General features: G+C 40.7%; 24 protein-coding genes, 1 long non-coding RNA gene and 1 other non-coding gene across 36 annotated transcripts; 14 read left to right on the plus strand and 12 right to left on the minus strand.

The window, feature by feature from the left end:
* The first annotated feature begins 31,228 nt into the window (after nucleotides 1–31,228).
* On the plus strand, nucleotides 31,229–34,477 carry LOC4328768 (probable protein phosphatase 2C 12). Its single transcript, NM_001409869.1, has 2 exons — nucleotides 31,229–31,642; nucleotides 32,991–34,477. Exons 1-2 carry the CDS (start codon nucleotides 31,454–31,456, stop codon nucleotides 33,969–33,971), a joined length of 1,170 nt encoding a protein of 389 aa, NP_001396798.1. The 5' UTR covers nucleotides 31,229–31,453; the 3' UTR covers nucleotides 33,972–34,477.
* A 4,214-nt stretch (nucleotides 34,478–38,691) lies between these two features.
* Nucleotides 38,692–46,564, minus strand: LOC4328769 (serine/threonine protein phosphatase 2A 55 kDa regulatory subunit B). Of its 2 annotated transcripts, none has more exons than XM_015771881.3 (14): nucleotides 46,244–46,416; nucleotides 44,392–44,495; nucleotides 44,217–44,312; nucleotides 43,353–43,472; nucleotides 42,781–42,984; nucleotides 42,495–42,586; nucleotides 42,098–42,216; nucleotides 41,170–41,293; nucleotides 40,890–41,013; nucleotides 40,265–40,333; nucleotides 40,086–40,177; nucleotides 39,909–39,986; nucleotides 39,452–39,519; nucleotides 38,692–39,314 (listed from the first exon to the last, which is right to left on the minus strand). In XM_015771881.3, exons 1-14 carry the CDS (start codon nucleotides 46,389–46,391, stop codon nucleotides 39,178–39,180), a joined length of 1,575 nt encoding a protein of 524 aa, XP_015627367.1. In that variant the 5' UTR covers nucleotides 46,392–46,416; the 3' UTR covers nucleotides 38,692–39,177. The 2 variants fall into 2 exon arrangements, with proteins under 2 accessions (XP_015627367.1, NP_001396799.1); NM_001409870.1 differs by having other exon boundaries at nucleotides 38,694–39,314; nucleotides 42,778–42,984; nucleotides 46,244–46,564.
* A 7,573-nt stretch (nucleotides 46,565–54,137) lies between these two features.
* LOC4328770 (uncharacterized) lies at nucleotides 54,138–59,643 on the plus strand. Its single transcript, XM_015769742.3, has 7 exons — nucleotides 54,138–54,575; nucleotides 55,287–55,396; nucleotides 55,499–55,684; nucleotides 55,796–55,891; nucleotides 56,023–56,094; nucleotides 56,328–56,444; nucleotides 58,233–59,643. Exons 1-7 carry the CDS (start codon nucleotides 54,227–54,229, stop codon nucleotides 59,400–59,402), a joined length of 2,100 nt encoding a protein of 699 aa, XP_015625228.1. The 5' UTR covers nucleotides 54,138–54,226; the 3' UTR covers nucleotides 59,403–59,643.
* A 328-nt stretch (nucleotides 59,644–59,971) lies between these two features.
* On the plus strand, nucleotides 59,972–68,095 carry LOC4328771 (uncharacterized). The gene is made up of 16 exons (XM_015769743.3): nucleotides 59,972–60,173; nucleotides 60,278–60,327; nucleotides 60,466–60,526; nucleotides 61,104–61,199; nucleotides 61,284–61,433; nucleotides 61,738–61,869; nucleotides 62,171–62,298; nucleotides 62,815–62,857; nucleotides 63,465–63,548; nucleotides 64,579–64,620; nucleotides 64,794–64,864; nucleotides 65,151–65,204; nucleotides 65,319–65,424; nucleotides 65,568–65,636; nucleotides 66,354–66,497; nucleotides 67,568–68,095. The coding sequence occupies exons 1-16, from the start codon at nucleotides 60,012–60,014 to the stop codon at nucleotides 67,694–67,696; spliced, it is 1,521 nt and encodes a 506-aa protein (XP_015625229.1). The 5' UTR covers nucleotides 59,972–60,011; the 3' UTR covers nucleotides 67,697–68,095.
* A 6,336-nt stretch (nucleotides 68,096–74,431) lies between these two features.
* Nucleotides 74,432–75,753, minus strand: LOC136355087 (leucine-rich repeat extensin-like protein 3). The gene is made up of 2 exons (XM_066307222.1): nucleotides 74,985–75,753; nucleotides 74,432–74,436 (listed from the first exon to the last, which is right to left on the minus strand). The coding sequence occupies exons 1-2, from the start codon at nucleotides 75,751–75,753 to the stop codon at nucleotides 74,432–74,434; spliced, it is 774 nt and encodes a 257-aa protein (XP_066163319.1).
* A 4,863-nt stretch (nucleotides 75,754–80,616) lies between these two features.
* Nucleotides 80,617–85,140, plus strand: LOC4328772 (protein NDL1). The gene is made up of 11 exons (XM_015767365.3): nucleotides 80,617–80,948; nucleotides 83,063–83,162; nucleotides 83,243–83,340; nucleotides 83,463–83,551; nucleotides 83,641–83,701; nucleotides 83,783–83,869; nucleotides 83,939–84,016; nucleotides 84,113–84,169; nucleotides 84,261–84,316; nucleotides 84,407–84,542; nucleotides 84,633–85,140. The coding sequence occupies exons 1-11, from the start codon at nucleotides 80,886–80,888 to the stop codon at nucleotides 84,852–84,854; spliced, it is 1,047 nt and encodes a 348-aa protein (XP_015622851.1). The 5' UTR covers nucleotides 80,617–80,885; the 3' UTR covers nucleotides 84,855–85,140.
* Nucleotides 85,141–87,138: 1,998 nt separating this feature from the next.
* Nucleotides 87,139–92,934, minus strand: LOC4328773 (uncharacterized). Its single transcript, XR_010739697.1, has 3 exons — nucleotides 91,646–92,934; nucleotides 88,770–88,880; nucleotides 87,139–87,740 (listed from the first exon to the last, which is right to left on the minus strand). It is a non-coding gene; the product is annotated as an uncharacterized protein (transcript).
* On the plus strand, nucleotides 92,221–98,831 carry LOC4328774 (peroxisomal nicotinamide adenine dinucleotide carrier). Its single transcript, XM_015770249.3, has 12 exons — nucleotides 92,221–93,470; nucleotides 93,769–93,857; nucleotides 94,246–94,341; nucleotides 94,425–94,499; nucleotides 94,651–94,781; nucleotides 95,653–95,707; nucleotides 96,175–96,330; nucleotides 96,768–96,836; nucleotides 96,922–97,029; nucleotides 97,658–97,726; nucleotides 98,273–98,327; nucleotides 98,561–98,831. The coding sequence occupies exons 1-12, from the start codon at nucleotides 93,239–93,241 to the stop codon at nucleotides 98,755–98,757; spliced, it is 1,332 nt and encodes a 443-aa protein (XP_015625735.1). The 5' UTR covers nucleotides 92,221–93,238; the 3' UTR covers nucleotides 98,758–98,831.
* Nucleotides 98,832–99,419: 588 nt separating this feature from the next.
* On the plus strand, nucleotides 99,420–100,016 carry LOC107275430 (SKP1-like protein 1A). The gene has a single exon (XM_015768878.1). It carries the CDS (start codon nucleotides 99,420–99,422, stop codon nucleotides 100,014–100,016), a length of 597 nt encoding a protein of 198 aa, XP_015624364.1.
* Nucleotides 100,017–101,245: 1,229 nt separating this feature from the next.
* LOC4328775 (probable F-box protein At4g22030) lies at nucleotides 101,246–102,958 on the minus strand. Its single transcript, XM_015768612.3, has one exon. The coding sequence runs from the start codon at nucleotides 102,905–102,907 to the stop codon at nucleotides 101,567–101,569; it is 1,341 nt and encodes a 446-aa protein (XP_015624098.1). The 5' UTR covers nucleotides 102,908–102,958; the 3' UTR covers nucleotides 101,246–101,566.
* A 4,017-nt stretch (nucleotides 102,959–106,975) lies between these two features.
* LOC4328776 (uncharacterized) lies at nucleotides 106,976–109,474 on the minus strand. The gene is made up of 4 exons (XM_015767906.2): nucleotides 109,034–109,474; nucleotides 108,807–108,951; nucleotides 107,717–107,802; nucleotides 106,976–107,391 (listed from the first exon to the last, which is right to left on the minus strand). The coding sequence occupies exons 1-4, from the start codon at nucleotides 109,277–109,279 to the stop codon at nucleotides 107,269–107,271; spliced, it is 600 nt and encodes a 199-aa protein (XP_015623392.1). The 5' UTR covers nucleotides 109,280–109,474; the 3' UTR covers nucleotides 106,976–107,268.
* A 9,772-nt stretch (nucleotides 109,475–119,246) lies between these two features.
* On the minus strand, nucleotides 119,247–120,900 carry LOC4328777 (probable F-box protein At4g22030). Its single transcript, XM_015769519.3, has one exon. The coding sequence runs from the start codon at nucleotides 120,730–120,732 to the stop codon at nucleotides 119,425–119,427; it is 1,308 nt and encodes a 435-aa protein (XP_015625005.1). The 5' UTR covers nucleotides 120,733–120,900; the 3' UTR covers nucleotides 119,247–119,424.
* Nucleotides 120,901–137,469: 16,569 nt separating this feature from the next.
* Nucleotides 137,470–139,145, plus strand: LOC4328778 (probable F-box protein At4g22030). The gene has a single exon (XM_015769161.2). The coding sequence runs from the start codon at nucleotides 137,593–137,595 to the stop codon at nucleotides 138,898–138,900; it is 1,308 nt and encodes a 435-aa protein (XP_015624647.1). The 5' UTR covers nucleotides 137,470–137,592; the 3' UTR covers nucleotides 138,901–139,145.
* A 1,877-nt stretch (nucleotides 139,146–141,022) lies between these two features.
* LOC4328779 (peroxisomal membrane protein PMP22) lies at nucleotides 141,023–143,998 on the minus strand. Its single transcript, XM_015768146.3, has 7 exons — nucleotides 143,738–143,998; nucleotides 143,555–143,653; nucleotides 142,507–142,608; nucleotides 142,093–142,168; nucleotides 141,610–141,680; nucleotides 141,437–141,522; nucleotides 141,023–141,343 (listed from the first exon to the last, which is right to left on the minus strand). Exons 1-7 carry the CDS (start codon nucleotides 143,867–143,869, stop codon nucleotides 141,292–141,294), a joined length of 618 nt encoding a protein of 205 aa, XP_015623632.1. The 5' UTR covers nucleotides 143,870–143,998; the 3' UTR covers nucleotides 141,023–141,291.
* A 9,331-nt stretch (nucleotides 143,999–153,329) lies between these two features.
* Nucleotides 153,330–154,667, plus strand: LOC4328780 (inorganic pyrophosphatase 2). Its single transcript, XM_015768521.3, has 2 exons — nucleotides 153,330–153,539; nucleotides 153,629–154,667. Exons 1-2 carry the CDS (start codon nucleotides 153,384–153,386, stop codon nucleotides 154,361–154,363), a joined length of 891 nt encoding a protein of 296 aa, XP_015624007.1. The 5' UTR covers nucleotides 153,330–153,383; the 3' UTR covers nucleotides 154,364–154,667.
* A 3,182-nt stretch (nucleotides 154,668–157,849) lies between these two features.
* LOC4328781 (mitochondrial carrier protein CoAc2) lies at nucleotides 157,850–161,970 on the plus strand. The gene is made up of 7 exons (XM_015767636.3): nucleotides 157,850–158,152; nucleotides 159,769–159,854; nucleotides 159,933–160,140; nucleotides 160,393–160,519; nucleotides 160,600–160,784; nucleotides 160,861–160,983; nucleotides 161,509–161,970. The coding sequence occupies exons 1-7, from the start codon at nucleotides 157,991–157,993 to the stop codon at nucleotides 161,644–161,646; spliced, it is 1,029 nt and encodes a 342-aa protein (XP_015623122.1). The 5' UTR covers nucleotides 157,850–157,990; the 3' UTR covers nucleotides 161,647–161,970.
* A 9,608-nt stretch (nucleotides 161,971–171,578) lies between these two features.
* On the plus strand, nucleotides 171,579–175,169 carry LOC4328784 (homeobox protein ATH1). Its single transcript, XM_015769369.3, has 5 exons — nucleotides 171,579–171,985; nucleotides 172,387–173,438; nucleotides 173,556–173,965; nucleotides 174,076–174,136; nucleotides 174,601–175,169. The coding sequence occupies exons 2-5, from the start codon at nucleotides 172,440–172,442 to the stop codon at nucleotides 174,748–174,750; spliced, it is 1,620 nt and encodes a 539-aa protein (XP_015624855.1). The 5' UTR covers nucleotides 171,579–171,985; nucleotides 172,387–172,439; the 3' UTR covers nucleotides 174,751–175,169.
* A 10,358-nt stretch (nucleotides 175,170–185,527) lies between these two features.
* Nucleotides 185,528–186,465, minus strand: LOC9270643 (abscisic acid receptor PYL9-like). The gene has a single exon (XM_015769300.3). The coding sequence runs from the start codon at nucleotides 186,356–186,358 to the stop codon at nucleotides 185,735–185,737; it is 624 nt and encodes a 207-aa protein (XP_015624786.1). The 5' UTR covers nucleotides 186,359–186,465; the 3' UTR covers nucleotides 185,528–185,734.
* Nucleotides 186,466–190,447: 3,982 nt separating this feature from the next.
* On the plus strand, nucleotides 190,448–193,950 carry LOC4328786 (pentatricopeptide repeat-containing protein At1g51965, mitochondrial). Its single transcript, XM_026023327.2, has 2 exons — nucleotides 190,448–191,185; nucleotides 192,359–193,950. The coding sequence occupies exons 1-2, from the start codon at nucleotides 190,478–190,480 to the stop codon at nucleotides 193,562–193,564; spliced, it is 1,914 nt and encodes a 637-aa protein (XP_025879112.1). The 5' UTR covers nucleotides 190,448–190,477; the 3' UTR covers nucleotides 193,565–193,950.
* On the plus strand, nucleotides 193,810–201,008 carry LOC112936055 (nudix hydrolase 8-like). Its single transcript, XM_015767096.3, has 10 exons — nucleotides 193,810–193,953; nucleotides 198,149–198,508; nucleotides 198,857–199,089; nucleotides 199,158–199,223; nucleotides 199,530–199,667; nucleotides 199,786–199,863; nucleotides 200,058–200,108; nucleotides 200,198–200,232; nucleotides 200,336–200,444; nucleotides 200,552–201,008. The coding sequence occupies exons 2-10, from the start codon at nucleotides 198,409–198,411 to the stop codon at nucleotides 200,750–200,752; spliced, it is 1,011 nt and encodes a 336-aa protein (XP_015622582.1). The 5' UTR covers nucleotides 193,810–193,953; nucleotides 198,149–198,408; the 3' UTR covers nucleotides 200,753–201,008.
* A 377-nt stretch (nucleotides 201,009–201,385) lies between these two features.
* On the plus strand, nucleotides 201,386–206,702 carry LOC4328787 (endoribonuclease YBEY, chloroplastic). Its single transcript, XM_015771884.3, has 13 exons — nucleotides 201,386–201,793; nucleotides 201,955–202,206; nucleotides 202,295–202,390; nucleotides 202,542–202,716; nucleotides 202,812–202,892; nucleotides 202,980–203,077; nucleotides 203,357–203,449; nucleotides 204,136–204,207; nucleotides 204,527–204,646; nucleotides 204,739–204,789; nucleotides 205,555–205,740; nucleotides 205,884–206,172; nucleotides 206,298–206,702. The coding sequence occupies exons 1-12, from the start codon at nucleotides 201,443–201,445 to the stop codon at nucleotides 205,938–205,940; spliced, it is 1,632 nt and encodes a 543-aa protein (XP_015627370.1). The 5' UTR covers nucleotides 201,386–201,442; the 3' UTR covers nucleotides 205,941–206,172; nucleotides 206,298–206,702.
* LOC4328788 (protein OXIDATIVE STRESS 3) lies at nucleotides 206,651–208,199 on the minus strand. Its single transcript, XM_015771886.3, has 2 exons — nucleotides 207,653–208,199; nucleotides 206,651–207,110 (listed from the first exon to the last, which is right to left on the minus strand). Exons 1-2 carry the CDS (start codon nucleotides 208,138–208,140, stop codon nucleotides 206,789–206,791), a joined length of 810 nt encoding a protein of 269 aa, XP_015627372.2. The 5' UTR covers nucleotides 208,141–208,199; the 3' UTR covers nucleotides 206,651–206,788.
* Nucleotides 208,200–209,816: 1,617 nt separating this feature from the next.
* LOC4328789 (early nodulin-93) lies at nucleotides 209,817–212,591 on the minus strand. The gene is made up of 4 exons (XM_015767142.2): nucleotides 212,475–212,591; nucleotides 211,911–211,972; nucleotides 211,501–211,576; nucleotides 209,817–210,196 (listed from the first exon to the last, which is right to left on the minus strand). The coding sequence occupies exons 1-4, from the start codon at nucleotides 212,533–212,535 to the stop codon at nucleotides 210,105–210,107; spliced, it is 291 nt and encodes a 96-aa protein (XP_015622628.2). The 5' UTR covers nucleotides 212,536–212,591; the 3' UTR covers nucleotides 209,817–210,104.
* A 2,991-nt stretch (nucleotides 212,592–215,582) lies between these two features.
* On the minus strand, nucleotides 215,583–218,790 carry LOC107278503 (uncharacterized). The gene is made up of 6 exons (XR_001543045.3): nucleotides 218,496–218,790; nucleotides 217,670–217,730; nucleotides 216,657–217,554; nucleotides 216,429–216,558; nucleotides 216,158–216,284; nucleotides 215,583–216,021 (listed from the first exon to the last, which is right to left on the minus strand). It is a non-coding gene; the product is annotated as an uncharacterized lncRNA (long non-coding RNA).
* Nucleotides 218,791–219,173: 383 nt separating this feature from the next.
* On the plus strand, nucleotides 219,174–226,156 carry LOC4328790 (nuclear poly(A) polymerase 4). 10 transcript variants are annotated; one of them, XR_010739477.1, is made up of 13 exons: nucleotides 219,174–219,781; nucleotides 219,899–219,976; nucleotides 220,450–220,557; nucleotides 221,699–221,761; nucleotides 221,842–222,003; nucleotides 222,430–222,543; nucleotides 222,622–222,684; nucleotides 222,797–223,129; nucleotides 223,208–223,372; nucleotides 223,521–224,527; nucleotides 224,700–224,928; nucleotides 225,060–225,141; nucleotides 225,522–226,156. XR_010739477.1 is itself a non-coding variant. In XM_066307722.1 (10 exons), exons 1-10 carry the CDS (start codon nucleotides 219,641–219,643, stop codon nucleotides 224,124–224,126), a joined length of 1,833 nt encoding a protein of 610 aa, XP_066163819.1. In that variant the 5' UTR covers nucleotides 219,174–219,640; the 3' UTR covers nucleotides 224,127–225,154. The 10 variants fall into 10 exon arrangements, 1 of the variants encoding a protein (XP_066163819.1); XR_010739479.1 differs by lacking the exon at nucleotides 225,060–225,141 and having other exon boundaries at nucleotides 223,521–224,367; nucleotides 224,476–224,527; XR_010739483.1 differs by lacking the exon at nucleotides 225,522–226,156 and having other exon boundaries at nucleotides 219,899–220,343; nucleotides 223,521–224,367; nucleotides 224,476–224,527; nucleotides 225,060–225,154.
* A 2,836-nt stretch (nucleotides 226,157–228,992) lies between these two features.
* LOC107277122 (MDIS1-interacting receptor like kinase 1) lies at nucleotides 228,993–231,753 on the minus strand. Its single transcript, XM_015767862.3, has 3 exons — nucleotides 231,491–231,753; nucleotides 229,462–230,366; nucleotides 228,993–229,351 (listed from the first exon to the last, which is right to left on the minus strand). The coding sequence occupies exons 1-3, from the start codon at nucleotides 231,751–231,753 to the stop codon at nucleotides 228,993–228,995; spliced, it is 1,527 nt and encodes a 508-aa protein (XP_015623348.2).
* Nucleotides 231,754–234,828: the final 3,075 nt, after the last annotated feature.

Here is a 234,828-nt window from a genome sequence, read left to right on the forward strand (position 1 = left end):
TCCTCTCTCGTGCAGTGAGGCCCGCGATGAAGCCCACTTGGCGGACGGGAAATCCGGGCCGTGTGGCGTTCGAAGATGGGCCGGCCCAGAGATCTGCCTGTCAACGGTGGTTACCTCCCAAATCTTAAAAGGCCCAAAAAACAGTACGCCCAACTCCCAACCGCGAACGTCAAAAAAAAAAAAAAAAACCCAAAAAGAAAGATGCTCCCTCCTAAGTCCCTTAATATAAAAGATTTTCCCATTTAAATTTGTCTCAAATACTTTATTCTCCACCTATAAACTTTTATGCTAGTTTATTCCCATATTTACCAACTTTTATACTCCATCCGTTTTTTATTATAAGTCGTTTTGACTTTTTGGCTAATCAAACTATTTTAAGTCTGACAAAGTTTATAGAAAAATATGTCAATAATTTTAACACAAAATAAACATATTATCAAAATATATTCAGTATTACATTTAGTGAAGAGTAAAGTGTACGGACGGTTCTTAAACTTTTAGGGATGTGTCATTTAGGTCCCTAACTCTCAAAATGCATATCCAAGTCCCAGAACTTGTCATAGTATATCATCTAGGTCCCAAATCGCCACAACCTCTTTAGGATCCTACGTGGCGTTGATGTGGCATGATACACGGACATGACGTGGCATCATTTTGACTGACAAATGGGACCCATTTAAAATTTTTCTTTTTTCTTTTTTCTTTTTTCTTCTCTTTGTTTCCCTTTCTTCTCCTTTGACCCGAGCATAAGATCAGTAAAAAAAAGAATGAGAAGAAAACGAAAAAGAAAAAGAAAAGAAGGAAAAAAGTAAGGACACGTCATGTCCATGTGGCATGCCATATCAGCGCCATGTAGAATCCTAGAGGGGATGTGTCGATTTGGGATTTAGATGATACACTTTGATAAGTTCTGGGACCTGGATATGCATTTTGAGAGTTTAGGGACCTATATGACACAACCTTACAAGTTTAAGGACCGCCAATACACTTTACTAATTTAGTTAGGTAGATGTTGCTAGTTTTTCTATGAAACGATTTATATTATGATGGAGGGGAGTTGTGTTGCCTGTGTAGTGTGTCATTGTCACGCCCGGAAATTCACTAGTAATTTCCGGACTTATTTGTGCATAAAATCCTCGTCCAGGAATCAGCCGAGGTACACAAACTGACAATTTAATATACAAATTCATCAAATTAACTAAAACGATAAATACTTACTTATGAGGCACTTAGTCCTCATCATGAAGAAAACTGCTGCGGAAAATAAAATCTAGCGAAGCTCCGGCTCCACTCCCACAGGCAGCTCAACTGGGGTATAAGCCAAACGTCTTCTCCTTCGCAACTTGTCTTCAACTGAGGTTGATTGATTATTGCAAGGTGAGCATATGACATACTCAGCAAGCCACACAGCAAATATGCAAGTGCACAAGGATACCAAAGGATGGCATAATATAAGCTCATTTGCAAAAGCAGCATTTTAGCAAAACATTTAAGAGAAGTAAAACAGTGGAGTAATTAATCAAAAATTTTAATCAACACTGAACAGCATACCCATGCTGTACAGGCCCAACCATCCTGAACAACCATACCCGGCTGTACAGATCTAACTCCAAACCAGGAGCTAAGCAAATTATTACCAGTTATAACATCAATACTTATTGTGAGAGGTGTGGGACTAATCACGAAAAACATTGCTCAACCCGCCCATAACCGCGGGCACGGCTATTCGAATAGTTTTACTCTGGCCAGAGGTGTACCACTGTACCCACAAGACACAGCCCCACATCATGTCACCATGTGCCTCAGTACCACCACGGTACCTCGGAAAGGGGCTGTGACAGTACCCCTTGCATAACACAATCCATCGCAGCGCACCATTCCTGGATCATAATCACCCCCTCAAAAACCAGAGGCATGGACTCCCCAGCGACCCCCGTGGGCTTATCTCCGCCACTTCTCAGTCTGGTGCTCCGCAATGAACCATGCTATACAAAAGGTAAAGCCGTTGCCCACGCTGGCTTGTGGTTGGCACGATTAATGTTCCACAATAGTAGCTCGCGAACCGGTCCTTAATTGTCATGAGCACGACTCTCAAAACCATGTGCTCACAACCCACCATTATCAAGTTTTAGTTGGCAAGTAATTAATTAACCAATCACGATTGACCATCGTGAGCTACCATTAAATATAACCATAAGTGATAGTGAAACATTAGTTATCCCAATTGTGTGCTAATGTTTCTAAGCATGGCTAAGCAATCATATCTAATATCTAGCTGAACCAATATATATATATAGCTCAACTAGTCAAGTTATAATCACCCAAGGTATCAAGGAATAAAGTAATCAATGCAAACAGGCCATAACAAAGGAATAGGTTCACACCACCCAGTGACATTCGAAAATAAATGCACAGTTGAAATAAATAGAGAATTTAAATATAGGATCAACATGCTCAAAGGATTGTGTTTAGGATCTGTGTGACTTGCCTTGCAATAATCGGTCTTCAATAAATCTTCTTGAATACTTCCGGCGCACTCGCGAACCTTCGCAACGACGGAAACGACAAGCTATCACGCAAAACGAAGAAAAAGACTAATAAAAACCAAATAAACAGTACATAAAAAGTAAACAAACTTGTAGATTACAATTTTAGATGAATTATGAGACTTGAACGGCCTCATTCTGACTTCAAATGAATTTATTATGAATTTTACAAGATTAAATCTATTTAAAGCCCATTTAAAAAGAATTAAATAAATTTAATTCAATTTATGGACAATTTTAATATGTAGATCTTTATTTTACACAACTTTTGCAACTTGAACCACATTAAACTGAGTTCAAATAAATTAGTTATGAATTTTTAAAGATTAAATCGGATTAAAACACTTTTATGGATTTTAATTGAATTATGACGCAATAATGAATTATTTTTGAAAAGGAAAAGAAGGATTATTGCGTCAGCGGCTAGGGTTTCGGTGGACCGGGCGCACGGCAACGGTTCACAGGAACGGACGGCCGAGATCAACCCTATCCAAAACGGACGGCTGAGATCGATCGGTCCACGACCGGCTCACGGCGAACGGCTCCGATGACGTCAGCGATGACGTCACCTCCGGCAGCGGCGGCTCGGCGGCTCGGACGGCTCGGACGGCGCACGCTCGCCGGCGAACGGCGGCTCTACGGCACAAACGGAGGGCACCAAGACGTAGATCACGGCGCGGCGAACTCACCGATGACCAAAACGTCGGCGGAAGACCAACGGACGACGGCGGCGGCGAGGAAGAAGCGGCGGCGGAGATCGGGTCGACGGCGGCGACGGAGCTCCGGCGGTCTTCGGCGGCGGCGAAGGGGCGGACGAGGACGGCGACGACCTTGCGAACCCGATGGAGGCGACGGCGACCGACGACGGCGGCTGCAACGGCGGCGCGACGCGGCTGAACCGACGGCAACGACGGCGGCGACTAGGGCTACGCGGAGGCGGCGCTAGACGCGACGGCAGGCTAAGGCAAAGGAGGCGACGGGTAGAGGAGAGCTCGGGGGTCCTTTTAAAGGGGCTAGGAGGCGGCGGCGAAGGCCCACGGCGGCCGGCGACGAGAAGGAAAGCCTGCGGCTTGAAGGAAAGAGGCCGATCCGAATCGAACTCGATTCCACGAACTTCCAAAACGATTTAGCCGATGTTTCCAAAGGAGAAAAGGTAGAGGAGATCCCGGAGATTGTTTCCCCTCAATCAATTCGGCCGGAGAAGGAAAGGAACGGCCGGATTTGGAAGGAAACGGCGACGGCGGCGCGCTAGGGTTTCGGGCGGCGGCAGCCGGAGGAAGACGAAGGGTCCGACAGGCGGGCCCCACCTGTCAGCGACCGAACGCGCGCGCGCGGCGGCTGTGGACTGGGCCGGCTGGGCCGAGGAGAGAGAGAAGGGTTTTGGGCCGACTTTCGGCCCAAAGCCAAAAGAAGAGTTTTAAAACCTTTTTCAATTTAAATTATTTCTTAAATGCAATTCCATTTATTAAAAATACTTCCTTAGCTCAAATAAATCCCAGAAAAATCTAGGAATTATAGAATTAAGCAAAGTATTTAACAAAATTTTATCTAGCCCAATTTTATGTTGAGATTTAGCAAATTAAAATTAGATCTTCTCTTTTAAGCTTTTAAAATCATTTCTAATAATTCCTTTTAAACAACAATTTATAATTTAATGATTTTAAACAAGAAAAACACTTAACAAATATAATTAGATCATTAATGATCAAATAATTACTGAACTGTTCTTTGTATCATTTAGGAATTAAGCTCTGAAAAATCCGAGAAAATTTCAGAGAGTATAATTAACCATGGAGAATTTAACAAAAATTAAATCCATCCATGCTTTATATTTAGGAAATTTTATTTCCCACATTTAACTTCACTTGTAAAATAAAGAACACTTAATATAAATTCTATTAATAATTTATTAAATAATTTATAAATCCTGAAACGAAAATCAGGATGTGACAGTCATGAGAGGACCCATACATCGCACAAGCACGCAGGGAACATATGCATGCCGCACACGTGGCACTCCTAAGGGTTTCATGCCGTACTCGCACAATGGGGAGTCGCACTCCAGTCAGAAATGGTTAGAAGTGACCCAAAACTTTCAATTTATGTTTCAACACTCTCATATTAAGAATCACAAACCTCCAATTCCAAAACATATGAAACTTTCATCCTAAGTCATATAAAGCTTTTAATTGAAAATTTAAAACTTTCACCTTAAAATTATGAAAACTTTCAATTCAAATTAAAAAGACCATCTTAAAATCACAAAACTTTTAATTGCAGGTCTAGAATTTTATCTTAAAATCATAAAAAACTTTCACTTCAAATTTAAAATTTCCATCTCAAGAATCACAAAACTTGCAATTCAAAAACTTTCATCTAAATACGCAAAATCCCTTCCCCATCGCTGCCTCCACCACGTGCAGGTGTCCTACTGCTGCCTCAAAGCAACCACATCTCCGCCTTCCTGTCCTCGCTGCCGTCACAACCTCAGGTAGGATTGCGGAGCTAGATGGAGAAGGGAGGGGCCCAACGTGTATGGCTGAATGAGCTGAGGGCGGCAGGGATAGAGAGAAGCGAGGGATAAAAGGAGACTGCGGTACGTGCGGCAAGGGTTGGAGATGAAGTCTGGGCCATGAATGGGTGCCGGCAGCGCAGAGCGCATCGAGGAGGCGAACTCGAACGAGAGGAGAGACGAGAAAAGACAAGAGGGATTCGGTCTCCACCTCACATGTCTAACATGGACTATACCTATGGTCCGGATGTGCGCTCTCAACGTATACTCCTTCCGCCTCATAAAAAACAATCTAGTGCCGAATGTAACACATGCTAGTACCATGAATTTGGACGTAGGCATGTACAGATTTCGTAATAGAAATATATCACATCTTATCTTAAAATTGGTTTTCATGGGACGGAGGGAGTACGTACCAATTAGCATTTGTGGTGCCATGAATGATTCTGCATAATGTATGTACACACGAGCTTATGTAAGGCCATGTTTAGTTCACACCAAACTTCCCCAACTCTCAACTTTTCATCACATCACATCACATCCAAAACTTTTTTAGACTCATAAACTCCCAACTTTTTTTCTAAACTATCAACTTTTCTCAAACTTCTCCCTAATTTCAGAAACTAAACACAACACAGCCTGATACTACATGTATGTATACACGGTCAGGAGCCACAACTCCTAACCAAATACTGCAGGTCGATGCGTACGATAGTACGTAACCGTCGAGTCGAATATATGCAGAGATCACTAGATCAGTACGTACGAGTTAGCTAGCTAGCGGTATCTACTACAGATACCACACGATCGATTCGACACGTAGCGATTGCATACGACATAAATCGACTCCTTGTCCTGAAACTGGAACCAGATATTGTGGGCCTGTTTGGTACAGCTCCAATTAACTTCTAAATTTAACTTCAGGAGTTGAGTCTGGAGTGGAGTTGTGTAGCTACCTAAACCCAGCTCCACAACTCTAGTATATTTTGTAAGAGAGCTTCATCCAACTCCACTCCTAATTTTAGTGGAGTTGAAACTGTTTGGCTGGAGCTGTGCCAAACAGGCCTTGCATTTCTTTTCAACAATGTACTTACTTACAACTGTAGCTATGCAAAGGATCGGAGTACGTACTGATTAAATTAAGTTCATGAGGCCGATCGATCGATCTCAGCTTTGCCGCCCGGCTCATTTTTCTCCTCTAATTTTTGTCATCAAGAAAGATATTTAGATATTGTACGACGTCCTATATGTTAATTTCCTGTCCATCCTCATGAATATATGTTGTTTGCACCTGTTTTTGAGTCAAACTTGTAAAACCCTGATTCAACTGTTCTTGCATATAAACATTTCTAATTGAAAATCTACTGTCCGACAAAAATTTTCTATGATTTAGCTATGCAAAGGATTTCACAAATTTTCATATGTCTAATTAAAATCCAAAAATACCCTATTGAGAATTATTACATCTATCATGCCATGCCTGTAAACCTAATTATTGCGAATTTTTTTTATTGCCATTGCAGATCAAATGAACCAACCGATGGGAGCTGAGAAATATGTGCACCAAAGGAACACGTATTGACGAAAGGCCGCTAGAAAGAGCAATATAGTTATGAGACGAGACAAATAACTGTCGACACTTTTGTTGTCTTTTGGAGAGCAAAGTCAAATTAATTAAGAGCTGATCTAATAACAACATCGCATTGCTAATTGCTATACGGATCGAAAAGGACACGGCTAGCTCTGTGGCTTTGGCTTATAATTTGATAGTAGAGGAGTACATCGCAGCTGGAAATTCTTGTCAAGTTGACGATGATCACACGGAGATACGACTTTTATGTTTTTGATTACACGAAAAACGCACACGCGCACTGTACTGTATGCGGTGAATGCGGCTATGTATTGAATTGCTTCAAAAGCTACCTAAGCACATATTTTTACTTATTATTTTTGGGCATCTGTGTGAAGTCTTCTTTACTTTAATATTTATATTTGATTTTTTTATTATAGTATATTTATAGAAAGTAGGTAAATAATAAGGGAAACTATTTGATCCTTCAAGGGGATGTCCTCTTGTTGGCTTAAAAACCATCTAAAATGTTATAAAAAAATCCTGGAAAAAATTGGCTACACTCATATAACATATCTATACAACTTCACAAAATCTCAAGTCTAAAGTCAATTCACACGTCGAAATATAAAAAAGATAAATTCAGCGTATGAATTGTAACGCTCTGTTCACATCTGGATATCTTTTTTTTTTCTCGATGTGTGTAGGTTGAATTTGAATTTGGTTTTGGTGGATCAATAGAGATTGTCAATTTTTTTTCAGAATTTTTCACAACTATTTGTATCGAATTTAAAAGAAAAAGTTACCGTGGGGATGTCTCCTCGAGAGATTAGAATCCACTCCCAAATAATGTCTATAAAAAATGAAGTGTTTTATGTATTTAGTAGTGATTTAGGATTTTTAAAATTTAACTGCATGTTTTCTGAAACATATAGTGCCTATCTTTAGTAATTAAGTTTTTTTTTACATGTATGAGTTGATTGCGACAATTTATATATATATACGGATTTTCAAATCGTGAAACCTAAAAGGTCCTAGTACGATGAAGTCGTACACGCGTTGTGTAGTTGTATACCAAGTGGGGTTAATATATATCATCTAGCTAGATTTGACGTGTTAATTTCAACTGTCGACACTGATCAACGCTAGCTACAAAACTTTTACCTATGCAAAGAGCGAGTTAACAATTATTTGTTGAACGAAACAACGGGGGTGTCAGTGAAGATAAACACGGCTATAAAATCTCATACAACTGTGCACCTACAGTGACTATGAATTGATAAAATTTGGTAAACGTAAAACTGTGAAAATGGTGCGAGCTAGCACAACTCGTCAAATTTGAACAATTAATTCACTCTTTGGGAAGTTTTTTTTTTAATATACATCAGCATCCAAGCAAATGGATGCCTGCAGATGTATTTTTTTAATGTACCACATTGTTTAGTTCTAGACATTACATTTAACGAGTCATCTTATTCAAAATTTAGTGTAAATAATAAAATTATTAGTCATAGTTGATGAAATGATACAACACAATAACAAATGTTTATCCAAAAGTTAACATTGTTATATATTAAAATACGGAGAAAGTAATTCTATACATATCTATCTACTAATCTCAAGCTAGCAGTTATGTTGGCTTTTGATTGGGCCGCGTGGCGCTCATAGCTTCTCAAATAAATCCTAGAATCCATCTATGAAAAAATTATAGAAATCCAAGAGAAATAAAAACGGCAAAAAGCTTTTGTCTCATGCAAACACTTGTGTGATATCATTCTAGAACCAAGTACTCCAAATCAAAATAGTACCATAACAACACAACGTCTAAAGCATTCCGATCAGGCCGGTGTGATCAACAGGATGGTGGATGCATCCCATATATGCTGGTCCACTTATGCAAGTTTCAAGTGGGTAATCCAAATTTATAACACTTAGGTTTTGTTGCCAATTTATAACCCTCAGTCACATAAAAATTTAATTTAGGATTGGATGTGATATATTCTAGTACTATGAATCTGAACAGATGTATGTCCAGATTCGTAGTATTAGGATTTGTCACATCCGATACAAGGTTAGGTTTTTATGTCACGGAGGGAATATTATAATATATCCGGCCCCTAATAATTGCATTACTATCATTCAAATTTTATCATAAAAAACTTATAGTTTTGATAAGATGGGACACATCAAATGGAATGTGTATCACAACCTTCCTTTTAATCAAATTTACATAATGGAATATGTGCATCAACCTTTCTTTTAATCAACTAAACATATGGAATATGTGCATGCAGTATAGTTAATACTCTAATTCTCTAGAAATAGGGTTATTGAGGTAAATGTGTTTACTGTTAGTTGGCTTCTAATTCTCTAGAAATGCAATTATTTTGGGGCGAAGGTAGAACAAAATTATATACTTCTATATTATTTTTTTTTCAAATAAAAATATCGCAAATATTCCATTTCATATATCTTTTAGAATTAATCTTCCAAGTGAACAATTGACTCATCTTACACCAGTTACTCTAACTTGACATTGTGGAATATCTCTAACTAAATGACTTCAGGTAAGTAATATTAACATGTGTTTCGGGGGTGAATTTCATTCCAATAATTTCTTTTTTATCATCCTCTTTGCTTCTGTTTTCATAGAGGAAAGTCTTCAAATCTCTCAAGAAAATTGGTCAATTTATATATCTCAAACAGGACCAACAATACCACAAAAAAGTAAAAAACTATATTAACCAGCGCACCAACTGGTGTACCTATTTTCGTGTGTGTGTAATCCATCCTCACTAAATGTAGTTAATATTAATTTTATTTTTTTCTCATGAATACACATCAACTTAATTAATTGTTTTTAACCTTTCGATGATTCATCAAATATACAAATTGCATCTCTTCTCCTCAAAAGTCACACCATATAACCCAATTATTAACCTTTGGATTATTTGATCAAGGTAAAAATACATAAGCACTTGAAAGAAAATCATATACTCCTTTTGTCCCATAATATAACAATCTAGAACCGGATAAGACATTTCATAGTCCAATAAATCTAGACAGAGACCTATACAGATTCGTTGTACTGTGAAGCGTCTCATCTTGTTCTAGGTTGCTATATTATGAGACGGAGAAAGTACTAGGATAAAAAATTTTACCCATCGAGTGTTATTTTATTATATAATTCTCAAGTAGCAATGCGAGGCACCTATCTAGTTGATTAAGTTTTTCTCCCGTGGTCATGCATGCATGCTGACAAATAAAAAAAATAGTCCACACCTTAATCCAGTTTTATATGAAAGTTGTTCTAAAATATCAGATTAATCCATTTCTTAAGTTTATAACAATTAAAACTCAATTAATCACACGTTATTATCACCTTGTTTTACGTGAAACACTTACTCTTCATCTTCAGGAGATTCAAACACCACCTTAGTATGATTAATTGAGTTTTAATTGTTATAAACTTGAAAAATGGATTAATCTGATATTTTAGAACAACTTTCATATAAAAAATTTTCGCACGAAACACACCGTTTAGCAATTTGAAAAGCGTGCCACGAAAATCTAAAATTTAATCCACTGCTTGTAGCGGAAACGAACAGGACCTTAATTAGTGTTGATAAATTAAAACACTTTAGTGCGCGCATAGCAGGTGAAAAGGGGTATTAATTAATCCGTTAATCCAAGTCTACTTACGAAATTAAAGGCATAGTTAAAGTTATATTTGGAGCACAGGTACAGTAGAACCTGACGAACTTGGACACAAAACGAATGGTTAAACTAGCAGTTGTACGTATGTGGCGTTGCGTCATAGCTTACATGATCAGTGCGTCGTGACGCCGATATATCAGTCTTCTTCTATATTATTTTGCCCTTAATTTCTTCGCATAAATAATTAAGCATCGTTACAGCTGATTACGTTTGTGTTACCAGCTCTCTTATCCAAATGAAGTAGATTACTCTTACCAAATTGGGCTTCAAGGTAGTACAGATATAATCATATATAGTTATTTTTTTCGAAGTTCGGTCAAGTTTGACTAATTAACAAAACAAAATTGTCTTGGATGCATCCACATCGATCTAGGTCAAAAACATAATTAAACATTACTCGATGGGTCTCTGTCTCTCTATGAACTTCGCCAAATTAATTCTCGTCCTGTAACCGGAACAATAATGAAAAAAAAAAGAAGAAGAAATTACATTGTGACGACGCCTTAATGTTACAAGCTAAAAATACTCATTAATTAAACCTTCTCTGGTTCTAACATGACCTCATGCTTATTCCACAATGCGAATACGCATCGGTCTAGCTCCCTACTTTAATTTGAGGCTTCTATGCAAATCAGAGGTTGTTGAATAACGTCAAGTAACAATTAATTAATTAATCAAATAATTATTGGTGACAAAACATCAATTCTAGCTTTGTTAAAAGAAGTTAAATTATTATTCTTACCAGAGCTTTGTGTATTAATTTGACATACTTCCTGAAATATTAATAAGTTGTTTCAAATTCATTGTTATTTTTTACTAAAAAAAGTGGAAAATATGTACAAAAATCATTAGGTGCCCAATATTAATTGTAACTCCATCAGGCAGGTCTGGAAACTCACCTCATTTTGCTCAAGTTTGGTGATGAAACAGTGAACTTAGCTATAATTAATGAGGGAAATTAATTTATTACAAATTTCTTCATCCCTTTACACATGTTAGAGAATTTATCAGAGTTCTATCTAGGTATCCCAAGTACAGCAACATGTCATCCACATAAGTGATCTTCACATCTAGCTAGAGTTAATTAATTAAGAGTACGTACTCGATCAAATTTATATCTTGCAGGTACAAGATTGCATCATTCAGCAGAAACATGGATCATCTATTGCAAATAAACATTTTCTATCAGGTACATACATCAGGAACAAAATTTCAACTACCATTTCAAATAATTGAATTTAATCATCACGTACCGAGCTAGCTATAGGGTAATTAAGACATGAAAATTAAAAAAAAAATCTGGCCAATGGGTGGTTACCAAATCTCCTTCGGCTAGCTTGTCATGAGAATTGACAAATATGTCTTGATGCTCTTAATGGCAAAGGGTGATGGCTAATTAAACACTGTGGAATGACGCATGCCCTAGAGAGAAATGTCAAAGCTGATGTAAGAACATTAACAATATAGCTAGCTACTGAAAGAACACAATCATGGCACTTAATTAAATCGTGGTTGGTTAATTCTTTTCAGGGGGATGACCACCTCATTTAGCTTGTGCATCAAGAGATGACTGAGAATCAAGTCTAGCTAACTGCTAATTAATAAGCAGATAAATGAGTTGGATGATGTACATCATGTCACACACTTACAAACAACAACAAATGGAATTAAAATGAAATATCCAACACTTGAATTTACTACTTAATTATTCACCAACTGGCCGGGTTATCTGCTTTTGATATTGTCACCAAATTAACTGCCACCACTGGCCAGTATATCGATCAATTGCAACGAAATTTGAAATGGACATTTGTTGTTTTGACTCAGTTAATTTGGAGTAAAGTGAGTGACCTTTACCATTTGTACATATGCATGCATGGTGGTGGTGGTTTGGAATGTACGTACCTGATATGAATATTCATAAAAGTTAAAAAAAGGATAATGTTAATTAGGTTAAGGTTTAATATTGTTATCTTACCCTGATATGAATCCACTGAAATTTATAAAGAGTAAATTTCATCATGGGCTACCTTTTTTTACCAAGTGTTTCACATTGGGCTAGGGCTAAATCAAGATTTTCACTTAACACCATGCATGTTTGTTTGCCAAGAGTTGCACTTTGGGGCAGGTTATGTTCACGATCTGGACATGTGACCTCGCCGTTGATATTCTGCTGCTGTGGCTCTTCACTGTGCGATTGCTGTGTATTTCGTTGTGATGGTGATGCTCGACCTCCATGTGATCGGCGGCGTCCAATCGGGGAGGACGCACGAGCACGGCAGCGGGGCGAATGGCACTCAGTTCGAACAGCTAGCTAGCTTCTTGATGTGCGCATGCCACGGTTCAGGTAGAGATGGCCGAGCCCAATCGTGACATGACGGACGCCTTAATTCGATGAGCATCTTGAGGCGGCCCTTAGGAAGCATGAACTACTCCTATGAAAGTTAGCTTAGCTTAGCTTGATTGCTAGTCACCGTGGCCGGCGAGAGGGACTGCCATGATCAATCGGATCATATCGCCGCGTTGCGTGGGACGATAGTGTCCACAGTGCTGCGCTCTTCCATTTCTAGGTGTTGCTGCATGCATGCCACATTGCAATCATCTCTATTACAAGCTTGCCGGCGTCCACAATCCAATCATCTCCATCACAAGCTTGCCGGCGTCCTCTTTGCTCCCTCTTTTATCTCCTGATCTAATGACATAATGACATGTGAGAGCATCCAGTCCAAAGTGAGTTTTTAGTAAAAGAAACTAGCCCAAAGTGAAAACTTTGTCTTTAGGATGGTCCATATTGAAACTTTGGTAAAAATACCTAGACCAATGTGCAATTTACTCATTTATAAAAACCCTTTGCGGAATCGCAAACCATGCATGCATTGAGTCCCCATTCAAGAAAATATATAATGAGTTCCTCCATACTAGAGATATGCAAGAATTAAGAAGCATATATATATTATGGATTTGCCAATTGGTTAATTATTTAGTTATAATAAAAAAACATTCAGAAATTTCGAATATTAATTTATGCTGGCCTATTAATTTCTTCACATTTTCATTGCGGTAGGTGTTTGAAGGCTACTTTATAAAAACAAAATGGTATTGTTGAATGAAACTATCACGAATAAAATAATTAAAATGATATTTTCAAAAATAAATTTTGTAACACTTTGTACTAGAAGATCAAGCTTAATTATTCAGGGGTGCCAGAGATAAGGGTACACATCAATCACACGTAGATGTCAACTTTGGAAATAAATGGGTCACGTTGTGTTCCTCAAGAATATTGCTAGTATCATGCATGAAGAATGACATGTGACAAAATGAATACATGACCGGCCGTACAATTTTTTTTGCATCATTTTCAAAAAGGATGGCCTTGCTAGACAACAGTCAAATTTGTCCAATTCATTGGATCTCAGCTTTGTTACATTATTACACGGAACACTCGCGCGCGCGCACCATCACACACGTACACTGCATATTTTTAAACGTACATGTGGAAATATTTCTCGAGCATTCATAAATTGGTGAATAATTCGTTGGTTGTACAGCAATAATATTGTCCAGAAGCTGTGCAACCACAGCGTAGCACGGTAGCTATAGTCTAGAAGGTGAACTCTTGTCAGCAAGAAGCTTCGAACTTAATTATTTTCACAAAGACATTATTTCATAAAAAGCAACTGTTAATTAATGGTCCTATATATCGATGGGGACACACTAGTGGTGGTGGTGGCCGATGATCTTCCTGGCCATCGTGCATTCGTAGCTTAGACTTGGCGGTGAAAACTTTTTTTCCTTATTTATTGGTTTGACCAGAGCATTTATACGTTAGATATTAACTTTATATTTGTTCGGAAAATAATTCCTAGATCTTATTGAGTTTTCTTTATTTTTTTTCCTTTTCGTTTTGGTCTTGTAGAATTACATGTACGACTTTAATATGTGTGGAGATTTTGTCCGGATTTTTCCATGGTTAGTCTACGGACTATGGCTAATTACCTGAAAAAATGAATCATTTAACATTACTACAAAACAATGCTTTGGTATCGATTGGGAACTGGTATTTAGCAACCAACACTGATGAGGCGTCTTATAAGTGCTTGTTATATAACTGGCACCTATAGAAAGGTACCGGTTGTGACCAAGAACCTGCACCTATATAATATTATAATTCACATACGTGTCAATATAATTAATATGACAAAAAATGTTAAACAATAATATATTTATTAATCTAGTTCATAAATCATCTACCGTTTATTAAAAGTCGTGCAAAATAAATACAATGAGGATTCTATATTTACATTGAATAAAAAATTATAGATCTTCGACAATATATTATAACATTGGGACAACTCCGTACACAACTCTAAACCATACAGTTTAAATTAAGCACTAAATAGTTAAGTATTGTCAGTACTTGATTGCAAATTACAATTATGATGGGATGAGAAGGGATCTATGATGTTACTAAATGAACACAAAAGAGAAAAGAAAAATACACCTAAAACAAAATAAAATACTTTTTAGTACTATATAGCAGACGACTGATTTAATTTCCAAAATAACCTTGTAGCAACCAAAATTAAAGATCTCCAATAAAAAAAATAGAGCAAAACCTCTCCCCCTTTAGCTGGTCGACCCAGAATAAGACGTGTTGTTCTCTTTTTTGCCTGATCAGCATGAGAGGAAAGAAGTTTATATATGTACGGTGATATCAAAGGTGTCGATTCTAGCCACGTACTGATACTTTTGTCTGACGATATTCAAATGTGTCGGTTTTTAGTGGGACCCACCAGCGGCTGCTTATTTGTAACTGTTGATAGGCTCACAGAATGGTGCCAGTTAGGGTTAACAACCAATAACTGTGCTCCTGAATTATAGGTACCGGTTTGTATTAACAACCGACCTATGTATTAATATAGGTATATCTCGTGGGCATGCGCTCGGTTGGGAAAAGCCTTATAGGTATTGGCTCTATCTAGAGTTTGTGTACATATATGTTTCTATTTGCTGTTAATAAGATAATTTTATCATCTTTGAAAAGGTACCGAAAGGTACCACATTTTCTAGTGTACTACTACCTCCGTTTCAGGTTATAAGACTTTCTAGCATTGCCCACATTCATATATATGCTAATGAATTTAAACATATATGTGTGCCTATATTCATTAACATCTATATGAATGTGAGCAATGCTAGAAATAAGTCTTATAATCTGAAACGGAGGAAGTAGCTAATACTTAGTACCTCTAGATATTAAGTATCTTGAGGTACCAAAATTTTTAGTGTGAAATCTTGGTACCTCCAAATACTTTCTCAAGTACTATAAAAATTTTCTTGTTGTTATGTTGCAGTGTGAAAACAAATGTCGTCTTCGATCGCTCACATAATTAGGCCCAGTTTAGTTTCCAAAATTTTCCCAAAAAACATCACATATCAAATCTTTGGACACATGTATGAAGAATTAAATATAGATAAAAATAAAAACTAATTGCACACTTTGCATGGAAATCGCGAGATGAATCTTTTGAGCCTAATTAGCCCATGATTAACCATAAGTGCTATAGTAACCCACATGTGCTAATGACGGCTTAATTAGGCTTAAAAGATTCGTCTCGCGGTTTCCAGACGAGTTATGAAATTAGTTTTTTCATTCGTGTCTAAAAACCCTTTCCGACATCCGGTCAAGCGTCCGATGTGACGTCCAAAAATTTTCATTTTGCGAAGCCTTAATCGATGCATTGCAGTACGTGCGATGCAAACAGTGCCAGCATATGATATTGCTGTACACATATACATATGCGATCAACAGAGTCAAGCAGCAGCCTGCCCCATCATCTCGAGACCAAAATGAATCGAAGAGTCAAGCCAATCGATCGAAGAGACACATCAATTAATATGCCTTGACGATTTCTGATGGATATCCACCGTCCGTTCTGTCTCGATCATCGGTAGCCGTACGTCGATCGATCACAGTGCATGCATATGAAATCCCAGATTTTTCGAGTAGTCGCCGTCGTCGTGTCCATGCATGCACTCACTAGATCTTTCTCCAGCTAAAGCTTTATATAGCTTTGTTGAATTCTTCAGAGCTAGAGATTGACAAGTCATGGAGATGCAACTGTTGCTGAATTAATTGAAATAATTAATGGGTGTGGGCCGCATTTGAACATGCTGGAATGTGTAAAACTTTGAAATTGTTTGCAAAGTTCTTTGAAAAGATTTGTATGTGTCTGTTTTGTTTTTATGGCCACCTGCCATGCTGCCACCTATATCTCTTTCTTCCCTGGCTATAGCTACACCCCCAAGCTCTGTTGATCGATCACCATTGGTTAGAAAGTGACACATTTGGTGGCCATGTGGGAATATGGCGGTGGTGGTGGTGGAGGAAGTGGCGATTCCAATATGTAAGGTCAAGGCGATTGAAGTAGTGGGCGGTAGCAATGGCCGCTCAGCGACACAGCGAGACGATGGTGGCGTTAGATTTTAGGAGATAGTGAATAAGGTTAGCGTGATAGGAATAGGTCGAGACGCCGCTGACCATGGCTGACCATAGGCATGGGTTGACGATGGCGGTGGATGTCATGATAGGTGCGGCGTGCTAGGGAGGTCCATGGTAATTAAAGTGGTGTGTAGGCGGTAATTAGACATTCTAAATAATAGGATCTGTACGACAGATATGGGCTATGGCAGTATCACTATGTTTAGAAAAGCTGAAGATTATAAGAAATATATAGCTCGTGAGTACACAACTAGTAAGAGTCCCGAGAAATTGATAGCCTAACTTCTAGCTGCTAGTTTGTTTTTTTTTTGGACTTTATTTGAAATAATCTTAAATTCTTGATGAGAATTTGAACTATTTAAGGGAGTTGACGATTCTAGCTGGATAGCTAGACCAGCCAGAAGCTTCGCTAAATATAGCCTCAGCTATATAAAGTTCCATTTGGCACTGGTCACCGCACTTGTGCACTGTAGCATGAACGGTGGAAGATGGAAAATATGTATGTAGAGTACCATCACATATATATATCATGAGTGCTTCTTGATCTCAAAGGGCAATCCTGCATGACTCATGTTTTTGTTGACTTTATATATTGCCTTTATCCGAATTCTGCATGTTTTAAGTCTGGCCGAAATCATCGGCTCTCTGTTGGCCAACATGTTTGCTTCCAGTAGCTTCCTCATGTGTTAAATTATATGCTTTATAGTATTCTTGTTAGGTCTTACCAACCTTCGGCAAATTAATTTGAGGCTGATATTTTCCGACAATCGAACTATGCCTGAAAACCTAGACCCTTTTTAAAATTTCTTACGCTTTCTTGGTTTGGAGTACCATTTAGAGCATGGATAATAGTGAGCTATAAGTTTACTACTACCTTTGTCCTAAAATAAGTGCAGCCGTGAATATCCGTGTCCAACGTTTGACCGTCTGTCTTATTTGAAAAATTTGTGAAAAAATTAAAAATATTTAGTCACGCATAAAATACTATTCATGTTTTATTATCTAATAGCAATAAAATGCTAATCATAAAAAAAATTCAAATAAGACGAACGATCAAACGTTGAATGTGAATAGTGTAAAACTGCACTTATTTTGGGACGGAGGGAGTATAATCTTACGTGGAGGAGAGAGGTAACAGAAAAAATCAATGGTTTTGGCTTTTATGCAAGAGTTAGTTTAACACAATCTCTAAAACAAATACATTAAATATATAAGTAAGAGATAGAGAGAGGAGAAGAAAATTGTAGTCAACTTTATAGCTAACCTATTATATATGTTGACTTTAAGATGTGCTAATAGTATGAAGTGAGCTCTACTATTATCCTTGCTCTTAGTAGTACTAATTAAAACCTTAACGAGTGTTGACACTACCAAAGTATAGAATTTGTGCTAGCATATAAGCAAAAATTTGATAGCAAACTTTACATTAATATGATGTTATTGAAATTTGGCAAAATGTTGGCAGGGTAAAAATTAGCTTCAATTTAATTAAATAAGCCCGTTATACTTCTGTCCTGAGATGTCCTTGACATCTTTAGCTTAAAAATATCATGATTTATGTGGTTCCAAAACTAACAAGCTGTGTTAATCGTCCTAATATAAAAATGCATGCCTAATAAAAATCGTAGGCTGGGCACCAACCTACGAATTTCAGTACAATTTAGCTAGCATGCATCATATCGCTGTGATATTCACAATCAATTTCTTAATGACACTAGTGACATATTGCAGTCATTTCGCTGTAGTTAGCTTCCAATATCAATGGAGAATCTACCTTCAATTTGCCTCTCCAGCTGCAATTTCAATTGATCGTAATGTGCCTTACACATTACGCCCTACAATGTGTGATATATGTTTGTTTCAGTTTTAATGCTTGAAACAAACAATCAAACCCTGGACCAAAACAAATATCCTAATATTAATTTATTTGTTCTAAAGCGAACGTAATTTTTTTTCAGATTACACGGCAGACGCACACGCGCGCACATCACTACACACGCAACTCCCCACTCACACCCCCCACGAATTTGTCCCCTGACACATGCTTTAAGAGACAGAAAACCAGTGACACACATCTATGGTCTCACTAAAGTCTTGTTGAAAGTACACCTGCATATGCGTAATATTTGTGGGCATCAGGATTTGAACCCTGTGGGTAAGTCATGCACCCACGACTCTATCGCCACACCATTTGTGCTTCCCCAAAGCGAACGTGATTTTGTTCCTATCACACATGTCTTCTAGCTGCTCGGTAAATCTTAGCTCATTACTGATGAGTTAATCCCACAAGGTTCTCTAAAATATTGTCAAAGGTGAGATATTCACAACTTAGGTCCCATTTTAATAATTTAAGAAAGGACATGAATTTCACAGAAAAAACAATTTGATCCCCATAGAAATAGGAATTTTCCCAACTTCCAGGGGGTGCCTGTAGTGATGCCCCAAAATCAGATTATTTAAATACGGTTTTCTTAATTTGGATTTATAATTCCACGAATTTAATTTAATATTGCAATTCGTGAAATCTCCATTCTGATAGCGGAAAATTATATGTGGCAACATACATTCTTTATATAACTTTTTTTTTCTTATTTTATAATTTTGAGTCGACTAAGGCTACTGTAATCGGGAAAAAATAAAAAGAATAGAATAGAATAGCGCAAATGCAGAGAAGGCTTGATGGCCGAAGAAAATGATAGTTAATAGGAAATGATTAACATCTAAGCACCAAAGTTACATGAACAGACGGGGCCTAGCGATGCTCCGGTGCTCTCTACTAGTATAATAGTACCAATAAAAATGATCTGAACGCTTCGTTAATAAGGGTAAATTAGTAATTTACTAGTATGGTGATTAGGGATAATCTTGTTTTTTTTTTCATCTAGATCGATCAATGGTCATATATTGCGTTGATGTCGCTCATATTCCATAAAAAAAAAGCTAAGAAAAGGAGAAAAAAATGTGTCAGCACCATAAATGATGATTATACCCTTTCACATCTTTTTTTTTACAATAATATCCCTCCAAGTTTCTACTACCACTAACTTAAAATGATAGTACAAATAAATTTGAACCCTTGATTAAAAGATCAACGATTCATATTACTTTTTACTGTAGATAGCAACATAGTGAGCTCATGTAATGTAAATATAATTAGAAAAATTACTTGATACCAAGGATATTTTGCTAGGGTCGTCAATCGTCATAGTTTAATCAACGCCCGGTGACTTATAACAAACGACCGGTGACCATCGATAAATGTTATGTGTAAAGTATCTTTTGACATGCATATATATCACAAAATAGGGAGAGGAGTAGTGAAACACTCAAAAAAGCGGTCAAGTGATCGCAACTGTTTGTATGAAATTGATCCTGAATTTCATATGTGGTGTCAAACGGTAGCAAATTCTAGAGTCATATTATTATAGTCCTTATAAAAAAAACGGTTATCAAATCGACGAAACGACAAGAGATTAATATTAGTTCACTCATCACTAATCAACCTAATTAAAGTCACCCATATTAATTCTAAAGCCATTGGCCGTTGCTATAGCTGAGCTAAGCTGCAGGTACCTAATTAAAGTGCAACGTAAGGTCGTAAGCACAATGTTTTGTCAACCAAATAATCGCTGTCACCCTTACGTGTCGGATTTATGTGTAGTTCAGCTAGCTACCCAATTAGTTTTGTTTGCTCATAATACAGTTTAATTACTAGTTTTGTCGCTGGCAAATCACCAACTTGTAGAGAGGGTTAATTAAGCTGACGTGGCCATGTATGGATCAAGTAGGAACTAAGATATTGGGTTTTGTTTAATTGTTCTTGCCCATTGTTAAATGGTTAATTACTTAAGATGTACTCCCTCTGTCAAAAAAAAAATCTAGATGAGGATTGGATGCTACCAAAGATAATGAATCTGAATAACCTATTATTCAGATTCGTTGTCTAATGTAATATATCAAATTCCTATATAAGTTAGGTTTTTTTATGGAGGGCGTAGTTGTGATTACTTGGGAGGTTAGCCACTTGGCGGCACATGATTGGACAGGGGGTGGAGGATTTTACAATGTTATCTACTCTGAAGAGATCAGCAGTAGTCAACAACTCCCTTGACTCAGCATGAGACCATGCAAATTAGTTGTTATCTCAAAGGGAAAACGGAAATAGGTTTTAGAATGATAAGAATATCATGTTCATTGTTGCAACTCTTCATCGATTTCTTCATTTGACTGCTAAACGATATATTTTATTTTGTAAAAAAATTCTATATAAGGGCCTGTTTTAGATCCCTGACAAAAATTTTACACCATGTCACATCGAACGTTTAAGCACCTGCATAACCTATTAAATATAGGTAAAAAATAACTAATTGTATAAATTACAACTAATTTACGAGACGAATCTTTTAAGCCTAATTGCTCCATGATTTGACAATGTGGTGCTACAGTAAACATTTGCTAATGATAGATTAATTAGGTTTAATAAATTCGTTCCCCAGTTTAATGGTAGATTTTATGTCCTAAGTTTAATGGTGGAGTCATACATCTACCTCACATGAGCCAAAAAAGTTTCTCCAACCTATCTTTTGGCTTAATAGTGTTAGAGTGGCTTATAGCTTCAAAAAGACCAAACGAAAATGCCTCTTGTTTGTTTAGACTTAGACTTTTCAACTTATAAGTTGACTTATAAGCCTAAACAAAGAGGGCCTTAGTCATGTGCTTATAGGCTCGAGCCCAAACCTCGCATCCAAACGGTGCCTCTCTGTTGACGATCAATTTACACATATATTAATATTGTGTTATGTGCTTATAATTAATCCTCTTGTTAGTCAATCCAACCTTCGGCAAATTAATTTGGGGATGATATTTATCTACAATTGGACTGTGCCCGAAAACGTAGGCCCTTCTTAAATTTCTTATGCTACTGTCCTGAGATGTCCTTGACATCTTTAGCTTAAAAATATCATGATTTGTGTGGTTCCAAAACTACAACAAGCTGTGTTAATCGTCCTAATAAAAAGGCATGCCTAATAGTAACTGTAGGCTGGGCACCTACCTACGAATTTCAGTACAATTTTGCTATCATGCATCATATCGCTGTGATATTCACACAATCAATTTCTTAATGACACTAGTGACATATGGTGATCATTTCACTGTAGTTAGCTTCCAATATTGATGGAGAATCTACCTTCAATTTGCCTCTCTCCAAGTGCAATTTGAATTGATCGTAATTTACGTCTTACACATTACGCACTACAATGTGTTATATATGTTAGGTTCAATTAATGCTTGAAACAGACAACCAAAACCTGGAGAAATACTAATGTCCTCAATATCAATTTCCTCGTTCCAAAGCGAACGTGATTTGTTCCTACCACATGTTTTCCACCTAGCCCAGTTGGTCGCCATCAAATCTCGTCTGTGTCGCCTACCACGAGAGCGGCACAGGTGACAAACCCTAGCCGCTGCCACCCACCTCTCCCTCGCTCCGCCTTGCTGCCACCAGAGTAGGCTGGCCAGCAAGCCATGCAGCGTGCCAGGATGGTAGCGGCTGCCCCAAACCTAGCGTGGGCAGACCTAGGGTGAAGGACAGCCAGGGTGACGCCACGACATCCAAGCTCACGATGGTGGAGGTCACAGAGGGCGTGCCATGTGAGCATCGGCTCAACGGCAAGGCAGTGGAGGCGATGGCTAGGACTCAAGGTGGTGGTGGAGGTCACAGCCGAGGCTGGAGGTGGCAGTGGAGGCCACCACCAGCCCGCAGGTGGTAGATCCACAGCCGCGAGGACATATCCACCCAGACCTGCTTAAGGGGGACCAACGGATGGTGATGGCTATAGAGATGGTGTGGCTGGGGACCTCTATGCTCGCACGGTGGTGGAGGCGATGGCAATGTCTTGACTAAACCCTGTGAGGAGGGGGACACTATCTGGAATGGTGGCAGAGGGAGCTAGGCATGGAGGTGGCTTGCACGACCAGATCTGGCATTCTATTGGCCAGATCCGGTCCTCTCCCATACGATGACAATGGTGGGAGGCGTGCATGGCGAGGTCCAATGCGGCACAAGGATGGACAATGACCTGGCTGGTCATGAGGCCGAGCCCTACGAGGCAGCGACGGCGTGAGACAGTGGGGAGCCAGTGATAGCGTTGACAGGGCTTATGGGCTTGCTATCCCTAGTGATGTGCAGGGATATTGTGGCTAGTGTGTCGTCAACTCGCCAGAGTTCACCAATGTGCGGGCCACCTTTCCCTAGGCAGTGCGATGGAGGATGCTCAGGGGTTGCCAACGGTGATGACCCCCAAGTGGAGGCCTACGACAGTGACAGGCAGGCGGATGCTAGCTGGTGGGGTCGTCGGTACAGTGGTTTCCATGCGCCGATGTTGGGTTGTTGGTGGTGGAGCATTGGAGCGGCAACTGCAAATTGAGACGGCTCGAGTAGCCGGTGAAAGCTTAACCCGGGTCTTGCTAGGACGACAATGGTGGCACCTTGGGCGTCACTTTCCCTTTTAGGGGCGTTGTCGAGACGTCCCTCTCCTTTCCTAGTTGGGCCGATGGGTGAAAACCTTACCTTGGATCTCCTTTGAGACCTCGGTGGATGGTGGCAGCACTCTTCATCGTATTTCTCCCTAGAGACGTCATCTAGGATACCTCTTTATCGCCAAAACCACTTTCAGATAGTTTTTGCGAAGGGCTTAGATGGTGGCATGTCAATGGGTCTGTTCGAGGAAGAGGGACCTTTCTTCGCTCTCGCCTCTCCCTCTACAACCTTCCATTCCAGCGACGTCTAGGAGTCTAGGTGCTTAGCTATTTGGAGTCGACTTTGGGCATATAACTATAGCTCTTTGTTGGTTTAGCGGCGGGTGGTCACGCTTAGCGGTGGCCAGTTAGGTGCTACTGCCTTCCTCGGTTGCGTGGAATGGCATGTGTGGTGGTGGTCTTTTGTTTTTTTTTTCCTGACTATAATCTTTCAGGTTATAGTCTTGTAACTTTTTTCTGCTATATGCTGCTATATTCAATGAAACTTCGCCCAACTGCCGATTTGTTCAAAAAAAAAAGTTTTTCAGCTGCTCAGACAAATCTTAGCTCAGGCAGATGACTTAATTCCACAAGGTTCTCCAATTAAGATGTTGTCAAAGGTAAGATATTCACAATTTAGGTCCCTTTTTAATTAGAGTACAGGAATTTCATAGAAAACAATTCGATTATTGAAATATGGTTTTCTTTGGATTTATAATTCCACGACTTCAATATAATATTGCAATTCTTGAAATCTCCAATCTGATAGCAGAAAATATGTGGCAACATAGATTTTTTTTTCCAATTCTAATAGAGTTTAGTATGTAACATATTCTTTATATAACATGTTTTTCTCTTATTTTACAAATTTGAGTTTTTAAAAAAATGAGCATTATTGTATATGAGAAATTATAAGTTTTAAAATATTTTATTGTAAATTTTGTACATGTGAAGTGTTGTTTAAACTTGTCATCTACCACCATCCATCTATATGTTCCCAAACTACATACTACTACAAGACGCATGGCACTATTTTTTGTTTGAAATAAGTTAGGCGTTATTAACAATTCTACAACCAAAATTAAATTTCTAATAGGCATGTTATTATGTTTTATTTTGAAGTCACACATCATACCAACGACCGACACAGATGTAGGACCAGATGTCCAGATTAAGCACGGATGAACCTAATTAAGGAGCACAGGTGCTTCCAAGAGCTATCTGTGCCGGTTCAAGAACCTGCACAAAAATATTACTCCCTCTATCCCAAAATGTTTGTCGCCGTTGACCTTTTAAAAAATTTTGATCGTTCATCTTATTCAAAAAAAATTAAGTAATTATTAATTCTTTTCCTATCATTTGATTTATTGTTAAATATATTTTTATGTATACATATAGTTTTACACATTTCACAAAAGTTTTTGAATAAGACGAACGGTCAAACATATTTAAAATAGTCAACGGCGTCAAACATTTAGGGAAGGGGGAGTATATCGGAGGATGGGGTCATCAGTATCGAATGTTTTGTGTCGGTTCATAAACCGGCACTGATGCCAGTTACGAACTGATATTAATATAGTTTTATATAGTTCTGAAGGGTAATGCAATTGGAAAAAAAAAAGGAAATGAATAGTCACTAAGGCGTTGTAACATAACTGACCATCCATAAATGTAATGCAAAGTATCTTTAGACATGCGTGCATAACGTAAAATGGGGAGAGGAGTAATAAAACACTCAAAAAAGTTGGTCAATCCCAACTGTTTCTATGAAATTGATCCTGAATTATATATTCCTCTTTTAAATTGTCAACGGTAGAAAATTCTAGCTAGCTAGAGTCACGTACGATGAAAGTGCTTTATATTAGTCCTTAATAAACCGTTAATTAATTAATCAAACCGACGAGACGACAAGAGATTAGCTCACTAATCACTAATCAACCTAAGTTAAAGCCACCCATTATAAAGCCATTGGCCGTTGCTAGAGCTGAGCTATAGCTGCTATATATACCTAACTAATTAAAGTGCAAGGTAAGCACAATGTTTTGTCAACCAAATAATCGCTGTCACCTTACGTGTCGGATTGTGTGTAGTGTATAGCTACACGCGATTAATTTTGTTTGCTCATATTAACGTAGTTTACTTTGTCACTGGCAAATCATTAACTTGCAGAGAGGATTAATTAAGCTGACGTGGCCGTGTATGGAATGAGTAGGAACTTAGAGAGAAAAATTATTATCACCTTCTGATTTAGATCACCTAATAAAAAGAATAAATGCACCTAAAGGTATTATATAGATCTTAAGGTGAAGGATTAAATAAAATGAATTTAGAGAATGGGAAGGTGATAGTTAATTACATGCATATACGACTTGTACTATAAAACATAGAAAAAAATAGTCGTGCTCTGTATTTTGAATGGGTAGAGCAATTAATCGTTCTTACCAATACTCTCGACGGTTTTATAATTCTTGTCGTTTTAATAAAATTTAGGCAACTTTTATAATTTTGACTAGTAATAACTCTAAAAAAAATACTTAATTTAAAGACACTGGAACAACAAATATATAGATTTATCTTACAAAGTATTGTACCATAAGTAAAAAAATGTTATTTATTATATATATTATAATAATAAATAGTCAAAAGATATATTTCAGAGACTGTGTTGTTATCCAAAACGTCAAGAATTATGAAACTGATAGGAGTATTTAATTAGTGAGGAGGTTTTACCCACTATTTCAAAAGGTAGTTAATTAGTGAGGTGCATGGGTGATTAATTAGCTTGGAGGTTAGCCACTTGGTGGCACATGGTTGGACATTGGGTGCAGGGTTTTTGAATGTTATCAACACTGACGGAGATCAGCAGCAGTCAACGAACTCCCTTGGTCTGACGATGACTGCATGCAAATTATTACTATTAGAAAAGGAAAAAGGTTCTAGAATAACAATATGAATATTACTTTCACTGTTCAAACACACGTAGAATTATGGATTTCTAGCTGGGTATATATCTCGATATTCAATCCTTGTGTATTGGAAAATCATGTCACAGCTTTATTTTTCAAAAGAAGATTTACGTTTATTTTCCTATTTGTTGTTTAAATAACCATGCCAATTTATCAGAAAATCGATGCTCCGAAATACTTACTTCAATAACAAATGGGCAATTTTGAAATTTAGAGCTTGCAGTAGGAAACTAAAATGCAGCAATGGCGAAAGAGCCCTCACATATCATGCGTTGTGTTCTACCAGTGACATAGTAACCGGGGCATTTAACTTTTTACCACTTTTAAGATATGACAATTAAGAATTTGCCACTCGCAGTGACGAATCCTTAGTTACCACTTGTAAGAGTTGCAAATAGTTAAATATCTCTAGAGAAACTATGTTACACTTATTTTGCATTTTTCTTATGTCCTTAATTTTAGCAAAAGGTGCTGGGTAAAGATAGGAATACAATGAAACACGTAATTGAATTTCTTCCAATGGTTAGCCCTTTCAAGATATAGATTTAAAGGTTTTCGGAAAATATGTTAATAGTATGTTGGCATTTGTGAAAACAAAGAAATGGGATGGTATTTTGGAATATTTTGATAACTGAAGAAGGATGGTTCACCTGTTTCAAGAACAAGATTATCCTACGTATGTGTAGGATGAATGAGACCCTTAGATTTTTCTCTTCTTAACTGGTAATTTGCTTTTGTTTTTTTTTCTTTTTCAGACCTAGTTTTTTTAAAAAAAATAAATATTCTTTTTATTATAATTTACACTACTAGCATGGCCTGGTAACAATTTAAGTAAAAAAAACTTCTCATCTTCTCATCCAAACCTCTTCTTAGTCACATGCCTTTACACTGTTCGAATTGGACGAACTGGATACATATTAAATTTGCCATGTTTTGTTGCGGAAAAAGTCACGGATGTTTTCTCTTGGTTTGGAAGTATCAACTTCCCTACTTTTCCAGGGGAAGATGGAGTTGCCACTTGCCTACAAGGACAGCTCCATCATCTCTATCTCCTTTTGGCATGGATAGATAGCAACAGCAATAGCCAACCCCCCCCCCCCCTCCCCCCTCTCCACCGCACGATGCATAAGCAATGGCCGAGATCATTTTCAGCCCATGGAGCACCTAACTTGTTTGACATGGAAAGCACACCCATCTAGCCGACAATGGCTAATTAGTGATTGACAAACCAGAGCGCAAGAGAATTAGCTCTGCATGTACTAGACACGCAAACTTAATTGTCTACGTATGACATTTTGTACGGATTAACCAATCAAGTGGGATGGATTATTTCAGATAAAATGATAATATGACTATTTCGAACGCGTATACGGCTCGCGCCCTAATGAGACCATAGCATATAATGTCTTTTAGTCATAGAGCCACATGCATATCCCTTAGGATTTTCTTATTTTTATGGTGAATTAGGGGCATAAACAGGGATCCTAAATCCCAAGTAAGCATTGTTCGTCTCTTAGATATAAAGTTCAACCCCACATAAATACATTCATATCTATTTGATTTCTACTTTACCTATATTAATTTTATTTTGATATACTCATGTTTTCGATTGTGCATAATCAGATTGTTGGCATAAATCTCTCTATCTTATTAGTTATTACTAAGAGAAATTTTATAGTACTGGAGAGGTACCAAAAAAATAACAAAATTTATAGGAAAACTTCAGTAACTTCCGATACCTTTTTTTAAAATCATTCTATTACAAATATCGGAGAACTCGAACACTTTACCAAGATTGTAACTTCGCGCACCATATAGCCAGTTTCTTTAGAGCTTGCTTGACCGTACAATCCGGATAACCTCACTCTCCCTAGCCGAAGTACATGTGTGGTGGCCATTGGCTTCCCAGAAAGCTGGAAAAGAACACAACAAATTCAATTAAAGAGATCAAAAGAGAGACATTGATGATGGATCGACTGCTGCTGCATGGTTGCTGACAAAATTGTACAGTGGTACAAAACATTACAACTGATCGATCGATTGATCAGTCAATTGGCAAGAGGGTTAATTCAGAGAGAAGAAAGGCCTCAGTACCATGTGTAAACACCCCTTCATCGGTTTCACTTTCACCGGAGAAAAGGTTGCAATCAGAAGCTCTATCAAATAGTCCAGCTTTCTGTTCAAATTCCGATAAGCTGTAGTTGTAGAATCTAGAAAATGAATTAGAAATTAAAAGCTAGAAAAACCAGTTTCTCTATATTTAAGCTGGCTACCAACTAGTTGCTTCTAAGAAATTTTAAAATTTTAAGCTCTCTTAACAGATTCTATAGTTAGCTAGTACGGTTAGCTGGCTTGGGCAGTGTGGGCCCGGGAGAGGATAATTAACTATGAATCTGACAAGTGAACCCGGCCAATCAGGAGCTGCCAAGTCAGAGGCCCTGTGGTTTTAGGAGTGATTGCTAGGTGGTTCTTGGGTCAATTTCTTTGGCTGGATGTTGATCTTGAACCAAGTGATCAGATCAGCTCCGTGCATGCGTCGTATTTTAAAAGCTTATCATGGGCTCCTTTAAATGAAGGAATTTTAGTGCCGAATACTCACTTAAATTAGTTCAATTCGTAAGAAATTCCTCTAAAATTCATCAGTTTCAAATGAGTATCTACACTGATATAGACCCCCTTTAATTTGTAGAGAAAAACATAGAATACTTGGAAGATTTCAATCTTACAGGAAAAATATCCTAAAAAGGCCTTTGAAACAAAGGTTCAAATTCTATCATTTCCTTCAAAATTATTATGAAATAGAAAATCCTACAAATATTTTGGAAGAAAATAAGCGTAAGGTCCTACATCATGTTTTTCTTCATTTTATGACTCTAAATTCTTGTGTGTCCCCTGTTTGTTTTTAATTCATATAAGACTTCAATAGGTATGACATTTTATTTCCAAGTTTTTCACATACATGTGTTTTCAGAATCCCGTGTTTCGAAACGGGGGCCTAAAATGCATATTGTTACGAAAACTTAGAAATTTCATATCTTCAAGATGTTGTCATCAAAATACATTGACATGATTACATCTAAATAAAAAGTTAGTACTATGATTTTGCAAAAGCTAGAGAATAGCATTATTGTACTTCCAAAAAAATATCTTTATTAATTGTATACCAACTAAACAGCATCATGCAAAGAAGGTACTCCTACTTGGTTGTGCAATTCACCAAATATCGGACCAGATCGAATTTTCTCATGGAAATTAATAACCTCTAGAACACACAACTGCAAGCTGCCACATATACATATGCGGAAAAACTGGAGTACGCTGCAATTGTTTTCAAAGCATTTTCGCTGCGTGTTTGAGAAAAAATGAAAATCAAATGTCACTGCGACTTGATGCAGGTAGTATCATACACACAGTACTACAAGACCTTTTTTGCCAGCTGTCACAATCGTACGCCGATGGTTCACGGAATGACGGCAAGATCTGACGGCTGACAAGATGCTCTCTCTCTCTGTTGTTAAATCTGATGACGGACGGCCTAGCCTGACTTCCAATCCAAGCACCGGTTGGTATAGTTGTTCTCTTTTTTCCTTATTTTTTTCTAGTGACAATGAAATGGTGATGCAAAATAGTACTACCTCCGTCCCAAAATAAGTGCAGTTTTACACTATTCACGTTCAACGTTTAACCGTCCGTCTTATTTGAAAAATTTATGAAAAAATTAAAAACATTTAGTCACACATAAAGTACTATTCATGTTTTATCATCTAATAGTAATAAAAATAATAACCATAAAAAATTTTCAAATAAGACGGACGGTCAAACGTTGAACATGAATAGTGCAAAACTGCACTTATTTTGGGACGGAGAGAGTAGTACCTGATGAATATATTATGCAACATGTGTTTAAAATTACACTCACATGTTTTTGTGGTTACACTTTTCTTGTCTTCTCCTAATAACTTGCCTAGAGTATGGAGTGGTTACTGGTCGAAGAGATATTACTTCAATAAAGCTTAGAAAGTTCTAATTTGGTCTTCTTATAAGATGTTACTGGTCAAAAAATTATGGCCCTCCCAAAACAAAAATTTTCACGTTGTCACATCGAATGTTTGGACACATGCATAGAGTATTAAATATAGGAAAAAAATTGCACATATTGTGTGTAAATTGCGAGACCAATCTTTTAAGCCTAATTACGCCATGATTTGACAATATGGTGTCACAGTAAACATTTGCTAATGACTGATTAATTAGGCTTAATAAATTTGTTTCGCATTTTTCTGGCGGAATTTATTAGACTATATTTAATACTTTAAATGTATGTCGTATATCTGATGTGACAACTAAAACCAAAATTTTTTCCCAACTAAACAAGGCCTATACTTTTTTAAAAAAAAAACTTTTGTCTAATATAGCATCAATTTTGAGGGTTACATTATTTCGGCAAATACCGGTAATCCAAACCTTACGTCTAATCAACCTAAGAAAACGTCCAAAGAATCGATAGAAAATATTCATGTAAAGTATTGTAATTTCGGTGGATTAAGCTGATTTGTTGCTAAAGAATCAGAAAGATTCATATGAAATATTTGTAAATCCGAATAATCAAGTCGATTTGTTGCTGAAAGATCTCTATGATATACCAAAATCTTTTAAACATTTTTTTTTTGCGAAAAAGAATCTTTTAAACTTGAAAAACATATACGCCATACTCATGTACCATCCATTTTGTCCTTTAAAAAACCAAAGTCAGACCAATGGCACCGAAAGAAAAAAGGAAGGAAAAAAAAAAGGTTTGCTCATGACATCTCCAGTTCTCCACCTCTGGCATCCATTATTGAGTTTATTAATCCTCCATCCTTTTAAGACCCCCACAAGAAGCTGCTGCTCTTTGTTGGCGTTGCTTGCTGCTGACCAAGCTCTCTTCTTCTCCTCCTCCTCCTTTTCGTCCTGACATCCTCATCACCCCCCTTTGCAATTTGCATCATCATCCTCACCTCCTCTTTGGTTTAAATACCCTGTCTTAGCAGCAGCCACAGCACAGCTTCCTTCCTGCACTCTCTGCTCTCCTTGGAGCTTTTCTTTCTCAAGAGACAAGAAAGATTTCAGAATCTTTGGATGGGGATCTGTGCATCTTCAGAGCAGCTGGAGCATGTTCATGAGACAGATGAGAGCATTGTGTATGTGAAGGATGAGCAAGGAAGGGGGGGTAGGGGGGTGGAGAGTGGGGGGGCTAGGAAGGTGGCCTCCCTCTTCTCCCAGAGGGGCAAGAAAGGCCCCAACCAGGACTCTGTCATCCTCTGCCAGGTATCATCTTCAGTTCTTTACTCTCTGTCCCTGAATCTTTGCTTTCTGTTTGATGTGCTCAGCTCAGATCAATCTGCTCAATTTCTCCTCTTGATGAGGCTGCTCAGGCCAATTGTTTGGTTTTGTGCTCAAAAGGGTTCAGATTAGTTCAGGGCTTCAGGGTGTTCTTAGAGTCCATGATTTGAGCTTCCATGTGCTTATTAGGCCAGCAGTTAGTTCACTACCTTTTTTTTTTAAAAGGAAGAGTTAGTGGAGTACTTGGTAGAAAGAGAGAAAATTCTTTTCTTTCCCTTGCAGAATTGCTTGGTATGATAGAATTAGTGCCTTTCTTGTTGAATTATTTGTAGGTGTGATGTGTGGTGTGCAGTGATTGCCTCTTGTTGGGGGTGTTCTGTTCTTGATTCTGGCTGCAGAATTTTGGGGCTCTCAACCTTGTTTTCTTCCTCTCTTTTTTCCATTTCTTGAAAGTTCTTGTGGCTGTATACAGTATAGTAGATATTTAGTTGAATAGTGGGGATGGATGGATTCATTCTTGAGGCTTAAATTAAAATATTGCGTTTAATTTTCTTTTCTTCCATGTCTAATCATGAATATATTAACCTTGACATGGAAAAAATGTAATTTTGGTTGGTCTTGGCCAAGTCTTACCCCCTTGGTTACCTTCTTGACTTTCCAATTTCTTCACTTAAAAATATTCCCATGAAAAAGAATATCATCTTTGGTGTTTTTTCTTTCACCTTGTAAGAACAAATTTCCTCTCCATGTTGTTACAACCAATCATTAACACTAAAAAATTAGTTTAGAAGTTGACAAACTGTTTATAACCTGACAAGCTATTCCAATTTTACTTCTTGGGAAGAGAGGTGGTGAAGGAAAACTGTCAAAAGGTCAAGGGGGTTAATCAGACAACTTGAGATCATGAACAGTGATTAGTAGTACAGCTAGGTTGTGCTAATCTACTACTACAGTAGCAATAGCTGTTAGATGTGATCTGCCAAAGGACAGTTTTGCACTTAAAAAAAAGTGTAATCACTTTAGACTTTTCCTGCTCAATGATTGAACCTCATGTGTCCCAATCTCTAGGCACACACACCATGATGTTCCCAAATCTTCTCCAGAAAGTTTGCCTTTTTTTAACAAACACCACTAATCTCACCTACCTATACTACCATCTTAATTTGTTAACAGCAGCATCATCATCAATCTCGAGATGTTCTCCATCAGGAGAATATCTGAAAAACTTGCAAGTTTTTTAGTAGAGTTTTTGGGTGATCAAACATCACATGCAATGCAAAGATGCAATGTGGTCTGGATTCTGAAGCTGATGAGTGTTTCTTGGGTTCGTCAGGGATTCGGCATGGAGGACGGCGTGTTCTGCGGCGTGTTCGACGGCCATGGCCGGTGCGGGCAATTCATCAGCAAGCTGGTGCGGGACTACCTCCCGTTCATGATCCTGAGCCACCGGAACGCGCTGCTCCTGGCCGACGCCGCCGCCGACGACGACGACGACGCCGCGTTCAGCGACGACGCGGCGGCGTCGTCGTCCGCGGACAGCAGCGGCAACTCGTCGCCGCAGCCGTCGGCGTCGGCGTCGGCGCAGATGCTGGAGGAGTGGAGGCAGGCGTGCGCCAGCGCGTTCGCCGCCATGGACGGCGAGCTCAAGCTCCAGCCGAACCTCGACTGCGCGTTCAGCGGCACGACGGCGGTGTGCGCCATCAAGCAGGGCAGGGACCTCATCATCGCCAACCTCGGCGACTCGAGGGCGGTGCTCGCCACCATGTCGGACACCGGCTACCTCCAGGCGGTGCAGCTGACGGTGGACCACAAGCCGAGCGTGCCGGAGGAGGCGGCGAGGATCAAGCGGAGCGGGGGGAGGGTGTTCGGGCTGAAGGACGAGCCGGGGGTGATGCGGGTGTGGCTCCCCGGCGAGAACTCGCCGGGGCTCGCCATGGCGAGGTCGCTGGGCGACATGAGGCTGAAGCGGCACGGCGTGATCCCGGCGCCGGAGGTGACGTCGCGGCGCGTGACGGGCGCCGACCTGTTCATGGTGCTCGCCACGGACGGGGTGTGGGACGTGCTGAGCAACGAGGAGGTGGTGTCCATCGTGTGCGCGACGCCGCGGAAGCAGCACGCGTCGAAGGCGGTGGTGGAGGCCGCCGTGCAGCGGTGGCGGGCCAAGTTCCCGACGTCCAGGGTGGACGACTGCTCCGCCGTCTGCCTCTTCCTCCACGACCACACCCTCGGCACGGCCGCCGCCGCCTCCGCCGCAGCCGCCGCGGCCGCCAGAAAGGCGCGCAGGGCCTCCACCGCCACGCCGCCGGCGAGCTGAGGACACAAAGAAGCTCTCGCTCCGGCGAGCTCGATATTGTCCGTGTTTTTGCAGTTTTTGTTGATCTTGATGTGCTGCAAATACCTACAACCTCCGTCCCATAAAAAACCAAATCCTAGCAATGGACCTGGATATATGTGTGTCCAGATTCATCGCTGGAATTTGACTCTTTTTTTTTTTGGACAGAGAGAGTATGAATTAGTAGATAAATATAGTCTATTGTAACATAGTTTAGAGAAGATGGGAAAAAAAGAGAGGCAATTGCGAAAATGCAAATGTTGCCAAGAAAAGAGAGGGAAAAAAGAAGCTGTTTTTACTTTTGATGATCATAGTGAGGGGGAGATATTGTAATGGCTGAAGAATGGCAATCAGCCAATCTGATGTTGTTTGTGAGATACCAATTGCTTGTTGGCAATTTGGAACTTTGGAATGACATTGTAAATACCTCGCATAAAAAATTGTAAATACTTGGATATGTTCCTTTTATATTTCTAGTGTTCTTTACTAGACTTTTAGTCTTATCATTACCAATAAACTCAGACATGGCTGAGTCACGAGATAAAACCATAAATGAACTAGGACACCAAAACCCTACATAAAACCCAAACGGTGAACTAGGACATTATAAACCCTATGATTACTATCGTTATCCTTAGAGGGGAAGAGCTAAATAAAAAGGCAAAAGGCAAAACTAAATAAAAAAAATGTTTGTTGACTTTTGCATAGCATTCTTTTAAAGGTGCAACAATATTTTGAACATATTAGTAAGGTCTAAAAATTACTTATTATTAATTATGCAAGTTTGTTCTCCATTTTCTCTCTTCTGGAGCAATATAGGAAACCATCATACAAGAATTTAAAATATCAAACCACACTTGATGCAAATCACAATATAATTAGTAAGAATTAAGAAATGCAAGGTGAAACAACAAGTTTTAGACATGGTTTCACAAAACAGAATACAGACATAAAATTCATATGTATGCCATAGCTTGTAACCAATGAATATGCACGGAAGCAAAAGTATGATCCCGTCATTAGATTTACAAAGGAACACAATCTGGCATCTGGCATCTATGGGGGAGAAACGTCAGTGGTGCCAAGTTTAACAATTGCTGGATAGAGCTTGGCTGTTGCCGTGGCTACAGTCATCATATTCAACTTATACCACAATTGTCGATGCTTCCATTGAGTTTGACAATTGTCGGCGGCACGTTAACGCCACTGCTTTTGTCTGGTATCGCATCGATGGGTGAGAGGGAGAAGAGAGTTCTAGCATCATGGTAACTTCGTCAATCCCAATTACTATCCACTGAAGGCTACATGTGCTACAACGCAGGTATATGATTGTAAAACCGTTTTAAAACAAATCCATGTCAGCAAAACGACTCGTTAAAACTACTCTATGGGTGATATTTTTTTATAAAATGGTGATATTAAATGAGTGGATTAGAAGCTAAGGGTCTATTTGGACCACTTTGATAGTGTGCGCAGGAGGCTTGTTCAAAACAAAACTGAACGCTTAGTTTGTGGCCCCCAAATTAGCACATGAGCAAAATTTAACCAAACAAAAGATCCACCACAAAATGTAACTAGCGCTTGTGCATCACGCATTTCAATCCAGACGGCTCCATTGCATCTCAGAATTTCAATCGAGGCGGCTACATTCTCCTATATTTTTCAACGAGGCACGACCGTACGGTGTACGGTGAGTGAACTGTGTTTCTAGACCAAAAAGGCCAGCGTGGGCCCACGTCAGCCAGCCAGGGGCCCCACCGGTCAGAGCCGAGGTGGGACCGGGTCACAGAACAACAACGACAACAAACCACGCGGTTCAAAGACTCGACAAATCCAGCGGCGCCTCGACGGAGAAGCCGAAATTCGATCTCCGATTTCTGTTTTCCAAACCGGCAAATTCCAAGTAGTAGCTGAATTGAATTGAATTCGGGACCCCCCAAAACGACATGTGAGGAATCAATGGTCAGAATTCAGATGCGTGCACTGGAAGAACAGTGGATTTGAGCAGCATTTGGATGCCGCCGATCAATCGACGTGATGGGGATTGAACTGTTTGAATGTTGAACCGTTCAATTTAGAGGGGACAACAAATCGTTTACCGGTTAATAGTACGATCATGAATACTAGTTCCTCTGTTCTAAAATATAACAAATCCTAAAGTTTAAAGTTTATCTCAAATATAGCAGCTTATTACAGGTAAAAGATAACTTTTACCATTAAACGATCTATACTATCTCTAATAATCTAGACATATACCTCATCCATCCGGAGAAAGCAACAAGTTTTTTTTTATCTATTTCTTAATATCTGTGATAAAAATTAAAATCTTTGGTATATTTTAGGATAGAGTATAATTTATGATGCAATGTATGCACTCTAGATGGGATTATGTAGTAATCAGCATAAGGTTTGACGTTTGATGCCCCAAGATCATGTCCAATCATGTCTTGGAGCTGTACAAGCAACACATTCTCTACGCCATTAATTACGTAGAGAGCCACTTGTATTAAGGGGGCCGTTGGAGGATTTGACTCTATCCATACGGGGGCAGCAGCACACCAGCAGAGGCTAGTGGGGCCCACTTGACCAGCTTGGTATTGGGTGCTTGCGTTCTTTTTCCCTTCAATATAAATTCTTTGGGTGATTGCTAGAAGTAATTCGTGTGCTTTCTCACTTGAGTTTTGACTTGTGACTTTGTGAGTACTCAATGTACCATCACCTCCTATATGTTTAAAGTATTTGTTTGTGTTCCAAATTCGTCTTATAGCGACCAACTTGACGCGCGTTAATGTCGATTAAGATTGGGTTCGAGGGCGAGAGTGACAAGAGGGGAAATAGGAAGAGGAAAATGCCATGATAGTATTGACAAAACCATGTGCGAAGGGGGGATTGTATCGCAGTTGTGTTGCTCCCCATTTCGGTTTTCCCCACTTTACCCAAACTACTTTTTTGTTGATCTTGGTTATACAAAAGGTACGCAAGGACCCGTTTTATTGGACTGTACGTTACTCGTACACCGATGGTGAATGTAGATCCTCCAAGTTTTTAGATTAAAAAAATAATGTGTTCGACGTGCACATCAATGTATGTGTGTGGTGCGGACTGTGGAGTGAGCGTGCATCTTAAGGCTGTGTTCTTTTCCTCAGTGTTCCCAACCCCTCTCTTTCGTATTCCGCGCGCACGCTTTTCAAAATGCTTAACGGTGCGTTTTTTTTTTAAAAAAAGTTTCTATACGAAAGTTGTTTAAAAAATCATATTGATCCATTTTTTTTAAAAAAAATAGCTAATACTTAATTAATCACACGCTAATGAACCATGCATTCATTTAATACGCAGTAGATGAACTCTCAACCTACAGAAACACACAGCCTTACTATATTTACAGTTCAGAAAACCATGTGAGAAGAAGAATAACGGTGGGCGGAAGTAAGAACCAAACAGGTTAACAAACGGTCGATGCGACGGTAGCTACAATATGGAAGGAGAAGGGTTGCGATCGATCTTCGCGAGCCCCCAGCTGAAAGATAAGGATAACGACGATGGCGAACGCGACGGTGGCTCACCCAAAAGGATGAGGTGGCACAGGGGGGGTAGAGTTGCACGGTAGCGATGGCCTTCTAGTAGACAGTGTTGGCGCCAAAAAACCAGCAAACAACATGACAGTGAGGGTGCAGCCGCCACTGCCAACAACATGACAGTTTTGCAGAGAAGAAGATGACACAACAAACGCCAGCCAGCAAAGTGTACACCTAGCGACCTCTACTATAATATTCCCTCTGTTTCAAAATATTTGACACCGTTGACTTTTTAAGTATATGTTTGACCGTTCGTCTTATTTAAAAAAGTTTGTGAAATATGTAAAACTATATGTGTATATGAAAGTATATTTAACAATGAATCAAATGATATAACAAGAATAAATAATTACTTAAATTTTTTTGAATAAGACGAATAATCAAACACGTACTAAAAATGTCAACAGTGTCAAACATTTCGAAACGGAGGGAGTAACTTATTAACTGGAATCACATCGGTAGAAGAAGATAAGCCCGGTTGAAAAACCGGGCCAAAGTGTCGAGGTCACACGCTTCCGCGTTCAAACAGGAGCGTCGTCAAGGTCAAGAACAACTAATAACTTCACATGACATTGCCTGTCAAAGATTAATTACTGGGTCCCCAAACTGATAAAAGAAGAAGACAGAAAAACATTGGATTGATCCGAATTCATTCCAAAGCTCAGACGCATACAGGCAAAGCACCGGGTAAACTGGAAAGTGTAAACGTAGCTCAACTTGCACGGAGGCTCAAGAGTTGAGTGACAGCAGCAGGGGGTTGAAAAAGGAACAAGCAATTAACAACAGGCAAACGAAACCAAACACTGTGAAAGAGAAACCAGCGTTCTCCAGGAAGTAGCTGAAGCTGCACCTGCAACTTCTATCTCACCTTCTTCCAGTTGGCACCAACCAATCTTCCTCAGAAGATGGCTAAAAATCAAATTTCTGGGTGTGATCGGCTACAGATTTATTTTTTCTTGGAAACCAAAATGTCCATGAATGGTATTCATATCTTTGCTACAGCTAACAGAAAGAAAAGTGTGTTATACACATTTCAGTTTACGGGAGGATTAAGAAGAATCGAAGGTGATACAAGCCACAAATTTTTGATCACGTGAAGATTAATGAATGAACAAGGCAGCAAAGAATAGCTACAATAACTGTAGTAAAATTTTATGTTCAAAGATTTGGATGTCCATGACAAGAGATGGTTGTTAGCCCTGGCTAGGTGGCATTACATGTGAAGAAATGAAAAAGAAAAGAAAAAAAAATCTTACAGCCCTGTTAAGCAGATATTTTCTGTGACCTTCGGTGAAATTAGCATCAGCATCGCCTATCTTCTGCTTTATCTTTCAACTGCTGATTCTGGCTACAAGGCAGCTACAATCATATCTTGGGACCAAAAATGTTGATATGATTAGATATATTTAACATTTACTAAAGAATCGGAACGGAGCAGCCTGCTACTGTCGCAAGTAGCATCGGGAGTGGTCTCGTGGAAACCGACTGCCTCTTTTGGCCCCAGTCATGAAATTGACAACAATGTCCTTTGCACCATCTCCCTGGTTGCATGTGAAAGTAGAAGGCTTCACGTCAACCAAACCAAAAAAACAATTTTCTCTCTAGCCTGTTACCTATGCATAGTACATGTACAAGCTATTTGCAGCAGCACACGCGATGGAATTCTCAGTTGGGTGCCATGCAAGATGGAGCAACTTTGTTGAAAGATCGTAAGAATTTCCATTAGCATCAACTCCCGGATTTTCTCCACCTGTTTCATATGAGCTAATGTGATGAGAAAAGGGACAATGAGAACTGGACCAGTCCTAGTCCATGAATGTGGCTGAAACTATTAAGTCTAAAGAGAAAATAGTCACTATTAAGTCTAAAGAGAAAATAGTCATATACCTCTCCTCACGGCACGGGTCAATGAGGTCAGGGTCCGTGCAGGCCTTGTTGGATTAGCAACCTGGCGCCTATGGTTTTCAATTCCAACAATAGAAACGAAGTTTAGCAAGGTTTGGAAAAACAAAAGTCTGCATTTGAGCGTGTGTTGGGTTGGTGTTGACATGACGTGTTTATACCTACTATTAAATAGCCACTGGTCATCTATGTTGAATGATTGGCAATCCAACCAACTTTGACAAAGGAAATCAAATAAAATATTCGTTTTTTCTTCTTTGTAGGTAGTGCCAAAATTAGAGGAAAATTAGGCAGCGGTACTGAGCTAACTTAAGACAGGAAATCAAGGGGCACAGCCAAACAGGAGACGGCTCATACAAAGGGATAGCCCATATGTAGGTCGAGTATAAATAACACCAGCTCACAATAATATAAACAATAACACCCACAAGATGAGACATACCTCATAGGATTTCTGCTTGCTTCCAAGGTGGTTGCCTCCGCACTTCCAGGAGTACAACCAAAAACACGAAATAAATTGCTGCAGTTGAAGGCACCACAAGGAGAGTTAACATATAGTAGTTCCAAATAAAATAATAGTTAGCGGCATTGGTAACTCATAATGAGAACAAGCAGATACCTGTAAGAGCCAGTTGCAACACGAAGTCCATCCCCACTCAGACAACATTCAAATTTGTCAAATATTGAATCATTTTCATATAGATCACAGAGCTGCAAAAGATGAAATTAACACGGCATTAGATTGTGACATGTCTTAACATTGACATTTTTGCCATCATTCAGGTTACGAAACTTCACCTTAGGTCTTAAATATTCATGAACTTGGAAAGTTGCAACTGGGCCTGAATCCATGTTTATATCCCATAACTGAAGAAAGAAAAGGAGCAACGGACTAATGACATTTCAAGCAGTATACCACTTATATGATACGTAGTATTAGAATCAGCTGCAGAATATATAAAAGTTTTAGCAAGAACTTAACTATGGTCTAGAATGTCTAAACTCTTAAGAGTTGTTTTGGTTCAAATGCCATTTTTGGACAAAACAAGACGAGAAAAATGGTGTCCATGATCCTAAGGACTAAGTGAAAGTATTGCTAAAGCTAATATTTCTTTCTGGCCGACCACTTAGTTGGGATTAAAAATAACCATAGGATGCAGAGACCAAAGGAAAAAGGTTCAAGCAACTGTAATTGAAGATAAGTGAAAACTGAGGGTTGCAGAACAAGAGAAACGCAAATGCATATGTACTGAATACAGCTAATTTACATGTCAATTCAACCTATCAAAAGATGAAATACAACAAAAGACAATGCAAGATGAGCATGTTGACACAACTTTTAAATAAAACCAGTGCCAACTTGTCAATTTATATAAAAAGCAAAAGTCTAAGAAAATCAAACGAAAATAGGACAGCTACAGACCTTGAGAGTCATATAATCACGACTAAGAATGTGCCTTCCATCCCTTGCAAATTTTATATCTGAAACCGATGCAATTATCTCTGTAAAAAAGGATCTCGATCCAGGTGCCTCATGCTCCTCAAATCTGCACAGAATGCGCACTTTATTTTAGAGAACAGCTTGTGCAAATTTTATCCATATAAAAATTAACTTCAAACATTTGCAACTTTTTAATTCCATCGAACATTTCCTTCTAAACAATGATAAATGTTCCATTAGGAAGTGCAAGGGGGTTACTAACAACTTAGCATGGTTGTCACATAGTGCTGATTGCCGCAGATCAATAAGCCTGATAGAGCCCTTCGAGCTACTATAGGCTAATGTATTACAATGAGTTGGGTGGAACTCCGCGCATGTGATCACCTCTGAAATTGCACAGAATTTATTAACATGTGAAGCATGTTGCCACAGAACACATAGAACAGAATGAACAAGAATTGTTTCAGGATCAAAAATTTACAGCAATAGCCCAAGGTGCTGCAGCATCAGCTGATCAACAAATATATTGGGGATCACAAATGCAAGTATCGGTTTTTGTGTTCAACCAAAAATGGACTATACAGATTATCCATTTATGTTTATTTCAACTTCCTCCATTTTCCCAAAAAAAAAAAAAAAACGGCTACTCTAATTCGTTATTTTGCAGTCTTGTATGAAAGCTGCCAGATATCAATTGTCAAAACTGAGCTACAAAGTGTATACATTCGCAAGGAGACGCTAGCAAGTATACCAACATATAGATGCAGACAGATGATTCCTCAAGAATTTGCTTTCCCACCCAATCTAACCTTTAACCATAGTTGAGCATGGACAATTTTCAGACCACCCAAATAGGGAGAAAACTTCAAATTAATACATAGTGATATGCATGTTGCCATTCCAACAATAGGTTATTCACATGGGAAATGCAATTAGTAATTAGGGATATCAAGAGAACTAGTACCCTGCATACATTTAACACTTGTAGTTGTAGGATACCAATAATTGCATGGTAAAAGGACTCCAGTTACTTTGCCACGCGTCTTACTCCACTAATAATATATGGAACATCTTGTTATTGGACCGAGTGACCAATTAGATAGCATTCGTGTGTTTAACATTTAAAACTAACTGGAAGCCAAATGGCAAATCCACAGCATGCCTAGCTTATCTCACACTGGAAAATTTACCAGTTAGGTCCTCCATGTTTGCAGGCTTCACATCAACAATATTAAAGCTTTGGTTGCTAATTTCCAGGTTCCAAAGATTTATTCGCAGATCATCTGCTGATATGTATGTCTCCCCGTCACTGGGTGTAAAACAATATGAGAACATGGTATTAGCTTCATGCTCATGATTTGAAAATATACAGAAGCAGGTAGTATTATAGGTTCAGAGAACTCACACAGGAAATAAGGCACAAATCAGTAAAGAAACACAGATACACGCATAAACAGATGAAAAAAGTAGATAAATAAGCAGTGTAAATGTGTAACAGTTTGGAGCCAATAAAACAACAGAACAAGAATCAAAATTACAAAATTACAAGCCTGATCAGATATCCATAATATCAGGAAGGTAGCTAACCTATTATTTGAAATGGAATTAATATGGTAATCATGAGCATGTGAATATACACGCCGGCATCTTGGTACAAGGTTCAAATCTTGGCCAGTGACCTGCATACATAGTAAATGAAAATAAATACTCATATATTGTAATCATATGTGCAGTTTGCCATAAGAAGAAAATCTATCTATAAGTATTCATGCCAAAAGGAGACTTATTTTACATGTGAACACCAGATTTGGTGCTGTACAGAACAACACGATTACAGATGAGATAATGAATAAAGTGGGTTAAGTACAACTACCACAGGCAGACGCAATGATGTGCATCCTCCAGGAGGAAATAATAGGTCGTTGTTTGGGAAGTTGTATAACTTCTCTGAGCATCCACCATTTGGAAGAATCGCTCTAGAACTACTGCTGCTTGAACTAGAAGTTGTGCCATTGCCTGAACTTTGAGAGGTATTCAAATTCATCACTGAAATTCGTTTTACTTTCCTCTCTTGCACCTGTACAGATAGTAAAACTGTAATGTATTGATACTACATAGCTTAAGTAATAAGAGCTAAACAAAGAAAGAAAGAGATAGCATGCAAATAATTAAAACTGTGAAGCGATTGTATGGTTCATTTGTATCTGTAAAGATCAAAGAACGAAAAGCATGTGTTCCTTGATAGAACCAGCCTGTGAAGAAATATCCTGTCCATACCAGGAGAAACTCTGAAATAAGTTTATTGTAAATATAACTCATGGCCTCATGGGGCAAAAACATTATGCAAACTAAAATATCGGATGCAAACTTCTAGTACCGATGTAGGCAATTGATCATACCCATAAGAAACGAAATGAACATGGAAGCTTCGTGACACAACTGTACCTTCCAATACTTGATTGTTTTATCATTTGTAGATAAGAGAAAGAGGGCGTTGTTGGCTGTTTGGCACCACTTGATCTTGTTAATCTTCTCCTCTATTTCCAAACTTTTTAGGTAGTCGAACTACATGGATTACATATAAATCAGAAAAACAAATTGAGAAATTCCAGGATAGTTAATAACAATCTAACATGCAGTGCATATGGCTTGGTAAGATAATCCTGGAAGCCTGCAACCAAAGCAAAGGAAAAATTTTGCTATAACTAATACCCCTATGTGCACTTACAGACTTGATACAGTCATTGGTGCACAAGCTTGACAATCCTGTTGCTATAGACTCTGATACTGTCTCCATTGTACAACTTTGGCAATCAATTTCTTGTTAATTAATATATTAGCATGAGTTAAAAATGCTATAACATCATGAAAACACTTTTAGCAATAATGTATTAAGATCGCTATCATGTTGTTTTTATAAGGTTGGATCTACAAACAGCACATATTCATGGATGAAGGGTACTACCACGTTACACCTAACTGGATGTTTTTTACCTACCATTGTATGTTTGTTACCTACCATTGTATGTACTGTCAGAATTGACAATTTCCTATGCTTATGTTTCAAAATATAATGTGATTTCCTCCAACTTGAAATTTTATTATAAACTCTCAAGTTTAAGTGCCTGACTTGACTCGAGGTTTTCAAGAAATCTAACATGGGCAAAAACATATATTCAGATCAGATATTTTTGTTACTTTTAAATTCTTATCAAAATTATACAGTCCAACTGTGGCAGATATATATGTCACTCTGATTCATGGACCAGGGGAGACACTATAATTAAAACCATTTTAAGTTTCACATACCTCAGGTTCATGACTCTGAAATTCAGTCTTGTAACGGAATTCAGGATGCCTGGCAATCGGGTAATCTTGTCTCTCAAGTTCACTCCGACTGGCGCTCTGCATATAAATTGACTTCTATGAGAACAAGAGATTTAAACAAGAAACCTACATAACTTAGATAGTGTGTGGTACTTACATCCCTGGAGTCAGTCCTTTCAAATAAAACTACACGACCACCTCTATCTCCAGTGGCAAGATGGTCACCGGATTTGTCAAACTCAATTGCAGAGATGATGTCAACTGAAACAAGAAACACATGTAATTAAGATGCATATCATGATATCAAAACCACCTTGTGAAAAAAGCAATGCTCAAGTCATTTGACACAACTTTCGGGCAAAATGAATAAAACCACAAACATCAGTACATTTGAATTGAAGAGAAGAACGGACAATTTTATGTTAATTAAACTGGGACAAAGTATTTAAAAAGGTTTGTGAGGACTATGGCAATCTCTAAAAAAGATAAAAAGAGATAAGAAACATCACTGCTGTTTGGATAAACTTGAGCTTGCTTGTTTAGTTTTGTCGACTATGTGCAATCATTGATTGGCAGCAGTGGAGTGCATTTTCTGTTTAGAAAAAGGATGCTACTTCCTCTGTTTCACATTATAAGACATTTTGGGTTTTGAATAGATCCATGCATGTGCTTCATATATGTGCCTAAATTCGTACGGATGTTAGTGAATCTAGACGAGGGATGGAGAGGCCAAAACAACTTATAATGTGGACAGAGGGAGTAGCACAATATTAGTAGGTGCTGAAATCATGTTAAATATGCGACAGGTAGAAGAACTGGATCCAATAGGGATATAATTTGCAGGCATTTTCAGCTTTATGCTACTGCATTCATATAAGTAGAGGTAACACTTTGCCTCCCCTAAACTGCACCATCATACTTATGTACCAATGCATTTTGTGTATTGAATAACACTACAAACTGAAGACAAGTAGAAGATCCTGAATTCCTGAAGGAAAGCTAATCATGGACCACTATGGTTGAAACAAGAAAAAGATGTGCTGCTAATGTAAGCAAGTCAAAGGCCAAAAACAAGCATGCAAAACACAGGCAGTTCATATGTAAATCTGTTACAGGGGAAGAGATAATAAGAATTATCTCACTACTCATTGAGAAACTGTTATGAAACCAACACATCTAACCACAGAACCAGGACAAATTGAAAATCAACTAAGAAGCAATATATCACATAATCCACACATGCCTAACAGAAGATGGCACATTGAAAGTAGAGAAAGAAAACAGGAAACATGCTTATGAGCCCTCATATAAGCACATTAAAAGAACATTTAGAACGCAAACATTACCCCCAGGAGCTCCGCGGATCACTTTCAATTATGTGATCCCACTTCGCATGCCAAAGCTCATAAATATATATTTGTAGCAAAATCATACTAGGACACTAGGAATAAGAAAAACTTGAGCAATACACAATCACCACACATCATCGCACAAAGATTCAGACTTTCAACACTCCCCACTAAAGTGCCATGATGTAAAGCACGAGGCATTATGTCCAGGAGATCCACCAACCCCCACTTTCCTCCTCATATCCTTACAAACCCACTCTAATGGCAAACAAAAACATCTCGGTTCACCTACAAACACTAACTACCTACCAGCTACAAAGTCTTAGCGAGCAAAGCCTACAGCGCAGGGAAGTGATCCATTCCCGCACCTGGCATATAGTTTGGTAAAGCCATTTATTTATTTAACCAGTGAACCCGTGTCCTATAGATCACGAACGGCTCCACCCTACGCAACGAACAACCTCAAAATCACCAGCGAAATCCCCTCGATTCGCCACCCCGCCACACGCCCCCTTCGAATCCGAATCCCCCTACACGGAGGAATGCGCGGCCACCCCGCGTCGAAACCCTCCCACATCCCGCCCCGGACCGAGGCAGATCTCACGAGCCACGCGACGCACGCGGCGAGCAGCGGAAGGGGGCGGGTCGGCGCGTTCTCACCTTCCTGCACGTCCTCCCCCGCCGCGCGTTCCCCGAAGACCTGCGCGAACCGCCACTCCCGCGGCTGCGGCTGCGGCTGCGGCCGCCTCGCCGCCTCCGCCTCGGGGCGGAGGTCGTCGTCGTCGGGGGACTTGGAGGAGGGGTCCATCTTCCGCTCCCGCCGCCGACGTCACGACACCATGGCGCGTGCGGGGAAGGGAAGGGGAAGGGAGGGGAGGGATCGGGAGGAGGTTCTGGAAGGTTCTGGAAGAATGGGGGGGAGGAGATCGATGGGGGATGGAAGGGGAGGTGTGGTGGGGGTGGGGGTGGCCAAATGATGTGGGATCGATCGATATCGATCTCTCGCGCTTTTCTTTCGCTGCTGGTTTCCTGATGACTACTCTCATGGGCTCATGGCTGTCTGTCTGCGGGGAGGGGAACATTTATCGCTTGGTCCTCGAGAATGTACCAATTCGCATTCAATTCTTTCCAATCTTTCCAATCAATTTTAGGTCATGTTGTTTTGTTTTCGGCTCCTTCAGAGCACGTACAATAGCATACTATAACCCAGCTATAAACACATATCGAAAAGATAAAAGAGGAGAAAGAGGAGTAGCGGGGTACAGATCTGTAGTCAGCTGCAGCACATACTCCAATACACAATGTGTGTATGACATGTGGGATCGTATATTAATAGTGTAGTATATGTTTATCGGTAACTATTGTATAAATTGGCCATTAAATTGACTATAGATGATTTAGAGCCAGCAGCCAGCTATACTATTAAACTTGCTGATAAGCTTACGCACCGTTTAACAATTTGAAAAGCGTGACATAAATATCCAAAGTTTTAACCCAACTTTTGTTGGAGAAAAGAACCGGACCTAGTATATCTAGAAGAATAAAATGTGATACTCTCTCCATAGTGCACCTAAGACAGCATGTGACATTTTATAGTACATGAATTTGTATAGTTGATTCGTTGTACTATGAAATACCACATCCGATTTTAGGTGCACTTATATTGCGACAGAGGAGATACTATATCTTAAGACTACGAATCTTGACAGTTTGTCTATCCAGATTCGTAGTCTTATGATATATCACATCATGTTCTACATGGATTTATATTGGGACAGATGGAGTAAACTGAGTTTTTAAAAATTATAGCGTTTTTTGAAATAGACTTTTATATAGAGATTTATTTTTAAAAAATCAAATAAATCTATTTTTAAATTTAATCAATCATGTGCTAAGTGCTCGTCATGTTTTTTTGTGCCATCAAATAGCTCGGCCGAGCATCACTTTCAAATGAGGCCAATGCTGGTTCAAATTGTTGCTGAAATTAACATTACTAATATTTGGCATTGCCACATTCTGTCATAGTTTATCATTATTCATTACCTGATTTTGGCAACGTTGCAACATTGAATATGTTCAGATTCTAGTCTTACAAAATTTTGTAGTGTTGGTATGACAAGAAACTTCTGAAAATGCCAAATTTTGGTAGAACGGTAATGGCTAGAATATGTTTAGTTTGCTATCCTACTAAAATTCGGTAACACCAAAAGTTGGTAGGGTTGAATGTGGTAGAAAAGTAAACAAACCCTAACATTCGTCCTTCACGGTTTCATTTTTACTTGTGGTTGATTTTTGCTTTTCTAGGGAGTGGTTGGTTTTTGTTAGTCCATGTGTATGACATTGATTTTTTTAATCATATGTTCATAGAAAATATTGAAATTATAATAGCAAAGTCATGAAAATTCTATTAGCACTAATTTTTAATTTTTATATAGGAGGTCCATCATATTTTTCAATGTATTGGTGAGTTAGTATTTTAATCTTTGATAGCTCGCATACTATAACTTGTTTTAAAAACTAGTCACATCCGCGTGCTTTGCAAGAGGATGATACAAGGTGTGATTCATTTTTTTCTCTCCCAAAGTATGATGAACATGGTTTTTATTTCTCCGAGGAGGGAAGATGCCTTTTTTCTCCATGTTTTTCTTTTTCATTATCCCCTGTAAACTTTTTTTGATCTCCTATATTTTTTCTTCATCCGTATCTTATTTTTTTCCCTCGGTTTATAACAGGTTTTTTTTACATGGGATGAGGTGAAAACTAAGCGGTTTTTTCTTATGTGGGGTGGGGTGGGAATGGGAGGAGGACAAGTCCATTTTTAGGCCTGTTTAGTAGGGCTCCAACTACTAAATTTAACTCGGGAGTCGAGCCTGGAGTGGAGATGTAAAGCAACATAAACCCAGCTCCACTTAGTTTATTTTGTAATAGCACTCCAGTCTGCACTACTCTCCTTTTGGGTGGAGCTGAAACCTTTTGGTTGTGCTCCACCTTCATGAGAGGAGTTGTGGATACCAAAAGCCCTTAAAGTAGTAGAGAAACTAGAGATTATGTCTTTTAAACAATGACACTAGTCAGTACCCCTACTTGTTTGTGTCGAATGAGTAAGGGATTGTTTAGATCACTCCCAAACTATGCCAAAGATTGCCACAACTTATGATAGGCAAGTTTAACCAAGTTAGCTCATTGTTTGCTTCATGGTCAGACTTGTGGCAATATTCCCTCTCATTTTCTCATGATCCCACTTGACATCAACTCGAGAAAGTGTGGCACACTCTTCTTTTGCTAGCTAAAGTGTGACTTACTTTTTATTGGCCATAACTTAGCTAAAGTGTGACACAAAAGTATGACAATGGTGGCAATGTTAGTACAACATTCAAACAACCCCTAAAGCTCAGAAAGAATAAAGTGATTGAATGGATCACCAAATGTAAAGCTCTAAAATCCGAGGCCCCTTTGAAACGCGATTGTGAAAATACAGGGATAGGAAAAACATGTAGAAATAAAATGCCATGCTCATTAGATTCCTATGGGATTTCAGAACACAAGAAAGTTTCAAAACTATTAATTGGTACACATGAACACATCGGAAGCGGAAAACAAGGGGAATTGGAAGGAAACGATTCTTTGTTTCAAAGGGCTCTATAAGACTATTTCATATGTGATAAAAATCCTCTAGAGTTCTTTTTTTTTCAAAGGGGGCCTCCTATGATTTTCCTTTCTTTCAAAGAGGCTTGATTTATAGGAAAAACATATAAATTTGGAGGATTTCAACCCCATAAAAAATAATTGGAAGATCTTTGAAATAAAGGATTAAATCCTATCATTTTCTCTGAAATTCCTATGAAATGGACAACCCTATGAAGATTTTAGAGGAAAGTTAGCAATAGTTCCAACCTCATGGAAAATTCCTTTGAGTCTATCTTTCTCATATGATTCACGTGTTCTTCTATGATATATTCAAACAATCATTATTTTTTTCTTGTGTTTTACAGCCTTCTGTTTTGTCCTTGCATTTCTATTAAAATCTTGTGTTTTCATATTCCTCCTTTTCTTTCAAACCTGCATTTCAAAGAATCAATCATAAATTATATCTTTATCTTTAATTCCATATTTGCAATATTTAGATTCCATCTAACACCATTCCTATAGTGTTATCTCATTCACATTGCATGGATGATCAACTTCGTTTCACGGTTGGTACGCCATTATTTGCGCTGTAGCGATTGCATGATGTCTTGGACTTGTTCTAGTTGCTAGCCATTTCGTTAACATCACATTTGATCAAAGCAAGATATATCATTTACATTATGGATTTGTGACATGTAAAATCCATATGGGTCTTTATATAATGTCAAATGATCTAATCTAACAACTATAGGTCTATCAAGTAGATTACGGCATGATGTTTCCATGACAAAATATTTTCGTTGTTTTTTTAATTGATTATGAAATAATATATGGCAGAAAATTTACTCCGCAAGAAATAAGAATATAGTTTCACCTAAAGTTAGGTGTGTTTTAATTATGATTTTGTGGGTTAATTAAACTATACACATAGGGGTGATAATAATGCTCGGAGGATCAAGAAGCATATACTATTACGAATCATGACCTGGGTTAATCAATAGTTTTGTAGTTTAAAAGTATATGTATTATGAATCACGCAATCCCTTCTTCCTATAAAGTTATCCCCCACTAACTGCAATTAAGACCCTAAAGCTCAATCCTCAATGATCCACGTCATCAACACTTCTCAGCCATTGGATCAATGGATATGATAACGTCTCAGCCGTTGGATCAGAAAAATGCAGCACGCTCAAATGAAAACAGCCCAACCATCTTCTCTCACACAGCCAACCCGTGAGGCCCATTTAGCTAATTCGATCCAACACAGCCCAACCATCATCTCTCACACAGCCACCCCAATTCGATCATGGCCCATTCAAGAATAAAGGATTTATTAGGGTTTTGTTGGATCGGTGGGGTCTTATCCTAACAGAGCAAACCATCCACGCCGCAATGCAGTCGCGCAACCGTTTCTCCCTCTCGCGCCAACGCCGCGCTCGCTTGCCCCCTCCTCTTCGGCCCTTCCTCTCCCTGCCAGCGCCCGCCTCTCAATCTCTCCCTGCGGCCAGCGCTCCACGAGATCACGACCCTTTGGTTCGCCCCTTGAGAGCGTGGTTATTACCGAGCTATTAAAATAGGGAAGTCCAGTAGTCGGTGAGATATGTAACCGATGTGCAACACCAAGAAGACAACATCATCCGCGGATTTCACTTCTCTGGCTATCCAACAAATCTCATCGACCATGGCCAGACTTTCTTTTCTTCCAGCCGGGAGTTCAGAGAGCGAGCCATCGGAAGAGTCTGTCATGGATTTAATTTTGATCACCGCACTCACGGGATTCATTTGCAGAAGTTCAGGGTCTTTTTGTCATCCAGTCTGTGGCTGCAAGCCTGAGGCTCAGATGGGAAGTGAGGTTAGTTGTTCAACAAAAAATATTGTGCCGTCTTCTGTTGCCCAACTCATGGTCTGTAGCTAGCTCCTAATGCTGTGCTATGTAATATGACCACTCTACGTTTCTTATGCTGATCTATATTACTTTTATTTTTCTATAGGGAAATCACTTTTATATCCTCTATATCAAAGCTGTAGGCAAGAAGAAATCATTCTTATTGAGATTGAATTGTATTTCTCTCTTCATTCCATCAATGGCTATTTGGAGAACTATTTCGATACTGCAAAAATTTTCTTTCTATATATGTGCTACACAGGAATGGGTTATGGCAGTTTGTAGAACTATTTGGTTACCGCAACAATTTATCGAAGGTATGATTCATGTGTCTCAAACTCCTCTTCCTTAATTATACAAAGTCAGCTATTCTAAGAAAATAAAATATCATGAGAATATTTGGTTTTTTATCTCAATGTCCGCCCATTCAAAAGGTTCATGGTCCTCAATGTCGGCCCATTCAAAAAGTCTTAGAGAGCATGACTCTTTAGTTCGATTGGTCAGTCTTAAAACAAAGAAATTAGTTTTGTATGATAGCAATCAAGTTCCTTTGATAATCAATTTTAATATTTTACTAATATGTTTACCACAATCGGTTTACAAATTTTAATATTATTCACAAGATTTCCTGCTGCAACGCGCGGGGTCTCATCTAGTTCTTAGGAAAAGTATGCACTCATGATTAGGCTTTTCTAGATCATATTTATGTGGACTTCCAAATAAAGTGATATATAAAAGGTACACACTTAGTGAACATGATTTTAAAAGCATCGTCAAGGTGTTGTCGTGAGGCAAAGTGTTCAGGACACATATCCTTCCACACGGTTAGGCGACCCATATTTCTTCAAATAGAGGAATAGGGCCACATGGTGGTCTATATCACGCGCTTGGGATGAAAATCATGCTGAATTCTGAGGGCGAGGCTATGGGTCAAGGTTGCGTGAGGAGAAAATTGCTGTTACGTGAGGGGCACAATTAGAAGATGAGATAAGGAAACAACTGAAGGTGCAATTGGAGGAGGAAATAAGAAAACAATAGAAGAAATCAATTGGAGGAAGAGGTAAGGAAACAATAGAAGATAAGCACCTAGAGGCTAGACCTTAGTGACGATGGCAACATTCGTCTTGGTCTTACCCCCTCTTCTTCGATGTATCCACACTTCCTTCTTGGGTAGGGCACAAATAAATTTATTTGTGCCCTCCATCTCCCTGCCAGCACCCTTCCTTCTAAGAGTCATCCTGCAGGCTCTCTGTTTGTTGTGCTCTTTCGCTCATTTGCTCTTCTTCATATGTTCTGCTATGCTTTTTACACTCTCTACTGCTTAGGGAAGAGAGAATGGTAGATAGATATGATGAAGAATTGGTAGCAAGCTTGGGAAATGAAAGAATGGGAGGCACAAGGTATTTAAAATTGGCAGCAACAAGGTATGTTTATACAATAAAATTTAGGAATATATGTAGGTTAGGAATAGGTTACACGTCGCCTCGAATCACACCTTGAACGTGAAGCTTGCCCTTGTCGCATTGAATAAAGTTTTGTTTCTAAAACCTACAAATGGTTGTTGCTGTAGTTTGGAGACTAGTTTTCTATACTGAAGTAAGATTGAATTTTAAGTTCGTGGGAAATAGGAGCGATCATAACCAAAGTGCATACGTTTAAGCGTAATTCGATCATGTACACTCACTTTATTTCGGATAACTTGAAATTGAAGGTCTATTCCTATATTAGTGAGTCGACTCTACATATCAGCACGTTATAGTAAACCCTCAATTTTCAATCTAAATGAGGTTGCATGATCAAATTTCTCCGCTTTATAAGCATAATTGATATGTATATGGATATACAATTTTGTTTAGATAACTACATTGGATTTAGACTTGTCCTAGAAAAAGTGTTGAGCGATTTGGGGTTTCGATTGATGCATCATTATTCATTAGTTGAAACATGGTCCTCTTTTAAGGAAATGATAGCAAACACATTTTTCAGCTAAATAATGGGTGCAAAATTACAAAGTTCAGAAAACAGAAACAAAATCATCTTCGAAATTAAAAATAAGGGAAAGATTGTAATCACCCATCTACATTACATTCAACCATGTATTATGTTGTTTTGTACTACAACTTATACAGTTCACACCAGTTCTAGTTCTACCTGACGACTGATCTTACATACATGTATATAGGGCCTGCTTGGTTGGTGCCCTGAGTATCATGCCTGAGGAATTTGCGTGCCTGAGAGGCATAGGAGAAGTTGATGAAACTTGCCTGGCCTGGCGGCCTGACATTCTGCTTGTTTGGTTGTGGATAGTTGCCTGAGAGGAAAAAAATCTTTACGTTTTAGATGGGTACTGCTAACCATAACAAACCAATTTATTGCCCAGCTTTTGATGTATTAATCATTTGCGTACGTCAAGATGGAAAAAAGAACGAAGAACACAAGAAAAACAAAATCCCAAATCCACGCGTCTGGCAGAACACCAACCTAATGATTTTTGCCGGCTTCACGTACATAAAGAAGGGGAAAAAATAGAACAAAACTGCTGCTATCTGTGGGAGATCAGATGGGTCGCAGATGGAACTGACGAATCGAGATATTTCACCGTAGATTTGTGTGACGCCAGCCGGATCTGGCAAGATGGTGGTGGCTTCCCACGGCGGAGGCAATACTACATGCGCGTGACGACGGCGGAGGAAAATTATACGTCAGTAATCCTCGCTAGCTGCTGCGCCTGGAGCTCAGGCGACTGAAATAGGTCGCTTGACTCAGGCTAATCACGCGCGGAGATGCATCAGGCCAGCAACCAAACAAGGCCAAAACCGTGTAAGGCTCGTCTCAGGCCAAGCTAGTTCTCCTCAGGGTAGCAACCAAAGGGTAGCAACCAAACAGCCCCGTATACTCTGAATACAGTACTGTCGCAAGCGTCGCTTGTACCAATTGCTACTCAGGTAGGAAAAAAAAAACTGCCACAGTGGGAAAAAAATAATAAAAAACCAGGAAGAAAAGGCCACCGCTATAAATTATGGCTGTCCGCTAGGGTTTTCCGCCTTCTTATCTCTTCGCTTTCCCCCTCATCGCGGTCGTCGCCCCCCGCCGCCGCCACCTCCCAAACCCTAGCTCCCCCCGCGTCCGCCATGGCCGACGACCACTACTCCTCCAAGCGCAAGTACGACGACCCCTCGCCGCCCCCGCGTCGCACGGGCTTCTCCTCCGCCCCGCCGGCCGCCTCCCCGCCCTCGGGCGGCGCGCCGGCGTCGTACAACAGCGTGCCCCCGCCCCCCGCCGACGAGATCCAGCTCGCGAAGCAGCGCGCGCAGGCGATCGCGGCCAGGCTCTTCAACGCCGCCGAGGCGAAGCGCCCCCGCCTCGACGCCGGCGGCGACGACGACGACGCGGGCGCCGGGGTGGGTTCCCTCGGCAGCAGCGGCGGCGGCGGCGGCGGCCGCGCGACCGGGCTCGGCTTCTCGTCCTCGGCCGGTGGCGGTGAGTTCCCCCGCGCCTTCTCGTTAAACCCTTGTTAGATCGGGAGATCTTGTTTTTGTTTTCTCGTCGTTAGTGGCAGGCTCGTAGCTGCTGTGATGTGGATTTAGTTAGGGTTTTCCTTTGCTTGAATTACTCTTCGATTTGTCTCTTGGATTACAAGATCTGTCAGCCTGAGATGTTACCTGATTTCAACCCCTTACGATTAGGCAGTGAGAAGTATGGTTTACTTTTGTTACAGTCTGCAAGTTAGTAAGCTGCAAGTACTCGTGCACGATCCCGCGGTTTACATGCAGTTACACCATGGCTTTGTTGATAGCATGACGCCTTGTCATGTGCAGATGAGGATTTACCATAGTATCTACCTGCATATAGTTAATAATGCTGTTCTAGTGTTGTAGGAAAACTTCATCGGGCAGAATTATGTGTTAAACTGTTGTTGCTTGTCACGTTCTGTGGTTATGTGGATGCTGCAGCGCGATCTGTTTGTGTTATCATGATTGTCACCATTATACTCTGCCTCCTTTTTCGTAAAAATGGTATATGGGATATTCAACTGTACCACATTCACTTTACCATGGTATCGATTACCTTTTTATGATTGTATTATTTCCTTCTATTGAAGTACCCCTATGTCTATTGTTTCATTTAAATTGTTTGTTTACTTCACTTTTATTATGGATTTACCCATCTACGTGCTGCCTGTTATATCAGGGCACGGATCTGCTATCCCATCTTTATCTTCTCATGGCAGCACACCTCAGTACTCCTCATATGGTGGATACCAGGGTACAAGCAAAACAATTGAAATCCCAAATGGAAGGGTAGGCTTTCTTAGATTTACCTGTTCCAATGACTAACTTTTTTGTGATGGAATGAATTTCACATCAACTGGTCTTGCTAACAAGTCTGGTGGCCTAATGCAGGTTGGTGTTATCATTGGAAAGTCGGGAGAAACTATAAAGAATCTCCAACTTCAGTCAGGAGCTAAGATCCAAGTGACAAGAGACCTTGATGCTCTACCTGGCTCACAGACAAGACCTGTTGAACTTTCAGGCACTCCTGATCAGATAAGCAGAGCTGAGCAATTGATCAATGAGGTCCTGGCAGAGGTAATCCTGTTACGCTCGTGGCTTTCCTTTTACCATTTTAGGGATGACTTGACATTAGCTGAACATCTTGTTCGATGGCCATACTTATTATTCATGTAACCTCTTCTGCAGGCTGATGCTGCTTCATCTGGTAATCTCTCTAGCCGAAAGTACAATGCTCCTCAACCAGGCGCTGATCAATTCCAAATGAAAATAGCTAACAATAAGGTAATCCACTTTTCTGAATTAAAGTTAGCTTGATGCTATTGAAAAAAAATCACAGTTCTGCTAAAAATACAATGAGGATGAGGGTCTCGGTGACAATTCCACATCTGACGTAATAATTTTGTTTATTTCAGGTTGGTCTGGTTATTGGAAAGGGTGGTGAGACTATAAAATCCATGCAAGCCAAATCTGGTGCTCGTATACAGGTCTGTGTTCTTGCCCTGCAAATTCACGCTTTAGGCAAGGGCGTTCATGACATGGCACTATTGTTTTTGTTATAATACTTTTTTTTCTGCATTGTAATTTTGTTGGCTAAGACTACCGAAATGACACACATGCTTGCCTGTTTGCATATGAAATATCTGAAGCATGCTTACTATATGAACTGGTTGCTTCCAGCATTTCTATACCTTTTATGTTCTCATGTGCACATTTGCAGGTTGTCCCTTTGCATTTACCCCCTGGTGATCCTGCAACCGAAAGAACAGTGTATATTGATGGTACACAAGAGCAAATTGAAACTGCAAAGCAATTGGTGATTGAGGTTACCAGTGAGGTCCGCTTTTATCCCTTGTCATATTTGTTGCCTGATTTCATGATTGCTATGCCAATTTGCGACTTATCTGTGGTGTTAAAACAATTCTGCCTTCTTATTTTTTTTGGTTAATTTTGGATCCTTATGTTTTATCCTTCCCCCCTAATTGGCCTTCCTTTCTTTACTTGTTCTTTTTAAAAGAAACATTTGCCTTACTTTTGCTTCTGTGATGGCCTATGGTTCTCTGACAATAATGTTCATGACATCTTTATGTACACATATTAGTCATGGACTCAGGGTATGCCGTCAACATGCTCCCACACATGAGGGTGCCATACTATCTTTCTAATACACACACAGTTTCCAATATCCGATGCACAAACTGATTTATAATTTTTTTTGTCTTCATAGCTGCTCTATTGATTCTCATTATTTTAAATGTGTACAGTTAAAATAATCTTCTAACTATTGATGCAAAAATCTCCATTATACCCTAATAGTACTCTTGGATCAATGTTCTGATTTGTTAGCTACATATTGTGTGTGCTTGGTGCTGCCTATTCAACTCTGAACTATATTCTTATATTGATTCTCTCAATTAATGTATATATTTCCCATCTCCAACTATATTTTTATATTGATTCTCTCAACATAATACTGTCCATACCTTGGTATGTGGCACACACATCTACACTGGAGACCAGGTTTGTTATGGCATAAATTTTCATATTCGGGATCCTGCTTGATAGAAGATTAATTTTTAACTAATAGTTTGGATATCTGTTTGTGATCTAACCTCATATACCTGGTCTCGTATAACTTTTAAGTTGGGCTGGTCCCTTATCTCTTTTGTGGATAGTTTGTATACATTGCTTTACTCAAGTGAAATACATGGGTGGTGTACATATGTTTGCAGGTTGTGCAATTTAGGTGCAGGTATTTAGGCTACAGTTTTGTTTTGCTGTTTTAGTACTCTATATATATCACTTCTGGCGCCTTTGCCTTGCGCACTATTTGATGCTTAATTCTCGGTATGGATGGGCGCTGGTCACTACATGTCAACTCACTCTAGTTCAATCAAATGAACTAGTGGGCCGATTGGTACTCACATAGTGACCCGTGTCCATCCCTAATTCGCAGCCCATGATATTTGCTCTCTTCAAGTTGGGAGTAGCATGTAATTCGAACTTGATGTTACTCTAATAATAACCCTGAAAATCTATATAGTTCAAACTTAGATTCATGTAACAAGGGCACGTTGGATTCCTTATTTGTTTATTTCTCGTCTATATTTTCTCCTCTGTGAACTTGCAGGTTACCATACCTAAGCTGTTAGAAAACTGCAAAATATTTCTCCTTTGTTTATACCATATTCTTGGAGGAGACCATGGACAAAAGAAATTATTGGTGCTTATCTGTTTTGATTATCAATGAAATAGATATTTTACTTAGTTGAGTAGTATAATCACTTATCAGTCAATTATTTTTGACCTGTCAACATATATAAACTGCATGGCACTCTTCTATTGCTATTCAATATATATGTTCGTCTAGATGTCCAATCTTCTTTAGCCCCCATAGTTTTGCACATGGGAGACGATAGATGGGCATCAGCAATGTTGCTTGAGAATATTGATCTCGGTGAGTTTTGCTCCCTCTATTTTTCTTGGTGGTTCTGGAATTTCTGTATGTTACTTTGCTTTGGATTTGTATATGTTTGTCTGTCTTTTGCACTGCTGTTCTGCATGGTTTGTCGTATATTATTTTGTTGTATATACATATACAGATGTGCAAACTATATTTTTGCAGAATCGTGCTAGAAACCCAATGTCAGGTGGCTATTCTCAGCAGGGCTATCGCCCTCCTCGTCCTCAGTCAAATTGGGGTCCGCATGGGGGGGCACCGATGCAACAGCCTGGTTATGGTTACATGCAGCCTGGAGCCTATCCTGGGGCACCCCCACAATATGGCGCTCCTCAGCAACCTTATGGTAGCTACCCTCCAGCATCTGGGGGTTATCAGACTGGGTGGGATCAATCATCAAATCAGCAATCTCAGCAGGCCCCCCCTGGCACGGGCTATGATTATTACAATCAACAGCAGCAACCTCAACAGCAACAATCTGCCCCTGGGACTGCTGCACCTGGTGATGCTACTAGCTATAATTCCAGCCAGCCTCCTGCATATGCTTCCCAAGGGTATGATTCGTCCTACGCTCAGCAGAGTGGTGGGCAGCAGCAGGCATATGATTATTCTAGTTATTATCAGACCCAAGGGCAGCAGCAGGGCTACTCTCAGCAGACTGGATATGATCAGCAGGGCTATGGAACTTCTGGCTATGGGTCCGCCGCTAATTCAACTCAGGATGGGTCCGCACCAAGCTATGGTGCTCAAGGTGTAGCTGGTCAAGCATCTCCTGGGCAGCAAACTTCAACTCCTGCTGCTGGAAGCCACCCTGGCTATTCAAGCCAACCACCTACTAGCGCTGCTTCAAGCTACCCGGTGCAAGGGTCTGCTCCTCAGTCTGGATATGGGGCGCCACCACCACAGACTGGCTATGGTACCCAGCCCCAACCACAGGGAGGGTATAGTCAGGGCAGCTATGGCGCACCTCCGCAGGGACAGAAGGCTCCTCCTAACACTTCTCCTTACGGACAGGCGCCGCCTCCTGGATCTGCTCCTGGTGGGTATGGCCAGTATGGTTACTCTCAGAACCAGCAAGGCTATGGCGCACCTCCACCTTACCCTGGTGCACCTGCTGCAAGCCACCCAGGCTATGGTCAGCAGCAGTCCTATGGTGATCCTTATGGCAGTGGAAGCTACGGGCAGCCTGCCGCATATTCTACTGAAGCTACAACTGCTGCTGCCTCCCAGGACCAATCTGCTTCCGCCCCTGCGACTGGTGCTGCGCCTGCGACAACCGCTGCTCCGGCACCTACTGCTCCTGAGAACAGTGGAGCCCAAAGCCCTGCTAGTTAAACCTGCAACTCAAGCTTTAAGCTTCTTTTAGAGAGGGGTTTCCGGATTTATGTGTTGAAATTGTTTTTTGTTGCTCCTTAATGTTGACTTGTTTTAAATATAGACTGTTATTATTGTTTAGTATTGCGTTATGTTATGTTACTTTTGATACATATGCAGGCTTGACTGTGTGCTTAATGTGCCGTGTTACTGCCATGTAAGCTGGACGTTATATCCAAATCTGAGCCCTACTTTTGCAATAGTTGTCTGGTCTAATATTTCTTGCGGTGGGTTGGATTGATATCGATTGTTTTTGTATGGAAATTTTAAGTTATGTTTTGTTAGGTGTGTTTCGTGTAAAAAGCACCGCCATCCCGAAATCCTATTTCAGCGCCAATTCATCATCATCTCTGTTTTCTACTCGGACACAAGCTATATCCCAGAAAGTTTCCAATCCTACCCCAATTCATTATTCGAAACCTCGCTCCACTTCAATTTAATTCATCATTCTAATAATTTATTTACTGGATTCCTAATTTTCTGACGAAATCGAAGTTAGTTATTATACCCCGTATGTAAACCAGTAGCGTAGACGCGACGATTCTGAACTCCCCCATCACATCTCCGGCAATGGCGGCGGCGGCGGCGGCGGCGCCCCCCTCCTCCTCGTCGCTCGCGCCCCCCGAGGTGCCCATGGAGCTGCACGCCGGCAACCGCGATCGCCTCGTCGCCGCGCTCCGCGCCCACCTCTCCGCCTCCGGCCGCCCCCTCCGCGGCCTCGTCCTCCTCCAGGTCCAGCTCCCGTTTCGCCTCTTTTGTTGTTGTATTCCCCTTTTTTCCCGGAGGGTTTCCTGAAGGGCTTTTTCCGGCGATGTTGAACCCTTCGTCTTCTCCAGGGAGGGGAGGAGCAGACGCGGTACTGCACCGATCACCTCGAGCTCTTCAGGTAGTTAGCTGCTGCCCTGAACTCACTCAAGTCCGTGTTGTTACTGCATTATTGTATTTCTGTTTCATGGGACAATCAGATTGGGAGGTTGAGTGGAGATCGAGTGGAAAACCTGGATTGATTTTTTTTTTTTAACAGGCAGGAGAGCTACTTTGCTTATCTCTTCGGAGTGAGGGAACCGGGGTTCTATGGCGCAATCGTGAGTTTCTCTTGTTCCTCTTGCTGTTGCTCGGTGGACTAACCTTTCATTATTTTCCTGCGACTATTTGGTCCTGATATATTTGTTCATGAATTATGAATATATACATGCTTGGAAGATGGCATTGTCCCTGTGGTTATTGGCATGGTGTGTGTAGGTGAATTTTTCGGGACTTGTTCTTGCGTAGAAATGGTAGAGCTCCTCAATATATAGGTGAAATGTTTCTATGAATGTATATGTACTCACCTCGCTGTTAGTGTAATTTAATTTGGTGCTCATGGGGTTAACTCACTGTTCCATCCTGCTTAGTGGTTTGTTCACTTTCTGCATATTAGTTAGAACCACGGGAAAATGTTAGGATAGATTGGTGGTTGGTTCAAATCATTTCACTTGTCTTCCTACACAATCATGCTTATAAGGCAAAGATCCGTGACAATTATTGCGAATCGTTTTGTTTCTAAGAGCTTTTTGACAGTGTGGCAACAAGCCCCTGCTACTGCAGGTTATTCTGCATAGTTATATGATACTGGTTATTTGATATGACGTGTCCTAACTGAGTCTTTTGTTGTTCTGAAAGGACATTGTCTCTGGACAGTCAATTTTGTTCTCTCCAAGGTTGCCAGCTGATTATGCTGTGTGGATGGGTGAAATTAAGCCATTGTCTTATTTTAAGGTATTTGATCTTCTAGATACCACATTTTGCATTTTCTGCTAAAGTTTGAAGTTTGAACTAGCATCTTTGCATGAATCTATACAGGATAGGTACAAGGTCGACATGGTGTTCTATGTTGATGAGATCACACAAGTTCTGCAGGACCGTTTCAGCGATCATGGAAAGCCTCTTCTGTTTGTGTTATATGGAAAAAATACAGACAGCGGAAATTATTCAAAGCCTGCTAGTTTTGAGGTACTTAAAATATTAATGTATGCATCGTTAACATTAATTTTGTATTTGTAAAATACTGTAGATTGAAAGCATAATCAGGCATGTTGCTCTTGCAATACTGTTTTCTTTATTGTCTTCAATTTAGTCTCAAACAAGATCCATTTCCTTCTTATGATCTTCGACTTATTCTCCAAGAAGATCAAGATCCATTTGTGTATTATGATATGTGTAATCTATCAAGGCACTCAGTTTCTCTCACACTTCTCTGCTCACATTGTGCATTCAGGTTACAATGTTAATTTTTTTTTCTTCCTGTTTTTGCCAGGGGATGGAGAAGTTCGATTCCGATCTAAGTACACTTCACCCTATTTTAACTGAATGCCGTGTTATCAAATCTGACATGGAGCTTGCCCTTATTCAGTATGCTAATGATGTGAGCTCTGAAGCTCACATTGAGGTAACTACGGATACCGCTTAATGTAGTTTATTTTTTCTTTTCCTTTTCTTTAAAAGGGATCATATAGAAGCAGACAAATACTTGTAAGGTTACAAGAATGAGAAAAATATGATATGCATCAGTCAGTCCTACCACACCAGGTCCTAACGCATCAAGCAAAGTGCAATGCTAATAAAGTTATAATACTGGGACCCACTATCTGATTCAATTCATAAGAACATATGTTTGGCATTTAGGTAATTATAATTACTTATTGAGATGCAAATTATATTGCTGCACGTATTTACTTGCACTTCACAAGGTCATGAGACGAGCAAAACCAGGCATGAAGGAATACCAGTTAGAAAGCATCTTTCTTCATCATGTTTATATGTATGGGGGCTGTCGACATTGCTCTTATACATGTATATGCGCTACTGGAGAAAATAGGTGAGTGCTCCTGTTGCGAAGCAAATGCCTATATATGGACTGATTGGTATCTTTAAACGGTTTTTCACCCACTTTTGAGTATAGTTCAATATGTATAAGCCGAATAGTAAAGGAAGGATGATAGAATCCTAGATCCATTATCCACTGTTATTTTGCATGCTATTTCCTTTCAAAGTTGGGACAGTAATGTATAAAGTATTCTGATACCATGATCTTCTAGTGGAAGAGGTAGCAATTTTTGCAATAGAGTAACCTTAGTTCTATAAATAAGAGTACTCATTTCAACATTGATGTGTCAGTAGGGTCTCTCTTTTACCAGCATTCAGATCGAAGCTGGTAACTACCTATTTTTGGACTTATTTCGATACAAATGACTATGTAGACGTATATCAGGTCCAAATGTGACATTCTGAATGTGTTCTAAGTTCACTACTCTGTCCTAAGTCTGCATCTCAGATATTCATAGTTGAGTTGGTTGAACTATCTGGTGTTTTAACTCTTCTGCCTGTTGTGCAGTTCTGTTCTTCATTATGGACATGCTGCAGCACCAAATGACAGGGTACTCTTTTACGAAACTATGCGACTGTTGTTAATGTTTGTGTGCTATTTATTTACTTGTTATACCCACCACCAAGCAAAGCTTAACTTGTCCAAAGTGGCAAAGCGCTCAAACCTCTTATGATCATGCTGCCAGCTAATTGAAAATGGGGATGATTTGTTTTAATTTCAAGACAGTAGAGTTCACCTACCTTGTTCATCATCAGCTACAGTTTATTAAGTACCAATGTACCATGGGGTCTTGTAGTATTGGAAGAAAGAGCAACTTTCTCTTCTCTAGCTGATGTCACTATTCGTAGCAAACTTGGAGGTTATCTAATGGAAGCAGCCAATAGAACGAGTTGTTCTGGTGCTTTATTTAGTCGATAACTAGGTGGTATATCAGTGTATGAGTGTCTGCTATGCCACCTCTTTATACCGAGTTAGCTATAAATTGAATGTTCATTCTCTTCAATGAAGTATGTGAATGTGAATATGTGGTGGTGTAGTTGTCCTACGGGGACTATGAAACGCTAGACCATGCAGTCAATGATTTAAGCTACTATGCAGGTCCACATTACTAGCTAGCAGGAAAAAAACTGCAACTTAAATTATCCTTTTTTTTCCAGACCCTGAATGATGGAGACATGGCACTAATGGACATGGGAGGTGAATACCATTGCTATGGATCCGATATAACATGCTCATACCCTGTAAGTGTTTTGGAATATCCAGACATCTACTTTGATAGATATTTTGTTCCAACTTGCAATGTATTAGAACTGCTTTTTTGTTATTTATTGTTGAAATCTGTGACAACAGTGTACCTGTGCTAGAAACATGTACCAATAGATGTAAGCTATAATTATATTTGATGCTAACATATGGATGATATTGTTCTTACAAAATGTCCGGCAATTGAAAGAGGTCCTTTTTCTTAGTCCTATATATAGTCTCTTGTGTTATATAGCAAATTTGATTTCTTACTTTTTATTTTTAAGAATAATTTTAGGTATTTTTTTTACTTGTCTTAGTAATCATGAAAAGAGAGCTCAGCGATGAAAATAACAAGATAACCCCTAAATTAATCTTGAACCCAAACTCTAAAAATTATTTTCGAAGATCGGTCAAGCAAAGGCTTGTCTATGCTGCTATCTGACTATGCGTTATTTCTTTCTTAATTGCGTGTAGTTTGTTGGAGTTATATGAGATGATGTTCATTTCTGTTTTCCATTCTATGTTAGTTTGCTTCTGACATTTCCTTGACCATTGGCTATTTACCGCCCCCCCCCACCCCCCCCCCCACCCCCGCGCGCGCTTGCTTTTCCTGGGAGTCTTTTGTCTCCACCTTGTTTAGTCATCCTTATTAGTTTTTATCATCACATGCCATGGGTATCTGTTGGATGTATGTGTCCAGTTCAATAGTATCTAGCTGCCCTGAGCTTTTTTCCCCATCCAATATTATCTAGTTTCATCGTGGTGCTATTCCCATATTCTCTCAATTCAATTCTGATGCATATTTGTCTTATGATTCCTTTTGATATATATACTTTAGCTGACTTTGGGCAATTGGCTTATAGCTGACTTGAATAAAGTCTAGAATCTAGATTGATGCATAGCCTTATAACTCTAGAATCTAGATTGATGCATTACTTTTTAGCATAACTTTGATCAAAACCACACAATTGTCTCTTTGTCTTGTTCTGTCTATTGATATGATCTAAGTGAGTCTATATATTTCAGATAAATGGGAAATTCAACAGCAATCAGACAATAGTATACAATGTGAGTACTGATAAAAATCATTTTCTTTCTTCCTGATATATTTCTTGCCTGGCTGTTCTTTTTTATCTTTTGCAGGCTTCGTTAGGCTACTATCCTCATATAAAGAGTTCTTCATGTGAATTGAACTTATATGCATAGCACCATCTTTATATGAGATTATCTGTGTTTTACAGGCTGTCCTTAAGGCTCATAATGCTGTCATAGCACACATGCGGCCTGGAGTAAATTGGTTGGATATGCACAAGTAAGAATGCACTATTGCAATTTAAAAACCATGCATTTTAAACACGTCCTTTATGAAGTTCTGTTAATGAGTGAGTTCAATTATGATGCAACTTTCAATGCATGGAACTTTATTCAATCCATCTAATCCAGGAATATTTGCAATGCAACTTCAATGCATGGAACTTTATTCTATCCATCTAATCTAGGAATATTTGCAGTTGAATTATGCAATTTATCATGTTGATTTATGCAAAATTGAATTGTTTTCCCCTGTTTGTTCAAGCATAATTTGATGGTATTTGCAGACTTGCGGAGCAGACTATACTTGAATCTCTCAAGAACGAAAGAATTCTCCATGGGTGTGTATGCTTGCATTCATTGTACTGAATTACTGGTTGAACATCAGCCTGCAAAGCTTATGCCTGTGATGTTGATTTTTGCTGGTGTTTTATCCTTGGTCATCATTTGTTCAGGGATGTCACTGATATGATGGCTCAAAGGTTGGGTGCTGTTTTCATGCCTCATGGTCTTGGACACTTGCTTGGTATTGACACCCATGATCCTGGGGGCTATCCTGAGGTTATTTTAATACATACTTTATGCCATGAATTATCTTTGAGCATAGCTTTATAGTTCTAAATTGCTCCCTTCTTTTAACTGAGATGAATGTCCTTTTTTCTTGGCTTTTAACTGAGATGGACGTCTTTTTTCATTGATTTCAGGGCTTAGAGAGGCCAAAGGAGCCAGGACTGAGCTCCTTGCGGACCATAAGAGAACTTAAAGAAGGCATGGTTAGTACCTGCTTTTCTGATTAATTTCTGAAGATTTAGCATAAAAAAATCTTCTATTTTTTTCTGTTAACTGTGTGTGCTTTGTCGCGAATGCGACATTAATCAATTTAGTTCCTTGACTGTTTAAGACTACATTTTCTTTTTAGGCATTCTGGTAACGTTTTACCTTTTTCAGATTTTGAGAATTCCAACCTGATTCTTTTCATTATCCCATTTATGTTGCGTCTGATTACTCATGACCGATTTATTTGCTTTGTTATCTGTAGAATTCTGCAATATTGGGAACTTGTTCCCACTTCATTTCTTGTCAAATTCTTCATAAACAAGTTACTTTATTGTAGACATCAGGCTCCTGAGATCCATTTTCCTTCATGTCTCTCTTGAAATGAGATGATATAATGACCTTAATGGGTTCTTCGTAAATGATAATATTTTAGTGCAAACTGTTCAAGGTGCTTCAGTATATATCTCCTATCTGACAACGTAGCTGGAACTTAAACCCCCCTTTTTATCTCTGAAATTGCGGAGATAAATGAAGGGAAAAAAACGTTTGTGTAAAAATGGTACTACCACTGTCATCCTCCACCCTAGAACTTTGTGATCCTTGCTGAGAAGGGTCTGGACCGTGGGTGCCCTATCTTTTTTTCTTTTTTAGGCAGGGTGCCCTATCTATAGCAACAATAAACGTTTGAGCTCTTTATGGTATGTGTGTTGCAGGTTATCACAGTTGAGCCAGGTTGCTATTTCATTGATGCTTTGCTGATACCAGCCAGGGATGATCCAGTTTCCTCGAAGTTCTTCAACTGGGAAGAGATTGAAAAATACAAAAGCTTTGGTGGTGTTCGGATTGAGAGTGACGTGGTATGTCTATATTTCCCTGTTCTACATAACTAAACTAGTACTTTAAGAGGATCATGCAAGCATGCTCTCTTTAATGCTAGTGCTAGTACCAGGTGCAACAGTACTTGTAACAACTAACTTCCGGAGAGTAGTTACTAAATCTCAGTTGGACCTTTGAAACTATGATTACGATTTACGAGTCACATAAAATGGATCGAATGTATTGTGGTAGTGTCCTTGATGAGGCAAACTGTCTTGCATTAGCTGGATGGCATAGAAGGAAAAAGATACTAGGACTATAAGATAAAAAAAATAGTTTCTCTTACAACACGAGAGACTAATGGATCATTTCAGGCGGTGACTGCCTCACATCACATTGATGGATCAGAGTGCAATAGCTTATTGACAACAATCATGCTTGATTTGAATAACTAGAGTTAGATCTAGGAAACTAAGAATCCACTGCTGACTTTACCAACAGCTTCCTTGAGATGTATATGCTGATTGTAATGCATTTTAGATTTTTATTTAGTTTCAAGCTTTTAGACGTAATATTGAAGATTTTCTTACAACTTGATGAAGATGTTCTACTTTTTGTGGTTAAGCTGGAGATGCTTTGACATGCTCCACCACCTTTACAGCTATCTTGTTATTATTCCTTGTGAACCTCAAGGAATTCGATAAGCATATTAGACAAATGTTGACCCTTGTCCTGCCAAGTCTGAGTAGACAATGACACAAGTTCTACAAATCTTATTTCCCACTTAATATCTGTCGTGTTATTCATAGTGAAACACAAGGAAATCAATAAGCATATATTTAATGATGTCTACAATAGTGGCACCTGCTCTGTAAAGTTTGAATAGACGTTGGTATAAATTCCTCGAATCTTGTTTCCCTACTAAATCAGTCATACCTCAAAAACAGCACAAATTCCTGTGCGCACGCATTTGATACTCTATTTTGGTGTTGACTTCATCTCTTTCTCTAGTGAGAATTACTGCAATCAAATTTATCTTTTTATGCTTTAGCCCTTGTTAGAATGCTAAACTTAATCTTGACTATTAACATCATAATTATGTTGTTTCCAGTATGTGACGGCGCATGGATGCAAGAACCTGACAAACTGCCCCAGGGAGACCTGGGAAATCGAAGCTGTAATGGCTGGTGCGCCATGGCCTGTGCGTGCGACAAATAATAGCCTGTCCAAAGCGTCCTGACCACCTTACCTCAGTTTTTCAGTGCTCCTGAACCCTGTCCAAGCAGATACATATGGAGATAAAAATAGGTGAACCTCCTGGGGTTGTTGGTCTGATGTTCATCGGTCATTTCATATGTTAAATTGTAGGATCTGTTGAAGACGGTCCCCTCGAGTATCGTCCTTTGAAAACTGAAAGGTACAAATAAAAGATCAAGAAAACTGAAAAGTACAATAAAAAGATCAGCTTGAGAGGAAAAGATGCCGTTCAATTTCCTTGCGATTAGTTCAAACGTCTCTGTTCATAACCATCAACTCTATTGGCATGAGAACAGCATGAGGTGCATAATCATGCAACACTTGTTTTGTGCAATCACAGGACTAATGTGGTATCATTAAAATGTCTTGCTTCATTCTACAATCTAGTCGGTTTCAGTTTTATTTATGTTATTAAAAAAAATTTGTTTATGTTTTTTTCCCTTTAAATGTATATTTTTTAGTTTGTTTAGGCAGGGATGTACATCAACTTGTCATAACTTAAATGAAGCATTATTATGTTTGGTAATGGCCATGCTAATTTATAAATACCACACTTGAAGAATTTGGCAAATAAATGAACACTAACCTTCACCTACCTTAAGAGTTGGTGAGTTGGCATTTTGCTGCTTATTCGGCATGTACCTGCTGATATAAAAAACTGTGCCAACTTTTTTTGACATAAAAAATTGTGCTAACTCAGCACAAGATGCTCAATTAGCCTTATTTTGTTGAGCAGTTAACAGCATCATGGTTGGGTTCGAATGCAGATTTTTCTGTACATTATTTTGTACAGTTTTTTTTTTGTATGATAGATTAGTGATATACTCCATATCTGAAGCAAAACTGTGTCTTTCGCATCTTTTACAGCTGTTTTAGGGGGTATTGCTTCCTTTTCTACGGCAGTTTGGCAAGTTAACTCTTTTGCAGTTCTAAATTTTGTTATTTCTTGTATACTATTATGCTCTCCATTTTTGTTGTCCGATGACTTTCATTGAACCTGCAATACATGCACGGCGAAGATTGAAACATTGCACTTGGACTAAATTGTAATTTGCAACTAATTTCACATTACATACCTTCCCTTCTACACATGCATGGAAGAAGCTTATACTTCAGCTTAAAACAACAACCATGTATATACTTCTTTGCACTGCTAAACAAGTTGGTAAACTGGCAAAATCTGACGAAGCTTCTCGAACAGGGTAAAATAAAGGAAAAAGTACGAATTACCCCCCAACAACCGCGACAGTACGAATTACCCATCCGAACCTCAAAACCGGATATTTGATACCCTAAACTATTGAAACCGGACAAATTACCCCCCTAACTTGATTTGAAGCGGTTTTCAGCCTACGTGGCACACACGTGGCGATACAGTCAGCAAAAACAAATAAAAACAGGTGGAGCCCACCTGTCATTTTTTTCTCTCCTCTCCCTTCTCTCTCTCTCGGTCAACACAGGCTACGGCTGGCGGGCGGCGGGCGGCCGAGGAGCCGACGCCGACGGGCGGCAGGCGGGCGAGGACCGAGGAGCCGACGCCGACGGGCGGCCGGCGGGCGGGCGCGGAGGCGGCGGCAGGCGAGGAGCGGACGCCGATGGGCGGCCGGCGGCGGGGATGGCTGCGGGCGGTGGGCGTTGCGGGGGCGGAGGCCGAAGGCGGGCGGGCGCGGAGACCAAGGCCGGCGGCGGCCTGAGCAAGCTGCGCCGATCCTCCATCCCGCGAGGGTGGTGATGGCGCAATGCGGCCCACGACGGCGACTATGGCGAGCGGCCTCCCCCCTCTCTCTGTCTCTCTGCGGCCACATGGCTGACGCCGCCGCACCTGTACCTCGTCATCAACGCCATCATCCTGTCCATCGCGGCGTCGTCGCGGTTCTAGCCTAACCGCTCGCAGACCGCCTAGGGCCGATGCGTCGTTGGTGCGGCCGGCTCCGGTTCCTGTTCTAGTGCCGGTGGTGGCGGTGCCCGCGCCGGTGGTGACGATGCCGATGGAGGTGCCCGTTGTGCCGGTGCCGGCGCCGGAGGTGATGGCTCCCGAGCCCATTCCCGTGGAGGTGATGGTGCCGGAGGTGGGGGAGGCCGCTCGCCGTAGTCGCCATCATGGGCCGCGCCGCGCGCCATCACCACCCCCGCAACGCCCACCGCCGGCCTGGCGCCTTGCCGCAGTTGCCGCCGCTCGCCATAGTCGCCGCAACTGGACAGACGACGGCGGCGCCACCCTGCTTAGCTCGCGGGATGGAGGATCGGCGCAGCCTGCTCAGGCCGCCGCCGGCCTCGGCCTCCGCGCCCGCTCGCCTTCGGCCTCCGCCCCTGCAACGCCTACCATCCGCAGCCATCCCCGCCGCCGGCTGCCCATCGGCGTCCGCTCCTCGCCCGCCGCCGCCTCCGCGCCTGCCCGCCGGCCGCCCGTCGGCGTCGGCTCCTCGGTCCTCGCCCGCCCGCCGCCCGCCAGCCGCAGCATGTGTTGACTGAGAGAGAAGGGAGAGAAGGAGAGAAAAAACTGACAAGTGGGCCCCACATGTTTTTATTTGTTTTTGCTGACTGTATCGTCACGTGTGTGCCACGTAGGCTAAAAACCGCTTCAAATCGAGTTATGGGGGGTAATTTGTCCGGTTTCAATAGTTTAGGGTATCAAATGTCCGGTTTTGAGGTTCGGGGGGGGGGTAATTCGTACTGTCGCGATTGTTCAGGGGGGTAATTTGTACTTTTTCCTAAAATAAATGGATGGCTTCTGCTCTAGACAAGCTGCCCTACTACCTCTGTTCCAAAATGTTGCATCCAGGATGGGATTAGATTCATCCTAATATAACGAATATTAATAGAGGTAATCCAGATTCTTTATAATCATAGTTATTAAGACCGGTCTGGACCGGTGGTTGGACCGGGGAAAAGCGGAATCAGCGCCTCCATCGGTCTGGTTCGGATAAAAGATGTTACAAACTTATAATAATGATGTGAATTTTCTTCAGAGCAAAGACATTTTCCAGTTGTCTGCATTTGGCTGCAACAGATTAAAGAAATATGGATTGAAGACGGAACTGAAAAAGCTCAGACAGAAGGGTTGCTTGTATTGTTGTGAACAAATTCCTTGTTCTTTCTGCATCTCTCAACACATGTGGCCTTCCATGAAAGCAGCCATGAGCCCATACTACTATACAAGTTGCTTGTATCAGTACGGGTTTCTCTTCTCTTCTGGCGGCTATGTTTGGTGAACTGAACCCATTTCAATGCTTATTATAAAAATTATGGCAAACCTGGTGGCACCCATGCCGTTCATTTACCAATGAACTCCATTTTGTATATTTCATTCTCACATTGCGAAACCCTACCCGATCTTTCAATCAGTGGAATTGAGTGGAGCAAGGCATCCTAGCTTTTAGATAATCGTGATTCTTTTGTTAGATTTTAATACACTTAGACATGTACGTATCTTGGCTAAACTCGAACTATAGTTGATTTAATACTGATGTACTCGGTAAAGAATAAAAAGGTACTTGAAGACAACTTCGAATGGGAGGAGGTTTTCTTTTTACCCTCCTAACCGCCTGTGACTTTATTATTGCTAGGTATGATATTGGCTTAAAGACATAGCATTGAAAGAGTGAGTAATCAACATGAAATCCAGTCTCCTTGTAAATTCGATTAGACGACTGAAACCAAAGTCTCTGGGGAGAAGAGTTAGACAGATCTAGTAGTAATATGTATTGTTTTCTCCTCAAAAGAAAAAGCACTTGCCCTCCTTTGAAATGCAGAATTTTATAGGAAATTCATGGAATTAGTTCATGAAATTCTCGCAGGAATCTTCCAAATTCGTGTGTTCGAAAGGAATCCTATACTCCTATATATTTTCAAAGTGCATTTGGGCCCATTTGAGTAGCTAAAATTGATGGATAATTTGATTTTTGTGGTAGCTATTTGAGGGTATAAATGAATAAATTAACTACTACAAAGTTAAAAGTTACTCTAGAAAAGTATTCCAAATGAAGTTTACATAGAAAATTTATACAAGAAATTCACTGTTTTAGGAGCTTGGGAAGTGTGCAAACGAAAATCCAAAATCTAGAACTAGAAAGAAAAAGGGTCCATGGTATTATTGGGAGCTAATTGCAGATATTTTATTAGCCTTAAACTCCATTTATTGTTTTTATATGATTGGGAATTAGTCAAGCATTTTGGAGGCTCCACGAGCCAATTATGTATCATGGCGCCATGGTTAGTTCATACATCGCTACATAAATTGAGAAATCTCATTCGTTTATTATGTAGACATGATTATTATGGCCAAGTACACGTTCATGTATCTACATCAAAGAGAGGTACCATTACAAGGACAAGATTAATAATTCGGATTCGGCGAGTTCTTCTTTTCTCCAGCTGTCCTCTTGGCCCCTAGTGATCAGGTTTCTCAACTCTAATGCCTCCATGGTTGAAACTTATTTGTATTCTTGTGTGATTTCTCTTACTTCTCTAACGAACCTCTCCTTTTCACACAAGTGGCCAAACGCCATGCTGCTAACTCCCCCAGAATGGGGCCTCTCCAAATTAAGGAGAATATTCATTGGCAGGTGATCCAATTCCTCTTTGACCACATGATTAATTATTATGTGTTGAAATTTTAAGGGCTCCATTGGCCATGTTTAGTTTAGATTATTGAGGTGTCGCGAATTTAGATTATTGGCCATGCTAAATCAAATATTTTTTAAAATAAAATTAATAAATAGCTTAAAACAAGTGGTCATACATGAGAAGAAAGTTTTTTAAGAATTTTATAAGCGTGGAGCAAATAATCCTGATGAATAAGATAGAAAAGAACATGACCTTAGTGGTTTATAAGTATTTCAGTATTTCACAGGAAATTGTATGGTGAGGAATGAAAATCAGGGAAAAAAAGTAGTGTTCTAAACAATCTCTGAGCAAATAATCACAATTGCAAGTTTGAGAGCTAGAGAGATATTTTAGTCGGAAGCGTAGCTTGATGGTTTGTAATAGAAGTCCATTTCTCGCCGCAAATTGCGCTTTTAAAAGTCCTTATCGTTAGAAGTATTTAATTTTAATTTTGTTAGGGTTTTATGTGCTGATGGGTTAGTGGAGTAAACAATAAGTTGAAATGGACTAATATCTTACTTATTTTAGTCAGGAAATAAGGGAGAAATCTTATTGGTTCCACATCAGTTAGGCCATGTAAGAAACTAATATTCATAGGAATTATATGGTGACAATGTTGTGTAAATCCAATTTCTTGACCTCCCTGTTCTATATATGGATTGCGACATGACATGGATGTTTTAACTTGTAGTAGGTAATGCTGAATTGTAGAGACAAGCTTAACTCCCATTGTTTATTAATTTTTTTTATCTAATGCCGTTTCATTAGGGAAAAAAACTTAGGACAAAAAAAATGTAGTATTTTATGGTGGCTAACTTGATCCATATGTTCAATTGAGCTGTGGTATCCACTTGATAATAATAATTCGTAAGGCAATAGCAGGGCACCAATTTTTTTTATTTTTTTTGCGACATGCCAAATTGTGTGCCACAAATTCATATGCATTTTCTATATGCCTTTTTCCAAAATAGTTGCATCTTGAGAGTATGCCAATTTAGGACAGGCTGGCAAGTAAGGACTAAGGTGTTATAATGCAAACAGAATTCTGTGATACATCATTGTTGACTACTAATGTGTATTAGCACGTTACGTTGACACATGTGTTGTACAAAATAAGTTTGCTTCATTGACATATTTTGTACACAACCACTCCTTAAAACATGGAAAAAAGGAAGTGGTATGCTCTCAATGTGTAAATCTTTATATATTTTTTTCATGAACTAAATTGTTTCCTATCAAAGCACTACAATATTTTCCTCCAATTTGAGATAATGAGGGGCAAATAAGGGATTGGGTTAATTTTCAAGGGTAACTAGTATTTTATTCATAAAGAGATAAATCGTGAATATCTTGACATTGCTAAAACAGATGAATACAAGTTTTTTTTATTGCACACGTCCATTGTAATTTTGTACATTGAGGACTTGACAAATTTGACATGATTCTTTTCTCTCTTTTATTTAGGGCAATTTGTCATGATTCTATAGGGTTAACCTTTGTACATGATTCTAAAAAAATGCATGATTTTTTTTCTGTGGAAATCTTGCATTGAAAACATACCCTAATTATGCATACAAACCAAAGCAAAATGCAAATTACATAGAACCCATTTCATCTGCCTTTCCATCTGGTACATCATCCTGGCCTGACACACAATACACATGAAAGCAACATTTGGTTTCCTCTCCTTTTCCCTTTCTAAAAGAAAAGTGTGACAGTAACACTGAAAGAGATTGCCTCACCTAAAAGAAAAAAAAAGAGGCATGAGAGAAGAAAAATATGTGATTTTGTTTTTGAAGTTCGCAGATAGTGACTAAAGTACACAAGGGTTCCTTCTCCTGTGCCAACCAATCCAGCTACCTCATCTTTGTACAACACACCAATGATTAGTTTTGCAACTCAGTGCTTTTTATCCAAGAGATACTAAATAACTTAAAATTAAGCTCTCTTTTGCTGTGTATATAAATAGTATGGTAATATGATACTGGCATACCACTGTTCCAATTATATAATCCTCCGTTTCAAAATATAGTAACATATATAGTACTCGGAATAGAAGAGTTTAATTAGGTGGTGAGATAGAACAATACATAAATACATATATTTTTTAATTTCATCCTGAAATGCCAGAACCTCACAATCCAAGAGAAACAGTGGAAGCAAGATATTGTTATCAATGACATTATATAATGTGATCACAACTAACATTTTCACCTGCAGCCTGCAGGCACCTGTTCTTGTTCATCAGCTGCTCTCCCCCTTTTTTTTCCCCTAACTTTAATTAATTTACATCATGGCATTTGACCTTAAGATAGCGTCGGCCAATGCCAAGCGGCCACACTTCGCACGCTTCGATCCAACCACATGATTATATGTATGCTACACGATTAAGGATAGGCTAATATAATTAGCATGAGCTACTTCGTAGTACAGTAGTATAATGAGAAGCATTCATTCGATCGATCATCTGAAATGTAAGGGACAATTGATTATTTGACCCCGTTTTGAAGTCTAACTACCAATTTAACCCTACTTTTTTTAGTTTGTTTATTTGACCCTGCTTTTCAAAAACGAATCTTCCGTCTGACCCTACTTCCACTACACCGTTAAGATTTGATTTTAAAAAAGGAAAAAAATATAATTAAAATTCATAATGCCCAAAATACCCTTGAGGAAACCATATCCATCTCTAGCCCTATCCACATGTCTCTGAGTCTCCATGTCTCTCTCTTCTGCTAGCGATTTGCGGCGGCGGCGACAGCACGCGGCGAAGGGAGGGAGGGGAGCCGGGCCTGGCGGCGGCGGCGTCGACGCGCGCAGTGGGGATGGAGGCGGAGGCCAGCATGCGGCGCAGGGAGGGAGAGGAGCCGGGCCTGGCGGCGGCGGCGGTGTCTGCATCGGCGCGCGGGGAGGGAGGCGGAGGCCGGTGCCAGCGAAGGGAGGGGAGCTGGGCCTGGCGGCAGAGGCGGCGCCGGCGGCATCTGAATCGGCGCGCGGGGAGGGAGGCGGAGGCCTGCGCCGGCGTAGGGAGGGAGGCGGCGGGATGCGCTCGGAGGGGAGGCGGATCCACGCCGGCATCAGCTTGTGGAGGTAGGGGCCGGGCGGCGACGGCGGCGGCGGGATTCGCGCGGAGGGGAGGCGGATCCGCGCTGGCGTCAGCTTGTGGATGTAGGGGGGCGGCGGCGGCGGCGGTATGCGCGCGGAGGGGACATGCGCCAGCGCCTGCTCGCCAAGGCCCCCACTGCCGCCGATGACGATGGCCCCGCCGATGTCCCTGGCCTCGTCGCCCGCTGACTCGTCGGCTGCGGTGCCAAGCCCCGCCAATGCAAGCGCCAGGATGGCCCCGTGCAGCGAGCTCACGCCCGCACTCGCGCCCGCCGTGGCCGGGAAGAGCATCGTCGTCGCCGTCTCCGCCTCCGTCAGCTTCGTTGCCATCGCCGGTCGTCAGCTTCGTTGCAAGGGCAAAATAGACTATTTACCCCTAACTTAACACCGTCAACTCACCTTAACGGAACAGGGTCAGACCGATCGTTCGTTTTCGAAAAGCAGGGTCAAATAAGCAAACTCAAAAAAAAAAGGTCAAATTGGTAGTTAGCCTTCAAAACAGGGTCAAATAAGCAAATGTCCCGAAATGTAATGTAAGGACAGTTGGAGTAGCAATTGATTAATTAATGAACTGAATTGATGGAGCTCTTGACACATGGCCTCGCTTGCAAGTTTCGGATCGCTCCAGAAGACTACACCCTCCAATTTCATACTCCCTCTATCTACTAGTCATATTTTTAAATCTGAAAAAATTATTTTTATAGATATATTTCAATTCAACAATCTATCATCTTAATGACTTTCTCAGATTTAATACATGACTCTTCATTGTCTACATGGACATCGAGAAATGTAAATATTAATGAATCGTTTGTTTACGAGGAATGACTAGTAGCATGTTTAAATAGGTGATAAGTAGAATTACTTATCCTTGATCTATGAGTCAAGATGAAATATAACTATCAAAAGTAGATGGATGGAGTAATTCTTAAATGTTCTACACAATAACACAGTCTCCAAAATATATATCTTTGATCTTGTTTATCTATTATAATATACACAATAAATAAATGCATGTTTACTTTTTATTATAATATTCTTCTAGTTCCTTTAAAAAATGATTTTTAATATATTGGTAGCCAAAGTTATAAAATGTTAACCTTAATCTTATCCAATACATCAAGAATTATAGAATTGAAGGGAGTAGAAGATAATACTCCATTCGTTCTTAAATAATAAGTATAGTTTTAGCTAGTCAAACACATATAATAAGCAAGAGATTCAAAGGTTATTTTGCCATTCATTAATACATAGTAAATAATAAGAGAAAAGGGGATAAAAATATTACAAAGACTCAATAGCTAAAAACTAGAAGGAAAAAAAAAGGATAAAATAGTATTAAAGAGGTCTATTAGACAATAGACTATATATATTTAGTACCCCGCCATAATATAAGGTGCACACTCATTTTAAGATTTCAACTTTTAAAATATTTAACCAACACTTAGTATAATATGAAATTAATTTTATTTATTAAAAATATATCATATAGTTAGATTGAGATTTAAATTTACTTTCATATGGTTATAATTTTTTTTCTACAAATCTTATAGTATATGAGAAATTGTAAGCTAAAAATTAGTTTTGGAGACCGTACAACTTTGACCGCGTCTTATATTATGTGATAGAAAGAGTAACAAAATAATGTTGAAACTAAAACTATTTTTATTTATGCACGGAGGGAGGATGCAATTAGCGTTAATTACACGTGCATATCTCTCTCTTGATCCTTCCCTCTCAATTATGCTTTGCTGAGTAATAAAGGAAGCTGCGCATAGCTTTGCAAATCCACTTTTGTCTTGCGGGCGGCCCTGCACGGCTATGATAACTACCTCCTCATTTCCAAACACCTTTGTTGTTGAAAACTATTTACATTAATCTAAACTTTAAAAAATTATGGCTGTATCAAAGTGTTGCATCTTAAATGTAAGCAAGCTTTTGTTCGTGATAGTCTAACCTAAAAAATGGTAATAGTCAAAGTTCAAATAATGCTGATAAAAAAAATCAAATATTTGCGAACGGATGGAGTTATCTTGGTGTAAGAGCTGTTCTCGTCTCAGTTAAGCGTTTGCTATTTCAATGTCAATGCGGTATCCAAAATACAAATCAATCTTGCTTTAGTTTATGATATATTATTTCTGAAATTGTTTTGAGTCTTTAGAAGGGCTTCCATCACAGCTTATAAGCTGCCAACAAAATTTAAATTCTCAAACTTAATTTTAAAGTAATCGAGGTTTATTTTTTAGCATTAGTTTTAAAATTGCTAAGTACACAAATAAAAAAAATACTCACAAATTATTAATTTTTCTAATAAACCGTACGTCTTAGAATAAAGCATATGGCAAACCAATGGGAAAAAATATAGAGATGTTTTGAGAAAATAACTCAACCTATTAACCACCAAGACTAGTTGCGATTAGTGGGATGATTTGGATCAATTGTTAATTTTTTTTACAATGCTATTCTTCTTTAGAAATCAAAATTTCAAAGTTGGATGGTTTTTATAGAAGGAGAGGTTTTTAGGTAGCAGTAGAGAAATATATGGTTTTACGTTAGTATTAAACCCAGTATGTGACACTCAGACTATTTTTTTTTAAAAAATAAATGTACAGTTTTTGCAACTGCAATATAGAACCACAAATAAGTTTTTTTCTAAAATTTGTTGATCAAATGACATTAAAATAGTATTTTCAATAACTATTTTGACAAAAAGATAAATGATACTCTAATCTCACACCTAGTGGCCTGTAGCTTACTCCCTCCATCCCTCTCATCAGGTCTGTTTGGAGGAGTTTAAGATTATAAGAAGCAGCTGATGAGAAGCTAGCTGGTGGAAAAACTGGGAAACTCAACTTCTGCCTTATAGTTTATTTTCTGGATTCTATAACTATATATTCTTAGAATCTGAATGAAAATCGGAACTGCTTTGGGATGAAAATCTAGACAGTTTCTAGCCGTTGGAGATTTTAGTAGAAACTGCAGCTATCAAAGCTCCCCAAATAGACCCATCAAAATGCATCCCATTTAAATTTCCACCGTTCTATTCTCACTATCCTTCTATTTCTTATTCAAACAAGGGACTCTATAGTAGTCTTTAATTTCACGGACCTTAATTTAAACTAAACGATACTCTCTCCATCTACTTTTGATAGCCATATGTCATCTTAACACACAGATCAAAAATAAGTAATTCTACTTATCATTCATTTAAGCATGCTACTAGTTATTTCTCGTAAACAAGTGATTAATTAATATTTACATTTCTCGATGCCCATGTAGTCAATCTTGTGTGAAAGAATGAAGAGTGACGCATTGAATTAGAGAAAATTATTAAGAGAATATGTTGTTAGATTGAAATATGCTTATCAAAAATTTTATTTTTCAGATTTAAAAATATATCTATTAAAAGGAGATGAATGAGTATATACCACTTCCTTAAAATCTCGTTTGCTACCCGGCTACCCCAAATATTACCGTCAGTCTAGCAGTAAATCCGCACAATTTTTACTATTCCGGTTCCGGAGAATATTCCCAGCCTCCCAGGGTCTCAGGTCTCTGCGGAAATTACAGCTTTGTCCCTCGCATCCACGTTTGCGGGCATTTAATGCAGCACGACGGAAAACGTGGGCCCGGGCAGGCCAGTCTGCCACGCGTACCCTCGCTCGCTTGACACAGACAGGTGGGCCCCACGGGTGAGCAGGCGTGGCCCACGTGTCGCAGCGGCCGATCCTTGCCGACACCTAGGCGCGAGGGGCCCCCGTTACAACGTGTAGGAGGCCAATGGGATTCCGCCACGTGGACGGAGAGCCAACGGTCACCTGGTGGGCCCCACGTGGAGACCCGAGACGAGCCGGATGCGGATGACACGTGAGCCCCACTGTGCAGAGGTCGCCGCGACCGCGAGGCCGTCTGCTCGGGGAGCGGGGTTGACGTGGCTGGATCTGGAGCCGTCCGATCGGGGGGAGCCAACGGTTGGGATTGATTCGTTGGGTGGATGCGGTCATCGGCGAGCGAAGCGTCGGTGTCGCCAGTCTCCTCTCGTCGGTGGCCGGTGAACGGAGCAATTTTTTTTCACATTGGCCCTTGAGGGTCTCCAAAATTACATGAATTGTTGAGCATTTCAGCGTCTAATACCACTGTCAATCTCTCTGATCGAGTGTTTCGGCACCATTGTCGCACTATTACTCCATATTTTCTTGATACGAAATATTATTCTATTTAGAATCTAGTATGTACACGATCATCGCTTTTTTAGGAAAAAGTACGAATTACCCCACTCAACTATTATGGTCGACTGAATTACCCCCTCCAACCATAAAACCGGACATTTGATACCTCAAAATATTGAAACCAGATAAATTACCCCCTTGGCTCAATTAGGAGCGGTTTAGATCCTACGTGACATACACGTGGTAAACCCATTAAAAAAAACTTTGGGCCCTACTTGTACACGTCATGTACTCCTACCTCACCCCTCTCTTTCTCTGTTTTCTCTCTCTGCTACTTGCTAGTGGGACGGGGATCGGAGGACAGGCGGTGACCGGCTGACCGCGGACATGACGCACGAGTGACCGCTTCCGTGGTAGTGGTCTGTGCGGAGAACGCGGCGGCGGCGGTCCGGACAGAGAAGGTCGTGGCGAGGGAGGGTGGGCGACGGGCGTGGCGGGGAAGGCCACCAGCTTCGCCGGAGCGCAAGCTCTCTATCACGCTTGGGACCAACTCCGCCTTCGCCGCCGGCCACTTGATCCGCCTCCTTTGCCGGACGGACGACTAAAGTTGAACAAGGAAACTCGTGGCTGCACTTATTTTAGAACGAAGGGAGTAGATATTTTGAAGAAAAGTTAGCAAGAGATGCAGCCTCTTGAAAATTTACCTTGAACCTATTTCTATCATCCAATTCATACGTTTTATCTGTGGCTAATCGAACGGTTATTTCCGTGTTTTGTACAGCAAATGTTACAATCCTGGGTTTTATTTTCCCATTCTTTCGAGCTATTTTGACGGAGTGATTCTCATCCTCTGTGGGCTATGTTGTGATTTGTGGACTGACCAAGATTGGACTTCTACACTGACTGATTTACCCTTGATCATACTACTAGTACATTAGTACTACTATTCCTTTCCATAAATGGCAAGTAACAAATCACCCAGGGACTGAGCTGCAATAATAGGAAAGCTCAAGAATGGCGGCGCGAATTTAGCAGCAACCCTCCCTCGTCAAGGGAGGAAAGAAGAAGCCGACGACGACGACGAAGAGAGAGAAATTCAGAGAAGCTCGCTGCTCTTCGTTTATAAGCGACGCCAAGACAAGTCGGGTGGTAGAGAGAGAAAGTGAGAGTAGAAAGGGAGGACATTTGTAGTACTATTCCGTAGGAGAGAGAGACAAGAAGAAGAAGAAGAAGAAGAGAGAGAGAGAGAGAGAGAGGAGGCGGCCCGTCCGGCGTCGAGGTGGGCGGCGGCGGATGGGGGACTCCGGCGGCTCCGTCGTGTCGATCGACGTGGAGCGCATCTCCTTCGGCGGCAAGGTCCGGGGACCATCTCTCTTTCCTTCTTGCTTCCTCTCGCCGTGGTTTCTTGGGTGGGGGCGCTGCTCGCATTGGGGATTCGGGATGAGCTTGGCGGCCATATTTTTTTTCTTTTTGGAGATTTTCTTGGATTTTCGTCGGTTGCATTGCGCTGTTCTTGAATTTTTCCTAGTATATATGGAGGAGTCCAAACTAACGGAGAATTTTTAGGATACCCCGAATCTTGCGAGTCAAACCGTACGAGAATTCATCTCCGATTAACCATGTGTTTTGCTCTATATTTTTTTCCCCAAAAAAGAAGGGAGCTGCTTTTTATGCGCGTGTTTACGGCGTATTTTCTCGCTGCTATTTGTCACCGCAATCTGCGGTTCTGCATTCGTCACCTGCTGGAGTAGAATCGTAGCCGTGTTCGTCGTCGCCTACGTATGCCGAAAATTCCACCTGTAATAGTGCTACAACCTGCTGTTCTTGCCTGGCCATATGGTCCTTTTCTCGCGGAGAAAATTAAGCTAATTTAGTTCGTCAGTTAGTCGCCTTGCATATGCGCTTAATTGCGCGATTTTTAGCTCAAAAAGAGTCAGAGTTGGACTGCCGTTGCGTGCTTGCTTCGTTGTCCTAACAACCGCTTTTGTTGCAGCGCCTGTTTCTTTAATTGTTTCAGTTCTTTATTTGATTATCTAGGTTTCATGCTCGTAAATTTCCGTCGACTATTCCACTGTACAAATTCCTTTTTCTCTCTATGTACGAGAGAAATTGGAGCTAAATAAATAATTTTTTTTATGTATGGTTGATGATTATTTGCTCTATAGAATCTTCTGTCCGTGTTTGACCGTGGACTAGTGTTTGAGTAAGTGGGTAAAAAATATTGAGTGTAGTTTACAGGTCTCTTTCATGTGAATTTCACCAGTTTTTTTTTTAAATAGGATGCTTGTGATGTGGCTGCAAAATCATTCCTCTTTACAGAACAATCACTCTTCCTGTGTTAGAAAAACATAGTAATTAGGTGCTGTCATTTGGGCCTTTTGCTTCTGTGATGGTGAAGGGATCGCTTGTGGTTCGTATCATGATCTGTGGTACTTTCCTTTGTCCTACAAGAGATGGTTGTGGAATCATCGCTTTAGTTCCACTCATCATAATAAAACTATTATATTATTCCCCTTTTCTTTTGTTAGCATCTTGTCAGCCTTTAGTATAATATATGCAGAAAACAAAGATCCTTCAATCATGAAGTCATCCCCTTTGCGTCATTTTGGAGAAATTCTTTCCTTCAAGCGTCAGGGGAGGACTGCCACCTTTTCTCACCTGATGGAGAAAAACAGGAGGATAGTTCTTGCTTGACCAAGTTTAAAGGACCATTTCTCTTTGTATCGGTGTCTCTGAGGTTGCTGACAAACTTAGTTGTAGTACGGTCACAGGAAGCACATGATTTCTTAGTTGTTAAGCATTCTGTAGATGCATATATATTTACTTTGATTGGAACATTTCTATTATCTTCTTTGTATACACTTTGGGGACTTGAGTGCTTCCATATGGTGCGTTTGCTTATCTCAAATAATAATTGATTTTGGTATAGTGCAAATTTAAATACATTGTTCCATTGATTTTCCTCCTAGCAAGTTTTACCTTTTGTACTGACTGTGTTTTTTACCTTCTAGTGTTGATGAACTGAAAGTTGTATCAATTTGAAGGCTTATCTTGATTCTAATTATGATATTCATCTAGCTCAGGATGTAGACATGTTGTTGGTTTCTCTAGTCTTGCGGATTCCATGCCTATCCTCTGGATTCCATGCCTATCTATTTTGGACAGATAAGGCTAATTTGGCATATCTATTTTGTATTTTAGTTAGGATTGGGTTTTCATGACGATGCTTCACATTAACAGTAATATTTTGTTCTTAGCTGATTTGCCACAGTTTTCACCTTTTTGTATTCACAGAACATTTTTTTTGGCTGGAAAAATAGGGCCTTTCTGTTATGTAAACTCATGCAGCTTCTTTTATGTGCTTTGCAATGTGCAAAAATCTTTTTTTCTGTTAGATGCTATTTTGATTAAAATTGTTCTCATTGTTTTTCTGTTGTTTAAGCAGTTCTTCCACTCTCTTGTTTCTTCAGGAACATCATATACATACCAATCATGGACCCGTATCTGTTGCGGTGTATGGTGACCATGACAAGCCGGCTCTTGTTACTTATCCAGATATTGCTTTAAATCGTAAGTACCACATAATAGTTTAAAGTGCAGCTGTTCTCTCCGCAAATTGTTCCAGTAATCCGACATACATTTATTTACAGATATGTCTTGCTTCCAAGGATTGCTCTTCTGCCCTGAAGCTGCTTCATTGTTGCTTCACAATTTTTGCATTTACCATATCAGCCCCCCAGGACATGAGGTTGGCATTATGCATTTTGTTAGCACTGAAATCTGCATTTGCCTTAAATATGACAAACTATATACCCGCAATTTTACTGTCTTGTTTTCGCCCTTTTATGCCCTAATTTGACAATCATGCAGTTGGGGGCAGCTCCAATTTCGCCAAATGCTCCTATACCATCTGTTGATGATTTGGCTGATCAGGTTGCAGATGTTCTCGATTTCTTTGGGTAATATTCTATTAGATTGCCTAAAATCTTCAAATGGCCATGCCCAGTTTTTGTCAATTCTATTCTCTGATCAAATTTGCTCTTTCCAGGTTAGGTTCCGTAATGTGCTTAGGTGTCAGTGCGGGTGCTTACATTCTTACTCTCTTCGCAGTAGGTGTTTCTTCAAGCCAGCATTTTGTCCATTGCTTATTCATCGAAACTTATTATTGAACTATGTATTTTTTATGGCAGGCGAAGTATAGGGATCGTGTACTAGGTCTTATTCTTGTTTCTCCCCTATGTAAACCTCCCACGTGGACTGAGTGGTTTTATAATAAGGTAGCTGTTGGTAAATGACCTACCAAGTTAATTTAATAATAGGGGGTTATACTGACTAATTCTTTTTAGGTGGCATCCAATTTGTTATATTACTATGGGATGTGTGGACTGGTGAAGGAGGGCTTACTGCAGCGGTACTTCAGCAAGGTATCTAAAATTAATTTCATTTATTCTAATTACCATATTACATTACCTTTGCATGCTTGAGCCTTTTCTTATGGTATCCTCGAATTCTATTCTTAGGAAGTGCGGGGGTGCTCTGATTTACCTGAATCTGACATAGTGCAAGCTTGTAGAAGTGTAAGTATCACATTTTTTTCCTTCCTCGATTGTTTACTCAGCTGTTCTTTAGATATATTAGATGTTAACTCTCTTTGTACACATTTTCCAGTTGCTAGATCAACGGCAGAGCATGAATGTGTGGCGCTTCGTACAGACAATGAACATGTACACATTCTACACTTGTTATCATTTTCAATAACTGCAGGGTCAACTTCCACGAGACTGAGCTCTAACAAACCTGGGAACGATTTACAGGAGATATGACTTGACAGAAGACCTGAAGCAGCTTCAGTGTAGGACCCTTATTTTTGTCGGCGAGTACTCTCAGTTCCATACTGAGGCTGTTCACATGACATCAAAGCTGGACAGGAGATACTGTGCTCTAGTTGAGGTAAATTCACTAGTGTGCTTAATTACCTCAAGATTTTCATTGAAATTAAAATGCTGGTTTCATAATGACTTTTTTTGCCATCTGTTCCAGGTCCAAGCATGTGGGTCGCTCATAACGGAGGAGCAACCACACGCGATGCTTATACCCATGGAGTACTTCTTCATGGGTTATGGCCTGTACAGACCAAGCCAGTTGGACTGTAGCCCGCGCAGCCCCCTCAGCCCATTCTGTATATCACCCGATCTCCTGTCACCCGAAAGCATGGGAGTAAAACTAAAGCCAATCAAGACAAGAGTCAGGCTTGAAGTGTAGCATAGCACACAGGTAAATAAGGGTGGTGCAGAGGGGTGTCGCTTAGGGCTGACATGGTGTGAGTTTAGGCTAACCTGATGGTCGGTTTACTGAGTTATAATTTTTTGGTGGGTAAAACAAGATAATTTTTATACTGTCATGTAGATATAGGAAATGCTAGGTTGGTCAGGTCTGGTGGGGTGGGGTTGTATTCCATTAATTTGTAGCCATAAACCTGTAAATTGTTACACATTGTTTATCAAAAGCAAAGGAAAATAATAGCAGAAAGGTGAGCTGTTGGTGATCATTAGATGGTGCACGTTGCTGTCTCTTGTGCTGTGGGTTGCCTGTGCTGAAGGAAATGTTCTTTGTGAGCTGGCTTGTGAACCTAAATTCTTATTCGTTCATTGTATAGTTTTGTTCCATCAGTCTAGATGAAGCCTTTTTATTTTATTGTGAGCTTTCAGTGGCACGTTGTTGCCTTATTTTCCATACAGGATGCCTTGTCAAGATATGATATGTGCATTAAAATGTGACCTGGATCTATGCAATTTCTGTGGTTTTGATTCGTTGAGGTTTTGGATTTGGCATCTTCAGTCAGGTATCACTTGGATTGGAAGTTTCCAACACTGTCAGGCTGATATATCCTGTTGTAAGCATAAATACTCAATTATTGAATAGTGTAAGTGGTTGGTAGCCATCTTTGTTAAATTGGAGAGCATGTGACTTTTTTGTTCTTCCAGAGATGTTGAATGTGGACATGGAAGTGTGCTCAACCAGATTCTGCAATTGTGTATTTATATTGTCCCTGAAACTCTCATTCCTGGGACCTTTGCTTAATGCAAACATTGAATTATATAGCACTCCTATATATCTTGCAGGATGGCCATTGCCATTTGCCAATAAACATCAAGATGCCAGTTATTGCCATGTCAGTGCATAGTTTACCAATGCTCCAACAGATGTCTCTATACTGCTGTTCTCATGATTTTTGGGGCCAAAAAATTAATATGATATGATGGCGTGCTCACCATACATAATCTGGTGCAAGCCGTTCAAATGACAGAGATGTTGTAACCACCTGATGATACATTTTTAATTAATTGTTTCTGTTGCCAGTTCCTTTCTCTCATAACTTGTCTTGTGAATTGTGATGCTACATCAGCTTCACTCTTTCAAAGCTCACACCTTTACTTGATTAAAAAGTTTAAAGAGATTTTGTTGGTTGTTAATCCTACTACTAGCATTATCATATTTCTGTCTCCATGCACCTGTTTTCTGTTTGATGATCGACCTTCAAAGATTTTGTAGGGCCATTTTGTTGTTCCTCAGTTTACTTCGTTTAGTAATAATTAGTGTTATTTGGGTTGATCGTCGTCTCTTTGAGCATGCGAGGCACACACATAAGCATTTTTCATATAATCAAAAAAAATGAAGGATTATTTTGAACCATATGAGACGTGAGATAAAGTGGTACCGGTAAAAAGAATTGAAATACCACTTTCAAAGTTTTCTTTTCAAAGGTGAGCTTCCTTAGTACTCCCTCCTTTTTAAAATATATAAAAAATTTAATTGGATAAGACTCATCAACACTAAGATGTGTCACATTAACTAAAATCCGTTATAAGAAGTGGTAGTCAATTATCCATTAATCCCAACAGATAGACCTATCTACGTGGCAGTACACGTGTAGTAGGCAACCTACTGCGTAGTGACTCATGCAGCATTCAATTATGTTTGGAGTAGTAGCTACTCCCTCCAGCAACCGTACCATCGTGAAAGGGAACAAAAGTAAACATGGGTCCTGTTTGGATCCGGAGGGCTATTAAATAGCCCTGCGGAATCTTGTTATTTAGGAGTATGAAACGTAGATTACTGATAAAACTCATTCCATAACCCTTAGCCTATTTTGCGAGACGAATCTAATGAGGTATGTTAATCCATGATTTGCTACAGTGATGCTACAGTAATCAGCCGTTAATTATGGATTAATATACATCATTAGATTCGTCTCGCAAAATAGCTTAGGGGTTATGGAATCGGTTTTGTCGGTAATCTACGTTTAATACTCCTAAATAGCAAGATTCCGGAGGGCTATTTAATAGCTCGGAGGATCCAAACAAGGCCATGGAATAGAAGAGCTTTGCCCCCGAAGCTTGACGTCCCGCAATCGATGATGGTCGTGCAAAAGAAAAGAGATTCCGTCCTAAAATATAGCAATTTTTAGCTATAAATTTGAATTGCTATATTTTGAAACGGAGGAAGTACATGATGGGGCGCGCCTTCGCGCGCCGCCTGAAAGACATCAGCACAATCAAGGAGACACTAATTATATGAGAACATCCATGTTACCGATCACACAAAATTGAAGCCTACAATTATATACACCTTTGTCTACATGAGCCCAGATTAAAAATAGAATTAGGCTGCAAGCTGCATTTGTCTACAATCTAATGTAAGTTCCTTGTCAGCATCTACATTTCTGAGACCTCACCATCCTCTCCTGCTGAAAGCCCTTTGGGTATATGAACGCCGAGTCGACACAAAGACCCACCTTTTGTGTGTGTGCAATCAATCTAAGCCATCGAGAACTTCAGCTTGATTGTTTGGTCAGGCTTTGAGACCACAAAATTGCCAGCATGGTAAAGTACCCAGCTCCCGGGCTCACCCAGGGAGCACTGAGATAATGAGTGCTGCCCATCAGAGGTGGAGAGCTGGAAGCGAACAGGCTTCTGGTCCCAACCATGGACATGCTCAGTGCTGCAAGCTCGGCGTCCAAATCGCTTGTAGAACCTCCCGAGATGAATCCTGAAGTATAAGCTGTAGGTTAACACACGGAAGCTGAAATCGATCTCTCCAACCACTTCAAAGCACCATATTTGCTGAAGGTATGCCACAGAGTGAAATCTGCATGAACAAAACAAGGAAGCACAGGTAAGGTTGGATCCAGAACATATGACGTTCTCAACCGAATTGAGTTTGAATAGATGAATACATTTGCATTCCACTGGCACAGAGTAGATACATACTTCTTATGCCATCACTTGGAAAGACTACAGCTACATTACATTTCGACAGCTGCAATAAGATATACTACCTCCGTTTTTTAATAGATGACGCCGTTGACTTTTTCTCACATGTTTGACCATTCGTCTTATTCAAAAATTTTATGCAAATGTATAAGATATAAATCACACTTAAAGTACTATGAATGATAAAACAACTCATAACAAAATAAATTATAATTACGTAAATTTTTTGAATAAGACGAATGGTCAAACATGTGAGAAAAAGTCAACGGCGTCATCTATTAAAAAACGGAGGGAGTATATTATTCAACCATTTGATTTTCATGTCTCGTGTATTAGAGCAACAAACAACATAAGCAAGTTACAATAACACTATCCCGAACAATTGAGAACATGTTCATACAGCCAAACATATCATTATGTTTCAGAACTAAGAGTACATTTTAATTTATAACTTTGGATTTACAATATTAGTTACTCAGTAATACTCAGTGGAATAAACCATGGAGAAATATGTACTTTGTCATGAGGTGTGCCAAACAAATAGTGGAACCCTTACGCAAAGGTGTCATAGCCTTTAAATCGTAAACTATGTTGACTGTATAAACTTTAGATTTTCACTGTACTATATAGAACAACTAAATCCATACAAGCTGTAGAAAATCCAGCAGGCGATGAATTACTGTATGGTGGAAGGATATGGGCTGAATAAAGGTAATTAACCTGAGAATCCCATGCAAAAAGGAACATAACACATTTAATTTGTCTAGAACAGTAAACTACACGAAGGATTGAATTAGACAGATTCATTTATATAAACTCGCATGTAACAGGAATAAGGGCCATCATAAATCAACTCAAGTAGTGGTTTTCAACATGAAACAATGGGAGAATAAAATTATCAAACCTGTAGGCTGTAGTTCAGTGACCTAATGACCAGGAATACACACCTCTTGATGCGCGAAAAGCCCAATAGTACAACCTTGTGCTTACCCTTTGGCTTCTTGCATTTACCATCCTGCCGCAATGGTAGAAGGGGGAACACTCAGAACATCCAATATAGTGATTACACAACACCAAATATCCTGTGTAGTATATTGCTGCTTTCTAAGAAAAGCGTGTTACTTTATGTATCTATAAGATGCTTTTTTTTTTCTTTAATATCTTTATAAGGAGAGATATGGGGTTTCACCCACATTAATTGTATCACTTGCCAGAGAGATAGAAAGTGTTCTAATAAGAAAATTCCACAAGAATACGTTACCATATCCTACCCCTAGCCTACTGAATATATATAAGCACCGGCTCCTTCCTACTGGCAATGATCTTAGCATTTAGCACTGTTTTTTGTTTCTGGCACCGACTTTTTGTGCCTGAATATGTCAGCATTCAGTACTGTTTTTTTCATATTTTGGACCAGGAGGTCAACACTCAACAATCTCATAGAATTGATACTTCTGAAGAACATGCCAAACATACCACTTCACTCTGCACGTCTTTGTGTGAAAATCTGATTAAATGACCAAAAATTGAGTAACATGTACAGTCTATATGTAGTAGGCTTGGGAGATATCAGGAATCCCTGTGGTAACTTGTCCTTCCATGCCTCCTGCATGCAGGAGCATGTATCCAGTGAAGAAGGGTGGTGCACCCAGGAACAAGGGAAATGCTTACTCCAAACTGAGCTGCAGCTCCCTAGAAGGGTGATGAGACGAGTTTACTGGGGAGAAGTACACAGGCCTGTAGGAGATAGCTCACTGTTTTTTATAGTAGTCACCATGTAACAATCTACCTCTAATAAATCAATTTCCTGGTGAATACATTCAGATAACAAGTGCATCCCCTAAATCAAAAGAAGGTTTGGAGGATAAGATAGTTAACCAAAATAAATCTGCCATCACAAGAACTTTTTTCACGCTCACATAACTATTTTAATCTAATAGTTAATTAAAATAAATAAGTCTTATCAAAGCTGATGAGGAAACTAAGATAATTAATTGTAGAATTCCCAGAGGATAATCTAGCATGTTGTGGCAACTCTATGCTGTAGATGTGACCACACCGAAGCACTACATGCACTGATGATCTTGCATAATGCAGTGTCATTTTATTAAGTATGCACCTGCTTGCAGTGACCTGATCACTACCCAAAACAAATACTACCTCCGTCCCAGAATACTTGTCATTCTAGGTTGTTTAGCAAGTGCTAAAGTTAGAAGAAAAAGACTATAATACCCTTAATAAAATATTATATAGTTAGATGTGGAATGGTGGTTTGGTGTATGATGGGGAGAAATTTGAATTGGAAGTGGTTGATGTGACAAATAGTACTTCCAAGTGACAATTATTTTGGGACAATTTTTGAATGCTAAAGAGACGTATTGTGGGACGGAGGAAGTAAAAAGTAAGGTGGTAACAATATTCAATATATCACTGCTTATTTTTCTTGTCAAATATCTGACCACTGCTTAGTAACATGACATAGAAATAGCTCAAACGTTTTAGTGATCATATTCCTCATGCAGAGCGCCCAAAATAGATATTTTGAGCTGTGTACTGACCCTCAAGCTATATAATCTGCAGATATAACTGTGCCACAACGCCGCTTGTTGCAACTAAATGGACACCCACTTGATTGGAAGTAATCAGTGCCTATCAACAAAGATAATGCAGGTATGAGGTGAATTTACAGTTCTGATTGGCGAGGGCACCCATTGCGGAAGACAAGGGAAAAAGATTAGACTATCTAGGGTAGTAAAAATCTAGCTAGTGAGAATCTGATTTTCCTAACCTCTGACTTTTAATATATTTTATTGATTTAACAACTACAACTTCTTTGAAATTAGAATAAAAAACTAAATTATCTAAGGGAGTTTCGAATTCTAGGAAAAGTTGTAGCTGGCAAAAATTTCCCCAAGTATGCCAACCTCATGAAAAATCTACTCCAAAATCTCTATGTAGAATTGTCACTTGATATCAGAAGTTTCGAAATAGAAAATAATATGTAATCTTATGTTTCAAAGTGATCTATAGAATATTCTTTTCTAATGGGTTGGAATCATATAAAACTCCTATAAATTCCATACAAATCGGAACGGGCATAAATTTTTACTCGCTCTGATCTAAAATGTAGTTGTTCTTTTCAAATTTATGGAACAACGTATCAATATTTTACGACAAAGGCAGCATAGTTTTACTTCTGTATAAATATTCAGGAGTACCGAGGCCGCACTCTACTTTTCAATGTAATATCTTCGATAAGCTGACCCATTTCAACTACCACCTTTATTAAAACCTAATAAAATAAACATTTTACACAATGTGGTGCATATTTACTCCATACATTGACTTGTACTGTCTACAATATATAGTTCATATTAGTCCCTAAAATGTAACCAATGAATCCGAAAACCAGAAGTTCCAGAAGGGTATACAAGTGCGCAATATTGGACTATCAACTGGAAAATAGCAACGCCATATATTAAGTACAATCAAATATAATTGACCTGAATCCACAAGATGCTGTCAGAAATCACATCACAAATAGGATAATATGACATGAATATGCCAACATGGCAACAACTAAAGAAGAAATGGTAGTTCAGTGCTACCAGCCCTCTGGACAAACGCATTCTGTTTTAGTGTTTACTCATAAGTGCTGAAGAGAAAGGAAAGAATGAGGGCAACCTGCTCATCACCGCAAAGCCACACGAGTCAACAAGCCAAAACGTGATTCGAACATCAAGGAAAGCGAGCAATGGGGTTGCAGGGAGGTGCGCTTACGGATTCGAGGATGCTGGGATCGGAGGCGGCGGCGGCGGAGTCCCTGGATGCGACGGAGAGGGGCGCTGAGGTAGAAGTTGGAGGGACACCTACCTCGAACGGCCTCGGCACATAGGGCGGCGAAGCGGATCGGATCGGATCGGCGGCGCTCGCTCGCACGCACGCACTGGCGCGGCTAGGGCTAGGGTTCCCCCGCGGCCGCGAAAATGGCGTGGGCTTCGAGCTCCAGCAGCAAGCAAGGGCAAGATGGGAGAGAGAGAGAGAGAGAGAGAGAGAGAGAGCAGCGAGGAGAGAGAAGGAGGCGGACGCGGCGGACTAAGGGCGAGATGGGAGGGAGAGAGAGCAGCGAGCGCGGCGGCGGCGGAGCGAGAAGGAGGCGGCCGGCACGACCGAGGTGAACGCGGCGGCGGCGCGAGGGGAGAAAATTGACATTTAGCCATCTTCAGCATGGGGTTTCTCTGGAATGCCACTCCCGAATATGGCTTCGTTATAATGCCATTGTCAAATGAAGCCAACTTACTATAATGCCATTTCAACCATTTTAACTGATTTCCAAATGTTTTCCATCATTCTCTGGCATATTTGCCCCTAGTCATTTTGTTGACTTTGCAGGGGAAAGAAGAAAGGGGATCGATCCCCATCCAGTCGCCGGCGGTGGAGCGTAGCGGCGGCGACGGGGCGTAGCTGCGAGTCGGTGGCCGCCGGCTCCTCGTCCTCATCACCACCACCACGCCAACATCCATCGGCTCGCCGTGGGCGTGACGGAGAGGGCGAGGAGAGAGGAGCGGAGCTCGCCGTGCGCGCGACGGAGGCGACAAGCGTGGTGAAGTGGTGGGGAGTTGCGGGAGGGAGGCATAGGGGACGCCGGCGAGGCACTCGAGGAGGAGGTCGTCGAGGAGGATGGAGATGGGGGTCGGCGATGAGGTGGGTGGTGCCGGCGCGGCTGGCGACGGGGACGGCGCCGACGTGGGTTGGGGAAGGCTGCTCGGCTCAGCGGCGCCATCTGCATCGGCGTAGAAGAACATCCCACCTGCCCCAACCATGTCGGCGCCGCCGCCGTCCCCGTCCCAGTCGCCGCCGTCCCCATCCCCAGCCATGTCGCCGCCTTCCCGTCCCCATCCGCGTCGCCACCGTCCCCGTCCGCACCGCCGCCTTCCCCATCCCCAAGCGCGCCGCCGCCTTCCCCGTCTCCGGCCGCGCTGCCGCCGTCTCCGTCTCTAGCTGCGCCGCCGAGCCGAACGGAGAGGAGGAAGACAGAGAGGAGAGATGAGATAGGATAAGGGTATTTTGGTCATCTCAACAAGAAAAACATTACAAAAACCATTAAACTGAGAAGAAATGGATGGAATGGCATTGCAACAAGTTGCCCCTGTTTGAGGGTGGCATTTTAACGAAACCACTTTTGGGAGTGGCATTCCAGCGAAACCCCGTTTTGACAATGGCTAAATGTCAATTTTCTCGCGCGGGGGGGAGGCGGCGGCGGCGTGAGAGGGAGAGTGACGGCTATGTTAGTGCGCGGCACTTTTTCTAAAAAGCCCCTCGACTTTCGTTTTCTACAGCGCGATCCTATTTCGCGTTTCTCCCCTCCTGCGCATGCAATATCCGGATTTTAGAAGGGCCCTTACGCACAACATCGCCTCAGGGAGGACACTGTTCGGCAGGGCCTTTTCGCAAAAAACCCACCCCCATCGTCCGCCCCTTCTGCGCCGCATAATATTTTGCCGATATCTCCCGTCTCGTTGTCTCCTCCGCTCCTCAAGAACGAGTCGCGGGCTCGCGGCTGCCGATCTCCATCTGGCGAGGAGAGGAGAGCAGATCAGAGCAGGTGAGCATCCACATCCTCTCTCTCTCTCTCTCCCACCGGGACTGCTTTTGTCTGGAATTTGCTTGCGTTAACCCTGCTAGCTTCTCTTCTCCTCCTTAATCTGAGAGTCTTAAACCTCTCTTAATACAACTAGTAACTGTTTGTTTCTTCACCCAAAAGTGCAAGAGGACCAAGCTTTTTATATTATTATTATAGGGCTGCAGGGCATATATATGTTATTGTCATTTGTCAATGTGTCTAGCTTGGTAGCTTACAGGAATTCATTGCGTTGCTTTCTGATTGCGCATGGGTTTTTCAGGTTGGCGCATGTCAAGTGCCGCAGTGAATGGATTGGCTGGTGCCGGTGGTGGCATCATCGCCCAGATCATCACCTACCCCCTCCAGACCGTACGTACAATCATTCTTCCCTTACCATCTTATGTAGATATGAACAAGATAGATCAATATGTAATATATCAATCCACAAACATGCAAGTTGAAAATCAACTTCTACAAATTATAACAAACGAAACTTGAATTACTATATGTATATTTACAATTAAATTTGTTATTTTTGTTATAACTTGTAGAAGTTAAATTTGAACTTGCATGTTTGTGGCGTGATATATTACATATTTATCTATCTTGTCATTTTTTTTGAAAATTTTTCGTAACCATCTAGCTGACATGCAATAAACGGGTGAACGTCCACTCGAGCTATTAGAATCCATCTCCAGCTCTGCTGTTCCCTTATAGTCTGCTCAATCCTTCCGCTTCATGATGATGGCCTGAGCAGGTGAACACCCGGCAGCAGACAGAGAGGTCGGCAAAAAAGAAGAAGGCCAATGGCGCAGCCATCGCCAATACTTCCACCCTCTTCCAGATGCTTCAGGTAGTTCCTCCCGGAATTTTAGTTTATTTGGAATTGCCTCTGCTAATGTTCTAATGGTCAAGTGTGTAATCGAGTTACTCCAGCTGTTCCAAACGGAAGGATGGGGAGGGTTGTATAGCGGCCTCAAACCCTCTCTTATTGGCACTGCTGCTTCACAGGTAAATTCCACTGGTTTAGTAAGTTTGGTGCTACTCACATCATTTTTTTCTCTCTAACAATTGTGTTGCACTGTTTGTCAATGTGATGATACTTGGATGAGTCTGTATGGTGGTATTCAGGATTTATGGTTCATCCTGTTTGTGGCTGTAGGGAATCTATTACTACTTTTACCAGATTCTCAAAAACAAGGTGGAAGATCTAGCAGTTGCTCGCGGTAAGAAGGGTCTAGGGGATGGTACCGTTGGGATGTTCTCCTGGCTTGGTATTGCAGCTGTTGCTGGGTAAGCCATCACTCTTGCACTGAAATTGCTAAACATCATTTATATGTCAAGTCAACCTGGAGCCCCAACATTCACCCAAAAAAAATTCGAATGCTTGTCTCCATTTAATGCTGGAATGAACAATACAGTCTGGACTCTGGACAACTGGGACATTATCAGTTGCTAGTGGTCCAAGAGGACATTTCTATAGCATACTATCAAACGAATAGCAATAGAGTTCTGATGAATTTGACTGAGCTTGCAAAGGCTAACATAGTGTTGAAACCTGAATTGTTTTGGAAAGGGAGATAAGAAAATGTAATTCATGGTAACGTATGGTTGCCATGATTGTTCGTATGGCCTTGCCTCCTTAGAACTGACTGAAGCAGTGATTAACTTTGAATTTGAAGCATGTAATCCTTTCCAGTTAAGATGGTTTTTGTTCTGGAAAACCATAGCATTGTGAAATAGTCACCAGTACACTTATTCTTTCTAGTCGTTTATGCATCGATCTATCCAAGGCTCCAACCATAACAAATTCATCAGAAACTTCTTGACAAAGGGATCACCCTTCAATGTTTAATGGGATTTGCACTAGATTGTATTGGATGCAGGGAGAAAATTTAAGAAAAACTTTCCTAACAAGACATGAACATAAATTTGACAATACTAAATGATAAGAATACTCAACAAGGTTAACAAGATTCTATTTTCCTAATATTATAAAGCTCAAACTTCATCAACTTGATTGCATTGTTACAATTCTTCATACAGGTTGTAGATCAGTTCTTTTTCCCAGTTATTTTAATTCCACTTGCCAAGATTGCACTTTGAATGTAATATTGCAACATTGATCCTCGGGCATTCTGATGGACACTTTTCTTTTCTGCAGGTCAATCAATGTTCTTCTTACCAATCCAATATGGGTTCTCGTGACTCGTATGCAGGTAAATTTTGTTTGACAGTCTATATTTTAAAATGACGTAAACACCAAAAAAGATCATCGATGATGGGGTTAATGAGTTACTGTATGTCCTGTCAAAATTCAAAGAAGAGGAAAAATCTTCTAATGTATTAGAATATTAACACTGGTATTGCACCCATTGAATTTAATTACAGTTGCTTTTGCCCCCACTTTCTGGTAGCATACTTAACTTCTTTGTACCTGCCTGACTCCAAGCATTAGCTTTGTTTTTTATGATGACAATGATCCATGAAACTTCCGGAGGTGCCGAATCACAAGGATATTGGTCCATGGCATCCTTTGTGAAATTAGTTGGAAGACCATGGTTGGTTGTAACCAAGCTTGTACTAAAAATGCAAGTACTATTAAATTGGAACATTCTAATGTTATTCAAAATATCTGAAAGTATTTTATCATCAGTTTGGAAATTAACTTTATTCCATTTTTCAGACACATACGCAAGCAGAAAAGAAGATCATGGAGTCTAAAAAGGAGCTTTTGCTGAAGGATGTTGCTAGGGCCAATTCAATAGAGGTCTCAATTCTTAAGGATAGGTTGTATAAACTTGATTCTGAAAAGCCTCGTCCATATGGGACAATTCAAGCGGTGAGTAATTGAGCACACTCACATTCCTTAAGTTGCTATACATTATTTTGTATATATAATCCATTTCTTAACAATTATGCAACAAATAAAATAAGATAGTATATGAATCCCCCACCCCCACACCCCATCCCTCTCTCTATCTTTTGTTGAGAGTTGAGACCACATCTAGATATTTAGATAGATTTCTCACTTGTACTATTTAGATAGTACAAGAATTCTTGAATTTTTTTTTACCAAATTGCTTTCTTCCTTCTAGGATTAATTGCTGCACTTACAGATTTTAAAATTCTGTTTGCAAAAAACTTGCGCATGTATACATTGAATAGTAGCTGCAATGGCATTTCAAGTTCTGGGCCCTATAAACTTGCTTTTAACTAATCAAATGTATTTGTCACTTGTCAGACATGATTTTTCTTACTTTTATCAGTAGTATGTAGGTCCGGGAGGTCTACCGTGAATCAGGCATAAGAGGATTCTGGAAAGGACTTATTCCGACACTAATTATGGTTAGTTTATGTTTCTCAAAACATTTGAACTGAAATTAGTGGTTATGCAAGTGACTATTGAGAATGAACCATTTAAATTTGCTAGGTATGTAATCCATCAATACAATTTATGATCTATGAAACATTGGCAAAGCGTCTCCGGTCAAAGAGATCTGGAAAGGAACTCCCAAAAAAGAACCTTACTGCTATGGAGGTATGGATTTTGTTTTTTCAAGTTAGCTCTGCATTAGAAATTTGCATGTATCTGTGTTTGTGGATATATGAACTTTTAACAGTTAGATGGCATCAGCTATTTGCATGTACTGTCTTCCTAGGAACTTCATGTTTCTTTTTTATTTCTAGAAATTTGAATTGTATCTTTCAATCCTGTAAATCTCTTCATTGTTTATCCGCTTTGATGCAAATGAAGCTATATTGATCATGATCAATAATATTTGGTTCAATGTAAAAGGAATTCATTGTTGGGATTACTTTAATTACTTTCAAATCATTCGTCTATAATTCTTGTATTCCATAAAGTATTATATTTAAAGATGCATGCTACAATTATTTTAGCAAACCAGATAATTTGGCCACATAAAGCGCCAGGACAGAGTAATTTCATATATTTACAACTAGTTATGCAGTCACTTTATGATTTTATGAACGCACTAAAGAAAATTTCATCATTATTACTTCCCTTTGTTTAATTATGTCCATAGCACAGACCATATATTTGTTTCTTTGTTCTTCAGATCCAGAGCTAAATAACATCTAAAGCTCTTTGAAATTTCCTTTGATATATTTATATGTCCTATTCTTACCATTTTCTCTTTGAGCAGGTATTCTTATTAGGTGCAATAGCAAAGCTCGGAGCTACTGTTGTGACATACCCATTGCTAGTGGTTAAGGTAAACTTAATATTATATACATGTAAATCATCTTATCCTGTGCAAAGTGTTAAAATTGATGCATTTCTCACTTGTGCATCTGTTTAAGCTCAATTTTTTTTATTAAGAAATGAGGAATTACTAGCCTGTCAGATCAGCCAGTGATGGGCCACTCAGGATTTCCAAAATATGCCTGAATAGAAACCCGGAAGTCCACATCGATGCTAGAGATTTCTTTTCCATTTCTCTACTCTGTTTCTCTGTTATTAAAACAAATGCTTTCAGCAAACAACTACAGTACTAATAGCTGTCCTACATTGTTGCATACAACAACCCTTGAATATGCTGCACGCACCACATTTTTGCTCTCCTTCAGAATATAATTTAATCTTGTGAGACTTTAATAGCCCGAAGGATCCAAACAAGGCCAATATCTAGACCTGCCACGGGTGCAAGTAGTTGCAGGAAATGCCAGTCTATCTGGGTTGAGTGTATGAATGGTTTACATTATCAAAATAGTGTCATGTTTGTTCGTGCTGTCCTGATTGTTGTATTGAACTAATGCAGTCTAGGTTGCAAGCAAAACAAGAAATTGGCAGGAATGTGATGTCAAGATACACAGGTAAATCATTTCCTACCATTTTAACTTACTAGCCGAAAACACTGTTTCATTTCCATATTTGTTGGGACCATTGTTTTTCCATGCTGCTCCTATGTCTTGTATGTCAGACATTTAGCTATACCCCCTTCGTTCTAAAATGTAACAATTTTTAGCTACAAATCTAAATATTTTGGGACGGAGGGAATATTTGCTATTGTGCAAGTAATATTATGCTGACTGCCTGTGTTCGCCAGGTACGATTGACGCGATCATAAAGATGATCCGGTATGAAGGATTGCACGGGTTTTACAAAGGAATGGGTACGAAGATTGTACAGAGCGTCTTTGCCGCCTCAGTTCTTTTTATGGTAAAAGAAGAGTTGGTAAAATTCGTAGTTATGTTAATTGCTAGGAGTAGGACCGTGCTCGGTCCTAGCTCTAAGAAACGATAGGCAGTTCATTTATATCGAAACAATTTGTAACGTCCTCTTTGAGACTATATATCAATTATTTACAAGATAGGAAATCCAAAATGTCTCCAAATACTAACGCTTCTCTTCTTGATGGCGCGTTGTGCTTTCCATCTTCAAAAAAGAAAACATTAACAGCCAATAGCACAAACATCAACCAAAATTTCAACATGCTGAAGAATTTCCTTGTTTTTCACTGCAACAATTCAATACTTTTTTGCACTTCTTGTCTGTCTCATTGACACGTGGGGCTAGGACCCACCTTGAAGAAGTACTAGTTTTCTACTGCACTCCCAATATGGAGTATATATCTATTATTGATTGGATATATATTTGAGGGAGTCATAGCGGACTTATTCCATCTGAAGCTAAAAACATTGGGCTACTGGATCGCTCTCACGGCCCAACCCATCCATGCGTTTTCCTTTCCTGGTAGGCATCAACTCTAATTAATCCGGAGGCCTAATCACAATCCTACTTAGATTCTGTATAGATTCACGTAGTACGAATCCAAGTCCGCCAAGAACCCTAGCTATCCCCATCTCTCCCCCATATATACCAACGCACAGATCGATCGATCGACACATCGACAAAGAATCAATCAGACCGATCGATCACCTCGTCGAACAGATCATACCATCGCCATGGCCGGCAAAGCGGCGAAGGCGACGGCGACTAATGCTAACAACAACGGCGGCGGCGGATACATAAGGACGGTGACGCTGCGCGGCTTCGACGGCATCCGCGTCCGCGTCTCGGCGGCGACGATGGCGGCGGCGTCGGCGACGGCGAGGGCCAGGCTCGACGAGGCGATCCGGCGGACGCCCCGCCACGCCGCCGTCCCCGACGACGTCCTCATCAACGTCCCCGGCGTCGCCCGCCCCGTGCTCGCCCGCGTCGCCGACTACTGCGACCGCCACTACGGCGGCGGCGGCGGCGGCGAGGGCGGCGAGTTCGCGGCGCCGGAGGGGTACGGGTTCGACGACCCGCTGGCGCGGTTCGACGACGAGCTGATGGACGGCGCCGACGTGGGCACGGTGGTGGACCTCCTCCGCGCCGCCGCGTTCCTGCGGGTGGAGCGGCTGGCCGACCTGGCGAGCCGCGAGGTGGCGGCGTGCATGCGCGGCCGGACGGTGGAGGGGATCCGCCAGGTGTTCGGCATCGCCAACGACTACACCGACGAGGAAGAACAGGACGTCCGCAAGGAGAATTCTTGGGCCTTCGACGCCTACAACGATTGATTGATTATATATCCATACTCCATGGATTCTCAATTCTAGAGAGAGAACAAAATTCAACTCCCTCCGTCCAAAAAAAAAAAAAAGCTAACCTATGACCCTTTCTAGTTTGTATTCATTGTACTATTAGAGGTCACATCCCCTCTTAGATTGATTTTTTTTATAGAGGGAGTATGCATCTTGAAAGAGAGATATTGTACATGGCAAACCAAGGCTATAATAATTTTCGTTAGTTTTGGAATAAATTAAATCTATATAAATCTACAATCTTTTTTGCGTATAATGTTTGTGATCATGTCATGTATTAGTTTCCAAGGATTTTATTGCGTGCATCCAAAACCGATTTACAAACAAGGTTCGCAAAACCAGGGTGTTTTTTTTTTTTGCTTTTTTTTGCAAGAACCATTTAAATGGTAACCGTTAAAATCTGTCAATTTTTATAACAATTTAAAATCTAGTTTGTTTTTTTTTTTGAACTTGACTATGAAACTGATCATTTTGTGTTCCTGAGCGGTTTCATGAACCCTACTATATATGTGCAAACTGGTCAACAGGTGATGAAAGCATTTAAATGGTTCATTATATGTGAAATCTGGTCTACTACTTAATTAATTATATGCTAATCATGTCTCTCATTTTGCAAGCAGCTAATCATCCGTTCCAAAACACACTTGAGAATAGGGTCTTGTAGGATAATTTTCTATGTGATCCTTTGGTGTGTACAATTTAGTTGAAAGGGTTCCATGCAATTTTTTCTTTTCCTCAAATTCTTACTTAGGATTTGAAGCATGAGCTCAAACCTCATGATTTGAATTCCTTTAGAAAGTCCAAGACACCTACTTTATTTCTATTCTCTTAACTCTACTTTAATGATATTTTCCTCCAAATTTTTTGATTTTCGTGTCAAGTATCCATACAACCAATTCGACAAGTTCCCCTGTTTTCAATTCCTGCAAAATTTTATATGGCATCATATTTTATTCCTGTTTATTTTTCTTTTCCTATTGTTTCTTATTTCGTACGTTCCAAAGGAGTACTAAGCCTCCAGTAAGAACACGAGGGATTTACCCTTTCGCTTATATCTTTTTAAAGTGTGCAGTAAGAAAACATACTTGGGAGATGGATTTTTCCAAACATAATTATGGATACGAGTGGTGGATGTGTGTGTCTTTTATGTAATATAGTACAAAGAAAGAAATGATGACACATAAGAAAAAATAAGTCCATGTAGGTGGTCAAAGAACCAAGGAAACCAATATCCCATAGTACATATATTAAATTGTTCTTCATACATTAAATTAATCTTTTTATATCTCAATGTATTTTTTTTATATCTAACATATATATTGGATGAGTGTTATCAAATTTTTTCGACAATTTTTTATAATTGTTCAGATGGTTTTTAAATAAATAAAATTACATCTACTCGAGGGATAAAAATAAAAATAGTTTCCCTCCAGCTAGGCTCCTCAGATGGACACTTAGACTATAGCGTGCTATACTATACAGCTAATTAATTAACTAGATTACACTGGATTAATTAACGGATATATCTAGACCAATTTGCCGGCAAATTCCCTGATGTCCTCGTCCTTGACCGCCGGCGAGGCCATCGCCCTGAACTGCCTGAGCTCCGACGTGCTCCGGCCGAGCTGCAGCGCCACCTTCGTCTCGAACACCTCGCCGTTCTCCCTCCGCTCGACGTCGGCCTCCTCCAGGTTCGCCTCGATGTCCTCCTGGATCTTCCGGTAGATGCCGGCCACGTTGCGGCACAGCTCGAACACCATGCCCACCTGCCCGCCGTGCTCGACGGTGTTCACCGCCGCCGCCAGCGCGCCGCCGATGACGGCGGCGCCGGACGCCCACGCGCCGGCCTCGCCGGCGGAGCCGATGAACGCCGCGGCGAGCGCGGCGGCGCCGGCGAGCGCTGGCCCCGCCACGGCGAGGCGCTTGTTGACGGCGAGGACCAGCTTGCCGACGGAGACGTACTCGTTCTCGTCCTTGGCCTTGATGACACGGAGGATGCCGCGCATCTCCTCCTCCAGCTCTTGGGTCCAGCCGTTCCCGGCCATGGAGGTGGCTCGCCGGCACGCGGTGCCATTGGTTGCTGCTACCTTGGTCGGAGAGCGTTGCTGGTGCTTCTTGGTCGGCGGCCACCACCGGGCGGGCTCGACGGCGTTGGGGAACTTGTCGAGCATGACGGGGAGGAGAGGCAGCGGGTAGGCGGCGTCGAGCGCGAGGACCCGGTCCATGGCGTCGTGGACGTCGGCCCTGGTCACCGGCGCGGCGGCGAGCGCGAGCGTGGCGCGGACGTCGCGCTCCAGCTGCCTCCACAGCCTGGTGGCGTTCCGCTGCTCCTCGGCGAGCTGCGATGGCTGGATCTTGTTGACGGCGGCCATGGTGACGGCGGCGGAGGCCAGGAGGACCCCCGCGGACGCCTTGAGCGCCACGACGGTCGGCGCGGCGGCGGGCGCGAGCGCGGCCATGAGGGAGGCGGCGAGGAGGAGGGAGTTGTTGGAGTGGAGCAGCAGGTGGTTCCAGTTGTCCCGCTGCCTCCCGATGATGTCGTGCATCTCCGCCCGGTCCGCCGCCGCCTCCGCGACGGCCCGGAGCTTCTCCACCTCGCAGCCGCCGACGGGAAGCTGCTGCTGCTGCAGCGCCGCCACGGCGGCGCGTTCGTCGACGAGCCTGAGCTCGTCGATGCCGCCGCCGGCGGCCACCAGCTGAGCCATGCTCGTACTACTCGTAGCTGTACTGGCACTGACGCTTGCCCGGAGGCCGCTCGCCGCCACCCTACTACTACTCCTCCGCCTCAGCGAGCTCGCCGCCGGCGGTGGCGGGAGCATGACGGCGGCGGCGGCGGTGGCCAGCGAGCGCGCGAGTGCACCCTCCATGGCAGCAAGTGTAGCACTAGCTAGCTTGGTTGCTTCTGATGGATGGCTAGGTTTTCTTGGTTTTTTATAAGAGGAGAGGGAGTGGGCTTGCAACGTTGACGAGGGAAAATAATAGGAGACTTGAAGCAGTCAGGAAAGTTTATGTGTAGGAAAGTTTTGATGTGATGAAAAAGTTGAGTGTTTGAAGAAATATTTTGGAATTAAACACGGCGTGAGTCTCAACTCCATGTGATGTGAGAGATTGGGAGAATCGTAGGAGCAGGGGCATGCAGCAGCAGGTCAAGGAGGGCAGTGGATTCAACTTGGCTTGACCATGACCATGCACCACCCCTAGTTGTCTCTCAGTCGTACGTCCCCTTCTCAACGTACGCTAAGATCGAACGCTTCTTCAATGTGCGTAACCACAGGAACATCTACTACTTTCTTCGTTTCGTAATATACGACGCTATTATTTTCTTAAGATACTTTGATCATTCATCTTATTTAAAAATTTATATTCTTATTATTTATTTTATTATGATTTGATTTATCTTCAAATGTTCTTTAAACATATGATATAAATATTTTTTATTTGAACAAAATTTTTAAATAACACGAACGATCAAACGTTGGTAAAAAAATTAATAGCGTCATATATATTAAAAGCAGAGGTATTACTTTCTTCTTAATCCAATAACCCAACTAATTTTTTATTATATGGGTCCGTCTATGCTTTATCCTTAATCCATCTACACATCTAATCTCTAATTATATATGTCTTACATGTTGCATAGAAAAATCATATTACTAGTTAAACCAAAACTACTACTCCAGTTGATTCTCTCTATAAACAAGGAAAGAAAACAATAATAGTAGTTGATTGGATGGTGAGGGTATAAATAAACCAAAAGGGAGATAAAAACATTCAGTATTTATTTTGTTTTTTTTTCTTTTCAGGAACTGTTACAATTAATTTGTGGTGAGGAGATATGAACTAATCAAGAAAAAATAATGCTTTTCTTATGGAGGTCTACACTACATACTAGTTAGTTACTCTTGAGTTTGTTTTCTAGAGAAGGGAGAGTTTCACTGTCTCACACTATATATTAGCGAGGGGATTGACATTGAAGTTTGCGAAACTGACTTGGTACATCGCACGGTCAGGATGAATTCTGGCATTTATGATCCGAGATTAACTGTGTTGTCTGAGTGGTGATCTGCGGTGCCAAATTTTATTTTTATGCAGTTCCGCATTGATAATATTACACTATTGTAACATTAACATATATGCTTCACGTCAAATTCACTGCTATCGTATACTCGCTCCATATTAAAATATATATAATTATTAACTTTATTCAGTAAAATGTTTAAAACTTTAACTATTGATAACTCACACAATATTTATAATCTGAAAACATATAGATCATTTAGGTAGATTTTTTATAAGTAATTGTACAATATTATAATTTTTTGTTAGATATTATCTTCATATTATAATTAAAAACAGAGTATTTTTTAGAGACCATATAAAATCAATGGTATCATCATATATTTATAAATATGGAGGTAGTAGATGGATAGGTCAGACCTAAAAATAACATGATTTCATTAAACATCAAATATCTATGAACATATTAAAAATGTAGTACAGCTCGGCAAAGGCTAACTTGCAGTTCGGAGCAAGCTAGAATTGCTTGAAGCAGGTGGTGTAAATTAATTAATTGTGTGGTTTTTGTTTCTTCCCATATACCACTATACCGCCTCTTCTTTTTGAAAATATTTGTTCAGGCCTTTCATACAAGAGCACAGAAAACTACAGTAGTATTCAATAGAATCAGAGAAACTTTGATACCATTGCATATATATTGTTTCCTCCGATATTTAATATACGACATTTGTTAACTTTTGAATGCATGTTTGACCATTTGTCTTATTCAAAATTTTTGTTAAAACATATTCTTATATATGCAATGTTTAAAGAATCTTTAATGATAAATTAAGTTACAATAAAATAAATGATAAAATAATAAGTATATCAGGATATGTTTCCCTCTAATGAAGGCTATATATTAATATACAGCAATTTTCTATGCCCCTACATGGCATGGACAAATACTAGAGCGAGTAGTATCGATTAACTGGTTGCTTAATTTGTATATTCTGAAATCTAACGTACCTTAGCTACCATGCTCTCTTCCCAACCAAACCTTTTTTCTTTCAATCGAACCTGGTTTCTTTAATAATTGTAATATATCCTACTAATTGACCACTAACAATCATCCAAGAAGATGATAGAGTACACTTAAACACCAATCAACGAGTCTCCTCTAAACCACTCCTAGCTACCATGTTACAGTACTATAATACTATACATATAGTATATGGATGAGATTTGATCGATTCTTCTAGCTTATTCATATTAATTCATGCCTGCCCTGAAGAATATTCAACCTTTTAGGTATCAATTTATGGATGGATGCATGAATTTTGTCTCAACTAGATCAAGTTGATCCTACTCTTGGCAATTTAAGTAGCAGTACTAATCACTCTGCAGCCACATGTAGTGCCTTGGTTTGGCCGACACTTCATGTACTCTGAAACCCTTGGACACACGGCGACAACTAATGCATATGCTGTACTTAATTTGGCGAGAATTTGTGATTGATAGACGATATCTCTGTCCTCGAACCAAAGGAAACGTTTTGGAGCACAAGAATTGCATAATCACATCTAATTTGATCGTGTTTTGATCTTTTTTGTGGAGGTTTCCCGGCCCACATCTGTGTACATTTTGCCACAACTTGAGTTAGCAAAACAATTATAATATTACCCGCTAGCTTGTGCATTCATTTGGCTCTAGCTATAGTAACAAATACTACTCCCTCCGTATTTTAATGTATGACGCCATTGACTTTTTAACAAACGTTTGACCTTTCGTCTTATTCAAAAAGTTTATGTAATTATCATTTATTTTATTGTGACTTGATTTATCATCAAATGTTATTTAAGCATGACATAAGTATTTTTGTATTTGCATAAAAAATTTGAATAAGACGAATGGTCAAACTTTGGTTAAAAAGTCAACGGCGTCATACATTAAAATATGGAGGGAGTATATTTGAGTGAGTCAGCGAGGAACATAGGCTTGACTTCCTTTTTTTTTTGTGGCACTGGTTTTAAATTTACAGGTTAGCAAAATCCTATGGATACATGGATCCTACTTGGGTTAATTTATAAGTTTGATCATTTTGACCAGAATTCAATCTGACTAGAGAACAATTCAAGGCAGCTATTGTGTGTGTACATGTACATGCATGATGCGACACATCACATGACATCGACCCTGTTGTAGTACAATTAAGTGGCTAATATTCCTTCCGTCCCAAAATAACTTCACTTTTCATCCTCGTGTGTAAACAAAGGTTGAAGAAAAGTGACCAAAGTGACTCTCATTAATTAAAAAAAAACGAGCAGTATTCGTGGGTGGTATTGGTGAGAGCTTCGTAAGGAGTATCAAGAACTCATTGATTTGTAAACCCATGGTAGAGTATGATAATAGAAGTGAAACTTATTTATTTTTAGAGCCCTTTGAATCGCATGGTAGAAAAAACGGAGGAATAGGAAAAACACAGGATTTTGACAGGAATTGAAGTGTAAAACAGAGGATTGCAAAACACAGGAAAAATACAGGAATTGTCGTTTGATTGGAGCGCAGGAAAAACACAGGAATCGAATGAGAGAGATAGACTCAAAGGAAATTTTCCAAGAGGTTAGAGCTCTTGCTAAATTTCCTCCAAAATCCACATGCATTGTGCCATTCCATAGGAATTTCATAGGATTTAGAAAGCTTCAATCCTTTAAATCAAAGGGCCAAATAGAAAAATTTCCTATAGAATTTGAATCCTATGAAATTCCTATATAAATCCTTTGATTCAAAGGATATATGAGATAGGCTAAATATAAAATTGTTTTGAGACGGAGTGAGTAGTTGGCAAAGATTGATTTGAACATTATAGGGGCAAGTCATTCAAACATACATAAACCTTAATTGTACTGCTAATATATCGAGCATTTGGCACAAATCAGTTGACAACCCAGCTGGCAAATTAATTAATATATCGACTGATAACGCCGTGTAATATATTATCCTGATCAGACAGATTGTGCACTGGCATAGAACATCGACAAAACTAAAGATAATTACATTTTCATCCCATCGCGGACTCCACAAATAACTCCTCCTGATGTGACCCCTCGGATCACTTATCGGCTACATTTACAACATGTTTCTCATCATTCGTATTGTTCACTTCAGATCAGAAGGTAAAAACTTCAGTCGTATCCTCATTAAAACTGACTATTGAAACCAAAACAGATGTCTACTGAACTTTCTTTGGTCTTGGAACAGAAGTGGCCAATTCTTTACTAGATGATCTGATGATGAAAAGAACCGTTTCCATCAGCATGCCACCGACTAATCCTAAGATGCCTCCAGCAGCATTCTGGAAAGTCATAAATAAGGTTGTTATTATAACACAACTCACAAGGTTTGGAGAAAGTCCTGTTTTAAATGGTTTGGACAAACACACAAAAAACTTGTCAACATTCAAAACCAGGAAGTCTTCCCTGTGCCTTTACCCACTAATGTTTACCAGAAACACCACTAAGATAGATAATGCAACTTTACTAGCCTGCTTAGTCATAGAGTTTTGCAGGAAAGAAATATTATGCCAACTTGCCAAGCCAACACAATATGATGCCAAAGATGGTGCAAGAGGACAAGAGAAATAGTGGATGCACCATGTAGTGTGTTTCTTGCGGACTTACCATTACAGGACTGTTGTTGAACAGAGCTCTGAAAGCAACAAATCCAACCAAATAACCCGTGAACATTATAAGAACAACATGAAGACCTGAAAATAGAAGCACAGCAATCAATTGTACAGTGGAATACCATACAAGCTGATATTAGCAGCCCTAGCTCCAGGCTGAAGGTACATTAAGTAGTGAGATTTAAAGAGGATTAAGTGTGCTATAATTGGCATGCTGGTTCACCTATCTACAGCAAAGGAAGGGTCTAACCCTGTTGTACATGAAAATGCTATACTAAAAGAGTTATACACAGTGAAATATTATCCTCACAGTGGAAAGAAACTAATTTTATTGGATCCATCAATTGTAACACTTTTCAAGAATGTGTACTGAATAGATGCCTCTAGGTGATTGAAGTGACCAACAAGTGCGAGAACTTGGAAGTAATTAGTCCAACACAATTGTATGCATGTGTGTGCAAGCTTTGAAATATGCAATTTACTCTAAACCTAGTTAGAAGCAAGCTGACAGGAATTCTGATTATCGTAGTGCAATAACATTATAAGAACAACATGAAGACCTGAAATAGAGGCAAAACAATCATTGGCCAGTGAAAGCCATACAAGTAAATATTAGCAGTCCAAGTTCAGAGCAAAAGGTACACTAACTAGTAAGATTTAAAGAGGATTAAGTGTACTAAAATTAACACGCAGATTCATTCACTTGTCTAGTTGTCTTACCGCAAGGAAAGTTTGAACTTCATTGTTCATGAAAATACTACTCCCTCAGGTCAATATTAGCAAATTCTACTAAGCGCAAGTCAATTCCACTGTCTGAAACATCATATATTTCGGTCCGGAGGGAGTAATAGAGTTGTATGCAGCGAAATAGTATTATTCCTTATATAGTTAAAAGTAACTAATTTTGTTAGAACTAACTAGTCAAACATATTTGCGCGACTGAACAGACAATTACGCACACATATGTGAGCGAGCTTTAAAGTGTGCATTTTACTGTAAACCAAGTCAGAAACTAAGCTAGTAAAGGAAGTTGTTAATGGCAATGTCATGGGAATATGATGATCTTGGCACAAAGATAATGGTACCAAATCCAATCTGGTCCTTGTAGGAGGAGAAGAGCTCGGGGCTGTCCTCCTTCGCCGGCGGCGCGACATCCCTGACGAGTTCGGCGTACTCCTTCCTCTCCTGCATCTCCCTGAGCTTGTCCAGCCTCGCCTTCAGCTCATCGCTCTGCACAGCCAGATCAAACCACAGATTAAAACAAAAACAGAAACACTAGAATTTTCTTTTCGTTGCTCGATGAGTGACCGACCTTGTCGCGTGGCTTGGGGCTGGAGAGCAGGAAGTCGGCGCCGTGGAGGAGGCGGCGGAGGGGCGGGCGGGCGCCGGGGGAGGCGGCGCACCAGATGTCGCGGAGGGAGCGGTAGGGGACGGCGGAGCGGGCGGCGAGGGAGGAGGCGAGGTCGCGGAGGTCAGCGGGGAGGTCGTGGGAGGCGGCGGCGGAGGCGAGGAAGGCGCGGAGGGGGTCGGTGGCGGCGACGACAAGGCCCGACGCCATGGCCGGCAATCTCGATCTGAAAATCTCCTACGGAGTGTAGTTAAGTCAGCTGATGGAGGAGACGGGAGGGAGCAAGGCAGGGGTGGAGAAAGGGGTCCGCCGCCGCCGGCGCCGCCGAATCGCCGGTGACTTTCCGGCCGCCGGAGCCACTTCTGCGCCTGGGTGGGAAGACTTGGGAAGGAGAGGAAGGATGGCGAGGGGAGATAATTTTTTACAAAGGTAATTTAGGCAAATAAACTTATAATTAATATTGTAAATTTCACAAAATCACATGTAATTTGATCAAATTATCAGGAAACTACAGATTAAACACAAAATTTCTCACACAACTATAAATTTAAGATTGAATATCACAAATCTACGGATTTACAAGTCATCACAAAACTATAATTTTAATGTCAATTTTAATCACAAAATTTGGGTATTTTATAACTCAAACATAATATTAGCCCTAATGATTTAAACCCCAATATCTATAGTTTTGTGATAATTTTGTTATTTATACGTAGTTTTGCCATACTTAGCCTCAAACTTAATCTATAGTTCTATGATAAAATTATTGTTAAGTCTGTAGTTCTATTATATATTAGCTTAAATCTATAGTTTTGTGATAATTGACAAAAGTATTCTAACTTAATCTATATCTATGATAAAATTATTGTTAAGTCTGTAGTTCTATTATATATCAGCTTAAATCTGTAGTTTTGTGATAATTGACAAAAGTATACGTAGTTTTGTGAAATTTACTCAACTTAATTTGAAATTCTCAACGTTAAGCAAATAAAAAACAGAACGTGACATAATCCACTGTTAGGCTTAGCTGCTAATGCTCTTGGAATTTTTGGCCAATGGTTAATACTTTTATATGCCGAAGTTTCTTTAAAAATCATATTAATTTATTTTTGAAATTTAAAATAGTTAATACTCAATTAATTATACGCTAATGGCTCACCTCGTTTTACGTATCTTCCTAATCTTCTCAATCATCTTCTCCTTAAACTCAGCTAAGTATGACTTATCCTTTTTTATGTTTGCACTAATTTTTTAAAATAAAACAAATAGTCAAATGTTGCAAGTAAAAAGTCAAAGTGACATCTATTATGGGATGGAGGTAGTAATTTTTAAGCTCCTATATTCCTATTTGCTTGCTTGCACTGTACCTACACTTGAGCTGCATGGATGCCTGGATAGACTATTATATGTACTCCCTCCGTCCTAAAATATATATATTTTTGGATCCTGACACGGTTTCCGAGATGCTACCTTGACTATCAATATCTATAAAAGTAAGATGTTTTAAATAAAAAGAGTTATATATTATAATAGTTTGTTTAATGATAAATCTAGTAACATCAATTTGACATGATTGATCTTTTTTATTCTTTCTATTAATGGTCAAAGTTAAAAATATTTGACTTGTCAATATGCTAAAAATGCTTATATTTTAGAACGGAGGGAGTACTTGTCACCAGTGGATATGGGGAAGGCTCGTGCTTATACAAATGAAATTGAATATAATTCTAAATGGTTTAGTTCAAATTTGAAAACAGGAAAAATCCTCAGCCCAACCATCTCCTCCCATCAATCTTTGCACCACCTCGACTAGTGGGATTTTTACATACATGGCGGATATCGAGCTAGTTCTACCCGGCTTGGCTCGTTTAGCTTGTGAGCTAGATATGGGCGGAAGACAAGCATGGGCACGGGTGATCAAGTTGGGTTAGCGGCGCGAAGCTGAGTAGGGTGACCGCACAGTTGGCGCCACATGCGGCGTTGGTCGGACCTGTGCAGAGTCAAATGGTGAAGAGGATTGTATGATCAGGGTTGTTCTTGTCCATCACCTATAGGAGCAATCACCAGTACAGAGGATGATGACTAGATAAGGTCACTGGCGAATGGGGCGTCGACATTGCGACCTTATGTAGCGGGAGCTTTGTGCACCAACTCCCTACCAAAACAAACGCCTTGTTGTTGCATCCAAGTACTTTTAAAGCACAGATAAAGTTGATGACCGCCCAATCTACACCAAACAGAACCTCTCCAACCGAACCGACGTCTCCCGCTCTTGCCATGGAGCTCCCCATGACCAAAGTCTGGAAGTAGAATAGTCAAAAGAAGGGGAAGAGCTCTAGGGAATGGGAGAGAACTTAGCCGGTAAAAGGAATCCCCCGATGTCGAGCAGGGCTCCATCCAAAGTGCTATTCATTATGTCCCGCGGCTTTCCATATAAACAAACGAGTAAATTTCATCTTGAACCACCTATATTGACCAATGTAGCATAATGGGCTAGGGATAAGTTTCTCTTTTCACTTAACACCACCTAATTTTACCATCTTTTTCAGGTTGGACCAGGTTTACGGCATGGGCTGCGCTTTGGCCTAATCCACGCGAGCAGATGGTGTTTGCTCATGGTGGCGGTGGTACGTGATACCAGGAGCGTGTGCGACGCGTCGGGGTGGTCATCAGCGAGGGCGAGCATGTCGTCGTCCAGTGGATGCGGACCCTGTGGTGATCATGCTCGGCCCCGTCGCGCTCAAAACAATACTACGACACTTCTTATTACGTTGACAGGATCCGAGACCATACCAGAAGTCCAGAACTATCCCATTCAGATCATGCATGAGAAGCAAAAAAAAAAAAGGCTATTCCATTTAGCAGTAATCAAGATCCGATCTTCTCTTTTCTTGAGAAAATTTGACATGTTTCCGGTTACCAATCGAGGAACACGTACGGATTAATTACTCTAGTTTTTTCGAAGAGCAGAAGAGAAATATTGATTACCCCACAAAACCCAAATCTCATAGGAATTACTGAATACATTGCTTTGTTTCACTCTCCAACTCCCAGGGTCAAAACTTTTCTCCATGGATTGCTCCATGATCGAATAGCAGACGCATACCTGTCTGCCTCATAAACCCAAGAAGCATGCTAGCAACGAGCCAGTCAACAACCCCAGCGATTCCATCCTCAGGAAGCCATCGATCGAGGTGGCATGGGTGTCCAACAGGCAGAGGCCCTTTGCCCTGACGATGGCGACACGGCCGGGTGACGAGACTTGCTCCACCTTGGCGCCGACAACCACCTTTTCACCCCAGCCGTATGCAACGAGGGTCTTCAGCTGGTGGACGGTGGCGTTTGTGTGTCGATTGTTGAGTTCATGTTGCTGCATAACAGTCGCGTGTCAAGGGAGACTTTTTTGGGTTGGGAGGGAAGTACTCGTACGGTCGTACTAGAGAGGGAGACGGAACCGCCGTCGAGGGAGCCCTCGACGGTGCCCGGAGACGGGGACTGCCGGCCGCTAGTAAACGCACACCTTCTTGCGTGGGTCGAAGCCCAGTCTAGTGGCACAATCAGTAAACCTGGTCCAACTTGCAAAGGATGGTAAAAATAGGTGGTGTAAAGTGAAAAAAGTGACCCACCCCTAGCCCAATGTGCAACTTAGGTCAATATAAGTGGTCTAAAGTGAAATTTACTCCAAACAAAAATTCAACGACCTCTCCAAGCGACAACTCTACTAACCACCTACCAACATCTGTTCCACCCCACTGACCACCTCACCAGCCATCACCGGATAGTACGAGGCACTAGAAACCTGGTCTCCTGCATGGCTGCATCACTACAACAGAAACAGCCTGTAGAGACGGGTTTTATATGTGGTAGAGACGGCTATACCCGTCTCTAGTAGAGGTAGAGACGGTTTTAGTACCCGTCTCAGAGGCATTGCCATAGCTCCCGTGTCAAACGATTAGAGACGGTTTAAATATCCATGTGTATAATCTAGAGACGGTCAATAGATACGGTTGGAACCGTCGCTACACACATAACTCGAAATTCAAATCAAATTTGTAGACACATGGAAAACCGTCTCTAATTTAAATTATGACCGTGTCAAATTTGAAATACAAATTTTTGGATTGATCATGTAGAGACACTTGATGATCTTAGCCACGGTTGTTTCCGTGTCTAGCTTATAGTAGATACATCTACGTTTTCTCTAGAAACAGTCACAACCGTCTCTATTCATAATGAATTTATTACTTATTTCTTTCCTAGAGACAATTTCTGCTTCTATAGACACGGTTGTGCCTGTATCTACACTTATTATTTATAGCCCCGCTATTGGTCACATGCCAACAATCAATACATCTTTCATTCAGAAAACCCATAAACAAAACAATACCAACAGATTGAATTACCATCAGACCACATTAACAAGACTTTTAACGCCAGTAGCTTGTCATTAAAATCAAAAGCAATATCTATACATTGTTCACAATGAAAATACTTCAACGTCTTTTCTGATATAACAATGAAACAATAGGTTCAAACAAATTAACACAAAAAATAATTATATTCTAATGCAGCAAGTAGTACGGAATGGTACAATTGCTATTGTAAATCACTCTTCTTCACTGCAAGACTGAGATGATGCTCTAGCACTAGAGGATGGAGTAGTATTTGGTAGCTGATTTTCATGGTTCTGATCAAATGGAAGAGAGGATGTAGCAGTATTTGGTGGCTGACTTCCTTCGTTCTGATCAACCTGAAGATACATGCATGAATTTGTTATTCTGGAAGCTTATGGCTATATAAGTTACAACATTTAAAATTAGTAATTTTGTGGCCATACCTCTTGTCTTGGAATGACCCTAGCAACTGATGGTGGCAACCTAGAAATCAAATTATCCTCTGGATATTTCTCAGCCAAATATGATACTATAAAACTAATGAAACCATTTACATTACTGGAGCTACTCCCTTCACTGCTTCCTGATATATTCGAAAATCTTCCACCATAATAGTTTGTTAGAGTAATGGTTGGACCCATGCCTCTAACTCTACCCCTATGATCCTTTCCAAACACTTCTAACATAGCTTGTTCAAAATCAGCTTCACTGAGTTCTTGGCCATCCACTCTTTTCTCAGCCAATTTCATATATACTTCATTCTACGTTGGAAAAAATTGTAGACTCTTAATGTAGTGTATTTTGTTTTACAAAGAGTTTATATAAGAAAAGCAATATGGAATACCATTTTTTCTTCAGTAGCATCGTTAACATATCTGCCATTTTTCGTCTTATGGCATTCATCAAAGAAAGTTGCTCGGTCCACCTCTACTCCATTAACTTCCTGCAGATTATACATCTCTAGTGCATGAGGAATTGAAGCAATAGTGAATTAATATATGAAAATTGCTTAAAATCTTACCAGCTCTTTCCTCTTTCTTGCAAAACTCTTTCTTCCTAATATGTGTGGATGCTTAATATTCTGTGCATTCTCTTTGTTTTTGTCACTGATTTTCTAATGATACAACATATAGCATCAATGAGCTGATATAAATCAAAATGATGGTCATTCAGTCACTAAAAAGTCCCAACATATATTTACCTTAGAGTCCTCTGAGTACCAGTAAGAAACTAGGGTGGCCCATTGAGATTCAGCAACAGTTTTGGGCACGGTTTGCAATACTCGTTCCATAGGTAAGTTAGGCTTGTAATAGCCCTTTTTCAGTTTTGACTTGTACTGCCTCCATTTGCCATCTAATTGGTGGAGAATCCAATTATTAGCTCTTCCATCAATTGCAAACTTTCTCTAGTGCATATGAAAAATAAAGAGTGAATGGAATTATATTGGAATCACCATAAGAATATGATTTAAAAAGCTGTGAAAATTAAAGAGCAATACCTCTACTTCAGAAATCATTTTTGGATGATATACTCTCTTATAAAGTTTATGATTCCATTGAAGAATGTTCAGTGGAGCTAGATGTGGCTTCCTGACAAGTGTTCCTAAATAGGATCTAAATAGTATCCAAGAACTATAGCAGATTGGGAGCAAGGTACATTGAAACGTCCAGTTTGACAATAATCTTAACACCCTCTGGAAGATTTCCAACATTTGCCAATTTAGTTGGTCCTCGACGTCTTTTAATGCGGCCATCAGGATCTGTAAAATTTTAAAAGTTAGTCTGTAAGCAAAAGTTTTGAAGCGAATAAACAAATACATCTTACAATACTCATAGCAATTTGTGCGCCAATCTGCGTTTGTTATGTTCTGTTCTTCAACATAATGATCATTTGGGACCAGTTCTTGATTTTGTACTCCATTCTCCAAAAGCTCCAAGCCTTGTAATCTTTGGGACCTTGTTGCCATTTGCACTATATTTTAAAAAATGGATTATAATGTTATTAATAACAAAACCTTTGCATATCAGTTAAAATGCCAAAATGAGAACATGCAAATCTTCATATCTCAAGTTGATAAATGGAAAATTTACCCTTCATAACAAATTCTCATCTTTGTTTTTTTTTCTTCTTTGTTAAGTCATATCCTTTCTATGGTTTAGTGCAAATTAATCCTATTATAAATATGAACAGGAACTCACAATCTGTGTCTATGAATAACTTTAGCCAACCAAAATATCTATGAATAGTTTTGCTTAAGTCTTTACTACTTCAAGAAAACAACTTTGATCACAAAAGCATATGCAGTATACAATTTCCATATAATAGTCACACGAGCAGTGGTAAATCACCTCGATAGTACTCCCTCCGTTTCAAAATGTTTGACACCGTTGACTTTTTAGCACATGTTTGACCGTTCGTCTTATTAAAAAAATCGTGAAATATGTAAAACTATATGTGTGCATGAAAAGATATTTAACAATGAATCAAATGATATGAAAAGAATAAATAATTACTTAAATTTTTTGAATAAGACGAATGGTTAAACACGTACTAAAAAGTCAACGGTGTCAAACATTTTGAAACGGAGGGAGTAGTTGACTGGGATCGAATTGCCCAAATCCACAAAAGCAAAGACCTGTACACATACGAAATGAGAGATGTTGAAATACACCGCCATCTCTGTAAAATGAAATGATCATTTACGTAGAATGTGATTAACGGCAAGATTACGTTACTAATTTAAATTAGATCTACATGATTAGTGCCCAGGTTAACGAGAATGTGTTTGGTAACCAAATTTTGGGTGCTAGCATACTGATGCATCAATGCCGTTCACATCTAAATTGATCAAAACTTGATTTACAATAATTAAAAAACAGTGCGTTAACCTCTTTCTGGACTTGCTTGTGTAGAACAATCATCAAACAATTGGTGTGCACACTGTGCAGCCATTAAAAAACAAAGTGGTAGCCGATTAAACAACAAAGTGGTAGCCTCGCCTGCTTGCTACTAACAAATCAAACAAGTGATGATGCCGGCGGCTGCAGCTTGCGAAGCGGTAATTACCTTGGACAGCTTCAGCAGGATACGATCTGGACGATCGCTACCGGGACGCACTGCCTGACGGCTGTAGGGACGTCCGAGCGACGGAGGTGGAGCAAATGTGATCTGGACGACCACTGAGGGACGCGCTGGGCAACGGCTGCACGAATATGCGCGCCGGAGCTGGCGGTAGGATGCACGTGCCGGACCGACGCCGGGGCGCGGCAACGCTGCAAGCGCACGGCAGGCTGGAGCCCTGCTGGTGGGCGGTGGCTGGGCGGCGTTCCTAGGAATTGGGTATTGAAAGATTGAAAGAAGTGGATAATAGATTGGTTTTGTACCTCAGTTGGATCGTAACCACCTCCGACTTTCCGAGTGAACGAAAAATATCCCGCGAACTTCATCAGAAAACGCGCGTAGATTAAAAAAATTTAGCGAACGGGCACCAAAAACAAATCTTTTCACACGCGTTTGACGCGGTTTTTCTACACCCGTCAGAAGGACCGTGTCTACGGATTTTAACCCCCGTCCTATCAAATTTTCATCAAATGGATTAATTTAACTATAGAGACAGTTCATTCATATGTCTCTTCCATCTGTATCTAGTAATAGGGTGGGATAGGAGGTAGGCTTTGGTAAAGACGGTTTCCCAAGCCGTTGCTTTGAAAACGTCTCTATAGGCTGTTTCTGTTTCTGTTGTAGTGTATCTTTTATATCCAACCTGTCGACCCCCTCTACCTCCACCTCCCCCAACCACTAACATCTCGCCAGCCAACTATACCTTCACCTGCATCTCCTCCCCTACCGGCCATATCGCCAGCCACCTGAAAGTCCTCCTCCATGCGCCAACTCTACCTCCAACTGTACCTCTTCAACTTGACAGTCAACTCCACCTGGACTGCTAGATCCAAGATAGGGGTGGCTAGATCTGGCCTGAGAGGCCAATTTTGCTATAGCCCCCCACCCCTCAACTTTGACCGATGATGACCATCGCTGAAGCACCTCACCGTTGGGTTGCCACCGCGCGTCAGCTCCTTCCCCCCACGTAGATTTGGGCCAACCGCCATGGCCGTCTGCCCACCATAGTTGTCCTTGCTCGCAACCACCAGAGTGAGCAACTGGGCTACAGCGCGGCGAGAGGGAGAATGTGACAATGTTAGTGTGCACACGGGGAGCAACTCGGGCACACCTCTCGATCGATCCATGTATTCTTCCATTCTTACAGAGCTATGCATTCTTCAATTCTCACAATGCTTTGCTAGTCATTTGACTTTTATCCTTTAAGTTTAACTAAGTTTATTGAAAAATAAAATAGTATTTTTAATATAAAGCAAACACATTATCAAAATATATTCAATGTTAATTTTAATGCTAATTTTTTATAAACTTGGTCAAATCTAACGAACTTTAATTAAAAAAAAAGTCAAACGACTTATAATATGAAACGAAAGGAGTAGCTTCGAGTTATAAATGAGGTATTTAGGCTGTGTTCGGATAGCAGGGATGGGAACCCAATCTCCCTGCACGGAAAACGGAGCGGTCCATTAGCACGTGATTAATTAAGAATCGGCTAATTTCTTTTTAAAAAATGGATTAATTTAAATTTTTTAAGCAACTTTTGTATAGAAACTTTTTACAAAAAATACACCGTTTAGCAGTTTGAAAAGCGTGCGCGCGGAAAACGAGGGAGAGGGGTTGGGAACTTGGAGTTCCAAACACAGCCTTAATCCTTTGCAATTCATCTCAAGAATTAAATACGCTACTTTACGATCTGAGAGATGGTCGATTGTATAGTAAAATCGTAACGCCTATTCATATATACTTCCTCCGTCTCAGGTTATAAAACCTTTTGACTTTGGTAAAAGTCAAATTATTTTAAATTTAACTAAGTTTATAGACAGATATAGTAATATTTATAATACCAAATTAGTTTATTAAATCAATAATTGAATATATTTTCATAATAAATTAGGTTGAAAATGTTATTATTTTTTCTACAAACTTAGTTAAACTTGAAGTAGTTTAACTTCGATCAAAGTAAAAAACATAACCTGCTGCGACGGAGGCAGTACATGACTTTATTTTGAGGTTGCCTGACAGTGCCAGCTACTCCAGCTAGCTATTGTCTGCTTTCGTATTGACTTGGGGTAGAAAAGCAAACTGACTATTTTTTTCATTGTTGCTCTTTATCGAGGTGATCATACTTCCTCTGTTTTTTAATAGATGACGTCGTTGACTTTTTCTCATATGTTTGATCATTCGTCTTATTTAAAAATTTTATGCAAATATATAAGATATAAATCACACTTTAAAGTATTATGAGTGATAAAACAACTCATAACAAAATAAATTATAATTCCGTAAATTTTTTGAATAAGATGAATGGTCAAACATGTGAGAAAAAATCAACGGCGTCATCTATTAAAAAAACGGAGGCAGTACTTCTTTGTTTTACTTCCATCGATTGATCTCGCTCACAATGTCAACCGTATATTTTTCGCAGTTTGCACACACCACTTTGCGCTACTTGTCAATTTGTCAGCTGGCTTGTCAACCGCTTTGTGCCAAATTAGATGTACATTGCCCAAGATTTTCAGCGAGTGAATGCAGCGATGGCAACGATGGTGAGATGGCCGTCCCTCGGCGGCGGCGCGTGGACAGCAGCACTTTCCGTTGTCTCATTTGCTCAGCCACGTCATTTTCTAGCCGATTGAGGGCACAGTGTGTGAAACTTGGAATGAACTCAAACTAATGAAATAAAGAATTTTAACTAATTCGGATCTTTACAAAAGAATCAATGGAATCCCTAACCTATATATGCACATCTCGCTCAAATTCGAGCCTCTGAATTAACCATCTACCATTTTCAAATGAGGTAGATGTCTAATAAGTGAGTGATTAGAATTTTCTTTTGTTTTAGAAGAGTTTCCCGGCAAAATCCTTGACGTCGTCGTCCTTGAACGACGGCGACGCCAACCTCCTGAACTGTTTCAGCTCCGACGTGCTCCGCCCGAGCTGCAGCGCCACCTTCGTCTCCAACACCTCGCCGTCCTCCCTCCTCTCGACGTCGGCCTCGCCCAGGTTCGCCTCGATCTCCTCCTGCATCTTCCGGTAGAACCCGGCGCAGTTGCGGAGCAGCTCGAACACCATGCCCAGCTGCCCGCCGTGCTCCACGGTGTTCGCCGCCGCCGCCAGCGCCCCGCCGAGGACGGCGGCGCCGGACGCCCACGCGCCGGCCTCGCCGGAGCCGATGAAGGCCGCGGCCACCGCGGCCGTGCCGGCGAGCGCTGGCCCCGCCACGGCGAGGCCCTTGTTGAGGCCGAGGACCATCTTGCCGACCGTGATGTACTCGTGCTCGTCCTTGGCCTTGATGACGCGGAGGATGCCGCGCATCTCCTCCTCCAGCTCCGGCGTCCAGCCGTTGCCGCGTGCGCCGCGGCGGCGGCTGCTGCTGCCGAAGCTGTTCGACTTGTTCACCGGAGCGCGCTGCTGCTGTTGCTTCTTCTTCGGCCACCACCGGGTGGGCTCGACGGTCTTGGGGAACTTGTCGAGCATGCCGGGGAGGAGGGGGAGCGGGTACGCGGCGTCGAGCGCGAGGACCCTGTCCATGGCGTCGTGGACGTCGGCCCTGGTCACCGGCGCGGCGAGCGCGAGCGTGACGCGGACGTCGCGCTCCAGCTGCCTCCACAGCCTGGTGGCGTTCCGCTGCTCCTCGGCGAGCTGCGACGGCTGGATCTTGTTGACAGCGGCCATGGTGACGGCGGCGGAGGCCAGGAGGACCCCCGCGGATGCCTTGAGCGCCACGACGGTCGGCGCGGCGGGCGCGAGCGCGGCCATGACGGAGGCGGCGAGGGCGAGGGAGTTGTTGGAGTGGAGCAGCAGGTGGTTCCAGTTGTCCCGCTGCCTCCCGATGATGTCGTGCATCTCCGCCCTGTCCGCCGCCGCCTCCGCGATGGCCCTGAGCTTCTCCACCTCCACCTGAGCTCCCGGAGACGACGTCGGGACGGCGACGACGCGCGGGTCGACCCAGTCAAGGTTAAGCCTGAGGCTACTGGGGCTCCCGCTACCCGACGACGACGACGACGGGCTCTGCGCCGTGCGCACGCCGCCGCTGACCGCCGCGCGGCAGGGCGCGGCGATCCGGCTCGGCCTCAGCAGCCGCCGCTGCTGGCCGGCGCAGGTAGATGCCAAGAAGAGGCGGTGGTGAGCCTGGACGGCCGCCATGGATGGACCGAGTGACGACAGAGTGATCACCGACAAGTGAAGCCGGCGTCGACGTCGATCGACGGCGAAGTGGATCGGTTGCGGATGATCAGGTGGAGTTCGCCGGAGCTGAAGTTGATGTGTGAGGAGAGGAGAGGAGATGGAGGAAGCGAGAGAGAGAGCGAGGTGGTATTTATAGGGAGGTTTGGTTTGGTTTGACCGGGGTTGGGTTTAAGTGGGGCTTGGTCAAATTTCAATTCAGGGAAACCGTGGTTAGATGGAGGATCGCGTCCAAAGGAGACCGTTTCCGGCTAAAGTGTGTGTGATCAGCTTGACGGGGTTTTGATTTGGGGACAAAGAATGGTACGTCCGTACACCCTCCTCCGTGGTCACTGGATCCACACTAGCCTTCTTGCTTGTTTCCTTCTATTATTTTATACTCTTGTTTGCTTGCACTGTTATGTACGCTTGAGCTGGATAGAGTATTATATACTCTCCCCTAAATGCTTATCGTTTTAAGCTTTTGTTTGTAACGTTGGCACATTCTTCTTATTCAAAAGATTATAAAAGTATTATTTATTTTTGTTTGTAACTTACTTTATTATGAAAAGTACTTTAAGTATGACTTATACTTTTATATTTACACTAATTTTTTAAATAAGACAAATGATCAAACGTTGTAAGAAAAGTCAAAACGATATTTAATTTGGGATGGAGGTAGTACTTATTTCATCTAAAAGTCTAGGATATATTTCTTTTGGCACCACAATTAAAAAGGAATTAACCCATCTCTTATGTAATAAAACCAAGGAACTATGGGTACACATACAACCAATTAATGAGTATTAAGTATATTTTGCTTCTGATCAATAATTCAATTTAGCACATGAAAACTACTAATATAGTCATCTTATTTGAAAAAAAAAACAAAAAAAAAGAAATATGCTAAGACTTTTGGATAGAGAGTATTTTAGGGAGGGGGGGAATGCAATTAACTGAATTCTTTACATCACTTTTCTAACTCATCTCTCTCGTTTTCCGTGCGCACATTTTTTAAACTATTAAACTGTGTGTGTTTTGCAAAAATTTTCTATACGAAAGTTGCTTTAAAAAATATATTAATCCATTTTATTAAAAAAAATTAACTAATACTTAATTAATCATGTGTTAATGTGTACATTGTTTTACGTGCCAGAGAACCCCTCCTCCGAACACAGCCTAAGGCTGTGCTCTTCTCCTAGTTTTTCCAACTTACCTCTCTCGTTTTCCGCACGCACGCTTTTCAATCTGCTAAACGGTGTGTTTTTGAAAAAAAAATCTATATGAAAATTGTTTAAAAAACATATTAATCTATTTTTTTAAAAAAAAGTTAATATTTAATTAATTATGCAATAATACGTATTTCGCTTTGCGTGCTGGGGCAACCCTCCTCTTGAACGCAACCTAAGTTGAGTGTGAGCTAACAAGCTATCGATACTTTTTATCCGGGCCTACTTACATGTACCTTTTCTGGTGTATAGGAGCACGAATAGAATATTTAATTCTAACTGATTTATATCATATTAGTTAGTATATTAGTCAGCAATCAGATCAGTGGTATATAGTAATTCTTTTCTCGGTCGGACTCTATGGCTGACAGTCTCATCTTTTCGCTTATGCTTATATTTATCAGTTAAAATTGAATTTTCAACCTTAAATATGGAGTTGATTTTAGGGTTTTTATTGAAGTTTATTTTTCAACCATTGCTTTTAGATCACTAAAAACATGTATATAAAAGTTTTATTTATAAATTATTTTTCGTTTGCAAATATGCCATTTCGCTTATTCCGAATAAGCGAAATGATAGTTCCGTCAGCCTCTTCGCTCCAACACAAATACACAGATGTTAGCATGAAAACCGGAAAGGGAAAAAAAATCATGTACTACCCATTTTGCGTATGAGTTGCACATTAGCATTTTGACGGCTGCTCTTCCCAACGAGCTAGTTGTAGCATCTCCAACAGAGTAGCTATCCCGTTCTCCAAGCTTGGCCAAGCCATCTGGCTGTCAAACTGGCTCCCTCGATGGCCAAACTTGGCCAGTACAAATTGGCTTGCCAATCGTCGGCCCCACGCGAGATGCTCTCTCCCTCCTCTCTCTTTCTCTCTCTCCATCCACACTCTCTTCCTGCCCCATCTGCTCCAGGCACCAACACCGACGTATGGTGTGTCGCCGCGGTGACCCACTCCGGCCTCCACCACCACCCGCTCCGACCGCCGCTGCCGTCGTTTAGGCCGCCATCCGCTGCAACTACCATGGTTGTCGTGTGGCGCCGGCCTTCGCCCATCATTGGAGCCGAGCCACCGCCGTCGCGGATTTGTCCACGAAACGGTGCCGCCACCGCCGACTTCGCATCCACATGCCTCCTCGCCTCAAGCAGCCACCGCCACCTCCTCCGGGGCCATCGTATTAGGCCGGTGGCTGACCGAGGTCGCCGTCGCCAGCCACCGTCCGTACAAGGGCTGACTGGCATACTGCATGCCCTACTGTATATTATTTTTTAAGAGCGGAGCGGCAGTACTGCGTATATTATTTAGTACTCTCTCCGTATATTAATGTATGACACCATTGATTTTTTGAACAACGTTTGACCATTCGTCTTATTCAAATTTTTTGTGCAAATATAAAAATATTTATGTTATACTTGAAGAATATTTAATGATAAATCAAGCCACAATAAAATAAATGATAATTACATAAATTTTTTGAATAAGACGAATGGTCAAACGTTGATTAAAAAGTCAACGGCGTTATACATTAAAATATTAAAATATGGAGGGAGTACTATCTAAAATAAGTATTCGGTACGGCTCCAGCTTTATGGAAAAAGATTGTTTAGATAACATTTCCTAAGTCATTCATTTATAGATTCATAATATGCAATATTTAATTCATCTTTCTAAGCAAGCAGTTATGGACTTATGGTTAATATGTCAAATTATCCGGTTAATTACTCTCTCCATCCATAAATATATACAAACGTTATTAGATTACTTAGCAAATGCTAAGGCTAAGGAGAAAAAACTTTCATGCCCTATAACTATAAGAGATGGACTTTGCTAAGGCTAAGGGAGAAAAAAACTTTCATGCCATATAATAAGAGATGGATAAGAGAGGATGTTTGGAGTAAGATGGGAAAAGAAATAATAATAGGTAATTGATTGGACAAGCAATACTTAGAATATTTATATTTATAAGTAATTTTTTTCGGGGATTTATAAGTAAATTTTAAAGACGTTACATTCTTATATTTGTGGACAGATCGAGTGAAGCCCCGTTTAGTTCCCCCAAAAGTTTTCCCAAAAACATTACATTGAATCCTTGGACACATGCATGAAGCATTAAATAGATTAAAAGAAAAACTAATTGCCACTACTAGAAAACTCATTTTCGGCGTCGTAGGGGATCGATTTTCGTAAGCGGGCATGTAATTCGGAGCCAAAACCCTGCCGGCAAAAAAAGTACCCGGGGTGGAGGGGGCGGTCCGTCTGCGAAGATTGATCTTTGCAGGCGGTCCATATAAGCGTCGCCTGTGAAGATCGATCTTCACAAGCGGCAGACGTCGTGCGCCTGCGAAGATAGATCTTCGCAGGCGACGCTTATATGGTCCGCCTGCGAAGATCGATCTTCGCAGGCAACGCTTATATGGCCCGCCTACAAAGATACCCCTATATAGTTTTCTTCCTCCCCGAGCCCTGTTCATTCTCCCCGACGTTTCTCTCTCTTAAAGTGACTTAAATATAGGGGGGGAAGTTTTGAACTTCAAATCTTCGGGGGATTTTTCTAAGGTACTTAGATCTACTCATTTCCACACTAGGTATGGAATTTTTTAAGCTTTTAGACCTTAATTTGTGATGGATTTATGCATTCAAAATTGTGAAGGAAGAGCTCCAAGTTTTTTAATTTTATTTCTTTTCATATGTTGATGTTAGATGTATGTGTAATACTTGATGCCTATTGTTGTAGTGGTTTAATGTGGTAACATAAATTCTCATTTTTTTTTATTTTTGCTATCACATCCACCACCTAGTTCTAGATCTAGATCTAGATCTTGTCATATATACAGAGAGAATAAAATTTTAAATGTCTATTTATTCGGTGCAATCAAAAAATAGTTATAGTATTTTGTAATATGCCGATGATATGATTTTGTTAGATTTTCCTAATGTACTAATTTGGCATGTCTGTGTAAAAAAAATTGAAATAAACTTTGATTTTTTTATTACTTTACACTTAACCTTTAGTTAATTAGTTTTGAATAGCGATAAGTTTTTTCAGTAAACCCTACAAATTTGGTATTAATTGTGCAAATATTTTACGTGCATTTTTTTAGAGATATGGAAAGTCGGGAATGGATGTATCATTGGCCGAGGTTTTTGTCTCCATATAGAAACGAAGTGGCTAAATTTATTGGTATTGCCAAGGCACATGCTGAGAAGAACAATATGAGGAAGATAATTTGTCCATGTGCTGACTATAAGAATGAAATAGCCTGGGACTTTGACGATGCTTTTAAAGTGAAGGAGCACTTAGTAACTCGTGGATTTATGGACAAGTACGAAATATGGACACGTCATGGCGAAGAACAAGTGGACGGGCCTGAAAATGTAGTTCCGACACAAGTTGAAGACATGGTGCATGACGATGGTTCTGTTGAGGACAAAATCGACCTAGAGGAAATGTTACGTCATGCAGAACCCGAGGTGCTGATGGGGTCGGCTAGAGGGTTAAATAACTTTGAAGCTTTACATAAGGCAGCAAAGGAAGTTTTGTACGATGAGTCGAAGGGCTATGACAGTGAATTCACAACACTCTGGTCAGTTCTTGAACTTATGAGGTTAAAGGCGAGACATGGATGGTCTGATACCAGTTTCGACAGTCTGTTAGAACTTCTGCAGAAAATGCTACCGAGGCCTAACTCACTACCATCCAGCACATATCAAGCAAAGAAACTCATATGCCCCCTTTCACTTGGTATGGAAAAGATTCATGCGTGCATAAATCACTGCATACTGTACAGGAAAGAGTACGCTTCTTTAGATGAATGTCCAACATGTGGTGCAAGCCGGTACAAGTCGAATAGCAATACTGGCCTAGAACCCTCTGAAGCAACTGAGGGACGACAGAGAAAAATCCCACAGCTTGTGATGTAGTACCTTCCTGTCAAAGACCGCATTAAACGGATATACTCAAACCCGTGAGATGCGGAACTAATGCGCTGGCATGAAGAAGGGCGCAAGAAGGATGGGATGATTCGACACCCGGCAGATGCTCGTCAGTGGATAAACTTTGATGCTCAGTATAGAGAGTTTGCTAAAGACCCACGGAACATTAGATTTGCCCTGAGTACTGATGGAGTTAATCCTTTTGGAGACATGAGCAGTTCACATAGTACTTGGCCAGTGCTTCTCACCATGTATAATCTTCCTGCATGGCTTTTTTAAAAGCGAAAATACGTACTACTCTGTATCCTCATACAGGGAGGGACCCCGTCAGCCTGGTATTGATATAGACGTATTTCTTGAACCATTGTTAGAAGATATGGCTGATTTATGGAAAGAGAGATTGAAAGTGTGAAGCATCTAGGCCCCCGGTGTTAATTTTGGTAATTAATAACAAGCGCTAATTGTGGACTAACCATTGTCTTTGAGCTATACATTTTAAGTCAGGTCCACGTCATATGTGCGCATGGATGATTATCGATGGATTAAAATTGACGGCGCAAGGCAAAGAGAAAGAAGACGGTAAAACTAGTGCTTTAATTTAGAATTGATCGAGGTGTAGGGCGATCAAAATTGCTAGTTTATTTTCTAGTTTCGCCGTACTATTAAGAGGGGTAATGACCTAGCAAAGAGATGATTGAATTGCCACATTAGGTCATTGCATTTTCATTTGTGCTCTCTTTTTCATCACACACATTCACTTGCAAATTCACTGGGTTCGGCCTGACCGGCGTGCCCTGGCCAGTCTGACCGGCCCCAAGCGGGCGGTCTGACCGGCGCATAAGGCCGGTCTGACCGGCGGCACTTGCCTGGTCAGACTGGCCCCCTGGAGGCCAAGATGATGCTGCTCGGGATGGCCGATACAGAGCCGATGGAGCCGTAGTCGGTCAGACCGAGCCGATGGCGATCTGACCGAGCCGAGGCCGGTCTGACCGCGCACTCAACGCCGGTCTGACCGGCCAGGCCGATGGGGCCCTCTGACAGCACTTCAACGGCTAGTTTTCTAGCCGTTGCAGAGTAGCACGGTCTGACCGGCCACATACCTCCGGTCAGACCGGCAGAGCACAAAGTTGGGGGATTTCGCCCCCAACGGCTAGTTTTGGTGGGTGGGAGTATAAATACTCCCCCACCAGCAACAAGGGGACTCTCTTGGCACCCAATTCAATTGCATACATCCCTTGCACCTCTCTCACACCCACTTGAGCTTTGTGTTCATCCATCTAGTGTGTTAGAGGGTTGATTAGCCAAGAGTCAAGTGCATTGCTTCCATTTGTAGAGCTAGTGTGGCACTTGATAAATCATCTCCACGCCGGGTCATTGCTTGTTACTCTTGGAGGTTGCCGCCTCCTAGACGGCTTGTGGAGGAGTTGCCCGATGACCTCTCCGAGAAGATTGTGGAGGAGGCCCGGCGCCGGTTTGTGAGTAGTTTGGAGTTCACCACCTTCGGAGTGAAGGAAGAACTACCCTACTGATCGAGGCTTGGGTAGTCCTCTCCATGGGCCGGCTCCCGCCTTGTCCACCCCTTGACGAAGGGGGCGTGCGGTGGCTTCGTGGTTGAGCGGTGGAGTTGGGCTCGCCTCAACGAGGAGTAGGAAACCGGCGAGTTTCCGAACCTCGGTGAAAAATCTCTTGTCTCCTTGTCTCATTTGATTGTCGCATTTACATTTGTGCAAATTTACTTTTCTAGAAACAAACTAGAGATCATATCACCCTAGGATTGCTAAACATTGACATAGGAGTGAGATTTACTTTCCTAGAGATATAGTTGAGCCACAATCACCCTAGGTTTGCAAAACATAACTTAGTTGCTTAGTTAGAGTTGACACTCACCAAGCCTAGCAACTTAGGTTAGTTTTGATTAGGTGTCATTTAGTTTTAAATCGCCTATTCACCCCACCCCCCTCTAGTCGACATCTCGATCCTACAAAGTGTGGGACGAGTACTTAAGGGAATACTTCATAGTGAAGGCCATCATCTTCGTGACCATTAACAATTATCCAGCAATGTTTTCAGTTTCAGGTCAAATTAAAGGTAAAATAGGATGTGTGATCTGCTTGAATGGAACGTACTATAGGTATCTCCCAGGTTCCAACAAGCTTGTGTACATGCGGCACCGGCGGTTCCTACGCACAAATCACAAGTACCGCAAGATGAAGGCGGAGTTCGATGGTACTGAAGAGACTGATCCTGCACCAAAACCTACATCGGGAGAAAAGGTGTGTGCAATGACAGAGAAAATTGTTTGCGAGTTTGGAAAAATGACTAAGAAACCATCAAAGGGGACAAAGCGCAAGAAACCCGAGAAGAATACGAAGGGAGGGGATAGTAAGAAGCAAGATGACAGTTCGAAGCCAGATAATAAACTCCCTCCCCCATTCAAGAAGCATTCCATATTTTTTAAGTACCTCCCGTACTGGAAAGATCTGGAGGTTCGGTATGCCATAGACGTCATGCATCTAGAGAAGAATGTGTTTGACAACATAGTTGGAACATTGTTGGACATGCCGAAGAAGACTAAAGATGGTCTGCAATCAAGGATGGACCTAGTCGAGATGGGAATCAGGGAAGAGTTACACCCTTAAGAAGGAGAAAAGAATGGCAAAGTATATCTTCCACCAGCCTGTTTCACACTGACACCTGAGGAGAAGAAGTCATTTTGCAACTCACTCCGTGATGTCAGAGTGCCCATAGGTTTCTCATCAAACATCAGTCGACTAGTTTCAATGAAAGATTTGTCGGTATCTGGTTATAATTCACACGACTGCCATGTCTTGCTCACCGTGTTTCTTGCAATTGCAATAAGAGCCATAAAACCGGAGCATTTAAAGGTTGCTATCACAAGGTTGTGCTACTTTTTCAACGCAGTGTCACAGAAGGTCATTAGTCTCGAAGAGTTAGGAAATCTCCGTACATTCGCACATGAGACCCAGTGCCAACTTGAGATGTGTTTCCCTCTGTCATTTTTTGATATGATGGAGCGCCTCATTGTTCACATTGTGCCGCAGATGGTTGCGCTTGGCCCATTGTACCTCCATCAAATATGGTCATACGACCGTTACATGGCGGTTCTGAAGGGTTACGTCCGAAATCGTGCACATCCAGAGGGATCAATGGTTGAGGGTTATAGTACTGAAGAGGTTGTCGAGTGCTGTATCGATTACCTCAAAGATGGATATGCAATTGGAGTACCTGTGCCCCGACACGAGGGCAGATTGAGTGGCAGGGGAACGATAGGAAAGAAGAGATTCGTCACCCATGATCACAAATCATTCCAAGAAGCTTACTTCAGCGTGCTTCATCAGTTTGCTATCGTCGAGCCGTACATCGATCAACATATCGAACTAATACGAGCTAACAATAAGGGTCGCTCCACCGAGTGGATAATGAAAGAACACAAGCATCTCTTCATAGATTGGTTGCGAGACCTAGACTTACCTGAGGGAGAAACTACCGATGAAATAACTATGAAGCGGTTGGCTTGTGGTCCATCAACTACAGTAAATTCTTGGCAGGGATATGACATTAATGGATATTTGTTTAGCACAAGAGCCCGAGATAATAAGACCTGTACGCAAAACAGCGGTGTCCGTGTGGAGGCAATTGATGAAGCCAGGGAAAAACAATCATACTTCGGGTTTATTGAAGAAATATGGGAAATCGACTATGGGCACACAATGCTATTCCCCATATTTAAGTGTCAGTGGGTAAAATACCCGAACGGGGTCAATGTTGATAAGTTCGGCCCTACTGTTGTTGACCTTGCGAGTGTGGGTCACAAGGATGACCCTTGGGTACTCGCCAATCGCGTGGCACAAGTGTTTTATGTGAAAGACCCTTCAAATTTGAAGAAAGATATAGTGCTACCAGGGAAACAAAAGATATTGGGAGTGGATGGGGTTGAAGATGTCGAATATTACAACCAATACGATAGTATGCCACTTTATAGTCAGTTTGTACAGAAGATTAAGAATGTCGAGACATCTACTCAGAAGACCGTGAAGCCTTACATGCGCACGGATGGTGTGGGCAAAAATGTTAAAGGGTAATGATTGTTGAGTGGCATGTAAGCATCTAAGAAGTTAGTAGTTCTGTAATGGTCGTATGTAAGGTGATGTGTGATCAAATCGCAAATTGACGAACAATTGTACTCAACATTTTGCATATTAATTAATTCGTACTAATTTTTATGTGCAATTACCATTTGAAGTGTAAAAATTTAGTTAAAAAATTTAAAATTAGTAATATTTGAAAAGTGTAATTATTTTTATGTGCAATTACCAGTTTGTTAAAAAGATCTTCGCAGGCGAACGGCCCGCTTGCGAAGATAGTAAAAAAGATCTTCGCAGGCGGACCGCCCGCTTGTGAAGATAGTAAAAAAGATCTTCGCAGGCGGACCGCCCGCTTGCGAAGATGATATTCGCAGGCGGGTGTGACCCGCCTGCGAAGATCTTTGCCCTATATAAGGGCAAGCCCGCGGCGCCAAAATTTCTAAATCCAGGTGGGAACCCTAGAAATTTTGGCGCCGTTAGGCTGCCGAAAATTTTCACCGCCGCACGCCTCCGCCGTCCTCCGCCGCCGACCGCCTGCGACCTTCACTCTCCGACCGTCGTCCTCCGCCGCCGCCGACCATCGTCGTCCACGCGCTGCCACCGAGACCGTCGTCCTCCGCCGCCGCCGACCGTTGTCAAGCACTCTGCCGCCGCCGCCGCCGACCCCTCCACCGCGCACCCGCTCCACCGCCGCCGGCTCCTCCACCGCCACCGGCCCCTCCACCGCCACCGGCTCCTCCACCGCGCGCGCGGCCGCCGGTGGCCCCTCCACCGCCGCCGGCCCCTCCACCGCGCGCACGGCCGCCGCTGGCCCCTCCACCACCGTCGGCCACCCCTCCACCGGCGCCGGCCGTCGGCCCCTCCACCGCCGTCGGCCACCCCTCCGTGCAAAGGCGAACGGCTTCATCGGCCGATCGTCGTCCACGAGCGACGACGTCCTCGGCCGAACGACGTCTTCGGCCAGTCGTCGTCCACGGCCGAACCTCGTCGTCGGCCGTTCGTCGTCGACGGCCGAAGCCGGTCGTCGTCCACGACCGAAGCTCGTCGTCGGCCGTTCGTCGAACACGGACGTGCGTGCATGTGGGTGTTTCCTTTTATATGTGTGTGCATGTGGGTGTGAGGGGGTATATATGTGTGTGCATGTGGGTGTGAATGGGCATGAGGGGTGGGTGATATGTGAATGAGGGGTTATATGTTGATTGTGAATGTGAATTTGGGAATGTGGGTGATATGTGAATGAAATTGGGAGGGTATGTTCAATTTTGCAGGATATGTGAATTTAAATTTGTTCATACGACATATTGTTAATATACAGTTTATTTTTGTACTAATTAGTTTGTACTAATTTGAGTAATTTAAAATGTGGACGATAACTCTTTTTTTTATATTAGAGGTTTGAAACGATGGCCGATAGTACTAAAGGGACTGAAGAGAAGGGTTTAGGGGAGCAGGAGCAGTCCCTTGCTGTTGTGGTTGCTCCGGAACCAATGGTCCCACCGGAAGGTAGTTCCAACAGCGACGTAGGTGACGAAGACGAGGAGTACTCATCGCCAAGCGATCCTTGTCCAAGCCCAAGCCCGAAGAGAAGGAAAAAGGGCGACGGTGAAGAAGGCGACAAGGACTACATTCCCCCTAAAGAAGGGGTAAGTAAACTTAATATGTAAAATGTTCACCGTGATAACTATTAGCCCAAGCTAATTCGAAACTTCCATGCATACCTTCTCGTAGGAAACGGCGCCACGGCGATCAAAACGGCAGCCGAAGAAAAAAGTTTCGTCGAAAGACGACGACGTACCAGCTAACACAACCGGCACAAAGAAAAGCGAACGGTCAGCAAAGGCGAAGAAAAGGAAGGGCGAGAGAAGCGTGAATAGAAAGGATGAAGGGTTCCATGTTGTTACCCATGTTTAGCCTAAAGGAGAGCCGCTCGCCCCTAAGATGGCACGTGCGAAATTCAGTTCACAGTGTGGCATAATAGTAAGGGAAAATATCTCCATCACGGTCAAGGACTGGGATCATGTATCGGATGGGGATAAGGAAGTCCTATGGAAAGAGTTGAAGAAAATCTTCCAGTTCCCAGATGGATCAGATGCAGCAGTGAGAAATTGTGCACTGCAAACAATGGCCAAGTCTTGGCGTGGTTGGAAAACCACCTTGAACAAGAAATTTGTGAAGACGGGACGCACACCATTTTCGACGTATGCCAACATAACCCCCAATCAGTGGAACGACTTTCTGACCTTGAAGAACTGGCCGGAAGAAATTAAAAGGAGCCAAAAGTATGCAGAGTTGGCCAAGAAGAACAAATTTCCTCATCGCTTAGGCTCCGCGGGATACGCACCAAAGGTGGAGCAGTGAACAAAAGAGGAGGAGGAAATGAGGAAGAAGGGGCAACCGGTACCAATGGAGGAGTGGACACAGAGATCAAGGAACTGGGTAAGAGCTAGAACTCCGAAGATCACGGATGAAGGAAAAGTATCGTTTGAAAATCCGGAGCTGCAGAGCGTTGCTGATAAAATAGAAAATTTATCCAGTTCACAAAAGAAAGGATATTTCAAGCCTAAAAGGGAGAAAGATGTGCTAAGTACGGCGCTGGGTACTCTTGAGCATGGGGGAAGGGTTAGAGGTGTGTCGAGCAAGATGAGTTGGAAGGAAGGGTTCAAAAATGACCCCCACAAGAAGCGTGAAGCGTACAAGGATAAATTTAGAGACGAAGGGGCTGCGGAGTTTGAAAGGCAAATGATGGATTCTGCGTCAAGCACATGATTTTGCCTCGCCCCGAAACCAAAGAAACTGAGCCAGATTACCCCTTCGATGACCTCAAGGAGAATACACCCTGCAGATTACACGTTCCCATTGGACGCTCCGGTAAAACTCTTGAGGCCGCTACAGCCATTGCTATCCCTGGGAGAACATACAATGAACAGTTCATACCCGATGCGTATGCCAAGGTGCAGCCACAAGTGGTCCACGAAGGGTTTGAGTCCTACGACATTGACTACCCAACTGCAGATGGTGTATCTGTACTTGGGGATGCGGTCGATCTTGTAATTCTCTGGCACAAGAATGACATATCCTTTGGATTGGGCACCGACGCCACGCAAAAACCTGTGGTGCCTAAACCGGGGTTGGGAAAACCTCCGAGGCCTCATAAGATTAAGGTGACTGATAAGGCGGATGATCCAGAGATGCAAAAGGAAAATCCATTGCCGAAAGTGCAACCGGAGATTGCATTGCCGGAGGCAGCCATGGAGATTGCACCGCAGGAGACAGCCATGGAGATTCCAGTGCCGGATGTGCCCATGGAGATTACAGTGGCAGAACCAGAGGTGCAATTTGTGGCATCAGTCGGGTCAGACAAAGAAGAAGTACTAGGATTGGAATGGGACGGTACAGAGCCAGAAAATATTTGAAGACCTTTCTCCTGCGAAAGACCCCGAGGTGCCACGAGTGCTTAGGAGCCACGACTCGAAGTCCAAAGATGAGAACAAGGAGAAGTTCATGGTAACCGTCTTCAGAGGGGGTAAGGAACGTGCCAAGCTCAGAGATGACGACCCCCAGAAGGCTGCTGAACTAGCCGGGCCAACATACTTCGCAACCGATGATTGCCCGAAAAAGTACGAACACGGGAAAGCACTCTTACCGGAATGGGCACTGGAAGAAGCACCATGGGAGATGAGAAGGTTACATAACTTCTACATGGAGGCCAGCAAGAAAGGCTTGGGCAATATAACAGCTCGATCACCGGCAGATTGTTTCGACGAAGAAGGTTACGTATGGTTAGATTTCTCATATCTCCACGCCATATATTGTCGGGATAAGATGGACGTCAACTACGTCGGTGTTTGGTGCATGTGAGTATGAGTTTTAATTAATTATATGAAAATTATGTACAATACAAATCCATGTGATTGTTACTAACAAACTTCTTCTGTAGGATGCAGTACATGGATGCTAAGAAGAAAAAAGAACCCATCGGCTTCTTGGATCCAACTCGGATCTGCCAAACACAGCATATCGTGAGGCTAGCACCAGGGTCTGACCAGCTGAAGGGCAAGAATCCAAAAGAGATAGCTGAATACAAGAAGGGCTTGCACAAGGAGAAATTGATTAATGTCGCACAGTACATTGGACGAACCTTCTTGCACTTTCAAAATAAGAGAGTCGTCATGGCCGCTTATAATTTTAAGTAAGTCCGGTACATTTATCTTGTACACATATGTCTTACTTTAGCTGGTACTAACTAACTACACTGTTGTTAATATATAGCGATCATTATATCTGTTTACTCATCCACCCTAAAGACGGAACCGTGGTAGTCTTGGATCCTCTCAATTACAGTCACAGGCAATACAAAGAATTTCTAACAATCTTACAGTAGTAAGTGATTATAACTCTTGCATTTCTATATGAATGTATTATAAATAAATATCCTCCTTAATATGAAACGGTACGACATCCATACAGTGCATACCAATACTACAAGTTCAAGGGTAGAGAACAGACCCGAACAAGGGAGAAGCTGCTAGTACGTACCTATTGGCCGGTAATACCCCACTCACTTAATGTATTCCAATTGTTTCACTAATTGCAAATTGTAACTACTTTTTTACATGATATGTCCTGAAGTGTCACAAGCAACTGCGAGGAACGGTCCTTTGCGGGTATTATGCGTGCGAATTCCTTAGAGTTAATGGACGGTACAGGACTAACGCAGAGGATGTAAGTCTCTATACTATGTACTAGACAGCTCTTGATATTCATGATACTAATATATTGATTAATTTCAATGCATGCAGTTGCCAAGATTAGAATGTCGACCAAGCTTTGACGATACAGGTATCACAAATGTCCAGCGTGATCTGTGCCACTTCATCCACCATGAGTGCTGTCATGTCAAAGGAGATTTCTTTGACCCAGAGGGTGCCCTAGCGGCAAGTGACGATTTCAAGGATCTTCGGGAGTGGAACACTGCTATGCCATAATATAACTAGATGACGTTATTTGAAGTGACAATGTAAAAAAATATTGTAATATATATATTTTGGCAACACTTTTGAGTTATGCAATATATGTAGATTTCTCAGTACCAAATGCTTGATAATCTTCCAATATATGTACATAAAAATCTACCTGCAAGAATTTCTATTAAATAATTTAAAAGTAATTTACGGCCAAATTGTAATTAAATTTCAATATTTTCTACCTATCTTCGCAGGCGGAAGTTTTTTTTTTTTTTGCAAGCGGACGATTCCTATTTTCGCAGGCGGACCGGACTAGCCAACGTCCGCCTGCGAAAATAATCTTCGCAGGCGGACGGCCGCCCCGCCTGCGAAGATCGGCGATCTTCACAGTCGTTGGCTTATAGGCGGACGGCCGCCCCGCCAGCGAAGACCCTTTTCTGCCGCTTGCGATAATGCTTTTCCTAGTAGTGTGCACAGTTAGGAGATTCGTCTCACGGTTTCCAGGTGAATTATGAAATTAATTTTTTCATTCGTATCTGAAAATCCCTTTTAATATCTAGTCAAACATCCGATGTGATACCCAAACATTTTTATTTCGCGAACTAAACAGGCTCTGAGTAGTGTAGAACGCGTCCTATCTTATACTACTCCTATATGTTGCACATCTGGTATGCTGCACACGCATGTGCAGGCCAGCAACTGTCGGTTTGTAGCTTCACCGAGCCTTCATATATATCCTTCGATCTGACAATGCTTAACTAGCTTCGAGTTATGAATTATGCATTATATTTAATTAATCCTTCGATTCTCATCTCAAGATGGGGTACTGGTGTACGATCGAGTCGATCGATGCTGAATGGTAGTAAAACATGTTCCTATACATTTTTTTCGTGTCTAGTTCACGCTAAAATTAGAAGTTTGGTTAAAATTGAAACGATATGATGAAAAATTTGAAAGTTTATTTGTGTAAAAAAGTTTTAATGTAATAAAAAAGTTGAAAGTTTGAATAAAAAGTTTGGAACTCAAATATTTGAGGTTGCCTGCCAGTGCCAGCTGCGTAGCTAGCTACTGTCTGCTTCCATTGACTTCGGGCAGAAAAAGCAGTGGGACGAGATGCTTTTTTTTTCGCTCTCCAGTTTGATCATTTTTTTAGGCCTTGTTTAGACCGTGAAAAGAAAATTTTTGGATGTCACATCGAACATTTAACCGGATGTCGGAAAGGGTTTTTGGACACGAATAAAAAAACTAATTTCATAGCTCATCTGGAAACCGCGAGACGAATTTATTAAGCCTAATTAATCCATCATTAGTACATGTGGGTTACTGTAGCACTTATAACTAATGATAGACTAATTAGACCCAAAAGATTCGTCTCGCAATTTTCATGCGAACTGTACAGTTAGTTTTATTTTTTCATCTATATTTAATGCTCTATTCGATATGATGTTTCTTCCATCGTACTATTATCGATCTCGTTTGAAATATCAACCATCTTTTCGCAGTGTGCACACGCTTTGTACAATACTCACTTGGGTTATGTTTAGTTCACACCAAAATTGAAAGTTTGGTTGAAATTGGAACGATGAGACGGAAAAGTTAGAAGTTTGTGTGTGTAGGAAAGTTTTGATGTGATGGAAAAGTTGAAAGTTTGAAGAATTATTTTGGAACTAAACACGGCGTTGATCCTAAAATATATAGCAATGCGATATTAGATTATATATACTATCTTTCTAAATTCGTAGTATTAGATGATATCTAATTTGATATAGATTACTATAGAATGGATCAATTATATTTCAGCTGAAGTGTCAACAGCTTTATGCCAAATGCTCAATATATTAGCAATAATATGACGGCCTATGTATGCCTGAGTTTGGCTTGTTTGATAGTAATACTCAATTCGATCTTTGCCAACTACGGGCCACTATTAATTGAGAATTTAGAGTATTTATCATTAAATTTATGTGGCTTAACTTTTCTATCATTTAATTCATAAAGTTTGACTAAGTTTTTTAAAAAGAATAGTAACATTTTCACAAGCCAAATTTATTATAAAAATATATTCAATTATTCATTTGGTGAAACTAATATAGTATTATAAATATTACTATATTTTTCTAAAATATATTCAATTATTCATTTGGTGAAACTAATATAGTATTATAAATATTACTATATTTTTCTATAAATTTAGTTAAATTTAAAATAGATTAAGTTTGACTAAAGTCTAAACTTCTTACAAGCTGAAACAGGGAGTACCATTCTTAGCTTGCTCCGTCAAGTTGAAGTTGATCACAGTATCACACGCACACACTTGCCTGAAACGAAGCGAAGCGGTCTCGTCGTTGGGACGAGATCCCCCAATCTAACCACGGTTTCCCAGACTTGAAATTTGACCAAACCCAACCCCAACCCCAACCCCAACCCCGGTCAATCCAAACCCAACTATAAATACCACCACCTCGCTAGTCTCGCTTCCTCCCTCCACCATCACATTCCACATCCCCCTCACCCCTCACCTCACCTCCGGCGTCGACCTCGACCTCGACTCCACTAACCAACCTGACCCAAGCATCCAACTCCATCGCCTCTGTCTCCATCCATCCATGGCGGCCATCCAGGCTCACCAACGCCTCTTCTTGGCATCTACCTGCGCCGGCCAGCGGCTGCGGCCGAGGCCGAGCCGGATCGCCGCGCCCTGCCGCGCGGCGGTCAGCGGCGGCGTGCGCACGGCGCAGAGCCCGTCTTCGTCGTCGGGGAGCGGGAGCCCCAGTAGCATGAGTCTTAACCTTGACTGGATCGCTGCCGTCCCGGCGAAGGAGGATGTCAGCGGCGCGGCGGCGGTGGAGCTGGAGAAGCTCAGGGCGATCGCGGAGGCTGCGGCGGACAGGGCCGAGATGCACGACATCATCGGGAGGCAGCGGGACAACTGGAACCACCTGCTGCTCCACTCCAACAACTCCCTCCTCCTCGCGGCGTCCGTCATGGCCGCGCTCGCGCCCGCCGCGCCCACCGTCGTGGCGCTCAAGGCATCCGCGGGGGTCCTCCTGGCCTCCGCCGCCGTCACCATGGCCGCCGTCAACAAGATCCAGCCGTCGCAGCTCGCCGAGGAGCAGCGGAACGCCACAAGGCTGTGGAGGCAGCTGGAGCGCGACGTCCGCGCCACGCTCGCGCTCGCCGCGCCGGTGACCAGGGCCGACGTCCACGACGCCATGGACAGGGTCCTCGCGCTCGACGCCGCGTACCCGCTGCCCCTCCTCCCCGGCATGCTCGAGAAGTTCCCCAAGACCGTCGAGCCGACCCGGTGGTGGCCGAAGAAGAAGCAGCAGCAGCAGCAGCAGCAGCGCGCTGCGGTGAACAAGTCGAACAGCTTCGGCAGCAGCAGCCGCCGCCGCGGCGCACGCGGCAACGGCTGGACGCCGGAGCTGGAGGAGGAGATGCGCGGCATCCTCCGCGTCATCAAGGCCAAGGACGAGCACCAGTACATCACGGTCGGCAAGATGGTCCTCGGCCTCAACAAGGGCCTCGCCGTGGCGGGGCCAGCGCTCGCCGGCACGGCCGCGGTGGCCGCGGCCTTCATCGGCTCCGGCGAGGCCGGCGCGTGGGCGTCCGGCGCCGCCGTCCTCGGCGGCGCGCTGGCGGCGGCGGCGAACACCGTCGAGCACGGCGGGCAGCTGGGCATGGTGTTCGAGCTGCTCCGCAACTGCGCGGGGTTCTACCGGAAGATGCAGGAGGAGATCGAGGCGAACCTGGGCGAGGCCGACGTGGAGCGGAGGGAGGACGGCGAGGTGTTCGAGACGAAGGTGGCGCTGCAGCTCGGGCGGAGCACGTCGGAGCTGAAGCAGTTCAGGAGGATGGCCTCGCCGGCGGTCAAGGACGACGACGTCAAGGATTTTGCCGGAAAACTCTTCTAAAAAAAAACAAATTCTAATCACTCACTTATTAGTCAGCTACCTCGTTAGGCTCGAATTTTCCAATTTGCTCCCATAGGGAGTCGAACCCAGGACCTCAGGTGCTACTGAGGCTCTTATAACCATTAGGCTACAAGCCCTTTCACAGAGGCTCGAATTTGAGCGAGATGTGCATATAGATTAGGGATTCCATTGATTCTTTTGTAATGATTCGAATTGAAATTAGTGACAATTCTTTTGATTCTTCATTCGTTTGAATTCATATATTCCAAGTTTCACACACTGTCTCTCCAATGGTGGGTACAAAATGGCGTGGACGAGGAGACGAAAGTATCACCTTAGCAACGCGGCACACGGTGTAGCATTGGAAACGAGAGAAACATTTGGGTCATAAACTACTACTACCTCCTTGTTGGATGTGTTCTGGAATCGTCTTGAGATCGGTGATGATACATAAGAGCAGGTATAATAGCAGGCTATTAGCCAGCTATAAACATATTTTAATAAGATAAAAGATGAGAGAGAAGAGCAGCGAGATACATATCTGTAGCTAGCTGCAGCACGGACTCCAAGACGCACTATGTGTATGACAGGTGGGACCATATGCTAATAGTATAGTAAGCAACTATTGTATGAATTAGCTATTAGATTGGCTATAGATAAATTGGAGTTAGTAGTGGGCTATACTATTGAACTTGCTCTAAAAGCGGAGAAAATTTCTCCTTTTTTCAAGAAACACGGTACAAACATAGACAGCCTATCAACGAAAGATTTTTTTTCACCCATAAAAAAGTATAGACTTTATTTTATGAAAGAATTAACTTCTGGCCTCTGCATAATTGTGAATGCACACAATCGGTAAAAGCGGATAAAAAATAACCTGGTGTCCAATATGCACCTGTACAAAGCCACATTCATAGGCACCAGAATTTAAACCCGAATATATCCACAACTCCACTATCATAATCATGTTAATGCTCCTGCATTTCGAACTCTTGCCAAATGTGTGCAAATGGCCTAAAACAATTTTCAGAAATGTTTGGATCACACAAGTTTTCACATGGAAACAGTTCAGCTACAAAACATAACATTCACACATTGCATTTTGAGGCCTCAAAGAAACACGGAGAACGCACACATGCATGGTTCGTCGGCACGCAGAGATTTTCATCGGTTACCGCTGGAGCCATATGGTCGTCGGTCGCCTTCTTGTGGGCCATGATCTGGCACTGCAGACAACATGTGAATTTTATTTGTTCCTGAAAGACAACAACTAATTTCTGACCGACAATTTGACTGTCTGGGTTTTGCAGGTCTCAGATAGTCAGATGACACGTTTTCAGTCGATTTTTGGATTAACACTTGAATTAGGAATTTTAAGATTAAATTAGCCACAGATGATTAATAGTACTAAATTACTGACAGAAAAAATGATCTCCTTTTCAGATTAAAGATATCTGATTATCACGCCAGCTAATAGCTAAGGGACCCCAAAAAGAAAAAGATATCTTTTGTCAGCATGTCATTGGCAGGAGAACGTGATTGGTTCAGATTGTGGACGTGAAGAACTATCAACTACGTGCCCAATGATCAACTCGTTGGACCTGGAATTATTCAGAGACGGCAGGTCAATTCAAACAGGGGCACTACGGTGTTCAGCTTCAACACAGCGAAAACTGCAATTTTTTTTGACAGGAGAACGGTTTGAATCAATCGCAAAAACTCAATGGTAGAGCATAAGTTGTTGCTGAAATTCAGTGTAAAACTTTCAGCTCAATCGCAGCATTGACAGGATCAGTTTCATGTGCTTTTGACAAGAAAGGTAGGTTTGATTTCAGGCTCTGGTCTTTGCATGGTGAAAAAGACCCAGTAAGACTGGGAAAAAAAACAATAGACAAACTTGAAAGAATGGTTTTCTCCAGCGTGAAATTCTGAAGAACGGTCAAGCGTAGACCCATTCTAAGAGCATGAATTTAGTCCTTGAGAGGCATATTTTGCCGGATAACAGAATTCAGGTCAGAGCATTTGAAAACCACCTTTCAATTTGCAGGGAAGGAACAGCAGAATATACAATAGAAACAGTTGCATATTTCCAAGATATGATAAGGCAGATGGACAGGGTGGATTTCAAAGGCAGGCCAAGCTCATCCATAGATATCAAATCATACTTTGGGTTCATCATAAGTCATAACCGGTGTCAACAGAATACCTTTGTTAACAATCTCGCATTTGCTGACAAACAAACCCAACTAAACACCAGATAAATACTCGAAATCCCAAACCACTCGTAACAATTTGTTGCTAACTGCATATTGCGTAGCACTCAGCATCCTTGTTCTTTAGTCAGTAAGAATCAAGTTGGAGAGGTGCTGCAATTTTTTCCTACTAAATTCTCTACGACTGCTTCAAAGACATGGCCCTTGCACGAAGGTTAAGAAATATCCCCCTGAAAAAGAATAGGATGATCAGGTGAGGCTGAGAATTGGAATTCCATCCATCCAATAAGTTACCAAAGTGTTCAGGCCACTAGAAAAATTACCAGCAACATGCAACAAAGCTGTGGAAAATCACCCGGAACTGCAACGGCATGTACATATGATTTATCCAACCAACTATTGGCCAAAACTGCATGTTGATCAGATATATTAATGGGCCATGGAGGGAACATCACAGGCAAGCAGCAATGTTGATTATTGAAAGTAAATCACATACCATCCAAGCAGACAATTGCACCGAGGGATATTGTTTCTTAACCCTGGTCTTCACCTCCTTAAAAGGCCTCCCTACATCACAAGATGCACAAACAATAAGTAAACTATTCATTTGGTTAACAAGACATGGGCTAAAGGTTTTTGCACTCAACACTGCCATTACATTTAGATAGATATCCATCTGATCCAAGAAAAAATAACAATATTCATAGTAAATGTGCATTATTGTAAGTCAGTCCCTTTTAGGCCCTAGAGGACCTCCATTTTAAGTACTCTGGGTATTGTTGTTTATGCAGTACGTTCCAAACCTCACAATTAAAAAAAGAATGACTAGCAGAGAAGATTCCAGAAACCACCACATGCTAGGAAGACAATATATCAACTTCAGAATTATGATTGCCAGCTTGTCATAGCATAATACCACAGAAACACTTTCACTGGCATTAAGTCGCAAACTGTACTGACTTGATAATTAAATACTTACTCTCAACAACATATCCATAATAGAACAAGAAGAGCAGATTATTCCAGGGAGAAGAAGTGATCTGCTCCAGTAACACCTGAAAAGGTTATCATCTATTAAACATCTTAACAATAATATCAAGTACAGCCTGTCGACCAGAGCTAGCATGACTTCAATCATGGTTTCCTCCAGTGTTCTGGAAAAGGACCAAAAATAGCATAGTCTAAAAGTTTGTTGCTGGTAGATTGGAGTAGTTTGCAATAGAATTTAGAACATATTTTTGAAAAACGGAAGTCAAAACAACTAGATCAAGATGTGCTTCTTTAACATATAAGTTAGTTGAATTTGTAAAGTCTTGCACGAGAACTCTTATACATAGCCCACATGAAATGAAGCGAAAGATATTGCACAGGTTATCAGGAAATAATTTTATACCTTCTTGGCTATAGTTTTGGTATCCTTCTTCCCTTTGAAGATATAATCTAACACTTTATGGAGGAAATGGCCAAAAGGGCCACCATAAGCAAACCCAAAGAGCTACAGGAAAACATAGTACACTTGTCAGAACTTTTAGTACACAAAAACATGCATGAAAGCATCATAAATAACAGAAGAGAAAGTTATTGTAGGAATGGCAATGTGATTAAATTTTGCCAAGTTACCAACATCAGAGAACAGGTTAGATACAAACTTCCAAGTTAACATCAAAGAACAGGTTAGATATGAATAGATGTGAAGCACCATTTGTTGTCCACTGGACGAAATGTCAAGTGTCTCATGAAGAAAAGCAAGAAGTAGAAGTGAAAAACAAGGGTTCAAGCCTTGAATAGTTTTTTAATACTTTAATGGCCATGCAACTAGTCATAATTCAGCCTACAATGTGTAATCAAAATTGAAATCCAAGGATCCGTAACTCTATGGTAACTGAGACCAAAAGTAGTAGATAATGGCAAACTAAGAGCTTGCTTCAGCCTGAAAGTATCAAACATTCATAAATAGTTGGAATGCACAAATATACATTATTGTGGCAATTCAGCAACACATAAAATTTACTCTTTTATAATTGAAGTTTACAGGATACCTAAAAATCCTCAATGCTGTAAAGCACTAACAACTAATTTTTCTATTCATGGAAACTCAATGACGCAAGAACTGCAGCGCACCTAAGCAAACCTCACCAGATCAGAATGCCTGAAACTACTCGCTATACAACTCATCAGTGTAGAAGCGCAAGGCATCTTTCAACTGGATCCTCTACTCAAACAATAAACAAATCACATTGATATACTGCATTACTGCAAATCCTAAATCGAAATCCTCTACTCCTACATGAGAATTCTATACACAAAGGAGATCAGCACACGATCAGTCTCGCAGTCATAAAGGACTATACTAAAAAAAATCAAGAAAACGATCCACCTTTACCCAATCCCGCAACAACCCCGCAGGAAGGCAGGAAACTAGCACAAGCACAGGTCCGTACCATCTTGAGCAGGAGGCGGCGCTTCTCGATCCTCTGGTAGCCGGAGAGCTTCTGCGCCACGGAGTCGCTGACGCCGGCGAGGCACCCCGCCGTGATCATCTGCACGCAATCCCCCAAAAATTGAGCAAACAATCCCGCGCGCGCAGAAAACCAATCGAATCGAGGAGCGAAACAAGAACGCACCTTGGTCCGGAGAGGGTGGAGCTGGAGCTGGCGCAGGTACTGCCGCCACGCCCGCCGAGCCAGCGACCCCTCCTCCCCCTCTCCTCTTCCCCTAACCCCTCCTCTCCCTGCTGCTACTGCTGCTGCTGCCATGGCGGAATCCTTCAGGCCTACCTCACCCTGCTGCTTCGATCTACCCAATCAACTGCTCCTGCTGCTTTGTATGCTCCGCCGCTCGGTGGGAAGCGCGGCGAGATCTTTGTTTTTTTATTATTATTAATTAAATTCACAGCGTCAGGTTTGGGTTGGGGAAGAGGGGAGATCCGCGTGATGATTCCGTCGCGTCGCGGTGGTGCATCGCCGGCCGGACGTACGGCGGAGGGACTCGGCCGGCGGGGGTGGGCCGCATAGCCCATGGTAATGAGTGGGCTGGGCCTAATAAAGGAGGGCACTTGGGATTTTTTCTTAGGAAAAAGTTCACCCAAGGTCTCTCAACTTGTCATCGAGTTACAAAATCGTCCCCCGACCGCAAAACCAGATATATGACATCCTCAATATACAGAACCGTTCACTTTAAGTCCTTTGGCGGTTTTGACCTTAGTTTTGTCCGACGTAACGGCTGAGTCAATATGAGACCCACATGTCAGGGTGGCCACGTCAGCCTCCTCTTTCTTTCCCTCTTCTCTCCCTTCCTCATCTCTCTCTCTCTCTCACACACACTTCTCTGCGAGGCTGGCCGGCGGGGCGAGGCGGGAGAGGAGGAGGGTGTCGGCGGCCAGCAATAGGCGACACGGTGGCAGTGATGGCGGCGACGGGCGACACAGCGGCGGGGGGAGGAGCTGCGTGCGGGCGCTGGGCGTGAGTGGACATGTGCGCCCAGGCCCAGCTGCTCCACCTTGACGCCACGGCTCCACGGCTCGCTCGACCCTGCCACAGTGCGGTGCGCCGCTGCCGCGTTGCCTGTCGACGCCCTCTTCCTTTCCCGCCTCACTGTCGACCTCCTCTCCACTCGTGAGACGGCCTGCCTAGAGAAGAATGTGAGAGAGGAGGAAGAGAGAGGAGGCTGACGTAGACAAGCTGACATGTGGAGCCCACGTGGGTCCCACGCTAACTTACCCGCCACGTCGGACAAAACCGGGGTCAAACCCACCGAAGGACCTAAAGTGAACGGTTTTGTAAGTTGAGGGATGTCATACATCCGGTTTACGATTGGGGAATGATTTTGTAACTTGACGACCAGTTGAGGGACCTTTGGTGTACTTTTTCCTTTTTCTTACTATTTCTTTCATGGCCCTTCGCTGGACCATATATCCTCTCTGTCTTACTATAATAAAGTTATAGCCTACTAATTTTTAAAACTTATCATGCAAAGATACCACATCGTCATCCACTCACAATTATTATATTTAAGCATCCTGCAAACATGCTAGATTATCTATAATTTAATAATTTATTAAATTTTAGAGATTTAAAAGTAAGCATGTTAAATCATCTCACATAATCCACATAATATTTCAATATATCTCTCCATCATATTTTATAATATCCTACACTATATAGTTCATCATCACTTAGTTCATGTATTTGTCTTTTCTCTTGTTAAGTCATATCACATCTGTTGTTTTTTTGTCCTTAGATGATTAATTTGTGATTCAAATTATCTCTCTTCTTTTTTTCTCTCATTAAGCCACATCATCTCAACTTTTTAGCTCTTAGATGTATGGTCTAAATTATTTTCCTTTTTTTTCCTCTCATAAAGCCATATTATCTTACTTTTATATTTAAATTATCATTCTACATATTATTTAAATTTAAATCACAATTAAGCCATCATTAAGTTAAGTCACGTATCAATAAACAGGGGTGTGGGGCCCACTTCTGTACTGAAGTCCGGGCCCCCTGCCTGTGTTAAGGAGCTTGTGGGACCAAGGTCCCAGCTTAGCCTGGGATCCTAGGCCCCCCACCCCTCCATTCTTATAGGACTTGCGTTCTTCATTGAGAAGAGCGTTGAGACCCATAAGATTTATAACTTAGAGTTTGTAGATAATGGAGTACCCAGGACCCGACCCCCCATTGCCCTTGTAGGTTTCATGCTCTTCCTTGAGAAGAGCGTCAATTGTACAAGATCTATTTATTGGATTACAAACTTAGAGGGGCCTGGATCACAGCCTGGCCTAGGATTCCCCCCCCCCCCCCCTCTCTCCATCTTTATTGGACTCACGCCTCTTCACTAAGAAGAGCGTAGAGACCTATAAAATCTACATCTTAAGATTAGAAAGCAATAGGGGAGCCCGGGTCTAAAAAAGATTATACAGATAAATTAAATATTTTAGTGATTAAAAATTAACTTAACAAATAGCTTAAAACTAAAGGTCTAAAAAGAAAAACTAACGGCTGTGAAAAAAAGAAAACCCTAGACTTGAATCTTGTCAAATTTTCGCATTGACTGGCGCATGATGAACCTGCAGGTTGAAAGTTCGTCACCTATTTAACATAAGTTGTGACCTCAGCTCTTTAAGCAAAAGCATGGTGCGTGCCATTGTTAAACCAAAGGTTATCTTCAACAAAAAAAAAAAGAAAAGAAGAAGAAAGGACATCACAGAAATGGGAGAGTCTCTGCTTTACCAGAATAAAAAAGGAACACCAAATCTTATTCCACTGAACGTTATTGCTTCTCGACATAGACGCATCTAAGGTGCTCCTTTTCCGGGTTTGTTTGAATTAAAAGATGGAGAGAGCAAATATCTGCTGAATAAGTTACTATTAGGTTGGTGTATGAGGGGATACATGTACTTTTAAATTATTTAAGTTCCCATCAAAATAAGTGAATTCCAGAGTATGTGGGCTGCTAAGGATTTTGTTCCTAATTTGTGGTATGATATCTTCGGTTGAGATACTGAGAGTCGTCAAATCAACAATATAAAGTTTGGCACCTACGTATCTCTTTAATTAGAGCCCATAAATTAGTATTATCTTTTTTCCAACATCCAAATGACACTTTGAACTTGGTGTTTTTATTTCTTTTTGTGAATTAAGAAACATGAAACCTAAACTTATACTACTGTTAAGCCCAATGCATCTTGTTGCAGAGGCTAGATTGATTTTTATTATTGAAAAAAAATGATACTACTAGTATTGTTTTCTTCTGGTCTAAGCAGACTAATTATGTACTGTAATAAGGTACTCAATTTCCTCTGTTTTTTTTCCTTGCAGGAATTAGGGATAAACAAGTTCCATCATTACATTGGATCTGCTGTTTGGAGAAGACCAAGTGGTGACCTGAAAAAGAAGGTCATTTCAACCACCCTAAGAGCAAGTTTAATAATGTAGCCAACTGCTGGCTTTAAATCATCTAGATCCAATTTAGTAGCCAATTTATATAATAGTTACCTATAAATATATACTACATAATTTATACTTGGTCCCATCTGTCATATACACATAGATCTTAGAGTATGTGCTGCAGCTGACTATAAATCTATAGTCTACTGTTTTTCTCTTTTCTCTTTTATCTTCTCGAAATGTGTTTATAGTTGGTTTATAGTCTACTATTGTACATGCTCTAATGCTGCTAATGCATCATGCACTTGACATCAAACCCTATTTAATTAGCTCATCTACATAGGCGAGATCTCAGAATTTGAACGTAGTGGGCAACGGGCCCTGTTTAGTTCCAAAGTTTTTTTTCTAAACTTTTAACTTTTCATCACATCAAATCTTTCATACACACACAACTTTTCACAACTTTTCAGTCACATCATTTCAATTTCAACCAAACTTCCAAACTTCAGTGTGAACTAAACACAGCTAATATTATTGGTCATTGTCTCTAGAAAGAAGGTCACTAACGTTAAAGCCATAATTAATTTGATAATGAAAAAGAAATCCTCAGTTTGGTCCTGTTTGTTGTAAATAATGCTGGGAGAAAGGTAAACAAATTAGATCCTGATCATTCCAATGCTTTGCAACGGCCGATATCACTGGAAGAACACTGATGTTAAATTAGCATATCGATATCAACCAACATTTTATTTAGGTACTCTTGTCAATCTCTAAAGCAAAAATGTTTGGTCCGACTACGAAACTTTACCTGCAATATGAAATAACCCATCCCCTCTAGAGTACACTTTGAATTCGAATTAAAAAATATATACTACACATATAGCTTTGAACATGTTTCAAAATAAATTTAAGAAATTTTAAGTATACTTATATTTTAAACTATAATAAATTATATATTTTGGTGTAGGTGGTAATAGAAGAGATACCGGCAGTATCGATGACAAGAACCCCGGGCAGTCGACGCGCACCACAAAGACACAGGAAGAGGAGAGTGCACAAACGCCCTGGTGGGTTGGTGGCAGGTGAACCACTTAACAGGTCCGCCTATAAAAGCAGGTTTGTTGTCGTAGATGGATTTGTTAAAATGCTCGTCTACGAAAATTGTTTTTTCATACGATCCTTTTTTTCTTTCAGAGTAAACATTGCAGCCAAACTATGTTATGGTCCACCTAGATGTTGGAGCGGCTTCTCTGTAAACATCGATCTCGTAATAGTGATAGTGCCATGCATACACGAATAAACAAGGGCATCTTACAACACAGCGATTAAAACAGCAAGAATCGGGAACCCTAGGCCATTTATCCATCGATCGATCGAATAGCATCGATTCGTCAGAACAACATATGGCTGTTCCTGTTCCATCCATCCATCGATCATTCGATACATGAATATATGTATATCGCTGTCTCAGCTGGTGGATGAGTCTGCAGCCGGCGTATATATGCTAGCTTTTTCTTTCTCTTTTTTTTTTCCCTCAATGCAGTATATATGCTAGCTGAACAGGAATATATTATCCTGTTCGATCGTATCGGCATACAGCATACGCATGAAAGATACATAATTCTTGTCGCGTTTTATCGATCGCTTCACTCGATCGACGTTATCCTTGTATTTAGTTTTTTATTCTCCTGGCCCCATATATATATATATATATATATATATATATATATATATATATATATATATATATATGCAGCAAATATATTTGAACAATATTTTTTAGGAATTGCTAAAAAGAACATTACATAGTTTTTCACTCCCAAACCATACGAATTTTGGACCGTCGGATCACTCCATGATTCAATAATATTTTAGAATTGCTAAAAATGCATTCTCTCCTGGAATATTCGAATTTCTGAATGTCTGATTGCTTTAACATTCGGGAGACCATACGAATTTTAGACCGTCGGATCACTCCAAGATTCAATACTAATTTTTTAGAATTGCTAAAAAATGCATTCTCTCCCAGAATATTCGAATTTCCGACTGTCTGATTTTCTTAACATTCGGGAAACCATACGAATTTTGGACCATCGGATCACTCCAAGATTCAATAATATTTTGGAATTGCTAAAAATGCATTCTCTCCTAGAATATTCGAATTTCCGACTCCGCCTTAACATTCGGGTAAAGAAAATAATAGTCGCAAGCACGTGTAGGAGCGAGGAGTCGAGCCGCCCTGCTGGCCAGCAGGCCGTGTGCTTGGTTTTTTTTAATAATTACACGTGTGTTATCTTTAAGTTTATTGTAATATAGTATAGTTATTAAAATATAATTACACTCTAGTTGTACTGCAGTTATACTTAAAAGTTTTTTAATAAAAAGATATTGTCGGCTTCTTCCTTCCTTTCTTTTTTTCTAAGAACTGAAATGAGCATAAGTTTTCATAAAAAAAAAGTTTAGAAAAGGACTTTTGTGTTTCTACCCTTAACTAGCGCGCGGTTGGGAATTAAAGGCTGGAAAAGCAATGAAAAACCTCAATTAATTTAAAATTAAGTTTAAAAAGTTTGAATTTTTCCCAAAGCATATAAAACCGATAAGTGAACCATGATGAATGAGAGAAATAAAGGAATAGTTCTGTCTCACGCCCATCTGAGGTGATATGCTGTTGCGCGTACATAAATACGCGTACGTAGCCGTAGACGCCATACATAGACGGTAGATCAAGCGTATAGCTAGCTCAGACGAGTGTGACGGCTTCGAGGTTGGGCAGAGGACACGTGGCGGAGTGCTACACGTACGACTGCACATAGTTCGATTCAAGTTTTTTTTTTTCAAACGAAATACTACCTCATTTCCAAAATATTATTACTTTGATTCATCCTAAAACGAATTTGTATAGAAGTTATCATAACCTCTACTTTAGATTCATTATCTTTAGGATGGACAAATTGTAAAGTAAAATATTTTAGGATAAAAGAAGTGGTTCGATTCACCTTTGATCAGTGGTAACTGGCTCGCCAGATGGTCTGCTGGTGGCCACCGGCAATACACGTCTCTGTACGAGAAGATGGCCTGTTTTTTCTATTATACTAAGGTGGTGTTCTTTTCTTCTGAAGATGAAGATTAAGTTTTTTACGTAAAACGAGATTGTATTAACGTATGATTGATTGAGTTTTAATTATTACAAACTTAAAAAATAAATTAATATGATATTTTAGAGCAACTTTTATATAAAAAGTTTTCACACGAAACGCACCGTTTAGCAGTTTGAAAAGCGTGTCACGAAAATCTTTATCTCCGTCCAACTCTTGTTGGAGAAATGAACGGGATGCTCCCTCCGTTCCATAATGTAGCAATCTAGATGGGATGAGACCCATCATCTAGACATAAGGTCCTAAGACTATAAATCTAGACATGCCTCATGTCCAAATTTGTAGTACTAGAATGAGTCTCAGGTTAATTGCTACATTATGGAATGGATGGAGTATGTTTTTGTTTCTTTTTCTATTACACGGTATACGCACATTCACACACGACCACTACACGTAGTACTGTGATATGTATTTTTGAAGTACAATTTTATATATTTTTTTCAGTTTTCTTTTGCTTGTATAGATTATATATATAATAAATAAATAAAAGGATGACAATAAATGTTGTTACGAAAGGGATACGCATAAACTAAAAATATTAATATTAAAGAATAATTTATTCTACAATCCTAAACAATTTCAGCAACCCTAAAGTTAGCATTGCTACTCCATTCATCGATATCGATAGACAAGATTTTTTAAATTTGAGCATGTAAATAATGGTAGAAAGAGTAAAATGCTAGAGACCCTAAATAAATCTAACTCTACAAAAACCACGTAAGACACTTTAACCTAATCTATCCAGTAGATTTTTTTTAAAGGATTTCATAAGGAAAAACCTTACAAGCATTAGCAAGAGCAAAGATGAATTGCTCCTCCCCTCGTCATACTGACTAGAGTGGACGATGGAAATGTGGAGCCAATGGAGGAAGGGGTCTAGGGGGCTGCATGATGGGATTGAGAAGTCATAAGGACGTGATCACTGAGATGTGTGTTCCATATAGCTCATGAGCTCACATGTCAGTGAGCATGTCATGTGGCAGTTTCACGTTAGAGGATCCGCTTTCGACATGATGTAGTCCCACGGTGCGAGACACAATGCTAATTCAAACAACTGCTATCTATATAAAATTTCACATTATAGAATGCATACTCCATTGATTCCAAATATATATAGGATGTATTATTAGTCGTGTACACTTGTAACATTGTACTTTCAATATAATTTCTTTCATGATACAAATAAGGACATATTATATTTTGGGGTAGATCTAGGTAGTATGTTGCCTACAAATTATCAACGACACGTTTATAGAACAATTAATAATTAATTAATGATTTCATCGACAACAATGAAATGATGGCATATGACTGTTATTATTACAATTATTAGAGCAAGTTTAATAGTATAGCCAATTATTGGCTCCAATTCATCTATAGCTAATCTAATAGCCCATTCATACAATAGTTACATACTACACTATTAATACATGGTCCCACCTGTCATACACACACTGTGTCTTGAAGTTCGTGCTACAGGTGGCTACAAATCTGTAGCCCGCTGCTCTTCTCTCTCCTTATTTATCTTCTTAAAATATGTTTACAGCTGGCTTATAGCCTGTTATTGTACCTGCTCTTATAATTACAATGAAATACTACTCCCTCCATCCTATAATGGAGTATAAGTCATGCATGCATGCATGTAATTAATCGTGAAATCTTCTCCATTAAATTATTACATTTTTAAATCCTTTACTCTCACATTCTCTAATTCTATTGGATGCATGCATCATATTTATTAGGATGATCCAAACTACAACATAATAATTATTATTTCTTAGTCTTTGGGTTAAGGGTGATTATACTTTATATTTTGGAATGGAGGGAGTAGTTCTTTTCTACTCCCTCCATCTACTTTTGATAGTCATATTTCATCTTGACACACAGACCAAGGATAATTAATTCTACTTATCGTCCATTTAAATATACTACTAGTCATTCCTCGTAAACAAGCGATTTATTAATATTTATATTTCTCAATGCCCATGTAGCCAATCATGTGTGGAAGAATGAAGAGTCACGCATTAAATTCGAGAAAATCATTAAGAGGATAAGTTGTTGGATTGAAATATGCCTATCAAAAATAAAATTTTCAAATTTAAAAATATGACTATCAAAAGTAGATGAAGGAGTATTAATCAGTACAATTATTCCCCACTCACATCTTTCATCCATGTAAATATAAATTCAACTTAGCGAATGTTTTCGCTGGCTGCCATCGATAATGCTTATTCGTGTTTTTCCTTATCACGTACTCCCACCTATTTGTATAAGTTAACACATATATATTGACCATCGTTCAAAAGTTTATAAAATATAAACTTATAATAGTATATAATTTTTAATAATAAAATAAATCATCACAAAAAAATGATACAAAACATATTTAAAAATCGAACAGTGTCGTAAGTCAAAAACTCCATCCCAGTTTGATCATCTTCTAAGCAAAGGACATCAAGACCAATAACACCAAAATATTCATCATTCTCAAATTAATATTTATATGATTTATATGTTAAGATGCTCCATCGCTTCGTATCCCGTGGATTACTCATGTTTTAAATATTGCATGTCATTGTACTAATAGATATTAATTTTTATTGGTTCCATGTAACTACACATTTACTTTTTACACAAATGAACAAAGACACATTTATTAGATGATGATTATTTTGAGAAGGTTTCTTAGGATGATAAAAATGTGAACGGAGGGGAGTATTATTGTAGGCAATGGTCAGCGAGGCAGCATGTGTCCCTTACGGTTTTTTTTTTTAGAACACTGTGTCCCTTACGTGGCGACCTAATTTACCGTCTCCCGCGAAACCCGGACAAAGGCAATCCCGCCACGTAAGCACCGGCCGTTATAACGGCATTCATTCAAAGCGGTGGCGGGAATGGTGCTTAAGCTAACTCACCAACACGTCTCCTTCCCGCCACAAATCCCAAGAATATTCCCGCGAAACAATCCTTTCCTCTCCTCTCTCTCAAATCACAATTAATCCAACAAAAACCGCACTTAATCCCAACCGGCAGAAAAAGAGAGAAGAAGAAATTAAATCGATCTCTTCGTCAGCAATAATGCGGACGCCATCACGGCGCATTAGCTAGATACTGCTGCTAGCTTTTGCCGATCGATCCGAGCTATAAATACATGGCCGCCATGGCGATCGTTCGACGCAGCAGCAGCAAGAAGAAGACGCGACGACGTAGCTAGCTAGATCGAGAGATCAATGGCGGCGAGCGGCGGCGGCAATGGCGTGGTGGTGGTGTTCGACTTCGACAAGACCATCATCGACTGCGACAGCGACAACTGGGTCGTCGACGCGCTCGGCGCCACCGCCCGCTTCGACGACCTCCTCTGCCGCCTCCCCTGGAACTCCGCCATCGTAAGCACCTCTCGCCGCCGCCGCCGCCGCCGGTGGTCTCGCTCCGACGAGCTGACGAACACCTGATGACTTTCTTTCTTTCTTTCCAGGACGCCATGATGGGGGAGCTGCACGCGGAGGGGAGGACGGTGGAGGAGGTGGCGGCGAGCCTGAGGGCAGCGCCGCTGTCGCCGCGCGTGGCGGCGGCCGTCGAGACGGCGCGCGCGCTCGGGTGCGAGCTCAGGGTGCTCAGCGACGCCAACGCCTTCTTCGTCGGCGCCGTCCTCGACCACCACGGCCTCGCCGGCTGCTTCTCGGCGGTCGACACCAACCCGGCCGCCGTCGACGCCGACGGCCGCCTCCGGATCCTCCCCTACCACGGCCTCCCCGGCCATGGCTGCCCCCTCGCCACCTGCCCTCCCAACATGTGCAAGGGCAAGGTCATGGAGAGGATCATCGACGAGCTATCCTGCGGCTGCGGTGGCGCGCTGGCGGCGAGGAGGAGGAGGGTGGTGTACGTCGGCGACGGGAGAGGCGACTACTGCCCGTCGCTGAAGCTGACGGAGATGGACTACGTGATGCCGAGGAAGGGGTACCCGGTGTGGGACCTCATCGCCGGCGGCGACCGCGCCGCCGTCCGGGCCGACGTCCGCGAGTGGGCGGACTTCGAGGACCTCGAGGCGGTGCTGCTCGGCATCGTCGCCGAGTGCCTCACGTCGGAACACGACGACGCCGACGACGATGGCGGCGAGGCGGCGCCGCCGGCGGAGTGCCGTGCGCTGCCGGCGACGCTGGCTTCCGGTCAGGAGGCAATTCTGCCCAAGGCAGTTCACGTGCCTAATTGACTGGGCCAGATGATAGATTAACGAACTAGTATTAATTAATTAATTAATTAATTAATTAATCAAACATGCTTAAGTAATTATATATTCAGTAATAAACTTCACCTGTGTTGTTGCAAGATGGTGTGAGGTGGATCATGTAAGAGATCCCCATTATATTGTGCTTTAGCTTCACCAAATGGAAGTGTTTTGGTTTGGTGAATGGTGTGAGATACATTCAGGGTAACTGAAATTGCGACACCATTGTAAGAACGCCTGAAAATTCATTCTACTGGTAGAAATTGATATTGGTCTTTTTGATATCAAATTCATCGATGGAGTATATTCTTACACATTTGGGAATGGACTCCGATGTCTCAGGGAATGTTTCCTCTTGTACCTTTTTTTTCTAAATCTAATATAGATAGTTGGCAAAACTTATGAAAAAAAGGAAAAAAAGATAATGTAGAGTGTATTGAAATTTATCGGTACACTACAAATCAAGTTTAAAATCGACCTACACATTAAAAAACAAATTCGAGCGTGAACAGTTCCACTACTATTACAAACTGGATTTGTCTTTTTTATTTCAACATGCGAGTTAGGTTTGGACCTGCCTTTTCGAGAAAATTCCTTATCTACACATGAGTTTTCGCTTAATCCCTTACGTGCCCCTAAATTTTGCCCCCATCCTCTGTATGCCCCTAAGTTTTTATTTCGATCCCTTCTATATCCATGTCATAAGTTGACTGTGAATTGACCGTAAAATGACTACATTGCCCTTCCATTGTACTTTATACTTTATAATTTAAAAACATAAGTCTCGTTATAAAAAAAACTTAATCTAAAAATCAAAAAGGGACATGATTATTAACATCGGATTTCGAAAACAAAATTAATTTTTCAAACATTTTTTCAAGATAATGAAATCCAAAAAATGTTTTATTCGGAATTCGAAAAACCAAAATTGTTTCTTATTTGGGTTTAAATTTCAGTGAAAATTTTCAATAAATTTCATCAAATCCGATTTGAAACTTATTTAAAAATCTAAGTCTTAGATTAAGTAATTATGGCATGTTTGTTTTTACAAACGAATCAACTTTTACATTGGGAGCCATGTTTTTTTAATCAACTACTCCGTACTAAGCAATAAGTAAGACACAAGGGTAATATAGGTATTTTTGAAAAAATCTAACTGTCGACTAACAGTCGACTTACGGAATGGGTATATTATATAAGGCATAAAAATAAAAACTCAAGGGTACGAAGGGGATAAGGCAAAATTCAAGGGCACAGAAGAGATTGGGCGAAAATTTATCGATACGTAAGGGATTTTCTCTAAGTTTTTTTAGAGTGGTATATGTACATTGTATGACTATTGTCACAAATTTTTGAGAATTTTTCACAATTATTTAGATGATTTTTAAACAAACGAGAAGACACCCCCTTGAGGGATCAAAACAGCTTCCCCGCATTTAAGGGGGAACAAAATAATTTTCCCACGTTTGCAAGGTGGGTTCCACTACCATATACCCAACTCTTCGAGCATAGAAATAATTGGTGCAATTTAAAATGTATTTTTTAATCTGATATTAAATCATATGCACATGGAACATAATACAGGGTAAGAGTTACACATATAGTTTTGTTAGAGTCGATTTAGACACACTACTACATAAACTCAAATTGGTGCCGGTTGGGAAACCCTCTTAGGTGCCGGTTTTCCCAGCTGGCACTACGAAGGCGGCACAGATGACTTCCGTCATCGGTGCCGGGTTCCAGAACCAGCACCTTTGTGATCTCTGGAACGCAAAAAAAAACGGCTTGATGCTTCCAGCAATTCCCCCCTCCCGTTGAAACCCCTTCAACCCGAACACAAGAACACAACATGAGCATCTAAGAACACACATGAACATCAAAACACACAAGATGAACACACATGAATACAAGATGAACACAAACAAACAGGAACATCCCGGCCGAATCTGGCGGAGGAGAGGCACCGCCGCTGGGCTGTGGCCAAGTCCCCTCCTGGCTAGATCTAGCGGAGGGGAGGAACCATCGCCGCCTCCGCTGTCAAACCGCCACCGCCGCTGGGTGGGGAGGCCGCTGCCGAGCAGTCGCAGCCCCTCCCACCGTTGCCGACTCCCCTCCTGGCTAGATCTAGCGGCTGTCGGGTGCCAGCGAAAGAGAGAGAGCCAAGAGAGAGGAGAGGGTATGAGAGGGAGAGACGGGTGAGAGGAGGATAGGGGGGGCGAGTGGATAAGGACGCCCCCTCAACTCCCACTCGGCAAGTAGATAAAGCCTAAAAAGAAAAAAAGGGCTGTCTCTTAGCTCAGCTCGGCTCGTTTGGTAAAAAACCGACACCTTTAATATATTATAGGTGTCGGTTTTTAATTAACCGACATCTATAGTATATTAAAGGTACTGTTTTTTTTAAAAAAGACACCTATAGTATAGTGTGGGTGTCGATTTTTCTATAGAACTAACACCTATTGTACATTAAAGGTGCTAGTTTTATTTTTTTTCCATCTTTTGAAGGGTTTTTTTTTCATCTTTTGAAGGGGAAAAGCACTATAAGTGCCTTTTTAGCTTCTCCGGCACCTATTTGTCTTTATGTAGTAGTGACATCTAGTGGCTATTTTGAAATATATGATTTTTAGCTAGAAACAGTAAAAGCATAGTAAGGATTTTTAAAAGCATAGGAATATGATATCACGCTCTGTTGAATCTAGAAGTGGTGTCTTCTGAATTATTCGCATGAAGTAAACACGTGAATTTTAATAGGATTTGCTTATGTTAGGGAGAGGAAGGAAGAGATTACATTGGGTATATAATAAGAAAAACAATAAAAACTTGTTTGAGCTCATGTTTATTTTCTTATGGAATCGGGGATATGAAAGGCCAATCCATAGGATTTCTGGCATCATATTCCACTGTTTCAAAGGGTAATTTTGGGATTTTTCCAAGAATTTAAAACCACCATAAATCCTATAAAAATTATTTAATCGAAAGGAGCCCGCTAGTTGTTTCACAATCATTAGATTGTTGTGGTTGCAAACTCATGTTTTGCAACTCTATATATCTTTTGCGAAAACAATTTTTCAACCTGAGTAAGTTACTAGTAGTAAATTATTATTTTTTTTGAAATGATACACATATCAAAATAAATTCTCATTATCCAAAAAAAAACCAAAATAAATTCTCACAAACTCTTTAGGAAACTGATGTGGTAAACCGTAATGTAGAATCTGTTTGACACGGTTCTGTTTGATAAAATTTGAATGGATTTTTTTTCTTTTTTACAAAGAACCCCAATAGAACGGGACGTGGCTGCTCGGCACCTTCGCCTTCGCGCACCGCAGCTTGACAAATCTCCCTTTTCCTCCCCCTGACTACTTTATCCTTTATTATATTCCCCCCACACGGTCCACGTGGCCCGACCACAGTCGCTTCCATGTGGGCCCCACCTGCCCCCCCCTCCCCCCCCCCCCCGGGGGCACGCACGAAACTCCTCGTCTTCTTCCGCTATTACTATTCTCCCTCCTCTTTGCGTCTCTCCGCCTCCGCCTCCGCTTCGACCTACCTCTCCTCCTCGCGTTCGCTTCTCCCCCCCTCTCCCCCTCCCTCTCCCGCGACGAGGCGGGAGGCATGGAGGCGCGCGCGCGGGGGCGGGAGGCGGGGGAGGGAGGTTGGGGCGGAGGCGGAGGTGGCCTGCCGCTCGCCGTGCGGGAGCTCGTCGCCGGCGGGGTGGCGGGGGGAGTCGCCAAGACGGCCGTCGCGCCGCTCGAGCGCGTCAAGATCCTCTTCCAGGCACGTCACTGCTCTCGATCGCTTGTTTCAATTCCTTGGTGGTAGTAGTAGCGGTTTGGGACGGCGCCCACGCCGATTCTTTGGTTGCCCCTACGCGCGCGTAATGTCGCATCCAATCCAACGCGGAACGCTTCCTTCCATGCCGATGTGCTTTCGCCCCGATAGGCGACGATGATGAGACGCGGCTCCTCTGTGTTTGTGTGTGTGTGGCTGGTGTAGTCCAGGAATCTTGGGCGCCGAAAGCTGTCCTAGTTGCAATTCTTGCAGCTATCTCTCTGTTGTTTTTTTTTTCTAAAGAAAAAGTTAGGAAAAAGTTATATGCCTTTTTGAGTCGGGGGAAAAAATCTTTATTGTGAGAGATGGAATGTTTTTGGTATTTATCAGTGCATTCTTTCGGAGGGGCACACCTACACCGGACACATGAATTGGGTGCTTTGATCAGGGAAAAAAAATGCATGTTTATACATTCTTTTTGGGCTGCTAGTAGCTCTGATATAACTGAACAATTGAAGGAGAGCTGACAGGAAGGTTATGATTTAAGTGGTTCAGGTGTTGGACATGAGTTGAATTGTGACCCCAGTTTGGTTCATTCCCCATGTTTGCTAAGTACTACATGGCAATCCCTTTCTGAATACACGTATGTATTAAAAAAATGTACTGAAATTTCTTGATTAATAAGTTGCAATCTTTAGAGGCTTGCAAGAGTTCGAATGTCTGTCAGGGATTCAAGCTCAGCTGAGTTATTAGATGATCACTATATCATGTCTGTTTTTTTTTTTTTGGAGAGGAAAGGTCACTTTGCAGTGTCATGTATCAATTCAGTGAAGCTAAAATAACTTTTATAAGGAGGAAATTTTTTGCTACTGTTCGATAATTTTCTAGTAGTGGAGTTGGACATCCTTGAGTAATCTTGAGTTCTTGACAAAATCATATACTGGAAGTCTGGAATATATTTGGAAAGGAGAAAGCCCCACCTAAATGTATTGGGATTTAACAAACATTTCTGATGACCCTTATGTGAAAATAGTTGACTGCAGTATATGGTTCGAGTACGAGTTTTGAATTACATTGGACAATAAGGATCAGAATTCATGGTGGTGGTTAAGAAGGCAACAAGAATATCAGACCAATGCCAGGGAGTTGAATCCTGTGGGGATTTCCACACACAAGGAAATTGGAAGCTACTTGTCTAGCCGAGCACCATTGTTCTCTTTTTCTTTTCTTGACCAAAAACAATAGGGGAGGCCCCTACGATATAAAAAGATACCATTGTTCTCCCGATAAATTAAATAAGCAACTGAGTGCTTCATTTTGTGAATCGGGTCATGTACATAAAGAACCATACCTTGTTCATAATACTTCAGTCTACAACTGGAGTGTTTTGATGTACAATCTGCTTTGATGTGTTTGAACTTAAATTGGTTATAGTTCGTACAAATATTAAAAAGAAACAACAACGATCTCAACCAATTAGTAGTTTGTTGTCACTACCTTGAAATTCATGATCTCATATACATACAATTAGTAGTTTGTTGTTACTACCTTGAAATTCATGATCACATCTCTATGTCTTAGGTAGTCCTCTGACATTTGAATGTTTCTTTTGGAACTTTCAGACTAGAAGAGCAGAATTCCATGGTTCTGGATTAATTGGATCATTTCGAACAATCTCTCGAACAGAAGGGCTTTTAGGGTTTTACAGGTTGGTCTTGCCTGCTTTGCTACTTGCATAATGAATGACAATTGCACTGTTGAGCTTGACTTTGGAATCTTCCCTTAGGGGAAATGGAGCCAGTGTTGCTCGGATTGTTCCTTATGCAGCTTTGCATTATATGGCCTATGAAGAATACAGACGATGGATCATTCTTGGTTTTCCTAATGTTGAGCAAGGCCCTATTCTTGATCTAGTGGCTGGATCAATAGCTGGTGGAACAGCTGTCATATGCACATACCCTCTTGATCTAGTTCGCACAAAGTTGGCTTATCAGGTTGGTCTTACACCTTGCACCCTTCATTCCAGAGGAAATCACACTTCTTCAAGGGAGATTTCAAGCTGCTCCTGATGTATCACACATTAACAAGCTCTCTGAATAATGATCTAATTGACACCACACCACTCTTTGGCAATGTTGATGTTGTGGTGTTAGAGAACCTACTTTCTATGAGTATATGACCCATTTCCTTATTTGTGGAGCTGTACTGTTAAATCAATACATTGTCTGATAATAATTTATCTGCAGGTTAAAGGTGCAGTGAAACTTAGTTTAAGAGAATATAAGCCCTCTGAACAGGTTTATAAAGGGATCCTTGATTGTGTCAAAACAATATACAGACAAAATGGGTTAAGAGGCCTATATCGTGGCATGGGTATGCTTATTTTGCATTTCATATTTTGCTAATTTACAACTACTGATACTATTGCTATAACAAAGAATTTGGTTTTTCAGCTCCATCGTTGTATGGAATCTTCCCTTACTCTGGTCTTAAATTCTACTTTTACGAGACTATGAAGACTTATGTACCTGAAGAGCACAGAAAAGATATCATTGCAAAACTTGCCTGTGGATCTGTGGCTGGTTTGTTAGGGCAGACAATAACATATCCCCTTGATGTTGTTAGGCGGCAAATGCAGGTACGATTTTCTTCGGCATGGGGTTATAAATTGTTTTGAATGCTCTAAAGAATAATTTGGGATGAATTGTTTCCAGGTTCAGGCCTTTTCATCATCCAACCTAGAAAAGGGAAAAGGAACATTTGGAAGCATTGCTATGATAGCAAAACATCAAGGTTGGCGGCAACTGTTCTCAGGATTATCTATCAACTATTTGAAGGTGAGAATAGCCTTTCCTGTGTCACTAATAGTTTATTTATTGGCATTTTGTTTGGAAAACATTTTTTCGCTGCCGACAAATATGAAGACATATGACCATGAGCTGGGGTATTGAAACATTGAAATCCCATTTGTCTTAAATGTAGAACTTGACTTTTAGGCAGGCTATACTTCTCATACGTCCCATATGTGTAGTCACTATCTCACTGAAAGCAATGTCTTAGGGTCATTTGAGAATCTATGATGTTATGTCAATTATTTAATTAATTTCCTTTGAGCTGTTCATGAGTTAGAATACTTCGTCGATAATTGCTGCTGCTTAGGAACTATATCAATTAGACACTTCAGTATGTGCTTTTATTTATGTGCAATGTGGGGAAAAGGTGGGTTATGGATATATATGGTATTTCACAATCTTATAATTATAAAATTACATAAGTAATGTTCATCTCCTTTTGTGTTAAGAAGGTACCTCTCTAGTTAAGGCTAGAGGCAAAGTATATCTTCACAAGTCTCTTTTTGACAGGTGGTCCCATCAGTAGCCATAGGGTTTACAGTTTATGACTCAATGAAGGTTTGGCTTAAAGTTCCATCGAGAGAGGACACGGCTATTGCTGCGCTGACAGAAGAAAGAAGTAATGCAGCCCCTGCTCACTCCAGTTAGTACAAATCATACTCTTTTGGTGGTGCAATCCCCTTCATTGCCTTGATATTTTCGGCATGTAACATAGCATTATTTCTTGGGGCTGTTGTACCACCACAATTCTTAGGCTCATCCAACATAGTGCAGAAAATAATTCGGCCTTCAATAAGCCCATAAGCGGCATGGTCACGGATGCCTAAAGATTGGCATTTGACTAGAGATAGAATTCTTTGCTGATTCTAGGGGAATTTCACAATGTACAGATTCTGTATATAATTGAATACAGCTAGTAGCTTGTATCTAACTGAAAGCTTAGTAAATTCACAATCCAGAGCCTTTCACCAATATCTGTACACTGACTCTTTTTAAAGACAACTCTGTTAGTATTTCCTTCAGCAGGGGCTGAGAATGAGATTTCCTGTTGCCATAGGTAGGTTTCTAGGAGTAGGTTGATAGGTTTGAGTGTTTGCTTGCAGTTTTTGCCTGAAGTACATGCATCTATCATGCCTTGCTTTCAGCACCTTGTTGGATTCTTGCAACACGGCTCCTGTTGGGCTTGAGCTAAGATTCTTGCAAAAATTCAGATTCCTTGACTTTGTGGCCTCTGCTTGTACTGACTCTTTAGAGTTGTTCCAAAGCTGAGTTGCATGATGAAAAAACAGACCACAATAGCTGTGGAGAATGGCCCATTTAACTACTTATAAGATATAGGAGTACTAACTGACTGATGTGTGAACTTTTTGTGAGCTTCTGTAATTCTTACTTCAATCGGAATTTTAGCTTCCATCCTTACTTAGGACTGCTGATGTGTGTTCAATCTGAATTGTAGCTTCCATCTCAACAATTCTGTGCTAATGAACTGTGCACAGCAACGTGTTGAGCTGTAGGCTGTTAGCCTTTTCCCTTGTTACTGTTATTACAGTGGTAGTAATTGTTTCAGTTCTCTCTTATGGCTTGTCTGGGAATTCATAATTTTTATGTTTATTTCCCCGACAAATTAACTACGAGTGCTTTGTACGAGTACTAGTTTGTACTAGTACTACATAATTTCTGGCAAATTTCTGTCTTTAGTCTTCATCAATGAAGATCAGGCTCTAAATCTACTGGCAATTAGCTTAGTTTTCATAATTTCTGTCCTATTTGCAAGAAAGAATTCTTCAGTAAGCATGAGCCAACTAGACATGCAATTTTAGCTTTTCCAAACTACACCCTTTGTCTCAGAATAACTTTATTTTTATCCCTTTCATCTGTTCTAAAATAAGGGGTTGTTAGGATGGGGATTTTTTTTTTTTTGGCATTTGCTGCGGGCTACAACAATTCAAAATTATTGCAGCTTGCAACGCCTTTGAACTACCACAGCTTTATATTGATATGTGGAGAAGCTGAAAATAAACTTATTTCGAGAATAATTGTTGTGAGAGTGGACAGCATTTTGGTTGATGTTAGCAGTTGGTTAAAGTAGATACTGGAGTACTTCTACATGAATACTACCACAATTAAGAGGATGTTTGGTGTATGTACTGACATTGCCTAGTATTGACATAGTTTTCTTGCCAATTTTGTTTAAGGTTAAGCGAACAAAATTTGGCACCATATTTTGACTAGCAATCCACAACCTTGCCACACTTTTCAGAGATGATGTGTGGGATCAAGGTGCTAGAAATAGAATCTCGCCATATGTATGGTAATGGACCAAATACATGGCTAACTTAGTCAAAACTAACTATTGAGGTGTGGCAAAGTGTGGCAATGTATGGTCATGAACCAAATAACCCCTTAAGTAAGTTGAATATTATAACCAACTAATAGCTCTAAATTATCTATAGCCAATCTAATAGCTCACTCATACCATAGTTACTTATAAACATATATTACACGATTAATATATGATCTCACCTCTCATACACATAGTGTTTTGGAGTACGTGCTGCGGCTGGCTATAAATTTGTAACCCGTTTTCCTTATCTCTCCTCTCTTAGGGTATTAGCAGTGGGTCACAAATATTTGTGGAGCCTCGTGTGCCAACTTAGCTCAAGAACACCCAAGAACATTGTTAGATACATGCTCCACGGTGCATATTCCTTTGAGTGGGTCCCACCAGTCTTTTTTTCTATCCTCACTTTCCATCTCTCCTCTCTCTCTCCTTTATCCGTTCCCTACCGGCGGAAGGAAGCGAGGTAGCGGCGCTGAGGCGGAGGAAGTGAGCGGCGACCGGAGTGGCAGTGGGCAGGAAGCCACGGCGGTGTTCGACGTTCCTCTCTCCAGGGGCGAGGAAGAGCGGCGGCGGAGAGGAGGACGACGTCGCCGCTCCTCTCCCCGTTGTGGCCTTCCCCCTTTTCCTCTCCACACCGGCGCGGCCTCTCCCTCTCCGGTGTAGATCTGGGAGACGGGCCGACAAGCTCGGCGTCGCGGAGAGGAGGCAGGCGACGAGCTCGATAGCGCGGAGAGGAGGCGGGCGATGAGCTTGGCAGCGGAAGAGGAGGATGGCGACGACGATGGCCTAGTCGATCTAATAGCTCATCCATACAATAGTTACCTATAAGCATATACTACAGCATTAATGTATAGTCTCACATCTTATACACACACAATATATTGGAGTCCTTGCTGCAGCGGGCTACAACCGCTTTCCTTCTATCTCTTATCTCCTCTATATGTGATTACAACTTACTTGTAGACTGCTATTGTACTCGCTCTAAGAGCAAGTTTAATAGTATAGCTAACTACTTACTCCAAATCATCTATAGCCAATGTAATAGCCCACTCATATAATAGTTATCTATAAATCATTATAAATCATTAATATATGGTTCCACCTTTTATGCACATATAACGCAATGGAGTTCATGCTACAGCTAGCTACAAATATGTAGACCGCTTTCTTTCTCTCTCTTCTCTTCTCTACTTCACATGTGCTTACAGCTGACTTACAGCCTACTATTGTGCTACTCGGGGTGATGTGTTACACAAAGATCTAGTACTCCACTCTCCCTAGGTAGGAGTACTCCTAGCTACTAGTAGGGGAAGGACAGGCTAGGGCCTAGGATCCATAGGGCATAGGCTACAGGCAAAAACCTTCCTGCAGTGAATCACCTCCATGTGCAGTGGTACAATGCCATGCACAGCCACAGCCTCTCTGCCTTCTCTTTGCTCACCTGGATATTCTCATCCTTCACACTCTTCACTATACCACACAGTACTTGTACGAGTATGTGAGCTGTGGGCAGGGTATTGTCCATCAATGCACAATCAGCTCTGTTGTTAGCACTATTAGATCAATGATTTGTTTTATAAGAAAAGATATAACGAAATAATTGCTCCAGAGTATATGGTCACTGGTGCATTCTTTGGAATAGAGAAATTTAAAAGGATTTTGAAAGGGTTTCAACAAATTCATGTAAAGTTCCTATGTTCGAGCGAAACATTGAGAACGAGAAACAATGCTACTCACTTGTCAGTTAATGATGCACACAGGTGGTGCAAATTGTTGGCTTATCAAACGCGACCAAAATTTATTATTTTAAAAATATTTTTAAAAGTTGACTTTGGGTCCTTTGATAGTAGTTTGTATTATATTCTAACATTCGTACTCCCTCCATCTCACAATATAAGGGATTTTGAGTTTTTGCTTGCAACGTTTGATCACTCGTCTTATTCAATTTTTTTTACAAATATATAAAATGAAAAGTTATGCTTAAAATACTGTAGATAATAAAGTAAGTCACAAATAAAATAAATAATAATTTCAAAATTTTGAATAAGACGAGCGGTCAAACATTACAAATAAAAACTCAAAATCCCTTATATTATGGGAAATCGCTCATAATGAATTATAATTTTTTTACTGCATTAGCCTTTCCTCAATTCCCTTTTCCCGAGGGTGAAAAAAGAAGAAGGGACAAGAAAAAGGGGAGACTCTCCAGTCCAGTCTCCTTGATTTTGGAGCTCATACACTACACAGTCTACTACAGCATGCATAGCCTTCAAAGCCTCTTTTCACCCATCTTGGCACAGTGACGTGCCAATGATTACCACCTCCATACCTGCATTAGAAACTAGCCCATCATTCCCTAACAGGCCAAGCCCTTTGATGATGATACACATTGATACTCCTTCCTACTAGGAGATAATTAACCATTATCACTTTTACACTTGATATTTAACGATTTGTCACTAAATTACGTACGAGAACTCACATGTTATAAACTATGAGTGACAAATTATTAAATGCCACACCTTAAAAATGACAAATCCTCTTGTCCAAAACCACCTTGTTTTGTCTAGCAAAAGAGAACTCCACACTTACACGCCTGTTTGAAACTTGGAGAAACATATTTAACAGCATGTGAAATGGGATGGTCTATTAGTATATGATTAATTAAGTATTATTATAAATTTAAAATATATTTATTTGATTTTTTGTAAAACTTCTATATAGAAATTTTTTTACATAAAACTTACCTTTAAGCATTTCAGTAAGCGTGCTAAACATAAAGAAAAAAAAGTTGAAGGTTGGATTTGAAGTTCAGAACTCAGTCAAGGATTGTGCTGACAGCTATGAATATTTGGATTACATTTGTTTAACTTCATTGTTATTTGGAAGGACATGTAGGGCATATAAAAGTTGACACAAGTGGAGAGTACTTTGTTTATTCCACTGGTTAACTTTTTTTAAAGATTTTCCACTGGTTAACCACTAACTTGAAAGATTGCCGTCTCACCTGCAGGAAGTGAATAACCACCAACTTTGAACCAATTTTGTGATTTCAACCCCTTCCTTTGTAGGCATCTTTGGAACATGTGTGGGTAAAACTGTAGTTTTCAAAATTCAACAGTTTTTCAATTGTATTGTTTCGACGCTCGATACAAAGAGGATAGATTTTTTTAGAAGAAAGATGATAGATTTAGAATAGAGCCAATGATAAAATTTTCAAGGTGGCCATATTTTGTTAGAGAGAGAAGGTCCATGTTAGTTTCCTTAAAATAATATCTTCTTTATGGAACATTCCATAAGAATTTTGTGAAATTTCCCTTTGGAAAAGGTCAATCCGATGATGTAGTAAGTCCTTTGCTATAATAATTCTTATACAAATGTCTTAACCCAAATGAAGATAAACATATGGATTTAAAAAAAAGGTGAAAATTTTAGTGAGATTAGTGTTTTTTTTTTTGCGGTGGAACCTGTCAATTCGGGTTCAAATCCTAGGCTTGGCAGATGTTCGTATTTATAGCTAATTATTATTTTAATTGCTAGGTGACGTACCCAACAATAGGAATCTATGATGATTTCATCGATTTTAAGATTTATTGTCCCAGTCTCTTAGATGTGCTCATCTCTACTATTATAAAAATTAAAGACGTTTGTGCTTTATTTGATAATTTTTAATTTCGTTTGCTTTTAGAAATGCATATTCGATTTGAGTCAGTTTTTAAGTTCCACGCATAAGAAATTTCTTTAAAAAAACTCACATGCTAATTTGAGGCGATCGGACTCCTAACTGCAAGACATGATTTTTCTAAAAATATATATATCCAAGTGAATCCTACAGTGAATTTCAGGAACCAATCCCTGTGCAAACGGTGGTATTCACTATCTGTTGCTCCCTGGCCCCTACCCGCCACCATTAATGGCTCCCCAGAGATCTACTACTACCCACTCGATTTCGCTGACCTCATCCACCCCCTGCAATCAATTCTGCATTCTCTCTACTGTACTGTACTACTATAGGAGTACAGTATAGTATCTCTATGGCTGTTGTATGGTGTACACTGCTGAAAGGCTGGTATAGTACTGTCTACTGTAGTGTACATGTTATACCATGGAATGCATGCTCACCCCCCCCCCCAACATGTTGTATAGTAAGCCATGTCATACTTGCCTACCGTGTGTGTGACGAAACAGGAAAAAAAATTATCGAGGGTCTAATACATTGATAGGAAAAACACAGGAATTAAAGTAGAATGCTTCTCAAATTCTCCGGGAACAGGAAAAACAATAGGAGTCCTTTGATCACGCCATAGGAAAAACATAGGAAAGTTCACAAAGAGATCATATTTTCTTGCTATTTTTCCTATGAAATGTGAAACATAGGAATACAATTCTATGAAAATTTTCTTTTCTTTCTTATGAATCAAAAGGACATATAGGGAAAATCCATAGAAATTTAAATCATATGAAAATCCTTTGTCTATCTTATGAATCAGGCCCTAAATATGTTCTAAAATATAATAGCTTGTCTACGAATTTAAATATGCGGTTGTCTAAATTTATAGCTAGAAATATTTATATTTTGAGGTGGAAGGAATAATTATTTATTGGTATATTAATTAAATAGTATAAATTAAATAATATAGGTCCTATGACTCCGGGAAGTAGTATGCAGGTACGCCATTGATAAATATCATCACTAAAAAAACTGAAATACTATTCCAAGGGTCCCTTTGAATCGTAGGAATGAAAAAACGTAGAAATAGGAAAAACGTAGGATTTTGATAGAAATATTAATGTAAAATAGATGATTGCAAAACATTGACAAAAAAAACACATAAATGGCCATTTAATTGGACCGCAGGAAAAACGTAAGAATTAGAGAAGAGATATAGATTTAAAAGAAAGTTTCCATGAGGTAGACATGTGGTTCTACCTCATGTTAGAATTGCTCCAAAACTTGCATGGCATTAGGCATTTCATAGGAATTTTATAGGATTCCATAAGATCCTTTTTTTTATTCAAAGGGCAATATAGAAAAAATTCCTGTAAGAATGAAATCCTCTAAAATTTCTATGAATTTCCTTTGAATTAAAGGGGCCTTAAGGGTCTCTTTGGTTTCAAATCACAGGAATAACTTAGGAATGTATGTGCAAAAAACAAAATAAAAGATTAGAACACATGAAATTTTCCTTCAAAAAGGATGGAGTGGATGATGTTTTTATTCCTATAGAATCAGCACATTTTGGAGGATTGGCACATGATTCCTATAGAATTTTTTTCTTTGAATCTTATGTACCAAATGTATGAGTAGTGTTAATTCTAGAGGAACTGGGTTTTTCTATAGTTTCTTCTCCAAACCGAATAAGATCTAAGCTTGTTCAGAACTTCATATTGCTGAGGCTGTTTTGTAGTACTAACTCCGTCCCAAAATAAGTGCAGTCATAGATATGCGTGCTGAGCGTTTTGACCATCCGTCTTATTTGAAAAATTTATGAAAAATATTAAAAAAATTAGTCACACATAAAGTACTATTCATGTTTTATCATCTAATAACAATAAAAATACTAATCATAATCTTTTTTCAAATAAGACGAACGGTTAAACGTTGGACATGAACAGTGCTAAAACTGCACTTATTTTGGGACAGAGGGAGTAGTAATAGTACTAGAGTACTAGTATTACCTTGGTGAATAGTATATAATAATATAAGTGATGAACAAATGTGAATTTGTGATGAACAAATGCAGTTTACTCCTCCAATAGGAGGATGCTAGTGCTACTGTGGGCACTGGGCAGTAGGAGTAGTACACTCGTTTGTCTCAAGGTGTGTGGCAATTTTTGGTGCTGATGAGGAGAGGAGCACAGCCTCTGCCAGACTGCCAACACAGCAGGCAGCTGCTGCCCTCAGCCTCAGCTCTCAGCCCTGCACAGAGATTCCAGATCTTTTGGCTGCCTGCCTGCCCTGCCCTGCCTGCCTAGCTTGATCATTTTTGCACAGAGCACACAGAAATGAAAACATCAACCTGGTGTGGTGACTGGTGACTGCCTGACTGCTGAGGTGAGGTGTGTGTCGTGCATGTGTGTCTCTGAAAAAAAACAAATGACTTTTTAATTCACTACCAAAATAAACCTTAGGGTGTGTTTAGTTCACGTTAAAATTAGAAGTTTGGTTAAAATTAAAACGATGTGACGGAAAAGTTGGAAGTTTGTGCGTGTAGGAAAGTTTCGATGTGATGGAAAGTTGAAAGTTTGAAAAAAAAAGTTTGGAACTAAACTCGGCCTTACTACTTCCTCGATCCCATATTTTTACCCCCTCTCATTTGTCCACAAATAAGTTAACTTTAGAGTGTTCATTGCATCAGAGTTTATGAAAATATGTAATAATCGTATATTTGTATTGAGGGTAGATAAAGTGGTAATAGTTGCATTGAAATTTGATAAACTAGGGGTATTCTAGTATTTTTGAGTTTGTATTGGTATGTGTGGGATGGATAAAAATGAACTTATTTTAGGACATAGGTAGTATCAAATTTTGATAAGTTAATAAATTTAAAATAGGATTGTTACATTGTACTCCCTCCGTTTCACAATGTAAGTCATTCTAGCATTTTCCACATTTATATTGATGTTAATGAATCTAGACATATATATACATTTAGATTCATTAACATCCATATGAATGTGGAAAATGCTAGAATGATTTACATTGTGAAACGGAAGTAGTATTATCTGCCAAACTCTATCAATAATTCCGAAACCTTCCACTGATAAAAACTACACAAAAATTTAGTAAGGTATCAAAGCAAACACCACCTTCACATTTTTTTTTACCTTATCAAAGATTGAGATTGCTAATACTTGGCTCTACCAACAAATGATAAGTTTTTTTTTTGCAGAAAAGTGAACATGCCCAAAGCAACAAAGATGTGGAGTATTTTCCTGTTTTAAAAGAAATTGATTTTTATCCTTGATTCATAAATTGAGAATTTTTATTTATTTAATATATCTTATTTACCTACCGACCAATGCTTTTTTTTCTATTAAGGGACACTTGAATATTTTTTAGTACTAAAGTTTTCTCAAGATGCCAGAATGTTTTTATTTTAGAATAGAGAAAGCAGGCACATACTAGAGAGAACTAGAGAGGTGTGTCCTTCAAAAGCCTGCACAAAGTGTAGTGCTCAATGATCCCACAACTTTCACAAACACTAGCCCACAATGCTCTTTCTCTCTTCCCTTCTCTCTCTCTCTCTTGTCTTCTTGTGTTACAACAAGATCAGAGCTTTTGCATGCATCCATCTCTGATTGATATGCATGATCAGGCACACAGCCCCCCAGGGAGGAGTGCCCTTGTTGTAGTTTTGCAGTGCCTTGCCCACACCCTGCTGAAAAGAGGCCATATAAAGCAGCATCCTTGGACCCATTGCCTCTGGCCTCCCAAACATTTTTTTTTTTGCATTTTTGCTTGTGTTTGTTTGCTCAAGCAAAGACTGCAAGAGAAGAATCAAAGTGTGCAAGCAACTTCATCCCTATCCCCCTATATAGACAGGTAAATCTAGGAGTATAATCCTCTTGAGTCTTGTCCTGGTTCTTGGATCTCTCTCACACAGTGCTGCATGCTTCCTTCCATGAATGGATTTTGATTAGTTTAAGCGAAACCTACCTTGCTTGTTTGAGTGTCTCTCAATGCCAGCACTGTTTAACTGTAGTAGAGGATGAGTGGTGGGACAGTCATTTAGTAGATTTTAGGCACATGCATGATCCACATTTTTATAATGCAATGTTGTATTTTGGATTAGGATAACTGACCAATGAGCCTATGGTTTGCCTCCCCAGTGACCAATCATTAGGTGATAAATCCCATATGCTTTTGTCACCACTCCTCCTTTACACTGTCCCATAAAAAATCTACTCCTATCTAAGATGAGATGTGATGTTGGGTATGTTTAGATTCATTATGCTATAAAATGTCTTATCTTATCTTTTATGAAACAGAGGAAGTAGTAATAAGCCATAGGTGTATGCCCTGTGTTTAGAAAACCGATGAAAACCGGTGAAATCCAAACTTTCTTGACCAGGTCAGAAAGCTACAAACTACTCGGTCTTTTGGTCAAGTTTAAAATTTTCAAACTAAATTTAAATTTTTGTCAAGATTTATCTATATTTTATCGGTTTATAAATGGTTTTAATCGGATAGTGAATCACTCGGCATCTATAATACTCCTACAGTAGTATAATGAGTGAGCTACTACTAGTTGTGTATGGGCACCAACACCTTGTCATTGGCACTTTGCCTCCTGAGTAGGGCCCATTGGTTCTTTGATAGCCTCTCCTCCAAGGCCAAAAAATTTTCTGACCCAGTGTCAAGGTCAGGGAGAGCTGCTCCCTTGCTGGCCTTGAGATGTTTGCATTGGTTTTTTCCCTTTCCCTTTCTCTTTGGTGGTCATTAGGCCTACCTGATACTACTTGTAGTGAGTGAGTGATAAGTTGATAACACTTCTCCCTGCCCCAATTGTTTCCTTGTTCCTAGTAGAAGTAGAAGCTGGAAGCTGGTCTCTTTGGGTTTTGGAAGGCTTCATCTTTCCATTTTAGGTCCTGCAAGTGTGCTCAACAACTCAAGCTTCACTGTCTTCTTGGTTTCTACCTCTGGTATCAGCTCCTTTTGTTCATCTTTGTGATGCATTGTGTTATTCACCATGCATCAGTTCATCTGGTATTTTATGAATTTATCAAATGAGAACAGAAAAAGAAAAGATTCTTGTTTTAAAAGTTGGAAGATCAGTTGTATGTTAGTTGCAAGATTGAATCTCTTTTTGTTCCAATGGAACAATTCTGTGAGGATCTATTTGTGGCTTGTACTGTTGATTCTTTTGCTACTGTGAAGGTAAAAACTAAAAGTGGTAGTAGATGAAAAGATCAAAAACTTTGATTTCAAGGGTACACCTAGTACAAGCCTGATTTGTCAAAAGAACAACAAAAATCTCGTGAAGAACAGTGTGTCTGAATGTCTGATGCGTGTGTGCTGCTGCTGTTCTTCTTCTTCTTCTCAGGTTTTGATTATTATCACTAGTTTCTGCAATTCTTGGAGATTTCCGAGGCGGCCATGAGCGGCAATCCATCGTTCTCGCAGCTCGGTGCGGTGGACGCCGCCATGAACGGCGGCTACTTCATGGCGGCGAGCGGCAATGGCGCCGACGTGCCGCTGTTCCATCCGGCCATGGCGCCGCCGCATGATCACGGCGGGAGCTTCGGCTACGGCGACGCGGCGGCGGCGGCGATGGACGTCGGCGCGCACTTCGCGGCGGCGAACAACCTCGTGCTCGCGTCCCTGGCGACCCAGCTGTTCGGCGCCGCGCCGGCGGCGGCGGCGCACGGGCATGGCGACTACCTCGGCGCGACGACGCCGCCGGAGGAGGAGATGGGGGGCGGGTACGACGTCGCCGTCGGCGACAGCTCCGGCGGCGCGGTGAGCCTCGCGTGCCTCGGCCACGGCCAGCCGGGCGACATGGCGGCGGGGTGGTGCTCGACGTCGGCGAGGAAGCCGAGCTGCAACTGGAGCAGCAGCAACGCCGGTGTGCACGGTGGTTCGTATTACCTCGCCGGGGTGCCGGAGGCTGCCGGCTTCGTGTCCGCGGCGGCGGCGGCGAGCGAGCTGTCGCTGAGCCTGTGCTCCAAGTCGTCCTCGGACAGCATGCTCAACGCCGGCGGCGACCAGTGCTCGTCGGCGGCGAGCCGTTCCGGGCTGACGCAGATGAGCAGGGTGGTGGTGGTGGAGCCCGAGCCGCCGCTCGTACCGTACTACCCGGCGGCGAACTTCGCCGTGGTGGTGGCGCGGTCCCGATACGCCGCGGTGGCGCAGCAGGTGCTCAACGACGCCGTCGGCTGCGTGCTGGGCGGCGTCGCGGACGCCGCCGCCGACTCGGCCAGCGGCGTCGACAGCGGCAGCTCGAGGCCGTCGAGCTGCTCGGTGGCCGGCGGCGCGCCGTCGTCCGCCGTGAGCTCCAACAACCAGCTCATCGCCTCCTCCGGCGAGCACACGCACGGCGGCGGCGACGCTTCGGCTCAGCGGCTCAGGAGCGAGCTCCTCACCATGCTCCAGCTGGTGAGCTCGCCCTTCTCCACACGACTCCCGAGGCATCAGTTCAAGCAAATTTCGTACTACCATTTCGAATCAAATTTGAAACCATCTTTTGACGACGATACGAATTCAAATGCGCAGATGGATCAGAAGTACAACCAATGCCTCGACGAGATCCAGAGCACGACGGCGAGGTTCAACACCCTGACGCACGCCACGGCGCGCGCCGCCGGGATGAGCAGCAGCAGCATCTGCGCGCCGTTCGCGCACCGCGCCGTGTCGGCAATGTACCACGGCCTGAGGCGCCGCATTGCCGGCGAGATCATGTCCGCCGCCGCCGCGGCCGGCAGGCCTTGCCGCGGCGGCGAGTCGTCGTCGGCGGTGACCGGCGGCGAGAGGGAGCGGAGCTGGGAGTCGGCGTTCATCCAGAAGCACTGGGCGGTGCAGCAGCTGCGGCGCGGCGAGCAGCAGTGCTGGCGGCCGCAGCGCGGCCTCCCGGAGAAGTCCGTCGCCGTCCTCAAGGCCTGGATGTTCGAGAACTTCCTCCGCCCGTAAGCACCACCCACGCCGCCATTGACGCCGATCTTGCCACATCACGCATTTGATCGAACACCTTCATCAAACAATCTGATTCGATTCATTTTTGGTGTTCTTGCGTCAGGTATCCGAAAGACAGCGAGAAGGAGATGCTCGCAGCAAGGAGCGGCCTCAGCAGGAACCAGGTAATACTCCCTTTCTAAATATTTAACGCCGTTAACTTTTTAAAACATGTTTAACCGTTCGTCTTATTCAAAAATTTTTATGAAATATGTAAAACTATATGTGTACATAAAAATATATTTAACAACAAATCAAATGATAGGAAAAAATTAATAATTATTTAATTTTTTGAATAAAAAGAACGGTCAAACATGTTTTAAAAAGTAAACGGTGTCAAATATTTAGAAACGAAGGGAGTACTATATACAACTCATTTCCAAACTTTTGTCAAACAAAAATGATTCGTAAACCAAACGCTTCTCCGCATTTTCGACGAAACAAAACTGCAAAGATGATAAATCATAGACCCAGTGATCATGTTCTTGGCTGAATTATATTATCTGAAAACACATTTGTTGTACTACATTTTAGCATGATTTTTTTGATTTTCCGTGGCTGATTCGGTCGATTTGCGCGGCGATGGTAGGTGTCGAATTGGTTCATAAACGCTCGAGTTCGGCTATGGAAGCCAATGATCGAGGAGATGTGCGAGGAGCTGAAGAGGAGCTCGGGTGGTGGTGCTGGAAATCAAGCTCTAGCAATGGAGCATATGAACAGCCAAGATGTGGTCAGTTAACCAGTTAGAGCTTTGGCTTGGTTTGATGGCGATGTTAGCTGCGGATTAAGATCAATCAATGCCATTGATCTATTTATCGATCACCAATTGTAACTCAGTTTAATTCGATGGTTTCAGTATATATAAAAGCTGCCGGTGCAGTGATCGCATTTCGCGGTAGATCATGAGCACCTCATTGGGAGATCGATGCGAATTGCTGAGTTTTCAGTTGAGTAGGCTGCAGTAAAAAAATCAGTTAAAAAATTTGGGATTGATTGTTGTTAGTACTACCTCAGTTCCAAATTATAAGGATATTTAGGCTATTTAGTAAATAGTTCTGAGGTTGGCAATTTTTTTTTTTGAATTGCGTACGTCTTAGGGGCTCAAGATCCGCTCATATTTTCACATTGTTGATGTCCTAAGATCCGCTCATATTTTCACATTGTGCATTTGATTGGCTATGGAATCATTGAAATGATGGGATTCATTGGAATTAGCACAAAAATACATTTATATTATGGTATAAAATTTAAATTCTAGAAATCCTTATACTCCCTCCGTCCTATATTATAAGGGATTTTAAGTTTTTGTTTGAACTGTTTGACCACTTGTCTTATTCAAAAAATTTTGGAATTATTATTTATTTTTTTTTGTGACTTGCTTTATTATCTAAAGTATTTTAAGCACAACTTTTCGTTTTTTATATTTGCACAAATTTTTTTGAATAAGACGAGTGGTCAAACAGTTCAACCAAAAACTCAAAATCCCTTATATTATGGGACGGAGGGAATATTTTTTAAGGGGAGCAGTAAAGTATTTCTGGAGCTAGCGCGAATGGGAGGATGACCTCTTTAGCATGGATCCATCGGGTAATCATGCATCTATGAAGTGAAATTTGAATGGATTTGGGATTGCCAAGGTACAAAAATGTGGTGCTGGTTTATCTGCATTTGCAGCACTGAATCCAGCTACCTGAACATCTAGGCTCTAGCTAGCTGGAGTATTTCTTGTTCCAGGTTTCGTCCACGGATCGCCACATGAGAGCACATGTGATGTTTTCGGTTTCGGCCCTATGAACCGTGCTACCTCCATTCAAAGTATAGCAACTTTTGGTATTTAGGTCTTCTTTGAATTATATGAATCCAAAAAAGAATAAGAATACAAAAAAATACATGATTGCAATATTAATCCTACGGAGAATAAAACCATGGGAATTACTCGATACATGTGTAATTTCACCATTATATGTTGCCCATCTACTTTCTTATTTTAACCAATTATAAACACCCCTCTCTTTAGTTCTCGCATGAAAAAATTCTGAACTATTTATATTTTAGCATGGAGGGAACAACAATTTTAAATGTTGTTTTGATGATATTCTCACTTTACAACAAAAGTTTTGGCAGAGTGCGGCAATTCATGCATTTACGTGGCCACACATGTGGCAAATTATAGTAAAGTGGGGTAACAGCCAAATACAACGAGCCCCATCGGTTACCCTAACAAGCTAAAGCAAAAGCTAAAATTTAAATTTTCAAATTTAGTTTTGCAGTTGATTTTAAGATATTTTCAACATAGTTTTTTTTCAGCATTGGTTTTTAAGTCGCTAATAACACATATATAAAAATTTTACCTATAAATTACTTTTTATTCCCCTATAAGCTGTTTTAGTTTATTAGAGAATATGGACAACCGATGTGGACCTAGGCTAACTTGGTTAAAGGTGAATGCCACAAACGTGGTTCTCATGTCTCAAGCAAACATCCCACTCGTAATGCGTGTTAGAGTTGACAGTTCATTGGAGCAAAAATACCAGGGATTCATTTAGCAATAGACCCTGTTAGCCTGTCTGGAACATAGTATGGTTCCTGTTGATATCGAACTATAAAATCCTGTGAAACTGATTTCATGATCTTCATGAAGGACTCTTTACAATACTATTAGGGTAATGAGAGCCACTGATACGTGGGCTTACTTGTATCGTCTAAGCTCCCATCTCATTGACTTTAAATACTCCTACAATACCGTGGAGGATCCATATCCATTTAAACCGTAGTGTCTAAAGATGATGAGAAGAGGCCGGCTTAGTGTTTTATTTACGAGATTTACTCTGGTCCAGCAAAACGAACATCAAGATAAGTACAACGAGGTATTTTTTTTGACCGAAGCAAATCTCTTTATTTACGGATAAATAATAATATCACGGATATTTACTGTATGCATAATATAGATCGATTTCTAGGTTTTTTTTCCCCTAAAAAAAGGTGCCAAACAATGGCAAAAGAAAGACCCAAAAATCTGAACGATATAATAATGTCTGCCAACTGAAGGTGCAGTAGAGGGATGTGATGCCACTTGGCCGTGCAGGAATATTGTTAGCGTTGTGTTCTGAGCTGACGGCTCATGTCATGCAGCAGCAGGAGGAGGATAGGATGGCATGGTCACCCATGTTTTATGTATAGTGTACTACCAGTGTCGTCGAATGGAGAGTACATTTGTTCACATATATATGGGTCCAAATACAACGGGGATGTGATTCATCCTCAGTCTGCATCACGGTACACTGATGAGCACCGTCTTGTGACTATTGTCTCCTTGTTGTTGGCTACCTCCCCTCTTTATTCTTCCTGGCCTCTGTAGATCCATTTTAAGTTCTAGTACTTAAATAGCGGTGGTAAGTTTGGTAACGGTGGTAGTAAGATACCCGCTACCATTAAAACATAGTGGTCTGTTAAGAATAATAGGGGCAATGTCTTATCCAAAAGTCTTCATACTAAGTGTATTTATTTAATGCTATTGAATTTTCTTAGCTTACTTTACAAATCTAGGGAGAATAGCTGCTTTAGTCCTAAAGTTTCTCTGTAGGATCAGTTTAGTTCCTAACCTTTTAAATGGTCCAAAGAAATCCTTAACCTTTGTCATAAAGCCTAGAATAGTTCTTGGATCCACCAAAATCATCATATGGATATGCCATGTCATCATTCATGCAAAATCTATGATGAACTGTCCAATTTACCCTTATATATATCATAGAAAAATAAATATAATGGTGAATTAGACATAACCATAGGAAAAAAATACTTCTTTTTTCACCCTTTTGAGGTATATTTTTGCTATTACATATACCATATATTTTTTTAAAAAATTTTCCTTTTGTTTTTTATTTTTCTATGCGTAAGGGTAAATTGGACAAATCATATAGATTTTGCATAGGAAGGTGACATGGCATGTCCATGTGGCGTTTTGGTGAGACCAAGCACTATATTAGCCCACATAACAAATTTAAAGGACTTGTTTGAACAATATGAAAGATTAAGGACTAAAATGACCCAGAAGTGAAACTTTAGGGACCATATTAGATATTCTCCCATAAATCTACTCATCCTAATTCATATATAAAGGTAGTTGTATTTGAAGATGCAATTGATAGTGTAGTGGTAAGAGTTGCGTGGTTTTAACCCTCAAGGTTTCGAAATGGCACGAGTATGCTATCTTAATTTTTTTTTCTAAACTTTGGATGATTAAATATGCATGGTGTAACTCACACACACTCTCTACTAATAAAATTTATAATAATAAGCTCTGCCATCTCATCTGTTTCGTTTCTATCCGCTGGATAATTGATCTATATGCAAATTGTTGCTTCCTCTGTTCCGTAATAAGTTAATTTTTAGTTTCTTTCAATTATCACAAAAATAAGTTCTTTTTAAGTAATCATTGTATCAGAGTTTGTGAAAGTAAAAAATAATAATTGTATTGGGAGTAGATAAATTGAGTAATAGTTGTAGTGGGATTTGATTATAAGGGTATTTCTTTTTTTTTTGTTTTGTATTGGTATGTGTAAGATGGGTGAAAAATAATTTTATTTTGAGACGAAAGTAATACTTAGCATTTTAAGTCTAGCAAAGCAACAAAATAAATCCACCTAATTTTTACTTGCGCAGGATTCCGTGCTACCACACTCTCTCACACACACATACTGACACACATTTTACATAGACGATATAATTATAAAGATAATAGTGACTTATAAATAAGTTATATGCTTGTGTGTAAGATAGATAAAGAAAAATGAGAGTGTTGGCTCTCATATAAGAGTTAGCTCTAGACATGCTTCAAAAATATGCATTTAATTTATAGTGTGAGAAAGAGAGAAAAGAAAAAAAAATAGAGCTAACCTTATACTAGCAAACCTGTTATACAGGTTAGGTATACCATGGATTTGTAGTAAGTGGTGAGTTCTACTATTAAACTTTTGCTGTAAGGAGAAAGGCCTAATGGGCCAAAGGGCATGAGCCCGGCCCAGTTCTTCGCACAATTCGCGGGAAGATAGATGAGCTGCCAGTGCCAGTTCGAGATGCGATGAGCTGGCACGCAGGATGTACGAGATTGGCAAGGGCTAATCACGTGATTAGCTGAGCCACCAGATGCGTCATTAGCTGGGAATGCAGTAATTAATCCGGTGCTAATCACGTTATTAAGTGGCCCTCTCTGTATTTTTTTCTTCTTGTTTTAAGGTAGACTCGTTCATGCGATTCATTTGATGCATTGAGCACGTACGGTGGTGATTAACCTGCAGATTTTAGCTCGATTTTTATTACTAGCATATTTTTAAAAACTGTTAAGACATATTTTACGTGAGATTATTTTATATAGGAGTTGTTTCAAAATATCAAATAAATTCTTTTTTCAAATTTATAGTAACTAAAACTCAATTAATCATAATCATGTGTTATTGTCTTTTTCTTTCGTGCCCTAACTTTATATTAAGGAAAAAGTATCAATTACCCCCTGAACTATTGCGGTCATCCGAATTACCTCCTGAACCACAAAATCGGATATTTTTCAACCCCAACTATGTAAACCGGACGAATTACCCCCTTGACCCAATCGACAGTGGTTTTGGTCTACATGGCGTACACGTGGCAGTCCAGTCAGCGTTTTTTTAATAAAAAAATTGTGGGGCACGCCAGTCATACTCTTCTTCCTCTCTCTCTATTATCTCTCTCTCGCTCTTTTCTCTCTCACGCAGCGCGCACGGCGAGGACGAGCGCGGGGACGGGCGGTCGGCGTGAGCGGTCAGCGAGGTGAGGCGAGCGTGGCGGCGCGGACGTCGGCGCGAAGGCAGAGGCGGAGGCATCGTTGATTCGATTGGCGAGGTGAGGACGGCGGCGGTGCGCGGGGGGCAGAGCCAGTTGTGGGTGGCGGAGGGGGCCCGAGGACGACGGCAGCCGGCGAAGGAAGCGGAGGCCAACCGGGCGCACGGGGACACGCGGTGGGCGGCGGGCTCCTCCTCCTTGTCGTGGGCGCACGGGGACGCGCGGTGGGCAGTGGGCTCCTACTCGCCGGTGGCGCGTGGGGACGCGTGGTGCGCGGTGGGACACCGCTGCCACCGTAGGCTCCTTCTCCTCATCGTGGGGGTGCTAGGACGCATGGTGGGCAGCGGGCTCCTCCTTGGCAGTGGCGCGCAGGGACGCGCGGTGGGACACCGCCGCCACCGCGGCTCCTCCTCCGAGCGGTCGTGCCGCGCCCCATCCCACCTCCCTGCGCCAGGATCGGCGACGGAGACTGGCGGACGCGGTTCCATCGAGGACGCAGGCATGGATGGCGACCGGGAATCCCGCTCCACCAGCCCCTTCTACTCACCAATCCCGCTCCACCACCCCAGATCCAAAGGCGAGCTCGGTGATGAGGCATGGAGCTCGGGTCGGCTGCCGCGCGCGCGTCGGCAGCAACGGCGGTGGCCACAACAGCAACAATGCCGGCACACCAGTGCCGGCGCCGGTGCCGGCGTCGTCGTCGTCAGTAAGCATGGGGAAGCCGAGCCGACGGCCGCGGCGGCGACGGATGTGGCTGCACGAGAGCGAGGCGGTGGTGATGGAGTTGACGGAGCCGGAGCTGGTGGACAGCATGATCGAGATGTTGTGCACCAATGGCGTCCGGCCGTTGGAGGACCTGCAAGACCTCCTCGCCTGCTACCTCTCGCTCAACGCGCCGAGCACCACCGCACCATCATCGCGCTCTTCCGCCGCGTGGCCCTCGTCTAGATCCACCTCGGCAGCCAGAGCCTTCTTGCCGACGCGGCGCAGCCTCTTGCCGACCGCCCGTCCCCGCGCTCATCCTCGCCGTGCGCGCTGCGCGAGAGAGAGAGGAATAAGAGAATTACATGCGGGTCCTACAATTTTTTAATTAAAAAACACTGACTAGACTGCCACGTGTACGCCACGTAGACCAAAACCACCGTGTATTGGGTTGAGGGGGTAATTCGTCCGGTTTGCATAGTTGAGGATGAAGAATGTCTGGTTTTGTGGTTTAGGGGGGTAATTCAGACGACCACGATTGTTCGAGGGGGTAATTCGTACCTTCTCCAATTTATCGTTTCTACATCACTGTAGTGTTGCGAGATAGACATGTCAGCATTGATCATTGCTTGAGTGTCTCTGCATGTGGGTCCCACTGGGCCTTTTGACAATCACCCCCTGCCACCTTGTCTGACCTCATCACGAGCCGAGGGTGCCGGAGAAAGAAGAGAGCATCGGGGCCGTAATAGCACGAATCGCGAGGACATCTGACGGCAGATAAGGGTTGGTTTGGTTTGTGGCCTAAATAGGTCTTACCAAATTTTGTCAATGCTAAATTTTGGTAAGTTTTGGCATGACTAATTTTGGTAAGGCAAAGTTATGTTTAGATTGAAGCCAAAATAGCCTAAATTCACTATTGAAAATGGTCTATTTTTTTAGACATGTCAAAATTTGGCTTCAAACCAAATAGATACTGAACACTATTGAAATTGTCAAATATTGGTAAGCCTAATTTAGGCCTCAAACCAAACCAGCCCTAAAACAGCACGCTCGATTGATCGATCATTTGCGAGATTAATTGCATGCATGCAGGCTACTGAAGTTTGAAGTTATGAAACTTGCTGAAATGTTTTAAATACTGCGAACTTAATTTTTATTATCTTGAAAACTGCAAGTTCATATATATACATCATGAAACACGGCATGGTCAAAATATGTCCTTTATTTTTCCCCCTACAAAATACATCCTTTATTTGCGGCAGATTCGATGGACCAGTTAAGTAAAAACTAGCTGGAATCTGACCAAATTGTAAATTAAAGTAGTTTTTTGACTTTGTAGCAGTATTCTCCTTGTGTGAAACTACCGCATGAAACGAGATTATCTTAATTATAAGTTGCACGTACGGGTGTATATTACTACTGCTCAATGAGTAGATTAAGTAATAAGTACACGTCCAAAGTGTACGTTAATGCAGAAGGTGATAATGCATGTAGCAACTAATAAAATATAATAATCGTATTCAACGAGAGCAATGTATATATCGTTGAATCATGTGGTTCTTTCTAGAAACTACTAGGATTCACTAATGGTACGAAATTATTAAAAAAATATGGGGATTTTTTTATACAGTATATACATAATTATGGAATGATCAGATATCTGCCATTGTCATGATAAACTCAATTTTTTAGATGCAAGTTGCTTAGAATCACACTCAAAATAATTCACAGCGATGGATATATCTATACTTGTTAATGTGTGCACCATCTACCAGAGGAATTTTTTTGTTTTGAAACCGCCAGAGGAAAATATACTCACTCCGTCCCAAAATAAATCAACTCCTAGAGTTTAAAATTTGTCCCAAAATAAATCAACTTCTACCGTCTTACCTACCACCAATCCGTAAATCGAGAAATTTTATTATTTCAATACTTCTCACCTACATATTAATCAATACAACTTTTACATTTATTAAGGATATTATAGTTTTTTTTGTCTCTTTCCTTAATTATTTTTTGATATGCTAGGGTTTGTTTTTTTACAGAGGAAGTACTCCCTTCATCCCATAAAAAACCAACCTATTATCGGATGTGACACATCCTAATACTACGAATCTGAACATACATTTGTCTAGATTTATAGTATTAGAACATGTCGCATCCGATAATAGATTCGTTTTTATGGGATGGAGGGAGTATGTGCTAACAATAATATTTATTTTTGTTTGTGCTCGTGTGTTTAATGCTTAACTTGTACGTTTATGTGTCATGATCGATGAACTCAACATTTTTTGATGCAAGTTGCTTATGTTTCTAGAGGCATCCTATTGTATATTGTTTAATTTCGTTGCAATAAATTTACCGATCGACGATTTATTTTTGTTATATTTTCCTGCAGCCACATAGTGGGCTTAATTTAATTCCAGGATAGATAAAGTATATAATTATATACTCCCTCCGTTTTTTAATAGATGACGCCGTTGACTTTTTCTCACATGTTTGACCATTTGTCTTATTCAAAAAATTTATGTAATTATAATTTATTTTGTTATGAGTTGTTTTATCACTCATGGTACTTTAAGTGTGATTTATATCATATACATTTGCATAAAATTTTTGAATAAGATAAATAGTCAAACATGTGAGAAAAAGTCAACGGCGTCATCTATTAAAAAACGGAGGTAGTACGTAGTAGCTAGCGGGTCATTGGAAGTTGACCATTTCCTGGGCCCTACACATATATAGAGAGAGAAAATAAATTAATTTCTTTTGAGTATTTATTTTTCATTCTGCCTTGCATGGAGTTAGTAATGGTTCTTGATGTTGCTTTTCTTTGTTTACCAAGCAATGCTAGCCACAACTTTTTAGTTGCAACTTGGCCCTTTTTGTGATACACACATGATTCGTTAGGTCATGATCTGCTGCTGCAAAACATTAATAAGAATAATTAATATATACATATGAGTGGATAACAACAAAACAAACATAATAATATGAATACAATTCGATCCCTATTATTTTTACGGGCTGTTTTTCGTCACACGATGTGGTATTAAGATTTACAAACCAAGCTAAATAGATAATTCATAATTTATCACTGTTCCGCGCTGTTTTAAGGTAATACTTCATCATATTGTCGTTGCATATTATTTACTTCACGTCTCTTAGAGATAGGTTTTCTTAAATATTTTCTACCATTGTTTAGTCCACTTATTGCAAACTATTTGTTAAGTTTATTTTAATTTGTCTGTATAATTAAGTAGATAATCAATGATAAATAATTCAGGTGAAAATCTGTTTTCCGCATGGAGGTACAATATAACTAGCATGCACTATCGCACTGCTAACTAAAGTGATCAAAATGGAGAAAAAACTGGAATAAATACTGTGGATCTGGTTGTTTAGATATTAATGCTATCATGCTCTGCTCAGACTAAATTGATTCCTGAAAATACGTTAAAGTGACATAAAACATAATTACGTGGCATGGACAGAACCTAATGAATAAAACATGACCTATGGTTTTTATTTAAAACATTTTTCTAATGAAGTTATAAAATATAATAGCTACCATAGCCAAAATGTCAGAAACACCAACAATTTTCTTGTGTGGTAGTTCTTCTGGCTTGTTTATTTATGGTCAACAGATTCGTAAGTAAAAAATCAAATACAACTATATATATGAGAGGGTTTACTTACTTCCGTCTCAAAATATATAGTTGTTCTCTAGAATTCAAAATTTATTTCAAAATATTTATCACTTAAACTTCTAAAGTACTACTTGTCCCATCCATCACATTTCATTCAAATATCTTCCTATTCTACCCTCAATTAATTACCACTCAACTCTCAACCATACATCATTTAATGAGGGGTATTATAGTCTTTTTCATAAATCTTAATCTATGCTTAACTACCTAAAAGAGATATATAGATGATAAAAGTTTGTTTTCTAAAAAAATAAGATCAAGGGTTTATACATAGTATAACACAGAATGTACACTAAAATGTGTCTACGAATCTATGATTGTGCCTTTCTATTTTCCGTCTTAACTCTTCGACCGCTAAGAAGTGTAAGCTAGAGTTTAGATACAAGGACTAAACTTTATTCCCTGTTACATCGGATATTTGGACATTAATTTGGAGTATTAAACATAGGCTACTTACAAAACTAATTGCATAAATGAGAGCGAATTCACGAGACAAACTTTGTAAGCCTAATTAATTCATAATTAGCACATGTTTACTGTAGCATCACATAGGCTAGCTAATCATGGATTAATTAGGCTAAATAGATTCGTCTTGCGAATTAGTACAAGGTTATGGAATGGGTTTTGTCACTAATCTACGTTTAATATTTATATTTAGTGTCCCAACATCCGATGTGAGATGAACAAAAAAAAAGTCCCTAATCCAAACAGGCTCTAAGTCGCTCTAAAATTATTTTTGTTGCTTTGCCATTTTTTTCTCAGCTTATAAACCATAAGTGCAACCAATGCAGATTAAGGGATAAGATTTTCAATGCGATGATTGATGATATCGATCGTGAGGTCCGCTAACTTGAATCTAGAAAATGAGGGTAAAGTTATCAAATGAAGCACATGAAAGGCTCATTGCATTAATATATCCAAGAAGAAAAAACAATCCTTTTAGCAATGAACACCAACTTGCACTGTTTGCTCTTCCTTCAGTCCTTTGTGATCGATCTTTTTCCAACTGAAAATTAGTTGAGCCTAGAAAAAGCATAACAGAAAAGGGATTCCTCAAAAGTATGAGTAAACACTACCAAATCTTATAGATCCACAAAACAAACTAAAGAGAAGTACCAATAACCATGATGACATTGCAAGATAACGATGTAATTAATACTAGTGTGTGTGTGTCTATATATATATATATATATATATATATATATATATATATATATATATATATATATATATATATATATATATATATATAGAAACACACACACAAATTTAAAACTAACACCAAACTTGCATTGCATCCTCTTTTGATGTCATCACCCCATCAGAATTGCAATATAAGTAAATAATTTCAAACTTATAATTTATAAACACCTCATCTCTTTACTCAACTTTTAGGTAGAGAAAAAAAAAGGAAGCAAAAAAGAAAAAAAAAGAAGAAGCAACACTATGCAGAATGCACGCATGCATGTGGATATACTACACCATGATCAATCACTAATGGTGGTTGCCGGCGGCCGGCGGCGAGGAGGAGGTGGCGACGGCGGCGAGCTTCTGGAGGTTGAGCTTGACGACGGTGTCGGTGAACATGCGCGTGTCCTCCTCGGTGTTCCCCTCGGGGACGTCGACGACGTAGGACTCGACGACGACGCAGTACGGCCGCGGCGGCGAGGAGGGGGAGGAGAACTCGGTGACGGAGGTGACGGAGCGGTAGTTGCGGAGGCGGTGGTCGCCGCCGACGACGCGGAAGCTGAGGACGTGGCGGTCGTCGTCGAGGATCTCGAGGCGCTCGGTGCTGGTGGACGCCGGGAGGCCCGACACGACGGCGACCTCCCGGACGCTCCCCACGGTGGCGCCGTCCCCGGCGGCGAGCTCGCACGACTTGATGAAGTGCTTGTACCGCTGCGGGTTGGCGAACCCGCGCACGATGGGCCACACGGCGGCGAGCGGCGCGTCCACCCGCTGCGCCACCAGCGACGTGCACGTCGGCCGCCGCCCCGGCCCCGCCGCGCGCTCCGCCGCCGGGAACGTGTGGTGCGCGCGCACCACGCCCTCCAGCTCCCGCCGCTCCGCCTCCGACGCCACCGCCTCCCGCAGCGCCCTCTCCATGTGGGGCTCCATGCGCGCGCGATCACGATCAGCTTCTCCTCGTCGTCGTCGTCGTCCTCGGCGGCGGCGGAGGAGGAGGAGGAGGTGATTGACTGCTACAGTTTAAATTAGTTGAGTTTTAATGAGAGATGAGGCGACTCGCGCCTTTTATGGTTGGGTTCTTGGGTTGGCTGGTGCCGGCGGCTTGATGGTTTTTTTTTTCTCTTCTGGTTGTTTAAAATTTTAATTTAGCGGAGTAATATATTTATTTGTGAGAAAGATGATAAAAGGTCAAGTGAGATTATGTTGATTTTTTAGTTTAATTTCATTTATTGATACACACCACTACGCACATTTACACCGCACTCACACCCCCTACGAATATGTCTCCTCACACATGTTTAAAATCAAGACGGAAACTAGCGACACACCTTGATCTCAATTTCTTGATTTTAATTTAAGATACCTTAAAAAGTTAAAGATATTAGAATGTTTTTTTAACACATGATTAATTTGCCACGGATGGTTTAAGCTAAAGTATTGGTTATAAATGTGGCAAAATATGGTTAGGGAACAATTGTAAGGTATGTTTGGACCACACTCACTGCAAACCAACAATTTAGGAACAACTTTTTTTGGTACATTTAAATTTTGATATTGGATACTTAGCCGTGAACACATGACCCTAAATAGTCCAAAATCACAAAAAAGAAAGATTTGGAGGTGTTTTTTTGGTTTGTGATGGAGATGCATGCAATGCACGGGTTGGAACTTGGGAAGAAGGGGAGGAAAGTCAACACATTTCACGGAGTCCAACGAATCATTTCACGTATATATACATACATGTGACAGGTAGAGGAGACCTTTTAACACTGGAATGATCTTCTAAGGATGATGCAAGATCGTTGACCGCGTGATTGTTTATTGATTCGATCTTTACTCCATTTGTTTAAATAAAATAAATACTTCTACCATAGTTAATCTTGACCAAGCAGGAGTATGCACCACTGAAGTACTGCCTCTATTAAAAAAAATCATTTCCTATCAATACACACTACATACGCACACTATACTCGCATGCCCACCGATACGTAACGCACGTTTAAAGGGACAAAAACCATGGGTAAATTCATGATCGCAATATTTAATAATCATATAACTATAATTTAAAACCTGACGAGTAAAATCACGTAGCCACTAGCTGATACACCACTTATTTTTTTTACGAACGCGTAAAATAATTACACGTCAATATATTAGAAGAAAATAAGTTTATGTTATACAACGCAATCAACCAGACTGACTTATGCCAAGGGAAGAGAAAAAAAAAGCAAAAAAAGTAAACTAAAGCTTAGGAAGTACTAAGGGCAGAGCCACGCTATACTCCTAATAACTACACCACTTGTGACTTTCATCATATAAGCATCAAATGAGATTTGTTATGTGTTGTATGCGTCAATTAGTTGCGTAGTGCGCAGCACACCGAGCTTAAGTACATTTGTTGTTGCCATTGGCACTGCGAATTATAAAAGCGCGACTGATAAAACAGGAGATTAATTAAGCTAATTAAGCAGAAGATGAACAGCATGTGACGACGTATGAGTGAGCGTGAATGGTGATAATGACCAAGCAAAAGCAGCTGTTGGCTGACCGCTGATCAAACTACTCATATCCTTCTGAGTTCTTAACTATCCAGGCTCCTTTTTGGCGCGGTCGTGGTTCTTAACTACTACTCTAGTCCAGACTATGGTTCACCATACCGCTGGTAACCGCGCGGTTACCGCGGTTATCGGGCTTACCGCGGGGTACGGTAATGTAAATACCGTGGTAACCTCCTTAAATTTAAATAAATTTAAAAAATAATTTAAAATTTTGATGAATTTTGCACGGTTTTGTATGGTTTTTCACTGTTACCGCGGTTACCGCGCGGTAACCGTGCTTACCGCCAGGGCGCAGTAACCCCGGCCCCGGCGGTTTGGGCTTGGATGCAGACATCGGTTTGCAGCCCAAAATAAATGATAATTATACAACTTTTTAATAATAAAATTAATTGTTAAAAGTGTGTTTAAAATTAATTGAAGTACTAAAGGAAGGAGATATTTGTTTTTGATATATAGCCCGTGGCCTGAATGGGCCTAGTACTGCGGAGGAGGTATTGGCGACGAGAAAATCAATGTTGTGCCAAAAGGATTATGCTACAAGAGAGATACTCGGCTCAGTCCACATGTAAGATGTAACTATGCTACTGCTGCTTGGACGAGCAGCAATGTTGTGAGACGGCGGACACTATTAAGAAAACTATGTGAAACCCCGTGTTTTACTGCGGGAATTTATTATGATAACAATAAAAAAATAACGTGTAAAATAGCTAGATAATATCAGATTAAGTAAATTAATATGGTTTATGAAAAATTTAAATTTGAATAGTATGTAAAATGGTGATTCAAACGTAAAAAGTAAGGTAGTATGATTTTATGGAAGAAAAAAAGTAGGGAGATAGTTTGGACCGTAGATTAATCATCTAAAGACTAAAAACAATTGATGTGATATGACTTCATTAGAGGAAAAAAGGAGAAAGATAATTTAAACTATAGATTAATCATTTAAGCACTAACTAAGTGAGGATGAACTATATAAATATATAGGATATCATAAAACATAATAAAGATATACATTGAAACATTATATGAATTATCTTGGATGATAATTTAACATGTTTGTATTTGAAAAGCTCTCTTAAATTATAAAAATTATAAAGATACAACATGTTTACATAATGTTTAAATGTGATGATTGTTAGTGGAGGATGATGTGACATCTTGTTAGTGGATGATGATGTAGCATCTTTATATGTTATGTTAAGCTTAAGTAGTTAGTGGAAGATAATTTTTTTATAGTAAAATAGGATTGGAATTTTAGTGCGATGAGTGTAGCTGTGAGTGTAGCTGTGTAGGCCACGCCACACATACGAGGAACTTAATTCATGTGCCAAATAGGCCCAGAGAACCGTTTGTTTGTTCTAAAATAAAACCGTTTGCGAACGGCTCTCACAGTGCCAGTGGCATTTCAAATGGTTCAGTCTTGGGCAGTGAGCTAGATCCACAGACAAAATTGTATCCGCAGTGCCCAACTGAGGGGGGTTGATTCAGGGGAGTAAAGTTTTGACGTGTCACATCAGATATTATACAAGGTGTCGTATAGGGTGTTCAAGTACTAATAGAAAAAACTAATTAAAATATCCGTCACTAAACCGCGAGACGAATTTATTAAGCCTAATTAATCTATCATTAGCACATATTTACTGTAGCACCACATTGTTAAATCATGGAGCAATTAGTTTTAAAAGATTCGTATTGCAAAGTAGTCACAACCTGTGTAATTAGTTATTTTTAAGCCTATAGTATTTAATATTTTATATAGGTGTTCCAACGTTCGATATAACAGGGCGTAAATTTTTGGGTGGGATCTAAACCGGCCCTTAATTACCCCCCCCCCCCCCCACCCCCAATCTATTCCTCACTCGCTTGCGCTTCACCTCGCGGCATCGACTTCCTAGAAACCCTCGTTGCATCACCTCCACATTTCACTCGTTTGCAACGTTATCGTACGCCCGAGCTCTCGGAAGATTGCTGAGGCATGAAGCTCCATAGTGGTCCTCTGGAAGGGTGTTAGGCTCAGTTAGTTTCTTTGAGTTAACAACTCACTCTCTTCATTTTCCATTCTCGTGCTTTTCAAACTACTAAACGTGTGTTTTTTTTAAAAAAATTTATACATGAAAGTTGCTTTTAAAAATCATATTGATTCACTTTCCAAATTTTTTGCTAATACTTAATTAATCACGTGTTAATAGACTACTTCGTTTTCTGTTTTATTTCTAAATATTTTGATAAATAAAATAAAAAATGAATTCAAACAAAGAAAAACAACAGTTGTCTTAAAGAAAAAAACTGAGGGCCCATACAACACATGGATGGGTTAGATTCGGCCCACTCAACAACAATCCAGTAATTTGCTACAGGCCCACGAACGGCCCTTTTAGGAGCCTCACTTGGCCGAAATACAAGGGCCCCACCTGTCAGTGAAGCCCGTAATAAGCACGGCGGCGGCGCCCACTCCGCCGGCGTCTCCCCCCTCGCCGACGAAAAAAAAATAATGCCCCGCCGCCTCGCGACCACCTACTCCGGCCGCATCGCCGCCGCGCGGCCATCCCCGGCGGGCCCCTCCCTCACCGTCACCGTCGCCCCGACCCCTCCCCCGACGCCGCTCGACCCGCGCGGCTACCCGCTCCCGCGCCGCCACCTCGTCTGCGCCGCCGCGCGCATCCTCCGCTCCCACGCCTCCCCGTCCCCGCTCCTAGACCTCGCCGACTACCTCCGCGGGCTCCGCCTCACCCTCACCGCCGCCGAGGCCTCCGAGGTCGTCAAGGCGCTCTATGGGGACCCGCCCCTCGCGCTCGCCTTCTTCCGCTTCGCCGCCGCCTCGCTCCCGGGCTTCCGCCACGACGCCTTCTCCTACAACCGCATCCTGGCACTCCTCTTCCGCACCAGGGCCGGCCCGTCCGAGGCGCTGCGCCTCGTCGCCGACATGGAGCGGGACGGCGTCGCCGGCAACATCTCCACGATCAACCTGCTGGTTGGGATGGGCGGCGGCGGCGTGGAGATGGAGAGGTGCCTTGAGCTGGCCAGCAAGTGGGGGCTCAGGCTCAGTGGGTACACCTACAAGTGCATCGTGCAGGCGCATCTGAGGAGCAGGGAGGTGTCCAAGGGGTTCCAGGTGTATGAGGAAATGCGGAGGAAGGGCTACAAGCTGGATATCTTTGCGTATAACATGCTTCTCGACGCGCTTGCCAAGGCTGGAATGGTACGATAATCGGCTAACTTTTGCATATGTTTAAATTGGTGGTGTTTGTGGAATGAATGCTAATCTAGGAATGTCTCTGTGGAATCATTGTTTCATGCTGTCGATATGTTTCTCTCTGATTGTTTGACCTAGAATTGGAGTCATATTTGCAAACATTAGGTATGAAGATGACATCATACCTAATGTTATGTGACCTAAGATGACATCAATACCAAGATCAAACTGAAATTGCAACAATATAATGCCCTTGCTTATAAACTGAAATTGCCCTCTATGATGGATTGATGGTAGCCCGTTCATTTTTTTTTAAGAAAAAAACTCCCATTGCCAATGGTTTTGGCATACTAGCATATATTGCTAGTAATGTAGTCTAAGTTAAGATAGCTATTTGCTAAGTTTTGAGCATCAGTTCCTCACGTACTAAAAGATCAAGCATGGTTGGTTTGCATAGTTGACAAAACAGTATTTTCGTTTGCCATTGGGATGATGCAAAATGGACACTCCTATGCCATCGCTGTAGCCTGAGGCAGTGAGAGAGGAGACAAGGGTGGTGAACAGTGGCAAACCGGGGGGAGGGAATGGAAGAGGAAGAGGCAGAGTACCTTGTTAGGGTGGCATAGAGGAATATCATGTCAAGGTTGATTTTAAAAGTAATACTGGAAATTGGTTGTGTTGTACAAAAATAGTAGACTCTGATATCTCTTTTGTGTAATATTGTTCCAATTACATAGAAGATTATGTTTGATAACCGAGAATGGGTTTTCCACATGTACATGCTGGTAAATGTACTATCACCACATCAAAATTGATGCAAACTTTCAAAAATGCAAAGTAACCAACTCGTCTTTAATTCATTGAGGTGTCCTTGCCAAATATTGAAGCTTTTTTTGGATGTTTAGTATAGTACATGTAGCCATGTGTGAATACATGTGGAGAAGCATTTCTCTTGATAACTTGCACATTGTGAAATATGAATCGAGTGGTAGTGGAGCACAGACAGAAAATTGTTTGGTTGTCTGATTCTAACCATTGCCGTTCAACAAGAATCTTGCCTCTTGTATCTCATCCTGTTCTATATTTTTTTTATATTTGACATACCATGCATCTTGAAAGTGCATATCGTTCAGTGCTTATTCCTCAAAACTTGGCAGCTGACCTTTGTTAGTTGATTAGGTTGACCAAGCTTTCCAAGTCTTTGAAGATATGAAACAAAAACACTGTGTACCGGATGCATACACATATACTATACTTATCAGAATGTCTGGAAAGGCTGGGAGGACCTCAAAATTTCTCTCATTTTTTGATGAAATGGTATCAAAAGGATGTGTTCTTAACCTGATTGCGTTTAATACTATTATTGAGGCTCTTGGCAAGAACAAAATGGTGGACAAGGTAATTTTTGTACTCTCCAAAATGGTCGAGAATGACTGCCAACCCAATCAATTCACATACAGCATTACACTGGATATCTTGGCAACAGAAGGGCAGCTGCACAGACTGAATGAGGTTCTAGATATCTGTAGTAGATTTATGAACAGATCAATATATTCGTATTTGGTGAAGTCACTCTGCAAATCTGGTCATGCAAGTGAGGCACATAATGTATTCTGTCGCATGTGGAACTCCCATGAGAAAGGGGACAGGGATGCTTTTGTATCAATGCTTGAGGTGTTATGTAATGCAGAGAAAACATTAGAGGCGATCGACCTGCTACATATGATGCCTGAAAAAGGGATTGTTACAGATGTTGGCATGTACAATATGGTCTTTTCAGCTCTTGGAAAGCTCAAGCAGGTCTCTTTCATTAGCAATCTCTTTGACAAGATGAAAACAAATGGAATTATTCCTGATGTTTTTACCTACAATATTATGATTTCAAGTTATGGTAGAGTTGGCTTAGTTGATAAAGCGTCTGAACTTTTTGAAGTGATGGAGGCTAGCAGTTGTAAGCCTGATGTTGTCACATACAATTCTTTGATAAACTGTCTAGGAAAACATGGTGATCTTGATGAAGCCCATATGCTTTTCAAAGAGATGCAAGAGAAAGGATATGATCCTGATGTGTTTACTTATAGCATATTAATCGAGTGCTTTGGAAAATCCAATAAGGTTGAGATGGCATGCAGCTTATTCGATGAGATGATATCAGAGGGATGCACCCCTAATATTGTAACTTACAACATTTTACTTGATTGTCTGGAGAGACGTGGAAAGACAGAAGAAGCTCATAAACTTTATGAAACTATGAAGCAACAAGGGTTAATCCCCGACTCAATAACTTACTCAATACTTGAGCGACTGGAAAGTAGATCTCAACGAACAGTAAGAATACGTAAGCCAACTCGGATTTCAGGTTGGGTTGTCAGCCCATTGAGATGAGGATGGCTTGGTAAATTTCCAGGGAGCTCCCTAGTTCTTCAGGTCCATACCTTCTGTGATGTGTATCTGGGGACTGTGCATAATTTCCAGATTGGCATCAAACCATCAACTGAAAATTTTGGTTCACTTTCTCCTCCAGAATGATAGCTAAGGATCACTGGATCAGGCATACTGCGCAGCTACCTACACCCTGATTCTAAGCATTTAATGTGCCATCGACTTTCAAAATGTTAAAGTGTCCTCATTTCAAGTTCAAAGGGCATGCAGATTCATGTAGTTACAATGCTTTGGAAATGGCAGATGTAATGAATGCATCCTTCGTATCTTTTAAGGTTCATCATATTACAAGAGAAAATTCTGGTGTGATATTGAAGACATTTCCAAAAGTGGTAAGAGTTCTGCTTTGAAGTCATATAAGCTTCTACAACATGCAAACAAGCTATCTTTTAAATATTGGAGATCATATTTACAGTAACCAGATGATTTGGTTATGAACTAGTATTCATTATTATTTTTTCACTATCTCTAAGTGCTGATTATGCAGCCAATTTGTTTTTAAGATGTAAACCCTGCTGCTTTCTTCCCTATATTCTGAGGATGATTATAGTATGGAGAACATTATAGCCAACTGTTTCTGTAGTATTTGATGTACATATCACAGATAATACGAAACTTGACCTACAAGGTTACTACTTGATTACGGATTACCTGTAGAAGTTGCATGTTGTTTCCGCTTATTGGGATGTATTTGTGAAATTTGAAATATTTAAGGTGACATGGAGACATCAATTGTTTTTCTTCGAGTTATAACTAATCAACAGATATTTGATGAGTACATTTTGTACAAAAGCTGCCTTTCCCGTCAGATAATTATTAGGCTGATTGGATTGCCCTGTGATGGTGTTTTTACGGGATATTCCACGAGAATATACCTATGCTTCCCACCTCAATATACAGTGGAAAGGCCATATGTAATTCTGAAATAATTTAGTAACACTGTCACAATATCAATATACTATGCTACAATATTTTAGGATCATTTGGGAAGGCCCAGAATCCTGACTCGCCATGTTAGATGGACCAGGATTTTTTGGCTTCCCAATTAGGCCAGGAAAGTGGTATTTAGATGTATGGCACTCTAGACTGTCCGGTTTCTAGATTTTCCACTTAAAAGTTTTTCCTTTGAAATGTTCGACTAAAAAAAAAAACACTATTTGAGATATGCCTAATTGAAAAAGGAGTAGGACCATACGTTCCTTTCTTCTTTTTTCTTCTCTTTCCCACCTTTCTCCCTTTTTTTCATTGTTCAATTCCCCGCAAAAAAAAAAAAATCCCTTTGCATAGATGATTTACTATAGAAATTAGCTGGTTACATAAAACAAAGTAACCAAGTTGTAGCCCTAATGGAGCCACACAATTTCAAGCAAAGAATGTTAGGGTGCGTTCGTTTCTCCCCTTTCCCAACCTCTACTCCCTCGTTTTCCACTTGCACGCTTCCCGAACTGCTAAATGGTATGTTTTTTTGCATAACTTTTCTATGGGAAAGTTGCTTGAAAAAAAAATCATATTAATCGATATTCAAATTCTTTTAGCTAATACTTAATTAGTCATGCACTAATAACTTGCTCCATTTTATGTGTGCGTGAGAGAAGATCCCAACCCCTACTATCGAACACATCCTTAATCTGTGTCAAATAGTCAAGTAGATACGTACAACTGTACATTTAGCTATTAATTGCCCTGAATGTGTTTTTCTTATAAGGTCTGTTGACGTTAAAGGGCTGAAACAACATGGATCTATTGTTTCTTTTAGTTACTGTTTGGATCATGGGAATTTTAAATGGAACATTTCACCTACTGGAATCAGGAAATAATTCCCGTGTCCCAAATGTGGCCACAGAGAGGATCCTCTTTTGCAATTTTTTATTTGTTGTTGCTTTGTTCTGATCAAATGTTTACGGTTACCCAAACATTGTATTGTAGTAGTATATAGAACATTCCATGTTTCAATTTTCATTGATAGTGATGCTGCTGTCTGGGACCCTGGGGGCCTGTTACTGAGTAATTACTGTCTACTGTAATCAACCAAACATTATAAAATATGTTGTAACGTTCCTATGTAGCTTTTGTATTATTTATGTCCACAAATGTTTGGTCCTGCTACATTGTTTTCTATTAATTTTTTCATTTAGTTTCTATTGTGTAATGCTTCTATTGCTGGCTATGAAAGCTGTTTTTGGAGTTTGTAGCAAGCCTGGTTACTGGTTGTAGCATTTATTTAAACCCCCTTTATTTCTTTCTGCAGTATGTACAATAGCTGTATAAATTATTCTTAAAAAGTAAGAATTCCTTTGGCACTCAGTGGTAATTTGTTTTAATACCATTGTGTTTCCTATTGTATGACCTCAAGTTACTATATTAATAAAACAGAACAAATGTAACACTTTCACTGTCCAGTATCTTTTCCATTAGTCCAACATTTGCAGTAGTCCATATTCTTGTGCCTGCTGTCACCACTCAGGTAGCAATCAAGAGGAATGAAACCAGATTCCTTCCCAACTAGTTTCAGCTTGAAAAGAAATAGTATTCCAAACAATTGTAAATATCTTATTTCATTGTATTCTCAATCCTTGCAATTTGCCACAAGAATTTTCTGTTTCAATAGGATAAGATATGGATGACCTTTTGTGTGGGTAGGATTTGCTTCTGTCAACCTTTCTGGACAACATTAGAATATGCTTTCAAATTGTCAGGTAATCTGCCAACTGGTGAAGATTTCTTTTTATTTTAAAAGAGCTTCTGTTGCTGAAAATGTTACTGTTACCTGGACATCAGTAGTTTCCATACAGACAAGCCTTTGGTTTGATATGTAGTTTGTCACACTATGAAGCTCAATTCTCTATGTTTAATCAGGCCACTGTAAATTTTGCCATACTGTGTCTTCCCATGGTAGTATTGTTTCCATTTGTCAGATGTAATGGTTGCTCAATGTAACTTAGTGAGTAGTGATGGTCGGAGTGTCTTAGTAAGTTGCACCAATAGGCCAGTTGCTTGTAAGTGAGGCTCGCTCCTCACTTATGTCGTCTGGAGTCAAGTTGGACATTGGAAATGAATGATAGCCATGCATACCGAATCTTGCAATTTTAGAGTTGTAGCACTCTGTTGGATTAGTGGCGTAGCTTCAATTTAGGTTGCCGGGTGTTGCAAAATATGTGGCTAAATGTTAGCATCTGTTCAGTGAAAATTGTACTGAGAAGACACAACTGCTAGCACAAGTATTATAATCACAACTAGTAACTTGGTGAAGGAAACAGCTGATTAATCTTAAGTTCAGATACTTCATTTTGCATCATGATCCATGTCCTGTTCTTGGTTGAACTTGTGTGCTGCTTGCAATAGCATTGCATTATATCGTTCTATACAAACATGTTTCTATGGACAAATCTGATGTTAAGTTGTTTTTCCCTTCCATCAATTCTAGATTTTCATGATCGTTACCAATTTACTGATGCTATATTATTCAGGGAGACAGACGTTTTGAAAAATATATATATATTTCTAACTATTCTTTATTGCTTTGCGGTCGAAACAAAGTTCAAAAGAACATAAAATCCTATCTTTTCTACCATAATATTTGATATAGTGCTCTTTAAAAAAAAAAAAGAAGCAGCATAGCAAAAGAATGGTGGCTGCAGTTGCCTGATTCTGGATGGCTCAGTGGCTACGTAAGAATATTGTGTTGGGGAATATGCATATTAAAAGGGAATGCCTAACACATTCTCAATATTCTGTACTGAGTATATGTTGTAAAAGTGAATACATTCAGGAATAGAGTGATGCAATGACAACTTCAATCTTTTACAACATACTCAGTACAGAATATTGTTCTTTACTCACTGTATTTTGTTAAAAGTTCATCAACGGTACCTTCTGGCCATCATTTTTCTACTGCATTTATTGATGGTTTGGGACCTGCCATTATATTTGTTTGTAAGGCCCAATGTTCCAGACATGGATCAAATAGTGAATCAGTTGGTCTTGGACTCTTTACCACATTGTCAAAATTGTAGGAACAGCAAGAAAGGTTATCGCCACACAACTTCAAATACTCTTTAATCAAAACTATGTTTAGTTTTTCTCAATCCAAGGAATTGAACTATATGATGGAACTCGATTTTTGTTAATATTTATTTGAGCTGAGCATGTCTCCTTATTTTGTGGAGACAAGGACAAATAACCACTACTACTAAGCAAAGAAAGGACAATCTTAAGAGTGTAATCTGCAGATTTGGGAAGTTAATAAGCTATATTTTTCCAGTACAAATTAAAATTTGATACTTGCTAAGGTCGTTTTTAATGTCAAATGAAATTTAAGTTAAATGTAATATAAGTTTTTATAATGTGTGTGTTTAAAGAATTTTACAGTTATTTGACAAGTAGACCATGAAATTGCCAATGGTGACAGTTGATAGAACATGCTTCCGGAGACTTCCACCCAATTATTTTGAATTATGTGAGGTTTACTTGCAATATAGTCGTGTATTCCATTGGAGTTCTGATCTCAATTCTCTGTGATCCCAATAGGTCCTTAACAATATGCAAAGTTGGGAATCATTCCGTTGTGGAGGCTAATATGGCATGTACTCCCACTTAAAAAGGTTATTTTCTGGTCCAAATTGGAGTGAGATTTTAGATGGCTTCTCCTTGAAATAACAGCAGGGGACACCACTTGGACATGTGTAGGTGGTGTATATTATTATGTGATTTGTATATTTCCCAGATCTATTTAAGACGCATAGGTCTCTTAGGATTGCCACAACTTCAAGTTCAGCGAGTGAAAACCAATGGCATTTGTTTTGCCCTCATCATATTCAAAGAGCTATCTTTCTTTGCCTCATCCGAGGATTTCAAGTACAAAACAAGTTAGTTTTGGCATAGCAGCAGGTGATGACGTGTGAAATCTTTATTCAACTTTCTAATAAAGAAAAAATGTTAGTGTGCATTACTGCATCTGCTTCTAGAGAAACAAGAAGCTGCAATCAGTTTCTTATGTTTTTCATGTTGATTTGTGCTATTTAAGTATTATTAGTCTGATATTTTTTTACTTTGTTTGTTGGTTTGTTTGGAATAGCAAACCTGAGGGTCTGGCAATTTGATTGATCTCCTAACTCATTGTTCAGTGTGATAGTTTTTCTCAGCTTTGCAATGTATTTCGCCAAACTACCTTACTATATTATGCATAATTTTTTCTCAGATTCTGGTAGCTGTATCTTACAGTGTTATATTTTGCAGGTTCAGTGTTCAGACAGCCTTGCTTGAAATTGTCAATATTCAGTGGTGGCAAGACCTTAAGCAAGGGAACTAATGCAGCTATTTCAGATACACCATTGCTTGGAACTATTGATGTGCTGGATGCCTTTGAGGATGATTATGGTGGCATTGTTGTTAACCCTACTTCCTTACCAAATACATCCAATGCATTTTCTTCATCACTCCAGTCCTCACTTTGTTATTGGAATAAGCAGGTAATACACATACATATTGCTAGAAAGTAGATGGATATAAAAGGGGGTTGATTAATTCATTACTGCAGGGGAAAAGGGGGGTTTGGTTGAAGATACAGGAAGATCAAGCTGATCTAGTTCCAATTGCAATAAAGGCAAGTTAATCTTATTATTATAAGTTTTTTTATCTTATCGACCTTAGTTTAGCATCAGACTTATCTGAAAGAGCATAATATTCTTTTCACTGAAGGCTGGCTAATGTATGCCACTATTGCTGGAAAGGAAAAAAAAAACCGTCTATGCCAATTTTCTTTTCATGTCTCTTACATTCTTTTGTTTGATAACAATACCTCATTACCTCTTAACTAATCAGTTAAAAATTGCAGTTAACCTTAACTTTATTTGTTTTACATTTTTTTAGATGGGCAACCTTAACTTTATTTGTTTTACAATTTTTTTAGGCGGGCTTTGTTTATCATCATGCAGAGCCAGGGTACGTGATGCTAACTTTCTGGCTTCCAGATGGACCTCCCGGTTTGCCTTCCACTTCATTGCATCAAATTGGTGTTGGAGCATTTGTCATGAATGACAAAAACGAGGTTTTGATAATTTCTGGATTATGCCTATTTGCCTTGTCATATACTTTCTGAACGAAAGAAAAAAGCAACCATTTATCTGCGTATGTATTGTGTTTGTAATGTATGCCTTTGATTTTAGGTGCTTGTTGTCAAAGAAGGAAAATGTCCATCGCACTGTTCAGACATCTGGAAGATCCCTACGGGCTTTATAGATAAGGTACAAAACACAGAGCGGAGACTCCCTAGTAAAACAAATTATTGATCTATGATAAGTCAAAAGCCAATTTTTTTTCTCTGTGTAAAAACCAATAGCCAAGTCATGTCAAACTTATTCAAGAAAAGGTCTATGTTTTGTTTAAGCTGTTTATGTTGGCTTTACTAATCTTATATTATTTCTTTTTCTGCTATCAGTTTGAAGATTTGTTTTCTGGAGCCATAAGAGAAGTTCGAGAAGAAACTGGGGTAATTACACTGTTTTGACTTGTTTTACTGAACTATGCTACTTAAGATGAAATGTTATTTTGATGTTTTACAAGAACTCCACTTTTCAGATCGAAAGTTGTTTCCTGGATGTCGTTGCTTTCAGGTAATTGTCAAGTACAATCAATGGAGTTATTCGAACCTTTTACTGCTGAGAGTTCCTTCATGTTTTTTTTTTCTTCTTCACGTTTCTGCCTCTGTTCATACAGACATGCGCATCAAGTCCTTTTCGATAAATCGGATATACTCTTCATATGCACACTCAAGCCACTCTCATCTGACATATCTATCGACGAGTCCGAGATTGAAGCAGCAAGGGTACTCCCTAACCATAATTCAGATACTTTGTAGTTTGTACTACTAGTTTAGATGATTGAGCTCTCACTAATGATTTTTTGGGTTATGCCCGCTATAATCATTTTCAGTGGATGCCGGTCGAAGAATTTGTCAGCCAGCCATTCCATCAGGAGGATGAAATGTCCAGGGCCATCACTGACATCTGCATTTCGGCACATCACAAGTGCTACGCAGGACTCGCCGCGCATCAGGTGATGTCAATGCTCGACAACAGGGTGGCTTATCTCTACACTGGGGATACTAGGGAAGCAACTGGGATGTGTCCCTGAGATTATAAATCGTAATAATCTTGGTTAATTGGTGAGCAGCAAAGTCTGTAGTATTGTTGCTATCATTGTAGTACACAGGTCAGTTCAGTTATCTGTGTCCTATATGCAAAGATTAACAATTGGTCCTCTATCCATTAGCAAAACATGTCACCATGTATCAGTCTATAACCTGGCAATAACAGTGATGGTTGTTCTGACCAATTAATACTATATTGTACATTTGTACTAAGTAATAAAGCTTGAGATTACATTATTATACGGAGCTCAGAGTATATGGGTTTTATTTGAACAGGCAGGTCTATGTCTCATGCACTCATGCCATCATGAGAAGTACTCCTATGGTGTACACTGTGCTACAAACAAAAATTAAACTTTGAAATGAATGAAATGTTGCTTTGTATTCGTGTACCGTTAATACACAACATAAATTTCCTGTATGATATGTTTGAAACTTCAAATCTAGTAAAACAAAAATACTTTGAAATAAAATCAATCATGCACTGTCTAGTGTCCACGCTGTTCCTTCAACCAACTGTGTCGCAAACCGTTAGTTAAACCGGCCCATTTAGGAGGGCCAATGGAGGCCCGGCCCTAAACCCTTTTCTTATCTCCCTCCTCCCTCCTGCCGCCACCGTCTTCCTCCTCCGGCTAAAAACCTTCTAGAATCTTCTAGACCCCTCGCGCTCCTCCATGGCGCGCCTCCACCACCTCCTCCTCTCCCGCGCGCTCGCCTCCCACCCCCTCCACCACCACCTCCTCCCGTCTCCGCCGCCCTCCTCCAGCCTCCTCCCACCGCTGCTCCCCTCGCCACCGCGTCCTCCTTCTCCTCCTTCTCCGCTTCCCGGTGGTCGCGGCGTGCCCCACTCCTCGCTCGCCGCGGCCTCGCGGCACTACGCGTCGTCGACACCTGGACGCCGGAGGCGAGCGCCGCCGATGCTGCTGAGGCGGAGGAGGGCGAGGCGGCCGCCGCGGGAGGGCCCCGCCGAGCTCAACGTGCAGATTGGCATCGAGGAAGCCCTCCCCGACGACCCCACTATCCTGGTAATAGTAGCTTCTGCGTGCGTTTCTCTCACCATTTCCATATAAAATTATCTATCGCATTTGACGATTTGAAGCTAATTTGCTCTGTTTATTATATACGGTTCTTGCACTGAAAAATGTTGAAATTGTTTGTCCCTCTTATGACCTGAGTTGCTATGCAGAGCATTGCAGAAGCGCTTCAAATGGATGTTGCTAAGGCAGCGAAGGTGGCCTTTGACCACCTCGAAAACTCGGAGTACAAAACCAGAGACAATTGTATAAGCGATGTGAATAAGTACGATACTGTTGAGGTCTCTATACTGCTTTGTGATGACGATTTCATTCGGAAACTGAATAAGGAATGGAGGGACGAGGATCACGCTACGGATGTTCTATCAATGTCGCAGCATATCCCCGGGCTGGACATTCCCATTGTATGTGTACCATTGAGTCGATGAATACCATGACTAACATATTGTTTGATTACCATTTTTTTCTGATATGTTTGTGTTTGTTTGACAGCTGCAGTTGGGTGACATAGTAATCTCTATTGACACTGCACAACGGCAAGCGGAAGAAAGGGGCCATACACTGCATGATGAGATAAGAATTCTCATGGTTTGTTTCGCTCATTTCTAGCATCACTTTTTATTATTATTATTTTGGTCTAATGTGGTGATCCGGTGCATTTTCATCATCTTATTTTATTTCCTAATTCCCAATTTCGGAGTAGATTGTAATCCTATTCAATGCTAACGAACTCCAACAGGTGCACGGATTATTGCATTTATTGGGCTTTGATCATGAGCTCAGCAAAGTGGCTGAAGAAGAGATGGAGAGCGGGGAAGAACATATCTTAAATTCTCTAGATTGGAAAGGGAAAGGACTTATTAAGAGTGCATATGATTCCATTCATGACATGGATCATTCACAAAGTTATGTTGGTAGGTATCTTCACACATTTTAGCATGCTTTTTCTTTATGTTGTCAGTCAATTTCTTCTAATTGGAGTTCCCACTGATTTCCCCATTGCATGCAGAGGCCAGTAGAGATTCAGATGAAATTAACCTACGGGAAGTTCATCAACCAAAACTGAGCCATATCGTATGTGATATAGATGGTGAGTTGATGGAGCATATAGAAGTATGCTGTTTGTGTTGGACCTTTCCTAGTTCTAGCAGGTAACTTCTTCTATATAAATGTTAAGGCATTGTGGATAATGAAGGATACCCGCATGAAGAATCAATAGAATCTTTGAGAGAGGCAGTTTCAAGGGGAATAAACGTTATCACGGTGACTGGAAAGGTGGGTTTCATGTATTCGTGCATGCAAAGTGAATGTGGCACCTATCTGAAGTGAATGCTAAACTGTAGACTGCTTTCTTCAACATATTATCAATGCTATTTCTAGCTTTCTTATAGAAGAACAGAGTATTAGAAATTTGGAATATTAAAGTTCCCTGATGAAAGGGGAGTTACCGCAGGAGGATGTTTAGTGCTTAAAGGAATCAATTTTCTTATTTGCAAGCCAGCTGAGTATATCAGTATTCACTGTAATAATGTTCTCTTGATTTATTTCCCTTAGACCCGGGCTTCCACAATAAGAACTTTCAGGCTTCTTGATTTGGGAGGGAAATATCGTTTTATATCAGAGAGTTCACCTGGTGTATTTCTACAGGTACATACTCTCCAGTTTCACCTGAATAATTTGAGAAAAGTTGTTTTGGTTATCAGAGCTTTGTGGCCATGTTATCTTACCTTATCTGTTCCCCTGCGATATAATGGTGATTGGTGAAGATGTTTTCCATCACAACCTGTTCTTTAATAAAACATTTATTAGAATCAGGAATCGGGATTCGGGACCATTCAGTTTAGGCTTCAGTTTATTGTATGTTACTCTATGGTTAAACATCCCAGTGGTCTAATGTGTGGATATGCCAGTATGTGCAGTTTGGTGTACCTCTTGCTTTTGAGCACACGCTTTTTATATAACATGCAATGGTTCTATATAGAACTGGTCTTCTAGAGAGGACATAGCATTAAAGATAGGATGCCATATATTGTTGCTTTATTCGTTCATCTTTAAATTCTTGAATTAAATTGAACTGCTCAAGGTTTTGCCAATCCATGTGAGCTGTCTCAGTTATGTAAAAAGGTACTCCATAGTTCATTTGTTACATATGGAAGTAGGATTTTATTAAGATTTTTTCTGCAAGCCTATATGAGAGCATAATATACAAGGAAGTGAATGTTGAGATCTCATCATTCTTTTCATATTTGATCTAGTCATATCATATTATTTATTATGTTTGCTATGACATTTTACCCTTACAGATTTCTTAAAAAATGCGCTGTTTCCTGTAGGGTTCACTTGTTTATGGAAGGCACGGCCAAGAGATTTACAGAGCAAACTTAGGTTTGGATATCTGCAAGGAGGTACAATCATGATGCCAACTAATTGTTTCTTGTTTTCTACTATCAGGTGTGCTTTTGTGGCAGTATAATTACTTATATGTTACATCAGATCTGCACTTTATCATTGAAATGTTAATATTTTACGTACTATTTCTTTATCAGGATAATTTTCTGGGCATCTTATTGAGACTGATTGAGTTTGTTGAAACTTTTCTCTTCTCTATCATTGATTTTGGATTTTTTGGATTTATGAAATGTGTTCGCTTTGGTAATGTGTCTCTTTTTTGCATGTTAACATTTGTTAGATGTCATGTTGATGTGTCTTTTCCTCCATTTGCAGGCATTTTTGTACTCCTTGAAGTATAGTATACCTCTTGTTGCATACCATGAGGAACAATGTTTGACCCTCTTTGAACATCCTTTGGTTGATTTGTTGCACACAATCCACTATGAGACCAAGGTCTGATCTAAAGATATTTGCTACGCAAACTTATCTTTTCTTCCTTTTTAACAATGGTCGGCAGCTGAGTAAATGTTAAATTCTCTTCATAGGTAAAAGTGGTGCCTTCAGTTGAGGACCTCTTGGGGTATTCATCTTTTCAGGTTTGTCTATCCGTAACTTTGGCATGCAAAAGTTTACATATCATATCTGTTAAGGATAGTATGCCTTTCTACCTTACTGTGAAATGCATTAGTATATATTAGTTGAACAATTTTTGAAGTAACACTGCGATGTGGTAAAAGAGCAGCTGTTGCTGGGAACTTGTGATATAGCATGAGGACCCTTCCAAAATAGACAGAATTGTAGTTGAATTATCCACATTATCGTCACGACTCGAGTCCATGACTGGATAACCACTGCCGGAACTAGCAATAGCGGTAGAGCTGCTATTTTCTGAAAGCCTTTCTCTATTAGCATTCTGGAATACAGACAAAAATCTTCCATTCTAATCACTGCAGCCACTCAACCAGTAGTGTTAAATGTAGTAATTCCTGATGTATGCTCCCTTCTTGGCTGTCCAACATAAAAATAAATCCATAAAAAGTTAAGCTAACCCATAGGAGGGCTTACACAAATCTCTTGAAGATGGGGTTTCTAGAATATGGCTAGAAAACTACTCCCTCCGTTTCACAATATAAGTCATTCTAGTATTTTCCACATTCATATTGATGCTAATGAATTTAGATAAATATATGTCTAGATTCATTAACATCAATATTAATGTGGGAAATACTAGAATGACTTACATTGTGAAACGGAGGAAGTACTATTTAACAATCCTCGGTGAATCTTCAGTAAGTCAACCAGATAGATATTTAGACCAGTTTTATTTGGATTGGAGTTACACAATTTATTTGCACGTGCAGAAGTTGCTTTTCCTTGACAAAGTGGATGGGGATTCATCTGTACTGAGACAGCATTGGTCAGAACTAACACAAGGAAGAGCACGTGTTATCAAAGCGCATTCAAGTATGATTGAGATTGTTCCACTTAATGCTTCAAAGGGTGGTGGTATAAGGATTTTACTTGATCATCTTGGAATAACTGAAGATGTATGTATCTGTTTCCATCAAAGAAAGCATTTACCTTTTTCATTTTGTGCGTAATTTTGCTCTCTAGATTGTGCTCTCTTAGAAGGGAACATCGCCGCTAACAATATTTTTTTTTCTTTTACAAAATTGTTTCTCCTATGCAGTCTGATCTTGATGCTGTGGGAGACTACACAAGATGGCTAAGCAACATATTTACTTAACCATTCTTAAGCAAAAGCTTGGTGATAAGCTTGAGATAAGAAGAAATGACATGCATATGTGATGCACAAAAAGGAAAACAAACAAGGATTCCACATTGGACATGTCTATTTTGAAGCATGTAAGAAAACAAACTTCATACCACCGTCCTTTTGGGCTGGAAGAGAAATTACTGTACCCTTAAACTTTTGAAAGGGATATGGGTGTGGATGGAAAGTTTGCTACTTCCTTCAGGTAATGTATTTTTTTAAATTTAGATTACGTTACTCTATTTACATTGGATTGTGTGAGAACCATTTGTCCTTTTGTTTAAATTTAAATAGCATGAAACTCATCCTTTTGTTGTTCACACTTCACAGATCTCATTTATGGAGGTGTGTTGGAAATAAAATCAGACCAGCCCATCTGTGATGTCAAGAAAACAAACATCAAGAAAGTGCAATTTGCAACTAGTGAAAATTTTATGTGAGACTATTAGTGTTCCTTTGCTCTGAGCAAACGTGTCAAATTCATGCCAATTTTGTTTTTCTGTAGAATACCTGTATAGCTGCGCTGCACAAAGCATTGCTAGTTGTTGCTCGATCATGTAATGCAAGAGTACTCTAGTTCCCAGCTGATAGGATTTTGCTTATTAGCTAGCTGTATTTCATTCCACCCGTTTTTAGTAGTTGAATTTCAAATGGATGGACTTAAGGAAATGTAAGAAGCCAGGTTGATCCCAGAAGAAAAAAAATAGTTGAGTTTCCTTGTGAAAAGGAGCAGTACAAGCGCAGCACAACATGTTAGCTGAAACTGGATACCTGAAACCCTAGTACTTGTTTGTTTCCACTTTCCAGGGTCATATTTTTTGTTACGAGTTAATATGCATTTGTACATCTTTCTTGCTCTGGTGTGTAGGTGGTTTAGCACTGCTGCACAGGAGGCTGGTGCTGCTTGGTCTTGACAGCAGACAGGTAAATGATCCTTTCGAGGGCCTCTTCGCTATCATCTTGTTGCATGGCTTTGGCAAGTGATTTGATCGTTGATTCATGTCTAGTCCTGCTGCATAGCTTTTGCACGCCTTCATCCTCTTATTGTAGGTAATTTTCTTTGCAAGGTCCTGAACACATGTAGCATCAGATATCGATGTGAATGATTGGGATTTTCCTTGGTAATAGTTGGACAGCCCTCTCCTGCAGAAAACAAATTTACTTGTTAGAAAACATATGATTTAGTGTCAATTTTGCAATTGAAGTAGATTTTATGGAAGTGGTCTGGAACGTTTGATCTTTTAATATCGACATTATTTTCTCCAGTCATTTCGTCTTTTGAACAAAATGTTCAAATAAGACCTGATGCTGCATACATACATAGATCAAGCCCAATTTGAACATTTTGCTTGTCATAAATGTTATGCAAAATAGAATCTCTACAATTTAGCAGGTAGGCAATATCATTAAAATTCAACCAACAAATCTGAAAAGCTGTTCGGAGAAAATCATTGTCTAGTTGAAAAAATGAACTAGCTAGTAGCTACTATATCATTTGCAAATGTGTTCATTCAACTAATATAGTTTACAGTAGTCAGGTGATAAATCCTTGTTTGCTGGCACAAATTGGGAACACAAGCAACAAATTTCACACCGTTAAAGCATCTACCGAAACTTGAAATTCATATAAGCATGGTGCAATTTTCTCTAACTACGAGTACTTCTGCAGGGGAGGAGCAAAGCACCTGATAGGAAGCTGGGCTATCAGTGAGGACAAGTCACAGAGCGGCCCTTCAGAATCCAGCTGCAATGTGCTCGAAGATGCTGATGACGACGACGATGACGGCTCAAGATAATCACCAGGACGGTAAGAACTCCCATCATCACTCAGATCCGATGCCGATGAGCACGACGACCCGATGGACGAACCCGAGAAGGAACCATCTTCAGATCGATCATCACTTTGCTCTATGCAGGCCTCCTCATGAGCCCCAGGAGGCACCGGCGCGCAAGCTTCTCTCATTCTTCCAGGAGCAAATGGCTGCTTATCTCCTGTGTATTTTTGGACTCCAGATTTTGGAAGGCAAAGGCAAGTATCCAAGTTAAGTTCCCCTCTCTTCCCCATGTGCATATATGTAGTAGACGCAAGGAAGAGATAGGGTGAAATAAAAAAAATAAAACTAAAAAAGAAACAGCCGTTCCGGTGGGCTGATGGGGTCATGGATAGATACATAGGTTTCCTGTATATTCAGATAGGGTTCATGGACTCTGGCGCCGAAAAGTAAGCCGAAGCTATCCTCAAGTTCCTTGCTCCATCAGGTCTTCTAGACAGGCTGGTGATAAACACGCCATATATTATTACATAGTTATTACTTATTAATGTAGATAGATAAAGTAAAAACATATTTATCATGCAATCACATATTGAGAGAATTTTGCTTTATAAGTTAGATGCATCTACATGTGGTAGTAGTGTGTGAGTTATAGGGGAGCATGTGAAAACGATGAGGATAAACTTACTTATGGGGGTTGAGATGAGCATCTTATCTGATCTGTTTATCCTTGAGGATTAGGATAGATAAGGTAAATTACGGTGGCGAGAAGGTGGTGTCGGCTAAGGCATGCAGCTGGAGATTGGTATGCCTGCTTGTCTACGGAGTTGATTATGCTAATTTGAGTGTCGGATTAGGTTGTTTATTATTGTGGTCTCTGGTAAGGTGGTTACATGGTTGCAGCCAGTCAGCTTCGATATCGGTCAAGTCGTGTTGTTTATTTTCTTTTTTGTTAATGGAACTGTGAAAGCAACCCCTTGTTGCTCCCTTTCATCCCTACACGTTCCCATGAATGCTTCCTTCCTGTTCCTGTTCCTGGAGGTTTGGCCTGATCATGTTACTTGCAAGTCTCCTCCATTACGTTTTTTTCTTCTTCTTTTGGTGAAGCTACTGTTTCATAAGGTGAAAATTGTTCTCCAGTCTCCAGTGAGATAAACGCACTGTTCTTCTGATCTTCTCTGGAGAAAAATATTTCTCCCTTTTTAAGACTTAATTAACTCGATTTTTTGACCGACACGTCACTTCACTTGAATTCCGCAGGTTCCACTACGATTTGTATTGAGATCCACGAAGAAAATTACCAGAATAAGATTCTAATTTGGTTAGCTCACGGTAAGAACAGTTGTGTTGCGTGCTTTACCTTCTCATGATGTGCCGTATGATCGCAAAAATGAACGGGTTACATTTGCACACATCTCATGAGAGTGATTCTCACGTCAAAGGTTAACCACGTGAAATTCTTAAATCCATTACCATTAGTTATACGATGCTTGTCTTGTCAGCAGCAAAGCTACAAAAAAAAAGAATGCATTTTATATGCCGTTTCCCTGATAAACCCATGTATTACCAAACAAGAATTCCACTTGTAATGCCCGAAAGACTTGCTACCCTTTCAACTTTTTCTTGCAAGCTTAGAACGGAGGAGTCGGATAGGGATGGATAAAGAGGGAAGAACACTTCACTACACCTCGCTCTCTTCATTCAGTAGCCTAAAAATCAAGCAAGCAGGGAAGAAAAAAGGCATCACTGTGCTTTTGTATGCAGCACAAGTGAACTGGATATGTTCTAAATTTTTAGTGGTACGTACCACGTACGTCGTCTGTTCTTGCGTTACAAAGATCAGAACCTGTTTTGTGTTGTTTCAACCTGCAGAAACAAAGAAACAGAACAGATGCGACCACTCCTCTTGACACCGAAGCCGTGATCTATCATACCTTGCCCAAGCTTCAGTTATTTATATATCTTTATCACTAGAGCTGATCTAACCCTCCAAACTGATAATAACTTCACAGTATCACCACTTGTCACAAGGAAGAACACAAAATGATGAACCGGGGGCACAGCATAGCTGTTCACATGGGCTTAAAAGAGCATTACATTTCCATCTTTTATTCAACTTCAAATTGGAACCAAACTGGATTCACTGGTCTAAAAGGCAACAGCCCTAGTCTTTACAATGCGAGGTTAGGTTTTCATATAAGGAATTAAGATTAAAACATAAAAATTGCTGATTCATTGCAGTACACGTCCAATCATCCATGGATGAACGGAATAATAGAGATGGATTCCTATTGCTCCCATCAACCTCGCCTGCTATCGAAGAAATGGATAATCAGTACAACGTTCTCATATGTACAGTTGCGCATCAGGTTGACCTGTCAATCTTCCCAATGGTGTTCTGTCTTGCGTTCCGTAGAATGGCCTTATCAGCAGTGATGAAGAAGCCAGCGATGCATGCTGTAAAATAAACAGGAAGACATGTAAGGTTTCCAGTGTGGTCTTCAATTCAATTTTGTTCTGCACATGAATGCCAATATAAGAAAATGGGGTCATAAAGTCTGTATTGAAAAGAAACTACAGAAACAGAATCTAGTAGTGAAAGCTAGATTGTTATATGCCTAAACTTAAAATAATGGTCAGAATCATAACAACATGTTAACTTCCACGGTTCCATACTGCGTATATCCTCGTAGCTAGTTCCTACTGTGCATATCCTTGTGAGGCAAATGCTACCAAAGCTCATTGGAACAAGCTGAAATCATTCAATGTCATTAACAGGGATAAATCCACCAAAACAACTGCTAAAGTTAGTGATTATCATATGCGACTCATGAATTAGGACATATTGAACAGAAGAATGTAAAAAGATGCAAGTGGTCGCTAATCAGTAATTGCTCAGGTACTTCACTTCAACAGACAGAAATACTGGCAAGCTTCATTTACTGTCAGTAGTCAGTAGTCAATACTAAGCAGAATATCTCTGCAGCATCTTGTTCAGTACTAAAATTTAATGGGAATCCTATCCTAGAATCTGATGAGGGCATGAGGGATGAGGCTATTGAAAGATAAAAATTCCAAATTAAAATAAAATAGAGAAGGCCAGGCTGTGAGCTGGTGACACCAGTTAAACTTGAGCCAGCACCATTTTTCATTTTCCCTAGAACCTGATAATGAAATGCTTGAAGTGCAATACAGTAACACAATCAACCTTAGACTTGACTTTACATTTTATAAAGGTCTAATTTCTTGCATGTCCCAAGAAACAAGCCAAATCATGCATGAGAAACAAGCCAAATCATGCATGTCCTAAATCCTAAGAAATACGCCAAATCTGTATTGTACTCCCTCCGTTTCGAAATGTTTGACACCGTTGACTTTTTAGCACATGTTTGACCATTTGTCTTATTCAAAAACTTTTGTGAGATATGTAAAATTATATGCCTGCATAAAAATATATTTAACAATGAATCAAATGATAGGAAAAGAATTAATAATTACTTAAATTTTTTGAATAATACGAGCGGTCAAACATGTGATAAAAAGTCAACGGCGTCAAACATTTCGAAACGGAGGGAGTAAAACAGTATATATCCAGCAAGTTAAAATAGTGACATTGGCTCCATTAGGTTTAGCCCAATATCCAAGGTACCAGTAAAATAAGTTCTACGAGATGTTAGCACTTTATAGTAGGTCTTCGGTCATAATAACTAGTATAATACAATTTGAAAAATGATAACTTTCAGTAGTATAGTAAACCGTACCTGCTGATATGATGAGTGCTTGTGCGGTGTAGTTGAGATTAGCCTTAGCCCAAGGAAGGACACGGCAACCAACCAACTGCAGCAGAAATGTTATTTTTGCAGATGTCAGAATATATGCAGCCAGATGAATCAAAGTGTTCCAACATATGACCAGGTATTGAGCCAGATTGTAATAAATTAGTAGTAGTAATTTAGACTAGATTTCCATTTCCGTCATTATTATTGATACTTGAAACGAAGATGCAAACACTTGATGGAAACAATGATTTGTAAAGGTGGGAAAAAAAAAACATAATGTGTGGCCAACGTACATATGTTTCTTCTAGGAAGAAATTGCACTTGAAACTATATACTATTGATCTAAAGAATGAAACTACATAACATTGGCATGACAAACAGCTAGTACATACCGTGGGGACCGCAACCACGGTACCAGATATGGCTGCGTTCTTCAATCCCAGCGTGACTGCCTCTGCAATGAACAGAACACAAAGAAATCAACCATACTGGCATTGTGCGCAACCGCGCATACATGAATCGGAATTCGGAACTCAGGCAGCTTACTTCACCGAACCATTACGCACACTACATACATTATACATTGCCTTCTCCTCAACCAACAATGCATACCATATATCACACACAATCTAGCAACATCACAAGTGAATTTGTGTTTGAGGCACCCAGAAGTGGGAAGCCTTAGATAAACAGAGCCGAATTGAACCATGATCATCAGATAGCCACTATAAACAGCTTGGGAAGACAACGCGGCGAACCCAAAAACCCCCAATCAAGGGGAGTGATCTGATCTCTCTCTCTCTCTCTCTCTCTTTCTCCCAAGAAATCTCACACCGTCCTTCCTACTACTACTACATCTAAACCTCATCCCTCCTCCTCCTCCGCGCAAGAAGATGAAATCCCGCTACCATGGATGGGGATTTCGGAGCTTGGTGAGTGGGATGGGATTTGATTACCATGGACGGCGGCGTCGGACTCCTCCTTGGGGGACCGGGCCTGGAAGCTCCTGGCGGCCATGGCTCCTTCTCCTCCTCCTCGTCGGCGACTTCGCTGCCCTCTTCGCTGCTCTGCTCGGCTCGGGTGGAGAAGAAGGCGAGTATTTTTAGATCGATTTGGTGATGGTGATGGTGATGGTGTGAACGGGTCGGACTTTGCTACTACTACTCGACTTGGGTTAGCTAGCATAGGCATAGCAGCCGGCGGCTCGCGCACGCGACGGCCGAAAAGCTCATTGCTCACGTCACGTCTACCGGTGTACTAGTGCTACACATGTTGTGGCATGTGCGAATGGCGATGCAAATTCGGGGATTTGGAATTGCAACAGGGGGATTAGAGTTTGTTTGGTTTTCCTACCCCGAGATTAACAAATTAGGGCCAATTTGTAGTTGTACTTTCTTTTTCAGGGTTAATGGTTGTATTTTATTTAATACTAGTAGTATTGCTCATGCGCGTTGTAACGGGTAAAACTAATATTAATATTTATAAAATATAATATTAATAGTTAAAATTTAATTGTAGCCTGTGATTATTGTCTTAAAACAAACATACATATGAAAGCACTTGTAAATCAAACTTACAAATAAAAGCACTTGTCAAAATAAATATCACCAGTAACATTACAAAGAGGAAATCTATTTTAAATTTTAGAGCTTAATTTTAGAATTGGCTTAGAGGTTTTTTTAATCTAATTTTAAATTACACTGATTAATTTTTTAAGTTCTTTTGTACATGAACCAAAATGCTGCCTTTTCTTTGGGACAATATCGTGATGTAATTTTATTCGCACTTCACGGTAGATGATGCTAAATGATTTAACCTAAATCCAATAATGTTGTCAGAAGTTCTTTTGTACATATGAACAAGGAGGAGAGCCAGCAGGAGCTGTCAGATGAAAATGGATGGCAAATATAGCATAACTGCACGCATGTAACGTTCCTTTAGTAAATTAGATGATCCAGATCCACCGACATGTGCTAAGTTTAGCCAATTACAATGGTCTCACCTAGTCTCAAAGGCTAAATACAGTCGACGCTAATATGATCGCCCTCTCAAGTTCTCTCTTCTTATTCTCTCCGGCTCATCATTTTTATCATGGTGGAGATATTATAGCCTACTCAATTCTTTTATTCTACTTGCTCTAAGGTCCTAAGATACTAGTACTTTACTCCCCCACCTATCATCTTTATACTGTTTATTTCACATCTATCACTATTTTACTAGTATTTTATTTATTCACCTAACACATTTTGTAACATCACATATCCTTTTACTTTTTTCGAGGACATATCCTTTTACTGTGAGCATATTTGGATTGCCACCTTACCTAGTGCCAAGTTTTAGATAATTTTTGGAACTACCAATATTTTAGGACATATTTCTATTGATTTGGCAAGTTTTGGAATCAATTTAAACATTACACATGTACAAACAATTTGGTAGGGCAAGATTTAGCACTAAACCAAAGCACTTACTTCATTTTTCTAAAAAATAACACAATACCTTATATTATAGGACAAATGGAGTATTGTGGTTGTTGTTACCAAGAAAATGAGACCAACTCCTCTTGGTCTGCTTTTATAGGGAGGAAGGGGCTGTTTGGTTCGCGTCTTGATGCTTGTATGCCTGGCCGGAGCGCCGCCTGAGCTCCAACAACTATGTGTTTGGTTTGTGCGCTGTTATATCCTGAGCTAGCCTGACCTGACTCTTCATTAGCTTGCTAAATCCTCAGGCAACTTCATTAGCCTGAGCCAGGCCATCGAATTTGGACGCCTGAGCTTCAGTCAGCTACTCTTAATGATGCATGTGTCATTTATTCCATACTTTGCTCTGGTAAAAGTTGCTTTTTGATATTTTATTATTCTTCAGGCATGTGTGCGAACCAAACACACAAAGCTTCAGGCTGCCTGATGAGGCAAGTGTTACATCTCCCAACGCTGCCTATTCGGCGTAAGTTTTTCTCAGGCGTGGCCCCTAGGACACGAACCAAACAGCCCCAAAGTCCCCGCGATCCATTCATGGTTGCGAATGATAACTAGAAGACTATTTTGGTTTTGCAATGGCGTCAAGCCATCAACTAGGGTGACAAATAAAGAACTATTTTGATTTTAGAGTTTTAATATACTACCTCCGTTTTTTAATAGATGACGCCGTTGACTTTTCTCACATGTTTGACCATTCGTCTTATTAAAATTTTTTATGCAAATGTATAAGATATAAATCACACTTAAAGTATTATGAATGATAAAACAACTCCTAACAAAATAAATTATAATTACGTAAATTTTTTGAATAAGACGAATGATCAAACGTGTGAGAAAAAGTCAACGGCATCATCTATTAAAAAACGGGGGGAGTATAAGCTTTTTTTTTTCACTATAAGATATGTTATAATACTATTTTAGTCGTGAGCTAGTTCCATAAAAAAAAACAGCATTTCCAAATGAGAAGGGAAAACAAAGCTAGGAAAGTCGGAATCGCGTTGCGTGAAAATTATACTAGGGGTGGCGCGCGCCGTTGCCGCGCTGCCGGCAACAAGACAGGTAAAAAAACAGAGGTTACATGAAAGTTAGATATGTATAGAAAACAAGCATGCGAGAAATAAATTAAACAAAGGCAGGTAGTCATACATACATAAAATAAAAAAGAACACATTTTATTACAAATAAACCCTACGACCTCAGCAATAAATACTATATTTTGTGGTATAAATTTGGTTCTAGTCTGGATATAATAGTCATGGATTTGACTAAACATCTTGCAGAATATCACTAAAAAGATTATATTGACCAATGGAACAGAACTTGTCGCTTGCAGTTTTCAGTAAAGAAAATCTACAATTCTGAGCAGAAAACCCAAGGAAATTTAACACTTGAACCACATCAATGAAAAACTGATATAGAAACTTTGAAACCCACCTATGCAAGACCACCACGCCACCTTTTTTATAACTCTGCATGATCAAACTGTGGACAAATGCAATGCAGTATATTATAAACTGTCACATACAAGATAAATATGGTGCTGCATGGAATTAATCAATTACCATTAGGCTGGCCAGTAGCATCTAGCAAACAGAGGAACACATCTCTCTTATTTTCAGAGGAGTGTTGTTATTGCTATCAGTTAGTAAAACTCTGTCTAACAGCCCATATTTAGAGGGAAAAAAAGAAAGTGAAAAAGTCTTCTAGCTCTAGCCTTTCCTCTCTGACCAACTATTGTACATAGTGCATAAAAGGAGAAATCCAATAAAATATAATACATGTGCAACCCAACATCAGGATGGCCTCAATTCATTCATTGTGCCTTGTTTATATCATCTAACTCATCATATCCCTCAATTATTAACATCCATCATTGCAAAAAATACACCCATGTAAAAAAATTTACTGCACTCCTAGCACTGCAATCAACATACATGTGTACTGCATTTTGTTCTATAAATGGTGCTTCTTGTTGTAGAAATTGTTGTAGCATGTCCACTTTGTCAGTTGTGTGCTTCAAAATCTTTGGTGTTGGCATTTTCAGAAAATAAACATGAAGCACCATGGCCATGTGTAGATATAAGCAAAATAAGGGCAACAAATGATTAAAGATAGTTGTGGTTTGTAGAGTATAAAGGATTTAAGGTGGGGATTTCTACCAGATCATTTGAAGTGTGCATCTCGATTTCCTGAGTTTGTTGCCTGGTTAAAACAACAACAATTAGGCATGACATTCATGACTTGTTCCACTTTGTTTATTATATACTTTAAGCCCACCTGTAAGATCTGCAACAAATGAAAGCAGTCACTATACAACAATAATTAAATTCTGTAGAACAGAGATAACATATCTCAGAAAAATATAGTATTGTAGTGCCAGCTAATTAAGATGAGTTAATTAGGATGTTGATGGTACTAATAACAACGTACATGGTGATGTCTAAGTTGATTCTCTAATGTTTTCATGACCAAAGGCTGGCAGTGTTGTATTGGCACCGAAAGTTCTTGCTCTTAGTTTTGTACCATTCTTAGGCATTCCAATATCTTGCCAGTTATTTATCTGCACAAAAGGGGAAAGCATACAAGAAAATGCAGATAGAGAACATCAAAACGTGCACTTATGCTCAAGAAAATTATCACAGAACCTCATCTACTCACAGAATTAGTTTCACATTTAGGCTGTGTTTAGATCCAAAGTTTGGATCCAAACTTCAGTCCTTTTCCATCACATCAACCTGTCATACACACACAACTTTTCAGTCACATCATCTCCAATTTCAACCAAAATCCAAACTTTGCGCTGAACTAAACACAGCCTCAGGCTATAAAAGCTCGCTCTATGTTTTGTTTTTCCTATTGAGGTAGTAAAATGATTATTACAAATGAACTTTCCATCGTTGTAAGAAGATCCTGTGGCAATTTCTATTTATCCCTTGGTTGTTAGGCCAATTGAGCAAAAGAAGGCATAGGATAAAAGGTTTTGCAACATGAAAAAGGGATCAGTATAGCTGATCAACAATTGTTTGGGGCTGAACAGCCCTACCTACCTTCCCAAAGACATCGTCTTCTAATTATAGCCTCTGGCTAACCATAAGAATCTACAAAGGACATAATACTTTTTATGCATAAACATTCATGTTGAGTGTTCAACTGTTCACTAACCACCAAATCAAGATTCAGTTTCCTTTTAAATAAACAGATTATATCTAAACAGATTATATCTGTGTGCACCAAGGTAATCAAGAGGTCTAATGGCAAACAAAACCAGCAGTATCTACTGTTAGCCAATCTAAACTGCAGGAAAACACATTGGCGCATTGCCAAATACTTTTTGTGCGTAAACACATTCATGTCGAGTGTTCATCTGTAAAGTAGTCACCGAATCGAAATTTAGTTTTCTTTCAAATAAACAGATGATATCATGTGCACCAAGGTAATCAAGATGACTGATGGCAAACAAAACCAGCATCATCTACTGGTATACAATTGCCGCTAAGCTGTGGAGCTTCATTCGTGGCTCGTGTGAGAGGCAAAGCAACTATAGATGGTCGACCACCTAAAAGAATGAAGCAAACAAACGTATGAATCTCGGTAACTAAAGATTCACAAAGACCAAATCTAAAGAATGCAGTACATCAGTAACAGAGGTTGAAACAAAACAGAAAGCCAACCTCTTATGCTTTTTATCCTGAAATGATATGCTCAAGGAAATCTGAGTTATTTGCTAAGAACCTGCACAAATTCAGAAATACATGATAGTGAGAACCTGCAAGGCTGCAACACACATACAAAGGGAGAAAGAGAAAGCATGACAAAAAAGGAAAGGAGTGGTGGTAAGAGGCAAGCAGGCAGCCATCTGAAACATTGTCTGTGCCGCTGCCCACTGGTCACCGTCACATATGAGAACGACTTCATAACGGCGGCAACGACAGCAAGGGACTCAGATACACATGAATCCTGTATGGCTTTGGCAGTGGAGAGGCACATGGAGACGACCTTTTTTGGCCGCATACAATGCTACTCTTGCTTGATGCCGTCGCCGCCGGTCGGAGCGGCTTCAAGCTTCCGTGCAGCACCGTATTACTCATCTCGCCAAATCTAGCACGGTGTTGGAATACTCAGAGTAGCGTGCAACCAGACAGAGAGAACCGTCGCTGGATCGACGAACTCATCATTGACCGCCCAACACGCCAAATCGAGCTGTGCGGCACCGGATAGAGCACCTGGTCATGGAGCTCCAGCGCAACCGCCGAATCAAGGTACTCGTCGTTCGCTGACTGAGCGTCTCACCATTGAGCTCAAGCCAGCAACACCGATGACACGAAATGTCTGAGATTGGTGCCACATCGCCGCCGCCAAGATCAACAGATCCAGTGGCTCTGGATCTATCGCCGTCTCTAGATCAAAGAGAGAGAGAGAGAGGGAGGGGGAGGGGGGAGGAAGGAGAGCAACAAGAAAGATGAGGGTGGGGAGCAGAGATTTCCCCATGGAGCTTACCGCGACACTGCCGATGAGCCTCATGTGCTAGCCCTGCCCTTGCCTCCGGGTGACCGGATCCGCCGGCAAGGAGGTCGTGGCTACCCGAATCCGGCGAGCACGGTCTACCCTCCGCCGGAACTGGCCTCGCGGTGGCAAGGGGGAGGTGCGGCGATTTGGCTGGGTGCAAGAAGAGTGGTCGGAGGCGGAGGCGGATGCGGCGGTGTGGTCTAGGGAGAGCGAGCGAGAAGAGAGAGGTGACGGAACGGCGGCGGCTAGGGTTTCGTGGGGTGAGGGACCGGGATAGGGATGCAAGTTGTTGCAGAAAACCCCCTTAGTTTCTATGTTTTCGAGCGCAGTCCTATTTTCTGTTTTTTGCTTCTTTGATTAGAATATTTCTTTTTTAGAGGTCCTATACGTAATAACGTAGAACGTAGAAACTGTATACCAGAGATCTAAAACCAAATTATCAATTAGTTTAAGGGCTTTTTTGCAAAATGATCAGCGTCGGGCAGGCATGGACGCACGATGGGCATCCAACGACGGAGGAAGCAAGCAACGCGCAGCCTCCAAATTCAGCTCCGGAGAAGGGCCGGACGACGTGTCACGCCCCGGCAAGGGCCACGCCAGCGGCAAACGCTGATTCGAGGCTCAATTCTCGGCAGCTTTGTATATAAGCGATTGGGTCTTACTCTTAACAGGAAAAATGAAAATTTGTCACGTGCAATCCTCGTGTCCTAATCCAGCCGCCACTGTTCATGCTCTTCTCCTCCGCCCGCAACGCAACCGAAACCTTCTCCTCCTCCGCCGCCGCCACCACCCCACCACCGCTGCTCGCCGGCGCGATTTTGCACACTCGTCATACCGGAGTGCTCGCTCGCTCGCTCGCGGTAGGGATAACCCGGCCGGGTTAGGATTCCGCCATCCAAGGGGGTGGGGGAGGGGTGTGCTTGAGGCGCGTGGCTTCGGTTTTTCGTGAGAGGAAAATCCACGGCCTCGCCGTGATCCCGGCGGGGATTCGTGGTCTCTGAGGCACTGGTAGAGTGGTAGGTAGGTAGGTAGGTAGGTAGGTAGCTGCTGCGCGTGGGAGGGGGGGAGACTCCATTAATCTCGCGCGTCTAGGGTTTGTTTGTGTGTTTGTTTGGGTGGGTTCCGTGGTGGTTTCAATGGCGGGATCTTTCGTCGCGGTCAGGGGGAAGCCTCGGTCGTCCCCGAAGCGGAGCGGCGGCGGCGGCGGCGCGGATCCGCCCTTGTCTCTGGCCATGCCGACCGTCGCCGATCTCCACAAGACGGCTGAGTTGGAGAAGGTTATTTATCTATCCACTGTTAGTAATTGATTATGTGTTGCGGCGTAGGTGTATGCATATGTTATTTACTAGTGATAGATGTTGCTTTTGTGTCACTAAGAAAACTTTGCTTTTCAGTTCTTGGTTGAAGCCGGCCTTTATGAAGGGGAGGAGGAGTCCGCGAAACGGGAGGAGGTTCTTCGGGAGATTGATCAGGTAATTAAGTTGCTTCCACTCTTACTTGCTATCAATGGCTAGTGCTAGTTATTTGTTAACCCAATGTAACTTGATATCTCTGAATATTATACGAGTTAGGCGGTGGGCGCAGAAGGGGATATGTAATTATCGCTTAAATTCATGCACTTTGTTGCCGGACTTTGCTTAGGCAGCATTGCTTTCATGCGCTTGTGTTGTTTCGGTTTTATATTATTCTAACCAAAATGATTTACTGTGCATGAATGTGTTGATGCCTGCGTGAGTACGATATACCAATTGCTAGTGCTTCCTCTGGGGCACAAAAGTCCTAACTACCAATATATGAACAAAATATTCTTGATTTGGAGCTTGCCATTACCTGCGCATGGTAATGCAGATTAACTTTGTATATGCTCACATGTTGTTTTCTTTGTATAAGAATTAGCCCTTTCTTGTTGTTTTATGAGGTCTTCTCTGCGTCTGTGATATTGCAGATAGTCAAGGAATGGGTGAAGAAGGTCACTATTCAGAAAGGATATAGTGAGCAAATGGTTAAAGAGGCAAATGCAGTCCTTTTCACTTTTGGATCTTACAGACTGGGGGTAAATGCTTCTTTTTGTTCCTTTTTCCTTCTACCACAGTTAAATGATCATGTTGATGTTTCTTTCTAGAGTGAGTCAAGCACAACCAATTCGTTATCACCTGAAATTGTCAGTCTTTTTAGCTTCCATTTAGATATATATACAACTTGAATATAACTATGGAAGTACTGTTGTTGCTGATACTTGGTTTCTTGATTTGTTCAAGCAGAATAACATACCCTAGCTTGGTTCTTTGGAGCTAGCAACTATTTTCAAATTGTGCAGCTTTTACTGGATTGATGATAGACTGGAGTAGAACAATATCTGATAATTATTATTTGAGACAAGAGCTGTGTAGAAAGAATTTAGAGTCTGTTCATTTGTGGTTCACAATCTATTGCATAGGTAGTAGATGCTGCTTGGTTGATGGTAGCTTTTTTCCTGTAAGGAAACCTGATAGTGTGGACAACTCCTGTTTTTTGGGAAAGATCCATATATTCATTTCCTTCCGTTTGTCCACTACTTAGCTGAACCTAAGCAAAAGATGTCCAAGAGGCTGACATCAAAGAACAAATAACACCCATAAAAAATAAAGAAAGAAAGAATAAAAAAGTAATCTTCAGTGGATAAGAAGAAATACGATTCTTATTTCGACACAACCACCCAAGGGTAGAGAAAGACCTTTTGCACCAAAACAGAAAAAACCCCACAAACGAAACTAGCTCCATCACGTACTAATGTATTTTGGAAGCTCTTCCTATGGTTTCTATAACTGATTAATAACTAGAAATCTCTCTTGTCCTTCACTGGATAGGTCTAAAAGCCTAACATGCCAAAACAGGAATAAAATTTGCTATATTTATGCAGTTTAAAGTTTTTCATCCTTTTCTCTAACAATACATTCCTAATATACTGTTTAGTGCAATAATAATCTCACAAATTGCTGAGAATCATTCCTGGTCATGTTTGGCACAAATAAAATCATAGATACCTATTAAAGATTATTAAACCGCCAAAATTGAAAAGTGGTGTTTCTGTTTATCAGCGGGAACTCACGGTAACAAGAGTGTGTATTTAATAATATTTTTTGGTTGCTGTAAGTACTTTCCTAGTAGATCAATTTTCCTTTGTGTACTTTATGAATAGTGGCCTCTTTTGTTAGGTTCATGGGCCTGGAGCAGACATTGATGCACTATGTATTGGACCCTCATATGTGAAACGAGAGGTGAAGTCTTCTTTTTGTTGCATGCTGTCTATGGATTACTTAGGTCTTCATGATGGACATTAACAGTATTATTTCTCCAGGAGGAATTTTTTGTCATGCTATATGGCGCATTATCAGAAATGGAAGAAGTGACTGAACTGCAACCTGTACCTGATGCTCATGTACCAGTTATGAAATTCAAGTTTCGTGGGCTACCAATTGACCTTCTCTATGCCAGTGTATCTCTTCCAGTAATACCACCAGTAAGTTTTCATTTCCTAGGATTTCGTACATGAACTGAAATGCATGCTATGCATAATAACACACGCTTGAGATGGTGTTTTATGATTGCCTAATCCAACATCTGTTAGTTTGCCCATTTCCATTCTCTTCATTGGTTGCCTATCCCATTAGTTTCTGCAACTATGGATGGATCTGCTATGTTGAAACTTTTTATCAACCAATGTGTTGACTATGTAAGGCTGCTATTTGGAAGTGTTGTTGAAGGACATATATAATGTCTAAGCTAACTTTAATAGCATTAGCAGCTATAGCCTATAGGTGACGCCAAAGGCAAAAGTTAATTTGCCAGCTTATACAATGTTTACATTAATCTGTATGGTTTACTTCATGAGGGAGTTTTAACTTGTTAAATTGTATATTTATTATTTTTTAATGTACCATTGCAGGATTTTGACATCTCTCAAGGATCTGTACTTTGTGATGTTGATGAAGCAACTGTTCGAAGTCTCAATGGGTGCAGGGTGGCAGACCAGATTCTTCGACTTGTTCCAAATGCGGAGGTAATTTAATTATGATATCACCATTTCTCTTATTATACAGTCCAAACCATGTCATTGTAATAAATATATGCTATGTAGATCTTCCGGAAAACACTCAGATGTTTGAAGTACTGGGCACAGAGAAGAGGAGTTTATTCTAATGTAAGCCTGGTTTTATCATCTATGATACACTTAAATGTGTTTGTGCTTGGATCAAAACCATTAGCATCAAAAGGTGCTGAATCGTTATGACGCCAAATGGTTTCCTTGTTAGGTTACTGGTTTGCTGGGGGGTGTCAGCTGGGCCCTATTGGTTGCTCGTGTCTGCCAACTTTATCCCAATGCTGTGCCAAGTATGCTGGTTTCAAGATTCTTCAGAGTTTTCACCCAGTGGCAGTGGCCAAATCCTGTGATGCTTTGTGCCATTGAGAACGATGATAACCTTGGCTTTGCTGTGTGGGATCCACGTAAGAATCCTCGTGATAGATCACATGTTATGCCTATCATCACGCCAGCATATCCATGCATGAACTCTAGTTACAATGTTTCAACTAGCACATTGAGGGTTATTATGGAGCAATTTCAGTTTGGTAATAAGATTTGTCAGGTGCATTATCTATGCCTCAACTTTATGCCTCAGAGCACTAAATTCTGCATATGGTCTCATTGCCTATCTTTGATGCAGGAAATTGAGCTTAACAAGGCTAGCTGGAGTTCTTTGTTTGAGCCTTTCCAATTTTTCGAGGCATATACAAGATATCTAGTGGTTGACATTGTTGCAGATGATGATGATGATCTTCGGCTTTGGAAGGGATGGATTGAATCTCGATTGAGACAGCTGACTCTAAAGGTTGCTGTATTGTAGTAGCAGTAGTTTCTTATTACTCCTATATATGGATAAACTACAATTTTTATATTATTTGAAGTGAACATTAAAATGAGGTCTATGAATATTCCATACTTAGAAACTTATGCAAGTTTGTCTTTCTAACATGCAGATTGAGCGGGACACTAAAGGGATGCTGCAATGCCATCCTAACCCATGTGAATATGCAGATCCTTCAATACAGTGTGCTCACTGTGCCTTCTACATGGGCTTATCAAGGAAAGAGGGAATGAAAATACGTGGTCAAAAATTTGATATCCGTGGAACAGTAGACGAGTTTATGCATGAAATTGGAATGTATACACAGTGGAAATCCGGGATGGATCTAGCTGTCACTCATGTCCGTAAGAAGGAGATCCCCCTTTATGTATTTGAACAGGGCTGCCAGAAAACTCGTCCACCAACGCCAATATGTGCAGAGCAGCAAGACCAGTCTGATAAAAATGACTCTGAAGTTTGCACAACGACAGCATCTCTGGTGGGTCAGCTCAAGCGAAAGTATCATTCTGTTGGAGGTGCTGACGTTGACTCATTCAAATCTGTTAGAAGGGCTTCAGTTAGCCCGGCTTGTGAGGAAGCATCAATTCAGTTGCATGATGATGCAAATTTTGGACTGACTAATTGCTCCACTTCACCACATGGATCTGAGGGGTCCACTGTATCAGGCAACAGCTGTGCAGCAGTTGGCACTATTGGTTTGGTTGATGAAACTAGCTGACCTGGCTGCTTGATGCCCAATGTTGAAAATGATCCAATTCAAACAATTTTAGAGCAGGCGCCTTCAGAAAGTGTGGTTGAGAAGGATGAAAGAAAACTAGAAGGAATTGAAAGCTTGGCAAGTAGCAACTGTACTGAATTCATGGAGGTTGCAGAAGTGGTCGCTGGGACGATCCTTACTGAGAATGGTGATATACGCTTAAGTGGACATGAAGTGATCTGAATTGGCCTTCCAGATGGAGGTTTTGCTTTCTGTGCACTCACTCTGTACTGTGCTTATCCTTTCATTTCGTTCTGCTTAAATTGACTGACCTATAAATATGAATATGGTGTTGGATTGGTTTGCAAAGATCTTTTCAGGTGTGGAACCGGATGCATCCCAGGTTTGAAAGCATTCTTGAGGCATGTCTTGTACTCTCACCCTTCAAATTTAACATTTAAAATGTTCTTTTTGTCTATCCGGTGTTGTTTGGCACCTTCTCTGCCATGGAAGAGCTCGTCTGTCATGAACTGAGCAATTGGCGAGGAGTTGAAGAGAACAACCACCCTTGACACACCGAATACTTTGTCACAGATTTTGTCAGGAGACGGAGACTTGAACAGATGGCGCCCAAATCTTCATCAAATCATACGCTGAAAGAAAAAAAAGGATGCCTTTCGGTTGCTTTCAGGATAAGAGAAGCTCTGGGATTGAGAAACCATGGAAGCTCAAATATGAAGTTCTTAGGCTAGGCTCTGGAGTTATGGACTTGTGGTTGTGGGAGGACTGAGGAGACTGAGCGAGCACCAGTGTATCAGTTAAGGTAGTGCCTTTCCTTGGCTGCTAGTTAGGTCTAGGTCAGTATATTTGGTAGTTTTAAAAGAAAAAGAAATAGAATGCCATTATTCTTGGCTATCCATTTTCACTGTGTCCACTTTCCTATACTTGTTTCAGATTCGTTGATGAAGTACTGGTGGTACTTCACAGGGTTTGTGAAAGATTGATGGGAAAAAGTGATATCTAATTTTGAATGAAGGTTGTTTTCATCCTGGATTCTACCATGTCTCTTTTCTTTTTTCAGTTTCAACTAGCTAAATATCCGTGCTTTACTACTAATAAAATATCTTTTTGAAGTGTGCTACCTATGTATTTGATAAGGGAAGTATTCACCTTATTTTGATTTTATATGTGGCTATCCATTTAGATTTATTTTTTTAGTATTAAAAAGTTTAAGAAGTGTTTTGTAAAATTTACAATAGGAGTGTTTGGGTAGAAAATTCACTGTTACCACCATTAAATCCTTCTAAAGAAGAGCATAGCTTAACTAGTTAGATTTCTTATGGTGGAACCAGCCCACCCAGATTCAAATCCTAGATTTGCATGGGTGCTCGCATTTACGGCTAATTATTCTTTCAGTGGTAGACGACGTATCCGTCGACAACGAGGCGCCTGTGGTGACTTCGTCAATCTCAAGATATGCCGACCCAGTCTTCCCGACAACGAGGCGCCTGTGGTGACTTCGTCAATCTCAAGATATGCCGGCCGGCCCAGTCTTCCAGAGGTGCTTATAGGGGTAGGGTGTGCATGTGTGCGTTGCCGGCCCAATCTTCTGGAGGTGCTTATAGGGGTAGGGGGTGAGTGTGCGCTGCGAGGCGCCTGTGGGCCCAGTCTTCCGGAGGTGCTCATAGGGGTAAGGTGCGCATGTGTGCGTTCATAGGGGTGAGTGTGCGCCTGCGTTTGTACTGTGTTTCTAAAAAAACAATCTCAAGATATGCCGGCCCAGTCTTCCGGAGGTGCTCATAGGGCCCAGTCTTCCGGAGGTGCTCATAGGGGTAGGGTGTGCATGTGTGCGTTCATAGGGGTGAGTGTGCGCCTGCGTTTGTACTGTGTTTCTAAAAAAACAATCTCAAGATATGCCGGCCCAGTCTTCCGGAGGTGCTCATAGGGGTAGGGTGTGCATGTGTGTGTTCATAGGGGTGAGTGTGCGCCTGCGTTTGTACTGTGTTTCTCAAAAAAAAGAAGTGTTTTGTAAGAGGAATAAGTTTATCTGACGTCCCTCAATTGTACGAGGAGTCTGTGGGATCCCCTAACCGTAATACCAGAAATGTGTACCCCTCAACTATGTAAAACCGTTCAAAAAATGAGTACCCCTCAACTATGTAAAACCGTTCAAAAAAAGGTTCCAAGACAGTTTGGATGCCCGGTTTCGTTGACGTGGCATGCTAGATAGCAAAAAGAAAAAAGAAGTATGTGGGACCCACATCCTAGTCAGCATCTCTTTTTTCTTCTATTCTCTCTTTTCATTTTTGTTCTGTCTACTTTTCTCTTCTTTACCCACCGGTAGCAGCGGGGTGAGAGGCGGCAAGAAGATTTCATATAGAATCGAATAGGAGATAAATCAAAATACAGAATAAAAAATAAAATAAATTTCAAAAATAGAAAAAATAATTATAAGAGTTCAAGTAGAAATACAATTTTAAAATAGCTGAAATTCGGACTAAAAATAAGTAACGTTGGAAGAAGAGTTTATATAGAACGGAATACGAGATTAATTAAAATTTGAAATAAAAAATAATTTTTTTTAAAAAATATAAAAATAATTATAGGAGTTCAAGTAGGAATAAACTTTATAAGTAATAAAAAAATATTGCAATGAAAAATAAGAAATTTTCATAAAAAAAGTAGTTCATCTAAAACTCAACAATGACAAATAACTATAAAAAGGAGAGAAGCAATATACTCGTAAAAGAGTAGAGTAAATTTTCTGTATATCCTTGAAAACTCACTCAATCCCTTTTTATACTTCTCAAATTTACCTGATTCCTTCTATACCCCTGAAAATTTAAATTGATCCCTTCCATGCCCCTACAATCACATTTTCCTTCAATTCACCGTTAAGTTGGTGGCAAATATCTTTAATGCCCTTGATGATTTAGGTTTGAATATAAGCTTGAAAACGATTGAAAATTTCAGTTGAGTGCACAATATGTGCATTTTAGGTAGAAAATGAAACTAAATAATTAGTGCGGAAAATTTTGACAAAAGTTTTGAAAATAAAAAAAGAATTTTTATTTGAAATTCAATAGGACAATATATTTTTTTACCGGGAGCATTCATAAAAAGAATATGGTGAGCACTCGTAGTCCTATCTTTGTATGAATGCTCCTCATTTTTATGAATTTTTTAAAAATAAAATAAATACATATATTTTATTTCATTATCTAAAAGTAAATTTTGTCATAAATAATGTATCACACATCAAACTCATGACTATAATAGTCTAGTGCGACAAACTTTTACATTTCCAATAATGTAATTCATAAATTTGTATGTTCATCCAAAGGGTAAAATGATCATTTTTATAGAAATTAGACGGTCAACTGACGGGAGGGGCATGGAAGGGATCAAAATCAAATTATGGGGGTATATAAGGAAGTAAGAAAAATTCAGGGGCATAGAAGGGATTAGCTAAAATTTTAGGGGTACACAAGGGATTTTCTCAAAAAAGTAAAATGGCGGCGGTTGATGGAACATCTAAAAACTATAAGCAAAACCACAAATAGAATCCCAATGACGATTAACTGGAGCAACGATAAATAGACCGGTAGGTAGCAAGGTCACGACGGTTGGCGGGACTTCTAGAAAGTAAAAAATAAATTGCAATGACAATCTTATTCGATTTTTAAATCTCAATGATAATAAATAGGGAAGGCAATGCGCGGGCCATATGGATACAGGAGTATAGTGCCGGAGGTAGCGGCGGTTGGCGGGACTTCTATAAAGTAAAAAAATGAATCCCAACGATAATTATGTTTAATTTTTAAAATCCCAATAACAGTAAATAGGGGAGACAACGGACGTGTTATGGAGGAGTACAATGGCGACGTTTGATGACACTTCTAAAAATTATAATAACAGAACCCGATGAGACAATGGACTCTAGAAACTAGAAGGTCCAATTAATTAACCCAATTTTTAAAAGATTTCAAGAAGGATAAGTAGAAGCTGTGGTAGATCAGGCAAACAAAATAGAAGGATGATACAAGAGTAAGAGGTAGCGGCTAATATGACTTCTAAAAACAATAAAATTAAAAATTAAAGGATGATAAGGTTCAATCTTTTAAGGTTCTAAGACAACGTGAAGGCTATTTAACAAATTTTAAGTAATATCATATATTAAAAAATAGATAATTTTATATGGATACTAGCCACGTAATTGCGCAGGGCACCCTGCTAGTTTCACTCATGAGTCATGATATGGATTGACATCCGTTCATTCAATAAAATTTTAAGTGATTGCCACTTTACCATTCGCTGTTTACCAAATTAGCATGATGTATTTCTATTCAATCTCTGATTTAAATTCAACAGTACAGTTTACCTTTATGCATATTGGCAACCCTAAGAGATTGCTTAAGTTTTTTCGGCAGGAAGACCGCCCATCCGGATACATTAAGAAAGAGAAAAAGTTACAAGAAAAAATACGACAGTACACCAGTACATGTCCAAGCACTACACGCTAACCACGCAAGCACAAACAACTCAGAGTTGCATATTATGTTCCCACCAATATGTAGAACTCTTTATTGAATGGCTTCTTTTTCACCTTTTTGTTTTCACGTTTCACAAATCATATAATATTTTGTTCACACAAAGTCTCACAGCAACATACGAGGTAACATCTAGTTTAGCTGACACTAGAAATCTGAATACGCTAAAGCATGGAGGGGAACATTTTACCCGTCCTCCTCAATGCACGAGAATGTTTGCTTGTAACAGAAAGAAAATGATGCAACTAGTGAACACGTGTGTACATGTTCGTAGGTAGGATTGATTTTTTTAGACGGAGGGGTAATAAACAAGACGATTTGATATGGAAGTGATCGATCAGACGAAACAGGGGAATCGTCTCCACCAGCGGGCACACTGGCGGAGGCGTCGAAGAACAGTCTGCATGGACGGCCTGCGCTGCGGGTCCATCATGGTGCACTCCACGCCGAGCTTGAACACGGCCTTCATCTCCTTCAAGTACCGTGCCGCGTCAGAGGCGATATCGTTGTCAAGGACATCGTCGGTGAATAACTTATCGTCGTAGCCTTGCCGTGCCCATGTATTCAAGTAGGCTTTTGCCCATGTCGTCAGATGGCCGTGCTGATCGTTGACTACTTTTCCCGTGACGATCTCCAGCAGGACGACGCCAAAGCTGTACACGTCGACCTTCTCGCTCACTTCGGTGTCCGCATACTCTGCAGCAAAATTAAATGGCAGCCAGTCAATCCTGAAGTAACATGATCGTTAACTAGTTTAACGATTTCTGAATTGGGAACGTACGCATTAATTAATTATGCTGCCTCACCTGGAGCAAAATACCCGAAGGCCCCTGCATGAAGACGGACGTTTCCCAACAGCGTGTTGCGGCCGGCAAGATTGATCCGGGCATAACTGAAGCCAGAGATCTTGGCCTTGAAGTTGCCGTCAAGTAGGATGTTGGCCGGCTTGATGTCGCCGTGAATGATCGGCCTTCGACAACCGTGATGCATGTAGAGGATTGCTCCGGCGACGTCAATGACGATGGCCAGCCGCTTTCGCCAGCCCAGCGGCGGGCGCAGGCGCCTCTCGCCGGCCTGCGTGTTGTGGTGTATCCACTTGTCCAGGCTGCCGTTCTCCATGTCCTCGTACAGAATCAAGATCATTTCGTTCCTCCGAATGTAGCCTAACAGGATAATGATGTTGGGGTGGACGATCATGCCGAGCGTGGTCTCCTCCGTTTGGCGCCGGTTCTCGAGTTCGGCGTCCACACTCCTGGTCTCGTTCTGCATCTTCTTCACAGTTAATCTCCTGTAGGTGTCGCTGCTGTCGTTAATAACCCCCAAACGGTACAGTGGGTCTCCTGTCGTTGTGCCTGTGCTACTGATCCTGTTTACGTCCACAGCGTTGTGGACTAGATGATCCTCCATTTTATCACTTAAAACTATAGGAGTCATGTCGTCATTGCGAGCCCTGCATCTGCAGGATGCGACAACACATCCTACGGCAAAGATGACCACGCCACCAGCGATTACGGAGATGGGCACGATGCTGTTGGACAGGTTGAGATGCTGCATATCTGAGGACAGCTTGTCGATGTCGTCAGGGAGTCTGCCGGATAATTGATTGTTGGATAGGTCAAGTAACTCTAAAGCTGAGCAAGCGTATAGCACAGTGGGGAAATCACCGGTGAGATTGTTGTAAGAGAGGTCTATGGAAGTCAGGTTCTTGAGGCTGTAAATGGAGGCTGGAATTGGTTTGGCTATGTGGAAACTTGGGAGGAAGAGGTGAGACCCCCTCAAGTCTCAAGCGTGGAATATTAGAGTGGGCTACAATTATTTTATTTAATTGCGCGTCAGCTAGGATTCGAACTCGAGACCTCTGGCTCTGATACCATATTAAGTTGCATGCACCAGCCAGTTGCACCTAAAAGCCTAAGCTGATAGGGAAAGACGGGCAATTCATTTTATACACTTCAACAGTCGGTGTTGGGCTGCACCGTCGATTGGGAGCTGGACTTTAAGGGGAGAAACAGTAGTAGTAAGATGGCGAGAATGTTGTAGATAGCCAATTTTTGTGTGAAGTATGTTCATTCTTGGATGCTCAAGACATGGGGTGGGGTGGGGTGAGCTTAAATAGGCACTGCCGAGGAAGACGAACCCAATTTTTTCTCCGATACTCCAGTGAATGATACTCTGATGCCAACTTGCCAAGGCAAAAGGAAAAAAGATGCTCGATCTGATGGAAACATGTGAATTCAGCACTACGCTATCTAGTTTTCATGAGATAACACTACTATAGAACATCCTATCAGTGTTGTCTCTATCATTCCCGGTTTAATTAAACCCGGCACTGATAAAGATTATTTCGTACCCTCCAAACTCGTGTGCATTCTAAAAAACCCGACCCTGATCACATCAGTGCTGGTTTTTAAAAAAACTTGGCACCGATGGACTAAATGGAGAGAAAAACCGGCATCAATAGGTGGCGGCGAGAAAAAAATTAACTCCGGCCTACTCCTTTTTTCGTCAATCCCCAAGGGTGTGTTTGAGGAGAAGATGATTGAGGAGATTGGAAAGATACGCAAAACGAGGTGAGCCATTAGCTCATGATTAATTGAGTATTAACTATTTTAAATTTTAAAAATGGATTAATATGATTTTTTAAAACAACTTTCCTATAGAAATTTTTTTTGCAAAAAACGCACCGTTTAGTAGTTTGAAAAGCGTGCGCGTGGAAAACGAGACTCAATCTCCCCTGTCTCCCCGACAAACAGAGCCCAAGTCTTCTAGCCTCATCCTATCTCCTCGCCCTCCCCATCTCCTTTTTTTGCGAATGCCATCCCAACATCTTCTCACTGTTCCTCAGATCTCTCCTCCAAGGTCTCCCCCGGAGACATCGCTGCTCCTCCACGCTTTGTCCATAACGGTGCCCGCTCCTCCTTGCTACCTCCGAGCTCTCTCCCTGGCGGTGCACTCTCCTCCTCGCCATTTCCTCGTCGCCTTCGGGCTTTTTCTCCGTAGCTGCGCCGGATCCAGTCACCTGGAGGCCGGGACCACCGGATTTGTTCTTCTTGAGGCCAGGGCTTGCCGAATCCAACCGCCTCTGACCTCACCGCCATGGATCACCTCGCACGTGCTTGGGGGCTGGCGGTCTGACCGGAAGGAGTTGATGGCGACAGCGGCGACTCAAAGGAGATGAGCAGCAAGGGAATCTACAACGACGATGACAGATCCTCTGGGATGGTGAGTCCGATATGTTGAACATGCAATGGTCAGCCATAGTGCAAGATTTTGATCTATGTTATGAATTGTTCTGATATATGATGTGATTAGCTTGTTCTTGTCTTCATAGTATGTGATGTGCTTCTTTGACATGTGCATATGCTCGTGTGCTCTTGTTGATTTTGCATGGCCCTTCTGTCGGAACCTCAGATTGGTGGGCTCAAATTGATTGCGTGGGATCGAAGGAGCAAAAGAAGACGTCGAGAGGAGCTCTGCTTACCACTTGGTGGAACGTTTGGTTAGAAAGAAACAGAAGAGTTTTCAACAATATTTCAATCTCAGAGAGAGAGAGCAGTGGCATATATCGTAAAACAAGATCTTGATCTCCGTACCTCGGCTTTTAGGCCCATTAAATTTTATTGTTTCGTGCCGTGTATTGTTGTACTGTTTTTCTTTTAATTTCTTCTGGACTGAACTGGCTTTGTATTGTTTTCCCCTTTCTAATTAAATTCCGACAGATCTCCTGCCGTCGTTCTCCTCAAAAAAAAAAAGAGAGAGGGGGGGGGGGGAGGGGGGGGGAGATTGCAAATGGGGTTGGGAATGGGGGCACTCGAAGCATCAGCTCGATTCGAGCCGATGCTTCAAGGTGGCCTCCTTTTTTTTTTAACTCGGGGGGAACACATCAGTGCCGGTTCCAAAATTGTCATTTTCTCTAGTAGTGATAATAAGCATCATGCAAATCATAATCATTTTCTTAGAGTAGTGGAAGACAATCACTTGGAATATATTATGATTATCACTTGGAAGGAAAATAAATAACTTATTTCTCATCTAATTAACCACAATATATATCACATCATGATCATGTAATCACATCGTGTATTATCTAAAAATTGTAATCACATCATGTAAACTACCATATATGGTGACCCGCGCAGATTGTGTGGTTAGCATCGTTACATTTTTTCACATAATAGCATATATATTCACACTTTATTATTAAAATATATTAAAATGGCAACAAAATATTAAATTATGTATGAACTTGACCAAACTAACCAATGTATAATGTATTATATATATACGTGATAGTGGTTCATTATTATTTTTATTTCTGGATTCTTGTATTCCAATTTGGACTCTAGACACCTCTTCTAATATAAATTCCTTATTTTAAAATTTTTAAGTTTCACAATTTATATTTTTTATTCATATATGGACTCTAAACCCTTCTTTCAATATTCCTTATTTTTAAACCCTGAATTTCAGTTATTTCTAAATTGTAATTCTGTATGAGCTCTAGTCTTCTCTTCCATATTCCTTGTTTTTAATTCCAAATTTCTGTTATTTGTAAATTGTATTTATATATGGATTCTACCTCTTCATTCAATATTTTTTATTTTTAAATTCCAAATTTTAGGTATTTCTAACTTGTATTCCTATATGGACTATAGACTCTTCTTCTAATATTCTTTTTTTTACCTTCGAATTTCAATTATTTCTAAATTATATTACTGTATGGACGCTAGACTCTTATCCTAATCTTTCTTTCTTTTTAATTTTGATTCTTTCTAAATTGTATTTCTATATGCACTGTAAGCTCTACTTTAGTTTTCTTATTTTTTTAATTCCAACTTTCAATTAGTTCTAAATTCCTATATGGACTCTAGATGTTTCTTTCAATATTTCTTATTTTTAATTCTGAATTTTGGTAATTTCTAAATTATATTTCTATATGGACTGTAGACTCTTATTTCAATATTGCTTATTTTTAATTTAGAATTTTAGTTATTTCTAAATTTTATTTCTATATGGACGCTAACTTTTAATTTTCTTATTTTTTAATCCTGAATATCAATTTGCTCAAAATTGTATACTTGTATGGACTCTAGTCTCCTATTCCAACATGAGAATTTCTAGGCCGTTAGAGCAAACGTGGAGGCTCCTTTCTTTATTACTTTAATAAGTTAATATATGAATGCAGCTGGTAAAAGTGGTGGTTAGGTTTTTCATCCAAGGGACTGATATTTGTATCCAATAATATTTGTAATTTTGATTTTAGGACTAAATAATAACCGTTATAAGTAAAATGAGTTGGTATAAAGTACAACTTGGTAAATGTTAATGAAAAACATAAAATTATTAAGGTATTAATAATAATTTTGAACCTCAGAGTTATTAAACCATCGTAAAATGATAATGCATATTCTGAAAAGAAGTGAAAAATTTATATTTACTGATGACATTTGGAATTGCTTATTTAATCATAAAAGTCTTATGGGAAGAATTCTTCCAAATTATATGGACTATTCTTTTAGTCTAAACTAGCATGGTGAACCGTTCAGATTACACACTTAGCATCAATATACTTTCTTACACACACACAAACATAATTTCAAATTATGTATGAAATTGACCAAACAATTTATTCTTTGGAGCATAAATTTTTAAATTCGAATTTTAGTTATTTCTAAATCGTATTCATATATGGATTCTATACTCTTTTCCAATATTCCTTATTTTTTAATTTCGAATTTTAGTTATTTATGAATTGTATTTCTATATGGTTTCTAACATCTACTTTTAATTTTCTTATTTTCAACTCCGAATTTCAATTAGCTCTATACTGTGTACCTGTATGGACTCTATTCTTCTCTTCCAATATTTCCTTTTTTTTATTCTGAATTTTAGCTAATTTTAAATTGTATTTATATATGGATTGGATTTTTTTTACTGTTTCTCCGATAAGCATGAGAACTTTTAAGCTGTGAGAGCGAACGTAGATGCTCTTTTTTCTAATACTTTAATAAGTTATCAGATAGCTATCATTTGAAATTAACTAATGTATTTCACATATCGTTGGAATTTTCATATTGTATTTGGCTGTGGCTTCCACAAGCTACTCCCTCCCCGTGGGAAAATATAAGGATTCTATAGGTTGTTTAGAAAAATATGAAGGTAAAGTCAAAATA

The sequence above is a fragment of the Oryza sativa genome, chromosome 2 (assembly GCF_034140825.1).
Source record: "Oryza sativa Japonica Group chromosome 2, ASM3414082v1".
NCBI classification, from domain to species: Eukaryota; Viridiplantae; Streptophyta; class Magnoliopsida; order Poales; family Poaceae; genus Oryza; species Oryza sativa.

Excerpts from the sequence above, each read along its gene's own strand:
- LOC4328768 (NM_001409869.1), top strand. The coding sequence starts at position 31,454 with ATGGGGATCTGTGCATCTTCAGAGCAGCTGGAGCATGTTCATGAGACA. Across the intron at positions 31,643-32,990 it reads ACTCTGTCATCCTCTGCCAG|GGATTCGGCATGGAGGACGG; the intron begins GTATCATCTTCA and ends TGGGTTCGTCAG.
- LOC4328769 (NM_001409870.1), bottom strand. The coding sequence starts at position 46,391 with ATGGACCCCTCCTCCAAGTCCCCCGACGACGACGACCTCCGCCCCGAG. Across the intron at positions 42,587-42,777 it reads CATTGCGTCTGCCTGTGGTA|GTCACTGGCCAAGATTTGAA; the intron begins GTTGTACTTAAC and ends CTATGTATGCAG. Across the intron at positions 42,217-42,494 it reads AATTCCATTTCAAATAATAG|TGACGGGGAGACATACATAT; the intron begins GTTAGCTACCTT and ends TTTTACACCCAG.
- LOC4328770 (XM_015769742.3), top strand. The coding sequence starts at position 54,227 with ATGGCCGACGACCACTACTCCTCCAAGCGCAAGTACGACGACCCCTCG. Across the intron at positions 55,892-56,022 it reads TGAAAATAGCTAACAATAAG|GTTGGTCTGGTTATTGGAAA; the intron begins GTAATCCACTTT and ends TGTTTATTTCAG. Across the intron at positions 56,445-58,232 it reads TGATTGAGGTTACCAGTGAG|AATCGTGCTAGAAACCCAAT; the intron begins GTCCGCTTTTAT and ends ATATTTTTGCAG.
- LOC4328771 (XM_015769743.3), top strand. The coding sequence starts at position 60,012 with ATGGCGGCGGCGGCGGCGGCGGCGCCCCCCTCCTCCTCGTCGCTCGCG. Across the intron at positions 65,205-65,318 it reads AACGAAAGAATTCTCCATGG|GGATGTCACTGATATGATGG; the intron begins GTGTGTATGCTT and ends TCATTTGTTCAG. Across the intron at positions 66,498-67,567 it reads TTCGGATTGAGAGTGACGTG|TATGTGACGGCGCATGGATG; the intron begins GTATGTCTATAT and ends TGTTGTTTCCAG.
- LOC136355087 (XM_066307222.1), bottom strand. The coding sequence starts at position 75,753 with ATGGCAACGAAGCTGACGGAGGCGGAGACGGCGACGACGATGCTCTTC.
- LOC4328772 (XM_015767365.3), top strand. The coding sequence starts at position 80,886 with ATGGGGGACTCCGGCGGCTCCGTCGTGTCGATCGACGTGGAGCGCATC. Across the intron at positions 83,341-83,462 it reads TCAGCCCCCCAGGACATGAG|TTGGGGGCAGCTCCAATTTC; the intron begins GTTGGCATTATG and ends ACAATCATGCAG. Across the intron at positions 84,543-84,632 it reads GATACTGTGCTCTAGTTGAG|GTCCAAGCATGTGGGTCGCT; the intron begins GTAAATTCACTA and ends CATCTGTTCCAG.
- LOC4328774 (XM_015770249.3), top strand. The coding sequence starts at position 93,239 with ATGCAATATCCGGATTTTAGAAGGGCCCTTACGCACAACATCGCCTCA. Across the intron at positions 96,837-96,921 it reads TTATTCCGACACTAATTATG|GTATGTAATCCATCAATACA; the intron begins GTTAGTTTATGT and ends TAAATTTGCTAG. Across the intron at positions 98,328-98,560 it reads TGTGATGTCAAGATACACAG|GTACGATTGACGCGATCATA; the intron begins GTAAATCATTTC and ends TGTGTTCGCCAG.
- LOC107275430 (XM_015768878.1), top strand. The coding sequence starts at position 99,420 with ATGGCCGGCAAAGCGGCGAAGGCGACGGCGACTAATGCTAACAACAAC.
- LOC4328775 (XM_015768612.3), bottom strand. The coding sequence starts at position 102,907 with ATGGAGGGTGCACTCGCGCGCTCGCTGGCCACCGCCGCCGCCGCCGTC.
- LOC4328776 (XM_015767906.2), bottom strand. The coding sequence starts at position 109,279 with ATGGCGTCGGGCCTTGTCGTCGCCGCCACCGACCCCCTCCGCGCCTTC. Across the intron at positions 108,952-109,033 it reads GCCCCAAGCCACGCGACAAG|AGCGATGAGCTGAAGGCGAG; the intron begins GTCGGTCACTCA and ends CTGGCTGTGCAG. Across the intron at positions 107,392-107,716 it reads TCAACAACAGTCCTGTAATG|AATGCTGCTGGAGGCATCTT; the intron begins GTAAGTCCGCAA and ends ATGACTTTCCAG.
- LOC4328777 (XM_015769519.3), bottom strand. The coding sequence starts at position 120,732 with ATGGCGGCCGTCCAGGCTCACCACCGCCTCTTCTTGGCATCTACCTGC.
- LOC4328778 (XM_015769161.2), top strand. The coding sequence starts at position 137,593 with ATGGCGGCCATCCAGGCTCACCAACGCCTCTTCTTGGCATCTACCTGC.
- LOC4328779 (XM_015768146.3), bottom strand. The coding sequence starts at position 143,869 with ATGGCAGCAGCAGCAGTAGCAGCAGGGAGAGGAGGGGTTAGGGGAAGA. Across the intron at positions 142,169-142,506 it reads CCAAAACTATAGCCAAGAAG|GTGTTACTGGAGCAGATCAC; the intron begins GTATAAAATTAT and ends TAACCTTTTCAG. Across the intron at positions 141,681-142,092 it reads TTATGGATATGTTGTTGAGA|GGAGGCCTTTTAAGGAGGTG; the intron begins GTAAGTATTTAA and ends CTTGTGATGTAG.
- LOC4328780 (XM_015768521.3), top strand. The coding sequence starts at position 153,384 with ATGGCGGCGAGCGGCGGCGGCAATGGCGTGGTGGTGGTGTTCGACTTC. Across the intron at positions 153,540-153,628 it reads TCCCCTGGAACTCCGCCATC|GACGCCATGATGGGGGAGCT; the intron begins GTAAGCACCTCT and ends CTTTCTTTCCAG.
- LOC4328781 (XM_015767636.3), top strand. The coding sequence starts at position 157,991 with ATGGAGGCGCGCGCGCGGGGGCGGGAGGCGGGGGAGGGAGGTTGGGGC. Across the intron at positions 160,141-160,392 it reads GCACAAAGTTGGCTTATCAG|GTTAAAGGTGCAGTGAAACT; the intron begins GTTGGTCTTACA and ends ATTTATCTGCAG. Across the intron at positions 160,785-160,860 it reads TTGTTAGGCGGCAAATGCAG|GTTCAGGCCTTTTCATCATC; the intron begins GTACGATTTTCT and ends AATTGTTTCCAG.
- LOC4328784 (XM_015769369.3), top strand. The coding sequence starts at position 172,440 with ATGAGCGGCAATCCATCGTTCTCGCAGCTCGGTGCGGTGGACGCCGCC. Across the intron at positions 173,439-173,555 it reads TCCTCACCATGCTCCAGCTG|ATGGATCAGAAGTACAACCA; the intron begins GTGAGCTCGCCC and ends TCAAATGCGCAG. Across the intron at positions 174,137-174,600 it reads GCGGCCTCAGCAGGAACCAG|GTGTCGAATTGGTTCATAAA; the intron begins GTAATACTCCCT and ends CGGCGATGGTAG.
- LOC9270643 (XM_015769300.3), bottom strand. The coding sequence starts at position 186,358 with ATGGAGCCCCACATGGAGAGGGCGCTGCGGGAGGCGGTGGCGTCGGAG.
- LOC4328786 (XM_026023327.2), top strand. The coding sequence starts at position 190,478 with ATGCCCCGCCGCCTCGCGACCACCTACTCCGGCCGCATCGCCGCCGCG. Across the intron at positions 191,186-192,358 it reads CGCTTGCCAAGGCTGGAATG|GTTGACCAAGCTTTCCAAGT; the intron begins GTACGATAATCG and ends TTAGTTGATTAG.
- LOC112936055 (XM_015767096.3), top strand. The coding sequence starts at position 198,409 with ATGGCATTTGTTTTGCCCTCATCATATTCAAAGAGCTATCTTTCTTTG. Across the intron at positions 199,864-200,057 it reads CTACGGGCTTTATAGATAAG|TTTGAAGATTTGTTTTCTGG; the intron begins GTACAAAACACA and ends TTCTGCTATCAG. Across the intron at positions 200,233-200,335 it reads CTGGATGTCGTTGCTTTCAG|ACATGCGCATCAAGTCCTTT; the intron begins GTAATTGTCAAG and ends CTGTTCATACAG.
- LOC4328787 (XM_015771884.3), top strand. The coding sequence starts at position 201,443 with ATGGCGCGCCTCCACCACCTCCTCCTCTCCCGCGCGCTCGCCTCCCAC. Across the intron at positions 204,208-204,526 it reads GTTTGGATATCTGCAAGGAG|GCATTTTTGTACTCCTTGAA; the intron begins GTACAATCATGA and ends CTCCATTTGCAG. Across the intron at positions 204,647-204,738 it reads CAATCCACTATGAGACCAAG|GTAAAAGTGGTGCCTTCAGT; the intron begins GTCTGATCTAAA and ends TTCTCTTCATAG.
- LOC4328788 (XM_015771886.3), bottom strand. The coding sequence starts at position 208,140 with ATGTATCTATCCATGACCCCATCAGCCCACCGGAACGGCTGTTTCTTT. Across the intron at positions 207,111-207,652 it reads ATAGCCCAGCTTCCTATCAG|GAGAGGGCTGTCCAACTATT; the intron begins GTGCTTTGCTCC and ends TGTTTTCTGCAG.
- LOC4328789 (XM_015767142.2), bottom strand. The coding sequence starts at position 212,535 with ATGGCCGCCAGGAGCTTCCAGGCCCGGTCCCCCAAGGAGGAGTCCGAC. Across the intron at positions 211,973-212,474 it reads GTCCGACGCCGCCGTCCATG|AGGCAGTCACGCTGGGATTG; the intron begins GTAATCAAATCC and ends TGTTCATTGCAG. Across the intron at positions 211,577-211,910 it reads CCGTGGTTGCGGTCCCCACG|TTGGTTGGTTGCCGTGTCCT; the intron begins GTATGTACTAGC and ends TTTCTGCTGCAG.
- LOC4328790 (XM_066307722.1), top strand. The coding sequence starts at position 219,641 with ATGGCGGGATCTTTCGTCGCGGTCAGGGGGAAGCCTCGGTCGTCCCCG. Across the intron at positions 222,004-222,429 it reads CTCTTCCAGTAATACCACCA|GATTTTGACATCTCTCAAGG; the intron begins GTAAGTTTTCAT and ends GTACCATTGCAG. Across the intron at positions 223,130-223,207 it reads TTGGTAATAAGATTTGTCAG|GAAATTGAGCTTAACAAGGC; the intron begins GTGCATTATCTA and ends TCTTTGATGCAG.
- LOC107277122 (XM_015767862.3), bottom strand. The coding sequence starts at position 231,753 with ATGGCGGTGAGGTCAGAGGCGGTTGGATTCGGCAAGCCCTGGCCTCAA. Across the intron at positions 230,367-231,490 it reads GAGGAGAGATCTGAGGAACA|CCTCAAGAACCTGACTTCCA; the intron begins GTGAGAAGATGT and ends CTCCATTTACAG. Across the intron at positions 229,352-229,461 it reads CTTCGGGTATTTTGCTCCAG|AGTATGCGGACACCGAAGTG; the intron begins GTGAGGCAGCAT and ends ATTTTGCTGCAG.